Here is a 277,724-nt window from a genome sequence, read left to right as displayed (position 1 = left end):
ATGGCGAACATAACGTTACCAAAATAATGAACTGTGGTGCAGATTGCCCTCATAACTGTTTGTTTCAGTAACTTAGCTTGTGTAGGTGGGCCAGAATGTGTTGGGGGGGTAATGGTAAATGAACCAAAACAAAAGTGAAGCTCTGCCCACTGACCCCTCAGCAGTGACACAACCACAAGTTTACCTTAAACCACAAAAAAACAGCCTGGCAAGATGTAAGGTGCAAGATTTTGCCCTGAAAATTCTACATTTTTACAGTAAATTGTAAGTATACAGAGGCCATTTGTCTGATTACAAACTATCCAAATTGCAGCATCATGAGAAATTTAGTGAGTTTATCTGGTTCTGCTCATAATTCGATTATTGTGTCCATATAAATGCACTGGAAGAGATAACAGCACTGTCCAATTTCACTGAGAATAATCTATCAAGAAGTCTTAAATTCAACCTCCTGCTTTATACACACTGTCCTCCAAAGCAGACAAGTGTTAAGTTCAGCAGATGTAATTTACAGTGTTTTGTCTATTTTTAAAAGATGTTTTTCACACAAATATTCTGTAAAGTGCTCCAATAGATTGTCATGCTTTCATTGTGCTGTTTTCTTCATCCTTTTTCTTATTGGAAACAGGCAAAGCAATATTTGTAGTTTATTTCAGCAACATTTGTAGTTAATTTCTTCGTTGTGAAGTCTCTCTTTACCCTGAAGAAGACAGAATGTTATGACAGAGCACCATGCACTGAATAAACACACATAGACTCGTGTCCTGTGTCTTGCTTTGTGTTTTTAGTTCTGCCATGATTCCTCTATAATTCAATGTTTTCAATGCTAATGTTAATTTGTCATATTTAATTCACATTTAATTTATTTATTCTTATATTTATATTATCATAAATTGCTCAAATTGTTGGAGGCTGAATGATTAATCACATTTTTATTATGGACTTTTTTTGTGGAAAGTGTAGGAACCATGAATAGTTCAATCAAATTTAATACTGAAAATTATCCATTGCAAGTTGTTAGTTTGTCCTAATAAGAAGTATCAAGATCCCTGAGCTATTTACTCTTTACTATCAACGTGTGGTCATTAGTCTAATTTCAACCTGAAGAATCTCCTAATGTATAATTGGCTTCATGCTGGATTATGTTTATGTTAGAGAATTCCAGAGTGAGCATGTGTGCAGAGAAATGAACATGGAACAGATCTTCAGCAATACTCAGAGGCAATAGCAACAAAGTAGGAGCAGTGAGTAAATCTGACCTAACTCCATTTCACAGCCAAGCCAAATGCTTCTTCATGCCTTTCTGAAATAGTGCAACTGCTTGTATAGGACACAGCATTTAGGCTGTTGAAATTCGTGTGAAAAATAACAAAGTTAGCATATTTCAGTTTGCTTGTTGTTCTTTTTCTACAACAAATGTGCATCTGAAAGTACATTCTGTTTTCATATTTCACGTGGTTTAGGTGATGCAGTGTGTTGATCAAGAGCACAGAGAAACTGATGATGAGTCTGCATTGTGCTCTTAATTCCTTTGCATACATACAGGAGGGGAATTATTTTTTGCTTACTCTTGCAGCTGGTGCACCAATATGTGAGTCTGCAGCAAACAAATGAAGGCTGAGGGATTTCAAATCGTGCTGCTCGTGTTTGGATTCTTGACTACGTCACGTCACCAAATGTTTGTTTTATTCAACTAGAGAAGAATTTCCAGGCCATCTTTGGAAAACCTCATATCATTTTACATCATGTCTGTGTTCATTAGAAACCTTATTTCCGTCTTTATGAAACAATGGACTTTTGTCACGCAGGTCCCTTTATAAATGAACACAGCAGGTTCAGCATCATAATATTCCTCCTATGTGTCTGTGTTACGTAACACAGGAGAGCGTTTACCTCTCTCATTACTTACTTACTTCATATTCTGTACATTTAAATTTCCACCACTTTCATTTATATTTAAAAGCCTTTTTTTATTAATCAATTAATTAATTTCCTTTTTTCTGTTTATATTTATCTTGTGCATTAGGTTGATACCAAATGACAACATTTCACATGGCCAGCAATCCTCAGTATCATAGTTTATCTCAGGGTAGAGGGTATAGCCCCTCATTTTCTTGGCAATATGCAGCATTAACATATAGTGGTTTGTAAATGAGGAATCAAGATTCCTATAACTCCTAGCTGTCATTGGGAAAAGTGACCCAGAATTAGTTAAAGAAGTGGCATTCCGTAACTTCCATTATCCTCTGTACTTCCGATCGACAGGTAGCTTCCTGGCAATACCATCACCACCTCTCAATCCATTCCTCTGGTCCCCAGCATCACAAAGTTCTGATTTGTGTGATCCTCGCTCCTTGGTGACATGGAAATCACTTTGGTCCACCATCCTTAAGCTCTGTACTTCCCATCGACAGGCAGCTTCCTGCCAATATCATCACCACCTCTCAATCCATTCCTCTGGTCCCCAGCATCACAAAGATTTGTTTGATCCTCGCTCCTTGGTGACATGGAAATCACTTTTGTCCACCATCCTTAAGGACGTCCCACACATCTGCGTCACTGATCCGAGCTCATCTTAACAACATACTGAAAGCTTGATCAAACTTACTACGACTCAAGCTACTGTTATTATTCTAAAATTTACTTCGTCTTTGAGTCACACCTGTAAATTAAAGTTACTTATGTGTGCAGAGTGTGGATGTGAATAACAAATAAAAAATCCAAATCCAAACATTCACTGATGAATGTGGCTCACAATAAACATTATTATTATTGTTATTGTTATTGTTGTTGTTGTTATTGTTATTGTTATTGTAATTGTTATTATTGTTGTTGTTGGTGGTGGTGGTTGTGGTGGTGGTGGTGTTGTTGTTGGTGGTGGTGTCGGTGGTGACTTGGAAATATAGGCTACTTGTGGCCTGATGTAGAATTGGTGGACAGATAGTGGACAGACAGTTATATCCCTGCTCTTTAGGTTATGTTTCCCATTGTGTCATTCGTTCATTCATCATTTCCTGTTTTATTTTGTTATACTCACCTCTCCTCTCATTTCACATACTTCACTTCCTGCCCTTGTGTATGTCCCATCTATGTTTTTTGTCTGCACCTTCCTGATTAGTTTCACCTGTTCCTCATTATCCTTCCCTCCCCAGTGTTGTTCCTCTCTTTGTACCGGTTCGTTTGTGTACCCTGTGTAAAGTGTTCCATCTAACTTTTGCATTGCTTAGAATTGCAGATATTGTTGTAAGATATTAGCACGATTTTACAATATAGCAATATTTTTGATACGCTGTACGGTGATTCTTTAAGTATTAGGATTCAGTTATATTTATCTAAGGACTTGTTTTTTCTTAAACAATATACATCTTCAAAATGAAAATGTGTGCCTATAAACTTAACATCTTTAATAATCTAACATAAAAAGGACCTTTAGAGATATGCTCAACAAAAAGTCTCTGTAAGGCATTATTGGCACTAGAATTGTCAACTGCGCCACATGTGTGAAGGTCTTTTATAAATTAAACAGTGGACCAGCTGTACTGAGCCTCTTGCAAGAGTTTCGGGGGGCAAATTTGATGCAGTCTGCACCAAAGAAAATGCGTGTTACGTCTCAAACAGGCACTGGCCTGGAAGTTTGCATGTCGCCTAAGTGACTTTGTTTTTTCCATTATCCATAAATATTTAAGGAGGGATATTCAAGGGATCACGCAAATAACAGGCTCATATTATAAGTGCGGTCAATTAGGTATCCTGTTGTATTTACTGAAGTGTCGTGCATTTAGCATGGGTAAATTCTGTGTGATATTTCCCTGCTGAATGGATGTGTGTATCCCAGTAGAAAGACTTTCCTTACTTTATTAAAAATGTAATTAAACATTTATTTAAAGTTTATTTTCCTGCTACTTTCAGGTTCACCAGAGTATCCTTATTTAAAGTTATTTGGTTGATTTATGTGCCTGTCAAGTTTATTTAAGTGTTATCAGCCAAAGCAAGTAGTAATGAAGTACTATAGGCGAGAGAAAGCAAGTCCCACTCTCTTTCTGGGAACAATTGTGGTAGTATACACACACACACCTGAGCAGCGAGAGAACCAGAACCAGGAAGTAGCAGAAAAATAAACTTGTGAATACATCTCAAATAAAATTGTATTCTTACTAAATAAAGGAAACTCTGCATGTCTTTAGTGGGAGTGGTGTCACAAAAGCTCTTATTATTACTCAGAGAGTCAACAAAGGAAGCTATGCATTTTGACCCTACTAAGCCTTTATAGGTTGTTAATCTGGTGAAGGACTTTTTAAGGTTAGCAGGCTGCTTGTGCTTATTTTTAGCAGGACATGATTGACCTGCTACAGTCCCGTTTCACCGCATAACAGAGACTCTCTGTCGTCTAACTGTCTTTTAACTCCCATCTCCTTCTATTTAAACTTTAAGCTTGCTTTTCTGAGACCAGAGCTGGGTTTGCATAGTTTTTTACAGGGTTTAATGTGACCATCTTCTCCACAAAGGAAACAGTAGCATGGTTGAGGTTCTGACCAATGTTTCTCTGCTGTCTGTTTATCTCTTGGTTTGTTACTGTGAGCTCCCTTGGCATTGGGGGCTCTCCTTCTCTTTCTTTTGCTTTGCAGGTATCGTCGCTAAATGGTTTTGAATTGCTGCTACTTGTTTGATGAGTTCTTTGGTGTCTGTACTGAAGGCAGCACATGTATCCTTTCCTTTTTCATGACTATGAACAGAAAGTACATGCACATAGCTTTTGGTGCATGTTGATCCTCCTTGGTGCGTGGTAGCAATAGCAACTGAGGGAATAATGGTGGGTTTGATCTCTTTTGCTTTAACTGGAGCGCAGTAAAAAGAGAATCATCCCAACATCCTCGACAGAATTGTATGATATTTTTTGTTAATATCCTCACTTGGGGCTCAGTGTCTTTCCACACCTAGATTCAAGGCCACTTGAAGGCGCTGCAAGTATGCAGAGGGTTTCTCACCTGCATCCTGGAATGTGTCAAAGAACTTGGCGTACAGCTACTTGGACTGCTCCATAAGCAGAATAAGTGGAGGTACCAGCTGGTAAGATATTGCAACTTAAGTGTTTCATCTCATCAGCTGCAGGAGGTAAGATATCAATTATTCTCCTTGATCGTTGGAGGTTTGATATGGAAGGATCATTCTCGATCAGTTCAACACTGGAACGTCATGTATCATGTCTGGCTCATGTGAAGGTCGAGGGACTTTGCCTGAGAAAGCACAGAGTCTCAGTGAAGACTGCGTCTGCAGTCCCTTTTCACAATGTGCTCTGCCACCACGCATTGCACTTCTGGGGCACTTGGATCCTGTGCTGTGAGCAGGGATACTTCATTGCTCCACTACATTGTGCTACACTCGGTGGCTTATCAACTGTCAGCAGTGTGTCTTTGACAGGAGATGCTGCTGCACAAGGTCTGATGTTCGACAACAGGTGAATCAGGTGAGTAATCATTCAACTCATCTCTCTCTGGGGGAGCAGTCGAAAGACTTGGGATCGAAGAATGTCAGCATAATCCCTCCAACCCAGCTTTAGCCAGCTGTGTAAGCTCAGTGAGGTAAGACTCAGTTGTGCTGATCCCCACTCTCTGTGTGTTAACGCTAGCAAGAGTCTCGATGTGATGACAAATACCAGTATCATCAACTGTATAAACACAAGGAAATAGCTGCTCTTATTTCTCCAAAGCAGCTCTGGAGTTGTGCTCTACTATTGAGCTCTGAAGAATCTGCTTGTATGATTCTGCCAAGGGAACCATCTTGTTTGAGGAAATCATCTCAGACCTCATCTCTCTCATCCCCAGCTATTCCACTGACTAGGACAGCATTTTTTTTATTGTTCATTTAGAATACTTAATTCAGTCGTTTACCTCCTAGTTGGCTTGCCAAGAATTTGCCGGCTAAGCCTCCTGTAATGGCCGTAGACCAAAATAAGCTTTGATTAGATAGTGGAGTAGGGGACAAGGGTGTAGGTTCATGGCGCTAAATGCTGTGCTGAGTTAAAGTCAGAAAGGAGAAACACAGACCCAGGGATGAACTTTTACAACTGAGCAGCCGGCATCTCTATGAATAGAAAATGAAAATCAATTATAAACCAATAATATGAGCATACACTCATATCAACAGATTTTCAACTTAAATGAAAAATCAAGATGCAATAAAGTTCAGGTTTCAATTCAGACATCAGTTTTTCTTCCATCAATACTTGTAACAGTTTAACAGTATTCTGCATTCCTCTTTTTTTTTTTGTGTGTGTTTTTTGTTTCTCTCCTTCTCTCCTTCTCTTTACCGCAGCCTATGATGCAATTTTTTGTAGCCTACATGACATCATCCTGTGAACACTGTATTTACCCTATGAGATCATCGTATCAACATCACTGATGCCATCCTGGACTCTGCACACACTACTGTGCCATGTTCTCACGACCTCCAGCGGCAGACAGTGGCCTCCGGCTGTTTCAATTTCAATCTACTTGTACCTCATATTGCCTATTTTACCTCAGGTTCTACGTATAAAGTTTAACAACAATAGTAATATTGATACAACCTTCCTTCTTTCTCTCTATCTCTCTCTTTTCCCCCCTCTTTCTGTATAAAACATTATCTCCAAAATATCCTATAATTGTATGCGCAATGTCATGTAAAATGTTTGCTTCAATAAAAACAAACAGCAAAAAAAACGGTAATTCTGCGTAATTTCTTTCAAACAAGTTTGGTTTTGTCAGATGGTACGAAATGTCAGTCTTAAATGTTCATCTTCCTGTTAAGAGGGTTTCTTAAAGTTTCTGTAAATCTTCATTCTTCTGGTTACAGCCTATTTGTAACAAGTCAACATTAGGATGATGCCGTGTCAAATACTACCGCACCGGTGAACTTGTACAATAAAGCTGCTTGTGTGTGTGTGTGTGTGTGTGTGTGTGTGTGTGTGTGTGCGTGTGCGTGTGTGTGCGCATGTGTGTTCGCGTGCGTGTGTGTGTTACCACAGTTGCTACCACAAAGGCAGTGGGACTTGTTTCCTCCCTACTATAGTAATAAACTACTGCATGCTTTGGCCATTAGCAATTTACTTGACAGGCACATAAATCAACCAAATAACTTCAAATAAGCACAGTTTGGGGAACCAGAAAGTAGTAGGAAAATAAACTTGTGAATAAATAAGTTATATAACATTTTTAATAAATTAAGGAAACTTTCTACTGAATTACAGCGATGATGCATCAAAGCCGCTGGTATATCAATTTTTTTAGAGCTTTTTTCAGTCTGCACACTGTTTCAGGTGATGAATACACTGTTACAGTGCACAGACGCTTCAATTCCCCCACATCCAAAGAAGATATTGAACACACTGAACAGGAGTTTTCTGACATTTTCAAATGTTATCGGAGCCATTGATTGTACTTGCGTACCGCTTCTCCACCATATTTCCCACCCCAACATATAAGTAGAATGTCTGTGATGCAATGCACAGAAGCAAGTGAATCAAGTGGAAAAGTATCTCCCATGACATCTTCAAAAACAGCAACATCTTCCTCATCAGAAGTGTATACTTTTTATAGATTGTCTCAGTAGTTCTTGTTGATTCCTGTTGCATGGATTTTAGAATAGTAATAGACCCCTGGTTTTATTTTTAGCAGGTGAAGTTGAGTTGTATCTTTATAAAACATTAACTGGTGTTTGGATTTCAATATCACTAAATTAGAGTTTTGTTTTTTCAAGCTTGTTGTTTGCTCCATGACGGTTAGATTCCACTGTTCAACTGCACCTTTTAAACAACTTATTCACACACCAGATGCACTTAGTAGGTTGTCACATTCGCTGCTTGCATTCTTGGCTGAACCCAAAGAAAATGATGTCATTCTATGCTTAACGAAGCTTGAAAGCATTCTAATAGCACTGACATGCAGTAATAATAAATTTAGCTTGGTGTCTGGATATAAATTGAATTGAAGTACGACGCTATGAGCCAAGGAGAGCCTATATTTATATACATAGACTCACTACACAAGTGGAACTATGATAAACTGGAGAACTTACTTACTTAACTTCCCTCATCCCTAATGAGAAGGCTTGATGCTATTAGAATGAATTTTACAACTATGGGGGGGCGCAGGCGCCAGCAAGTGCGCGATAGTGTAAGTGATGGAAGGTCAAACGGCCGGTGGGAGGGGCCAGCGATTTTCCTGGGGGGGCCTTTTCCATTAAATCATCTTCCCTCAGTTCCCCTCCTGTCCTGCCACAGCAGCCCAGTCTCTGCACCAGACCAGCAGAGATTCCTCCAACTAATGTTATGCAGCTTTTGCTGGCCATCACAGCAGTCTCTCTCCAGCCGCTCAGCAGCTGAGCAGCTGCATGGAGTCTGAGTCACCACCAAGCAGCTCTGAGCTGCTGTCTGGTCCTGCAGCCACAGTCACATTGCTGGTTGGCAGCAAAGAGCATGAGCTGCTGCCAGGTCCCACGCAGTCCTGTCACCATCCAATTTCTCAAAGTCTGAAATGCCACCTGATCCTGCAGTAGCATATTTTTTTGTGTGAGCCATTACTCAGCCCTACAGCAGTCAGTTCTCCCTGGCTGCCTGCACCAAAACCATGTGCCTAACCCTTACAGCATGATTTGACCATCTCCATGAGTCTATTCTCCAGTGTCCAGGCCATGTGAACTGTCCGGCACAAGTGGTTCCCAGCACCTAGCAACCCACATGACCACTCCAACCTGATCTCCTTTTTACCAACCACCTGATTTCACTGCTCTGACTCGTCTTCAGAGCCCCGGGTCGCTTGTATGACCCATCCATCTTTGACTGATTCCCTACACACTCGGTCTGCCCACCCAGGATGCACTGACCACCATTCAGCATCTACTGTATACAATCCACCTTAGAATCAGCACAACATGTCTCTCACATGCCACCCTGTCCCTTTTGGAATTGCTATCTCATGCCAGTGTCACAGTTGTTGCTATACCTTTGTGCTCTGTCTGCAGTAGTTACATAAGAATCTTTCTCATCGTTGTTGCTTAAGCTTAAGGTTTTTGGATATTATTGTTGTTTTTGTGGTTAAGTGTTAGGCGCTGTTGCCTCACATCAAGGATGTTATGTTCAAAGCCCATTACTAAACAAATTTGTCTCCGCTTGTTTCGGCCTTGGTAGCAACATGAGCTTTAATGGGTGACCTTCTAGTTTATTCATATTTTGAGTTGAGCCTGTGTCTAAATGGAAAATTAGTTATTTTTGAAAGCATTGCAATAATCTACACATTTCTTGTGAAGCTAGAAGCCTTCTGGGTGGATTAAGAACTCTGGTTTAAGTCATTTTGTGGGATTAACTGCATACAATCGCAGCCTATTGCTAATAACATTTCCTTTCGAGTGATTTAAATTTCCATAGCAGAGGAATGGATTATTGGTAATTGCAAAGGTTTTGCCATGAGGACCTCAACAAAGAAACTGTTGACATGTGATTTGTATGCTTGCAGCTGCAGAATATTGTAAATGAAAGATTTCCTATAAGCACTGCTGGACACAAGGCCTCGTTCCCATTTGCCTTGCTCTATGAGAGGAGCCATATAGAAAAGCTTTGACTGCAACCACATTCTGCACCCTGCTCTTTCTTTTACTGGTGAGAGGGAGAGAAGGGAGATGACTCTGATGATTACATTTTGATGTGCACATGCTGTTTCCCCATAGCAGTGTGATGTTTGAATTGGTGTATTTCATTTCCTCATTTGAAACTTGATTATATGTTGAATTGCAAGAGTTTTGTTTAATAATCCAAATTATCAGCCTAAAGTCCAAAGAGAAGCTTCAACACAAGAGAGTACCACCTCCAATAACAAAGGATATTCTAATGATAAACTGATGGAAGTCACCATGAATCATAGTTGCTGTACACATTGACAACTGTCATAATCTTTCTGTCAGTCATGCATCAAACTATGTTGGATGTATTTGTTTTAATGATCAAATACCACCTACCCACTTTCACTCAGACGTTGGACTCTCCTTAAAGTATCTTAAACAAGAAGAATGTGTTTTTAATAGTTTTGGAGAAGCCACAGTACATCAGGCGATGGGTACACACACACAGTAACTGCTGTCTTGTTACTTTTTTTGTTTTCCATTAAATTTGTTGACTGGAAAGACACACATAATTTGTTATTCTATAGATTGTGAATGCAAATAGGAATCTTGGGAAAAGACTGTAGCCTATGCCTCTGTGTCTTCTTTATCACAATGTTTTAGCAGAATGAATATAACTAACAGAGTGCCAAGAACTGAGCCTCCTGCTGAACACACATCTCAGCATCGTCAGGATATTCTTTCTCATAAATACACAAGGTTTTATTTGAGATAATAACCACAATTCAGCAGTGCATATATTTTTAGAATACAGTCGTCCACAAACATAACTTGTGCATTTATGGATGTTGCCAATTGTGCAATGTTTCCAGTCAGTGCTGTTTTCAGAACAGCCCCAGGCAACATGTCCATTAATCTGACGCGGCATCCAGAGGACCCTGAGGCTTTAAGTCCTGCTTGGGCTCATAGAAGAAGGAGCCTGGATGTCGTTAGCAACCAGCAAATACGCACAGATCCGGACTGTACACAAACTTTGCCGACAACAAAAGCACTGTTTTGGAGAGACCTGATTGCGTGTGGTCCATCAGCCAGTGGTAGCTCCATGTCATTGGGAGGTGGATATCACAGGTGGTAACTTTCCGGTTTTGACTTAACTTCAAACAGAGAAAACCAATGGCTGATCACTAATAGATTAAATCACAGAGCCAAAAGCGATTCTACAGAGAGCAATTAAACAACATGATGGTTTTGTTTCCTCTGGTGATTCAAGTGTGTTAGGGAGGCTCTAAACTGACATCACAGCTGTGCTAGCACACTTAATAGTCAGCACAACAGATCAACAGCAATCTATGTCATTTTAAACTATGAGAAATGCGACGTTTTTTATGTATGTTATTGGTTTGCTCATTTATGATTTATGATCATTTGATGTATGATATGTCCAAGTAGTTTTTTGTGTGTTTTTTTGTGAAATTAAGTCTATTTTCACTTTTGTGGTCTCCGCTGTACCTTTCAAAATAGATACCTTTCTAAATTTGTGTTTGCAACTTTTAAAATTTCCTTGAACATTTATAACTGTTATAACTGTTGTAACTGTGCTGGGGAGCAGTGGCGTCACACACTTTATAACTAGTAACTGTGTAAACATGTCATATGTTGTGTTTAAACTGTGAGACGACTGAACCTATGTTTACTAAAGCGTGTGCATGGATAAAACGAAAAAGAAAGAAAAAGCTTATGTAGCTTGTAATGTCTTAATAATAACTCAACAATAACTTGTTGACATGATGCTATGAAAGATGTAGTTTAAGGTTTAATGTTGTGCGTATTAAGTGAGTAAAATGCCGTAAAAATACATATGGTTTAATATGAATAGTTTTTAAGGAAACCACTGGCATAGTTATAGAACAAATGTGTAATGTTGGGATTTGTGTGCACAATTATGTCAACATTGATTGTCATGGTGTCATTGTTTGCTTTGTGTGTGAATACCAGCTTTGTATATACGTATAATCAAGGTGTAAATCTCGATCTCATGACAGTGAGTGCCCAGCTGCTCATATATTTAATGCCAGTCTATCTGGGCTGTCAACAAGTTGTGTTATAATTCTTTTAATCGTAATCAAAGTAAACTATTTATTTTATTAGACTTGATTATCATTATCATCAAGGACTCAATCTTATTTTATTTTTAAATATATGTTTTATTGTAGAACGCATTTGACATGACAATGAGCATACAGTTAGGGCACATTTTGGAGATCGTTTTTTGATACAGAAAAAGAGAGAGGGAGAGAAACGAAAGAAATGTTGGTGCGATATGTGGACACGTGGACAAATTGTGTATGGACATGAGGGGACATTGGTCCGGGCTGATGACCTGTACAGTCGGGTTGTTTATGTTGGAGATAAATAGTTGTATTCAGTGTCAAAGTAAAGCTACATTATCCCACTATTGCTAGTTTGGTCCAGGTGTATAGCACATTACCATATCCAGATTATGTACTTATTGTTATTGTTATTGTTATTATTATCATTATTGTTATTTTGCCTTTTAAAATAACATAAAAGAGGGAAGAGAGAGGGAGATGAGAACTGAAACCCTGAAGAGAACTAGGCTATGTAATGTTCAAGTTAATTAAGACAACAGGGTGACAGCAGAAAGCCAAGGGCGCCGAAGGTTATGTAGAAATTACACATTAGTGCTAGACACATGTACACATTGGCTTACATAAGCCCCTTTCAGGCATAGATCATGGCATAATTCAGGCAGGGCTGGTGAAAAAAACATCACATTTATTTACATAATAAGCTGAAATTTACGAAAGTATTGTATAGTGATCGCCATGATTGTTTTATTGCACCATTAATACTACATCAACTTTGACCAACTGTTGAACATTCTGATTTGCCTCTCATCCCTTCACATTTGAGGGGATGGGGACTTTCATACTCAATTATTATTCCATAGTATTCTGGAAAGCATTTCTAAGCAGCAATTCAGCAGCTCTTTGAACTCCTGACCCTGAAATGGACCGACTCTCATGTGTTTCCTTTGTGTCAAGAGTGCAGGATTCATCATTTCCTCTCCTCTATAATTCTGCATGTCCTTCTCTTCATCCTCTCTGCTCTCTCTCTCTGTCGTTGTCCACGCTCACTCACTGGCCTTACTTGCCAAAGGCTGCTGTTGTCCTGCGTCCAGTGTGATTAGGACTGACATCTTCCTTCCCCCTGCACCCTTCTGATCTTACACTCCACTCTGCTCTCACCTTAGAATTTCACTTTCATATTTTTCTATGTAATCATTTTAGTTTGCTTGCATCATGTGTACGTGCTTCCTGTCAGTGATAAGTAAGTGATAAGTGATTGTTCCCATGGCATCACAAAAATGCACATGTTTACACATTTGTAGGAGCAGATTTTATTATTGTTATTATTGTAACTACATTTTGTGGTCATATATACAGTATAAAGGTTACATTAAAATGTCATGTCACTTAAAAAAGAAATGTGCACACTGCCCACCATGTAACATGCTGTGCATAGTAAAGCAAATATTGGCTTTAACACACTTCTTATAAAATGTCCAAATGTGTGCCTTATAGAATTCACTTACATTGCACATATTTTCTGACTCTATACCTTTATGTGAAGAGTTCACTTGCAAAAAAGAAACCTTTCAATGAATGAATTTGAAATGTCAATATTTGTATGCTGCATTCCAGGTCATACTTTGTTAGGTTTATTATTTTAACCCCATATCAGTTTGTTTGAAGTTTTTGGGGAATGCAAAGTAAAAAGAAAAACAACATGATTTTTACCAAATTGTAAAAGCTATTCATTTGTTTTATGTATTGGTAGTATGACTTTCTGCCAAGGGAAGCTTGCACATGTCTGTGTCTCTAAATTGTCATGTGATGATAGTATTTTCACTCTATCTCAATGTCCAATCATAATTTGGATTATTTGAACATTGTGTTGTATTCAAACATTGTTTGTCCATTACAAATTATTTGCCCTGTCCTATGTGTGTTGTAGCAGTCCCTCAGTGCATTCAGGGCAAATTGGAGCAAGACAGATCTGGTTCATGTTTGCAGTTGTTAAGCAGCCAGCTGTGTTGGCTGGCAGAGCATCAGAAGCTCTAGTCCATGGGCGTGCAAGGGTTCATGTAGTGATTCTAAGGCACTTCAGGGGGCTTTGGCGTCACCGACAGAGAGTCATAAATTACAGCATGTACATTTCGTAATCTATTAGTCAATTGAGTCAGAGAAATGAAGACAATGACATCTTATGTAAGATTACATTTTCTCAAACAATATTTCCCCATATACAGTACAGATAATTCCACAATACTAAAATTTACTACATTTCCAGAATCAATCTAAATCTTTCAACATGTTTCTGGCCATCTCAGTGTTTTACGTGCTATGAAGTTGCCCATCAAGAATACCCCTAGTGCTCCAGCTAGCTCTTCACTCATGTCATGTGTTCCATCTGATTTTGTTAAACGCACTGTAAATAAGTAAATGCAGCTGGCTGTGTGATGGACGAATTCTGCTTTTGGTTATGAAATCATATATTTTGTGTGGAACAACTGAAAGCCCAATCTTCATGACCCTTGTCTCACAGGCATGGCTATACCAACCTCCTCTGACATAGACACAATTTGTCACGTAACAAAGAGCAGTGCTGGAGTAACACTGACTGTTGTGAACTACCCTCTGAGAAGAGTTAATGCTGAGAGCCTCTGATTCTTCCTGCCACTCAAACAATGAGGCCCCACTTTGCATTAGATGTCCCCATCTCATCCACTCGAATCCACACTGAAGGAAACAGCCTTAGGCTTCCAGAACTGCACTGCAGGCTTGTGCTGGAAATAACAACCACAGGGCATGACAGGAAACTGAAAGTGACGGAATGTGTAACAGCCTGAACAACTGTGTGCAATCTGTTTACAGAATGAGGGAGGAAAGGCTCTGTGACCATATTTGGTATATACATAATTACTATTTTATGTAATAGCTTTAATCCATTGTTTTTAATGGAATTGTAATTTTACAACTCTTAGTCTGGTAGGATATTCATTTCAAGGTCGCAAATGCGTCATCCTCACCTGGAACATACCCAACAGTAATTTATTCATTATTATCAGGCTACCCTAAAGACTCTCCAGTTGGTCCACAATGTTGGTCCAGAATGCAGCTGCATGTGTTCTGACCAAAACTAGGAAAAAAGATCCTATTTCTCCAATTTTCGCTTCGCTGCACTGGCTTCCAGTAAAATCTAGAATAGAATTTAAAATCCTCCTGCTCACTTTTAAACCTCTTAATGGTGAGGCTCCATCTTACCTTAAAGAGCTCATAGTACCATACAACCCCCCTAGAACACTGCGCTCATAGAATGCAGGCTTACTTGCAGTTCCTAGTATCTTCAAAAGAAGAACAGGGGGAAGAGCCTTCAGTTATCAGGCTCCTCTCTTGTGGAACTATCTCCCAGATTGGGTCCGCGGGGCTGACACCCTCTCTACGTTTAAGAGAAGGCTTAAAACGTTCCTTTTTGATAAAGCTTTTCATCAGGGCCGGCCAGGCTTGCCTTGGACCAGCCCCTAGATTTGCTGCTATAGGCCTAGACTGCTGGAGGACTTCTCATGATGCACTGAGCTCCTCTCTCCTCCTTCCCACTCTACCTGTGCATATCCATGTCATTACATTACCACTGCAATCCCCTAACTCTACCTCTGCCCCAGAGTGTTCTCTCGTCTCACAGGTTGCTGTAAAAGCCTGAGGTCAAGGAGGAACACTGGCAGGAACATGGCCAAAGCTTCACAAGAAGAAAAGGACGCTCAGTCTGGTCAGATCTAATCAGCTGCAAGACATACTGCTGACACACAGCCCTGAGACCCTGAGGCAATCGCATAGGACATGACTATGTACAGAAGTAATCTGAACCTAATCCAACTTTGGTCAAAGATTGAGACTTGGTTCCAGGAAATTTGAATGTTGGCGCCATGAGGGTGAATGCCTGCAAAATAAGAAAAGGACCACTAGACATGGAAGGAAGAATCCACACAAATAGGTGCTGAAACTAATTTTTATCATTACTGAATATGCATCAGTAGCCAACTGTGTCTGATTTTATGTTGAGGAGAAACTACTGTCAACAACAACAACCTGTGACATTAACTGTGTCATCATACTATAGCCTAGCAAAAAACTGTGGATGTAAACTTAGCATCAAATACCATCAGTCACACTGCTACAGCTACCACAAGAACAAATGGTACTCAGACTCAGTTCTCGGATATTAAGTGAAAACTAAGCAAATGATGCGTCCTGGAAAAGGAGCCACAGTGACGGTCTCAGGTGTGTGTGCACAGATTGGTAGCTTTGATCTGCTTCCATTCTGGTTGTCTGTAAGGCTACAAACACACAGAACACAGACTTCTTCCTTTGCTGGCGCTGAAACCACCTGTCCCAGCTGTCAGCTCAGTGGGTGATGCCATTTTTTCTCACAGTGGAGAAAGCAGCAGAGAAGGTTGAGGAAAGTGTTTGGTAATGTGTGACTGAGTCATTTATCTCTGCCCATGTGAACCACAGTGAAGCACTCACACCCGACTGCATACAGGCTTGCAACTTAGACTCAGACAGGAAAAATGTGGAAATAGTGTGTATGTCCTCCCTTACTGATTAACTTCAATTATCAGGCAGCTTGTTGGGACTTTGCAAAGCTGGCATAGCAAATGTGCTGTCTGCCTGTGTATTTGCGTGTGTTTGTGCGTGTTTATGCCGCCTGGAGTTTTACTTCCTCTCTAGCCATTGGCAGTGCAGTTGAACAGATTGTGAGCGTTGCAGCCTGCTTTGATAATGCAGCATTTGTATTTTGACGAGAAGCAGAACAGCTTTTGGCCCTGCTGATCTAGTGATGCCCAGCAGGACACCAGTGTAGGAACGTTCAGAGGTAAACATTGTGTTTATATAATGTTGAAAGTAAATTATAATGATACTAAAGAATAGGGTCATGTGCATATATGTCTGTAATACTACAGGACAAGCACAACATCCTATTCATACTCTGTCAGGGCCCTAAATTTTATATATTTTATAAAACAATTCATGAATATTCGAGCAAACTGAATAATTGTTCAAATTTGATGAACTGATATGTCTCAGGCCTCTGAAAAGCAGATGGAGCAATATATCTACATGAAACAGCATGAATGAATAAATGAGCATATTGAACTCCCAGAACTACTCATCAAATAAGACTATTATCCAAAATGTTCTGACCACTTGCTCTCTCTCTCTCTCTCTCTCTCTCTCTCTTTCACTCAATAACATTTATATTGACCGCATTTCTTTGGACTTGGACTTGAGAACCTATTACTTGATCAGGATTCAATTGTTTATTTGAATTCCTTGTTTGCACCAATGCTCCTCTTGCCCACCTGGACATGAGAGGGAAAGGAATCTTTCTTGAATTGCACATCCCTAGCTTTCCTTATATGTTAAGTCTAATATTGAGTGATTAGGAGGGTTTTCTCTGTCCTCTCCGGGGTTGGCCGGGTCAGGAGCTTGACTTGCCGATTGTTCTTTTTGCCCCCTCGGAACACTGAGCTCATTCTTTCATTTTGTAGAGGAATGGCCAAGAGGATTTCATCTCACAATTAGCAAGCACATTTCCCTCTCCACCATTATCCATCTACCTAACAGTGATTCTGACTGCAGGCTGAGAGATCACAGCTCACCGTTAGGACACTTTTGTTTGTGTTATATCTTTGTGGTTTTATTGTTGTGTTAGTTAGTATCATATTATCAGATTCATTCACTCTGCTCTTGAGAGACATGAACGAGCATTGAATGCAGAATTTACCTGCTGTATATTTGAGCAGTGCATGCAGGCCCTAAACTACATATTTTGTTTTTAGCTTTATTATGAGCTACCTAGATGACATAAATAGATGAAAAGCAATTAAAGGAATCCATTTTCAAAGCCCTCTGGGAAATTAAATGAAGTGGTCAGATGCAATAAATCTGTTTCCTTTTTATTGGGCTCCCAGTAAGGTTGATTCAATAGTTTTGAGTTATTAGTTAATTGTCAAGCCAAAGCATGACACTATATCAAACACCTAGAGGGGTGATGTCGCTGATGTCCTGCAATACCCAGCACATTCAGTAGATCCAGAGTGAACTGTGCTCAACTCATTATCAGTTAGCAGTGTCTCATTCTGCGTCTACTTAGTTAATTGTAAGAACACTGGGTGGGTGAGAAATTAGCGATCAAATGAGTCAAGTTAACGTAATTGTTTGTATTTACTGTTGAGCAGGTAAAATGCAGGTCAATCCTTGTCCTTTTTCAAAAATAGATTACAAAATTTAAAAAAAATCAAATGATCAACAACTCACTTTGTGAGAATTCAAGGCTTCTCACTGCATCGACGCAAATCCTGACCAGACTGACAGAGAGAAAGCTTTTCTAAACTCTGATTATATCTTTTTAATTATTTGTGGTAAATTATGTATTGTGCGTTACTGTGGAGAAAGCTTAATACTTTCCATTTGGTTGGCGCTGCTCTCTATGGTCTGTTTCAGCAGAAGGAGATTCCAGGAATAACAGGCATGCTGACAGGTAAGGCCGTTGAATTACAGACAGCTTGATGGATTACATGTACTGTGAATGGAAAACTAGTTTCGACTATTAGCTTAGCAAACAATCCCTCCAAGCTTTATCTTTGCAGAAGTCAATATCCCCAGACCTCTGGCCTGGCAATCCCATGCTCTGAAATGATGATCTTACTGAAAAGACTTTTCCAGAGGGCAAAAAATAAGGCAAGGCAAGGGAAGAGGGAGAGTCAATGTGATTCACATAAAAACATTCTAAAAGACATTTTCAGATTAAATAAAATTATCATTATTTATCAAGTTTTTTTAAGTTTAAGAATACAAGAATAATGTCAAAGTGTATTTTATCAAAGGTATGCAGGTAAGCAAAGTACAGCTTAGCAAAAGCCAAAGTGTAAGGTTTGTAGTTTGGCAGAAGGTGCTGGTGAAAATTGAAAAGTAGTCAGTAATGGCACAAGTCTCAGTCTTCTGGAAGTTTATTCCAGCTATTTGTTGCATAGTAAATTCATTATATGCTGCTCCTTGTTTTGTTTTGACTCTGGGGACAGTTAGCAGACTAGTCCCAGATGACCTGAGGGTTTCAGAGGTTTTATGTCACATGTTTGTGACGTATTTGTGCCCAAAAGCATTTAGTGACTTATTTATGTATACAAAATCCATTCTCTGACACGCTGGGAGGGGATTTCAGAATTGGTGTATTGTGTTCAAATTGTGTTCAAGTCTTGGTTAGAACTCTGGCAGCAGCATTCTGAACAAGCTGCAGCTGCCTGAAAGCTTTTTATAGGGAGACCTGGAAAAAGACCATTACAATAGTATAACCTACTAGTGATAAAGGCATGAACAAGCTTTTCAACGTCTATCTATCTATCTATCTATCTATCTATCTATCTATCTATCTATCTATCTATCTATCTATCTATCTATCTATCTATCTATCTATCTATCTATCTATCTATCTATCTATCTATCTATCACACCAAGATTTCTGGGTTGGCTTTTGGTTGCAAAGACAGACACACACACACACACATACGTACACTTGTCTGTGAGTGCACAGAATGCGCTACAAAACTCACAATGCCTTTTACATGCAGTTGTAATCCAGTTTAATATGCAAAGGATGGGTGAATATGGTCAAGACCTGTAAAATTACACTGTATATCAGTCAATGCATTTTATTAGAATTAAACAGGGGGTGATGAAAGATGATAAGAAAGGCAGGGACAGGAAAATACACTACAAACCACCGAAGAGAGAGCTGACTTAAGGATTTTCTATTTTAGGCTCTGGATGCCAGTGTGAATACCTGCATGCCACCAGTGCAAGTGTGACTATAGAGCACAAAGGATAGAATGTTGAAATAATAAAAGTACCAGGTCCAAAATAAAGCTGAGCTGAAGCTACCAATTATGAGGATGTTGACAGAGCCTCCAGTCATTTCATACTCCTCTTATGTATGTGGGGTTTTTTTAATTAATGCAGAATTACTCAGTGTGGAAGTCTGCAATGAGACAACATTTTACAAGAGACACTATTTATTTCATTTTCACACGTTATTCTAATTATTTCTTCCCAATTAGGAACAGAAAAAACATTTTTGCAATAAAAATGACTTATCTTGCTTCAGTAGTTTTGCTGCAATTTTTGCTTTTTTTTTTTAAATAATCACATTTACATTTTTTCCACAATGTTTAATGACAAACAAACACAAACAATATGCATAAATCAACCTTCATTTTCTTGCGCCATGAAAGGCATTACAATTTCTGACATATCATCAACATATAAAGATGGATAGGTAATATCGCCTTACCAATAGATCTACATTCATTGATAAGGCAATATTTAGAAAAGCCAGCCAGATTTAAACATTCCAGTACAGCATGATAATCATTTTATACACGGGGGATGAGAACCCCGGAATCACATTTCTGTGTGCGCCCTGTTGTGTTCAGACCTCCCGGAGATGAGCGTGTATCATTAGATCCAGCTGCTCTCCATCTCACTCTCCTGTTACGTAATATGAAAATATAGAAAAAACATCTGTAATTTCCCACTCCTTTGCCTTTAACATGTTTCATAATCATTGTTTCTACAAATATTTATTAGGACACGTCTAAAATGATGTGAAATGAAGCTAAACTATGATTTCTCCACCTTTGTTTTATGTTGCAATCAACACACGATACACATCACCACTCCCACATTACTTAGATTTTAATGGCGACAGTTTATGGAGGTGATGAGTTGGATGGGCTTCAGGTGCAGCAGGCAAACTGCAATGGAAATCTCACCAACACTGATCAGACAGTCCCAGAGAGCTGAAAGCTGGAGGAAGTAAAGAAGAAGTCAAAGGTTCAAGCAGAAACTGCTGGTCTCTCTGTTCTCTCTGTTCATGTCGTTCGTGTCGCTAGAAGAAAAACAACGATGACAAAACTGCAAAATAAAACAAAGATGTTTCAAGTTTCCAAACACTCTGTGGATGCAACAGAAGATGAAACACTGCGGTGAAGCATGGAGGTTGGAGCTTCATGGAGCTGCTTTGCTGCTTTAGGGCCTGAGAAGTGACAACAAATCACTGATGGAAGACACTTGAGAGGAAAATATAAGAGGTATTAAGAGGTTTGTCATATCTGAAGCTTCATACAAGTTTGATAATGTAAGAAGAAAGAAGCAAAAGATTTAGCACGAAACTGTTTAAAAAGTAAAAGGTTGTTGTCCAATACAACTGCTATAACAATGAAGATCTATAATGGTATATGTTATTCAGTTCAACTTTTTATAGCGTCAAATCGCAAGATATGTTATCTCAAGGCACTTTAGATAGAGAACATTTAAAGAAATTCAACATTCCCTCATGAGCTAGTACTTGGCTACAGCATGGACATAAATACAAATGTAAAAGTCATAGATAAATAAACTAATGCAATTTTAAAGGATTTGGTCTATTGGCACATCCAAAGAGACAGTAGCTAAAATGTTCAGTATTTACTCTTACTTACTTAGGGTGATCATAAGCGATTTAGTGCTGAAATCAACTCTGAACATGATTGAGAGACAGTGTAAGGATTTGAGGACTGGACTGACGTGCTCAGTTCTCTTCCTCTCCTGAATGACAATTCTGTCTGGTGTGTTTTCCTTGAGGGAAGCCTGAAAAGAGCAGTACAGTAGTAAAAGTCATTCTACAGGACTCATTTGCTCATAAGCCCTTATGCATATCATTGCTTACATTACATTACGACCATTTTGGCAGACTATTCAAAGACACTTACATTACATTACCACCCTTCACAGAGGGGGGAGCAATTGAGGGTTCGGTGCCTTGCTCAGGGGCACCTCGGCAGGGACTCGAACCGGCAACCCTACGGTTTCCAACCAGAAGCTCTAACCACTGAGCTACTGCCTCCCCTTAGCTGATACAACATAAAGTGCTTTTAATAAATCTTTTCTTGATGTTGACAACAATAAGAAAAATCAGAATAGAATACAAATCTACAAATCTAATCTTTCTTCTTCGGAAATCAGAGGGAAAATTAATCGGACCAAGCAAGCACTCAATCTTATCACTTCTGCAGCAAACAATGAGAACATTCGAGGAAAAGAAAAGACAACAACATTAATATTCACGTATTACATTATAATTAATAAATAGTATTCATAAAATCTAAAATAAGCTAAATCAATTGGCAAATATTGTCCTGATTTTCCTTTTTATTTCATTACTTGTAGCTGCCCTGTGAATAAAATCCTCAGGAAATATATTCCCTCACATAAGCATGATGTCACTCTTCCTGGTGGTTAATAATTGACAGGAACAATGTTTAGGGTGGGCTGGAAAAACTGTACATCATTGCCTCATTGCTCGCTGTCAGGCACACTCAGGGGAGCTATGCAGCCCAAGCAATTCATTTCTGCTGCGAGGGATAAAGGGTGAGTGGACTGAGATTCCTTATTTCTGTGCATGAGTGGACTCCACATCAGCTCACTACTTATAGTATTTCCATTTTCCTGCTTGTCACTTTCAGTTATATGTCCTCCTCTTGCAACTGACTGATTTAAATATCTCCTACTCTCGTCCTTGCTCTTAATGGGCTCTATAAAAGCCTTTTATCAACCCTGTGACTTCTGTTACAAATGTTCATAAACATGACACTGTTCTCTGTCTGACATCCCTGATTGGTTAAACCTTGTAGGTACATTTTAATAAAGACTTGGACAGATGTTGCTTGCATTCCTTGTCCAGGGCCTGAAGAATCACCCGTGGCTTTTGGGGTAAACATCTGGAGTTCCCTATTGTTTTTTCCTCACATTAATGCAATTCAGTGTAGCTAAATCACCCGCTGGTCTTATTTCATTACAGATTTTCAGGTCACTGCTGCGTACCATCTGTTTCTTCAGCAGCTCTATTTAAAACCAAACATAGAGCCATGCCTTTCAACTTTCTCAAGGCTTTCGTGAATCTGGCTTTTGGCTCTGCTGAGAGCTCAAAGGAAGATACATTGTGAATTATTTACTAGTGTGTTTGCACAAGGAACCACCAAACTGTCAGTCCTAAACACGGAGAGAATGGGTGAATTTCTGCAAGATTCATTCAAAATGCATAGTGGTTTTGCAGGCAGAAATAATGTCATTTTCAACCAAATCGGTCTTAGAGTTAAATTATCTCTATATAGGCTCTTTGTGGTCTATTCTCATAGACCACAAAGAGCCACATAAGAGTCCTATGAGCTTTACAATTTCTGCGTTATATAGATAGACTATGGCGAACAATTTTAACATTGCTACGGTGAAGGCTTTAAATACTACATTACCCATGGGTTCTTGTGGCGTTGCAAAAGAGAAGACAGATTCAGAGTCAACACTACTGTGATTAGATCACAGGTTGGATTTCATTATCCTGTACAATGTGACACAGAGAATAATATGTCAAACAAATACAGTATATAAAACATTGCAGCTGAGTCAGCCTCTCTGAAGTTGCTGGGACAATTTGAGCCCTTTATTTTTCTATAGCATGTATTTGCAGAAAGATGGAGCCTATAGATATCAAAATCTTTTGGCCTCAATTCCATGAAATTTTCAGTAGATATTCATGGTGCACAAAAGTTGTACAAATAAACATTTAATACCCACTGTAGGTTCTCAATCCAATTTCAGAAACGCCAGCCAGTATTCAGGGCCAAAAGAGAAAAGTGTATCATTTTGAGTACTAGTCTAGTGTGCAGGGTATTACTCTCTGCTTGCATGCAGAGAGTTCTTACAATGTTATATATGTTCAGTATGCCTGATGTGACATAGTATGACACTATATGTGTATATATATATATATATCCTTCTCTGTAGGAAGCTATTAAATCCACATCATACTGTTCTCCTCTCCCATCATGGACATGAATAATCTCTCCATTAGCCTCCCCATGGTTGTTCATTTCAGGGTAGAAAAGTATTCCCAGACTACTAGTGTGCGTGTGTCAGTGTCAGAATTGTGAAACCTGCAGAGTGGGCAAGAGAGATTTTTTTTTTCTTAATATTATTTATTTTAAGACTGAAGCAAAGTCATTGCTATGGTGGTAGATTTTCTGTAATGCTGCTTAGTCACTGCTAGATTGGCCAGTATAGAGACGTGCTGTGATATAAACAGATAGGAATATGAAAGAACAATCACTGACATTCTTAAAAAAGGCCAATTAGCTTTGTTAAACTGTATCTATTAGCTCCATATCTAGATCTAGGATATCTCTGGATCATTTCTGAGATTTCTGTGGTTTCTTCACTGTCATCCACGCAGTCTGATGTCCTGGGGGTTAAAGAGCTGAATTATTTAGATTAATCCAAAAGGTTTCTTCCGTTCTAACTAGTGTGAGGAAAGTTAGCAGTATTTTTTCCCGTGGAAATAAATTTTCAATTGCAGCAATTGCACTTATACCTCCTATGTCTGGCACAACACTGCCTTTTCATTTTGCTTTAATAAGCCTTTTTGTTATCTGGAAGCTGCTGAATTGTGATTGGATCTCAGAAGGTGCATTATTAGGCAGTTTGTATTTCCTCATTGCTCCATGCAAGATTTTCATCCTATTCTAAAATAACTTCTTCTTCTTTTTTTTTGTCAGCTGTCACTGCTCACATTCCAGGTGCAGGTACACATTTGCAGAAAGTCACAACTCCAGATTGAAAATAACTTTCTCAACAAGAGTGAGCAGCAACATGACGCGGGGGTGATTGTTATCTTCATCTTATGAATGTGTCAGGATATACAGTGTATACACCACAAACATTTACCAGAAATACTCTGAAGGATGTTCAGAAAGTTTGACATGATATTTAAAAAAAAATAGTTGTCAAACGTAAGACACGAGTTACAAAACTTATGTAAGCGCTATGTACTTTAAATAAAGACTTCTGTGGTGTAAACTAGACTTGCAGAGCAGATATGAAGGGGTCCAAGCACCCTGACGCGATCCGGAAACCATGGTGTGGAGGCATGGGGCCAATTGGAAGGGAATGGTCTTTCAGAGGAACAGGAGAATTATTTTTTGCATGTTGTCACCAGGAAGCAAACTCAGTTTGTCGATCAGAATGGCCAATGGTTGGATCTGCCCAAGGCTCAATCAAATCCAGAACCCATGGTGTGGTGGCATAGGGCCAAATGGAAGAGAGGGGTGTTGTTGAGGAACAGGAGATTCATTGCACATTTCAGCATTTCTGCAACTCAGACAGCGTACTACCACCAACTGCACCAGCTGCATCCTCTATCTACAAGGGGTGTGAAGTCTGAGTCTGTGACTAAACTTGACTCAAAGATGCAAAAATTACAATACAATACAATACAATACAATACAACAGTGTATGCAAAGGTTGGAATTGTTACATTTTGAAACAAGGTTTTCCTAAGTCTAATGCTTAAATTCTTGAGGATTCTTTAAGTATTCTGGATAACCATTATTACACTGCCTAACACTATCCTGGACAACTTTAAAAGTGGTCGTGCATAAATAATTGATGAATCAAGTCTAATAATAATTATGTAGAAGAGCAATATGTATTAATATTAGATCAGTTTCACACGCAACTGAGTCTGTGTCAAATACACATAAAGCCTTTTTTACACTGAGCTTATACTGTGTATGATGTACTATAATTCTTACACTCAAGACACACATGCATCACAATGCACACAAAGTGTCTAAATCCACCTCTGGTAATAAAACAAAACATCAGATAAACCTATACAGATACCTACACAGATGAACTTTGATAAAGATATTGACCAGTGATGAAGATGGATGCTGCTTTCTAGGTGAAGCATGATTTGGGCAACATTAAAGCATTCTACATTGCACTTGTCTTTCACATAACATGTCATAACCTCATAACATGAGGCCCAATCTGTTCGTGATTGGGTACACCTATAAAACAGTATATAATAATATACATATAATACAGACCATACATCTACAGACTGATATTTAAGGATATAAATAAATGCTTGCTCACTGGAAATTTGAGATAATGTGTAAATTATACACAGGCAGAATTGCCCAATTTACAGTAAATGGGCAATCCTGCCTATGTTTTTGCTTGCTTGCTATGTCAATGCCTGTGTTTATGCTTATAACTCTAGATATAGACATCACAACAACACAGCAAAGCTAAAACTTCAAAAAGTCAAAAAAACACTTTTTCAGTAAACTGACGTAACATTTTTGATGTTTTACATTAATAACCTCAACCAATTGATTTCATTGTCTGTCATGTGTGGAGGGTGGGGACGGAAGTGTCCCCCACTATGTTCAATAAAACACATTTTACAACGACTTAATCGTGAAAGGTTTTTTTTAAGCCTACACTTAAACTTCTGCCCCCCAGACCGAATCTGGAAGATGGTTCCACTGATAACTGAAGGCTCTGCGTCCCATTATACTTTTGAAGATACTAGGAACCACAAGTAAGCCTGCAGTTTGGGAGCTCAGCGTTCTAGTGGGGTAGTAGCTCTTTAAGACACAATGTAGCCTGTCCATTAAGAGCTATGAAGTGAGGAAAATGATCAAAAATATTATATTCTGGATTTTACACAAAGAAAGTGCAGCAAAGATAAAATTGGAGTAATGATGATCTATTTTCCTACTTTTTGTCAGTGAACGTGCAGCTGCTTTCTGGACCAGCTGGACAGTCTTTAGAGACTTATTCAGGCAGCCTGAAAATAATTACAGTAAACCAACCCAGAGGTTTTTCTGCATCATTTTGAAACAAATGTGCCTGATTTGCAACATTAATATGATATTATATTAATATTAGTAGTAAAAAAGTGCATTTTTTAAAATTAGTTTTTTGTGGGAGTTGAAGGACATATTCTGATCAGTTAACTCCTTGCGGGCCCCTTACTTTTACTTTATTTAGTTCCTCAGACTGTGACATGGCCAAAGGCTCTCATGGACCTGCAAGGGGGTGATATGGACAAGCACTGAGTAAAAATCCTGAGACTGCCTGTGAGATGGCCTATGCTAGTTGGCTAAAACCTGTTGGCTATCCTCAGTTTTCTCCCTGTTGTTGGCCCCCACCCCGAGTGAGTCTGCAGTCGTTGCCCACCTCCAAGTTCCCCGACCACGTGCTTGCCTCCAAGTCAACAGATTCAGTGCCCGCCTCCAAGTTGCCCGACAAAGTGCTTCCAGCAGACTGCACCTTTTTCTGCCCCAACATCAGCATCCCATCTCCAGGCTTATCGCTGAGGGCTACAGCAGCAGCAACTGTTTCTTCGCCTGTTCCTCCTCCAAGGGCTTCTGTTCCGGCCTGGATCCCAGCAGCCGCCGTTCCAGTTCCTGTTCCAGACCGGGTGCCAGCAACAGCAGACCGTCGCTTGGCCATGCTCCAGGAGTTTGGACTGCACAGTCGCACCGCCTTGCCCATGCCGCTCCTCGAATTTTGGTCCGTACGCGCAATCTGCCTTCCCTGTGTTGCCTCTAGAGTTTAGGCCGTCCGCCAGATCAGCCTTCCCTGTGTTGCCCCTGATTATAGCCTCTGCATGAACTATTTTTACTTTTCTTAGGATTGACATGTTGGATAGTCACACAGGTAGTGAGCACTATTAGACCCATTTTTGGCCTCATATCTCCTTTATATGATTAATTGAGAGCTATATTAAATGAAATGGGGGAAAAACAACACACACTATAAATATTTTATTGTGTCTTAATCTTAAAATTTGTCATTTATCTGCTTTCGCTCTGTAAGATATATTTTCATGAATACAGAAGCTCTGTTTGGGAAGCACATTGTCCATTGTGTGTATATGTGTAAAACAAGGCCTGTCAGTCACAGTGTATAGGTGTCACAGTGACTATCAGTTGTTTCGTAAGCCATCCTTCTGCTGGTCCATCTCTTTGTCGCAGGCTGTCCCATTCCACTGACTGCAGCCCTGTTCATCATTATGTGACTTCAAGTAAAGAAACCAAACTGCACATGTGAGTTTTGTGTGGCTGTGTGGTTTAGTTCATTTTCACAGTTCTGACTGTGACATCAGTCTTTTCTGCCCGTGGCTGTTTTCGCCCCTGATTCCTGTCTTGTAGCATTGAGTTTGCTGCATACAGTTTTCTTTTCTTGAGAGCATTGAGGAAGAAGATTAAGACGAGAGAGTATGTTGAAGGGAAACTCCAGCAAGTCTAGCATTCTGTGCTCTTGCTTTGCTGTGACATGTTTTCTCGTATTACACAATCTCTCAGAGGATTAGATAAATTCTATAGGCATAATACCAGCATTGACCAGGGCAGTAGCCAGGGTTTAGGAAATACTGGGGTCAGTCTATAGTCCATTACATACCAAACATTACAAAGTCTTTAAATCACAATTTAAAGATTGTGAAACCAACACCAGAACACCAAAAATGGGTTGAAATTATACCAAAGTTACACTTACAAATACAACCCATTAGCTTTTTTTGTGGAAAAAAAATGCTTATTTTATTTCTTACAACTTAAATGTTCACATTAAAGTAGTACAGACAAACAATCTATAATCCAAATATAAACTACACCCATTATCTATTGTAACATTTTTCTGGAAGTATGTGTGTATCCTCCTGTGGCCAAATACATTCTGCCACCTGAGAGTCGTTCATCAGACATCCTGTCTCTGAGACATGTTTTGAGCCTTCCCATGGCAGAAAATGATCATTCACACGCTCATGTTGTTTATACAGGTCATATCCAACTGACAATAATTTAACTTAACAGTATTTTGGCTACGTTGGTGCTCTAAATATTTTTTTGCAATAACATTAGGATTTGTGATGTTAGGTTACATTTGACTTTTGCTTGCTTGGGTTAACTGCTTTAGATCTGTCAGTTTTACTTCAGCAGAGGATCCAGGGTACTGAGTACTTGTAGTTTAATACTGTGGTTTGGCAAAAGACCAATGCAGAGCAATGGAGAATGCACAGAGGTAGGTTGCATATTTGTGTATGGTGTGGGACAATTTATTTCCTTGAGTTTGTAAATGTTGATACTTTTCATGTGGTGATTTTTGGTGTTGCGCTAGCATAATAACTGCACCTGTTTGTTATCCAGGGACCCATATTGATTCCTGTCACCCTTCCACTCTTATACACAGTGTTGCAGGGAATATTTTATGCATTTCTTTGTTGTTTCCATGATCTTATTGCAAAAGAATACACCGTTTTGAACTGTTCAGTTAAGTAGTTCACACAAGTTTGGGTAGCTGAAAGTTATATGTAACAGCCTGTTGATTAGTCACACGATGTACACATTTTTATTTACTTTGAGGCATTGTAATATTTGAGATTTCTCTTTTATTTTGTACTATGAAGTTAATTTACGTTTGTTAAGTGGATTTACACAATGCACAGAGACTGTTAGACTGTGAGACCCATATTGATTCCTATCGCCATTCCACGGATACACACCATGTTGCAGGACGTACCGTAATAAAGAAACCTGTGATCCACGGGGTTGTCTTCGGTGTGTACGAAGCGAGTAGTGGGGCTGCATCTTTTCATCTACAGTATATTTGTAGGTGATAAGAAGTCTTAATTGAAGTGATTTGAAGTCTGCTCTTCGCCCTGGGCCGGGATCATATTACTGGACAGCTTCTGCATTGTGCATTGTTCTACATCAGTTGCACCATGTATCAGCATTGTGTAAGCCTTGTGTGGATATTTTTAGCTTTTTCTTTTTATTGATGTGCTTTTCTGTTTTGATGATCATTTCTGCTATTTTATATATTGACGTTTCAAAATGAACTACTATAATTGGAATAGGCTCTATAGGAATAGGCTCTATAAGAATAATACATCTTTTACTAGTGTTGGCTAGGGTAGGGGGATTCCAATGGTGTTGCAGTTTAACCAGTCCTGTTCATGGGGGTGACGTTCATGTGCTGGGGGATGGGCGGAGTCCTGCAGCAGTCGCTTCAGTCAGTGGGGACAGGGTTCCTTCTCAAAGCCACAGCATGGATCCTACACAGGGTCCACAGGCCACACTACAACCGATTTTACAGTCAGATGAGTGACATAATAATGCAAGTTGTGCCAACCCCCACTTTTGAACTAATGAAGCCATCAATTCTTTTCTCTTCTTTCTAGCACACAGGGATGAGGAGGTGACATGGTGCCTGACAAAGTCAGCATGCTGAAGTTGAAATGGAAGGTGACACCACAGCCGCAAAGCAAGATGAAGTGTAGAAACCACCGTAGGCACTGGCGTTGTGACTAAAACAGGTACTGTGGCACTGCAGGCACAGGCACAGTGGCATCTGCAGGCTCAGGGGCAATGATTGCTGCAGGCTCAGTGGCCGCTACATGACCTGGACACGCACAGAGGACCTAGGATTGGGAACAGAAAGAGAAATTACCACTTCAGGCATGAAGCCAGGAGCATATAACGAACGGCTGTAGCTGGCACCAGGTTGGGTAGTTTGAGCGCTAGTGACGAGAAGACCATCACCAACATTGAGCAAAACATTGAGGCGGCTGATGCAGGCATCAACCCAGTTGCCAGTGGGGACAGCTGGGGCTGCCGGGCCTGGCCGACGTAGGGGCTGGAGTGGTAACTGCAGACGTGAAGGCTGGAGAAGGAACTACAGATGTGGAGACTCAAGCGGGTTCAGCTGACGTGGAGGCTCAAGTAAATCCAGCTGACTTGGAGGCTCGAGTGGGTCCAGCTGTCTTGGAAGCACGAGGCGACGAGACGAGGCCACTGGTGCCAAAAGGCTGAAAACTGATAGAACCAAGGCACACATAGGCAGATGAGGAGAGTGTGTCTCCTTTAACAGGATGTGGTACTGGGGCTATGTAGCATGTTCCTTACCAACCCTGGGGTCCTTAATAAAGATGTTGAAAATCCTTTGTCTGATCTTCTGATCCTCTTCAAGGTAAGTGGGTAGGGTCTGTTAAAGACCTCAGCCATGATGCAGTCTCTGGATACTGGTTTGAAAAAAAGAAGAAATCGCCCGCTGAGTCCATGACGGTTCACTTCGTTCTGTCAAGATCTTGGCCAGAGAACTCTCTAGTCAGATCAGGTGCAAAGGACAAGGAAGGCTGAAATTAGGTGTGAGACAGGAGGTAACACAAAAGGACATTTAACACAGACACTGTACAGAAACAGAACATTCTAGACAAAGAAGAGGTATACTCAAATAAAAACAAAAATAGAAGCGCAATACTGGAACAAGAGAGGCTCAGGGAGTACAGGGAAAAAACTAAATCAGAAACAGAATACACACAACTAGAGAAAAAAAGAAAGTAACAAAACACAAACTTTCTGTTTTGTAAAATGTCCCCTAATTGAACAACACCATTTAATTTTGGCCCATGTGTTGAACAGTACATTATAAAGAGATGGCTCTATTGGGTATTGATTGGCATGGAAAGACTGCGCCACCATCTATGCATTGTACCTTATCCATTTACAGCTGCTTTCAGTCCAGTACAGTTACAAAGATGATGACCATGTCCAAGAACACAGCACAGCCTCAAGAACTGCCATTGTCTATTCTACTTCTGACACGTTATTGTGGCTGTAATTAGTCTGAACAATTCCTTGGTAGACTTGGTATAGGTAAGAACTCTAATGAGTAAACTTCTACTTCTGTTTTCTGTTTAAATAATATTTTTCCCATTTCACCATTGTATGCAAAAGTGTTGCATGGGCTGGAATAAATTGTGAGTTCCTAGTCATCAGTGACAATTGGTTGAACGTATGTGTTACGATCACATGATCACAACTTCCTGGAGGGACAGAGTGTTCCCTCCTTGAATTGGCTCACACAGAAATGAACACTATTTTAAAGTCAGAGTAGCTATGATTTCATCTAATGTCTCAGTTTGTTTGGCTTAAGAAGTGGGCACTTTAAACAACTAAGTATACCCAAACATGCAAGAAATGAAAGCATAAACAAAACTGTTATAATCTGTTATGACATCTTTTCTTTCTTCTGCACATTCCCAAGTTGGTAATGGAAGAGGAACTTGACTTCAATAGCCAGATTGACCATGAGATCCTCATAAGATCACGCTCTGTCTGTGTTTATGTGCCACAGTTATGTGTAAGCAGAGCAGAGCATGGAGAATGTTCTTTGTACCTAGCAGCAGAGATGTGGAGATATCAGCAGAGTTTAATGTAGTTCAGCTTGTTTGTGAATAGGACTTTTATGAGAGACTGAGAGAGAAGGAGATGCAGATCACTATCGAGACATTTCATGCCTCCCATAGAATGTTCTACCTATTGGTGATCCCCTAAACTATAAGGTCATAATTTCCAGATGACATTAAGTGTAAGAAGGAGTTACACATGAGTAACATTTTCAATTAAGATTCATTTGAAACATTTGAATAACTTGTTACATTCTTGTCAACAGTTCAACACAGTGGTTTAGATTTTGGAGTGAAACCGGCTGTTCATACAACGCCTTAACGCTTAATTTATATCTCCACTGTTGAAGTTGGCCCCCTGGTCAATTTTTTTTTTTATATGTTATTCTGAATTCTTGTCGGAATGTAGAAAGTATGAGCAGTCTGTTTTGTAGTAGGAAGATAAAAAGGTAAGCTGGGAAAAGAAAGCACTCACTACATGTTATCAGCTTCCCTCTCTCAAGTTATACATAGGTGGCACACACTTGATAAAGGAAGACCTTAGGAAAGACGACAAGATGTTTGGCACAGGGAAGAGGAAAGGAGTCAGGCTTGCAGATATTGCTGCTGTTATCACATGTGCTAGAGGCTAAAAATACTGCCTACTGACTTCCTTAGCATCCAACCAACATCAGAAAAATGTGGTGGTTCGTTGGGCACAGGGTCCTTTCAATCATTCTTAAATATTCAGTGTGTTTCAACCAAAAGATTATGCACAACCTCCTAACTCCTCTTCGATTACACAACATCCCAGCGATGGTGTGGCTTCCCTTCATTGCTCATTGCATGACTTGTTGTAATGAGATTCAGTAGATGGTGCATTCCAGTCAGCCTAGTTAAGCACAGTCAAATCCATTTGGTCATGTATGGATGAGTGTGTGGGCCAGAGGTGTGTGAAACAGGCAGCATTCAGTCAATGGTCTGTGGTGCTGTGATGCCTGTCCACTATATTCATTATCCTGCACTGAGGAGACATCAAGAACTGCAACGTTGGATTCCTATAAGCCTTAATAAACTAGACTCTTCCTGCTGATGTGCATGTAGAAAGTTTAATAAATAAATGAGCATTGCAGTTAGTGAGCACAAAATCATCCTTTACTTTAAGCCGTATATCTTTGCTTCTAAGTGACAGTATATTTTTTCTCGGTCAGCAAATGTATTGATGTATTTTCAGCCCTTTCTGCAGAGTTTGCTTAGTGAGCGGAAGGCAGCGCAAATGGAAGCTGGTTGAGAACTCAACTGAGTCTGTTAATCCAAGTGGAGAGGATGATCTATGAATTCTTACCATCATTCACGTTACCATAAATTAAGAAATGTGTTATGATTTGATACTCTGTCAGGATCCTGCTATGATTTCCACCAATACAGTGCAATACAACTAGAGGGGCACTTTAAACGTTCTTTTTTGATAAAGCTTATAGATAGGGCCGGCCAGGCTTGCCTTGGACCAGCCCCTCGTTATGCTGCTATGGGCCTAGACTGTTGGGGGATTTCCCATGATCCACTGAGCTCCTCTCTCCTCCTTCCCTCTCTATCTGTGCATATCCATGTCTTTGCATGAGTACTGCATTTCACAAAAATTCCCTTAAGTTTTCTGTGTTCTCTCATCTCACAGGTTGCTGTGGAAGCCTGACCTGTAGAGATGAAGATTCTGGCCTGCTCTCTCTCTCTCTCTCTCTCTCTCTCTCTCTATACCCAACCGATCAAGGCAGATGGCCGCCCACCTAGTGCCCGGTTCTGCCTGAGCTTTCATCCCGTTAAAGGGGAGTTTTTCCTTGACACTGTTGCACTTGCCAGTGCTTGCTTATGGGAGAATGTTGTGTTTCTTTCAATGCTCTGTATGTAAGTGCCTCGAGATTACGTTTCTGCAACTCCACAAATGAGCTAATCTCACCTTTGAGCTCCCACACTCATAGACTTAACTTAACCAGCGGACATTTGAGTGGCAAAGCAGCTCATGGTGATCAGCATCAGTTTCCTCAACGTGCTGACGATGCTGAAGTCCCCTTGCTTGTATGCAGTTGACAAACTTTATGACTGGCTCTTCTACATGATCAAGCTTACATCGAGCGCAGAGTTTCCTCCTTTCACCTTATCCTGGATCCGTTTAAGCAAGCCGGTATTTTCTTCCGTGAAATTCGGCGATCCGTCCATATTTGTACCAATATTTGACGGGCCGGATTAAAAAGTGCAACCCGTGCACGTGGCCCGCAGGCCGTAGTTTGCCCACCCCTGGATTAGAAGATCGCTTTGGGATATGACCACCGGAATTTGAATTTACACAGAAAAGCTGTTCCTACAAACTTAACATCTTATGTAATACAACATTTCATCAGGTGATTATTGAACTCATTCACTAAACATTTCCTGTGCAAACTTGCCTATGTAAGCAATCTGAAATTAGAATATAAAATATCAGTTTAAGAAATTTGCCAAACATAAACTTAACACTTAAACTAACGTTAAAGATAATATATGTTGAAAGCACAGAGACAGTCAAAGTAATGTTCTGCCTTGCAAAGCAACATCTGACTTGATCTGATTGTATAGTTCAGGTTCAGCTGTATCCAAGAAAAAACACCGCTATGGGATAACATATCTTGGCTGAAGTGTGTAGCATGTTACATATACCAGAATTTTCAACTACACTGTATGGGCAGAGGTCCTTGTAAATAAGAACAAGAAACATAATCTGTATTTCTCTTCTCTCTCTCAGAGTTACTGTGCAATTTGTGCAGTGTTGCTTCCATCGTTTTCTTGGTTAGCGTTAGCTGTGGGGCTATTAGCCTCTATATCACAGCTGATAACTGAGATGTGCCTGAATGTAGCTTGTATTACCCCAATATGTGCTGCATGCACATGTGTCCTTTATCATCCAGGGTTTCCATTAGTAGCGGGGGCATGTCAGCTAAAGTAACTTGACAGGGTGCCATGCCATTTGCCTGACAGCTCATTCCTCCGACACCCAACAGTCTGACAAATGTCCCATCCCGAAATTCCATTAGTCGGACTGTCCACTATCCCAAAAACAAAAACCCATTCTCTGGTCGTAGAGAGGTAGAGTTACTGAGTTTGTTAAATTACTTGGATAGGATTTATTCAGTTTAGTGGTGGAGCAACTCCAAGCCCTCTGACAGCTGATCCAGCTGTGCTGCTGTGCTGTTCTTCTGTCCTTGCGTCTTTTCCTTGCATCTGTACTGGGCAGGACTAAGATGCAAGGGAAAGAGGGAAACATGGAAACATTTGTACATTTGTTGGGATACAGGGATGAGGACAGTATTATTCCTTTCCTCATTCTAGTTGCGATTCACCTGGCCTCAATCACTCAAAATAGTTTTTAGGAGTGGGTGGGAGCAGGATTTAGAGAAATCTTTCTTTTCCCCACTGTAGACTTGATTCGGGGAATGCACTTACCAGCGCTTTATTATCACCATGCACACTTCCCACTCTCTCGGAAAAAGGAAAAATGACTATCCTCTTCTGTTTGTTTCCTTCACCATCATCCTTTCACCCATCCTAACTCCCTTTCCTCTCTGCTCATCCAATCAGCCTTCATCCACTCCTATAAGTCTAGTCATCCCGTTATCCTCTCACCTTTATTCTCCTCCTTCATGTCACTTCATCCATACTGCTTCCATCACTACTCTCATCTGGTGCTCCATGTAGGCTCATACGATATAACACTTGAGGGAGAGAACCCAATACATCACCCAGGGCCGATATGCCAAGCCGAGTCACAACCTCCTTTCTTATGTATCATTTCGCTATGCAAGTAAAGGTACATTTACAGTTTGCAGGCAGGTAAAGTTGCTGAGGATGCCAAGCTCTTTATCTTTACTACCAAATATACAGTTAGAAAAAGCCATGTTTGCCTTCTGTTCTGCAGACTTTGCAGACTTTCTGATTGACAGCAGATTCATCCCGCCTTATCCCTTCCAATCTTCATCGTATACAAAGACATTTGCAAAGAAAGCATTTTCCCGTCAACCAGGTTGTGTCATGGTTCTGTCCCTCTGCTGCTCCTCTCTTTCTCTCTCTACTACAGTTCCAGCCATTGTTACCGGTACCATAACTGTGTACCTGTAAATGTACATATAGTGACCTAGAACTAATTTCTAAACTGGACATCTGTCTAGCCAATCTCTATTTGTATTGTTTCATTAATATTTAACTAAGACTGCTTTCTGGAGATGTTGTATGTTTCTCTGTTTCTCTCACAACACCTCTAGTCTGAAAGCAAAACCTCAACAAATAGCATGTTGATTTCCTTATTAATGGTTTCACACACAGTTTTCACCCAAGCAGTCATTTCTGATCATCCACAAACTTTATTCAGCCCTTGCTTATTTTGACTATGTGGAGACCATATTTCCTAAGGATTAATGATCTTCAACTTCTCACCTTGGGCTGATGACTGAATTTTTTGCTTTTGCTGGAAACCCTGGGAGAATGCGCTGCCTCAGAGGTCTTTGTGCGAGTGCATCATCCCACACTCCAGGCATCTCTACCAAGTGTATAAAATACAGTGAAACACACTCCTTTTAAATGATTTCCTGGCATGGATGTATAATAGCGTCTGCTCGCTTTCCTTGCTCACCGCAGCTTCAAACATCCCCTCTCAGTGACAGGAATGTCCTTGATGCATTCAAAATGGAAATGCATTTTTGGCAACACTTCAGACTCAGGGTGGTAGACATATTACTCATCCCAAGCCAGTCCAACTGTCTTCAACTACAATCATCAACTGTAGACCTACCGCTAGATTAGAATTGTTAATGTTGTCAATTGCCTGGCCCCATGTACTGTAAGCTTCTGGGTTAGACGGATTATGTCATCCATTAGTCCATCAGCTCGGCTCACTTCTCATCCATACCACACAGCCAGCTTAATCAATGACCCAATGCAATTGTCAGATCATTAAACATTTCATCACCAATGGTTGTGGCATGGTCTTTACTAGTGAGTGAATAATCATGGAATTATGTTTTAGAATTAAAATAATGACCCAGACTTGGCTTCCACTGTGGCATGATAGCCAATAAAACGTGTGTAGGTATGACCTCATGGTGCATTGGGGGTGATGCATATTTCTGAGTAGTGTTGTGTCTGTGGGATTCAGTTGATGGCTGTTTGGAGGCCTGTGACTCATTGGGCTTGGCCAAAAAGACAGACCAGCAAAAGCAGATAACATGTTGTAATTTACTTTAACAAGCTGCTAACTATGAAATATGCTGTAATGTGTGCAGCTTTGCTGGCAGTGTTTCCTTTCAGCAGGGCCAAAATTGATGATGGAAAGACATGTTAAATGTTAAACGGGATGAATAGGATAAGGATTATTTCAAACGGAGGTATTTGGTTGACAACAATCTCAATAGTTATTGAAAAATGCAGACGGGTCGAAACAGTAAGAAGTGTAATGTACTATCTTACAATGACAAAATTGACGCATATCATCATTTGGTAGTGCCGATCATGATCACACCACAATTTAGTAATCAGTCACTAGTCAGTCAGTTTAGTTAGAATGGCTTGATAAACAGATGGAGATTTTAAAAGAAATACAATATCAATGTTATATCAGTGCTATTCAGAAAAATATATTCAAATCTATCAATTTTATTACTTTGACTGAATCTCAGTTTTATTTTTCAAACACAATAATAAAGGACAGTTCCTCAGTGATTGCTGTGACTCAATAGGCTGTGTTGTGATGAAAAATGCGGACACAAAAAAGCCAGATGAAGAGAGGACAGTAATTTCCAGAGGTTTAATTTGCACTCCAACAATCACGCAGTTTGCCAGGACAGGTCCGCAAGAGAACAGAGCAGCCCCCAGGGGATAGGAGATAGGAGCAGCGGTTGTAAAAACACAGGAGCTTGAGCTACGACTATAGAACCGAAGGCTGGAGCAAGGACGGAGAATGTGGAGGCAGGATGCGGATGGAGGTGAGAGAGTGTGGAACATGAGAATCCAATCACGAGGTAAGAAGAAGAAGAAGAAGGCACAGGGGTGCAACTTATGGTCTAGCTCGGGGTTCCGCCACAGTACCGCACCCACCCCAGAATCCAAGGCGTCCACCTCCACAATAAACTGGCGGGATGGATCAGGCTGGGTCAACACGGGAGCAGAAGTGAAAAGTTTCTAAAGCTCCTTATATTCGTGAGAAGGCTGTAGCAGTGGAGGTGAGCTTCGTGAGAGGCACAGCCGCATGACTGAAATCTTAAATAAATCTCCTATAGAAGTTGTTGAAACTAGAAACCATTGCAGCTCCTTACACAATAGATTACTTGGTGCTATCCCTCACCTAAATACCCACCATCTAATCTTTAGAGGGGCTTTGAACTGTGTACTGGACCCAATCCTAAATCATTCTCACTTTGCACCTCAATACACCATATTGCACCTTTTAAGCTATGGCTCAAGCTTTCTCTGATTTTATTTCCCAAAATGGTTTGGTCAACCCTTGAGAGATTGCACAATCCCTTGGTCAAAAAGTTCTCATTTCTTTCTCAGGTACACAATTCATACTATAGAATAGATTATTGTAGATATAGATATATATTAAAGATTATTTTCTTATAGATAACTCCTTGGACTCATGTATTGCTTCCTCTGACTAATTAAGGATTCTAATATCTGACCATGCACCATTACCATTACCTGGTAGGTCACACTGGCGCTCCGCAGGGGACCGTGCTGTCTCCCTTCCTCGTCACCTTTTATACCACAGACCTTCAGTACATGCCACTTGCAGACATTTTCTGACAACTCTGCAGTGGTTGTGTCAGCAATCACCTCCTGGACAGACAACGGAGCTCCTTCTCTGACAGACTGATTCAGCTTCGCTGTCACAAGGACCGATACAGGAAATCCTTTCTGCCTATTGCTATATTGCTATACAGTACACCTCACCTCTGTCTGACAGAGAACACTCTGCCCCATAGTTTATGTCCCACTTAACTCTGTTCTGCCCTTCAATAACCTTCACATGGGGAATCTGCACATTTATTTAAAGTCTATTAAAGTCTATCTATCTATCTATCTATCTATCTATCTATCTATCTATCTATCTTACCATTAGATATTCAACTATCCACACACAAATCCCACCTTCTCATTTAACTTGGCGGTTTAACTCCTTATTGCTTGCAGATAAACCCTTCTGTGACATGATCTCTAATTCCATTGATGAGTTTCTTTGTTTTAATAATACTGATTTTATGTACTCACTGCTCTGGGAGTTGCTGAAAACATTCTTTGACTCTTGCAGAATTACAAGTCTTAATGAATGCTATGCAATCTAATAAAGCTCCAGGCCCCAATGGATTTCCTATAGAGTTCTTTTAAGAAATCATTGTTAAATTGGCACATCTACTTAAAGGCAGAGACACAATAGGATGAGCAGCGATATGATAGCCGAATGATTTATTTAAGGGCGGGAGTGAAAAAGTGCCAGGAGTTCCTAAGGATGCAGGGCTGGAGCAGGAGGCAGGAGTGAAGTCGGGTAGAGTCTGCAATCTGGTGGCTAGACTCCCACTACTGATTCCAATCCTGCTATCCACATACACACGTGCTGGAGAGCAGAGGGCATGACAGGATTATCTGCGGTCACTTCTGTACAGGTTTATCTGTTGATTTGTGTTATTAATAGAAGTGTATTTAGCACCTTGTGTGCATTGCAATGCATGTGTGTCTTGTGTGTAAGATTCATAGTAGGCCTACAGTGTAAGCTCAGTGTAAGATAGTGCATTTGATATACTGTCTAAAAGGGCTAAATATAAACAGAAAACATCAGACCAGCCAAATAGATTAAAGTTATGAAATTATTAACAAACTCACCATTTTAGAAAACATACAACTGGCCAAATTCCAACATGCCATGGTTTACAATTTGCATACTCACTTGCAAATCTAGTTCCTTTTTTGTTTGTATCCTTTACATGTGTTCTGTTTCCTCTTCATGTACACCGTTACCTATTAATTATCAGTATTTATTTTATTTTATATGTTTGAAAACTAAATTTCAAATGTAAAATCACATGCTCATTACTATGTCATCTCCTGTTATTCTCGTCAATAAAAATATTTTGGCAAAATGTATGCCTGGAGAATGCTGGTGGTCTCCTTTAGAAATAGGAAAAAGTTTAAGGTTATACACAGGCTCCACTTCTCCAAATCGAATCTGAAATGTACCTAGAGGTAGAGGACAAATGTGATAGACGTTTGAACCCACATTGCAATCTAAGCCACATGTTTTTCTTCTTACACAGTTACTGGTCTGTTACTTTAACGCACCCAAACTTTTTCTTTTGCGTCCCCCTTTTAGAGATCAGAAGAAATTATCCATTTCATCTCTGGTTGTCAGACGGCACCTGGTGGAAATCCCTCAACTGTCCCTCCCTCTCACAATTTTTTTTTTCTTAAATTTGAGAAAATCAAATACACTTTGAGGGGACTTACCAATAAGTCCTATCAGAAATGGCAACCATTTGTCTCTTACAGATCTACAGGCTATGCCAGACTAATGACTGGAGACTTGACAACCAAATACTTTCTTTATTGCAGGCGGGCCAGGATGGGGGTGTGTGTCTTATAACTGCATGCACATTGTCATGTAAAATGCAAAAAAAAAAAAAAGAAAGAAAGGTGGTGAAGGAATCTGCCCTGCTTAATTTCTAACATTTGACTAAGGGGACATGAAGACAAATGGTAAATAATAAACTAAACCAACACATGGCAGACATTTTGATCACCTGAATGAGCCAATCTTTAAGATAGCTCTGAATCAAAATGTATCTGCGTGTGTAGCTTTCGCTCTCTGAACCTATGTGACCCTGAAATTAGTAGACTTCTGCTTGTTTAAGCACTACAGTACTACTCAAGAAGAATAAGATCCTCAGCAATAGAACACAACCCGAGCCAGATACAGGCTTTAATTTCTGTTCTCCTCACACAACATGCCACAGTAGTCATGTGATGCACCCAAAAAACGGCTCTAGTGGGTCTATCAACAAAAAACTATTTTGCCGCTAGCAATTTTGGTGTTGTTTTTAGAACCATTTAAACATGCCCTTGCAAAAACTCCCACAGTTAAGCCACCTTTACCAATAATGATGCAGAAGCTACCCTAAAGCCCACTGAAAGGGCATTAAACTATATTGCATGCATAAACCTGATGGTTTAAATAGCTGCTGCTTGGCAGAAACCAGATTCACATGGAGGCACTTGATAAATAAAATTTAACTGCATAATAAAGTCATCAACCCCTCAGGATTATCAACATTCTTCTTTACAGTACAGCTGCTCATTTTACATGTAAAATGGACCAATCATCAAAATGACACTTTGTTAAGAAAGATCCCCTCAGCTATTACACAGAGCCTCTGAACAGTACAAATCTCCCACTGGCTCTGTGCGAGAGGCAGTAATTGCATAGTTAATAGTAATTGCATCGTGTTGTGTTGGATGAAATCTCCTTGTTAGCCTCAGGCAGTGGTGAGCCATATAAAACTGTTGGAATATGGTCTGGAAATCAAAGAAGAAAAAGACTAAGCTTTAAAAAGATTACTACTCAGATGTAGCATAGCTACATCTGAGTAGTAATCTGTTATGTTAGCTACATCACAGTCTGTGAAGATCAGCTTTGTTATTGTTAGCTAGATATCTACTGCTTTTTAGTGGTGAAACAAATCATCTAAGGCAGCTATGGAACGAGGTGCAAGGCAGGGAGCTGACTGAGCTAACAAGCTGCTTCCAGAAGGACCATTACAGAATAATGAACGTATCAGCATCCACTTTTGGGGACATTTGATATAGAGTTGCTTTATCCACATTCTGGGATAAATGTTGGGGATGCTGAGCTGGTAGTGCTTACCCAACATACAGTATATGCAGTAAAGTTGTGGCAGAACACAGAACAGAAGTTTGCATGGAAGTCATGGACAGCTCGACATGATGCCATGCTATAGGTCTGACAGCTAATTACTCAGGAATAGGATTAGTCAGGAAAAATAGTTAGATATAACAGAGCCGTGTAAAATTGTCTATGTTTTTAAACATGTTTGAATCAGCTCTGGCATTAACACGAAGCCAGTGTAGTAAAGCTAGAACTAGAGTGATATGTTCAAACTTAAGGGTTTTAGTTAGGCGTCCTGCTGCAGTGTATTGAACAAGCTGAGAAGAGACATTTCAATAGTCCAGTCTAGCCCCTGCCCTGCTGAGGAACGGTCTAATCCTGGCTGTATTGTGGAGATGAAAATATGTGGTTGTTATCATTTAACAACACCAAATGGAACCTTTTGTTAAGTAAGCTATAAACCATGAGAAAGCGGTTTCAGTATCATGAAATGGCCTTAAACTGGATTGACAAGGCTCAAATAAATGATTAGGTACGTTAGATGGTACATACAGATTTAATAATTTTTACAAATAAAGTAAAGAGGACAGTTCAGCATTGGTGTGACAGTGTACTTAAGTTGCATTTTATGTGGATTTGTGGACTGGTCTCTCACTTCATTCAAACGGCAATGGCAGCTAAATGAAATGAGCAATGTTGCATGTTTTAACTCACTATAAATCCTTTTTGATATATACTTTACTGTGAAGAATTTTACACCAGCAGTCTGCAAGATTGTGGAGTGGGTGGAGTTCTGCCTCCCCAACTCCTCCCAACTGACAACATGAGACAATTGACAACGTCAAAACTAAGAGGACTCTATTGATTTCAATTAGGATGTAAAGGAGATTTCAGCAAATTCTATGACACAATTGTTTTCCAATGTTACAGACTGTAGCTTTAAAGCATGTTGTAGTGTTTTGGTCAAAGAAATGTATAAAATACTTTTATTTCAGATTCATTCATTTGTTGGTGTCTTTGATGAATGAATAGAAAATATTGACCCCACCACCTCATTGATACTGGCTTGCCTTTGCTAGCATCTGGGTATATAAGCTAATGGACAGCAGCAATTATGTGCCACCACTGCAAATAATTCAAGCTGCATTTTAAATCTCTTTCCTAATGTTGTTTGGATGGCAGAAGAAAGCAACAGGTGATAGGACATGTATAGTTATCATTACTTATAAGATATCTCACCTCTGTGCCTCTGACAGCAAGATTATCTACATTTCTGTGCTTTCACTGCAGAGGACATAAGGTCCAGCTTGCTTGCTTTACAAGCTGTTGGAAAGCCAGAAGCCATGTTGTAAATGACCAATTAAATGAAAAGAAATAACAAGGGACTGCAAAACTGCCTGGAAGGAATCATAAAATCTAGTAAGGAGGGAAAAAGTTGGTCTTTGCAGGAAGCCCTGCTAACGATAATTACAGCCAGGGAATTCCCCCTGCCCCATATATGATCCCCATCCTCCTTGATCCAACATATCTAACACCAAGGAAAACACAGAAAGAGAGATTTTCATTCATCAGAGATAAATTGTATGTGTGGACCTTACTAGTCCTCATTAATATGGCTGAAATTCAATGTGTCTTTGAACTGAGGAATGTGCTCGTCAGTAGAGATTGTGCAAGGACTCATGCAACATTAACACAATAACCCTGACATGTTGAATAAATGACACGATAGGAAACTAGAGCTGCTTTGGCTTTGCCTTATATTTGAAACACAGGCATGGTAATGTTATTTCATTTGGTGGTCTACACAGGGCAATACACAGCCACTGATTGTTCTGTCAAACCGGTCATATTGCTTGATACATTTAGAACACAAACTCACCCACTGAATACAAAACAGGCAAAACACACAGAAAGGAGAGGAGAGGATGAACATGGAGCAGTCCACATCCTACATTTGCAGGCTAAGGAAGGCAAGACAGGGAGAAGGAGATGTGGGGGGCAGGGGGTCCCCTGGGACTGTTATTCATATTCACTTCCCTCTTTGACAGACCCCCACCCCCTGACTGCATGCAGTGACACTTGGCGTCCAACTAAATCTAACTGAAATACCCAGCTTGCCTTGGCTGTGCAATCCATTCCTGATCAAAGTGTGTGTGTGTGTGTGTGTGTGTGTGTGTGTGTGTGTGTGTGTGTGTGTGAGGGTGGGGGGGAGGGGGGAGGGGTGACACCTAATAAATACACAGTGAAGAGACAATCAACTGTGAATAGAGGGAGGGGTCTTTTCCTACATTACGTGCAAGTAATATCCAGGACACAGTAACATTTTCTCAGTTCTCTGTTTACATATCAAGACATAGCATATTTATGGGCTCAGGACTCCAGCTAGTTTGGCTTAAAATCGGTTGCACAGTGAAAACCATCCCCTACTCTCCCTCACATTTATTTCTCTCACGGGGCCATGCTGTGACCTGGGAACAAGCAATACTCATGAGAAAAAAGAGACAAGTAGATTTCTCACATTACTGCAAATCAAACACTGTCAAATTGCTTGGCTTCTCTTTGACAGTGTGAAGTCTGTGCATTATTCCTCTTAAGTATCTGCCGCATCCAACCAAAAAACAGAGACAGGCTCATGATATCTGTGAGCTGGAAGACCTTGATGAGAGATGATGATTGGTTCTTAGCAGAAAATATATTGCAGTGTTGCAATCCAGAGGAAAACACACAAATCCTTTGCTGTCTGTGTCAGTATCAACTCGCTCGGGACTGTGATGCTTGGGACCCATCACTGGAATGGCCCTGAGCCAAAATCCTTAACCCACTGAGAGCGCTGTTGCTCCATCTGATCTAGCAGTTTGTCCACTGAGTCCTCTTTGTTCTCCAGTTTCAGGTATCTCCTTCCACTGCCCAGGTCTAGCTGAGGCCAGCTTCGGCGACTCTGCTCCTCCACTGCATCCAGTACCTGCCCAGGCATATTCACACAAACCTGTGAGGTAGACCCCCTTCTCAGGATCACAGGATTGTTTGACCGACCTTGCTCATTGGGTCTGTGGAGCACTTCTTCCAGATGGAAGACAGTTGTGGCTGTGCGCGGGTTAGTCCTGTAGCTCATACTGTGACAGCGCCTGGACTGGGCAGCAGGGATTTCCCAGTCATCCCCCCCTAAGGTGGACATGGAGCTAGCAGACACCAGGCAGTTGTTCAACAGTGTGGCAGGTTGGCTATTGAAGTTGGTACTGTCGATAGAGTCCACACCAACTTGCACATTAACGTCTGTCTGGCTAGAGTTACAAGAGTTTGAGCGGGAGGAGTGAAGTGAATGTGAAGAATACGACTCCTGGTGATGGAGGGCCTCTGTCTGCAGGAAAGCCTGCTGGTTCATGGCCTCCACCCCGCCCTCATGCTCTCCAAGGGTTCTGGTTTGGAGCAAAGGCTCGGAGCAGGCTAGTTGCTGCAGACAGAGGATGTTGAGTTGGGCAGCTGGTAAGCTACTCACGCACTGATAGTGTTTATTCATCGAATTGGCTACTGCTATTTCTTTTAAGTCTGCTGAGGGCATAGCTGCAGACACAGAGCAGATAACGCTACGCATCTGGGCCAGAAGCATCTGAGTCTCTCTGTCTCGGTTCTCATACAAAACTGTGTTGGCACAGATAAGGATGAAGAGTCCCACTCCCATGATGACAGGGCCAAGCAGCTTCATCCGCTCACTGTGAATGAGGCTGGCAGTGGATAAGAGGCCCTTGGTTCCCAGACTCCAGCCAGAAGTCTGCGACTCAGTAATAATTCCCCCTTTTGCGGGTCCCAGGAGAGAAGATCTGGATGTCCGGTAAGGCCAGTATCCCGCCACAGCCAGAGAAGTGCCAACAACAACCACGATCAACCCCAGAATAAGGAAGGCACCGGGCATGGAGCGGATGCGCAGTTTACCCTGGATCACTCCGTCCTTCTTCTTTCTGCCGCATAAGGTGAAGCGAGGTTTCCGTCGGTGGGATGGAGAAGTTGGTGTAACAGTTTGTTTTTTTTGGGTCATCATGGCTCAGGTCAGTCCAGAGCTTTGGCTCCTGGTCACACCCAGTCAGAGAACTGTGGAAATATGGGAAGAGTTCATAATCTAATCATAATGATGTATTAACATGCATGGCCGTAGCCAGCTATGAGGTCACTGAGGTCAGGACTTTGGTAATTATTTCAGAGTGAAAAATCAAACCCGGCTATATAACTGTATCGTTTATGTAGTAAATGTCTTTTTCGAGTGTCTGCCTGGCATCTGTGTGTGTGTGTTAGTTGTAACTGAGCACCCTGGCATGGACCCTCCCACCCAGTACTCCCTGATTCTCCACTGAAGTGAAATTGAAAAGCCGAGCAAGCCGGCAGATGATGTAGCTCATATGGGGAAGTGAAGTGAAAGATAGCCTAACGTTACGTATCATAATGTTATTGCTATGAAACCTTCAGAGGAACATTATCTGCGTTTAAGTAATTGCTTGCACCTGGTACCTCAAGTACCAGAGCACACCTGAGAACTTGGAATACAAGGTGCAAGCTATTTATGTAATGGCAGGATAGAAAACCTGCTGGATAGCGGTCCTTGTAGGACTGGGTTGGAGACCGCTGATCTAGAGGAGGGCTCTTCTTTCCAGTCCTACAAGGGTCCCTATCCAGCAGGTTTTCTATCCTGCATTTAAATTAGTTGCTTGCACCTTGTATCCCAAGTACCTGAAAACTTGGAATACATTCCCTTGCAGGACTAGGCTGGAGAGCCCTGCTATAGAGAATCAACATAGCCAAAAACACTAAGTTAAATTAATGTTGGTCGGCTATGACCTGTAAACAACTTGTGATGTGAAAAATCATTCTCTGCCATGCAAATGCTCAAAACGTGGCAGTATGTCTACGTAATGAACGACTAACAGGACCAGAGGCAATGCTTTTGCTTTAATTGATGATCACAGATTATATGTGTATCTGTCTGATTTTCAGTGAGCCACAAAGTGAAGAAGTGGAGGGAAAGACCAAGGGAAATAAACACAACTTCACGTGTACACACACATACACACACAGAGAATAATGAGTGACAATAGATAATGGGTGTGTATGTATTGTATCGTTAATGGGTTGTGAAATTGTGTATTGTTTGTACTGTAGTTTTATTTTGTACATTTATATTTATATAGAAAAACATTTGTTCATAAAAAGCTAATGGGTTGTGTTTGCAGGTGTAATTCTATAATTGTATGTATTTTATCATTTCTGCTCATTTTTGGTGTTCTGCAGTAAATAAAGATTTATTTATTTTTCTAAAAGAAAATAATAATAATTAATAATTTCAAAACCCTGGCTATGGCCCTGTTTGTTATCCACTCATGCAGTGTTTACGCTCATCTGTAGCTTCAGAATAGTGTACGCTGACCCCTCTGTAAAGCATGTGTGTGTGTGTGTGTGTGTGCGTGTGTGTGTGTGTAAGAGGGGCACACAAAACAAATTTTAGATTGAAGTATTTGCACAGTGACGTGTTTGCATGTGATTTGACCCAATAAAGTTTCTTCTTCTTCTTCTTTAAGCCCATGACAGTCCACCACTTAACTCTGTCACCAGGTTGGCTCTGCTACCACTCTGCTGCTCTATTCAGGTCGTCCTATGCTTCATTGTTCCACTATGGCAAAGTTTGGGTCGTCCAGAAACTATTCACTGGAATACCTACTGTTATGCCAAGTTATGCCAGAACAGTTCTACAGTACTTACTTCCTGTCCACCACTCAGCACTGTGATGTTGTTCACCTGTCACCAGGTTGGCCCTGCCACCACTCTTCCCACGTTATCCAGATCCACGGGGACGCTGCCTCTGCCTGCTTGGGCTCGGCCACTTCTTAGCTGGGGTTTCAATCCCAAGAAGTCCCAGAGCTCTCCAAAGCGACTTCACTACAAAGACCCTGCCGACTTCAACAAGCAGGATCCAGGGGGCTCTGGATGCTCATTCTCCTGCAGCGACCAAGTGTCGCCTCATTCATTTACCGGAGGCGGTACTTATTCATATCGCTCCTCTTCCGATCCCTCCGCCCTGACCCCCCCTGTAGTAGCGCCCCCCACTTTGGGAACCACTGACTTAACCATAGTCAGGCATTTCTATGTAAACGATTTCAAAATTTGTGGACCTAGTGGAAGATGATAATTTGATTCGAATTCTAATTTGAAGGTGTGACTGCTGTCAAGATTGATGTACTGCTGCATGGTGGTACTTTCCACAAGTGTATCAACTTTCAGGCATGCAATCACAGACAGCACATGTAGTTATTTTGTGTCATAGGTGTATAGGCCAACATTACTAATGTACATATGCTGTTTCAGCGACCTTGACTTATTGTTGGTAATGTCAAAACGGCTTCATCAACCAAATACTGAAATATTTGCTCTGAAATTCCAGCAAGATGTCTCACGGTCAATTACTTAAGTAATGACCTGATGATAGAAACCTGTTGAAAATGTGCCCTGAGGTACATTTAATTTCTGTGAGGAACGTATCAAGATTTACATTACATTTGTTTATCAAAATATATTAAAATAACATAAGTTGTGTCTACATGGTGAAATAAAAATGGAAACGTGCCATTCCCATAAGAACAAAAACATACCATCCTCATTGTCGGGCAGCAGGGATGGTCAATACTTTCTGAGTAAAAACTTAACTTCTTGACGCAAATTTGTTAAGATTGAAAGAACCAGTTGAAGTGATAGAAGTCCCTATCGAGCTATCTCCCAGATACCTAGACACTGTGTGTGTGCGTGTGCGTGTGTGTGTGTGTGTGTGTGTGTGTTGAGAGGGGAGGGGGGTCTTGTTCTGAGCCAGACACTCCCGGAATCCACAAGTTGTGCCTCATTACAGAAATGAACAAAGTGTCTGGACAGTGTGTGTGTGAACAAAGCGTCACTATCCGACTCATATTGACAGATTGTGACCGTCGCTAGTGTGTGAAGGGTAACATTAGTCTTCTAAATGTCCAGTTTCGTCTCGGTTGACAGACACAAAAATATACCCGCCAGAACAATTGGATCGGACTCAATATAAAGGAGGACATGCAGATTTCAGCGTTTCAGTAATGTGCGGTGTGTCTTTACCTTAAAGGCGGACAGCTGTGCCGTGCCGTTCCGGACCATCTCCCCAAAATTGTTTTTTGGGGGGATTCAGCTGCTGCATTCCTCTGCTCCCATACAATCCAGCACACAGCCCAGTGAACAGTCACATTTAAAATAAAAAAAATTCTAAACAGCCAATGTCACGTCCAGGACAAGCAAAGATCGGAATGCAGTCTACATCCAGGATGGCTCCCTAAATCCAATGTGGACCCGCAGAACCCCGCAGACGCTCTCTGCAGATCCTGTTGCAGCTTGTTCGTAGTTTCAGATCCTGATCAACTGGATCCTAGCTGAGCCCCCCTGGATCCAGGACTTAATCGGCCTCGGACAGCCAAAGTGGTCCGTCTTCAACAACTCCTAACTCGTGTCATCCTCAGAGCGTTTTGTCTGAAATCCAGTCCACTGAGCTCCAGCTGGACTGAATGTAAAGCAAGAGCACTTGTACACCTCCGCTTGGAAAAATAGTCTGTTTTTTTCAAAATAAAGCTCTCCACATGTACAATGGGAAAAGTCGTTCGTTGATGTCACCAAAGCTGCGTTACTCCTTATAAACAAACACTGGTGTTTATCTCATGAATCTGGGTGTAATTGATAATTAACATAAACCGTCTTCATTCATCTAAACCTCATTAAAGCAGCGTACAAAATCATCTTCACAACACAATTATAAAGAGACGATCGCAATTTCCAGAACAAACGCCATAATCCTAAGTGAAAATACAATGTTACAGAAGTTGCATTTATCCCTTATTCGGTTACAACAATGATTATTTAACACTTATATTGGTTTGATGATAATGTTTGCGTGATAAGTTGTACTTCGTAAAACGACAGTACGTGAAAATTATGAATGCAATGTCATTTACATTGTAATTATATTTATTATTAGCTATTAATGAGAAAATATGAGTTGCTTTCAGTAAATTGCTTGAGTTAACTTAAGGATGATAATGTTAAGTAGATCTGAAGGCGAAAAGAATGAGATATTTATATTTCATCATAGTAAAGATGGTTATGTTATTAAGTATTACTGTGCGGTATTGTTGCAGACAGAGACAGAGACAGAGACAGAGACAGAGACGGGGGGGGGGGGGGGGGGGCTCAGCGATGTTGACAGAAACATTTGTTGTTTGTTGCTAGAAACATTGATGGCTGTGTGCCCCCCAGTGGATGAATCGGGTCACTGCAGGCATACTGATAACATTTCTTCATTCTGCTGACTGTTTTCCAATGGCGGCACAAAGTATAAGACAATTTTAATTTATATTTACGTCAATAAGATCTTTCGTTGTTGATATGTACAATTTTCTATGTATTTGATTTTGATCATAGATGAATTTGGATCAATGCCAGCTGCATTTTCTTCTTAAAATCATGCTTAACTCTAACCATGCTAACAGTATCCCAGTTTTATAGATTTTCCATAAAATTTAAAATCTTACACAGCTCACAATCGCGAGGATCCCTTTTTCTTGTGTAGGAAGAGCTGAACGAGGTCATATCACGAGAGCTGAGTAGCCACTCAACAAGTTCCAAGCCACAATCCTGGTTAACGACAAATGTCCAGACTGGACGATGTCCTGTTGGGTCTATCTTGTCCAATTCAGAGATTTGAGTCCCAAACACACCAAACTTCAAACAATGTAGTCTGCAATTCCAGAGCATTACAACGTTGTCATGAAAGACCACATGAAAAATATATACAGACATATATTGACCAATCACTCATTGATACGGAGGTAAAGGGGAAGGGAGATGGGTTATCACCATGGTGAATACATGATAACACAATGCAGTGATAGCAGGAATAGCTACAGTGGTAGGTGAACTATTTTATCTAAGTGGTGGCTGTGACCGACACAGTGAGCATGTGTTGTTGTTGTAGTGAGACAGAAAAACTGCAATGTCATAACTGTAGGAAATAGCAGTGCTATGGTGCTGCAGCTCCCCCTGTTGTTGCTGCAGCTGCAGAAAACTACGTCAAATTACTGTAACAGTAAAAAAATATCTCCCCTTTTTGTTTTGCTTTTTTGTTTTTCCCTCTATATCTCCCCTCTTCTTTTCTCTGACTGTAGCCCATGATGTGGTTGTCCTGTAAAAACTGTACCCATGAGATCTTTGAAGGGGCAACAATGTCATTTTAACATAACCTTTGCTGGCTGTGGCTAGTTGCTGTCACGCTGTGTCATCCCTTTGCTTTCATTCACATGAACATTACACAGCCTGGTTCTCTTGAGGGTTTTAGTTCTCTTCTTTTTCTCTGTCTTTTTGTTTCTCCCCCTCTGTATGTATACAAATACTCTGCACACGGCAATTTTTTACACACCCATGTAACAGAACCGTTACAATTAGTTTTTTTATTCATCCACAATAACATTATTATTCACCACCTGTACAACTCGACTGTACAGGTCACTGGCTGTGCTATGTCACTGTCACTGTGATGTTTCTTTCCTTTTCCTCTTTCTATTTCCTTTCTCTGCTCATTGTCATGTCAAAAGCTTTTTTCAATCAGAATATTCAACAAAAAAACGTAATGACTTTGACACAGCAAAAGAAGCCAATAGATGCGGATGAGGTCAGGGGTCGTACGATACAGAGAGGAAGTTAAAAAAGGGCTGAGACACTATACTTATTTAGCAATTACTGTATTAGTTACAGACACTGGTCAATTACAGACATATTCATCCACTTTCTTGGTACATAAAGTACACAGCCCCGAAGCATTCATTTGACCCTAAGGCAAATGAAAATGGCTCCAGAGCCAAAACAGCAATTCTGCTATTTAGGGTGCCATGGGGCTGTAAATGATGATCTGTAAAAAATAAAAATAGGTGTATATTTACACAATGTTGCATGATGCTAGGAGGAACCATTTCCGTGTAAAAAAGTTGATGTCCGGAGACAGAAAAGTCAGCCTCAAGTCTGGATTTGAAGCTCATTGGTTTTAACTGAAGTGCTGTTGGCCATTAACCTTGAACTACACCTCATTGTGCCTGTTGGACCGCTTCTCCAGACTCCTTTGACTCCTATTTACAAGAAGTGTAACGAGAGAGCTACAGAATTTTCTGGGCCTGATCTGGGGGAATTTTTCCTCGACAACTACAGATACATGTGATGACTATTTAACCTTTAATAAGTGAGCACTGCAGCAAGGCTCCTCTAGAGATAACTGAAGGGGATACAGAGCTTTTGCTGCCTGGGTCAAAAGCAAATAGAAGAAGAAGTACAAAGCACTCAGGTTATACTGGTGCTTAGACAGTAAACGCTGGTCTAGCAGGTGATCAGTTGCAGATGGCTTGACAAAATCAAAACCCCCACAATCAGGCAAAGTCAGTATCACAACGCCGCTAATCAACAGACTTTGTCAATTCCGGCTTTCTTTATGCAGAAATGTGCACAATCCCATAAAAAAGGGTGTGTCTGGAAAGACGAGCCTACAGGAACAAGATGGAGGTAAGTAAAGTAAGATTTTCATGTCAAGCACACTTTGAATGAAGCTGTCTTAGTGTGCAAGTCTTAGTTGCAATCACGGCAACCTGAAACAAATGGAAAAGCTCAGAGAATAACAGATAAATACGTTCTGCCTTCCACCGATAATCTGTTGCATTTGGTAAAATTGGGGAATTCAAGCAGATTAAGGGAGACCTCCTAAAGATAGGTCAAGGGGATCCTCCTGGATTGGTGATGCTATTTCCGAACAAGGTGATCGGGCAAGAGGCTGATCAGAGGAGAGTCAACTTCATGACATCCGAAAACTGCCTTCAGCTTAACCAGACTCATGAGAACAATGACTCTCCTGCTGAGTCTTCAGAGAGAAACAGAAACCAGCTTTCAGAGCTGAAGAAACTGAGAGCACTTTTGATTTGACATGGGATCCGACAATCTGATTCACATCTGGAAAGACTCCAAAAGGGAAGATTTTCCACGATTTCACTCCACACTTTCGATATATACACAATATGTGTGTGTGTGTGTGTGTGTGTGTATTGTGTGTGTATATTGTGTGTGTATGTATATTTATTTGTTTCCTTGTGTAAGATGCACATGGCAAAATAGTGCAGTTGACACCGAGAGCTCTTGTTTAGGAAGTGACAGGCTCAACTCTATACAACGCCAATTTGTGGTCATGTAGCAGAGTTTGACCCAAATGGCCTCCAGATGGCTCCTCTGAAAAGCTCAGCTCAGCTACTATTGTTGCAGCAACACATAAATCCTCCAAACCTTACAGGGCCTCCTGGTTGGGATTATGAATACATATATGGGGTCTAGCAAGTGATTGGTTGAAAGGTCTGTCACATGAGTCAAATGATTCACAATCACCATAAAACAAATTTGGTCAGCACTCAAACAGTGGATGGCTTATTAGACTGGAAGGAAGAAGACATCATCCACAGCCAGGAGCTGACGCGCCACCTCATGTACAACAGCACCATCTACAGGTAGAAAGTGGAAGTGCAGGAGGAGCATATCTAGCACTAGCCAGAAGCTGCTGCAGCTCCCTCTATTGACCATTCACCTCCACCATATACTGCACTGGAATACTAGACCAAGCTTTGAAGATGCATATATATATATATATATAATATATATACGCTTCAAGAGACACCACATTACACAGTAATGGAAAAAGCAGCCTTACTCCAGTGACCGAGGTATAACAGGAGCTGTTTCAGACCATCACACCAAATCCAATAATGGATTCTGGGGAAACATTTGCAAATGCCATGCAGAAGAAGGTGGTACAGTGCAAACCTACTTCAGCAGATTGATAGTGTTTGTTTGAATCAATTGGCCAAACCAGTCAACTGGGTTTCTACTTCTCTGCGGGCTATTACAAATGACTATCTTTGTCAAACTCAGGTGACTGCCTAGTGTGAATCACTAGAGACAATTATAATTGTATGCATGTCTGATTCATATAATCACGAGTGTATTTAGGGTTTTTTCCATTTTATAGTAGTAAGGTCTTTTCTTCTTTGTATTGTATTGGAACTGTTTTTATCCATCTCTTAAGCCAGATGTATGAAGGTTCATGTGTTTTGGGGGTCATGTTAATAAAAAATACTTATTTTACGATAATGTTAATCTAAGTAAGTTTAATACTTGGGTTTCATCTTTTTATCTAACCTCTTCTTTCTTAGTTCAGCCTGTTCTGGTTACACGTCAAGCTCATTGTTTAGGAATGTGTGTCTCCTGAGCTACCCTGAAATGGGAGCAGTTGTTCCAGGCCCAGTGTTCCCCTTAAAACATGTCCAGTGTGAAGATAGCACATGATGGTCACAGTGTGTAGACATGATTTCCTTATATGGACACACCAATGAACATAAAATTATCCAATCAGATTCAGTTTCTTTATCTTTGAAAACCTCTACATATGTGTGGATGTGTGTGATGTACATAAAGAACTGGGTCTTTACATGTTCAAGCGAAGTTTGTAATTGCTGCTAAGCTGATAAGGATGTAATCAACCACATATTATTTTCAGGAAATAATGCACTTAAAAAATATCCAATTCTGATGGTTCTACAATAAACATTGAAAGAGATATAAATTAGTTTGTGCTGGTAAATGTTTGGTTCTATCAAAGATCAACAAGTGTTCAGGCAAGATCGTGTGTTCTGATCATCTCATCTTTCAGTAGTTAATTCTTTGTTTTATTCATAAGTACATACAATAAGTTGTGTTATAGCAATATTTATTTTAATAGCGACAGTAGGTGGCATCCAGTAGTCAATTATTACAATTTCAAACATTAAAAATAGTTCCGCTAACAAATGCAGTTTTAAATGAAGACCATAACTTGAATTTGAAATTACTTGTACTTAAAGTTAAGACAATTGTGTAATACATACATCTTTTCAAATTGGTGTGTGGACAATGGAAATTGAACAATGGAAATATGTTCATGTTATATGTATTCAATTCAATTCAACTTTATTTATATTGCACCAAACCACAACAAAAATGACCTCAAGGCACTTTATATACAGAGCATTGAAAGAAAACCAACATTCCCCCATGAGCAAGCACTTGGCAACAGCGGCAAGGAAAAGCTCCCCTTTAACGGGAAGAAACCTCAGGCTGAACCGTGCACTAGGTGGGTGGCCATCTGCCTTGATCGGTTGGGTATAGAGAGAGAGAGAGAGAGAGAGAGAGAGAGAGAGAGAGAGAGAGAGAGAGAGAGAGAGAGAGAGAGAGAGAGAGAGAGAGAGAGAGAGAGAGAGAGAGAGAGAGAGAGAGAGAGAGAGAGAGAGAGAGAGAGAGAGAGAGAGAGAGAGAGACTCATGTATCTGTATCTTTAAGATCATCACTTCATGAGCTGCAGTGTAAAGTTTTGTAACCACCTTAAATCAAACTCAGCACAGTGTGACAAGACAAAGGAATCAAAGGTTGAGCCACGGTCCTCCTGGCCTGAAGCCAAATAAAACAGGCGGAGATTTTGTCTTTGGTTCATTACACATTTTTTATTATTCTTAAGTTTTTACTTTTTTTCCCCATTCTCATGATCTCTTAAGCAAAATCTGTGAACCAAGTACTACTTTTTTATCTTTGTACCAAGCTACACACAGTATTACCAATTCAGAGGACAGTTAACGTTATTTGGAAATTATTTTGCACTTAGTAACTTTGAAGTTAAGTTTACCCTTCCGATAGTATAATTTATCTACTTTCATTGTTCACCAATCTAATCAACCATTAAATCCCACCTCATCTCTGTCATGTCTCACCATGTAATAGTTTAGTTCATGTTCAGTGTTTAATGTCTGGTCCTTGTCTCACGTTATGTTAAGTACCGTCACTCATGTCTTGTGATCGCCTGCCCCGCCCTTGATTGTTGTCACCTGTGTCTCATTACCTCATGTATGAGTAGTCCATGTCTCCCCTTGTCCTGTGCCAGTTTGTCTTGCAACATCTTGTAAAGTTGTGTTAAGTTGAGTGTCAAGTATCACGTCAAGGGTAGCTTTTGGCCTCATGTATATTTTTGTAAAGTCTAATGATTTTGGAGTAAAGGATATTATATATATCACAATCATTCATTTATTAGTCTTGTTACTTAGTCATAATTATTAATTTATCTGTAAGTTGTCTGTGAATATTTATTGGAGCAGAGTACTAGAGGTGTGACAGATAATGTGACAGATAATTCAGTCTCTGTCTCTAATTCAGTTTCTGTTATTGATCTGATTCAATTAAATTACTTGGATAGGGTTTGATTGATTTCCAACAGATAAAGAATTAATAAATATAAAAACCCCGGGGGTGGTTCCCTGATAACATGTGCATATTCATAGCAGGAGAGCTACTGTTCCTACATCCTGTATGAGGTCATACAGTCATCATCACCATCAAAACCGATTATCCAGGTGATGACTGGTGGATATTATCCTGTGAATTACAACAGCAGTACACCAACTTTTGATTACAGTCTATAATAGGTGGAAAGAAGATAGCAGATTCACATTCGTCATCAGCAGAGTCCTGTGAATGGCCTGTACATGCACCTGCCTGCAATGTTACTGCTTTCAATCACAACACAGCATACAGGCAGTTTCTTGAGGTGGGAAATCAGAGGTAAAGATGTCCCTGAGTATTGATCCCTGCTCCCATTTACACACAGACATTCCAGGGAAGACTGCATGAGTCAATAAACAAGACAGAGAGAGATGGGATGTGTGTGTGTGTGTGTGTGTGTGTGTGTGTGTGTGTGTGTGTGTGTGTGTGTGTTTGTGTGCCTTTGTATGTGCTGTGTCTGTATCTTTGTTTTATCTGTATGTCTGAATGTCTGAATGTGTGTGTGTGTTTGTGTGCCTTTGTATGTGCTGTGTCTGTATCTTTGTTTTATCTGTATGACAGTATGTCTGAATGTGTGTGTGTGTGTGTGTGTGTGTGTGTGTGTGTGTGTGTGTGTGTGTGTGTGCTGTGGTAGAAGATGGAGCAGAGCTTGTAATGTCCTTCTTAATTTCGAAATACAGTGTTCTGATTTAGTGAGATCATGAAAAACATTTATCTCGCATTGAAGATTAAATATATAAGAACAATGGCACTGCACTGAGATATCTCCTCTCCTGTTGTGTTTCTTCTTCTTCAGTTGATTTTTTGGCTGCTTGGCATCCATACAGTCGCATTACCGCCACCTGCTGGACTGGACTGGACCCTTGCCCTGTCTAACTGGCATATCTGTGGCATGCTTGAATTAGCACGAGACGGCATTAACCATGTAGTTGCATGTGTGAATATTGAAAATCACCCACAGTGCCCTAAAGATTAAGCCAGCATCATGCAATTATCTATGTGTGAAAAGGGCTTTACACTTCTCTGAATGTGTGTGATCAACATAACCATATTTTCAAAGCAGGAAATATGTGGAGTCGCTTATAATCACAACTGAACGACTTGTATGTGTGCTCCTGAAATGATTTGTATGTTTGTTTGTATGTATGAATGTATGTGAGAGCATTTCAATAGTGTATTTAAGTAGTGAATGGAAGAGTGTTTCAGTGGTATGCGGGAGAGTGTTTCAGTAGTGAGTGTGATAGTGTCTCAGAATTTAAGTCCTACATGGCCATATGAATGTGTATATATTGTGTGTGTGTGGGTGTGTGTGTGTGTGTGTGTGTGTGTGTGTGTGTGTCTCTGTGTGTGTAAGCAAGTGAGAGTGAGATAGGGAGGGAAAGAGAGAGAGAGAGCGAGATCTCAAACATAAAGGCCTCAAATAGAAATGGTTTAATAATGAATGTAAAAACCTCAGAAAGTCAAGCCAGTCTTTGTATATGCCACTATCACAAACAATGTCTCAACGGACTTTGCAGGCCGACAACATCAGGAAAATTCCTGACCCCACCCAAAGCTCTCGAGGAGCACAATGCTAAAACCTTAATGTATAAGGAAATATGGAAGAAACCTCGTGGGAGGCAATTCGGAGAGAGATTCCCTCTCCACAAATGGCTGGGTGTGCAATAAGAACTTCCAGTGGGATTTCATTGCAGTGCATTAGGAAATAACATGCAAGACAGAGACGAGGAAGAGAGAGATAGGCAGAACGAGGGAGAGAGAGAGCGTGAGAGAAAGAGATGAAGAGAATGACAAAGTCCAGGTATGCAGGTAAGCTGATGATGCTGCAGGGGGGGCAGCTAGGCGAAGCAGATGGTGGGAGGTTAGTTGGGGATGAGAAGAATGGCAGTGTGGAGTCTGCCATGGAAAAAGGGATGGGGGAAGGGGGGTCAACTGAAAAACAGCTGACCTATGGACCCCACACTCAAGGGTGTGTGAGATTTAAAAAATTGTAAGGAGCGTGCCTCTTTAACGAGTGCAGGAAGTGTGTTCCAGGGAAAAAGAGCGCAGTGCGAAAATGCTCTAATTCCAAAACTCTTTGTTGGGATGACAATGTAGCGACGCAAAAACTGGCGTGATGTGATCAAATCTATGAGTTTTAGTCAGGGGTCTTGTTGCAGTGTTTTGAACAAGCTGCAGTTTTTTTCAGAGAAGAGGAGTTCAAGTCATAGAAGAGGACATTACAGTTTTTGTTTGTTTTTTCGAATTAGCATTTCAGCATCTGCTTTGCTAAGAAATTGTCTGATTCTGGCAATATTTTGGATATGGAAGTATGCAACCCTTGACATTAAAAAGTGGAAATTACTTTATCCTGCCTTTTATGGCTAGAAGGCAGGATTTCAGATTGGTTCCCAGAATCGTTGTTGGGGTTTATGAGAACATAAAATTCGGTATCATCCATATGAATGAAAACTTATGGCAAAATGAAGAAAGAAAGACTAACCTGACAAACGTAAGAAATTGAGGAACCTATCAAACAAAACATTGGGATCCAGTCAACCAGAGCACATGTCTTCACTATGGCAAACATTAAAACTGTATAAAAATATGGAATGGAAAAAAGGTACCATCCTATCAGAAACCAGCTACATGCTATTGAGGAATCCATGAAAACAAACAACTTCTGTGAAAATTGGAACACTCTACATCAGGGGTCGCCAACACGTCGCTAGCAAATACCGGTAGCTCGCCAAGCGTTTCTGAGTAGCTCGTCGAAAGGTTCAAAGAATATGTACATTTGACAACGCACCGTCACTTGGTAAAGCTGTTTAAATTTCTGTCCAATCAAATTCAGACATCCTGCATTCTTTTGTCATAAAACGATTATAAACCAATCAGCAGGCAGTCCAACATAGGACGCTGCTGTCAAGTTTGGTTACGTGACACCGTAACGTTCGGCTAGCAAGCACACGCCGTATTTGAGGATGATAAAACAATCTGATAAATGGCAACAAATAAACAATTTTCATGAGGAATTTTAAAAAAAATTACAAATGGGAATGACAAGTGTGTGCGTGTCTTATTTGCGGTACGAACGTGTCTGTGGAGCGCCACCACACCAAAGTCCACAGCAACTTTTCACTGGACTTTCGGCTGCTAGCAGGGCGTCATGTGTTGTTAGCAAACAAGCAAACAAAATAATTGTTTCTGCAACTTACAAGACAGAATGATGGGCTGATCTCGGTCTGCAGTGCGCGAAAAGATGAGTGACAGCTGTAAAAAAAAAAAAAAAAAAAAAAAAGCAGCATTTGGATGCATTTTAACAATTGTGACAACATGAAGGAGGAATGCAGAATTTGCAGAATTAAGATGTCATGCCAAGCAGGGTCCACAAAAAAACTTCACAGACATGAAAACTGTGCATCCAACAGTCCAGTTGGAAGAAAAAAAGGCTGGCTAGCGTGCCTGCTAGTACTGTCAGTGCTTCTACAACCATTGGGATTTAGACGCTCCACGAGGCTCTCAATCCAGTGTATGTTCTCTCCAAACAGGGAAACACTCCAAACTGTACGACAGAGAACATGCTTCACTGCAAGAACATTCCAAGATCAAGATTTTAATTCCTCATAAAAAAGTACCACACTCTCTGTTATCTCACTAATATCAGAACAGACAATTACAGGGAATGTGAAGGGAAGTTGTGACAGTGATATGTGGACAGACAAACAAATGTGAAATATGAAAGGTATAGTATTGGTAAAATAGTAAAATAAGTAACATTTTTACGAGATCAATATGATGTGAATTTATTTGTGTGAGCTTGACACTGAAAATGTATACAGAAATAAACAAGCTCATGTTGCTGAATTGAAGTGCATTTTGATACAAAATGTGAGTGTTGAGTGTTGGATATCAACATCTTGTAAATGTTCACAACAAAAGACGCTTATTCAGCTGGTTTGTGTGGAGAATCAGCTGTAGCTCCCAGAGACCAAAAGGTTGGAGACCCCTGATCTAGATCAAAGAAAAATCAAAGACATCAGAGACATGCGCTTTCCACAGAATACAGACACTCAAAAAGACAAGACATCACCAATAACCAGGGTTGTAGAATAAAGTATCTTAATCTTAATCTTAATCTTACAGCACACTCAGCACCGGGAAGAGAAGACAGAGAGAGAGTATGATGAATAATAAATTATTCCACCAAAATTCAAAATTCATATCAGAGCAAACTGAGAGCTAAATATGTAGCAGACCTCCTCTTCATCAGTTCTGTGGGACTGCATACAGTGGGAGCTACTGCCTTAGTTGACGACAATTGTCAGGGTCTGTCTCTGTCTTGTGTATTTGGTGTTCTGTGTCCGCAGTGTTGGGTCCACTGATAAAGACTTGGACCGGAGTACAACCATAGTGAAACACTGTTAATCTTCTGCTTATTCCTGCACAGCGCTGTTCTCTGTACATAAATATATTGTGCATACAAACAGAACAGATATCATAAAAACATTTATAAAAATAAATAACAACATTTTGCAGTGTTTACACATTTACACACTTATTGCGATTTATGTTTCTCAATGCACTTGACTCAATTCATGTCTGATCGTCCACTTTTGTCTGTTTTATTGTTTTAGTTGTTTCCATCTGTATACACACACACACAGCCCTGTCTACACAATTCATTATTCCAGTATATCATTTATTGTACAATGCATATGTACTTTTTTTTTTACTGGAGACTAATGTGACTGCTGAGCTACAGTACCTCAGTGCCACCGTCCTGGTTAGCAAACAGACAAATATATAATCACTGCATATTGTCCTGGTTTGTATATCTCACAGAGCCTTAGTTTCAGCTGGACCGAGGTGCGAATCACAGAGTTTCACCTCTGGAACACACCTGCTCACATTGAAGTGTATGTTTGAAGTTTATTTATTTGATATGGACAATACAATGTGATAGCTGTCCACCAGAAGCTTCTCTTGAAAAGACAAAAAGTATATTGATACAGTGAAGTGAAGAAACACTTCAATATACAGTGTTTGTTATTACGTTTCTATTAATATTAACAACACAAAATAACGTTTGACCATTTTGAAGTTGATGGAAGATTTGTTTGTCTTGAACATCTTGGAACATGAAACAAAACAACAACAAACAAAAAGAAACTGATCTCCTCTTGTAGCTATGAACAAGCATATTTGATTATTAGTTTTTCTTCAAAGAACTTAGCATATTTTCAGGTTATATTTTGATTTCCCAAGAAGGTCACTTTTTTTATGGAAATCAATGTTCACCAGGTCAGAGTCAGGGTCAAAGCTCCTGCAGATGGAGAGCCGTTTGTCCAGCCAGGCCTTGGCCACAGCTGGCCCATCATGCAGGAGGGGGGGGGGGGGGGGGGGGGGGGGGGGGGGCAATGACCGGCCAGCGGCCCACTGTTTAAATGAATATCAATCGTGCCTCCCAGGCCAAGCACGACCAGGCTGTGATTGGTTGGTAGCAGAGTGACCTGGGAGCGTCCGGAGAAAGCTGCTGTATCAGTGTCCATTCAGTGATAACAATGAGGTTGAATAACTAATGAGCGGCATCCAGGCTGAGGTGTCCTCTCCTCTTCATTCTGAGATCAGCAGCCTTCCATGGGTCACCTACTGGACCTGGGACTCTACGGGAAACCAACAATGCTTTAAAAATAAGAATAGAATTTTTAGCTTTAGCACCAAAGAACACAAACTGGAGGAAGACTGAGAACTGGACACCTCTTCTTAAGGAATACTATTTTATTTTTGAAGGATCCAAGGACAACAAGCTTTAACGTGGAGAAGGTTGACTGAAGAAAATCCAAATGAAAGCACAAGTGCTCCTGGCCTGGCTGACAGCTACGCTCTGTTTCTGTAAGTATAACACCTTTGACAGTAGTGCACGCTGACTTATAACTGGAACAAATTATCATTAATCTCTCAGTTTACATATTGAAATCCATCCATAACAATCTCTCAGTGGAGATGAAATTGTTGACTACAGCCAGTTACTAAGCTAAATGATCATTCATTTCATTCAGTGTGGTTCAGTCTGATCTGCATGCGTGCTGAAAGATTTTCTCTAAACTGCTAGCTGTGTGATTTACACTTGAACTTTCAATGAAGTAAACTTCATTCAAATAATTCCTAAGTGCTAATATTCAGTGTAGAGTTCATTATTTAAAAAGCAAGAGAAAGAAGTACACTTAAAGTTATTCTCTCTGTATTTGTATAATTATATGATCTGTTTTTTTATTAATTGTATTATTGATGATCTGATTATTTGCAGCAGAATACAGGATTGTGTCCTTATCCTAAAAGTGAATGAGCATTGCCACATGAGCATTTCAGAGAATACTTGAAAGATTTCAAGTTGTTTCTGAAAATAATCATCCGATGTTAAAGTGTTACTCAGACTGAAAATGAAGTATGCACAGATTTGCATGATAAAAGGAGGCATCCAGACGGTGTGGGAGTCTCTAGGTCAGCCAATATTGTGGGGTGAGAGTTAATGACCTTTGACCTTTAGGGGGGTTGGGTTCTGAGCCCTCCTGGTCATCAGAGCAGTCAGTGCAGGGGTACAATGGACACAATAGGGCCCCCACCCTGCACAGTCTTCACTGACCTGACCCTCACGCCCTCATCTCCATAACACCACCCCCTCGCTCCTCTGACTGAGATCTTATTAAGGATGTGTGTATGAGGAGGGTAATCCCCCTACAGCTGCCCATGACCGTGTCCTCCCGCCGTCATGCCTCCTCATCCCTCCAACACACAAGGTGCCCGGGCTAAAATAGGTTTAATCCACAGTGGGGGGGGGGACACAAAGAGTCTGTGTGCGACCAGTGTTTCCTCCAGTCCTGCGACATCTCTATCTGATGAAGGTTCAGCCTGTGGGCCTCTCAATCAACAGAAGGTTCAATCATCAGTCCAAACTGTGTGTGTTAATATGGATGAACATATATTGAACATCACCAGACATTTGAACTCAACTCTTCAGTAGTCTGAGCTGATTTTATGGAGATTGCTGGCCCTTTGCTGATCTTAGAAGGAGCTGTGCTGCTTAAATGGTGGACATTGATGGTCAGCAGTTGTGAAAAAACAGACAAAATGAGCCAATGAGTCATTATGTTGGTCAGCAGCAAACACTGTATACAGTCAGAGCATGATCAGCTTCCTCTTCTGAATGATGTACAAGCATCTTCACCTGCTCATGCTGCAGCAATCTAAGCATCAGGAGAAAGTGTTTACACTGAAGTCAGGTCAAGTTCACAGAGTTCTTAATGCAGCCCAAAGTGTGTGTGTGTGTGTGTGTGTGTGTGTGTGTGTGTGTGTGTGTGTGTGTGTGTGTTAGGGTTGTGTTTTACAGCTTAGAGAAAAACAAATGCAAGTAAGGTGATGATGGATTGTCTCAGTTTGTAGTAATTCCTGAGATTCCAAAATTACAAACTGATGGACTTGTATATGAGACACAAGCACTACTATAGACTGAAAAGCTCCAAACTGACAAAACTGACTGAGATCAAACACAAACTCAAGCCTATGTTGCATCATCTCAATAATCTAACCGTAAAGTTTATTATTAGTATTATCAATGCAAATAAGGAGCAGACAGAATGATTGTCATTGCTTCCTGCCTAAAGCACATTTATACCACAATATTCCACAGCATCACCAGTCTGAGTTTGTGAAACGTGTCTCCTAAAAGCTCCTGCTAAGGTCTCTTGAATACCAAGCTGTGGTAATTAACAGAGGGCAGAGGTTCTGATGTAACCACACAGAGGAAACCATTAGTGATTTTAGCTACATGATGAGAGATTATGCCATCAGATTTAGCTGCACTTGCTGGTCACACACTGTGTGTCTTGTGGGGGCTGAGCAGCCCACCAGGCTTTTTGTTTTTAATGAAATTTACCTAATAAGAGTTGCTGCATCCATCCTGTTGGCTGACACCTCCATGATTAAAAGCACAGGGCAAACAAAAGAGGCCTCCCTTTCCTTCACATTGACATTATTGCTTATTGATCCACTGGCCTAGTTAGAATGCTGCTTTTGGTCAAACCCTTTTAAACCTGTATTGACTGACAGAAATCAAATCATCTCCAAATGCAGATGGGACTCTCTTACCCCAGGATACCTGCTTCCAAAATCAATGTGTCAACAAACTGAAATTCCTACTTATTTATCCAAAAATAAATTACTTTTTGTTACTATATGCACACAAAGACCATAAAGACTCAGTGTAGCATCGTAATAAGGGAAACTTAATCATAGTAAACCATTATCTTACCCTTCACTTAAGCAATACGAAAACCTTAAATAAATAAATGCTAAAACGTTTGTATTGTTGCAGGGTGGTCACAAAATTCATTGTTTTACAGAACATATACAAAATGGTGTTCAGTGTTGGGATTTTAAGAGGAAAGTTTATTTAAAAGTACTTTGGGCTACATGTGGTAACTCCTCCTACTCCTACTAAGTTTTTTAACATTTTAAAGTTTGCAAAAAGGTTGTTCTGTCATTGTTTTCGGACATCGTTTATCTGTTTCAGAAACACTTGAACCTGACGTGTTTGTGTAACACTGAGGAAAGGAGTGACTGCCTGAGAAGAGTTTAGGTTCCCATTAGGAAGACAAAAAGGGAAACCCTGGGGCGATGGCTTTCATGCCTGTCCAGTTATTCCCATTTTCCAGGACAGGCTGTCAACTTTAGGCTTGGACCATTGTTTAGCCTGCTCCCTCCCCTGTAATGGATATAACAGAGGAGAAGAAGAGGAATGAGGGGAAGTGAAAGGAGGGAGTGTACATATTTCAAACCATTTTAAACCTGTCTTTGAACAATAATATATAGCAATGTACAATCAAAAGCTTTAATGGTAAATTCTATGCCCATCACATGATTTTTGTAATGATAAAAAACGAAGATCCCAAAAAAACTGACCATCGCAAGTCCAAAACCAGAAAGAAACTACTCATTCCCTGCTCGCCTGCCAATCCAACACATTTAGAAACATGCAGAGTGGACAAAAATGGCGTTAATGAATGGATTTGTATAGTCCTGATCCCCCTCAGTCTGTCTTTTCTTCTTCTGTGTCTTTTTATGGGAGGGTTAGGGGGGTTGCAGAAATCTGTGAAGTTCAGGGGCAGCGGTCTAGTAAACAATAGCAGAGGGGGTTCCTCTGACTGGACACCATCCTCCTCCACCCATCCATCCTCCAGCCTCTGACTCTCTCATGACCCCCGAGAGGCTTGGGGTTGCAAACACAAGGTGCTAGTGTGGGGGTTGCTGGACAGCCTTCCCCCCCTAAGAGAAATCTCATTATCATCTGCTGCCTATATTGAAAATGGCTCAATCTCTAATGCTATGCAATTCATCATGCCGCACGCAGTTTCAGCTCAGAACTTGTCATCTGCAGAGAGGGTGTTTCAGTCTCACTTTGTTGTTTGATATTGTGTTTATGCATCCATGTTGATGGTCTCGGTCCATGTTGATGCTCTTGGCTTTGAACCTGCAGTCCAGAATCCTTGATTGATTCAATGTCAATGTGACACTCGGTACTTTAACATGGACTCTGAAACTTTAAATAATCAACACTTAAGGCAATAAATAGTGAATTAGAGTTAACGCTATAATGTGATTGAAATCAGCACAAATCAAAATATGCTTACTCAGCGTAACAGACCTACTGAGCAGAGTTGCCTCATACTGCGACTACACATAATGTTTTCAGCGGATTCTTATTGATTCCTTCCATCTATATGGCTTTGTGGCATTTTGCCTGTACAAATTCATAATAATTAGTCCATGTAAACGTGTTTAGTTTGGCATCAAACTCAGTTGGAAGTTCCAAACCTGCAGTAAGAGGTATACGTATCCTGCATTAATAATAATTAATATTTGAAGTGTCTCTGAAAATGGAGCTGCATGACTTACAGGCAGGTTGTTCCTTCAAACCAAATACTGCAGCAACCTGCATCTCTTCCTTCCTCATGCATGAAGGTGACACTGCATTATGTTATCTTGTAATGCATTGTTTTGAGTGGCATTATGTTATCCTGTCTGGTGTTTTACTAGATCATATTAGTGTCATGTCAAATACAAAATTGAAAGATAGGACTAGAGTTCATAATACCCTCAATGTGTCTTTCTATGACATAACATTGTTTATGCACATTCTACATATATAAGCACACATAGCTGCTGTGCTGAAGGCAGCCTTGCCTTGCAGGTTGCAACGCCATGTGTTCGATAATCATGGCCGTAGAATGCAATGCAAGTTCCCCTTGGGACCCCAGAATTTCATTAACAGCCCCGAGGGATAGTAGGCTCAGGGGGGTTGCAGGGCTCTATCAGTCCGTCCAGGCACATCTGACCAATAGACCTACAAACCTCTCTGTGAGCTACATCTGCTGGGTGGCAGATCTTTTATTAGAAAAAGTGCAGATGCTCATTTCCTGTTGTGACCCATGAGTAAACCAATGGGAGAAAAACTGTTGTGTTTTCAGGCTACATGGCTGCATTCTGCAAGCAGAACATAAATGTCATGTGTAGCCCACAGACAACAGAAGGTTAATGCGTATAACTGTTGTGCAGTCGTAGATTTAATTTTGAGGGTTCTGCATAGTTGCAAGAAAGCGTTGATGTCTGATTGCATTTCTACAAAAGTTGAATAAGAGTCAGATGAGATTGAGATTGGAGGTGTGGGTCTTTCCGTCAAAGCTTTAATATTACTCATCATAACTTGTTCTTGCAGCTATAGGTTTGATATAGAAGGAACCACTGACCTGTTGTGTAGTGGTATTGGTAGTGGTTGTGTAGATGCAATGGAAAATAAATGATTAGACTTAAATAAATGTATAAAGCTACCTATTCAAATGACATTATCACATTGCATGAATTATCATCAGTTGTGGTTCTGCACTTCACCAGGAAAAGAATAAACAGGAAAATCAGTTCAATGTCAGGTTCAACTCCATGCTGCACTGTGTGGGCTGGGATGTTTGCATCGCTCAGCTGGCTTAACAGATGCAAAAGCCCACAATGACATTCAAATGCATCTTGCAGGTTCAAGTGCATTTTGTCATTGTTCCCGGTCCAGCAGCTGGGAGTGTCAGTGGCTAGTCCAGAAGTTCAAGGCTGTGCAAATGGGGACTTTCACACCGAAAGGAAGGAGAATGGAAAAGGCTGCGAGTGTCACCAAGGTCAAAAAAGAGAGGAGACGGTGGCATGGGAAAGTCACCTCAGAGATGGATCTGAAAGGATGGGAAGGGACGGGAGGGGTTGAGGGGATGCATAAGAAGGGCAGATGGTGCTCTAGGAATCAGGGTACGTGGTGGTGGCAGTTTTTACAGAGGTTACTGGGGGTTGGGTGCAAATAAGAATAGTCACAACACTATTGTTGCTGTTCACCACTAGTTCAATAGCGGGTCTCCTATCTTGACCCCTGCAACCCTCGCCTGTGTTCTCTCCGTAGTTCGGGTATTGTTGTTGGCCTCTCTGGCTGGATAGCTCGGCGGCATTCAGCCTCCATTATTGCTGCTCCTCAGTAAAATCCTAATGCAGCATCCATCAGATGACGTGGATTTCGTGTCAAGTGGAGATTTTGGTCTCGGTTCCCAGATAATCTGATGGAGAAGTCTGCCTTTGTCTGTGGTTCTTACATAGAAAATAGAGAAAATCTCTTTAAAATGTTGGTGTAGCATTCCAATATACCATTAGACTACGTTTTTAAAAGAAGACCACTCAATCAGATCCTCTGTCTGTTGAAATCCTATAGGGTCAGAAAAAAACAAACACATTCATCGTTCTTATTGATTCGTTACCAGAAATCCTCATGATCATAAAGCTTCAACTCATCTATGGAGTGGAAGGGTCATTCTCTGAAGAATCATATAGTAGAGACATCACATCAGCAAATAAGCAAAAATAAATAGATGAACTTGAGCTACTGTGTCCACACTCAGGATTGAGTTGGAGAGATGTTTATCATTCAAAGCAGATAGTGGAGTAAATCTACATTCAGTGTTTTTGAAGAAGCATTTTGTCTCTAATAAGCCGTTTGTGTCTTTTGCTTCCAGGTGGCTGTGTCAGCTCCGAGCTGGCTTTCCTGCTGGAGCCCAGCGATGTCATTGCGGTGCGGGATTTCCCTCTCATGCTGGACTGTCGGGTCCAGGGCGAGGAACCCATAATGGTCACGTGGCGTCGAAATGGAAGGCCTCTGCCCACCGGCCCACGGGTTCAAGTGCTGGCAAATGGCACGCTCCTCATCCAGAGTTTCCAGAAACGCAGGGAGGGGAATGATGCAGATATGGGCGAGTACGACTGTGCCGCCCAGAACCGTTACGGCATGCTGATCAGCCGCAAGGCCAAGGTCCAGCTAGCATGTAAGTGTGAGCATGTTTACATAAAGATCACAGTATAAAACACAGTATAATAGACCAAAAGTTGTCTTTAAATTCATATTTCACATATTTTATCATTTGCTGTTGATTTCATATCTAATTTTAATGTCCTGAATTTGTCCACTGTTGAATTTGATCTTCTGGTGCTCTGATGTTTTCTGCTGTGACTTTGACGTGATTCTGGTCGGTTTTTTCATCCCTATTTTTTGATTTCATTCGTTTTTTCACGGGTACATTCAAACCAACTTTGGCCTGATTTTATATGACTTTGTTGAAGCTAGTTGATATGTACATTGAGATCTGTGTCACTATGTTTAACTGACCAGTCTCAGCAGTGAACCGGGACTAAAACCCTGCCCAGCTTACAAACAGTGAAGCTCTGCACTCCCATCACAGCAGACATTTGCTCTGGAATTTATGATGTATGATATCCATACATTACCCTCACCTCAATAACAAGAATAGAGAATGTTCGGCCCTGCCCACAGTAAGTCACCACATGGTGTCTTATCCGTGTCAAAATATCCCACAGTGCTGGTTATAAATGATACTTCACAAGCTGAACGCCACTGTGTCATACCTGGCAACCCAAGACCCCCTCAGACTCTTTCATCCTTTGTGTTTTCAGGATTTACGGCCAGCAAAATATACACGCTTTTCAGTGTGGGAAACTAATAAATTAATGATGTGTACAGTACTGTACATTTACTACACACTCACACACACACACAATGTCCTTAAAGTTAAATGTACAACCCTCTCATATCCACTCCAACCGCTTCAGACCAATAAAAGCGAGGGTTTATGCGTAATCGAGAAGAATTATGGTGGCTTTAGTTTAATGCAATGGGTTTCTATGGTGATGTTTTCTCATTTGGAGAGTCTTCAGCACAGTGCACACCCTTATTGATCATGGCCACCGGGTTATTAGACCCCTATGTGTGTGTGAGTTCAGGTCAAATGCGTGGTTTGATGTTTTTGCCTGTGAGTTACATGACGGTTATCTTATGGGAATACAAGGCCTAGAGCTGTTGGTGAAGTAGATCGTGATTTAAAGGCTCACAGAGATTGAATCAAAATGGGCAAAAACAGTTACATTCAGTTAAAGTTAATATGATAACAGCTTAACTATGTCTTTTCTGACACTCTACCGTCTTTGGTTCATTGGTCTTAGTCTTCCTACACGTTCAGCAGAATCAAACATGTGAAGGAGGACACATAATAAAACCAATAGGAGTAGTAACACTGTCAGGGTACAGCACCTTTACACAACATTAACCATGCTACTGTGCTTTCTTGCGGTTTGTTCCTCAGCACTGCCCAAGTTCCACACACACCCGTCGTCTATGGCGGTGGATGAGGGTGGCGTGGCTCGCCTCCAGTGTCAGATCAATGGAATACCTGAGGCCAACATCACCTGGGAGAAAGACAGAGTCCCCCTCAACACCACTGATAGCAGGTAGGATGAATCTGTACTACAATGCCTGAGATCAATTAGAGTTACTTTCTACTGAGTAAAGTATTCACTTGTGCTTCTGAGTGAATTTGTGTTGAACATGTTGTGTTTTGTTGTCCCCCTGCACCAGGTTAACTCTGCTGCCGATGGGGATTCTCCAGGTGACGGGAGTGAGGCAGAGGGATACAGGGGTTTATCGCTGTGTCGCATCCAACATTGCCAATACTCGCTTCAGCCATGACGCCACACTCAACGTCACAGGTAGCCGGTCATACTTGCAGAGAGCACATGCTTCCTCCTTCACTGCACCACTGGGTTTGAATCCTGTGTTGTCCCTGGTCCTTTGTGTTGTGTGGTTAATGCTCCTCCTGTTGCCCCTGACCAAGGCACTAGTCTGTAGACATGGAGCTGTAGATAGATAAAAGTGCAAATGTAAAGTGACGTAGCAAATGAAAATCATTCTTTGACTTTTTAATAATGCATGTGACCTCACCCTTTGAGAACCAACCTGTGTTTTTGTAGGATTTTGTGCTTCTGGTTACTTCATGTCTGTTATCATTTCTGCTATATCGTTAAATGCTGCAAAAATGTTTAAATAGTTAAAATTACATCAGGATAAAATTGCTTAGACAATTCAAGGAGGGCTGTTCAAAGATTCTAATCAGAGATATCCTTCCAGGTGGAACTCCCAGAACCTACAAGGAGCCGGTCATCCTGTCTGGACCCCAGAACCTCACCCTTACTGTCCATCAAACTGCCATCTTGGAATGCATCGCCACAGGAAACCCAAGGCCCATCGTCTCCTGGAGTAGACTAGGTACCATCACAGCACCCAACATATACAAACAAATGCCATCCAACATGTACAAACACACATTTCACACCTTCTTTTTCATTAATCTGGGACACAGTTTGACACAGTTTGATATAATCTCTCTCTCCCTTTTACAGATGGGCGGTCCATTGGTGTGGAAGGGATCCAGGTTCTCGGTACAGGAAACCTGATGATCTCCGACGTTTCCTTGCAGCACTCAGGTGTGTACGTGTGTGCAGCCAATCGTCCGGGCACCAGGATGAGACGCACGGCGTTCGGCAGGCTGGTGGTACAAGGTGAGGACACAAAGTCAGACATATCAATGATGAAGTTTTAGTTATAGTTTCAAGTCATTTTTATAAATGCTGAAGAAGATCTACAACATATTTCTTTTGATAGAATTATAGGTTATGTCATGACAGAGTGTGTTCCGCCCTCAATAGCAGTCCAATCTCATTTGTTGTAGTGTCAGTTTCCTGCCATAATTCGAGAAAATCAAAACTCTGTCCTCGCATTCAAAAGTTTGCATGTGAAACAAACTTGCATATGAATCTGTCTGCATGTTCCATCTGCAAGTATAGCAAGAGAGGCAATGTGTGTGTGTGTGTGCGTGTGTGTGTGTGTGTGTGTGTGTGTGTGTGTGTGTGTGTGTGTGTGTGAGTGCGTGTTTACTTAACCATATTAACTTGCCGTGAGAGAGGAGAGGGAAAAGAAAGAGGGAGAATGTCCCATCCCTTCTTTTCACCTTTAGCCCCGTTGCTGCCTGAGCGGGATTCGGGGGGGGGGGTCGATTCAGGACACACACTTCCCAGTTCCTTCTTTATTTACCATTAAGTACTGGCAGCAATGTCTATCTCTCTCCCTTGTGTGTGTGTGTGGGGGGGGGGTGCAGAGTAGAGGTGCGGTGTCATCCATCATTCTGCAGATGTCTATACGCTCAGCCTCTCATATTTCTCACTGTCATTACCTTGGTTTTAATTGGCTGTCCTGAGGCCCATTAGTATTATATAAGGCCCATTAGCAGCATTAGCACCTCTCACAGACCCACAGGGAAGCGACAAACAGTGTGTGAGGGTTCAAATGGAATTCCTTACCTCTGCAGAAGTCTTTAGCAAACACTGTACCATGTAAACTACAATAATAAGTAAATATATGGGACTCAATACAATTATCCATATGCTGCTGAATCATTTTATTGAATAAAGCATAATACATGATATTGAGCATGTACGGTAGTTATGAAACATTTTGGATATTGTTTTTATACACAGAAAGGGGGGAAAATACAAAAAAGAGAACAAACCATGAATGAGAACAGGGATATATGGCACACATGTGAATCAGGTCCAAAGATCCATCCACATGCTGAGTGTACTGCAAGTCTCATGACTCATCACCACTGAGTTATGGACATTGACATTCATCATGTTAGCTGTAGAGCCCACTGTAGATCAAATGACATCATCAGTTTTTTGGATCACACATGGTTCTTAATGTGTTTGTCTTTTGTCTTCCATCCACCCATCCATCCCTAATGAGTTCAGCTCTTTGACTGGATCAATCAATACTTCCCCTCTCGGTCTGTAATGGCGATGCCTCTGTAAGGAGGAGGCACATCTGTAATATATTCATTAATTTATTGATCTATTTTCTGTCATTGGTTTCATTCGTTGATAATGGAGAACAAAGAGCTTCAGGCTTTGGAGAGCTTTGTTGAACGTGTAACCTTGAAAATGTGTCAGATCCTAACAAGATGACATCAGGACAGGAAGTCACGCCCACAGAGACAAACTGCAGGGAGAAATATTTTGGAATATGACAATATGGGAAGAAATATGGGTCACATATATAATTGTGTGTGTGTGTGTGTGTGTGTGTGTGTGTGTGTGTGTGTGGGTGTGTGCGAGGGTGTATGCGTGGGTGTGTGCGTGGGTGCGTGCGTGTGTTTCTCTGTCTGTGTTTGTCGGTCACGGTCAGGATGAAGGACAAAGGGGACAGGAGACAAAACTCAAAAGGGTGCAGGGTGCACAGGGGTGGAGGTTGTGTTCAAGCTTGGGGGGGGATTGAGGAATGACCTTCAACCTCTGACCTTTGAGGACTGGAAAGGGGAGGGGGCAGAGCCAGGGACAGACAGCTGTGGAAGTGGAGGTGGAAGGAGGCGTGGTCTCAGGGTTTGATGGATGGATCCTGTCTGTGGAAGCTTTTTTCATGCAGATGCACCCCGGGTGATTTCTCATAATTTATATGACCATCAGAAATATTTCCCACAATGTCCCACACAAAAAATACTATTAGATAAGAATAAGCTTGCATAATTATGAGATAGTTCAGCTTTAAACATTCAAGTTCATTCTTCTTTTATACAAATATATTTGACTCAACTGCATATTTCAGACAGGTATTACTTGTAATCACAAAATGACACAATATCAAACAAATATGGATAATTATTAGACTTTAAAGCATCCATATGAAGCCACTAGACAGTTGGCCCAGATAGTTGTACTTAAACTGAGGGAACAACAAACATTCAGTTACTGCAGTATGTAAGTAGAGTTACATGCCTTAAATCCTCTACCACAGTCAAAGGTAAAGTTGTATTTTGAGGGTTAAAATGATGCTATTCATGCACATTAATGCAGTACATCAACTGCCCATGAATTACAGCATCACACAAAAATAATATAACCATGACAACAAGGAAACACTGTAGTTGATTGTAATGATATAAATGGAAAACAAAACTGCATGCTGTAGCTTGTTTATGATGTACCTACATTTACCCTCTGATGGTAATGGAGAGCCAAAAAAAAACATCCATAGCTGCTGCAGTGATTAATATAGAAACCGTTGTCTTGGTGACACCTCAACCTCAGGACCTTCTGTTCTTCCTTCAGCTCAAAGCAGGATTGGGTGGGTCAAAGTGGGTGTGAAGGTCAGTAGATCAATAAGATGCTGAGTGAGGTCTGACATGGGGGAGGGGCCTGTGGATCCGGGCCTATGGAGCACAGCTATATGTATATGCATTTCCATTGTGTAGCTAATATTGAAGTGAGTGTCGGACAGAACCGCCAGGCCTGCATCTGTCAGGACAGCAGAGGGCAGGCTGGGGTCGGCCCTGTGTGTGTGTGTGTGTGTGTGAGTGTGTGTGTGTGTGTGTGTGTGTGTGTGTGTGTGTGTGTGTGTGTGTGTGTGCCTGGGTTAAATAAAGATGGGGGCGATACGAAGACATAAAAACAGTTTATGAGTGACTGAGTTTCGTGACTGACAAGACTGAGAAAAGCAAATTAATTAAGTTTAATGTTGCAGCTTTAATCTAAGTGGTTAAGAAAAACAAAATGCACAATGTATAAATGAAAGAGATTAAATCTGCATGAAGAAGTCTTTACAAATAGACCAAGAGAATAGAAGCAATAACAAGTTACATGTGAACGATGAACAGTGATAATAACATTAATAATATCCAAACAGATCAGAGTAGATGCATCTATGTGTGTGATTATATTCAATAATCTGAATTTATGTAGAGTACTTTTGTTATCATCCAAATTATTTTACTCACATCATTGTTTATTATTATTTATGTGTTTTTTATATTTTTGTCAGATTTGCCATAGTGATGGATTTGTGATGTCATTGTTATAATTTGATTATTGTTGATGTGATGTGGGTAAACAAAGTGTATAATGGCTCTTCGATCTCTCTTCTGATTGGATTGTGTTGTTTAGATATTGCTCGTGGTTTATCTCTTTAACTTCTCTTATCTCTCCTTCTCCTCTCAGCGCCTCCCGAGTTCCTGCAGTGGCCGCAGTCTGTCTCCAAGCCAGCAGGGGGCAGTGCTGTGTTCACCTGCGTGGCCCAAGGTGTCCCCGATCCTCATCTGATCTGGCTGAAGAACGGCAAAGTCCTCATGCCAGGACACAACGTCAAGCTGACCAATAACAACAGGTAGAATGTCAAAGAATAAATCACATCACAGATAAATAATATTATACAACAATAATATCAGAATATCAGAATCAGAATCAGAATCAGAATCACTTTATTTGCCAATTAAGTTTGCACTTAAGAGGAATTTGCTGTGGTTCTGGGTGCAACGTGTAACATATAGAAAAAGACAACAGAAGACAACACATAAAACAACATAAAACAACATGTACAAACAGCAGCTTGGTGAATACTTAAATTAAATTAAAAACACACTAAATTAAACTAAATTAAATAAGTTAACTAAATGAGTGCTGATGAATAAGGTGTTAAAAAACGTGCAGGGGATTATTGAATAAATTAATTTAAGACTACTGTTAAATAAAGTCAATGTGCAGGGGTTTTTGTGAGGTCAGTGGAGGACCTGGGCCTTGTTGATGAGGCCCACTGCCGAGGGGAAGAAGCTGGATTTGTGGCGTGAGGTTTTGGTCCTGATGGACCTCAGCCTTCTGCCAGAGGGGAAACAGTTTGTGTCCAGGGTGGGAGGGGTCGGCCAGAATCTTGCCTGCCCGCTTCAGGGTCCGGGAGGCGTACAGGTCCTGGAGGGACGGCAGGTTATATATATATATATATATATATATATATACAGCATGAAGCATGATTGATCTGATGAAGCATGAAGGAATGATTCATCCTTGTGCTTCCTAAATGGAAAGATTGATTTCCCTGAAGGTTATCTGACTTGGTGTTATACTGTGATAAATAAGCGTTCTCTTAATTGTTCTGAGCAGTTTAAAGTATAATACATATTTATATTATACAGCAACTTTATCAGTGTTTACAGTATGCAATATTATTGAGCACTGTTGTGTTTGTGTGTGTGCAGTACTTTGGCTCTGACTCGGATCAGCTCAGAGGATGAGGCCATTTATCAGTGCATCGCTGAGAACAGTGCGGGCACCAACCAGGCCAGCGCTCGTCTGGCCGTGGCCCAGGCTCAGGACCTGCCAGCAGCTCCCCAGGGCCTCAGAGCTAGTGCCCTGTCCAACACCGCCCTCCAGCTCACATGGAGCCAGCCGCCTGCCGATGTCACTGACAGCATTATCGGCTTTGTTTTACATATCCGCAAGATAGGGGGTGAGTCCTTGTCTGCAAAACTGCAAAATGTGCAACATGTTTATTAGATTTATTTTAATTTAGACATTGTGATCTCCTTTTACATACTGATATCAGCGCATTACCTATCATTTCATAGAGAGCACATAGCTGCTAATTAACTCCAGATTCAATATGGATTCTGAGTGCAATGATGAAATGTGTGTGTCTGTGTGTGTTTCAGAGCCAGACAGCCATGAGCTTCAAGAGGCCATCAGTAAAAGCACCTTTCAGCACGATGTGGCCAACCTGGACCCAGCCACCACCTACTCCATCTACCTGAAGGCCTACTCCCCTCTGGGAGCCAGCCAGCAGTCCGACACTGTGGTGGCGACAACAGTAGGGGGCGGTAAGAACATTAAATTTATAAAAATGATGAGGATATAAAGGCAAACGTATGCAATATAGTGTGTATTAATTCAATGGTTTATTTTTCATTTCCTCTTTTGGCTTTCTGCTGGTTGCTACTGATTTTATTTTTTTTGTATTTTTGTTTGTTTGATATGCATGCACAGAGGCTCAAAGGACTTGATTTTCTGAATCTTTACACTTAAAAGAAATAATGTACTCTCTTTCCCTCCATAGTCTCTTTAATGACTTTTATCCATTCATTAGTTTGACTGTTGTTGTTTTAGTTCTCTCTGTTCTAGCTGGTTAATAATGCTCTTTCCTGTCTGTTTGTCTGTCTCCATCCAGTTCCTACCCCTCCCACATTCTTCACCAAGGTGCTGAACACCAGTGCGGTTCAGGTCCTCTGGGAGCTTCCCAGTAAGGCTGGAAAGGCTGAAGGCTTCAGGCTGTCGTACCGCAGGGTCCCACATGCCGACTACCAGGGGCCCATCCAGCTACCCTGTGACATCAACGCTCACACCATAGCTAACCTGGGTGAGTGTGTGTGTGTGTGTGTGTGTGTGTGTGTGTGTGTCTTCGTACTTGACATATTGCTGAACATCTTCTGATAGAATCACATATTGTATGTACTGACATGAACATGTTTTCCCTCATTTGACTCCATCTTCCTCTGCATCAGTTTGCTCCTCATCCTCAGCCCCTCCTCCATTGTTACTCGGTGATACCTCCAGATTCAGTGTGTAAAGAAAAGATAATGCACACTGTGGGTTTCTTGTGAGGAGCTTTAATAGACTATATTAAACTAAAGAAAAGGAAACTGCACACACTTCTTTCTCTATATACAACAAAGTGATTTGTTGGATGTTTTGTCCCTCGCATTCTCGAAGGCTACAGCCAAAACATTTATTTAATACATCACTACTCTCACCTAGAGACAGACGGTTTCCCTTCTTTACCTCCAGGTTCAACATCTGTACCCAGGAGGTAAAAAGCATTTCAGTTAGTAACCAAGTCATGAAGACAAGACATCTCCACACATTTACCTCTTTAACCAGCTTAATCACACACACCCTTCCCCCGCTTGGCTCCTATAGTGTAGTATATAGTATAGTATATAGTTGCTGTCCACATTGTCAATCACTGCCAAGCATCAGTTCATAATGTAAATAAATTATCTGTAATCCATGCAAATCCTTCTTCTCAGAGACAGAGTGTTGTTACTCAATCACCTGGCAACCTAACATCAATCTTTTCATCGATAGGACATTGGGTCCTCATTGGTCCAGATGAGACAGAAAAGGGTTGACTGTGGTGTGTTCTGGTTTGGATAGATTGTTGTGATGGGATGTGATGCTAACGTTTTTAGCTAAAAATCAGCTAAAAACGTTAGCATGTATGAGCATCAGCTGTTGTTTTAAAACATTCAGTGACTTGGAGGTGAAACAGTTTAATGTTGAGAGTCAATGAACTTGTGGAATCTGAGTGATGTTTGTTTGTGATCTCTGTTTCAGAAGTGGGATCAGTGTATGAGGTCAAACTAGTCGCCTACAACGGAAACGGGGAGAGTGAGTGCTCAAAGAGGCTGGTGTCTCTGGTGGAGGAAGGGACCAGTGCGCATAACACTGGTCAGTATCATCAACAACACATACACAGCGTTCACTATACACACACATTCACACCGTCCTTCTACTGTATGCTTCTTCACAGTCAAACAGTCAAAAGAACAATTCTGAATACATCCTTATCAGTCATCTTAACAAAAGGTGGATATGTCTCCGATCGGTTAAGCCTTTTATTAACACAAAGACTGGAAGAAGAAAAATCTACCTCAACTGATCCAAAGCTGTATGATTGATAGTAACAGACCAGCAGAGTCACTATATGTCTAACTAACAAACAATATGACTATAACAGACTGATTGGCTGAATTTTGCAATATACACATAGTATTAATAACTATAAATATATATAATTCCTAATAATTTCTGCAGCAGAAAAGGCCTTGATGCCACTGATAACATTTAAACTTTTTTGCTCAAAATGTTACAACTTATTGTCATTGTTATTATTATTCTTGAAATCTCATTATGATGTATGTCTCCAACTTTGGCACTAATAATCCACCATAGCAAAGTAACTTCATGCCAAACTAGACGAAAATATCCAGATGCATGTACAGGAGTATCTGGCTGCTAAAAGGATTTGGCTGGAGAGTGACAGGAAGCTATGTTTTGAGTGGTATGTATACATTTATTGTGTATGTTCTGTGTGTCTGACATGTTTGGTGTGTTTGCCTCCAGGTTCTGGCCTGTGTGAGTGCAGGGATGCTGAAGCTTCTCTGGGCAGTGTTGTCATTGGCATTCATATCGGCACTGCTTGCATCATCTTTTGTGTCCTCTTCCTCATGTTCGGTTACCGTCGCAGGTAAGCATCTGCATCTGTGTGTTGTTATGTTATTTAGCATCGCTTCTGGGAGAGTGTGCAGGATGTTTTGCTCACTGTTGGACTATGTTTCCAGTTTGTTTTGTAGTAAAGGCACTCAGGACAGCTGGTCTGTACCGAGGGACGACGCAGGACATGATGGACCTCCCAAAGACGGAGCACGAGTGGAAGTGGGGCCTCAGGTAGTGACATCAATATCTTCTAACATGATTAAAGAGAATCACAATGAACGCAACTTTAATGTGGACTTGTCTTCAGTAGAGGTTTATAAAGTAAGTAATAGAGTATAATTCAAAAGCCTTTCGGTAGTTGCTGCCGTCCTGCATGAATTAAAATGACAAGAGACAGAAGGAAAAACATTCTTAGATCAATTTAATACAAGCAGGGTTTATTGCTGGGTGTGAGTAAAGCTCATTTGACAGCGCTCATCCTCAGACTGCACCCACCTTCAGCTCGTCATCTGTCTGCATCAGGAGCTTTATATCTACTTTAGAAGGATTATACCCGTCACTCATGATTGTCTTTCAAACTGCAGGAACCTTTTAATGAACTCGCAAATTAAACTTTCCTTCATGTTTGCACCATAATTGAGGTGTAAATTAAAGGAACGTTGCTGGTTCTCATTGTGCAGATTCAAGCTTCACCCAGACCAATGACACAAAGAACCTTTTTGTACTCAGAGAAACAGCAGCAGCAAGGTTACAAGGCTTTTGAGAGGATGGTAAACAATATAAAACTGTGAACTGAAAGGAGGTGTGAGACCTTCACCTGTCTGTGAGGATGAGCAGATCCAGAGCAAGAGAGAGAAAGAGTTATTTCTTACTTTCCAGAATTCTTCTAAATGTGAAGCAGTGATTTAGATGAATGATTTCTTACTTTATTTCTTTGCTCTTGTCTCTTGTCTCTTGTCCCCCTCTCAGGAAATTGTGTGTCCTGCGCAGTGCCAGGTTGTCATTGAGCAGCACTCAGCAAGTTTGCCTGGCACAGGCACTGGCTAACACTGGTCAGTAATATTCAGATCCCACCCTCCCTTTAAAGAAATGAAAGCTTTCACCTCACCTGGAAAACAACCCCCCACCCTCACCTCCAATCAATGTGCAGCTTGCATGCCCTTTGATAGGTGTCCCTTATAGATTCAGTCTACACAAAAAACAGCTGTTAGTAAACCTTAACGCGCCCCAATACAACAAACTATACCCAAAAAGCTTTTAGATCCAGGAAATATCCTGCTCCTTCTGGTTTCAATAACCCACAACCCCCCTCGCACCCCACGCCTCTCCTACACCCCGACCCCGACGTCAAGCCAAAGCTTATTGCCTTTATTGCCTGTGCATGTGCCCAGTGCATGTGGAAACGAAAGCCTTCTAAACAAGTTCTGTCACGTCATTGTAATGTGCACAGTACAAAAACATGTCAACTTACACGGAGTCAGTACTATAACCAAAATAATGTATTTCACTGAGCTCTAAGGTAAGTTGACATGTGACGATGTGCACTATGACGCCAAATAAACTCACCTAATGGTGATGTTAGTCTGTTGTGACAGATTCTTGACTATTGCCTTCAGTTAGCATTTGCTCTGCAATAAGAAAGGGAAGAAACATAGCGGCCTTTGCCACAGCCTTATGGATGTGTGTGTCTGTGTAAACCAGCCATATAGAGAACTAAGTAAGCAGACCTTCCACTCCCCAGGACCTCCAAAGATAGCTACCTCAGTCTGAGCAGCGAGTGAGGCAGATGTTAGCCTTTTGATGCTGCTTGGCCAACCTACCTCAACCAAAAACTTTCAAACCCTTTAGCACTCACCAACTACTTCCTGGCCAGTGCCAAAGCCAGTGTGTGTGCCTACAGCAAAGCTTGTCAACAAAGTGCTCACCAGAATGACCACCACGGTTACCGTAACCATGGCGGAGCCTGAACGCCACTTTTCCTGAGCTCTTCACTTCTGCAGCCCTTTCTGATCTGACTGCAGAGATTAGATGCAGCCTCTGTGATTTCCGTCACTCCCTCACCCGCTTTTCCAAATATTCCGATATCTCCAAAGACAAATGTGCACCGTGGATTTACCTCATGGAAAATATGGCGCTCAGAGTGCGCTGAGCAGTTGCATCTCCACAAACTTGTTGGCGTGTTGAAGCTAAGCCATAGAGATGTGTTCAGGCCCCGCTGCCAGGTTAACCCTTCCCATTCCACAGGAGTCACCCTGGATCATCTACAACACTGAGCTGGAAACTGCTAAAGGTGTTTTTAAGGTGATTCCTGCATGAATGTGCACAGCATGCATGTTTCACCACGTGAGCCTCTCCAAAAAAAGTCCTCTAATGAATACAAAGCTGAGTGATACCCAAAGACATTTTATGGGTTTTCTTTATTTTCCTTTATAAATTAATTTTCAAAGAGAAGCTACGTTTTTAGCTACAGTTTTTAGATGAATTCTGTTTTCTGCAGGTTGTCCTGTATGTAAAGTTGCTGTAACTGAACTGAAACCAAAAAAAGTTTTGCTCTTGATTTCTTTAATATTTTAAAGAATATTATTCATTACCTTTAATTTGGAAGTCATTCAACTCCTTCAGCGTAGAAGAACAGAAGCTTTTAATGAATGACCAAATGAGAAAGTCATATAGATTTTTATGTCGATATATGAAGAAATACTTGCTTTCTATATGAGTATTTGATTTTTTTGTAAATACAGTTTATCACCAAATAACTCCTCATTTTTAACCTTCATTGTCTTTAGCGTGACATGACGTCCTCATAGCCAAAGCACAGTGACACGCATGTGAGCGTGATGCCATATAGACTGAACATGTGTGTGAATGCTCACACTGCAGCTCGGAGGTCTAACCACACACGTTGCTTTAAGGTCCTTTTGCTGAATTGTTATTTTTCACTGAAGCTTTTTTTACCTGTTTGACCAAAGAACACAGTGATTTTCTCAATAAGTTTCATTATGTTGATAATTTCCATGACAGGAAAAAGTGATTTAATTCAGAAGTGATGAAGGACCTAACATACGTTTTGCCTCAAAGTGTTATTGTGTGTAACCCTGTATGAGTGTTAAATGCTTCCTCCAAAGCAATGCAGTAAACACCCTCTTCCTCACTCCTCACAGAACTGAAATTGATACCAAAAAGTGTTTTTGTTCCTAAAGATGAAAAAATGTTGTAGTGTTTTTTAGTGTGTAGCAGTTGAAGTAGATTTGTCGATTTGGTTCATTTCTCTGTTTCTTCTAATTTTGCTATTTTGTTCTTCCTGCTACACACAAACAATGTCTGTAATTGTTCTTATTATTATTAGACCTTGTACCATTGATTCTGATGATTTTAACCCTTGACCCATTTTTTTACTGTGTAAGGATGGTGTGTGTGTTTTTAGAATGTTTTTGTTTTGGTCTTTAAGCAGGTATGGTGAGTTGTGCACACATGGTATATTTGAGCTTTAAGAAGTCAAACTCACCGTCTGCCTCAAAGAGCCACAACGCTAGCAGGAAAAAGTACAAAATTAGAAAAAACATAGGAAAGTAGTAACTGGCTGCTAGTAACGACGCAACAATGATGCTTTAATAAATGAAATGCGTTCTACTGTAGCAGCTGAAAAAGCTTTAACATGTTTAGCGGCTCAGTTTTTGACCAAAAGGAGGTTTGGAGGTGACAGACTGACAGACAGACAGCAGATTACAAAAGCAGAGACTCATTTCTGATTTGTTTTTTATAGCATATTCACACAAACGGCGCTAAAGAGTCCTTTCACCAAAATGACCACAGAAACATTGTTTTGGTTTGGAATGTGAGAGTTCATTCCTCGATTTGTTTGCGGTCATTTGGGTGAACCGACTCTTTAGTATCATTAATTTATTTATTTATTTATCATAAACACTTAAGTCTTAAAGTCCCGCTAGCATTTACGAGACCACAGTCGCACCGTGTGAGCGAGAATAGACGGTGACATCATGGCTGAACATATTTTCACATGATGACGTTTCTTGTTGGTGTATTTCCTCCTGAACTGCTTCGGTCTCTGTGTGTCTGCACTTCAGCTGCTCTCTCTCCTTCCTTCGTCACGTGTCAGTGAAACCAAATAAAGTAAAAGAAAATAAAGAGTTTTTTACTGTTGCTCTCTCTGTCCTTTGTCAGTTTCTTTTATATTTCCGCTAACACTGTTCCAGGTGAGGCCAGATGAGACCTTCTTTCCTTTTTAAAATGATCTGAAACATTGAAACCAAACTCTTTGAAGTAGTTTTGGAAAGATGAGGTGTGTTCTAAAGATGATTTGATCCTTCCTCACTCCTCAACCACAGCTTAAGCCACACATGTGTCTGGTCTGGAGGCACTTAAACTGAGTAGTGAATTGATGAGGTTTTGTGATGGGTTTAAATTATAAATGATCAGTATAAAACAGAAACGTTCTCTGAAATAGTTCAGATTATCAACTGAGTGGCACAGTAGCATTGAGGGATAGTATGACGGGCCTAAAATAAGTACAGACCTGTGGATTGTTACAAACAAAGAAGAGTTAACTCCGAATACAGAATGCTTGAAGTTGAACGAACTCACAAATATGCATTCATTCGCTCAGTAACAACCATGGTGTGTCAGTGTCAGTGTGTGTTAAACGTTCAGAGTCGGTGGCTACAAAAAAAGGTGGCAACGTAAAACGCCATTACAAAAAGACACGGAAAGGGAATGAAGTTAAAGCCCAGAATGCTCAACACAATGTTCTCCGAGGCTACAGCGGATACTTGGACAACATGAAAAGCCTTTTACTGATGGGGAGATAGAAAGAGGGCAAAAGGAGGAAGATCCCTCTGTCAGCAACAGCTTGTAGAAGATCTGAATAATGCAGCGTGCATTGCATAATATAGTGTGCAAATGCGTGTGATAATGCAGCTTGTGCAGAGAGGAAGGATTTCTGGGAGGAGCTTTAAGGTCTGACAGCACTTGAAATGCACACGTTTGTTATATTGTCTATTGTTTGTACTGTAGAGTTTATATTACAACCATTCGTATATTATATAACAAATGTATATTCCTGCTTTTCTGAAATCCCTTCCTTTTTTTCAATTTTGTTTCTCAAACCATGAACATTGGACATGAAAAAAAAAGGTTACGTAATTTCTTTCAAATCTCAAAGACATTTATTGAGCATATATGCGAGTGTATAAGAGTGTTTAGACAATAACTTTGATAGATTCACATTTATTGATACATATTAATTGCATATATTTGATGACGTTATCACATTATTTTCCCTGTAGTGCATAACAGCCGCTCACTCTTCACTGATGGATCAGTTCATGTCGAACCACCGGGCGTCTTTGTTGTCATGAAGATTTCAAGCGAAACACGCTCTGTACCCCGCCCGTACAGGTGTGTGTCCCTGACAGAGCAGCACCCGTCCTCTCCTGATCCCCATGTGCCAATAACACAGCAAACACGTGCATAAAGATGGAACTGAACTGAATTCTGTCATCGTCCAGTAAGAGGCAAAGTTCATTTGTTTACTTTGGTCATGTTGTGACCCTCACCTTGTTTTCCGCATTGTTTCCAGCTATTACACCACAAATTCTTAATATTGCCCCTTGCCCCGGGGACCTCCAATTCAGCATTGTAGTGTAGCGATGCGCTTCAAAATAGCTTCTGCAGCACGGTTTTAACGTTTGCAAAAGATAGTTAGAATATACACTGAATGATTCTCTGCAAATGTAAATGTACATGTGGCGTTCGGTTCATGATAACCTTCATCCACCGTCTTACCCTGGATTCCCACTGGGCTGGTTTGAGCTGGGGTCAGACTCGACATCGCCGCTAGCTCCAGCTCTAACAGCTGAGAGACGATCCACAGAGCGAGGCGAGGCGTTGTTGGACCGCCGTCTAAAACAGCAGGCCATCACATCAGCCAGGTCTGCCCGGAATGAGGGTGTGTAGAAGCCGTAGATGACAGGGTCACAACATGTGTTCAGGTTACCAAAGACAAATAATATATGGTGTACGTATTCCGGTGTCTGCTGGATGATGTCTGGCTGGAACCAGTACCAGATCCCCAGGATGTAGTAGGGGGTCCAACAGACTACAAAGGAAGAAACAATTACAATGGTCATCTTGAGAGTCTTCATGCGAGCTTTGGGTATCATGTCTGTTCCACTGCGTCTCAGACAGTGTTCTCCACCTGGAACAACACAACACAGGGAACAAATGGAGCTTACAAACGCAACACATGAAAATAAGACTTCCTCTGACCTGTCAAAGATGACGAAACAACACGTTATGCACATGAATAATGTCATTCTACTCCAACTGTCATCTTGAGTTTCTATCCTTTGCTCAGTCACCTGACATGCTCACTGGCTCTGATTACTCAATCAATTCACCGTGAGCTATGAGTTGCTCTTAGTGAGACCATTGATCCTACCTTAAGGATGTGATAGGTCAGTGGCGTATCACAGGAACAGTAAATGTAAAGACTTTGAGTATTCTTGTGGATACTACAGGATTGCCCAAGCCCTAAATGCATTCTTATGTCACTGTTATTGACTATTTGTCTGCCTGTCCCATTGGATTTACACAGTTTGCACTGGTGAGGAATATGATGAAATAAGCAACATTGACCTGAGAAGATAAAATATACTAGAAAACAGCAGAACTCCATGGATCAATAAGAGAGGTGATTGTGAGGCTCCACTTGCATCCACATTTGGCCACACAGCTTTCTCAGTTAGCGCAATCAATTCTGTGTACAAGCCAATCAGCGTTAGACTAACACACACTCTCACCAGCTTTATAGCACGGATGAAGACTTGTCTATAAGCCCTGTAAACATAATGAAGAATGCACTCTCACCTATGTGCTAGTATTGTGTATTTTTGTGTGTTGTTTTTTTATTTTTTACTGTGTTGTGAATCTGTGATGTGTGTTCTATGCCTTTTGTACATGACATTATTCTTTGTCTACAAACTAAAATGATTTGATAACTAAATCAGGCTCAACCATCTAGGTGTGTCATGTTCCACACTAACTAAAAACTGGTGAGAGGTTTAAGTGACAGCTGACTCAGCACTGATTCCTCACTACACCACATAATGTGTTGATTGTTGCTGTGTGTGGTTGCTCAGTTGTGCTGTTATGGCCTGAAAACCTGGAGTTCAACTGTAGAGCTGCATTTTCCTATTAAATGAATTCAGCCCCCATTCACACTTAACCATATGTCTGTTTATAATGCACCGTGTGACCTCGTTATCGCATGCTAACGTGAGGTGTAAACGCTCGCAGCATGTCTCATGATCAGAGCGCTATCAAAGGTCCTATTCACACCTCCAATTAACATCTGTCTGCATTATCTAGATAATGAATGCTATCCAATCTGCCTGATCTCATTCATATGCTCCCATTGTGAGAGGATCACGCTCATAAGTAGCAAAGTGTAAATTCAACGAGTACAGTGGGGACACATTCATGAAGTAATATCCGCCCAGCTACGCTATAAATTCATTTGAGTGAGTGATTTGACTTGAATGTAGACCTGTTGCTGGAACACAGATAGTGACAGCCCGAGCATGAGTTAGTAATTCATTCTATTAGTTATTCAATGAATCAATTACAACGCATCAATAGGGGAAAACACAAACCACTTAACAATGTGCCTACTGAGATCCAAACACAATGCAGACAGCATCCAGATAACGATTATGCACATTGATGTGGATGCACATGCAAGCTGAGGGAGATAAATGTCTCTATTGCTCTGCCTTTTTCTCTCCATCCTCTTTGTTTCTGTCTCTTTCTATTGTCTGTCTCTCTCTGGTGGCTGATGAGAAGCTTGTCTTTGTTACACAGGTGCATGAGTACCTGAAGTGACATCAGAGCTGTAATTATACGATGAAGCATTGCAGGAAAAACAATAGAAATTCTATTTAGCATGTAGACACAATACCACGAGTTTTCACTCTGCTGACTGAAATTTAAATTTAAATTCCATTGCACATTTTTCAAGTAGGCTGTTTAAAATTTTCACTTTGCCTCTTCTGTGTTCAATTCAAATAAAATCAATTGGATTTGTGCGTTCACTTGTCCGTATAGAGGGGTTCACAAGTGTGTCTGTCTGTGCTACAGGTGGCATGTAGTTCCTAATCTGCAGCAGCACATATAACAGCCCTAACTCACACAGAAGCATGTGTGTGTGCTCTCATCCTATAAATATCAGCAGTTATTTCCTTTGTAAAGTTGGTAAAGTGATTTCTGATGATGTTGATTATTGTACATTTATTTTGTAGTTCAACTTGCCCGCTTTGCTGCAAATAATGTTGATATAATGCAATATTTTTGACAGTTTAGCTTTTATAGTGCAAGTTGTGAACCACTGATCACTGGATAATGTGTGAGCCCCCTTTACATCCTGTGGTTTCTGGGGGCTTGGACTGTGTTTTGTAGTGCACAGATAGCTGTACTGATAGGAAATGTTTTGAAAATGCTGTTACCATGGTTGCCAAACAGAACAGCAAGCTGTGCCGCACTGCTACAATACAGCATACGCAGCTAGTGTGAAAGGGCCTTCAGGACATTTTTCAGTTTCTTCATGTAATTCAGTTTATACCAGACCAAACTGAAATACAATTTTGTGCACCCCTACTTATGATGAAAGATGAACACACATATATGAGAGCACATGATGAAACATGGTGCACATTTATCTCTATCCTACAGACACAGCGACGTAATGCAGGTCACACGTCAGAGGCCTGTGAACGCTTTGGTCACACACCTTTGTTCTTGTGCATTTGCCCATTGATCTTGGCGAGGATGCAGCTGTAGCAGAAAATCATAACCAGCAGGGGGCACACATACAGAGTGACAAAGTGAAACATGTTGTAGGCCGTCTCCTGCCAACGATGCTGGAAACTTCCATGGGTCACACACTGAGTGAAGTCCACTCCTTCAGCTTTAATAGACCGAAATATGAACAGCTGCGGATGAAGAAGACGTAATAAGATGAGGAATGACAATTATTCTGTGTAGTCACACAAAAATAAATATGCACTTTGTTTATAGCAAATAAACAACACAAAGAACAACCCAGTGCAGGTTGCGTTCTTTGCCTGCATGCTGTGCATTTAACACACACACTGCAGCATACTTGCCCTCATAGGCAGTTGCTAAACATGTAAAATGATTGCTGAACTCATATTTATCATGTTATGAAACAGTGTTTTCTGTTTCAGTATGATGCTATGGTTACACACAATGGTTGCTCACTATTTGGTCAGCATGTGAACATACAACAGTGATTGTACTTCAACTAAGATAAATGTGCCTTAAATGGAGTGGAGCCAGTCCTGCGCTGGCTGCAGCAGATATCAAACACACCCTCACATCACTCTGCCTGCACTGGTTCACTGCACTAGCAATTCTCCAGTAACATTCTTTCAATATGTATAGCCCCCAGAGAATAAATGCTATTAATCTCTATTATAGCGTCAACGTCAGGCCACAGAAATGTGTGGAGTCATTGCTTTACCGACCAGCGCAACACATAAAGACACAAGAGCTCAAGTGAAATCTTTAAAACTAATGCAAATAAAATACAAACTGGTAGAAATGAAAATCTTTTGTTGTTTAAGTCTAGTGTAGTGTACTTAAGCGTAGTGTAGCGTCTATCAGCTCTACCTCCTCTCTAAATATTTATATAAACACTAAAAAAAAGAAACTGAACTAAGATGCCCTCTAACATAGCTCATGTGTTAAACCAGGTGTGTTTGGTTAGTCAGCAGTTACAGTGATACTCTGGCGATGTCACCAAATGTGATGATTTTTGAATCATTAATGTGTGAACCAGATGACTGACGTTGTAAGTTCCAGCATCCTGTAGATATTTGACGGTCTCTTACGGGTCTGCAGGCCTTTGAATGGACCCTTATGCTATTCTCTCTAACAGTGCAAAGATAGAGGTTATGCATACCACAATAAAAGCTGAACATACAATATCTTGTTGATTCCATAATAGAGCTGTGTTATGCAATAGTAACACCATATAAAATATTTTTTCTTATTCTCTGCATATAAATGAGATCCTTATGGAATCCTTTAGACCTTTACTTCAAAAGTCTTTCCATTTGGAATTGTGATCACTTTTGAACATTGCTGCACATAAGTTCATAGTTGTAATCACAGGAGTTTAGAAATGTAATTAAATAGGTTTTGTCTACTCAGTGTCACATAAATGTTAGACAGTTCCAACTGAATCTGCATTTCAGAGTTAAATAAGCTGATTCTCAGCAGCAGCTGGTGAGGTGGACAGACTGTGAGATGTACCTGTGGAGATGCTAACAGCAGACTGAGTATCCAAGCCACCAGCAGCATTCTTTTGTTCCTGAGACCAGCGTCAAGTGAATCCAAAGGATGAAGGATGGCACGGTATCGATCAAGGCTCACCACCACTAATATGAAAGCTGCTGAGTGCATAGCAAAGAGCTTGAGGAAGCACAGAAGCTTACACATGATGTCCCCAGCATACCATTGCACTGTAATGTTCCAAATGGCATCCAGTGGCATAACTACAAAGGTCATCACCAGATCAGCAGATGCCAAGCTGGCAATGAGCGGTCGCAGGTGTGCTGCCAGCCGATGACCCCGACCGCAGCAGACGCTGATCAAGACTGATAGGTTACTGATGGCGGCAAATACAAACAGCACAAGCGTGGCTGCAACGCGGCACCGGGCGGCAACTGTGAAAGTTGGAGCTTGCCACTCCGCAGGAGACAGAGGGCCGGTTGAGTTCAACAGGGAGAAGATGGAAGCATTCTCGGATTGGTCCACAGGTGTAGAGAGCCACAGGGATAGATTCCCTGCCATCCTATGAGAGAATGTGCAACTATTAATTTGACATTGCCCTAGACAATGTAACCACACAGAGAGAGCAAAGTACAGATTTCTGTTGTTTGCACAACAAGTACAACCTGAATCATCTGTCAATGATGGAGAACAATGGTGTCACAGATGATTTTGTGCCAGGAAATCTATATTTTCATCAGGACACCAAGTAACACAAACAAGTGTTTGTGTTTTTTGTCATTTGCATTTTGGCCACTAAACAAGACAGTCCTGTGGACAAATGGATTAGTCCTTTTGTTGACAAATGCAAATGGATCTTTGGTTATTTTGAGAACAAAAAGCATCAAGGTGTTACTTGGTTTCATGAAAATATGCAAATTGTGGCTGAGAAGTCCTTTTGGAAATAATTAAGAAATGCTGATTAAACATCATACATTTCTTGAATGAAGTGTAGTACAGTCACACAACAACACACAACCCCAATAATGGTCACGTATGCAACTGAGAGCTCATGTTCAGAGCTCGAAGTCTACACTGCTATTTCACAAGTTAAAAAACAAGTTGCATCCCAATTACACAGGGACAACACCAGTAATTCATTCTCGTACCTTTACAGGAAGCGATTTGAATCAAAATACGTTCTTTGATCGAAGATCATTAAAGAGAAATGTTATTAATCTCCTCATCTGTTTCAGGCAACCATGCAGCTGAATTTAATCTAGTTATCTCTTCCTTCCTGTTCGTTGCATTCGAAAGAAGTGTCAGCAGATGCACCTCGGCGAACCATTTTACATTGTATGTATATATTTGAACTATGTGATATACATACAAACCAATTGATAACAGCGTCCTTACATTTTAGAGTCAGTATACTCTATAGTCTCTATAGTTCACTCCGTCCGAGGTACCTGAACGCATCGTTGCCAGCAACACACAGTCAATTTACAGTTTAATTTACTGAAGCTGCTGTGCAACACACCGCATTAGCGAAGCGCAGACTCAGCAGTTTTCGCCCACTATAGACAGGCTATGGCTCTCTTGCAAATTGTTGTTGTTTTTGTGTGTGACGATAGAATTTGTTTGAGTGTGTTTATGTTGTTTTGCTCCGAATCTGTGTATTGTCTATGCTTGAGTTAGAGTGTGAATGACCAGAGTGACTATCTGCTGGAATTGCCCCAAGAGATTTTGATCAATATACATTAGAAAGGTCCTCTGCGTCAATCATTCTCTCAGTACTTTATGTCATCGGGTAAAGTGCGCCATCTACTGGCGGACCGCAATGTGTACTGTAGCACCAGCGAACTCAATGTATTCACTGCATATTCTTATATATTTAAATGTCAACTTGAGCCGTGCCAGTGTTGCAGAGAAAACAAAAACTAAGAAACAGCTTTAGAATGACCCCGAATGTATTTATGTAATTTCATTTTCCTTTCTGAATTATACACATAGTTGCCTTCTAATTGGAAGGGCGCATTGCATAATTTCCACGCGAGTAAGAGTAAAGGGCGTGAGTGAGTGGACCCGGCGTGTCCTTCCTCAAACACACAAACACACTGATGTGCCTGAAACACACTGCGCTAAAGTACAGTATCACTGAGAAGAATAAAGCATTATAGCCTTTCTTACCCCACGATGAGAGGATTGGAGCTCAGTTTCAATCACAAAGCTGTCCAGGGTGCTGACACCTCGATCAATCGTATAGGCGATAGTGATCAAACGAGTGTTTGCCGCATCTGTCTGTAGGTATCCGCCGCTCTGCCGACTTGGTTACACATTCAACGGAAAAGACGGAGGAGCAACGATCGACGCCGATTGGTTAATTGTGTGGCTGACGTGAAAGGTGTTGCAGCGCTGGAGCACCTCGGATCACAGACTGAGCCTTCGTGGGGAATTTCCAGTACACTGTACAGGCTCTTTATGCGGGAATGGAGGGACAAAAGCCCCCATGCTGCGTTACATTATGCACCTTTATCTCTGCCAACATGAGCAATATGAAAGGATGTAACATTCAACTAAAAACGGATTCACAAGTACTGAACTGAATCGAACAAGCAACAAACATCAAGACTATCCATCATCATTTAATATTTTCATAAAGATCCTCCATTTATGTTAAGTTAACACTCGTTTTACTCGTTTTATTAGAAACATATAATGAGAATAATCATCATCATCATCATGATCATCGTATTCTATGGTGTATAGATTATGTATTGTGTGGCTTAATCCAATTTAGCTTCAGATCTCTCTGCACTGCAGGAGTCCACAGTAAATCATTCTGTTACATGCTTACGGGTCTTCCTCATACTTTATTTATAAAGTATATACAGTATACAGCAGTGTGTGTATGTGTGTTGTGTGAAAGTATTGAGTTGGAACTGTACCTTCCCTCCAATTCCCTCCAAACATGTCTAAAACATTAGTTTGAAGGTTTGTACATGCAGGTTCCTCCAGGGTGGAAGATGTGTCTTCATTTTAATCAAGCATCAGATTGGTGGTAGTGGCATGGCAACCTCTTGACTTATGTTGTGAGTTTGAATCTGCTTCTGTTCATTGTAAGAGACCTTTCATTGTGCATTATGATATCTTATAACATGTGATCTTTCTTTTTTGCATGAACGACAGGAAGTGCGATGGAATATTGTGGTACTTCCTGTGATCATGTCAGGTGTGTTGATATATATGTACTACAAAATTTGAAATTGTATAAATAGATTAAGGTCTATAACATACATGATATTATATACATAGCATATATACTTTCACGCAATATGTGTTAAGGGATTATGTATACATCTGATGTGCTGTATCATATGGCCATGCTGTTATAAGCCATCACAATGAATGATGCATTGATGTGACTATATATAGTATCATATACATTAACCCTGTGAGGTCCTCGGGAACACTTGCATATAAAACAAGGTCATAGTGGTCTGGTCCTCTCTGTGTGAAGTTTGCCTGTTCTCCCAGGGTCTGTGCAGGTTTTCCTTGGATTCCACCATCACACAAAAACATTAGCAATAGGCTAATTACTCCTGCCAATGCCCTTGAGCAAGGCACTTAGTCTATATCTTGAATCGGGCCTTCGGTGCTGGACTGTGGCTGTGCACTGCTCTTCACAATTACGATGGGTTAAATGCAGGGAACAAAAATGCAAAGAACATTGTTGCACTTAAAACAATAAATGTTTCTTTGTCCCACTTCCCTAACGTGAGACTTGGACACACATGGATGCTATTACATGGTGGATGGTTTGAAGTGTAGGCATGCAGCTTCAAGCCATGTCTTTCTTCGATATTGTTGATTATAAACCTAGAAGAAGAGGAGATTTTAATAGTACAAAAAATTATCTTCATCCCAATAATGATTTTCCGCAGCATACTCTGCATTATGTATGCTATTATGCAGTATATGTCTGCATTACTTGTAAACAGAATAGCATTATTGACAATCTATTGATTTTCTGGGACTATGTTAACATGGGAATATGTAACGATTTAGCACTTTCCTCGCCTCCCTATAGCCTGTAAAATTGTGTTGTAGATGTTTAGCTCATTACATTACGATCATTTAGCAGACGCTTTTATCCAAAGCGACTTACATTACATTACCATCCATTACAGAGGGGGGAGCAATTGAGGGTTGGGTGCCTTGCTCAGGGGCACCTCGGCAGGGACTCGTACCTCCGGTTCCCAAGCGGTAGCTCTACCGACTGAGCTACTGCCTCCCTCATCTGCCTTCCAGCCTCCTGTACAGTCTTTCCCGTCCAGGAGGCTATGGAGAACTACATCCCTCGAGAAAGTCCCTCGCCGCTGGGATTATTTGCCCATCCTCCTCTCCACTTGGCACAGGATTCTTTTTGTTCACATCTGAGAAGTGGTTGAGTGGAAGTCAGCATTGTTAAATGACCTCCCAAGAGACATGTAGCATCAGTTTGTGTTTGTTTATATATATTCTGACTTTCTGCCACTCCGTAAGCTTTCTAAAGTTCATCATTCAGAGCGGGCAGGTGAAATCAGACCATGAGGAGATGCGAGCGCTGAGATAATGCCCAGTGCCATCCTCCCGGAATGAGCTGCAACGTTTTCTGGGATTTGCCCATTTTTACAGGCGCTGTATTCAGGATTTGTCACATTTCTCTCTGCCAGGTCATAAGCTGCATCCCTGTTTGTTGTCCACTATGTGGAATTATGATGTGGGGAACGGGGAGTTGTTGGCAGTCAAGTTAGTCCTGGAGGAGTGGAGACATTGGCTGGAGGGGTCAGAAATACTCTTTATTGTTTGGACGGATCACAAGAACCTGCGGTCTGCATACAATTGGCTAAGAGACTGAACTCCTGACAGACCCACAGGGCCCTTTCCTTTAGCCATTTCCACTTTATTTTGACTTGACAATGTTAAACCTGATGCTCTGTCTTGCCAGTTCTCCTCTGACACTGATGCCCCAGTTCCAAACGTCATCCTACCACCTTCCAGGGTTTTAGCAGCAGTGACCTGGGAGGTTGAACGAACAGCTCCCTCCAGAGCCTGGTCCCTGTTCCCGCCATATCATCTACACACCTGTCACTCATCAGTCTTGCATCCAGCACCAGCTGCCTGTGTTTAAGCACCGGTTCATCCAGCCATTCTTTGCCAGATTTTTCCTTCTACTTATGTGGCATTACGGTGTATTGGCTTTCCTGGTGAACAAATCCTCTAGTGCTGGTCTTGTCTGTGTTATCATCTCATCCTGATTTGCCCTGTGGATCTCCAGGTTCAGCACTCCAGCTTCTGCTCCATCTGCCGCCATCTTCTCTCCAGCCTCCAGCTGGCGGTCTGTGTCTGTGTCCTGCCAACCCCAGTGCTTTGCTCTCCGCTCGGGCTCTGTTCCTGCGTTGTCTCCCCGGACACTTTGTTTGATTCTGTTTGTGTTGTGCATTAAATCTCTGGATTTCAACTTAACGCTCCTCCCAGCATTATTGTGTCCACATTTTGGGTCCGCCTTAAAAGCAATCTCCTTAATCATAACATCAGCAGAGGTTCTGTTCTGTTTGTTTGTTAGCTATAGATGATATCAGGATGTATGTGCAGGGCACAGCCCAGGGAAGAAACCATTTGCAGCCGATCTGGAGCCAAGATGGAGTCTGCAGTACGGTTAGACCTGGTGCCTCACAGCAAGAAGGTGCATGGTTTGAATACCATCACATCTCAAGTGGTATAGCCGTACTTGTACTCAGATCTGGAGTATGCAATTACAAATCAATATTTTCAACCATGTACAGTAAATGAAATTTGTCCATGTATACATTACATCTGGTTTTCATTTTTGTCATAATCGCAACACAGACAAATAATATAGTATAGAGTAATAGAGTATAGTGTGCATGATGTAGTTGGCTGCCAGTTATACTCCAATGAAGACAATAATAACATCATGTATACACCATAATGACTTACTCTGTTACTCTGTATGTTTACCAATACATTCAGAGTAAAATACCTCTATATGCATTTCTTCAACAATAATTGCAGAATCCTATTAATTCTGACCATATCTTACTTGTATTTTAGTAGTACAAGCAAATGAGTCAAGTGTACATGGAAACATAGAAACATTGAAACTGTAGTCCAGTCTAGTGACTAATGTATTGAGTGTAGTTTTTCTATATAGCTGATGAGTTTTCAAGCAATAATTTAGTCAGTAGATCTGCTAAATTAATGTTTGATTCTGAGAGAGAGGAAGATAATCCCAAAGTCTAGAGACACCCAACAGAAACAACCACTGTCAGTCAGTGCAGCTAGCAGTTTGTATAACATACTGTAGCGTATGTTAGTGTTTATAGTTACAGGCTCCATCATGAGCAGCTCAGCATCATAAACATAAGCATGATCATTCACAAGCAGCATGTCTGATTCCAAAATAATAATAATAATAAACAGCCTTGTAAATAAAATAACTCTTACAGTGAAGTGACTTAGATAAGAGCCAGATTACTGCAAAAGTAGATGTCCAACAACTTTCCTTAAACTGTATTTACACTTAAAAGATTTTCACTACAGTTGGCCTATAAAGAAACCACTAGAGGGCTCACTCTACACAGTAGTGAATATGAACAGTGGCTACCAGGAACATGTCCCTGAATTGTCTGTGGTCCATGACCAAAGATCTGAAGGCAAATGTGCATTATATTAAACATAGGCCCGTCACAATGGCCAGGGATGGACTTGGTGTCGTCTCAGGGGTGCACCTGTGTCTCTGAGGTTCTCTTTCCAGTTGCACAGGGCGCTGACCTCGAGACCTTTCTACCATCTTGCCATACGCACTCCTCCTGTGGCGGCGGCGTGTTCCTGTGTGGCAGTGAAGCCTTTCTTTCACTTGGAGACACGTCGACACTAGTGCAACACCTAACATTGATACCAACCAATACTTAATGGACTGTACTTATATAGAGCTTTTCTCCAAATACCTCACATTCACCCATTCACACACTGATGGCAGGGACATACAATGTTTACACACATACAACACACACATATGCAAACCTGATATTTGACCTGATGGTTTGATAGTCTTGTCAATTGGATGAGGAAACGCATACAAATATATTGTTTATTGTCCTTGTTATCATTATTATCATATATTATTATAACAGTTGGGTTTTTTTGTTGAAATTCCTCAGAACATCCTGATACAGATCCATAAATTGAGTGCTCTGTGACAAATATCTCCTCTCTGTAGCGCATCCTACTGATTCAGTCAGATTTGGGAAAGCCTATGATCCCAAAAAGTATCACAGTGCAGGAATGAGAGGAATCACTGCGTCATGTGTCAATCATGTGTCATGTTCTCAGCTGGGGGAAGTACATGAGGCAGGATTGGAGTGCAGCAGGTTGGAAGGGAGAGGAGGGAGCTCAAATGTTTTCCAAGATTCCACCCACTTCCATAACCTTTTGGTCAGGTGGAAGCTGACCCAAGCTGAGCTGAAACCCTAGTTTTATGCACCGATTGGCTGGAAAAATAGCATCATATCAAATGACAAGGGTACTGAAGAGTTAGAGGGACAATGTTAAAAATACAAAAATACTATTAAATACTATAATAAGGTATCTTGCAGCCTATTCTAACTCTACAACATGGAGTGCCAGAACTGGATTGTAAATGATGCCCAAGCACTCATTGTCATTTGGCTGGAAGACTCAATTCTATGAGACTTGAATGAGACTATGAGGGGCGGCAGTTTGCCTCCGGGGCACTGCCAAGGTGCCCTTGAGCATGACACCGAATCCCCCAAACTGCTCCAGGGGCGCCGCATCATGGCTTCCCTGCGCTGACCCCTCCGTAATGCATGTGTGTGTGTGTGATGTGATGTGTAAGAGGGGGGCGCAAGACACATTTCAGATGACGTGTTTGCATGTGATTTGACCAAATAAAGCATCTTCCATCCGTGTTTTCTAAATCAATATGCGCTAGTCTTCGATTTGACATACATGCAGTATAATCCATCAAACAGTTTGTATTTCAATGGAATTTCACTTTAATGGTTGGCCCTGTTGAAACAGAACATAGAGACTGGTGCACACTGACTGAAACGTATTGAGCTTGTCCACAGTACAGTGAGGCTGATTGTGTTTGCTGTACTGCATTGTGAAATACCCCTGAATTAGACGAGCTGTTGGTCATGTAGTACTGCATAACTCACGTGTTACTGCTGATAATTAACAGTTCATTATATATGTGAAAGTGTAAGGATTGTTAGATGAAGCTTTATCTGTGTGCATCTGATTGCTTCCCTTTATACTACTTGGACTTGAACCCATGCTGAGGCCACACTCACCCAGAAGGTTCCCCTTCAATTGAAGCAAACACCCGAGCCGAGTGAAGAGCACACATGTGGTGTGGTTTGGTACGGATCTACCCAGCATGGGGAGGATACACTAGAAGTGGAAAAACGCAATTACAGACTGCTATAGGACAGCATGATGACACAGTGGCAGGTTGTGGGTTTAAAACCCTGTGATGCCCTGGTTCATTCTGACACTCCATGTTCATCTCATCCTAAAATGTATGATATGATGATATGATGACTATGGACTATGATGGGTGAAATTCCGAAAGAGCATTTTCACCACACGAGTGTTGTTGGGTTGTTTATTTTGTTTATGTTCAGTTTGTGATGTTTATGTTTTCTGTTTTCTCTGTTATTTACGTTGATCATGTTAATCTGGGGTATTTATTTGTTCGTGTTCTCTATGTGTTGTCTCCTTATTCATGAAGCTCACATTGTTGAGTCCGTGGCGTGAATATGGTTCTGCTTATGGTCCAGACACAGACAACACTAACGACAAACTAGCGACTAGCGACCAATCAGCTGCTTGTCTGCGTCTTACGCGGAAATGAAAGACCAATGGACTCACCGAAGCTTCTGCCGACGCCGGACGGGGAGCCAATCAGCGGTTTTCTCTCGCTGTGCTAGGTAATAGAACAGCCAATCATCTGTCTGTCTGGCCTCCACAATGTAGCCTCCTCTCCAATAAGCTGCGTGTCTGGCTGCACGAAGTGGGTGAGCGTCTGCTGAGGCCCAATCAGGGGCTCAGTGCTGCCTACCGGTACCGGGGACTGGTGGTGAGGAGCCGCAGCAGCGCGTCAGGACCGGACCGTGAACCCGGAGACGGTGCACACTGAGGCGAAAGCAGACATAGGTGAGTCCGGGGATATCGGCGGGGCCTGGCCCGGTGCGAAGCTGCTTAGAAACGGCGGCGGGGGGGTGTTCATGTCGCGCTGTGACAGGTCGTTGTTGTGTCGGGTTTCCGCCGGTGGTTCTGCTCATATGCTGATAGACAATAGAGCGGCCGTGCTTTGCTGTTTATTGATGCAGGGTGAAATGTTGGCGAGCAGCAAGCGTCGTCTCGAAATGCTGATTAACATTGAACCGCTTGGAATGTCAGAATAAACATGGATGTATATTAAAACAATAACGCGCGGGGGATTATGTTTGGATAAGAGGCCAATCGTTAACGATGTTGATTTGTGGATGCTTTGTGATCAGGGTCTTGTAACGGATGGCTGCAATCCGCTTCATTGTTTGATCCGAAGTCTCTGGGGTTTCGAACAGTCCGGATCCTATATTATAATTCAGTAAAGAGTAGCGGGCTGGAGCGAGTCTATACCCGGGTTTAGATGAAGGAAAGCGTGTTTCAAGGCGCTGGAGGAGGCCGGCGCTGCTGCTGCTGCTGCTGGCTCTCTGCAATTAGGGAGAAACATTGGAAATGCATCAGCCATTTACGTAGAGACTCAACCAGCTCCATATGCAGCTAAATGGCTGCCTGGCGCCTGGCAGCACAAGCAGCATTCTACTGTAAGGACAAAGCTTCATCCACCTTGGCTGTCCCTGAGCCCCAAACACCGATCGATACTTTATATGGGGTGTACAGAGACATAATCATTTCTGTCTGTCATTTAGTAAGCTGGTTCACATTTTACACAGTGTTCACATAGATATCACTTATCAGCTCAAAGCATCCAGGTCATCAGTCAGTCTTGATTATGTGAAGATGATGATGTATAGCTAAGGGAAGAATGTGGAGATGTGACTTTAGCTCCACTGAATTGAAACTCTTGAAAGAACACATGTTGGGGTTTTTTTTATTGTAGGATTTCCTTTTCAGATTTGGAGTCAGAAGAAAATGAGGTGAAGGTTACCATCCTCCTCCTCAAGGATCATCTGATAGGGGCAGGAATTTGACATTGTCTTTGAAGTTTGGTTGAGAAATGTCACATTTAGTTATATTTTGAAACTTTGTTAATCATCTGGGTTAAGATTAGAGCGGTAATGTTGTGGCTTTATAGCACCATTTTGTCAGCATTATGAAGTCAAATCCTCCAAAATGAGATTCACTGACAGAAAACTTGTTTTAATGGGTATGAAACCTAAACACATTCAACTAAAGACACTAATATAACCATTTATGTTATGTTTCCAAACCTAGAGCTTCTTCCTCAATCTATTAACAAATAAGGGTCTTTTCTTTTGAACAATTCAGTAAAGTGGCCTGCTGTGCTTCCATGTGAGCTCTGAGGTTTGACAAAGCTGGATACACGTGTGTATGAATGAAAGGTCCCTGCTGCTGAAGAGTGTGAATGAACTGTAGTGGTGAAGGCCTTCCTCTTTCTCTCTCAGCTCCATAACCGCCAGCTGCATACCGGTGCAGACGATCAGCCGATATTCTCGCAAATTTATACTAGCGTGCCATTTTTTTAAGAAGGATTTTCTTCTTCCTGAATCACCGGATAGATGTGTGTCAGGATTTCGTACTGTGTGCACACTTTAAATCCCATGGTGCAGTGCTGCCTACAGGCCCATCCCCCACCCAATCTTTTCTTTCAATTACGAAATCCTTCACAAAGACTGTGATGCATTTATGTGACGGTTGTGACGATCCACCATTCCGGCGTTTGTGTTGTCTTATACCTGCCTGTCGGACCTCACTGGTCCCAGTACTTTCCCCACTATGGACTAGTTAATTTCAGCTATAAGTGTGGAAAACTATTCACTTCTTGGAGCTGTCACACCCTTGGCCAAACATAAGTCTGGAATTATTATCCCTGGAGTTATTATTCCATTTTTCTTATCATTTAGTGTATAATAAAACAAGATGCACAATAATGACATCATAAAGTTCCACAGCCAATAGCGTTACAGTGTCAAGTTCCCTGACATGCTTCACACAGTTTTTAGCCTGAATATATAATGCTACTGTAGTATTACATATTATAAACTGACCTTATTTCTAATCTTGAATTAGACTATTTGTTAGTTTGATTGTTGCTTAACAGTCTACAAAAATTCTAATCTTTATTCAGTTTGTTTATCATATCTCCACATTATACTTTATGGCTCATATTTTGATCTTAAATGTATATGCTGTTATTGTGAAACTTTCCAAATTGGCACAAGGTGTGTGGATCTGCCTTAAAACATTTGGGTGACTACATCCACTCTTTGTCAGTTATCACAGTATAAACACAAGGGTGTTGACCAATACCACCTAGCCTGTATACTCTCAGATATGACTTAAGAGTTTAAAAGCTTTATGGCTTTTTGGTTTATTAGACTGAAGGTTTGTATTGACATGCCTACTATAAAGATTAGGTGAAGAGGGCAACAATGCACATGTGGAACTAATAGATTCCACTAATTGCTGATTAATCGTTCCGTAAATAAGTGTAGGAGGGGAAATACAGCAGGTGAAAAATATACTTGCTTCACCTTTTTAAAGTAGAAGTCCTTAGCATGCACACAGACATATACTGTATGTTCCTTATAATGCTATGACATTTTCAAAATCATCTCAGAAAATTGTGTGGCAGCAAGAAGAGCGATGATGGGAGCTGGAGCAGCTTTGAAAGTGCCAAGATGTCAAACATGAAGAGTAAAGCTCTTTTGTGATGAAGTGTGAAGGATCTGTGATAGGCGAGGATTATCAGAGTCTGAGCCCATTCTGAACTGAACCAGAGCCTGAATCATAGTCAAGTTCTATCTGCCAAAGCATGAAATACTATCGCCATAGGCAGATTTGTATGGATTTGTACAGTAAATGATTTTTTATGAACTAGTGCAAGAGAATTAATAATGGAACCCTGCATATTTAGACAAACGAAAGACTGTATATTGTACCCACCTAGGACGAGTTTAATGGCACTTGGTGAATGTTCTTGTTGAGTCGTGGGGAGGTTAAAGACCCTCTTCATTTAAATGTGTTTTAAATTCAACGGCACAAATTGGTTTGTCCTCTGCTGAATGGGGAAGACTTATTAATTCTCAATTTCTGACATCACAAATCACTGAAAGTCAATCTTCCCATTGGTTTTGCTCATTGCAAAAAAAAAATCAGTTTTCTATTCTTTGTGTCCACGTTTGGTTCACAATCAATGATGTATTCCAACCTGATGAATGAATTGCTGCCAGCTTCTTGTCATGTTTCTTTAATTGTTGTTAACATGTGAACTGTATCCGTCTCACATGACCTTCCGTCAGTTATATCCCATGTTGTAGTTTGGTGCAGAAGGCCTGAGGAGCAGCAGAAAAACCTGAAAATGAAGATGCAGTATGGGCCTGCACAATATTACCGTATAATACAGAAGGATATTACTCATATTTTGTTTTAAACAGTGCCAAATACAATTCAAATTGTAGTGCCGCTATATGAAAATGATAGAGAACATCAAAGAAAACTCCAGGGAGAGGCATTTCCTGGCAAATATATTTTTTATTTTGAAAAAACGACAACAACCCACAACTTGAAACAATATATACTACTCTTTACTATTATACTTTGCATTCTAAATGCAAAATAAGAAAATATGGGTGAACACTCTTGCTGCTGTTCCTTATGCTTGTATTTAAAGTGGTCAAAGAGGTTCGACAAAATGGCCCCTGGGTTTGTTCCACATGACTGACAGTGTAAACAATCTGACATACAAGATAAAAGCGTTACTGATATGCTAAACAAAAACAGTATGAAGCTTAAAGAGCTTAACTTCACTCAAATGACGTATCGTGGTAAAAATATAAATACTAGACATGATTCAGCCTTGATCCAGAACTTCTCCATCATGATCCTGCAGTATCACAGCACATCCTGGCTCTCCCCTTTCCCCACACACCTGATCCACATCTAGACTGGCTGAACACACTAGTTTAGCTGTGTGTAGACTGAAGCAGGGGGGGGAGTGTGTGACAGTTAGGAAACACACACTTGAACTTCCTTTGATTCTGAGCAAAAAGCAGCTGCTGTGGGAGTATACACACCAGCATGGTTTACAACATTTTATTTTGAAAATCCCGCAGTGAATTGGCAACTTTCAGACCTTTTTACCAAACGCAAGACAGAACCTATGATACCTGGTGAGGAACTAGGCAAGCTGCTGATCTGTGGCCCAAAACAAGTAGGTGAGTGTGGCTGACTCGGCCATTGTACTCTATTTAGACAAGAAGGAAGTGATTAGTCGATGCATATCACATGATGGATAAATTTAGAAATGTAATCCTGCACAGGTTATTAGTGCCACATATATGCGATTTGAACTACAATTATTCCAAACAGCCAAGCAGGTGCCGCTAAACCATGACAGGAATGAGAACATCCACAGTAGTTGAACGTAAACTTAACTTGTCTTAACGTCTCAATGAACATCTAAAACAAGTGGCAGTTATGGCAGTAGGTTTAGCTCACACACCTGCAGCTTTCTCCTCTCCGGCACTCCAGTAGGTTTGGGATTTCACTGCACGTCACAGCAGGTGCACTCTGCAAAATGATGTCAATAAATAGATCCAGGATACTTCCACTACAGCGACAAACTGTGCAAAACATGCAGCTTTTTGGAGCAACTCACCAAAATGACCCATGTAGGATGCAGGCACACTCCCTCTACTTTAATGACTGAATTTATAATGCTCATTGTAATAGTATGTTTTTTATCTAAATCTTAGATATTAGAGATTATAACAATCTTCCACCCTTTTCTTTTTCAAGGCAGGTTCGACGGTCTAGCAGCTACACTCTTGTTCTTTGCATCAACCTCAGACCTGTGGTTCGGCTGTATTTAAGACCTGCATCACTTTAACAGAGACCAGAAGCTGTGCAGCTGCTGCTTGAAGATGTTTTAGATTTAAACTGAAGACCGGTTTGGTTCATTTGAGTTACTGCCTTTAGGTACGTCTACGTTTACCGCCATTGTATTGTTGATGTCATACTTGGCCGTCATTACAAGGCGATGTCACACAGCCCTATGTCATCCAGGCAGGTGAAAACTAGTGAATCACAATCATCGTTGTATAGTTGAAAGATAATTATTATGGCAGATATTTGTTAAAGCTGTGCGTTCATTGGCTCTCCTGCGGTGTGTTATTACAAACCAGAGGTCAAAGTGCTCACAGCTCATGAAAGTCAAAGCCTGATGGATATGGACTCATTTCCACCATCAAACCCTGTGAACCCCAGCCCTGTATTGAAAGAGCAGCACGTTGTGATTTTAGCGACACATTGTCAAACTGCTGCCATTATTGGTGAAGAGGCATTTACAGAACATGAAAACACAATCATCAAACATGGAGGGTCATTTTATAATAATTACGTTAACTACACCACATCCTGCAAATAAGTGCTCTGATAAGCAAAGCTCCCCTTCACATTACCCGCACGTTCACAAGGGCAAATGGGGAGAACGCCTCTGTATTGTTTGACATCACCAAGAAAATCTGTCTCAATCTGTCTTTAACCACTGGTTTTCACCCATGTGGTCTTTGGGACAGATGCTGCACAGCTTCCAGCCATTGTTTGAGGCAAAGGGATCAGAAGAGGAGCGATATAAATAAGTTCCTCCACGTATTTGTATCCTCGGTTATCAGGTCTGTTTTCACTGCAACTCTTTGGCCTGACGCAACGTTAGCTTGGCTAGCCGCTAGTTTAGCATTCCAAGCCTAATTGTGAGGGATTTAAATTATTATTATTAACATCTTGTTCGTATCGCAGCAGGAGAATGAGCCGTTACCCATTGCTAGGTAGGAGGGACACAGTCACATCCTACCTATGTGAGTAGCCTCAATAGAAACAAAATACAGGTCAAAGCTGGACACAAATGAACTAAGAGTGTCAGTCTGACAGCTGCAACCTCGATTTGAAAAGATCTGCAGCACAAAGGGAGCCCACACCAGTGACTGAAAAGATGTCAGGATTAAAGGTGTCAATTTTTCAAAGAGTAACCTAATTTAGAAATTTTTGTTACACAGTATTACACAGTTGGACTTTTAATAATTCCCCAGTAAAGGAGATTTGTCACTGTATTATTTATTTAGTTTTGTTAAATAATAAGTTGCAGGTTCAATGTTTAAAATAAATTCCAGTGGAGTTTGGAAGCTAAAGATGGGTACATGTGTCATAGTGTGTGCGAGTGTCTGTGTGTGTGTGTTTGTATTTGTAGTCGTGTGTTATAATAATAACTGATCTGCGGTGAAAGTCCTCCTGCTGAAGAATCCGCATGTGTCTGAAAATCTGTGTAATCAGCTTTTAATTAGCGCTAATCATTTCAGTGTGGTGGAGGGGATACCTGTACTAATTGATTTGTGTGGCATTAATGAGTTTTAAATGGTAAACAGGGCAGATCAGTGATGTGGAAAAATGAAGGGTGTGTGTGTGTGTGTCGTAGTGTGTCAGCTGAGTAACTACTAATGCACCCATACTGCGTTTAGCATCACGCCATCACAAGCTCCCCCTGTCTGTCTCCAACCTGCACAACAAACGCTTCAATCTCTGGATCTTTCCAGCGTGTGTCAGACATCAGGAAACACAAACGATCCTTATGATCGACAAAAATCCGATTATAGCACGAGTGTAAACGTAGGTAGTGACATGACCTTAATTGTATTAAAGTCATGCACGATCCATTCCTATTTGTTGGGAGGTGGAGGTGGATATCACTGGTGTGGAGCTGCAGATAATCCACCTCCTAAACCATAATTAGGTGAAAGCACAGAGTAAGCGAAGTATATCAACATTGGTGGAAGCTGGTGGACGAGAAACATCCACTCAAACTGCTGCTGTGAGAAGTGTTGTGCTCCTTTGGGCACTCTCACACACAAACTATTAAAAGTACACAACTCCAAATGGATGTTATGGAGTGTCAGCATCGTGCCAGCTGAGTGAGGAAAAACGACACAAATATAATCTTAATATATTTAGCTGTAGCAAAATTGAAAACGTGATAAGAGTTGCACAATTAATGGAATCCAAATTGAATTTGCAATCTGGCCACACGTGATTACCAAACCACAAGAAGCAGAGTTATGAATGTGTTATAGTGTGAGGAGTTCCACATTGATGGTAGTAGTAGTATGCAGCAGCGTATACGGGCGATGACAGTAATACTTCATCTGCCCTGTGAGAGCTCGTGAGGAAGTCAGTCAGTCCAAAATAGAGATTTTAGTATGTGAGCAAAATGTAGCGTGGTAAAGTCTGTTTGGCAGTGAGGGACCGTTGTCAAAGTGCAGCACTTAACACTTCAAAGCTCTGTTGGCTGAAACGTTTTGCGGCGTTATGCCACCAACATACCATGAGAAACGGAAGAGGAATGGAAGAAATAGCAGGCCATTTGTTTGATGTTGAGAAAAGCACAGACGGCTGCCGTTCCTCCCAGATTGGAAATTGATCCGTGAATGCATTTGAAATGTTTGAATTTGAAAGGAAGAGCGCAGTGTGTCTGTATTCTTTTGTGTTGCCGTGTTGTGCTCAGTGACCAGTCTCAGTACATTGCGTAGTTAATGAATTCCTAATGAGGTCAGTGATGCAAAGAATACCTAGTGTGATCATATAATCCCTAAACATGCTGTCTTTGTTGGACAGTGTGTGGGCTCCGCCTTGGTGCGACTCTGGGCTGGAGAGCAGCCATCTCATAACTCCTCACTGACTGAGGACCTCTGAGCTCAGTGTGGAAGCTCAGACTCTCACCACTTGGGGACTTTCAGGCATTTTATCCTTTGTTGTAAAAAACAGTGACAAATTTCTGTCATTCTTAGGATTGTGATGGATTCCAGACAGAGTTTTCACTTAGAGCGTCTCCCTACATAGCTGCTAGCTTCATGTTTTGAGGTGATGAAGCAAAGTAGTGAAGTGTACCATAGACTTCCCATACAGTAGGTCAACCAACATGTCTGACAGGAGCCTGATATGCAGCCTGTACTTACTTCCTGTAGCTCAGCTGTGTTATGATGGGAGTGACCCTGATGACATACTTGATGTGATCTCCTTTTATGATTTTGTGTCTTTACGTATCTTACATCTTTTACATTTCTTTCTTTTATCCATTCTTCTCCCCCATATGTGGGTCGATTTTTAAGAAATTTCCCTGAGTCTTCCTCACTGTAAATGTCTCATAGTCCCACTGTTTTTTTTCTGTACTCCTCTGGCTGGTGAACGGGTGCACGCCGCACCCCACCCTTCCAAATCCTGCTTTCACTCTCTTCCTGTCAAGGTGCCAGGAGGAGATTTTCCTCTCTCTCCTCTGAAAACACTGGAGCAGACCCCTCGCACCCCCACCCTTCTTTTCCGTCCTCCTCTCTTTCTCTCTCCTTCTCTCTCTCTCTCTCCCTCTTTCTTTCTTCCTCTCCAACCGCTCGCGGTTACGTATGGAGAGATAATTCCATACCCTGAGGTTACAAACTGGTTCAGACTGGCTCGGTGCGTTTTGTGTGCGCTCTGTATTTTGGGCAAGAATAAATTCAAAAAATGACGTCTCTGCCATTTTAAAAGGTGCAGTCATGAAAAAGGAACATCATCTGGTTTTATGTCGGGACCAAACAAAACAAATCACCTGCTTTTACCAGGACCTGAAATAGAGCCAGCTGACAAACACCGCGTCAAAGATTTCACCGCCATTATTTATTTAAGAAGTAAGATAAAATGTAGGAAGCCGAGTGAGAAACGAGGTACGATCGTGGTTCAGTAATTAATCTGAAGTCATGTTTTTTGTATGAGCTAATCTCTCACATTGTTCAAGGAATTTTTGGCCTCAGCTCTGCTTTTACACCAATACAGGAGTTGATCGATGTTTGAGGGTGTTTGTGTTTCCACGGCTCATCGTGTCATGTCAAAGCATCTCCATCACGTTCAGGTCAGGACGACTTGAATCTTACACCTTGATTCTTTTCTCTCGCAGCCATTCCTTTGTAGATTTGCTGCTGTGCAAAGTGGGCCCAGTGATACACATCTGCTATAAGAATACTTTGGTATGAAGAGGTATTCATAGACTTCCTGGCTACAAATCCAAGTCCAAATCATGGCTCCTCCCCCCATTGTGCTGGACAGTTGGACAGGTGTCGTGTGCTTGTTTTTGTGAGACCTCTGGAGGGAGGGTCAGGAACACACTTCAGGTAGCTACCGGGTCTCACAGAATCCTCAACCCCCGTCCTTGTCACATCTTAAAGCTCTTAAAACTGTTTTTGCAACAAGGCAGAGACTTGACATGATTAGGTACTGATTAAGCCTGGATGATATAAGAAAAGCATGTAAAGCATTTAGTAATATTCATACATTCTGTTTACAAGGCCCAGTTTGATGTGTGATAATTCCTATTAGCCAATAACCAACGAAGGGACACTGTTAACGGTGGCCAACTTGGCTCAATACTGTAGTGGTCCTCTTCATTTGGACAGAGTCGATCTCTGTGTCGACACCATTTTGTGTCTTCTTCATTTATTACCAACTTAACAACAGTGGTTGACGCATGGTTCTGCAGAATGTGTTCTACTCGGCAGCTCTCACACACCAAGCTCTCTGAGGGAACTGATGTGTTCCGCTAGTGTGAAAAGGGCGTAACAATGGACTCCTATTCAATTCAACTTTATTTATATATTGCAAAATCTCAACAAAGCAATAATAGTTATGGAAATATCTCTTATAATATTTATACAGATAGAATCCATGGGTTTCTAGCAGGACAGGGTCTTCGTCTCTACAGGACAGGCTTCCACAAAAACCTGTGACACGAAAGAGCTGTGGAAGAAGTAAAGTTACAACACGCACACAAGAAACCAGTGGAGTTAGGACCCAGACTATCACAGACCCTCGAGTTGTTTAAATAGCATAGCACACATTGGCCTCATGCCCTTGGGACAGGAGGATCACCAAGCTGTAGTGATACTCTACCTGTTCACCAGTGTTATTGCATTTCCTTGCATGTTGGTCAAACAGGCTTCCCAGATGAGTCGCAGGAGAACCACTCCGACGTAGCACCAACTGTAGACGTATTGCTTTTTTTTACACATATAATAGATACAATTTCTAGGTTTATTCAAAGGACTCAGCGCAAACTATGGCATTTAGTAAAGTTTACACAAAGAAAGTAGCTACCAAATCTATTTCATCTCCTCATACAGCATCCATGCAGTACAGAGAAGTCATAAAACTGCACGAGGCATCATGATTTATGTATAGAGAGATCGTTAATAATCGAGATAATGTCGCCAAAGGATTGAAAAATATTGCGATGTAAGTCGAGTTTATTTTATTTCTACAGCCAAATATCACATATTGCTTTCCTAAGTTGTTGGATATTGTTGGGAGCTGGAACAAGCTGTCGTATGCTCTGGTCCAGTGCGTCCAGAGCGTCCCGAAAAGGCTCAATGGGATGATTTTCATTTTTTAGCTGTGAAGAATTGTATACAGGTCCTTGCATCATAGGGCCGGCCTTGTCATGCTGAAACATGAGGATAAACAGCAGTGGATAAAAGGCACAGCAATGGTCCTCAGGATCTCATCACAATATCTCTGCATTCAAATTGCCATGGCAATGCACTGGAGTTCACCGCCCATAGGATTTGCCTGCCCATACCATAACCCCACCACCACCATGGGCCAGTGTGCTCACAACATTGACATAAGCAAACCGCTCACCCACCAGACACCTTACCTTAGCTCAGTGGGTAGAGCTTCCGTTTGGGAATCGGAGGGTCGCCGGTTCGAGTCCCTGCCAAGGTGCCCCTGAGCCAGGCACTGAACTCTCAATTGCTCCCCCCTCTGCGAAGGGTGGTAATGTAATGTAAGTCGCTTTGGATAAAAGCGTCTGCCAAATGATTGTAATGTAATGTAATGTACAGCTGAAACCGTGATTGATTAGTGAAGAGCACCGTTCTCCGGCTTCCTAGTGGCCATCCTGGGTGAGCTCTTGCCCACTTGCATCGATTGTGACACCGAACTGCAAATCAAGACCCTGGCGAGTACACAGATGAGCTTCCGTGAGGCAATTTCTGACAGTTTGTGCAGAAATTTGTCATCCCGGTCACTGACCTCAGTTGGTCCTGCAGATGAAGAAGTCAGATGTGGCGGTCCTGGACTGGCATGGTTACATGTGGTCTATGGTTGTGAGGCCTGTTGGAGGAACATCCAAAACCTCTGTAATGATGCTGGAGGCATATTTTTGCGGGGAAATGAACACCTATTACTCTGGCAACAGCTCTACCAGCCGTTCCTGACATCAGCATGCCGGTTGCACTCTTGAGGCACCTCAAACATTTTAGGGTGGCTTTTTATTGACTCGCCTGTGAGTGACCATGGCTTTTGTTCAGCATCTTGCTCTGCTACATCTGTTACTGCTACATCTTTGAGCACAAAGAACAAATCTTTGAGGTATTCTTTAAACGAATTGGAAATGGCTGCAAAACAAAATCAGAAAGAGAAAGAAATCATTGTTGAGTGTATATGCTGTATCGATTAATGTCCATCTGATGCAGGAAATGAGACCTCAGCGACACAATTCATTCTGAAAGAACGATGGAACCACGGAGACTTGTGAATAGGTGCTACAAGAAATGCATTTTTAGGCCTATTTAGGTGTTCAGAATCGAAATCTAGAGATAAAGCAATCACCCTATCAATTTCCCATTGAGGTCAAGGGAATGAAGTTTAAAAGCTGCGGCTGCACCCTTTAAATTGATTGATTCATTGCTAGAATAGCAATAGCAAAGGATCTATTTGAGTAAAGAGAAACCCTGGCTGTAGTTCAGTCAATACTGTATACACGGGGTCTTTAAGACAGCCATTGTCAAACCCCAAGTTCGTGTGCTTGCCCGTTCCTCTTGACAGCTGGGCTTCTCCAGAAACCACTATAGATTTTCTGTTTCCTTGACAAGATTTTCTGAAAGAGATGGTTTTAGGTGACTGACCACAAAGCTTTGACGTTGTGAGGCAGGCAGCAGTTCCAAGGAAACGTTGTTGAAACCCTGGCATATTCTATACTGCTGGAATATTCAGAATTCTTTCGGTATCAACTCAGCCGAATTGGTCTGCTATGCGGATATCTTGGGCACAATGCTACAAAATGAGCTGTAAAACCAGAGAACAAAAACGTGTACATGGTATGTGCCGTAATCAAACACACTTTTATGACTGGGTAGCGCCCGTCGGCCTCTTCCTCTGTTTAAAAGGATTAGGAAACCTCACAGCAAAATGTTTTTTAACAAACAAATAATTTAAATGTATAATTTAGGTTGAATGCCTTATGCTGTAGTAATGTGTGTGTGTGTGTGTGTGTGTGTGAATGTCAGCCATGTTCATGCGCTGCTCTTTGTCTCCAACTTCACAGTAACCCCTCCTCTTCCTTCTCCTCCTCCTCCTCCTCCTCCTCCACCACCCTCACCACCACATGCACACCCCCACCCCTCAGGCGACAGCAGAACAGGAATTGATTAGTGGCACAGCTTAAAAATAGACGACTGGTTGTCATGGCAACGCCCACAATGAGCTGTTGTCTAGTTTAATAAAGAGCAGCGTTGTGTCTGTGCAGTAGGTGGAAGGTGTACGAGTGTGTTTGCATGTTTATGTTGTACATGCTGTGTTTTCGTGCAGTACAGGTAAAGGTGTGTGTACGTGTGTAATTATGTATGTGTGTCTGTGTACAGAATGCACGATCAACAACAAAACAATGCCAGTGTCCTTTTCTGAATTCCTATTGGCTCTGAACTTGCATCCCGCAACCATCAACTCCTTAGATGCTCCAGACAGCCAATTATAACTCTGTTGCTATGGGCTCCATTCTAATTGGCCTCATTAGTGTCAAAAACTAGTCATATGCAAATTTTGGTCATATTCCCAGCAGCCTTGCCATCAACATCCTTTACAGCCAGGCTGCCACTGTGTGTGTTTTTCGCCCCGTGTTGTTTGTATGATGTGGAACGGCGAGACTGCTCCGCCGGCTTTGTTCAGACAGTCGGATGTTTCGGGACACGCACACTTCAGGCTGTTGTTTCACAGAGACAGTAGCATCTAAAACGCTCCTCGCTGCACCGCGACGACTGGTGACACGCAGGATGAGGGAGGCAGATTTAATTTCCTTTGCCAGACTGAAAAATCGACAATCAATACATACCTCTTGTTAGTAGAGATAACCATGATGTCATTATTTCAATACTATCAAATAGTCATCATAGCTACAGGGGCAGGAACTTCCACACAGCAAGTCACAACGTCTGATTCAAAATAGCTTTATTGATGGGATCACGTAGGAAGATGAGGCACCGTAGCGTTTTATCTCCTGAATGTGTCACAGATGTATGGATTGTACTAGACCCTGGACCGTTGTGACTTGGATCACGATGTGAGTCGGATCACGTCTGCATGTGGTCTGGCAGATCAGATAGCGTTCAGGTCAATGTGCTGTCAGAGAATTTCCTCCTTGCGTTGCGTTTACATTATCTCTGGTCTCGGTTAAAGACAATATTTGAACAGACGACACTGTAGGTCTGTTCCAACGTGCACAGAGCTGTAGAGGGAAATGATAGCTTTGAAATTATGATATTAATGACGTTTGGGTTGTTTTTAATACCTTATATATCCAAACTGTGATAAAACATAAGTGATCTAGCCAGTAGTTGAATTCTATAGTAACATTTTCTATAATTATCTCTCATAGTGTCAGTGAGAGATCCTTCAGCAGAACATGAAGCATGATGGGTTTGTATGTACACATGAGAGGGGTTCCTAACATGCTACAAGCTAGCACATTGACAGCAACATGGCATTAATGAATCCCACCAGCAGCTCTATCACATCACAGCGTGCAGAGCCTGAACTATTCACAATCACAGCTGGGGACAGGCAACTAAGGACAGGGACCGTGTCTGGGATAAGAGGACATCTGCTCACCTCGGTGTTCGTCTGTCCTCACCACTTCATATCAATCTAGCTAGATGGTTAACATTAGCTCTTCGTGACAGCAGGCGGCTTCTGTTTCTAACCTCTTTGTAATTCACTTCCATGTATCTGAATGAATGTGTTGTTCTGCGTCCATAGTTGTATCTGTGACGTGATGCGAGATGGAGTTTGCTCACTCAATCGCTGCACTTCGGACGCCAATAGACCGATGTGTGATATGATGTGACTGTGTACTGAGGTCGTTGTGCGTCTGTATGAATGACGAGGCAAAGTTGTGAATGTGGAGGCAAACAGAGGTGTGTGTCGCAGATCGGCCTTCTGTCTCAGAGGTGATAAGGCATCACGTCTATGTCGTCAGAGTATAGACGTGACCGCCTCACAACCACGTGTTCTTCAGTGTAAGCCTTCACATGGGAGGATGTGTAAGATGAGATTTGTCAATCGTGAAGTGTCGCACAGCTTCCCACACCCTGACGTTTCACCTCTTCATGTTCTCCTGTCACACACCCCAGCAGGAGATTTAGTTTAGAAATCACACCGTGCAGCACTCTGCTTCCCTCAGATCTGACTTCTGTAAGTGTTAGCACGTCTCCGGACTGTACATGTACAAAAAGCTAAAGTGGGAAAAGTCAACTGACTCGTGCAAAAGTATAGACGGCCATAATTTAGCTTTGGAAAGTCACTAGATGGCTAATAATAGCTGATGGAGCACTGCTGCAGATAATGCTTGAGTCAGTCTGTTTAGCTGCTTGTGTGTGCAGAGCTTTTCTTAGTACATCGTGTATTGTATAAGAGTTCAGCTTTCATTTCAGTTTATGAGGAACTTGTGAACTTGTAAGTGAATGTTTTCACCCAGTGTGACCCTGTGTATGGTGGATAGAGTGTATGACGCTGAACGCAGGATTGTTGTGTCTAAATGTCATACTATTGTTGACTGTGCACTATTATGGCACTTAGTGTGTTGTCCCAAGACGGAATGATGCATAGCCTGCAACTAATGGATGTCAATCATCCTCCACAACAAAGAGATCCTCTAGTCATTTGTAATTCTTGCGTCATCTCGTTAGCGATCACATGATTTCATGCAGTTCTAGCCGTGTCCAGTTCCTCGTTTCTTCTTTCCACTGCGGGGCAAAAAAAATCTTCTTTTTGTTCCGTTTGTTTGTTTTAACGTGTGTGATACATATCCTGAACACAGAATTTAGGTTACCCGACGTTATTATACAGTACATGGTTTCGTTTCAGGGTCAGACCTCATGCTGGTTTTGTGCCATCGCCACCATTTTGTGCCCAGCAGCAGCATGTTGACAGAAGGATTAATGGCACACATGGAGCTGGCTGGGCTAACGTGTCTGGCTCGCACGTCTTAACGATAAGCCATGAATCAAATGCTTATCCTGACTACGGTGCAGCGGGTCCAGGAGAAGCAGGAGGTGCGCGGGCCCGAGCCGAAACAGTGAAGGAGTTGCGTTGCATCAGCTGATTGAATTGTGGCGATGCAGATCATGCGTGAAATGAGCAGCGGATTCCACAACACGGTTACTAATGTTTATTTTGTCAAATTTTTAACCATTTAAGCACAACCCGCGGTCGTGTGTGTGTGTGTGTGTGTGTGTGTGTGTGTGTGTGTGTGTGTGTGTGTGTGTGTGTGTGTGTGTGTGTGTGTGTGTGTGTGTGTGTGTGTGTGTGTGTGTGTGTGTGTGTGTGTGTGTGTGTGTGTGTGTGTGTTCTCTCCTCTCCTCTCCACTCCACCACTCATGCACATGCCCACACACAAAGACTTGTGCATACATGGAGCAATACGAGGAAAAAAAAGCTCCGAGTTTGTGTGTCTGTGTCACTCTTTTATATCACCCCCTCCACACACACACACACACACACACATATATATACGTGCACATAATGACTTCTGATTGGACGTTGTAATGTGAAAAACCGCTGTGTTGGCTCTGGCTGCGTTTAAGGGGCCCCACAAAGTAAGCATGTGTTTATTTTTACAGTGGGGGTTTTGCAGGCTTGGGGGAGGGTAGACGCGCTCAGGGAGGCTTTCTTTGTGGTACTGTACAGCTGGAGCTGCAGACTGCCTATGTTGGAATGCTCGGCTGTGTGTGTGTGTCCCTGTGGACACACTTTGTCTGTTTCCTGATGGAGGTCCCCTCTCTTCTCTCCGTCTTGCTCCACACCGTGCCCCCAGGTAGAGACCATTACTCAGAACACACAGTTTGATTTAAAGAGTCTTAGCTGTGAGACCTTTGCTGTCGATGAAGACGTTCACGAGTGACTCTGGGCTCCTTAAAGAACCTTGTTCAGCCCTCCATCAACTTCCATCCAGTCTTTCTCTTTCTTCTGTCACTGCATCTGTCTTTCTCTGCGCTCCGTTTACTGCCTCGGCTGACACGGTGCCAAAAAGCCATAGGGGTGGGGCGGGGTCAAGGAGAATGAGGGAGTGAGTGTGGTTTGCGTAGCAGCTGACTGAAACAGTCATTATATTATGTAAAGGCAGTTGGCGAGGTGGGAGGGAGGTATTGGTTACTGACGCGCATGAAAGGCCAGCTCTGATTGGCTCATCAGCACCATTGTCGGCGGCGGCGCTCGCTGGCTCATTAAAGGTGGAGGCTCAGCAGAGACGAGCGGTTTGTGTTTTCTCTCAGCAAATGGAGGCGACGGCTCTGCCATTGCTGCATCACAAACTGCTGTGAGGAGGAGGAGGAGGAGGAAGAGAGAGATTCTGCATCAATTAGACTCCTCCTCGTGTGTGTGAAGGAGGCTGTTCAACAGGGGTGAAGAGATTAGATGGTGGCAGGGAGCAAATGATAAAACGAGAGATAAGAGAAAAGCGTAGAGTGACATCGGTACATTGTGATAAAGAATCATTTAATTAACCACTTAAGACTGAAGAGAAAAATCCCACTTGTACATTGTAGCATTTCCTTATTCAAGTAAGCAACTAAGCTCATTGTCTTTTCATTATACTATTATTTTTATATATATATACATTTTCAAGAGACCTGCAGTAATAAATCTGGAACATTCACGGTGAAGGTTGTTCAGTAAGTCTTAGCACGCAAAAACGGAAAGCAAACCCTAAACAAAATGCACATATGTGTATCATACCGACACACTGAATGAGGGCAGGTCAGATGTGTCTCTTCCGTTCGAGCAATCCTGCACTCTGGCTCAGTAAGAGTCTAGTTAGGACCAATAGATTGAGTTGTGACAGAACCACAGATTTAAAATGAGTGAATGTTATCTTCATGTACAAGCTTTCCTAAACACAATGATGTCTCTGCCGGCCTTCAAGCTTTCGCCCCTGTAAATGATTGTGATGTCATTCATCACAGAGCTCACAGGTCAGGCAGCAGTGCATGATGGGTGTTTTGTGTATAAGGCAGTACTGAGGTGCTTTTTGTCTGGGGAAGCCAATGTGGTAGTTAGATTACCTGTCTGACACAATGGGCCCTTTGTAAGAAGTGATAATGGATGATGGAGTGGAAGTAGCTTGGAGAAGTTAGCTCTCCTCTGTCAGGCTAGCTAGATAGTGAGTCTGCGTAGTAGCTTATGATCGCTGTGTAGCTGCAGTAGCTTACAGACTTTGACTGACTTGACTGTTAATGAATTTAGAAGTGACAACACAGGTTTAATCAGGCCCCAGAAGCTCCGTTGTTTACAGTAGTTCGACTAAGTTAGTGAACCCTTTTACAATGCCTTCATTTCCTCAGGAATGACTCATCACATGTTTTTTTTTCCCCGACCTCCATCGCAATAACAAATGCATTCTGTGTAAACTGTAATCACACAGCAGCAGTTGTACATCTGGATTGCTCCTGTGGTTGAGCGGTACAGTCCAGGCTTGTCAAACACGTGAAGCTTTCGTGTCAGATTCTGCTTCCCTCATATTGACACCTGGTAGTGTTTAAAAACAACAGCAACAAGAACAAAGACATCCTAAATATGTAGGACACCACCAGGAAGCTTTTTCTGGTAGTATCAGTGCTATGGGTGCTTTAAAGTGCATCCAATTCTATATGTATGCTGTTTTCCATGTTTTTAGTTTTCATTTAGGGTCTGTTTTGAAAATTTAAACTGCTTTACCTTGCAAGCACACATTAGTACTATTCTACTCGCCCTTACAGCATCACTGCTTTGCTCAGTGAAGGGCAACAGGCCATCTAATGAACCGTCTCTCTCTCTGGAACTCTGGGTTTGTTGTTTGCTGGATGCATCTCTGTAGGAGTCAAGTTCAACTTCTATGTTATACTGTAAACATGATCAACATAATGTGGTCTATAAACTTCAGGTGATGAACTCTACTGTGATACTCTCCTTGTCCAATGTCTTCATTCTGTTTTGAATTTGTTGTTCCTTCAGTGAGTGTGTCTTGTCCAGGTCCCGGGGCAACAAAGTAGGTCCAAACCATGATGCTAAGCCATCACGCTTCAGAGCCAGATGAGGTCTGGATGCTGGTATGCAGTGCCTTTTTGACTCTTGGTCTCAGAGGACTTGTGGGACATCCAGGGGGTCTTTTAGAAACTTGAGACGCAGCAGTTTGGAGAGCAGTGATTGTTCCGTCCTTCCATGATTGTTGAGTGTCTTTCAGTGACAGAAACTGCAAGCAGGCTCTCCATGTGTCTGCAGGTCCTTTGCTGGAATGCTTGGCCTCTTCTTTACCTCAGTCTTCAGTGCACATTGTGCTCTAGCTGAGATCTTTGCAGCGTGTCCACCCCTAGTGAGAGCAGCAACAGGACTGAAGTGCTTCATTGCGTCTTCAGCTTCTCTTGGATCTTTCTCCGTGCTTTGAGTGCTATGAATGTGTGCTTTATGCAAATTAGACGATCACGTCCAGAATCTACTCCTTTGGGGGGCAGATTCTAGAGTTCCTGTAGTGAAGTTGTATGCGTGTATACTAAACCTGATTGTGCTGCTCTTGTTTTGTCCTATAGGATGGAGCGGATGTCTGAGGAGGCACTGAGGCTGAACCTGCTGAAGCGAGGCCTTGAGTCACCCAATGAACGAGAGGAGGCACTAGCCAAGCGCCTCAAAATGGAGGGCCACGAGGCCATGGAGCGCCTAAAGATGCTGGCACTGCTGAAACGTAAAGACCTGGCCGACCTGGCGGCGTTAGAGGTGGGGGGCGGCCTGGGAGACAACAAGGGCCCCGGAGCCAGCAACCTGCACCACCAGAGCCTGATGGGCCCCGCCTCTTACGAGGAGAAGATGAACGGGAGCTTGAGGCTGGGGGGCCACGGCAGCCATGTGGGGCCCAGTAAGAACGGGAAGGAGAACATGATGGACGAGCCGGTGGATATGAGTGCAGGCAGAAGATGGTGAGGATGGACAATTAACATACACACCACAGGGGACACGAGAGGGATCAGGGAGGAAAATAAATATGTCCACTTTCTGCTCAAAGTAGCAAGCAAGCTTTCCAGTGCAGGGGCCAAGCTGACTGAAGAAGTCTGTTTAGCAACCTCTCTCTCATTACTACTGTTCAGGTGCGCTTGAGCAAGGCACTTAACCTCCACCTGCTGCTATGGATGTTCTCAATCAGTTTGTTTTCATGCACCCTAAACCTTTTCTAAAACGAATAAGGTAAAAATAACTTTGTCTGGACCCTTTTCATATGTTTTGTTATTTTATATATGTTGCATTCAAAAATCTAAAGCAAAGTGTCAGTTCTATGAAATATTAATGTAGTTATCTTTGTCATTTTCAGCTTATTCACGATGAAATTGTGGGGGTTTTGTTTTTATTTTAAAGGCACCAAAAGCTTTATCCATGTCTGTATACCTGATTATGTTTGGAAAGAGCACAAACTTGCACTTTGCTTACAAACAGACCAAGATTACGTGACTTTAAATCCGTTAATCCAGACATTTTAACATGTTAATGCGAGTGTGCTGGGCAGACGAGCCTCACACTACGTCATTACGCAACATGTCATGTAGACGCAGAGAACGGCATCTTGGCCCGTTACTCTGAATCAGCTTACTTCAATTTGTGCCAATTTCAATCGCGTTTAAGTGCATAAACGACATCTGAACAAGCAGGTGTACTGCCTTGATCCACATATAGTTCAATCATTAAAGTGCATTTAAATGTACTTAGTGATTCTAGCACTTAAAATTCATTCAAAACACGTCTCAGCCATTGATAAATTGAAATGTATTAATCAGTGTGATCGGTCTCCAGGAGCCCGGAAACCACTAAAGGCATGCTGGGAAATTTGCTTTTTTATTCTCTTTCATAGTAATCAGATTGGTACGTCTCATTTTTGAAACACAAGCACAGAGTTCAGGAGTGAGAGTCACGAAGACGCACATAATGCAACATGTCGTGCATTACCTCTGCTCAGTCACACTGCAGCAAGTAAAATGGACTGGTTAGAAGGATTCTGCTAGGCTGGCTACCATAGCGATCAGGCTGCCAGTACCTGGTCTAACTCAGGATGTTCCACTCTGCAGTCCAGCATACACACACACACACACACACACCCAACACCAACTATCTCCACTGCTCTATGTCCCGTTTCAGCAGCAGATCAGAGGAAACACTATTCGGATAACTGACTGAAAAGACGCTCCACTTGATTTAAAGTGTAATTTTAGATACCTATGTAATTGTGAATAGTATTTGGAGTGCATATAAGATAGATTGTGCAATACTGTTGTAGACACACTAGAGGGTGCTATAGAGCTCATTCTTATGTCTACATTGAGGTTGTAGAATAATCCTCTTCCTGTTGGTCGCCTAGACGCCATAGTGTGTGGCTGCCTGTAGTGCTTTGTAAGTTAATAAGATAGTTGTTGTCATTATTGTTCATGTCTGTGTGTAAGAGTTGATGAGGAACACAACAGTAGGTCAGATCTCTCCATCACCACCTCCCTGTTATTGTTTTATTCTTTTTTTGCTTTTGAAGTTATCAGTGTGGAAAGTTTGATATATTATCGTCACCATGACTACATTCTGAAATTCCGGACACTGCGCTATATAATGCAAATGTCTGGTATCTGTTGTGAAAGCTCTGGATATCATATTTTACTTTGTAAGTTGTAACTATCACATGCTGATGGGCGGAGTGTGCGCCAGAGTTTGGTTTTAAACCAAAACAAACTGAAACAAAATGAGGAATATGCAGATATTATAATGTGCCGGGATTTGTTTTCAATTTGTTCCCAAAGTGATGAGCACGACCGACGAACGCCATCTCCAGACGTCATTATCCTGTCTGACAATGAGGCATCCAGTCCCAGAACAACGCCTCGCCCTGAGGAGCGTCTCCACGCCAACCTGGACATGTTCAAGGTAAAGCTACACCAAAGCACACACGTTATATGTTGACTCTTATTAGGAGCAGGGTCAAATTGAACGTAGGAGGAATGAATTTCAGCTCTAAATGACTTGGAGAAGGAATGTCAGTGGCGAAACCTGCAGACTTTCTTCAACTATCGGATCACACGTGTCTTTGTTTGTGTGTTCAGGGGAAGTCCGGTGAGGAGCGCCAGCAGGTGATCAAAGCTCTGAGGGAGGAGCTGCGCCTGGAGGAGGCTCGTCTGGTGCTGCTGAAGAAGCTGCGGCAGAGTCAGATGCAGAAGGAAAATGTGGTGCAAAAGGTGGGAGCTGCTGCTAACAGATTGGGACATCAGTATCACAGAATACATTGTGAATTATTAATTATGGGATGTGTGTGTGTCTCTATCTGTGTGTGTGTGTGTGCAGGTACCAGTGGTCCAGAATGCTGTTTCCTCTGTGCAGCCAGCTTCCATCCACAGCTCTCAGGGCCTGGGCAAACTGCCAGTCCGGCCTGGCTTGCACACCCCTGAGCCGCAGAACCTCCGCACGGCGCAGGTCTGGGTGTGTGTGTGTTGGGTTATTTATTGATTTCATCTGTGTGTGTTGCTTTGTTTGTCTTTGGATTCAGATTCATCTGAATGGGGAAAAAGCTGTGCAAGCTTCCATGTTAGGAGAAGACGGGAGTGGTTTCAATACGGTTAGTTTAGTTAGAATCCTCTCCTCAAAGCGAGGGGAGAGGGGAAGGAAAGAAGGAAGAGAGCTTCAAGAGTTACACCAGCAACTAGGTCTGCACTAAGTCACTTAGACATTGGGATTTGTTTGTACGTTAGACCTTATTTGGTGTTCACTTACCAGGCCGTAGAAAACGTATTAATATAATGAACCCTTATGGATCAATGGCATATGATCCATGAAATGTGTTAAAGCTTCTGTGCAAGCTTCTTTAGTTGGATACAAATGTTTAGAGAGAAATGTTACCTTAACTTAGTCGTCCTAGAGGCCCATAGAGACATGACCTGCATGTGCTGTAGGAAAGGGGCTTTCCATCACCAGTGTGATGTCATCATTGATGATTCAAAGCTGTTTTAAAGAACACTTCAGTCCGTGCTCATGTGCGTGTTTTAGTAACCTGCCAGTAGGCGTCGTCGTTTCTCTTACCTTTTTGTTTCTGTATGTAAAGTTGGAGCATATTGGTAGCAGTCAAACGTGTCCTCTCTCTTGGCTCCGCCCACACGGAAGCCTTTGGTGTCTCTCCTCTGGCTGTGTGTGTGTTTGCCTCCCTGTCCTGTGTTTGACCTTCAGTCGGGACGTTTCCTTTATTTGTTTGCTTTGCGTTAATGTCCGTTTGTCTGAACGTTGTAAGTAAAAAGATAGATGAGGCGCTATATCTCTCTAGCTCATCACTCAAATGATAAATATTTCCCAGAGGATATTCATTACCAACGCTTTGCAACTAAAACAATAATGGTGAGAATAAGGTTCCTATAGGCTCATCTTTGCATACACGCCCCCTTTTATGCATGTGTGCATGTCTCTGCATTAAGAAGGCCCGCATGACAAAGTCTGTTGATTAGCGTGATACAGGGTTAATTTCATCAAGCCACTTTACCAAAAAAAGGCTAAGGTCCTTCGAGCTCTCCTTCATAGTACTGACTCTTGATTCATGTGTCTTTTCTCATTGTCCAGGGTCATACAGTCATAAGGTCAGCAGCCAGTGGAAACCTGCCACCAATGCTGATGTCCCAGAGGGTGATAGCACCCAACCCTGCTCAGCTGCAGGCCCAGCGGATGGCCTCCAAATCTGGCATGGGCCGCACAAGCTCCAGTCTGGCTAATACCGTGGGCTACCAACAGGTATGAAGAGACATATTTGGGCTGAGTGGCAATTGTTTGTAACTTCATGAGCATGTAGATGGACAGTGGACCAGATGCGGACCACCCTATAGTCCTCTAAATGGTAAATAAGAGCACTTGTTTGACAATTCTCAAGCCGTGACAAATCAATCTTGTTCCTTTGACAGGCCACCAGCCAACAGGTGGCAGCATCTCAGCGATCTGGCTCCAATGCCATGTACATGAACCTGGCCCACATGCAGGCGGCGGCGGCGGGGGCAGGCGGGGTTGCCGGCAGCCTGGGCGGGGCTTCTGCCGTCAGCCCCTCGACCATGTCCAGCACAGGAAGTGGCGGCGTTAGCTCCATGGCTGAGCAGGCAAGCAGCCAGGCAGCGGCCAAGCTGGCCCTGAGGAAACAGCTGGAGAAAACCCTGCTGGAGATTCCGCCTCCCAAACCTCCTGCCCCCTTGCTCCACTTCCTGCCCTCTGCCGCCAACAGCGAGTTCATCTATATGGTGGGCCTGGAGGAGGTGGTGCAGAGCGTCCTGGACAGCCAGGGTAAGCAGCAGACAAGCAGATCATCAGGTCATACACCATGAAGTCTAATGTAAAGTCCTGCTCCATGAAACATACATCAGGTTTACTTTTTGATCACATTGGCCCCTGTATAGTTTTTGTGCTACTTAAGTTATTCTGGCAGTTCCATGTTAGGTTAGGCATCACCTAACATTACTGAACTATATATGGCATTGTTATTGTTATTGTTAATATCATTTGTCATATGTACAATGTGCCCATAACAGAAGGCTGTGACATCATTAATGAAATATGCAGTATTAATAAGAGGCAGAACTATTGATACCCAGTTTAGTTTCCCTGTGCCAGTGTGCTCTGCTTAGCACATCTCTGTAACATAATACACACTTGACACATACATACTCTCTATACCATGCAGCCCTTCATGTAGTATAATGAGGGAGGGGCTTCTTCTGGATAAGGACAATAACTATCTTCCTTCCTATCCTGTCCATTTACCTCTCAGACTGTCTGGGGTATGGTTATGGTCCTCGGAACCTGGAAGTCCCCTTTAGCATCAAGTTCTAAAACTCTGTCTTAAGCGATTAACATATTTAATCAAATCAAGAATGAACAACGAATTGATAGTGTGTGTGATGTAGAGAACATGATGTGCTCATGTTTTCATCACGCTGGATGTTGGTGGAGAACAGGAACATTTTCAGCTGCACAGCATCACAGCATGAGTTTCAGTCAAAATCCCTAACAGATGGAATTGATGCCTAAACAGGATGAACATGGAGGAGTTAATGAGCTCATGCTCCCTGTTAACATTCCTCATGCAGGTTTGCAACAAGCAGCACAGTCCAGTCTGTCCAATGAATGAATGAAATGTTTCCATCTCAGTAAGCTGTGTAGACTCAGTAAGATGTTCTGGTTCTGCAGGTAAACTCCGTGGCACACTGGCCCGCATGGAGCCGTTCTTCTGCGCCCAATGCAGAACCGACTTCACCCCGCACTGGAAGCAGGAGAAGAGCGGGCGAATCCTCTGCGAGCAGTGCATGACGTCCAATCAGAAGAAGGCTCTGAAGGCAGAGCACACCAACAGGCTGAAGAACGCCTTTGTGAAGGCTCTGCAGCAAGAGCAGGTCTGTCACTCAGAAAACAACACATATTTCTCCCCCACAGCAAAGGGGTTCAAAAGCTGAACTGACTTCCTGAGTCCATCAGCATTACTACATGCCCATGTTTTGTCCGGGGTCGGGGCTGAGGGGTTAAATGTTGCCGTGAAGAGTGAGAGGTTAGCTGTGTGGTGACAATCAAATAGGTGAGGCTGAAGGGTTAAACTCATAGACTAGACTCATACACTGACTTACTACGCTACTATAGCGAGTTTAGAGGTGTGAGCTGTGTGATGGGAGGCCGAATATTCAATATTTTCAGTTCATGTTTAGTTTGTAAGGTGACTTTGCCTCTGCTTACTAAAAATACAGTGGATTGTGCAATGTGTGCCCTCTAGTGGTACAAATTAGAAGTTATCACATCGCATTTCCTTGATAATATTTAGTTATAGGGAGGAGAGGTCAGTACACGCTTGAGTGTGTATGACCAGCTCATGACTGATGTCCCACTGTCACTATCTAACATGGCCCACTGGCATCTGATGCCTTCACACAGAAATACAGTTTGATTCATGTTTGAAAGAAACTGTGTGGGTGCATTTGAGTCAGACGCAAAGCCAGCAATGGAAATAACAAAGACAAAATAACCAAATTCCACAAAAATCCCCCCTGTAAAAACAAACTGTAATGGCATAAAACCCGGGATAGGACTCATCGTTTTAATGACTTAATGGCTGATAAATACAATTAGTAGCTTTTTTCCGATTACATTGAGAATAGCAAGCGATGCATTATCTGGTTCTGACCATGATGTGAAAGAGTTCCTTTCCTGAGAAAAATGGAGCAATGGGTCATGAGGTATGATAACTGACTCATGAGGTCTTGGGAGGGCCCACTTGAGGAAGACGAGTGCTAACAAGAGTAGCCGAAAAGAAGTGGGTCCACCAGCAATCCAAATAAGCAAATGTCAAATGAAATGGCTAAAAGTCCCGAAGCGCTTCTCTTCTACTGGTTTTGTATTTCAAAGCGCCAAAAGTGTGTTTGAAATGCACTGAAACCTCGGTCAGTGAGAGCAGAACTTGCACAATTTTTAAAAGGATTATTTCCTTTCCTGTTCACAGCCAAACCAGCCATGGCACAACAACAATTAAGTTGTGTCTTTCCCTAAATCTAGCTTTAAAAATCATGAAATGTAACCTGATGAAAGATGGCTTTGTGCTGCCACCACAGTTCAGAATGATTAGTTGCAGAAAAATCCTGCTTACCTCAGTTTGCCTAAAACTGATCTGAGATTCTGTGCGTTTCCATGGTCACATGGTCATAATACATACTGTGTAATCAGGAACAGACAGCATTGGCTCCCTCCTGTCAGGATCATGTAAACATGCTTGACACACAGCTCTACAAACTCTCAAACACGCTTGAAGGTTTATGTTCAGGTGTCATCCGATTGGTCATGTGATGAAAGGTCAATGGAGGTCAGAGTTGTGAGTTGTAAGCTTCAGGGCCACAGATGCATAAACATGTGTGGGTGGTTTAAGCAGAGCTGGTTTGGTCAAGCGTATACATGGAATCCTGACTGTTCTGTTTCCTTGTTAGGAGATTGAGCAGAGGCTGCAGCAGCAGGCGGCTCTGTCCCCCAGCTCGGCCCCGACCGGCCCCAACGCCTCCAAGACTGACAGCATGATCCGACATCATGCTCTGCGTCAGGTACTGTTCAATATCTACACAACATTCACACTCTCCAGCCGGTGTACGATCATTCATTCATCTATCAAATATCAACACAGCCAGAGAATCAGCAGTTTGTCACTTTTATCTTTTGATTCAAAATAAGCAACCGGCAAATGTTTGATCATTTTACATTTTGATTGATTTGATTGATCAAACCAGTGAAGCAATTATCACTCATTACTCAGCACACACACATGCACATGCACACACACACACACACACACACACACACACACACACACACACACACACACACACACACGATTGTTTGTAAGAGAACGGAGAGCTTAAGAGAGAATAACATAAACCAATATTCATACATCACCACTCATGAAGGGAAGTCTGGAGGAGCAGTGGAGTCACAGAGTTCCGGGTTTTGTCCTGTGCACACTCAGGATCCACCCATGCAAACCGGGGGAAAGGGCAGGGTCACATTAGGATCAGGCTTAGCTGTGTGTGTTGATGGATATGTATGTTGTCTCCAGGCTCCTCAGCCTCAGGCGTCACTGCAAAGAGGCCTCTCCAGCTCAGCGCGAGGCGTCCTGTCCAACTTCGCCCAGGCGTCCCAGTTGTCTGTGGCCAGCAGCCTGATGGGAATGAGCAGCGCCAAGCACTGTGGCAGCGGTGCAGGCAGCAGCAGACTGCAGCATGACAGCCGCCGCCAGATCTACAACATCCCCGGTACGTAAAAACCCCCTGAACCAGAACCTAAACCCCCTTTACCCATCTAAGTCTAACCTAAATGTCTCGTGTCTTGTGTCTCTCCTCAGGGTTAAACATCGCCTATCTGAACCCAGCGGCAGTCGGAGCCCATAAGAGCTCGAGCTTAGCGGACCGGCAGAGGGAGTATCTGTTGGACATGATCCCACCTCGTTCCATATCGCAGTCCATCACCGGACAGAAATAAGCATTGAGCCCACCTGCCCCTCTGCCCCACACTGAAGCACTCCCAGCTCAGACAACATTCAGCTCCCCCGCATCGCATGCAGTGCCTGTCCATGTGCCTACCCAGAACCAACCTGAAACCAGCCCACAACCAACATGACAAAGACACTAAGCTGTCAGTGCATCTCCCATTTTCTTGATATAGTAAACTAGTTTAACATGTGTAATTTTCATTATTATCACTATAATTATACAAACATGTACCTTTTTATTACTATTACTCATTATGCTTTTTTTCTTTTTTTAAGCGTTATTTTCACAGTGGGACATGACACCATTGATTGGTCACTTTAGATGGTGATCATGTATGATTCTTTCCTCCGGCCCTGTTAGAAAACATCGTCACGAACGGGGGAAGTAACAGGAAGTGACAGGGTGACATCATTCTGGTTGCTATGCAACATAAAGTTCAACGGCCGTGGAGCTATATGTTATCTCGATAAGCTGGAATAAGAGAGGGGGGTAAGAAGGATGACGAGCCCAGAGCCAGAATTAGAGCACCAAAACCCTTTATCATCTCAACTAACAGCGCCACCCAGCACCTGACATCCTGCACTGCAGCCCAAGTTTAGACACGTCTTACCTTTGGAGTTCAAAACGATGAATCAAGCCCTGAATGGTGGGGGAAAATGACAGGTGTGTTCAGTCATACATCATCAAATCTTTTAGTTCCATTGTTCCAACCATTCCCCATAAAAAGGTGATAAATGACGTTTCCTGTTACACATCGACACATTTCTTCTACTGTTACTACAGTTATGTACACAGGACATAGAGTGTGTGTACTCCGGAGGATTGACCATATTGCAGTGATCCTTCACAGACTGACGGGGAGAGGAGAGCACCCAGCTTTCCCCTCCTGGTTCCTCCCGTCCTGACCCCGATTTGTCCCTCAGTCCCCTCATCAGTATGCAGAGACGAACCCTTTTTCCTCCACATGTGGAGAGGACTCACATCTGAAGGTGGAAGCATGTTTTGTGCAACCAAACTACAGATTCTGTATGTAGAAACCAACAAACACTTTTCCTTTTCTTGTTGTATTTGTGTTTTCTCTTTACTTTCTGCTCGTTGCCCTTTTTTTTTTCCTGTTTTTGTTTTCTTCTGCGTCTCCCTATGAAGCGGTGGCAGACCTGAGAGGTGATTGCCCCCGGAGACGATAATAAGCAACTTACTAAAAACAAAAACTATTGAAATATCTAAATGGATTATGTATAGTTAGGTAGCTTCAGAGAGAAAGGCTGTGGATTATATGTTTTATGGATCAATCATTGTGTGAGCTATGCACACACGTCGCCTCACTCCAGAGGAGCACTTTGCATATTTCCAATTGGAAAATCTTTTTTTTTTTTTTAAAGGAAAAGAATGTGTCGGTCGCCGAGGTTGTTTTCTGTTTTATTCTGCAAACAAAACCGAGCTCCCTATTCAAAGTCCTCAATGAGGAGTCTTCATCCTCATCATCAAACGTTAGACAAACACTGCTGACTGTAGACCATAAAGATGATGTTGTTTTGACTCATTTATTCATTATGGGCCCGTTCAGAGTCTGAGAACTCTCAAAAGATCAGAGAGATATCTGCATATTCAGAGCTGAGCTGTGCATGTGACATCCGTAGATTCAAACCAGCTGCGTCCCCGTCCGCTCCACGACTCTGAGGCTGCCGGGATCATCTGATGTTGATTGAGGTTTTCCAAAGTATTCAGTCCTGATGAGCACCGTCACTGATCCACAACCTATAGATCTATAGAGTGGAGAAATTGCTATCCACGAAAAACTAAATAAGATCACTTAAATCTGAGGTCTTTGTTTGGAACAGAGAGACATCGATGGAGGGTGAGACAGCAGGCAGACAGACATGCAGATGGACTGAGAGACAGATCTGTAGTCTTTTTGTAGTCTGGAAATATTTTTGGATAATCATCTAAGTCATCTGACACTCTTCCTCAGTGTCTCAAGCTGTTTCCTGTATATTCCCCGAACAGAAACACAGATGAGGGACGGAGTGATGGGGATCAACTGTATGATCGCAGATGATTGATACACTAAACCCCATCAGCCGTGTTTTCAGTCAATCGGAAATGTTTCCAAGCACTTTAAATATGGTTTCACCAGACGAGCTTCAGCTTCCTGCTTCAGTCGCAGGTCTGACTGGTAAGACGGCTGCAGATCCTCCTCTACCTGAATATGTCCTCTCCTATGTGTGATGTCGCCATTTTTGGTATTACGTCCGTATGCACATCTCAACTCTGAATCTGGTCCTGTGTGTTTTGGTGTTTACGTGTCATTTTTCAGCTAATTTCCGAACTGGTATGCATCGACGTGTTTGATGATTTTGATGAGGCGAAGCAGCAAATCTTCCTCATCTTCCTTGCACTGTGTCAGCTGTGACATTTGAAGGTAATGCTCAGGTAAATTTGAATCCAGCTGCAGGTCACCGGGGCGGCATACACATACATGCTGCAGTCCATCTCCATGGTGACACCAGTATCTTACGTTGACAATATTGGCTTGTTTCTGATATACACTCCTCACAGCGAGCGCAAAAAACTGAAATTACATTTTAATTTTGCACTTAAATTAATTGAATTATGAAATATTTTAATCCCAGAGTGAGTCTGTGTTCACACCACAGGACTTGTGTTACTCATAAACTATCAGGTATATGTTTGATTACTGGAAGAGATTGAAGGTAAAATGGGAAACGACAGGAAGCAGCTTGGAGACAACAGTTTAGCGTACGTATGACACTTCTGGAAAGAAAGTCAAATTGGCTATGTGGACACATTTCTGCTAATGAGTGGTATTGAAAGGAATTGAGGTGTTACCATGGCGTCAATGTCAGCGGCGACTCAGCAGTGTGAGGCCGACGATGTGAAGATGTTCCCGATGTGATCTGATTCACTGAGCGGGTTGCTTTTGGATACAAGTTTGGATGAGTTGACTTCATCTTTGTGGCTCTGCTATATGATCCACATTCTGTTCTTCATGTGATCCACAATACAAATGTTCCACTATTCCAGTATCACCCCTTCAATATGCCGGATCAGAGGGTGGAGGTCATGTCAGCTACGGATTTTGGGAAGCTGTAACAGAAACTGGACGGTCGCTGTGACGTCCCAGGATAGTTTGTCAGGTAAAACTGAAGGAAAATACAGTTTGCTCATTTATTCAGCTGTTTTTAGAGTCTCTTAGCACTTACAACACTTATTTAAAAAAAGAAACAATTTTAATCAGAGAAACTTGATTCTGATTCTCTAAAAGCTTCTAATTACCAGCAAAACCTCACTTTTTCCCCCATTATTACTGTTAATGATGTTGGGGTGAGGTCTGCTTTTATTGTGTTCTTATGTTATTCACACGAGGCTCATATGACCTCATCCTCTGACCTTTGGACACATGCAATTTCTTTTTCATGACTTTGTGAAAAATGAGTTTTAGGAATCAGACCTGAGCGATCCGATGAAATGGAACACTCTGATACTACCTAGGATTAGTTTCATACATGTAATCTGTAAGTTTACAGCTTGTTTATGATACAAAAATGATCAATCCATTATAAACCCTCTGATGGTACGCTAAAAATGAATTTAAGGAAGTTTGTTTAACTGAATTCTGGGTTTTTTTCTGACGTCTCCACTGAGTTCCACTTTGTTTCTACTGCAGTTGAAAAAAATCAAAGTATTGACTATGGAATTAAAACGACACGATATTTGCTAGGTTTGAAGTAATAATGACTTATTGTACATAAGCATTTTCCTCCCTTGTACTGAAAAAAGACATTAAATGGTTGTATATTGTGTAGAAAAGCAAACAAAAAGCCATGAATATTGTGAAGCTTGTCATTTCGTTTTGTGATCACTGTGTATTATTGTGTAACAGATGTGCAAAACGGTCGGGATTCTGCTTCTTTTTGTTATTGGGCAGGAAGTAGCTTGTTGGTTCAGATGGAGGAGTGAAGGATGCTGGGTAACCAGTCCACATGTGAACTTGAAATCATGTTATTACAGGAAAACTCTAAAAGCACTTTATTTGGCTCTCATTCTCTAGATTTTGGATTTCAGCAGGATTATTCCTCCTCCCTTAAAGGACGAGACTGCGCTTCATCATTGTGAATTGTCCCGATCACACAGTGATTCCGATTTTTGCGACCGTCACTTTGTCGTCATGTTCTATATTTCATGGAAGTGCAGTGAGTGATGTCACTTTGACAGCAATAATGCATATGTGATGGATTACATAATTGGATTCGATCAGCCTGTGAGACTGGAAAGTTCCTTTAAGGAACATGTTTTCAATACAGTCAATACATTTCTTCAGTAAAAATCATAAAATTATTGGAAGCCTGAGCTAGTGAGCCGTGTTCTTCTGCACACGCCTGTCACTTCACATGTTTACCTGATGACTCTGCTCTCATGGGACCATCTGGAACAATGATCGTGTTTCCTGCCAAACACGTATGTTCCAGCTTTATCTTCTATTAGTTATGCTTAATGCAGGGAACATTTAATGGCAAAATCATTTCATGAATTTTCAATTCAATTGAATTTATTGGTTTTTGCATAATGATGACAGCAATTCAAATAAATGTGGGGAAGAAGATGAAGAAATGGAAGCTTTTTGTGTTTAGCTTGTCCTGACCTTTTGCACATACTTGATATTTAACGGTCTTCAAAAAAGTCAAAGAAAATAATGCTGTTTGAATACTGCCAGTTGATTGACAATTATGCATCGATTAAAAAAAATAAGCTAATTTTGGAGGAAATAACTTTGTAATATTTATCTCTTGCAAGCTATGTTTAATAAAGGTTGAAACAATTTGCTTCCAGGTGTCACTTCTTAAAGTCTGACCATATTCAAAATGTACCATTACTCTCTTTTAAAAATGTGGAGTTGTTGATCCCATGGACAGAGTTTGGGTTTTTTTGGGGGGTTTTGGATTTTCAATTCATTCGTTGCCTTCGAAATATAGGGAATCACCTTTTACATTTCCTTTCACTTTGTTCCTTTGTTCCAAACAGTGACATGAAAACAAACAGTGGAGTTAAAATAGGTTGTAGCTGTGTGTGCTATCGGCCACTAAGTGTCGCTGTTGAGCATGAATATATTCGGCTGCTGTATCGGTGAACTTGGCTGAAACGCACCATAGTTTTGTCTCAAACGTGGACATTGTGCCAATTAAGGGAACAATGCCACATTTTGAGAAATAGTTTGAGGTAAAACAGATGAGCTGTTAAGAATTAAGATACATCTTTCTACAGCCTCCAAACTTTGTTTGTTCCCAGTTAGCACAGAGGTAGCATAGTCAGGATACAGTTAGGACGGGTTTGGACACAGAGCCAAGAAAGAGTTAGGACAAAGCTAAGATACAGCTGGGACAAGGACAGCTAAGACTAAACAAGTACACAGCTAAGACTAAGGTTAGGATGGAACCAAGCTCCAAGACTGAGCAATGACAGAACTAAGAGGGACAGACTTAGACTAGAACAGAGGATGAGTACAGGACCCTACTCTTAAAGGAACCAACCAACCAAATTGATCTGAGCTGAAGAATGTATACATAAATTCTGGGTCTTTTTACAACCATTTGCATTTGCATACATTCTTGTCATCTAGATACTGCAGTCACATGTTAATGCTGGGGCCCTGTCTCTCTCTCTTTTTCTCTCTGCCTCCCCCTCTCTCCCCTCTCTCAAGTGTATTTTATATGTCCTTGTATTTTACTTTAATAGCTCATATTTTATATCCCGTTTATTTCTCACCTGTGGCTCCTGTTGAACACCAGGGCATTCTAGTGATAAGTAAATCTGTAAAGCTCATTGCTGTAAAGCCCCTTAAAAGAAGATGCATTTGACATTACCTATACAAATAACGCCAATGTCAAATACATCCGTTTGGTCAAAGGCAGCTCAGACATTTGACTTGACAAATGCAGTTTGACTTTGTTATTCTCTATTGACTGCATATTGTTGGGGCTGGTTATGAAACACTTTCAGACGTGCAGAAACAAGTGCACATGCACTCACGTTGCACACGTTGTACTTCATTGTCTGCATGGTAGTTGCCAGCTATGCAAGTCATTTCCGGGGGAGGTAGTTCAATCATTTCCCTTGGGTACTGTGTTAACATTAGAAGGGAGACACAAACTTGCCTTAAAAACATGATTACTTAAAAGTTCATCAAAAGAGCTAGAACGGTTTATTTTTCATGGTGGAACCCCCATCCTCTGCCAAAGTTTTCCTTCCAGACTTAAAGTCCCATTAACTCTTGACTCCAGCCCTGACACAAAGGCTGTCATGTGACCAGAGAACAGGGAGGTAACAGTTGCATCATGTGGTGGTGTTATGAAAGTGCACTGGGCTGATCTAAGAACACCCAGTGCTTAAGACTCTTAACCTCAAGGACAAGGACACATTCATACACAACAAGGGAAAATAGCAGGATTCTCAGAATGGAGAGCCTGGTTTCTGGAGACAGCTGGATGCTCCATGAGGCTTTACGTAAACGGCTGCATGTCAGCCGTAGTTTTACTCTCTGACCACATGTCAATATTGTTTTTCTGACTTTCCCTGTGCGCCATAACTGTAAGCATGGACACACCCAGAATGGTACAGAGTTCCAGGAGTACGTGTCAGACGTGTTTTCCTCTCAGTTTGCTTAAAGTTCGGCCCCACATTCCTCAGTGTTTACTTCCCCTTTTTCTCTCTCTCTCTCTCTCTCTCTCTCTCTCCCCCTCTCTCCCACTCAGAGGGTGTGATGTAGTACTGCTGCTGTATTGGCTGCAGTGTTGTTGTAGAAAGCAGCATGGTGATGTTTTTGTACTTGCTCTTCACACTGCACATGCATCAGACTGATCATTTGACTCAGTGTCACTCCCCTGAAGCTCAACATAACAAACTTACGGTTTGTCTGGTCCATCCCATGGCAAATAGTCTTCTAAGTGGTACAATTTCAATGGAAAAACAGGTTATCGTTGTGATGAATGTGCTGTGTATTCCCCATTTCCCATAAAATGAGCTAAGCAAAGTGAGATGATTCATGCTGAGAAATGTTCAGGGGAGTCATGTTTTGAACTTGAATTTCAACTTTGGTAGCAGTCATACCAGTGTTTATCACTGAGCGTGTTTACATGCACTTTAAAACTTTGATTATACTGCAATTAGGGAAATAAAGGGTTTATTTTTTGTTTGGTTTCTTCAGGTGTCTTGTGTTCACTTATTCTGAGTAGTTGACCTACATTATGTGATAACACTTTTTTTTTCCAGGCATGTCAAGGTCTTCATGGCTGTCTGCTGCGTCTACTTGCATTTCCTCAAAAGGAGGACGCACCTCTGTGATTGCACAACACATCATGTTTACTCTGAAAGGTGGAGTCCTATTGATTCCATCCATGTGTACTGCTTAATCTAATCTGTGTCTATATTCACAGTGAGGAAACCACTACTCTTTTTTATTGTTGTTATACTATTGTATATTATCCTTATTGTATGTAAATGTAAAGATTCACTCCCCCTCACATGCATTTTGACAAGTAACATTGCTACTCGTGGGGAAAGAAAGAAGTAAATGGAAAAGCTACATTGTTTTGCAATAGCTGCACTACTATCAAGCTACTGAAAAAAGTAGTAGTAGTGGTACTTGCTACAAGTAGTGGTGCCACTACTTGTGGTGCCACTACTTGTAGCAAGTTAATCTCCAACAGTGAAGAGGAGTAATTGTTTACTCAATGTATTTTTCTTTTGGAGAAATTGTTATGTTCTAAGAATCAGCCTGAGAATGCTGTTCTATATATATTGCAGGTATTAATATCTGTTCAGTGTATTGTGGAGCTGGAACACTGGAGCCTCTGTCTGACCAGCACAGTCAACAGTAAGGACAGGTGTGCTGTCTGTAAAAAGACTCTCCCTTGCAGCAGTGAACACTTCCTGTGTGTATGGCCGAGGCATGACCACCATCATCAGCCAATCACAGTGCACGGCAGCAGTGTTGCTCCAATAGTAGCTCGGTACATGGATCAGCAGAAAGGACCGAGAGAAAAAAGTGTGTGTCTGTTTTTTCTCGCTCACTTCAAACACCATCACAAGGTGTGTATGAGTCTGTCAATCAGTATGTTTACATGCACTATTCAAACATTGATTATACTGCAATTAAGACAGTACTCTCTTTTTCTGTTTTTCAAACATCATGTTAACACATTAACACAATTGAAATCTGCAAAAATCAAAGTATGCTTATTTAAAAGACGTTGATTCTGTCACTGTAAATGGATTTAATAAGGCATTTCCTAGATGGGCAGACTCTCTCATGTTTGCTTGTAGAACAGCAGAACGGCGGTAAGAACAAATACAAAGGATTATTGAGTACACAGAGGTTTACATGCACTTTAAAATGTCAATTTTGCTCTCATTACGGCAATAAATACACCACAAAAAACAACACAATCAAGTTGAAATAGACGTGAAATGAGTAAAAGACCTACTATAGATTAAGTGATTGTAAATCCAAAATGAAAACAATTGTTGCCTCTGTAGGCTGTGTAGCCTGCTGGTGTACTGATGTACTGAGCTGTACTGAGTGGTTTGTTAGGGTCGTCTGGCTCATTCATATTAGACAAAAACACAGAATGAAACGTATCTCCTATCTTATATCCCATTGTGTAGTGATCCAGCTCCATGTTATTATCCAGTATGTTGCGCAGGAGTATGGTCAGGCTTACTTCAGGTAACCAGGCATCATAGAGTCCCCCGGTGTGGCCTCAAACAATGGTGATGTTACTACAGGAAGGAACTGAGCTCGCCGAGATTACTGAGTTTACTCAAGTGTAATCATGTCTCCTGATTGCACTATTTGTTATTCCACAAAAACAAATTCATTGAGGGGCATTACCTGAACAGACCAATATACTGTATATACACAGTATAATATTAATATGTTCATATAGATGATGTTTTCAGATCAAAATGTTACATACAGTGCTGCTTTAAATGCAGTATAGACAAATAATAGGAGTAAAGCATGTACGTAAACATCACGCTTGGATGGATGATGGATACGTCAGTGTCATTAGTTAGTGTGTTATTAGGTTATTAGAGTAAAACTGGTCAATTATAACATTCATCAGTGATTTCAAATAACTTCAAACAACACACATGAAAGGAAAGATAAAATACTGACATACTGAAAAAGATCTGCTGACATCGCTAAACCGCATCATAGCCTAGGAATTTGCAGTACAGTCAGTTTTTAACCATGATATCTTTAAACTGCTGCTCCAGTTTCTCCCACATACAAAAACATGCACATGATCGCTCCACGCCCTTGACCAAGGCACTACAATTTCGTACAGATTTTGTTGTGTTAAAACACAACGATAAATAAAGTGTTCTATTCTACTTTACTCTATTAACACCTGACCTAAAGTGAAGAAGTGAAGAAAATGAAAAAAAACATGATTATCAAAACAGGGCAAGAAATTTGTTCCAGGCTTTAATCGGTCATGGTGGTGGTATGAGCTCTAATTTGTCACCTTCTCATTGATTTAGTCTGATCAACTCTACTTAATATTCTAAAGTAAACAAATAAGTTAAGTGTACTCTTCCTGTAGATGTTTAAGGAATATGACCCTGTCATCAACTAAAATGATGGTCAAATGGAACACTTAAAGATTCATCGTCTGAGGACCGTGAATATATAAGGCTCATTTCTGTGTACTAGTGAACTTAACATTCGAAGGGCCTCTGCTTACAGTACACCCACTGCCTGTGGAGAAAGAGCAGCAGTGTTCATGGTGTGACTCACACGTAAACTATGTCCTTATCTGGAGGTCTCAGCGGGATGTGCACACCAGCACAAGACGCCAGTACGCATGCATGCATGCCAGATAACACGCCTCCTCACAGCCCAGTACAAGCTGAGTAGGGAACTATAGACCAGTTAAAAAGTCTAAGCCATTAAATAACCCCAAAAACAAAATAAGTAAAAAAAACAATGAGACTAAATAAGTGAATAACAGAGTAACTAAAATAAATAATATACCTAAGGAACTACTACTAGAGTAACTACAAAGCGTACTAGTCCTTTAGAATCCAGCAAGGTGACCAAGCAAAGGTGGAGTTGTAAGATTAGGATGTGGGACACACACACACACACGCACACACACACTGTGGAGTTTTGTTTGTGTGTAATTATGTGAGTTATGGATTTATAACACGACTAATTGATAATAAATGATGCTGATGCTGAAAAAATAAATAATGACAATTTTAATTAACTGATAATTAGTTGATTGCAGTATTAGGTAATTGTTTTTTCAATTTATCTTATTTGTTTATTACAGGATATGGAGTTAATTGTTTGGCTGTCTGGTGCCCAACAAGCATGTTTCATTGTATTTGTATTTACCAATGTGCCAGGAGTGGGTGGATGGACAGATAAATCATTGTTATTAGCTAGTTAGTGTTTTCTTTGTAAGTCAGTTAACATGTTTTACAGTGTAACAGTGTTAAATTGTAATATTATCAGCAATTTTAATTAGACATACATGAAAAGACAGAAGTTAATCCTATCAGCATGCATGATGCTAAGATAACAATGTTTCTAACGACTGAAGAACCTGAAAAATCATGAGGTTAACCAGATATGTGTGATGTAAGCTGACAAACACATATTTGTACATGAACATACTGATAAACCATTAGCACACCTCAGCAAATTCATAATCCATTTAAAAGTTGAAGTTTATCCATAATGTGAAGTTTATTTTAACCACAATCACTTTAATAACTGGGCTACATACAAATAAAATCAGTTACTTGGTTTATTACACAACTGGATGTCACGTCTTTGTATGGTGGTGCTCTGAACACACTTCCTGTTCTGAATCATAGCCGGGGGCAGGAGGAAGGATCAGGACGTACAGTCACGTGGGGATCATACAACACTGCTGTCACTCCTCCGTCTGCCACCCAGTTTCATTCAGAACAGACATCTAGACATGAACATGTTCATTAATGCGAGTTCAACCACAACCATAGTCCAGGTTCATAGGCCAGGGTCGCAGGTACTGCACACACACACTTTAACTCAGGGTTCATTGGCAGTTAAATTAGTAAGATTTAATTCGACAAGAGAAAAGTCAAAACTGATTCAGCAAGTGTTTTGCTTGGTTGTGGTTGTTGGGGATTTGGTCTGTATGTGTCACGAGATGTTGTGTGCTCTGAGGTGATTATTAGGTCATCTGTATGGAGTTCATGTCAGTCAGGCATAGTTGTAGTGGGGAGAGCCGTAAGTTATATTTCAAGAAGAAAAGTCCAAATGTTTCAAGAATGAAGTTGTGATGTACGGAGAGTTCAAAGAATTATGGGTTTTGTATGCACTTAAGTGTTTTCCCACCTTCCCTACATACATGAGATCTTACAGATGACAGTGTAAAAGGAAAAAGCACAGACAGTGGATGTTTAAGGTTTCTTTAATAGAAAAAAAATAACCCATAGGGTTTCATATAAAAATACTCTGTTTAAGTATGAAGGACACATTTCTCACAGGATCAGTATTAACAGTGATTGTTTTTTTTGCCCCCTGAAGGAAGAGTACATTCAACTTCCAAACACTACAAGTGCCACACAATGAAATATGGTCTCTAACAACTGCAGATGACGCAACCATTATCCTCACATAGGTGTGATCCAGGAGTGGGAGTATGTAAGGATCATGTTTGGCACTGTCAAGAAACTACATCTGACCCTGAATTTATTAACAGAAACTGAGTTTGGAGCATTATAGGTTTAACTTTAACACTCATTGTTCAAACAACAAACATTATCAAAACAGGCAGTAGTACAGCAAAATGCAGCAATCAAAAGTGCAATACCATACAGGAATAAACCAAACACTGGTACATCATGATCTATGGATCCTGCACGAGTGTCCCTTAGCATCTAAGGAAGCATATTCTACATGCAGTTATTCTCAAAGGCAACAACATTCCATTCAAAATGGCCTGGACTCAGGTTTCAGAAACATTGGATTTTTCTCATCAAATCCTTCAGGAAAAGGTTTTTAAGGAATGACAATGCCTCATGGGAAAGAATTTATCTACAAGCCCAAAAAGACAGATGTTACAACCAGATGGGCACTAGCTGGTGAATAAGCCCTTGCCCCAACTTAAAGCCATGAATTGGAGCCCCTCACATTAATTTACTGTCTGGAGGGGACTGGACAGCTCAGTAAGAAATGTAGCACATCACATGCTTTGTGTCTTGACCTTCAGGTCCACAACCTGTGGGGCGGTAGGAGGAAACCTCAGAAATCAGCTGAGATAGAAGCACAGTGAAGTCAGCGAACAGAGCGTGTGAATCCCTTCTAGCTTTCAGCTCTCCTCAGGAATTTCTGACCTTTCAGTCCTTACAATACTTTGAAGGAGTTTGGACCTTTTGCTCCTTTACAAGTGCCTTCAATGGGGAATAATCCCCAACAGCTGATGCGCACCTCTAGTAGGACTGCTGACTTCAGCAGACTGGCAGCATACGGGCACTTCCACCATGCTTCTCCTCTGTCTGCAACAGCAAAGATAAGATAATTTCTCATTAGCAAAATAGACAGGATTGAAATTATTAAGATATCAGGAAACAATTGACTTTCCTTGACCTCAATACATAATTCATACAACATTTAATGAAATATATTCAAATACATACCTCAGTGTATGCTGGTGGTGGGAAAGGAAAGGCAGGTGCACTCATGAAGATAGGACTGTCATCACCATCAACATCATCCAGAAGTGGTGTGAGTGGCTGGTCCAGCGAGCAGTCACGAGTTATGTCACAGTAGCTGGGCAGGTCAGAGGGCACCCTGAGGGAAACCCAGCTCTGAGAAGCTGTGCTGACAGAGCCGTCTTGGCTGCACTGGCTGCTCATACTGTTGGTTCGGCTGCCCAGGCCAGGTGTGCCAATGACAAGTGGCAGCTCCAGAATCAACTTCTCACTTCCAGGGATGTGGACATAGATCTACGACAGAATTTGATAATGTTATAGAGATGATGCACAAAGACTGCTAGAATTAAAAATATAATTTCTAAAATGAATGGCTTTGTCAAAAGTCTTACCATTAGAGCATACTCCACACGCATGATGTCGCAGCCCAGCATAGAGGGTTTGATCTTTGGTACCCGGATTGATTTGCCTTGCCAAGCATCACACATGCCAGAAATAATGTGGTTTCCTCGGACAGAAGACAGCTTCTGGCGGAACACCTTAGTCCGACCTTTGGCCTGGAAAATCTGCTTGGCGATGATGGCAGCCTTGGGCACCACAATGCGGGAGCAAGTGTTCTCAAACTTGGCATTGATGCAGATGTCTTCCCCTTCACAGAAGCCACGTCTGTCTATTTTAGCATTCAATGACACTTGGCCATCAGGAATGAACATGCAGGTCACCTTCTTCTCCTTCATACCACCTGTAGGAGACTGAGAAGTTGCAGGCACATTAATAGAAATTCAGATGGAGACTCCCCATAGATGACAAAACCCATTCTTTGATCATGTACCATCTACTATCACACAAGTATCTCCTATCAAGACACAGTAGTAATTGTGCTGATATAATGAGATTATATGACTCAGGAATAATTTATGAGCCTTTAAACAAAACGCCCTAGCTACCACAGATAAATAACCATTCATGCCAACCTCTACATACAGCACCATATCATTGCTTTCAGTCAGAGATAAACTCACCAGTAAATCTGGGGTGTTGATATCCAGGGGCTCCTCCACTTCAAAGGGTTTCTTGCACTCTAGAGTTGCCTGTCCAGGCCTATCCATCAGCGCCTTAACATAGTACTGAACATAGCCAAACTTGCCCTTGTATGATGACACCAACTGCCTGTGAAGCAGAAGGAGAATGAATCAGCAACTTCTCTTATACCATTAAAATTGTGACTAACTACTGTAGGAATGTAGAGCAGTGCCTTACCCTGCCTGGGGGAGCTCAAATCCAAACATGTATTCATATTTGTTTCCTGGTCTCATGACGACTGATCCATCAGCGTCTGAAAAAAACAATAACATTATTGACTTTCATACTGATCTCCATACAGACACTTATCCTCTCATAACTTACATTGGAGTTGACATACCTTTCATTTTCACTTTAAGTTTGATAATGTTAAGAGGATACAAAGCTTGCCTGCTGTGCTAGCTCAGTTACTCACTCTAATCAGATTGCATCAGATCGGATATCACTTAACAGTCGCTACTTCAGCCAACAACGTATTTCATTGTGAAGTATGTCAGTCTATATGCTCACTGAAAGCAGTTTCCTGAGAACGTGGACAATGTCTCACAACAGCCTGTGTGCTAGTGATAGGCTCATACCTGCAGGATGGTCGTCCAGGCGAAGCAGCTCCTCGTAGCGGAGGTACTGGGCCTCCTCTCGGCAGCGCTGCTTTCCTTTGGAATAATCCACTTTAGCGCAGCCCGTAGCGAGGACCCTAACTGCGGACACACGCGTCATCTCCGACACCTCCACCACCACTCGACCGGATACCTTGTCTCCTCCGCAGTAAAAAGTCTTACTGGGGTCCACAAAGCAAACCTGAAAGGTTTTCAGTTTCTTCGTCATCGCCACCATGTTGATTTCAAGCAGATGTTAAACAAAAGTAAATCGTTATTCTCTTTAAAGGCACATAAAAGAGCAAGTTGTCATTCCAGTGCAGTTTGCTGTAAACAATGGGGGCGCTGCCTTTTATATAGGGAGCCTGAGTCGCGCGTGGAGAACCTGGCCGAGCTGCATGGAGCAGCGCGTGCACACCGCTCCCATTGGTGGAAATGGGTTGTTTGTGTCAGCTTTAACCAATCAGCGACCGAGACGGACGCGTGGACACCGCGTGGCTGGGAGAGCACAGAGCGTGCTCAGCAGATGAGAGCAGACAGACACAAACAGACTGAAAGACTGAAAACTCAGAGGAAAAACTTTCAAACAAACATGTAAAGACTCATTCTGAACACACGTGGCATTAATGACTCAAGCGAACGTTTCAAATGTAATGACCAAGTTATTAAGATGGAACATTATTACAGTTAGTATATGAGAAAGCACAGGTCATGAAACTTTCCTGTTGTTTTTCAGGTGAGGTCAAAAGAATTTTATTGATTTCCGTGGGAAAAGTGAGTTGGGGAGCACGATGGTGACACAAGGTGAACACTTGCACACATGACAGTTTCGATGAAAGTGTAACACTATAAGTTTTACTAAGTGACCCATATATTGCAAGGCTGCTGGATAGTGCATGTGCATGGCATGATAAGCATGTTCATGTAATACCCTACTCAATTTTGTCATTTTCAGGTCATGTACAAACTAGATTACTGACTTTTGAAAGTTGTAACATTCTGGATACATTTAGCATCTGTACCAGGTCCAAAAGCATTTGGATGGACTTATATGGAACCATGTGCTTAACAGTTATATACCCTCTAAAAGCCCGTCTATATGAAGGTGTAACTGTAGCTAGATACAAATCTGTATTTTGTTTGTAGAAATACGTTGTTTACAAATACAAAGTCTTTATTTTTATTTATTTAATGCTAGGAAAAACACCAGATAGAAAATAGATTTGATATCGAGTTACAAGGCAGTTCTATTTGGGAATCCCCAAGATAAGTTAAGCTTTTATTGTGGTGTGTATAACATCTATCTTTATGCTACTGGTGAAAGAGCACACGTTTCTAGAGGGGTTAATTTAAGGGCCTACGGACTGGGTCAGTTAACACCACATCTCTGTAGAATGCAGAAACTTGCAAACAATGTCAGTGACCTTATTCAAGTATAGATTACCAAAAAACAAGAAATGTTAGATAAAATTGATCATGTATGAGTAAGTTTTACAAAAACTGCATTCAATAAACTTGCAACTAGTAAAGCATTCTAACCACTGGATAATGCCAAAGTTGTTTTGTTTCCCTGCCACAATTGCTCTCTTAATAGGGCAAAGTGTTACTGTGACCTTTGACCTAATTCCAGAAACCATATCACCCAGGACTGCCCACAGTATATTTACCTTAATTTATTTCATACTGTGTGTATGTACATGAGTTCAGGACAACCAAGCTCAGAAAATCATATCAGGATTATAAATGTTTTGAGCTAAAATAGTAAGACAAACCCTGAACAGGTGATAGGCCTCAAGTCACAATTACCCTCACTTAAAATACAGTACTGCACCCTAGTGGAGTACAGAGGTTCTTCAGCCCACCTCCAGGAACTTCCATCAATACCAAAAACTTAAAATTTGATCAATGATCCCATTTAATCCAAGGATGCATTTACTCAAGTGTTTGAAATAGTCAGCTTTATGTTTCCATAGCCGTTTTCACAAGCATGCCCTGGGTAGATATACAGCTGGCCTGTGAGTTCAGAGCCACTTTCCTACACATTTGTTGTGGTCATTTAGATCATGGGACCAACACGGCTATAAAAATGTGAACTAGTATTTATGCATCTTTGGTGGTTAAAGTTTTAGTTATGGAGCATAAATTAAATGTGGATCCAAGACAGGATTCACAAGATGTAAATTTTAGTTGTTTAAAAAGCCTTCAGCCTCATCAAAAAGTAAAACTTTAATGATCTTATGTTGTTCATCAAATGAAGAAGGGACCATTTTAGTTATGAATGTAGATAAGTCAAGCCACAACTCAAGGAAAAGTGATGCAACTGTCAATTAGGATTGAACTTTAATGTGAATAAAAACATTTCATACAGTGGGTGAGGAATAGTTACAGCACTCAGTATAGGAACAGCACAATTCCTGAGAGTCAACATTGGTTTGACAATTTAAAGAGCTACCGATTCATTTATGTTTTGCATTAAGACAGGTTGTTGTTCCCAATAAGGTGAATCTTGCACTCAGATGCAGCAAAGGTCTGCTCAGGGCTCTGATGAGGCTCCATGGTCACAGCAATGCACTTAGGACAGAAGTTGATATGTAAAAGAAAACACTGAAAAGCCGTCTGCATGGGGAGTAGTCTAACAGAAACCAGCTTTACTGAGGGGTACAGTCTCAGTAATTTACGACTCACTGCTGGATGAAATATGACCGACTGGGGCTCACTCGCTTAGATTTGCCGAACTTGTGTGCCATGCTGGAGCATCAATAAACCCTGGTGATGGTCTGAAGTCGTCTTTTGCGGTAGTTCCTCGTATGACAAAGGCTGCTGAACAAACCGAAACGTTCCTATCTTCAGTCACAGCTGCTTCAGAGCAGGAGTCCTGACTCACTGGGCCTGAAATGAGTTCAAGAACAGCTTATGAGTATTGAAAGCAAAAAAATTCAGACAAACATTTCAAATTCTGACTGAGCTGTAACATGTGCACAAAAGAATTTAACTGGCTCTTAAACTCACAGCAATTATAATGGGTTCTTAATAAAAACAGCAGTCATTGTTTTTGGTTGGCATTATAGCCCATAAAATCTAAGTTAAGGTGTTCATGGGCAAATTTCTTTTTTGTACTCCATCCCAATTGTTCCAAGCATAGAAAAGCACCAGCTGAAGGGTTTGTGCAAACTGTTTCACTTGAATGATGAAATTATGAGGCTTCAAAACTCCAAGACACAATTCTGCTAATGCATTCTGATTAAGTACATTCAGAAATCACTCTTGCCACCAGTTCTTATGTCAAACAAGTATTTCCCTATACATTTCATAAACATGGCAATGATGGATGCATTCCGGGCCGAAAATAGATTGATAAGAACCCCTAATTTAAAGCCCATGAATTTGTTTTATTGGGTTCAATTACCTTATAAAAAGGCAAGATTTTTGTAACAAAATGACAAACTGGAAATTTAAAAACGTGATAAAAATATGATATAAACTTTAAAAAATATTTGAAGGACTTCTTGCAGCACCTTCACAGCTTATCAGAGGTCCACAGCTCATACTGGGAGACACTGCCAGACTAGGGCGATCTACACGAGTGAGTTACTTCCTGCTTGGTTTGCATATACAGGCAAATGAACATGAGCTCAACCTAAAGCACATCACTTATAAGCACTGCAGTTTGTCAGCGTTCATAACGTGAAAGTCAGTTCAGGGTAACCTTGCCCTTAAATGGTGCTTCACAGCCTGAAAGACTAGCCAACAGCACCAAGATGTGCTCTAGTCTAATATTTTGTGTGACGTTATGATACAAATATGAAAAAGGATCCTGAAACTAAAACCCAAATGTCAGATTTGACCTCATCAGTGTTACAGATAAACAGGATATCATGTTCCCAGCTAGTCTTCACAGCACAGGTGCCGAGGAAGCCAACTGGGATGTTTTGCTTTATGGTCAATTCCACAGCAAATCAGGAAAGGAAGTATCCTGCATGCCTTGGTATATGACCAAAACCACATTAAACAGGTCAGGTAGAAAGGGTACTTACAGTGACAGGGCCTGAATGGCCACAAAGGCTCATCTGTGACCGATTTTCCTGTTGGCATCTGAAAACAGCAAGACGATCATTTCAGTTAAGCTGAAACATACATTATACAGTGCAAGCCATTACAACATTCCTAATATTTTGTACTCCGACCCTCTTTACATTAATCTATCCTTGAAGACTAGTGTCCAAAAAAAAAGGGGTAGCATTCACATTAAATAGTGATTTGAGTGGTGACTCAACACAGCATCTGTTGAGGCATATTTATAGCCCCATGACTACTCAAATAACGGCCTACATTTTGGCTTTGGTGCCATATCTATTCCCATGGTGTACACGTGCAAAAACTAAAGGTGGGTTAAATGGAGCAAATCGAGAATGGGTTAAATTCAAGTTCACTATAAGTTGTGTCATTTTACAATACACAACCTCCACGTCTGCCAACCAGTAGCCAAATTGGTGTAGAAACAAGTAGCCGTCACCCGTTAGTCCACACAGCCCAATAAATAGGTCAGTGCAGAGACAATTAAATCTGTTAGATATAGGCTTCCATCCAAGCTGAGAGAACAGCCAACAACCCAGCAGTTTACCAATGTGCCAATAATGTTCAACAATAATACCAGGGCTCCAAACACGACAGTCGGAAGCCCAACGATGCCACATGTTGAGTTTGTCTTGCACTGGCTTTTGAACAAACCAGCTGATAATGCAGCTGGCTGCAGATACCACACAGTGCTCCAAGCACAACAATCACACTGGATCATCAAACTCACCAGCATCACTTTTCATTTCAGTTGTTGCCCGACACCTGAAACCAAAACAAAGGCTTTATGAAAAGGAAAAGGCACGTTCACATGACAGGGAGTGGCTTAACATGTCCAATAGGTCAAAACATTGAAATGCAACTCTTAATTACATTGATCCAGGAGTTGTGGGTATCAAAATATGTATTGCTTGGGGGAAATTATGACAATGTTATCTAATGTAATATATTGGCCACATTTGGTTGAAAGTGATTTAATATGCTCTGTAGTGGCTTATGTGAGGCAGCCTAGAAGGTTCCACATTCATAGTACAAATCCGACATTTGCATTTTGTCCTGCAGTAATATCCCACAAGGCCAATGGTAGTGACCATGTGGGTAAAGCGAAACTACAAGTTTACTCTGTGAGGCATTTCCAACGACAACGCCCTACAGGTCAAAGGCCAGTCGGGATAGGCCTCAGGTCACACCATCCAGAAATCACACTGCATTCCTCTCATCACAACTGACCTTTATGTGGCGCACCACTGAGTGCAGACAAATCCTTCATGACTGCAAGCACCTTAAGGACACAAACAGAAAGAGCGTTATTTACGAAAGACCTTTACCTACAGTTGGTCCTTCATCACTTTGTTCAGACAGGCAGCTGTCATCACACTTCAGAGCAGTTGAACATTACGCCAATCATCAAAACAAAAAGTTATATACATGCAAGACATTTAATAGGAAATAACCAACCTTGCGTTGCAGCTGCACATTTCTCCCAAAGGGTCACAACCTGCAGAATCACAATGATATAGTCAATTATGACATGTTAACAGCTTTGTGCCAATGTAACTTGGCCCAAATTAAGCCAGTAGTCATCAATTGCAAATGAATGCATGTTCAATAACCTAAAAACTGTGCCTCAGATTAAGAGACCGTAAGGGTCTTAAAATTTAAGGCAAGACTTGGACTACCTCAATATTGTGTTGCAAAAATGTAAAACACTTAACGTTCATGTCAACTGCACAACAGTAAATTCAGGTTGCATAATCATAGTAACTAAAGCAAAAGTGTAAAAAAAGGGTCCGCATACTCTACAGGGTGAAATTGTGACGGCAGAAACAAAGTGGTGTCAACAATAAAATCGATTGAGGAAATTGTTCCAAACTGTATATGCATGCGTAGTTAGGATCAGGACATTTATCAGTTCTCATAAGTAACACTGCTGCAGTGTGTTCACAGCAGTGGGTTGCAAGAGAGCTTATTTCTCTATGCACTTTACAACAGCTGTGGTCCACCAGTCAGAACCAGAGCTCATACTGCAACATGCACATCAACCAGACAAAGAAGGCTGTTGCTCAGAGACAAATCCTAACAAAAAAAGGGCTGCATAGACATCTGAATTTGAGAATGAAAAACATCCTTCCCTTTTATCCTTTACCCAAAATTGCTGCCATCCCTCAACTCGTGCAGTGACAAAAGTCTACCGCATTACACAGAGTGGTAACCATCTTAATGTCCAAAACGGCAACATAATTCATGTCTCCACCTACCCAGTTGCTTTGACCTCATCACCCAGCAGGGCAACACTCCCATCTCCTCCCAGCAGGACAGGCCACCCAGATCATCATCATGTCTTCCATCTCCTGAAAAGCAGACAAAATCATTTCCGGGTTATCCTAAGTGCTGCACTAAACACAAATGTTCCAGGCCTCATTGTCACCAGTCAGCAAGCAACATGGCTGTGGTGAAAGCAAAACCTGCAATAATCTTTATAGCCACTGTAGGTCTGGGGCTAGCCCACTAAACAGGACAAACCACACACTGTCCAACTGTGGCACAATCACACATTACCACTTCTACCATGGTGCCAACTACCCACTTTTCTCTTCAAACATATTAGACATTCAACCGTTTGGTCCTTCCTATGACTTACTTATTTCTAGTTGGGACTGATGCGTCAAATGTTTGCATTATATGTCTTTGTACCGATTACCGAAGGCTGCAATATACATCAATTAGGTTGAATATGGGAAAGCCAAGGGTGGCATTAATTTGTAAGCGTCAGTCGTACTACATCTACAAAATAAATATAAAAGTTCCATTTAATTTCAAAATATAAACTCAAATGATCAGTTTGATAACGTTAAGCGCTACAAAACGAATCGATGCCTTAAAAGCAGTTCCATCGTTTGGGCACAAGAGGTCAGGATTGGGCTAAGTGCCGTCGATGGGGTTTTTCCATGCATTCATAATATTCATATTTAAAAATTACTTCTTTGCTTACTACGATGTTTAAGTCTGATAAACTACAGCATTCGTGGAAATTCTGGTATCGAAATGAGGTGCAACATGTGCACGCTGCAGCCACTAATTTGAATTAAAGGCCGAAGTGTATGTACTGCAATAAATGCGACACTGGTAGCCCCAACTAGGTTTCGACGTTCAATACACTTGATCCATTCACTCAGTTCAAAAATATCACATCTATGGACACGCCTGCACGCTGCGCACCACCACGCCACGTTAGCAAGAAGCTAACAGGAAGCTACTAGTCTGCTTAACAGTAAATCAAAGACGCAATATATTATACGTGTAGATATACACGTATATATTTTTAACAGAATTAAGTCTTACGTGTGTGTAATTGAGGGGTGCAATATATACCTGCTAGTTGAGTTCTTGGGATGAGTGAAAGAACCGCCCGACAAGGAGAGTGAACCACGAGAGAACTACGGAGGCGCCGCCAGTCCTTTTATAGCCTGTGTTACGACAGTTACAATCGCTTTTTGATACCACGTCACGCATTCAGGACAACTCGGAAATGACACTTTGAAGCCATAGAGCCTCTGAATGAACTGAACTCACGTGCAAAAGCGGTCCCGCGTTGGTTTTTCATGTGCTCTTCATTGTACTTTTAGAAACATAGTTACTATATAACAATTACTATCATAGATTTGACAAAACAACGAATTTAGTCCAATAAAAAACTAACTACAACATTGTGAGTAATCTAGTCTTTCAGCTATGGAGAAAATTATACAAAACTACACCTAAGCATATCTGGGTATAAATGACCAACTCCATGATTTGAGTCTTTTCATTAAATAAAACCATGCTTGCACTTTTAATTTTAGCCAACTGTTAAGCAAACATTCTGAGAAACGGTTTATGTTTCAAGATCTTACTGAAAAACAACTGTAACTTTACAAAAATATCCTTAAGCTAAGGTGGAGATTCAAAGTGCGGAATTATTGCCTTTGAAAATACTAGGAACCTGACATTTGTGACCGTTCTAGGGTATGAAGGTATTTTTGTGTCTCTGAGTTGTCTTATACTGACTGCTGTACTATGTTGTCAGGATCCACTTTGTTTTCTTTGCCTTCAGGCCAAAACAGCTGACACAACATGTGCTGTACAGTTTTAGGTATTACAAATTTAAAATGTTTGGGACAGTATCCCTGATCAGCTTTGGAGACGAGTATGGGAGGCATGTGAATATCAATGAGTTTTTCAGACCTTACCAATCCATGCTGAATAATGAAGATATGATAGAAAACATATTTGACTTTTTAAGTTGATGAATATAAATGGAACTTATATTTTTAAATGGTTCCGTTCATAAAAATGAAAGGTGCAAATCTGAGGTAAGGTTATTTGTGTATTTCCATAGTGTGAGACTTTTGTTTCTTCTCCATTGCATTTCAGAATGAAACATTTTTTACTCCTACATTCATCTGAAATGTAGATCTGGTCACAGATATTGAAAACATTGGAGAGAAACATGACCAACCTGACATGCTTCTACAATTGTTGCTGGAGGGAACTATATACAATACTGTAAATACAGTGCAGTGTATATCAGTGTCACAGAAGTCCTTTCCCTGAATGCACAAAACCCTCTTCAATTGATGACAATGTATGATGTCTTATACTGTAGGTTCCAGTCATTGAGAAGAGATGAAAGTCTGAAGTCTAAAATTTACCAAATGCATTCTGGGGATTTTGCACTGTATGAGTGGGGTGGAGAGCAGCATCTCTGAGGAAGGCACGTTGTGCTAGCATCCCGGAAGTACTTGCCGCTTCACAGCTCATGAACTAGACTTAAACTTTAAACGGCACCCTATTCACACACATTAGGATACACCCTATAAGAGCAACAACTTTGAGCTCTGTCTTTTCAGCCCATCTAGCCGTGTGAGCTCTAGATCATTAACATCCTATAAATGAATGTTAACAAAATTAGCAATTTGCTGATTTGCAACTATTGTCGGTATTCAGTCACAATAGATTGCAGAAACAGCCCCGGGAGAGCACGCAGTCATAAAAGCAGCTTGGTGTTGATGTATGGCGTGGAAGTTAGTTAGAAGTAAGTCAGTAGGAAAGTGAATCAACCATCACAGCATATTTAGAGCCTTGAACTGTATAGTCCTGCTTACTGTGTTAAGAGCTGACTATTAGCTTTTTCAAACCTTATGTATGACACTTAAATTTAGGAGTATGAGCCAAATTGCCTTTCTTAGAATTCAGATGCATTTCCGACTGAGTTTGTACAGCTGCTTTACGAATACTGTAGGAAAGGGTGATGACATATCTACCTATGTTGAATCGCACTTATTGGAAGTCGCTTTGGATAAAAGCGTCTGCTAAATGATCGTAATGTAATGTAATGATGAAGGAACAGTGGTGCAGTGTAATTCTGCTCCACCTGAATGGGAGGAGATGCCTGTTCATGTTTTCAAATTTTTTCATTACAGGGTGAAAACAGCTATTTAATCACATCTCATTCATTTGCTTTTAAAAATTCACAATGCCCACCATTAGCATTTTTCCGCCATTAAAACAGACTTTACTTGTGTGTAATGTCATTCAAACACATATGTAAATGTTTAAGTATGTACATGTTGACAATACCAACAATCTTCTCTGAAGAACCTTTGACAGGTTGAACATATGGAGGAACAGCCAGATTAATGAGATGAAACTTAAACATACTAAAACTGTCAAATACAAAAAATAGACATTGTTCATTCTGCTTAAAAAACTGCTTATATTCTTTTTTCAAATAATTTAGAAAAATGTCAAATGCAGAAATTAAATTCAAGACAATCTCCAAATTCCTGCGCATGTAAAATACAGTATAAAATAAAGATAACAAGACAGAATAATGAAATAAAACTTGCCCAAATTTTAAAACGGCTGAACCCAATATTATTAGGTGTAAAACTACAAAGAAGTCTGAGGAGAGCTGGGTTTCAGTATTCTAAAAAGTTCAATCAATTATTCCAGAAATGGAAAAATGGTTCTCCTGCTGTTTCACTGTAGGACGCCCTGGGGGTTGTCGTCTAAACTCAATCAGTCTGGTCTTTAGTGCAAGTCCTTCAGCGTCAAGTGTTCACTCCATGCTGTCTGGGTCTGCCTGGGCCATGTAAGCGTCCAGTTCAGCATCCAAGTGTCCTTTGGTCTTGGACATGTACGCGTCCAGCTGGTTGTCCAGTTGTTCGCGGGTCACAACTGGGCGGCCGATCCCTCGACCCCGACCGCGGGGACCGCGGCCTCCCCGACCGGCGAAGCCACCACGTCCACGCAGACCGCCGCGACCTGACCGACACAATAAACAACATTAAAGAGAACGGTCATTTTCATTTGCATCAGTGAAATCGGCTTTTAACACAGAAACAATTGCAGACGTGTGAACTCGGTACAGGCAGTCCCTCCAGCTTTACACTCCTCACCTCACATTTTACTCAACAGGGGCGCACACAGTTCCTCCTAGTTGTACAATCTGATTGTTATGCAATACAGTAACGTTTACTTCCAGCTGGCTTGTGTTAACATTGACTTACCAGTAGATCCGGTATTATTTGTTTTGACAAGCCAACGGTAGCGTTATGTGATTAGAATGTTGATGTGTGAAAAAGTGTAAAGCCTTGTGGCACAAAAATATAAACGTTGTTCTATACATGTTCTTTGTTTGTCATGTAGATCGATAAACTATGAGCAAAAAGTGTAAAAGTTGTGATTAATGGGAAAAAATGTAATCCTGGTAAGTGGAGACAGTATATAGTTTTTATATGCATGACAGCTGCCACTTGTATCCTGAGTTCATCTGAAATTGAGCATGCAAGAAACTATTACCATTTAATTTTCACAACAAACACCTACAGGGCAGTCTGACATCTTTCCACAGCAGAGAAAACTAAAAACTTGAGAGAGAGACGCCCGTCTGACTGTGTGTGAAGCAGGCGTGCCAGGTGGAGCAACACATTTAGTCAGAAACCTCTCTAAAGTGGCAGATGGAAAGGCACCGCGTGTCCGATAAAGCACATATCAAATGTCATAAATTTGGACTTGCATATAGATGTTATGAAAATGCCAATATTGTAGATTATCCAAAGCCCACCTTTTGCCACTCCTCCGCGTGCTGCTCCTCGTGGCATAGGTCCCCCTCGACCAATAGCTCCTCCACGCTGTCGGGTCCCTCTACGTAGGGCTAGGCGGCCAGCGACGCCACGGCCTCTCATCAGGCCACCTGCAGGCATTCTCTTACCTGTGGGCAACACAACGGGACAACGGCTTAATATGAACACAGACAGTGAGAAGAATCACTGACAGAGCCTCTACAACAGAACAATCAGGGGAATGAAAGGACCCACAATGAAACCGAGCTATGTTCTACTTTCATCACAGTAAGAATGAGAAGCTCTGACAATCTGTTGTGGGTGAAATCAAAAGCAGTGTATTGTTACCTCTGAGGGTAAGAGCTCCCCTCATTACACCTCCTCTGCCTCTGCCTCTGAGGCCTCCCCTGGTCATTCCCCGAAACGCCCCTCGGCCTCCAGCAACTCCTCCTCTCATCAGGGTCCCGATGGGCCGGCCCAGCCTGGCCTGGATATTGCTCTTCCCAAGACGCTGCTTCAGACTCTTAACAAATTATTTACGGGTGGAGTTATGATAGGATGAAGGACAATCAAATGGATCCGTCATTCTAGAAAGATATCCATTTGTTGTTCCATCAACCTGTCGTCTTCACCCAGCAGATCATCAGTTGCTTGATGAATCCACAGAGCCAGCCAAACATTTTGTGACATCGTCATAATGAGATTATTGTTATTATATGGTTCTGTTAACAACTCATCCTGGTTGAGTGGGTAGGAAAGGAAGGCAAAGACAATCAAAATCCCTGTTATATTTGTGGACTGACATACACCTGTCTCACTAGCAGAGAGTTAGCTTAGTCAGACAGCTGAGTATAAGCCACGGAATTGCACATCATCATAAATAGATAGCTTCATAAGATTAAACTGCTTGGACTTATACAATGTTCGTTCTTCATTTTAGTCACATTCATAAATGTTCCTTATGAATGTGATTTTGAAATTGTAAACTTCAAGCACATTTGATGTGTTGGCTTTCTTGAAGTATGGAAGCCATCTAGCCAGAGCAAACAGGTCTGACTCAAAGAACAGATCTGAGGCCAGAAAACAACCGTTTGATACAATTTTCACAATACATCCACTGTTCCATAGGCTGCCCAAGGAATAGCCTTAACAAGTTTGTACATACATTATAACAATTTCTGGGGAACGAAGCTGTTAAGCGCATTTCTAAAACTAATCAGCACCAAACATACTATTTGCTTTATTTAAAGTCGTGCCTCGACTCGAAGAACGCGTCTTGAAGCACCCCGCTTGATTAGCTCCTATTTAACAAGATAGCGGTATGGATGCAGATGACCCTGGCTAAATTTGTTCTCTCCTAGCTCTCACCTGTTTGTGATTGAGTGCAGCCTGCACAGAGGGCCGGTTCTCCATTTGCTGGGCCAGCCGGCGGTTGCGGGCACTGGCCATATGTTGCTGCTGCATGGTGGCTCGAATGCTCACCGCATTGGGCTGCTTGTTCTTCAGCATGTTAGTGAAGCTTTAAAAGTGGGATGGAAAAGAGGAGGGAGGAAATAAAGGAAGGGAAATGGGATATACAGAGGAGGAGGAGGAGGAAGCAGGGTTTCCATATGAAGTCATTGCTCATATCATGGATGCAGCCACACAGACTGTGGTGGCTCGTTTGTCATGTGCGGCTTAAGCCCCATGATGGCACTCAGTTTCTCTCTCTCTCCACAGTAAGGACAATCCAAAAAAGAAATACACCTCAATTCAGAAGCACAAGAAATGCAAACCCAGCTAAACAAAAGCAACATGGTATGAAAGCACAGAGAGAAGGACAGAAGCAGAGTCAAAGGGATTTGCCACTTACAGGCCTCCATCTGTCTGGGGTGTCGTCGTGTTGCAGCAGTGGAGGCCCTGGACGGGGAGGAGTGCTTGGCCACCCAGCCACTTACGGCACAGACCGTGACTTGTGGTTGAACCACTGAAGGCAATATGAAAGGGAAGGGAGGGGCAAAGGGTTGCACTTGGTCACGTCTGAGCCAGGACTGGGTACCAAGTCTTTCTGACAGACTGGGTAGAGAGAAGACAGACAGAGAGAGAAGTAGACTGCTGGACTTGCACTGGTTTGAGAGAGAAATGGCTGAGAGGCAGATATCATTCAGGGGGCGCACCTAGGTGCCCCCTCTTTTAGTTTAGGCCGTCCTCTCCATTTTAAAGTGTACACATTACACATAGCGTGCAACTTAAAAAGGAGCAGGAGTGCCGAGGCATTTTCAGGAGTGTGGTCTGTGCCCATTTTAGAACATCTGCCTTACCAAGTATGACCACGACCCTCTCCTTTGTCTACATGTGTGCACTGCTCACATCTGGCCTGGGTAAGACCTTTATGTTCAACGTCACAATCATGCTTAAGAATCATTTGACCACTTGTTCTTCAACAATCTGACATGGAAAACTACGTTGAGAGTGCAGTGCACACAGTGGGGCCCGGCAGCCTAGCATCCATGTCAGGTCTGGTCCCAAGTGGCATTCCGTTGCAAGCATTACAACCATCAGAAGACAAGGGTTGCCCTGCATCTTGTGTTTAACTGCAGACAGGGTACGTGACGCCTCACCGCTCATTCAGGGACACCTTGGTGGTGCTTTTCAGGACAACCTTTTGGGAAGAGGGAGCGGCCATTGTGACAGCTTCGCTTGCGAGCTCCTGGAAACAAGAAAACATTAAGACTTTAATGACATGGGCCTTTTCCAAGTACAAGTAAAAGAGACTTACTTCTGTATAGCAGTTGTAAGGTAGACACGTATATTTCTACATTTATTCAGGCTACAACAGAGTATAGTGTGGCTAAAATTAAGGCATTTGTCACAGCTAAGACATTTATACTACATGCATGTGCCATGTCATGGTTCTAAACAAATTCAGCTCTTGTGGTATTCCATGTTATTTAACTATTCACCCAGAGTGGGAAATAAAGTGAACACATAAACACAAAACAATAACCTGACATGTACAAGCTTTAAAAAGAAGTTTTTATAGTCTTTGTGTATTGTTTTGAAATATGAGTACTGTTTCTAAATAAATTTCTAAAAAAAATTTCCACCGCCATGTTTTTTTTAGAATCTGTCGAAAATAGGGTTAGAATTGTGACTCATTCATAAGCTTGGAGGGTATGTTATGTCCTATAACCCTTCCTGTGCCCCCCTACACACAGTCCAAAAATAGATAACAAACGTGTCCCGTTCTAAAATAAACATGGAAACACTAACAGTATCTCTCATGAGGTTTTAAGGAGGCAAACTGAGCTAGAGCCAAAAAGTTTGAAAAAAAACAAACTTGTGTTTTACCGAGGAGAAACGCAACCCTGCTCGACTCATGAATATTGACACTTCAGTACTCCCCAACCTCTACGAAACCTTCAATGCCACACGAAGACATTTTACACAATATAGTACGTGTGCGGCATAAAGGTGCATAGTTTAGAGGGACTTTGCGTCACAAACATCTGAAACGTGAGCACGCATACAGCCGTGTGCAGGGAAGGCTCCCTTAAGAGGCCCGAATACACTCCAGTCAGCGGAGTTCACTACAGTCAACCACAATTACTCGATGCTTCGTCTTACAGATAACCAATGCTCAGTGTATCAGAGTGTTTTGTAAGTGTCAATGGAGTCGGTACATAAGCATTTATTGCAGAATTTTGGAATCCAGGGGACATGTTACAACAAACTGATCCGGCTCAACACCATAGCTAAACTAGCATAAACTTGTTAGCGGCTAACGTGTGACGTTCTGCTGCGCCAACTATGGTCGCCAGTGATTGATTTCAATAACTTACACAGTTCAAAAAAATAACATACAAAATCACAGACTCTGGACAGCTTGTACTCACAGATATAGTCGATGAAAACTGCTAGCGTCACCTTAACCAGTAAACTAGGAGCAGCACAGTGAGGTTTATTACTCTGCTGTTGCTCTTCAGTCTTCTAAATTAACTGTTGTGTTCAAGAATGGGTGACCTATAATCGAGGTGAATTCGCGTAGTTTCTCACAAATAGAGAGCTCTTTTCTAAAATGGTGCCGGCTCGCTGCCTCTCTCTTGCTGGAAGAAAATGGATAGATGCTTGTGACGTAAATAGCGTCACTTCCGCCTGGCTGTGTTACTGTAAAATGGCTTCCTCTGCTCTGATAGAGAGTTCTTCCCCAGGTAAAGATGTTGTTGCTGAGGGGCTGCTCGACTTATTAAAACCGGCGATCCAGCAGCTTGACCTGCATGTGCACTCAGTGAGGTAATGGAGTCTATGTCCATGTTCCGTGTAGTTATCTGCCTGGAAGGAGGTTTGGTAGCTGGGACAGTCTCGTGACTAGCCTGTCTGTCATTCTGTCTGTCTCCTCTGTCTTTCTTCTGTTTCTTTGTGCACGAGCAAAAGATGAATTTGATCAGTAATCATTTAGCTTTAATGAGATTAGATTCATGAGTCTAAAGCGCGCAATTTAGCAATTAAAAATATGACGTTAATGTCACTTACAGTTATTAGTTTTGGTAACGCCACTGTTGTTTACTCATGTAGCTTGTGCACGCTTGACATTCGAATTTTGTGTTTTCCAATTAAACAATTGATGAAAGGGTAACTTGACTCCAACTCTGTTTGCTAGACAAACCATTTGATACATTTCGTGTGCAAAGGAAACTTAACTGGGTGCCACTATTTTTTAGTAAACAAACCAGTCGTGTGTATATATATATATGGGTTAGGGTTAGGGAATCCAACAAATTATCCACAAGAATCCACAATGGATCAGCTGGAGCAAGTGTTGTTAAACTACATACATTCTAACATCAGCACACGTATTAAGGGGACTGCCACATGACTGGCATCAGTGTTAATGCTGTCAGTAAGTACATTAAGGGATCTGTAAGGCAAACATTTGGTCAAATGTACAAGTCATTCCTACACAGCCAAATCTTCCTCTGAGTTGTAGCTATAACACTTGATATAATGCTATAAAGGCTTGATTGCTCTTACATTTGGATTAGCACAATTGCTGGGAACTCGTGGATCAATCTCAAGTGTACTGGGAGTAATAGTTTGGTGGAGAAGCAGCAATTTTTAATTGTTTTTCAAAGTAAGAAGATATAATATGGTGATTTATCTCTTGAATACTTGGGTCAAATATTAAAAGCCACTTCCGAGATTTTATGGTTTAACTCTTTATGAGCTACCAAAGTATTCAATCATATAAATTCTTTCCTTGAAGTAATCTGTATTGAATTTAATTATGTTATTGGTTATTAACTGGTGAATTTAATAATAATAATCCCAAGGACAGTAGCGTTCAAGCATTTAGGGCTAGTTCCATAGCTATTCAGCCTAGTCAAGGAATGAAATGCCTGAAGTTAAAGCTACTTGCATGCATTTTCTGCATAGTATTGTTTGTGAGGGAGCCTGGACTGTTTGGAATATCTAAATGAAGACCAACATGCACTACTGCCCAGACGAGTATACTTGTGTATAGTAGTAATGCATTATTTGTGCATTTCTGTGTTTTGGGATGAATAAAGGATTATCTTATTTTATCTTAAATTATTTGAGGATGTTCGTTTTCATACAAAGAAACAAAATTCATTAGATATAATATCATTCCTTGAGCGTAGACCTTCCTCTCTTTGAAAGGCCTTTACCCAGTTCTCCCCAAGTTCTGATCACTTTGAGGTTTTTGGCATCTCTGATGGGTTCCTATGTGAAGGCTATGCTGTCTTTGGTTTTTAGCCTTTATGCATGAAAAACTCAAACAAATTGTGTATTGTTTATGTGTGGTTTGCAGAGAGAGCCAGGTGGAGTTAAGGGAGCACATAGACAACCTAGCAACAGGTAAGTCATAGTTTGTTCTCTTGTTTTTTCTTTTTACATTGTAGTTATTTTTGTCAGACAGCATGTACAAGCTACTTTAATCTCAAACAATGAGCCAGTTCAGTACTGCATAAATAAAAAAAATATTGTGTGCCCAGTGTATTTTTATGAAGTAAATTAAATATCATATGTGCTTGTCACCAGAGTTGTGCAGGATAAATGAGCATCAGAAGGTGGCTCTAGATCTGGACCCCTACGTTAAGAAGCTGCTTAATGCAAGACGCAGAGTGGTGCTGGTGAACAACATACTACAGAACGCCCAGGTAATTATTCCACCTGATTTTCAACTATATTTCCTAAATATTCTGTTGTGTATTCTGTAGTGATAGTTCTATTTAAGTCAATATTTCTGCAACTATTAGTGCTGCTGCTTCTGTTGCTAATTCTTCTATTATAGCTACTATTTCCACTGCTGTTACTGCTAATAATATCAATTCTCACTGCTACCATTTGAAGTTGTGAATTGTGCTATAATGATGCCTACGGTAACTTTATAATTAAGATTTATGCATACATTAACCTCACAACATACGGTATCCTGTAGATCTGCTCCGTGAAACATTTGCATGTGGATCCACACATTCACAGCTCTTGCTACTTCATTGTTGCAGCTATTATGGCTGCTGCTAATCCATCCATCCATTCTATCTACAGCTATGCTATAACCAGCCTAACCTGGTGTCTGTCTATGTTGGAAAGCAACCACATTCAGAATGTGTTGAAAGGCTTGGTGTCATTTGGGAGGGGGGGGGGTGTGTGTGTGTGTGTGTGTGTGTGTGTGTGTGTGTGTGTGTGTGTGTGTGTGTGTGTGTGTGTGTGTGTGTGTGTGTGTGTGTGTGTGTGTGTGTGTGTGTGTGTGTGTGTGTGTGTGTGTGTGTGTGTGTGTGTGTGTGTGTGTTTATCTTTGTAATCTCAACATGATTATTCATAAAAATGGGGATAACAGGGATATATTTCACTTTACTTTGAGAGAGGGGAGGGGTTATTACCATGAATTATGTGTTTTTGGAACCTCGCCACACACTTATAAACTGGGACATAAGCAGAGTGCACTTTCCCTTCTCTCTGTGCAGACACAGTGACAAAGACATCTTGTATACTGAGGATCCCCAATCCCATGCAGTGTTGTGGGGGACAGAAATATATCCCACATCCATTGGGCAAGGTCACAAGCCACAGGGCACAGGGTTAATAAAGTTTTCTATCTTATCTTATCAGAACACACTCACAGACTGACAGTTTTTGTTGATGGACTGGGACACATGCTGATTTGACACAAGCAGCACACTCTAGTAGCCTCTCGGATAAATCTGAAGTCTGAATTCAACTTTTTGTACAGTGTGAATTTAACATGCAACATGCAAAAGGGTTGTTGTAATACAAGGAACTTACAGTATGGGTGCATCTTGATCATGTTATCATCAATCTTAGTTAATAAACGTTGCAAGCCAGGCAAAGTGAACAACAAACTTACACTGCAATGCTCATACTCATAAAATCCAATATGTGATGTTATTTTTTCTGTATTAAAGTGTGTACTCAATTCTTATTGCTGTTATATTCAGCTATATGAGTTAAGTATTATTTAGTATTCGGGGGGCCTTAACTACGACGCAAGATTAAGGTGTTAACCCCTCTGATTTTTCGATGTCATGAAGCTGACTCACTCGCACTCTTGTGTTCCATGGCAACCTAGTACGGAACAGCTTATGTTTGAGCTTAGTGTGGCTGAAATATAAAGCAACGCCTGATGACCAATCAACTCCTTTGGTAAATAGCAAGCAGGATCCTGTTGACTTATCATTAGGTGCTCTCTCCATAAGGCAGGGTGAGGATATTTAGTTACTGGCAAAGTCCACATGGTTTTCCCAAGGCTACTTTTTCCAATGCTACAGATTCTTGACGGAAGGCAGACAGTATTTATGTACGCTTCTTATTTTCTTTGCTACGAGTTTCACGTTGCCACGATTGCAGCTAAAACAATACTGACGAAAATAATGTTTAGTCTAAGGTATTGATCACAGGTGGTATTCAGGTTTCAGTAATGACAACTTGTATTTTGTGAATGAAGTCAAATCAAATCCACCTTAATTCAAGGCGCATTGACATGAAGACACTTGTCTCAGCACACCTATTTGCATATACAGTATATAATGTCATCATAATAATAGTGATCATAATACATATTCTCAGTACACCAAACAAGATCACACAACCAGTAATGTTTAAGGTCCAAAAATACAGCAAATTGGTTCATTAAATCACCTTTTTATCCATGGCCTACTGCAATTTGTGAAGAACACATTTCTAATCCTAAATATTCTGTCACAAGGAACGTCTGCGGCGGCTCAACCACAATGTGGCCAAGGAAACGGCGAGGAGGAAGACTATGCTGGAGGCCTCAGGAGTGTTCACGTCCCGCTCCCCTTGTAAACCCTGAGCCCATTCCCTCTGCTGTGCACAGGATAAACTATGGACATTCCGGAGCGGAACATATACATCAGTCCCAGTAACCGTAACTCAAGAAAGACAAGCCAACTTTTCACTTTAAGCTTTCTTTGCCTTTTGATCTCTTGAGCAAATCCTCTGCTGCATTGTCTGAATTTGTCAGCAATTACAAATCAAATTTGATAATTAATATGCATGAATCTTAATATATGATTGAATCCCTCAGGCCAGGGAAGATTTAACATTTGTGGTGCTTTTCCAAAGAACAGTCATCATGTTGATTAGAACCATTTGATCATCTGTAGGGGAAATTATTCCTATACATTGTCATTTTGAGAAGAGTCTATGCTACTGTATATCTATGCTTCCTTCTGGTTTCTTCTGACGGAAAAGACATCATCTGGATTGAAATGTCTGCAGAATGTTAAATATGTTGCTTCTTTAGTGTGCTTTTATTTGTCTTGTTGATTTTGAAGTGTCCATACATACTCAACCAGCTACCTTTTGTAAGCTATATGTTCATTAAATTCATTACATTATCTGGAAAGTGGAAATGTCTACATAAATATTCTGTGAATTAAGACAGTTCGCCCAGTGCCATTTCCTAATGTAGTTCAATTGGTAGAAAGATGTGCGCTCATAGCCCAAATGTTCTTATTTGAAATTCATAGTGAATTCTCAGTGAATATAGATTACAGCAATGTCACATTCTGATCTTTAGAGTTGCTTCTGGGGCATTTTCACACCAACATTGCTTGGTATGGTTCAATTAGTTATTTTCTCTTACACCTCTGTTGGATAAAAAGCCCTGATTTGGTTGAGCAGGTACCGGAAAACAGCATGACTTCTTCACATTATGTGACTCATTATGTGCTTTTCCACAAGTCGTATTCAGCCTTTGGTAACAGTTGTTATTATATGTCGACAAAATGGCGAAAGTATAGAATTGATTTTCGCACCTACCCCCCACACAGTTCTGACAAATACAGTAAGATGAGTGAGGGACTTTTGTTGATATATTTATGCTAGTTAGAGCTCCTACCTCTTGCACCACCAAAACAAGCCAATTTTTACTTATTCTATTAATATACTGTCCCAAAGAGAAGTAAATTGCCATAATAAGAACACAGCTGTGTTTCTTTATTAGCAATGGAAACTACTTTTTAATATGTCATGATCTGGAACAAATTACACAAATTTATAGTCTGTCATCGCATAAATGTGCCTCTTTTGTATTAACAAAAATATGGGAAAAACATCCCCTCCCCTAATGTTGATGAATCCTCAAAAAATGCCTTGATCCATTCCTGAATCCAGATGAGCGCCAACATTTAATGGGTTCTCCCTAGGCCGATCCTCACCCCTGGTGAAGTTTCATCATATTTACTTCAGAACAAACAAACCAGTGGATGCTGATGTAAACAGAGCCTCCTTAGTAGGCGATGGGATATACTTGAATCTCACAGGTGAACATTGGTGGTTAAAAACAAGGAACTTTGACTACCATTATGTCTACATCCATATGTCACATGGTGTTGTGACACAGGACAGCATACATCATTACTAAATTATTAATGCACTCTGTGTCAAGAGTATAAATACGCTACCAAATACAGAATTGTGATGTCAAATTTGAAGGAAAGGGGTGTGACTGAATGGTCTAATCTTTTTACTGTTACAACTATGTGACTTCTCTAGTTGTTTGGCTGTTGTGAACCTGTCTGTCTTTCGAGAAGGCAGGTGGTCTAAAGATCGAAAACATTTCACTGAGAGCTAATGCTCACTGACTATTCTCACCCTTGTTGCTGGAGCAATATAAAATCCATAATGCATCAGTGGATATACATTCATTATTTGTTGTGGTGTAAGGCCTATGATCACAACCCTGTAACAACAATAGTGCCTGTGTAGGACACATGTAGGACAGACAAACGTGAAAAAAGGGGACAGACAGACCCTCAGACAGGCAGACAGACACAGACAAGCAGGCAGACATACTGTAGAGCAGCTGCAGTTTTCTGTAGAATTAGCAGTGTAGCCTGCCTAGCCTGTATATGTGTGTGTGTGTGTGTGTGTGTGTGTGGAGGGGGGGGTGGGGGGGGGGGTGGGGGTAATCTCAGCGGCGCCACCTTAAAAAAAACAGTCTCGCGGACCTGTCAATCCAGACGACCCAGACAGACCCCGGCTCGCGGCCTCGCTATGAGAGCTGGTATACGATTGGCTGGCAGCAGAACTCTCTTTGAGCCGTGTCCCTCGATTGGCTGCAGTTTGTCGAGACGCTGACGCGCACGACGTCTCCTCTCTATTGTTGTTGTGGCGTGCGCGAGAGGAACAGGCAGGATGCGCGAGGAGACAGAGCGGCTGAGAAACCGCGAGCGAGCTCACTACGTCATCGAGCAGTACACACACAGCAGCACAGCACAGCACACGCACGGCACATACATACGAGGCGCACATACATTTGTGTGTAAACACACGGCGGGAGAGGCGGCTCGTCTGTGTGAGCAGCCCAGGGCTCCGCGTCGCCTAGTCCGCTCTCCCGAGTTCTCCGACTGATGTGTAAGTATGAACATTTTGTCTGAGCGTTCCAAATGGAATAACGGAGGTAAAAAGGCGGAAGTGTGGACTCTTAATCCATCGCATTTTCAGTCGCTTTGTCTTCCACAGAACCCATCCAGCTATCTGTTAATTTTCATTGACTGGTGCATTTTATATCCCACTCGCTCCTCTGTCCTGTTTCCGTGTGTTCACGAAACGTAATGTAGTCGCTTGAAAGGGTGCAGTGTACGAGTTTATCGCAGATGTGCTGGGATTATTGTGGGGGTGCTTCAACATGTTGACACAGTAGACTTGGTGACGCTTGGTACCCAAATATGGATTGAAGGTATCGCTCAGGCTGGATAACACTGCCAGAGAGGCAACATGTCAGTTTGGCCTTGTTTTTCCTGGGGAAACATCATTCCACTCCTGTAATTATTTTTTCTCTGGGTGTCGTGATGGGTGTTTTGGGGGCCTAAATGGGTTAACATTAGATTTAAGGGCAGGCAAGAGAGGATTGTGTCTGATAATATGGGCATTAAACACATAATCTGTGCCCCTTACATTTTTTTTTTGTTATCATGATTTCAGTTGTGTCAGAATTACACTGATTTAGCAAGGACATTGACCTTGCTTTATGTTTGCTTGTGTAAATGTGAGTTTTACAATTGATTAAATGTAAAGCCTGACAGAGTGCTTTCAGGTTTTGGATGCTACCACATGTTAGTGTGTTATGGTGTCATAATTACTGAAAAGTCTTTCTGTGACTTAATGGACAGGGACTGATATAGAGCCGGGCCATCACGATGCCAATGGACTTTCTGCTCCGTCATTGACTGATCAATTTAATACCAGGTAAGCCACAAAAACCTGGATGGCAGCTATTCTAAACCTTGTTTCATGCCTTAAGAATACCTACCAATTCAAATCCCTCACATCCTACATTACCCTGGAATAACCTGTCACTTTTGATCTGAATAAGGATGTTTTCAGCCAGGGTTGGACCCATGTCTGACATTGCTGGGCTTTTGCTATGAAAAGGTGATAATGGGTTTCTGCAACAACTTCTGGATTACTTTTTGACTCATTGGGTGCTATTCCATATAACTGCAGTCTTGATCATGTTCAGCTGTTGTGTCAGAGAGGTGTTAATTCAACTCAACACAATAAATTAACAGCTGCTTTTGTGTTTATAGCCCTTAATTGTCTCTCTTTCTTCATATGAAAGCATTTGCATGTGTGGAGTGCCTCTGAAAATCTTAACTGTGCTTTCGAGAAGTTCCACCCCCCCCTCTCCCTACCACAACATATACACATTAGACAGTAATGTTTCCAGAATTTCCCCTTTGATGAAATTCCTCTTAGTTGTTTTGTTGCATATTACTGGGATTTCAACTGTTGGTTCACCTGTGTTTACCTGTTTACCTGTGATACTAACTAAAGAAGTTGGTGTAGTTGAAATATCACTACAATCCAATTATTTATTTTTGCCCAGGCCATTTGAATATGCTTAATTGTTTAAAAAAATATGTTACATGGAAAGAAAAAGCGCAGTGTCAGTTCTATTAAATATGGACTAAAGAATGGACGATGCCAATTAGATTTGTCAGGTTCATTTTGTCAAAGAAAATGTGTTTTTTTTTTTAAACAATACCAAGAGTGGATCATATCTTCATTTAAAATCAAAATTTTCTCCTGTCCCCTTATGGCTAGCATCATGTCAGCGAACCCCCCAAGCAGCAACGATGCTTGTCTCAGCATTGTCCACAGCCTGATGTGTCACCGGCAGGGTGGAGAGAATGAAGGCTTTGCCAAGCGGGCTATCGAGAGCTTGGTGAAGAAGCTGAAGGAGAAAAAGGATGAGCTGGACTCACTCATCACTGCCATCACCACAAATGGTGTCCATCCCAGCAAGTGCGTCACCATTCAGAGGACGCTGGATGGACGGCTGCAGGTCAGTGTAGCTTCAATGATGAATTTGTGTTTGTTTACTCAACAAACTTATACTACTACTTCCTGGTCCTCATCCCGTGGCCCATAACCGTCAAAATTGGCGTTAGAGAGGTTTTCGAGGAGCCGGAGTTTTGGGAGAAAAAACAGGGGCCTCATTTATAACCATTGCAGAAAACGGAGCTTGAGAGTGTGCCAATCTGCGGTTATCGCAATGCTGACCCATGCTTGCCCACATTTTGGAGACAGGAGGATCTTGCAACAATGATGGACAGGCAGTGAATGAAGCAAGATTTCACAGAAATGTTGACACCGTGACTGAGAAGAATCACTAACACAGAACAAAAGTCCACACCAACAGTGTAAATGTACGTGTCTTTATGTCAGAATGTCACTTGCTCCTCCTCACCATAATCAATCAATTTATGATTCAGCTGTGTAATTCCTGTGGCGTAAATAATTTCAATTCAAAGGAGCGAATTTAGTATTTAGATTCCCCGCGTTAATACACTTTGCTTGTGCGTAAATGTGCTGTGAAATACTAGGTAAATGTTCTGCTCATCAGAGGAATCTCTACACTTGAATCTCCGATTTACTGTTTATTGATAACTTGAAGATCGTCTAAGTTAAATCCCATAGAGAAAGATGCTTCACTCGTGTACTCATCACTTCACACGCACACAAATCCAGGAAGAAGCTATGCTGCGTCTGTATAAGAGGCAACAGAACAATAAACTCTATTATCTGATTTGCGTAAAGATACGTAAGGGGATCCTGCAGGAACGGTGATGCTATTTTCCAAACGAGGTGATTGTAGGACGAAGCTACAGTGGTTGTTGGACGAAGCTCCAACAAATTCTGCTCCGGACCAGAATTGCCTTGGAGCATAAGTTACCGTGGTGACAGAGTGCAATCAGAGGTGAGTCAGCTTTGTGACATCGTAAAATCAGACTTGAGGTTCAACATAGCTGACTAACCCCTTAATAGAACCCTGTAACAGTATCCACAAACCCCTTTGTAGTACAGGCCTCTAATGAATAACTGCTACGCGAGAATGGCTCCTGTCAATATGCATTGCCTCACTTCCATCGACTATTTATGGCAAATTGTGGAGTTGTTGAGTGTAGTGGGCTGTATGTGAGTTTTTTTGCCATTGGCCATTTTAGCAGCAGGTCCGGCCATTGACTTCGCAATTGGTCTGCTTCAGTTCTAGCATCTCTTCACCTCCAGCCCTGCAGCTTCCAGGTAATCAGAACCAACTACCAAGTAGAATAGAATAAGATGTTCTTAATGGTACCTAAGGGGAAATTGCTCATGGACTCCACTGTGGTTGAGTGGCAGGGTGGTATAGGACCTGGTAATAGGACCACATTACGTACAGTACATACAATAGATAACATAATTGAAGAACTACATATAAACATACATACATGCTTTATATATTACTGTGATACCCTAAATTAAAATTCAATGCAGTGTAGTGATCGGCATTAAAAAGTCAGAACCAAATCCCAAAACATTGATAACAATAATAATATAATATTATATGATAGTAACAATAATAATAATATATACATGGGTCTCTGCTCTGTTGCACAGCCCCGATTCCCAGACACAAAAAGAGCAGCAGTAAGGCGCAATTTACCAGTTTACCACGTACCCTTTTTCAGAAGCCCTATTAAGGTTGGCCTCTGCTCCAGGCAAGAGCACAAGCTGTCAACACGGACTGACCAACTAAGTGAGTTGTCCATTTGAACACTGAGATACTTCTGAGAGGCTACCTGGTTATTTGCATTTCCCTGAATGACTACTGGACTGTGATCCCTCTTGGATTGAATATAATTACCTCTTTTTTGTTTACATTGATGATAAGCTGGTTTTTATTGCACCGCTGCACAAAGCTTTCAGTTTCTGGATGGTTAGTTAATTGAGGGGCTCAAGACTTAATGCAGGAGTCTGAGAATAGCAGCGTCGTCTGAAAACTTCAGAACATATTTGTTGGCGTGACTACCGGTGCAGTCATTAGTGTACAATCAGAAGAGAACTAGGGAGCTGACGAAACCTTGGGTATGTTTGTTTTGGTTTGCTGGCTACAAAATGAGACGGTTTGCATATTTTTATTCATTTCATTTTCTGTTCTACACAACAACAGTACAAAGCTCTTCCAATTCAGAGCGTCTGCCAGACATGCTGGTATAGGCCATCAGTGATCAGTATAAGTCAGCGATGGCATCCTCTGGGTAATCAAGTGGGCGCCGTCCCTCACGACTCAGGGTCATCCACTAACTCAGTGGTTCCCAAAGTGGGGGGCGCGCGCTATTTTTCTTCACAGAGTTTATGTTCTCATCATCATCATAGCCACAAAATGCAAGTTATGTAGTAGCTGTGTTTTATCAGGGTATGTCCTACTATGGGCTCACCTAAACCGGACATTTGAATATTGGTAAAATGGTCTGACCAATCTCGATTTCCACGCAGACATGCAGATGGTACAGTCAGAATTTGTCATCAACAGCAGGAAACCATGGATCCAAGCTGCCTTGTGTCGGCAGTTCAGGCTGGGGACGGTGTCGCGCCAGTCGACTGTCGTTCTGAATCTGAATTGTGGCTGCCCGCTTTTACCTCTTCATGGCCACAATTTAGTCATCTTTAAAACGGGTTCCTCCAGCTTTATAATGCACTCCCTCAAACTACTTCCATGAAAATGTCTTCAGCGTATTTTATTGGCAACCCTTTTTCAATAAATCAAAATCCAATAGAATACCTTTAGGATGAAGGAGAATGGGAGATGGAGATTGAATATAGAGTTGAGAAATATGCAGCAGTTGTATGTCACCACGGAGCAGAATCTCAAAGGAAAGTTCCGGATACCTTTTGTAATCTATGTCATGACGTAAGAGAACATATTGGGTTCCTAAACAAATGTTTCAAAGACAATTCATAGACCACATTTACAGTGATTTTCTGGCGATTTTACAGTGTTTTATGATTTTTTGGATTTTTAAGTCAGAGCATTTTACAGATATTTTGTATTCAATTGCCATTATCATAACTGGAACGACAATTAACCCTGTTCTCAGCTCACTAATAACGTTTCCAGAGTACCTCTTTTTCTGCTTTTTAGAACATTGTTGAAAGAATTGGTAATTGCCTGTAAAAGTCTTTTACGCTCCAAATGAAGAGAAAAGAAGAAGATGAAGAAGGAAATGAAGGCCAAGTTGTGTAGCTAAACTTTTATTGTACTTGCTCCTCATTTGAGATAAATGTTTGTTTGACTCTATGGTCACTTTGGAGTCAGTAGATAATACACAGTTTTTTGCCTTGTATTGTTGAGTGTCCACTTATGCGTGTGTGTGTTTGTCAGTGCTGTCTTTAGAACAACCTTCAAAATGAAACAGTCACATAATCAAGTATTACTCCTTTGGCATGGATGATTTCACAACGCCGATGTCATCTTTTAAATTTTCATGTTATTGACACTCCTTTGGATGATGTTCATGTAAGGCTTTAATTATTTTGTAATGATTGCATGCTCTCTCTCTCTCTCTTTCTCTCTCTCTCTCTCTCTCTCCTCCTCTGGCTCTCTCTCTCTCAAACTCTCTGGCTCTCTTTCTCCAGGTTGCAGGGAGGAAAGGGTTTCCTCATGTCATTTATGCACGGCTATGGCGCTGGCCCGACCTCCACAAAAATGAACTGAAACACGTCAAGTTCTGCCAGTATGCCTTCGACCTGAAATATGACAACGTGTGCGTCAACCCCTACCATTATGAGAGAGTGGTTTCACCTGGCATTGGTAGGTCCTCTTCATAGTAAATCAATACCTAATAAGGACTGAATTCCTCCTCTATGAAGTAAAATTAAGCAAATATTGCTGTCGATCATAACAAGTCTTTCTGCTTTTGATCTCTCTTTCATCACTGGAAGTTGGACTCAGCCTTCAAAACGCAGGTGAGTTCCCTTCTCCAGCACTACATCACACTTTAATGGACGCTGCAAACCTTGAACGGTGCCTCTCCCTCTTGTTGGCAGCCGATGATCACAGAGTCAGACATGACATCTCTGCCAAGGACAGCATGACGTCAACAAGATCACTACAATCATACCATATGTATCAGAGGGAAAAAGTAGTGAGAGTCAATCTGAAAGGTTCTATTGAATTCCAGTCAGACATACCGTGTCTGACTCATTGTTAGATTGAATATCAAGAACAGATGAGTCCTCTGAGAAATACACAAGAAAAAATGTCTTTGCTCAAGCTTGACTGTTGAAATGTGACCATCTGTGACGATTGGTACGATTTTAGCAACGATAAATTTGTATCCACCCTTTATCCACCAACAATATCACTACAAATGGAGACTTGTTTTAAATGGTTTTGATTCTATTCAGTCTAACATTTTCCTGCCTTCTGGCAGGTCCACCAGCAGGCCTGATTAAGGAAGAATACAGCCACGACTGCATACAGATGGACCTCTCACCCAGCATGATTCTGCCTGACCACCAAGCAGCCCTCAAGTTGCCCCCGCCAGATCATTATGGTCAGCCACTGCCTCCTCCACAGCTTACCTCAGAGACCCACGGACCCTCGTCTGTCACACGATATCCTAACCTGCCCCTTTCACCCAAAGGTCAGGACTAAATCATTCCCGTCTGATTGACTGTTCTACAGATTTGCTTTGAGCTCGACTGTGAGATAATTCAGGACAGAGAGCTGCATGGGCTGCTCTAAAGTCCTCACACTGACAAACTAATGCAATGTTCAGATGTCACAACAGTTGGCATGTGCAGTATTTGCTGTTTTTCATGACTAGGTTGTGTAAGATCTAAATGTTTTTTTCCATGTGGTCACTAATAAGAAAACTACCTACCATCAATTTGACCTTTTTAGTGAAGTAGCCTCCTTTATAGCTCCTCCTTCTAATCACACAGATTGAAACAGCTGTGAGTAAAAAAATGCATTTATTATACAGATTGTGTCTATAGTCCCTTTCTAGCTGAATGTGTTCATGCGTGAAGCGAATATCAGTTCAGTTCAGACATCCCTCTTTTGTCCTCTTGTCGCTCCTGCTATGTCCAAACATCGTTGCTCTTACATATAGTTTACCTCAGGCTGAGAAAGGTAGATGCCACCTGGCTCATTCTCTTGACCCTGACCTTTGTTAATGGTTACTGTGGAAGCCAGCCTCTTGCTGACCATAATATCTCCCCCGTGATATTTAACCCCGTTCACCCCAGCCGTACCCATCAGCCCAAACCCCAGCCTCCCCTTCCCCTCCCCCCTCCCCCCTATACCTTAAAAGTGCCCTTTGGAGCGTTTCAACCTTTTCTCTATGATTATCCAGAAAGGAAAAACACAAGACATCTCTCTGTCCCTTTGTATCAGTCCCCCATCATCTCTCTCTCTTGTGCTCTCTCGCTCTCTCTCTGTCTCTCTCTCTCTCTCTCACACACACACACACACACACACACAAACTCTGGCTCTCTCTCTGTGTCATTCTCTTAATCAGATGCTGAGATGAAATTGAACTTTTTTATCTGTGTCATGTTGGTATTGGATCACCGAGCAACTAACTAGCTTCGTAAAATTCTCTAAAACTCTTTCTCTTTCCCTCTGTCTTCTGCTGACGTATTGGCATGTGGAGCAGATACAATACAGGCAGTCACATTATTATGGTTAATTTTTGGGAATGATGATTGAGTTATGGATTTATGTGGAGTGGGACAAAAGTCATAACCTGGGAGTAGAAAAATGCATTTATTCTGGGTTGCAAGTGGGATTGAAAAATTGCTTTTGCCCTTACAGCAACTAATTCCATTCATTCTTAGATAATAAATAAAACCACCACCTAACTGAAGCCTTTGTGTCTTACCTGATGTGCCCCTGTGTTATTCCTTCCAGTGTCCAGCTCTGCTTCCATGCTCTCCATGCAAAGCAGCCATGGCGACAGTCTCCTACCAACTGCATCTCCTCCAGCTCAAGTCATGACCCCAGGGCCACGCAGTCCCAACCCATCCCAAACACCCCCGCAGCAACAGGGTGCCCAACAACCTTCTCACCCGCAACAACCCCACCTACCTCACCCGCACGTGCACGGACAGAACGGATACAGCAGCAATAAACACACGCAGAGCCAGCCGGCTGCCTTCCACAGTAAGTCTGCATACTCACATACAGTACAACCTGTATTTTATTTTATTTAGCGAGTATTTTATTCCGGGCTTTAATAAATACCAGTACCATGCATCACCATCATTTGCCTTTCTGTAATTCAGCAACTTGGACTGGCAGCAGCACAGCCTCCTACACTCCAATAGGACAGCAGCAGAATGGGCGTGGCCACCAACAACCTCCCCTCCATCATTCAAATCACCTCTGTAAGAGCTGCTTTTAAACATGGTTTGTGTCTGTAATAATCAGCTGAAGTCAAAATCGGATCCAGTAGAACTCTTAGCTTAAACCCCAATGTTCACACTGGACCCTTTTCAAGCGGTCTTTCTTATTAAAGATTGGTTTTATGTGTACTTAATACACCTCAGTACATCATTCTTACAGTAATATTTATGACCTGGCTGATGATGAAACCTTACATAGTTTTCTTTCTTGAGTTTATTGTATTTGTAATTTGGTCTTAACTAGCCGTGCTAGCTAACTATAGCTAGACGTTAAGGAATATCAAAGAACGAATGCAAAGTGGCAGAAAATAGACCATTGTTGTTTTATCTTGGTTCTATGACTTATGGTTGAAACGTCAAGGACCAAAATGTAACAGTGGTTATTATAGCACCACCTTCTTGCTTCATGCTAAAATGTATTCAGTTCTTTCCCAGATCATGTCTAAACTGCCCACAAAGTTTCATCATAATTGGTTCATAACCTTTTGAGTAATCCTGCTGATAACCAGACAGCTAACGTTGGCAAGAACACAACCTCCTTGGCAGAGGTAGTAAAAGCACTACTATGCCCAGTTATTGTAACATTGTATGTTAAACTAGATGTTTTCATCTTAGCTGAAAGTACTTAACATGCTACATTCATTGTTTCAGCCATTAAACATATAGATCATGGACACACAATGTTCTGTACTGTTTCCCTGTATGTGCGAACATGTAGAGATATTGAATGGTCAGTGAAATGTGAGACTTTACTCACTTTACTTCACATATTTACAAGCAGACTGTAGGTGTTTGGATTTAAAGTCTCCATTGGCTATTCACCTGTGAACAGTGTCTGTCAGAAGACTAGAAAACATCATCTCTTATTTAACTTAGTTGGCCATTCTCCCTCCCCATCCCACACAGTACAGACTGCCACTCTGTCGGATAAGAATGTAAAATTCTGAATTTGGTATAGTCCCTCATGTAATCTTTTGATTCCATGTCTTTGCTTCCTTTAATCTTTTCCTTTTGCTTTACAGGGTCTCAGCATCATGGTTCAGCCTCTTGCCCTCCTCCGTCGGTGTCTAATCATCCAGGTGGGAGAGGATTACTTTGTCACACTTTATCTTTACTGCTTGTTTACATGCTTCTTCAGAAAGAAAATCTGTATGGAATTTGAACATACAGCACCGATGTTCAGGTGTCGCAGGGGGGAGTTGTTGACCATTATGTAACCTTCTGAAACCAACCATCTGACACTGTCCGTCATGTTGACAGTGGAGAACTCCAAGTGCTTTGTTAATAGGTCTATGTGCACTGCGGCTCATCCAATGGCAGAGGAGTTTTCAGTGGAGAATGTCATGGAGGATATAGGAGGAACGAAAACCTACATCCATGTCTGAGCAACAACTCAATGTTTTGAGTTTCTACTTTGCAGATAATGCTGCCAGCTGTGTGTGTGTGTGTGTGTGCGTGTGTGTGTGTAAAATTATTGATTTCCTGTAGCCTGTTATCTAATCTTCTATTCAAACAACACAAGGAAATCAACCCAATGGTCCCAAAAGATATGCATTTTTTCACATGACCATGTCAGAGTCCAGGCCTTAACACAATAAGAGAAAAACAGCTGATCTATCAAAGGGGGGCGCGAAAGAAACAGTTTGGGAACCACTGGTGTAAGGCATGACCGACTCAAACCTGAGACCTGAGTCAGCATAGAAGAAACTATGCAAACAAATCTAATGTGACAACCCTGCAATGAATCTTTGACCTCGTCTGTTGTGAGACCTCCTGTACCCAAGTTTTGTTTATTGCGGTCATTTCTTAAGCTGCAGTTGTGGTCATTTGGCAGATGCTTTAAATAGATTTCAGGGTTTGATTTTGGGTTTTGTTGTGGTTGTGATGTCTCCCTCACGTAGTCACTCAGTGTATTTCTTTTTCAGGTCCAGAATTTTGGTGTTCAATCTCCTACTTTGAAATGGACGTTCAGGTTGGTGAGATGTTCAAGGTTCCATCCAGCTGTCCCGTTGTGACTGTGGATGGTTACGTGGACCCGTCTGGAGGCGATCGCTTCTGCCTGGGACAGCTGAGTAATGTCCACCGCACTGAGGCCAGTGAGAGAGCCAGGTCAGCAGATCATACCGGCAATCTCCCTCGTCCTTGCTGATCGGTTGTGAATGTGTTCAGTGAGATACTTGCTATGGAAACATAATTACAAGATCTATTGTAACCTACAGTTCCAATTTTTAAAACATAGTACTGCTACAATTCCCTCGAAGCACAGGCAGACACAAGTAGCTTTGGATCCTTTTAGTTTTATAATAATAGTTAGTTCTATTGGCTGCTTGTAGGTGTTGAGGCTTTCGCGCAAACCTTAGCCGAGCCTTCAAAATAATAGTACTACTACTTGCCACTTAAATAAATTCTCAATCATGACATCTTAGAAAAGTAAACAAATAACATTAATAATGTTAACATAAATACCAGTTATAGCTACTTAATACTACTACAACTTCTATAGATAATTATAATGTGAAGGCTGTGGCTATGGAACTTGTGGAGCCTTCTACCTAACAGTAACCGTAACATTGGACTTACAGAGAAGTGTGTGAGTGAAGCTGGTGCATGGACATTCTACCATCTGAGATATCCAGGCTCTGATATTTACAAAATGCTAGGTTAAAGATGGGTTAGGGCTAAAGGTTTACGTACAATACTGTGAAAAATGTATAACGAGAAGAAAGTTTCATTCACTCACACAGTCGTGGCCATTATCCCCATTATACGATTCATCAGGTTGAGATTACATTAATTCCATGAAAGGCACTCACCCGGGATTATTTGTAAAAGTAAAGCTGTCTTTTGGTTGTTTGGCAGGAATTGTGTCAGTAATCAAAGCCAAGTTTACAGTCAATAACAAGAGAAGAGGCTAATAAAAACACTTTCTTACAGTCATGGGTCGCATTTCAAATCAATCCAGGGGCCTATTCTCAGAATGGGGAGGTTAGCAGGACAATTAATTGACGATTAGGCCCCCTGATGTTCCTGGATCTCTTGATTCTTAAAAGCAGTTGGATTTGTTGCCATAACGACATAGCCATCCATATGATCACCTGCTCACGAGCGGTTTTCAGTGCAAACAGGATTAGCTCACTGTTAATAAGCACAGTTCAACAACTAATATCAATACAAACAATCTCCCTCACCCCCACCCAGCAGTTCTTCATTTTTTCAAGAGATACTTGCAAAGGAAACATTACAAGATGTTAAAACAGCACTTACTACTACTACTACGACTCATCCTTCACATCGGCTTCTTTGTGCCTGCGTGTTTCAGGTTGCACATAGGTAAAGGTGTGCAGTTGGAGTGTCGTGGCGAGGGCGACGTGTGGATGCACTGTTTGAGCGACCACGCCGTGTTTGTACAGAGCTACTATCTGGACAGAGAGGCGGGACGAGCGCCGGGAGATGCTGTGCACAAGATCTACCCTGGAGCCTACATCAAGGTCTGGATCCAGTTCCGAAGGACAGAGCGCAATAACTGCACACTAATGTTGCCTGATGTGACAACAGCCACTCGGGTCCCAAAGCTGTCCGACAACATCAAGCTTGTCAGGCAAAAATGAAAACCTACAAAACATTTAGTGATGATTTTCAGCAAAGATTGTTACTAATGAAGATTTTTACTTTACGTTTTTAATGGTGAAAGTCAAAACAGATTTCTGTGGCAGTCTGTAGTAGAAGAGAGGTGATGCATTTATGGTCTGTGAGTATAAACTGTCTATTGCATTTGTGTGTTGTTTAGGTGTTTGACCTGCGGCAGTGCCACAGGCAGATGCAGCAGCAGGCAGCGACGGCCCAGGCTGCAGCCGCTGCACAGGCTGCTGCCGTGGCAGGAAATATTCCAGGTCCGGGCAGCGTTGGAGGCATTGCACCTGCCGTTAGTAAGTACTGTTCATTTCCTAACCCTTATTTGCATGATGTTACTTTTCATTTTGTCTCACTTTTCTTTCTTTACTAAGGAAATTCCTCAATGCATATATTTCTGTTTTTATTTTTTTGCACACCATGATCAGTTGCTGTACAACACCTTCAGTGTGTGTGCAGTACACTGAACAGTCACAAGAGTCACTAATTGCCTTTGTGCTGCAGACTTGTGAACTCTGCTGTATGTTCTGATGCTGCTCCATCTGTGCACACAACAAAGGTGCTCAGCGTGTCTTCTGGCTGCAGTTGCTCTATATGATGACGACTGTCCATAGGAAAAGCTATACTGGAATTTAAATCAAATGGTTTTGTCCTATAGTGTAGCATATACAGTGTCTGTCCTGTGTATTTAGAAATACAGTATATATCTATTTGTACAAACTAATTGACAATCTGACCTGATGGTGGCATTAGAGGAAAGGTGTTTGTTGTATACAAAACAGATCAGTCATTTTGTGGGGCTCTGCTGAGCGTGAATGGAGTAGGACACTTTTTCCTATCCAGCTCTGATTTGTGGTTTGGTGGACCCTTGATGATTTTCCTAACCTCCTCTGCCAAAAAGTGATCTTTTTTCTTTCAGGTACATTCAATGGTATTCAAGAATAGATTATTCATTCATTGATAATAATAATAATAATCGTCTCAGCTCATGTGCTGTTTTCTCTGATTACTCAAGCGTTCTTATATCTGATCATGCATCATTATTTTTAGATACTCAATTATTTACACATAAATCTACTCCCCATCCTTTGGAGATTCAAATCCTTTTTTCATTTTCAGTTTTCATATTCTATTGATCTCTCTTCCCTATTGTCTCTTTGTGTGTTTGTTTGTTTGTTTCCTCTTCTTTCTGTTACCGATTACTTATTATCATTATTTTCTTTTCATTTGTATGTCCCAAACTGTTCATTGGTATGTAATCCAATACTGTCTTCAATAAAACGCTGTGGGGAAAAAACATTTAGCGCTCTTGTCATTCCAGGTCTGTCTGCTGCAGCGGGGATCGGCGTGGACGACCTGAGGCGACTGTGCATCCTACGACTAAGCTTCGTAAAGGGCTGGGGACCCGACTACCCTCGGCAGAGCATCAAACACACCCCCTGCTGGGTGGAGGTCCATCTGCACCGGGCTCTACAGCTTCTGGATGAGGTGTTGCACACTATGCCATTGGCAGATCCGGGACCTGCTAACTGAGGATGACTGGATATGAATGTGCTGACACAGCCTCTCACATACACGTATGCACTCTAACCAAAAACATTTGTGGCCACGCACACATTAGCCTGCTGATATCACTGGGGTTATTCTAATGCTTTATTCTCTACAATCTAAACATAAACACACGGGGGACCAGTTTCAACAGACAGAGACATTTGTGGAAAAACCAGGGAGTTGTTTCAAAATTTCAACTCCTCCAATTCCTGCACGGAAGATTTCCTCTACTTGTGGAAATCTTGCGCAACATCGGTTTCATGAAATACACACCTAAAATCATGCATGATTACAACTTCAGAGGCAACTAAACACGTTAACAGAAACACTCGATACCTCTGGAAAATGCTGTCAGCGAAGACAAACAGCGGTTTTCTTGTTTTTTTTGCAGAAGAGAACAGAAAAATGAAGTAAGGACGCCTGTATTCTGTCATCTCTCCGTGCTCGTTCTCTTCTTCCGTGTCTTAATTTCAGTTTCAGACATCGATTGCTGCTTTACCCTTATAATGTTCAAGCTGTATTTTTTTTTTTGAACCAAAAGACTAAAAAGCCAAAAACATTCAGCTTTAAAGTGATGTTGTTAGTATTTGTGGTTAAACAGTGCTAGCATGTATGTAACCAAATCAACAAGCCAGAATACCTCATAACAAGCAGTGCAAACTCACCGTTTCACATTTTAAAGACTTTCTCCACATCGACGTCGAGCAGGATATGAAAATAAAAAAAACTCAAAATGTTCAGATGACACTATTAAATGAGTATAGTTCTTTAGATTTATACTGTAATACTGTACTGAGCCTTTGTGCCGGTACTGTTCCATGTTCCAGTAACAATCACCACCTCTTCATCGTTCCTATTCAATATCTATCTCAGCTATTCATACCTGTGTGTGTACAGTTCTGCCTTTTATGCAGCCGATCGGACTTCAGGTTGAATCGAGAGTTTAAAACGATCCGTTCCTGTCACGCCTGCTGTGACGTGGTTTGAGATGGGAGCATGCCTATGTTCCCTCAGCCCTATGTTCCCTCAGCCCTATGTTCCCAAAGCCCTATGTTCCCTCAGCCCAATGGTCCCACAGCCCTATGTTCCCTCATTTCTGAGATTTTTTTCAAAATTAGGCCCTATGTTCCCTCAGCCCTATGTTCCCTAACCCTAACCCTAACCCTTAGAAATGAGGGAACATAGGGCCTAATTTTGAAAACAATCTTAGAAATGAGGGAACATAGGGCTGAGGGAACATAGGGCCTAATTTTGAAAAAAAACGTAGAAATGAGGGAACATAGGGCTGTGGGACCATTGGGCTTAGGGAACATAGGGCTGACCCCGTTTGAGATTGACGACAAATCTGTGTCGGTATGACCAGACTGTCGACAAATCATAATCATGCGCCAGCCTTGAAAACATTGGCAGTAATTCATCAAAATCACACTTAACTACTCAGTGCCATGCTAAATAAGCATTGTGATCATTGAAGCTCATTCTAAGCTTCCCCAATGGGGGGTGTACCGGGTGAAAGCCATTGAAACCTGTCGTGCTAATGAGCTGCTTCAGTTAGTGTAACAGATAATGGACACTTCAAATCAAGAAAGGAAACTTTAATTCTCTCCTTTAGAGCTCTGCGCTTTTCAGAGATGAGGTCTGTGTCTGAGTCCTGGTGCATGGGGGAGTGAGTGAGGGTGTGTGTGTGTGTGTGTGTGTGTGTGTGTGTGTGAGAGAGCGAGAGATGCACAATGCAGGGGGTTGGATGCTGAGGAACAGATGCAGGTTGCTTGATGTGATGGGATCAGAAATTTTCCATTCGTATAAACGGGTCAATCACCGGAGTCATCTTCATCACTAAACTCATGGGCCAAATACAGTTTCAAACAGGATTTGATAGATCTTATTTAGCATACAATAAATACAGATGTTGATTGTTGTGCGATGGTGTGTTTTATGAATAGCTCAAATATAAAGCCTTGTTTTGGCTGGTTTTTGGTTGACAAACATCATTTTTTTTTAACATGCTTATTTGTGCCTTTTGTCTTCTGTCACAGTGGATGTCCGCTCCTATCGTCACATGAGAAAGTTCTGTTACATTGCACATTGTAATTTGATTTCTCTAATGTTGAAATGCTTTGATGGCATTATGTTGTTCCCAAAGGTATCAGTGTGTTCTATTTAAAGTCCCACTGCAGTGAAATGTCGTTTATATTTACAGTTTACCTAAGAGTATCAAGTAGGACTCTACTTAAATTATCAATTCATCATTTTAATCATAAATCAAGCTTTGCATAGTGTACTTTTGACGGATGATGGTCACTAGTTTCATTAGTTCCAGGTGAAAACAGGAATGCATGACCAACTAAAAGGCACATTATACCACAATATGTGTGTCCATTGCATTTAAAGTATATACTTATGAGGCCGTGATTACATACAGTAACTGCACGTGTAAATAATGATTGACTAGTTGTTTTGTTCTCATTTCTAGAGATACATTGAGACTAAATAATGTAAATCATGTAATGTCTAAAACAAACACGTAGTAACTAACTGTGTGCCGTCAGATTAACACTGTAGCTGACGGGGGAATAGAACAGAGAAATCCACCAATGGACAAATATCTGTAATTATAACTACAAGAAAATCAGCAACACAGCTACAAAGACAGTCGAACAAAAACATATATTGTACATGCAGTACCTCTAATGATGAGCTTTAACTAACTTTAGGTTTTCAAATCAGTCAACAACAAAAGCTCACCTGAAATCTCATTTTTGAGTGCTTCTGACTTCAGCAGAAATAGAACTACATTTCCTAAACAGGCTGACTGGTTACTGAAACATTAAATGACCAACAATCATTCCAAAAAAAAGGGATTTTCACTGCAGTAGGCCTTTGAAATAGCGCTGTCTCCTGCGTCAAACTGGCCTCCTTCAACAGATCTCAACTGATCTTAGCTGATTAGTGGTATTTATTGCCTTAGTCTTAGTCCTACGTGTCAATTATTAATCAGCTTGGCACCATTTTAATCAGTGGCATGGACAACACAAATATATCTATATTTTAAAGTATAGATCTAGCCTTTTTTTTAAACCTGCTCCTTCATTCAACCAAATGAAATCACTTCCATTATGTGCTCCCAAATGTGTTGCAGTGAGTGACTTTGTTGGTTTGTTCTTGAAATTCTTCCTCGGTACATTTAATCCACTGGGATGACGAAAAACACGGAAACTGCACATTGAAAGCATCGTGCTGTGTTTGGGGTCAATTAAAGGTGGAGGAAAGAGTTCTAATGAGAGCTCTGCTGATCATGATAATAATCACCTGTTTCTGTATGCCAGGACCTCTGCAAGTATTATAATTCACATCACAAAGTAACACTAATTGCACGTGAATAGGGCTTTAGTGAAATAACATTTAGCTCATCACGTGTCCCTGAAATATGGCCCCCAAAAGTGTTCACTTCTCTCCCTTTTCATACCACCGCACTACCTCTTTAAATCCTACAATGACAGACAGCTGATCCTGCCTAATTCTAACCAAAATCAGGTGTGACGGGCTATGACATCACTTCTTGGTTAAGGCACACGGACGAATGCATTTGGCCCCGCAGGGTTTACCTGGGTGAAACATGTCAGGACAAAATCTGAATTAAACCCACACCAAAACCTCAAAACCCTTCATTTACCATTACAGTCTTTTTTTACACCTAACTAAGTAATCATTCCATTCATGAAATCTACAACATGGTTATTGTAAAACATGCAATATTGAAGCTATGCGTGAAATAAAATTGTCTGTGGTATGGTATTTTTCTGATCTTGTAGTTATTTTTATTGTAAAGATGTGCTGCTCTTGTAATGTTGAGTGTATATCAAATACAATAAACATAATATCGTTTTTTTAAACAAACTGTTCATGTTTCTGCTGTTACGACACTTTGTTTTGGAGACTCCTCTTAGATTTTATCAGTATTCCATGTTTATACAGAGATGGTTTCGCAGCAGAGGAGGATGTTCTGTTGTTTGGTTTGGTTCTTCCTCAGCCTTTATTTGGTACTATTTTGTGCTGTAGTTTGTATTCGGGTCAGTACATGAAGACAGAAATATGAGACCATATTGATGAATACCAATGGAAATAGTATGCAGAGGTTTATTGAAGAAGAAGATGAAAACACACTAAAGGCATTTCATCTCTACACCTTGTCAGAAAAAAACAATAATTATTGAGGTCACCTAATGTTATAAAAACATTAAATTCAAAAAATTTAATAGGTGAGAATCCAATCGTCATTTTCCAAAGGGACGAAGAATCCTGTAAACGTGCCCCCAGTTCCCTCAGGTCATCTCTAATGGCACAAACTGATAGTACGTGCACATAGAGAAATAACTTGAGAGCTGAAGATTAATCTCACCAGAATAATAAATGTATTGTTACCCTCCCTCCACACTACAATACATCACATACATATTCTACATTTTCTGTTGTCCAGGCAGATATTGGGCACATTGGCATTTAGGATATAAACAAGGATTTCTCAGGAACTATCATTAATTGTGTGAATGTATGAACAGAATTCTATAATGACCTTCATTTTTCACTCTTGTCAGAAGAGCTGTGTGAGGTAGAATTGATGAATAAATGTGCTTCTTTCATCTTGACGTTTAAGAAGGATTCAAAAGAGGCAGCACAATGACCAAACAGCATAATATGACACATTTCATCTTTATTGTTTTAAAGATGTATATAAATTGCATAGAGATATACAGCCAGAAGGAAACTGGTCTAACTGGTGGACTTCTTCATTGCAATAGTTGGTGATGAATTTAGGTTAAATGAAGATCTACATTTCAATTAATCAATCAAAACTTTCATTTATATGCAACTTTTCCAACAGGGAATGGAACATGAACATTTGATTAAAACAGGACCAAAAAACTGCACAATCAAACAAAGAAGGTGAAGAAAAAAACAGTAAAAACAAATGTACAAACTGAAAAACAGTGATGATGCACACATCCCCAAAAAAAACAAGGAAGCTACAAAGCATTATTGTTCCTTCATTTCCTTTTAACTTGCCAAAAGTGCAACAAATAGGACGGACATCTTGGATATTCCATTTGTTAAAGGGAAAGGAAAAGCAATAATTAAAAATGGATGATGAGAAAATGGCAGGAAAGATTGGATGGAGACAGTAAAGAGAAAGTCCATAAATCCATAAATGCAAAGGATGTTAGGAGGGAAAATAGGAAGTAGGAAGTCACAAAACGAGGTTAAGATTTAATCAGAAGTAAATGACAGAATCTAGTGAATTACAAATGCTTGGCGTCAATACAAAGGTTAAAATGAAAGGAGAGAGTTCAAATGTCCACACATTATAGGCTAATGTCAATCAACTGTCTGCATACGCCGGTACAGTAGGTGGCGGTATGCACATTCTTACATCAAAGATTGCAATGTGCCACAAAATAAAAAGTAGACGAAGAAGAACACCCCACTCCTCCTGTAGCTGTTACTGACATTGGTACGACAGGTAGCAGCAGGTTAGCTCGCTGAAGGCTAGCAGCCGCGACGAGCCGCGAACAAAACAAGCGACCAACATGGACGCGTGGGTCCGATTCAACAGCCAGAGCCAAGCCAAGGAGAGAGTCATCAGGTAAACCTCTGACCAGCCGCACAGCTCTGCTAAGAAAGTTAGCTCATTGCATCCTCTACTACTTCAAAGACAACGTCAAAATAGACACACAACAGTTAAACGATCCGTTGCTGCGGTTTGTTGTTCCTTTGCCCGTCTGTAACTCAATTAAATGGGTAAACAAGTCTGATTGTGTTCGCTTTACACGCCGTGTTCATAGTTTCAGCTCACAGAATGGTCATCTTAGGTCATGAATGTAAACACTTACTGTATATGACTGTTGACATGGTAACAGTGTCAACAGTAAAAACGAGGTACAAAATACTCTCAAAAGAGATACAAAACAATTCAAAAGCACAGAGAACAACAACAAGACGACCATGTTGGGGAGGATGTGGGTCAGTATGTGGCAGCCCTCAAATCTGAGAGAACTGGAACAACATCACACACTGTGTAAACTGTGAGTTAGAGCTGGAGTCTGAAACTTGAGGTGAACTCTCTCTGGTCAATCATTTCGCAAGATTGCCTCATGCTTGCTGTGTTGTGACATTGCTGCTCATTTTATTGCATTTACAACCATCTGATGATCATGCAGAAACACGTCTGTACTCGTGTCTTCATTTGAGAATGTGTCTTTGTCTGTCTTTGTTGATGCTGCATTCTTTGGTTGTTCCCTCAAATCCTTTCTCGCTCATCTTTTAGGTCTTTGTGCATTTTGTGTTTCTTCCTCATTCCAACAGTGCACCCACAGCTCAGTTTGCTGAAGCATTAACCCATTGTTTAACACATGTTGTGATGGTGAATGAGACTCTTGGGATGGTAGCACTTGGTTCATGTAGCTACTGTGTTTTTGTGACCCCCTTGAGACACTGGTGTGTGTTTGTGTCTCCACAGGGCTGCTCAGTATGCCTGCACTCTGCTGGGCTACACACTTCAGAAGGGCGGAGCTGCAGATGAACTCAGAAAGACCGTCAGTCAGCTGGAGGCACACATGAGCCTGACGAGAAAACGTGAGTGTGCCCAGTCTGTTGATTCTTCTCCAAGCAGCGCAGATGAAGGACTTTGACTGATTGTCCCGCTCCTTCCCCTGCAGTGTTGCGTCTGGGGAACTCGGCGGAGGCACTGGAGGCAGCCAAACGGGCCATCCACCTGTCTGACAGCGTGCTCAGGCTCTGTCTCACCATCAGCCACCTGAACAAGGCCATGTACTTCGCCTGTGACAATGTCCTGTGGGCGGGAAAGACGGGCCTCTTTCCCAAACTGGACCAGCAGAAATGGAGTCAGAGGTCTTTCAGGTGGGTGTAGCAGGCTGCTGCCTCTTCTCCTCCAAATTACAAGAACAAAAACTAAAGACTGTGCCATTTTTCTACAACCAATTTTGCAATTAGTGAGGCTCTTGACATGTCTTACGCAATGTCAAGCAGTGTGACAAATGAGTGAGGTGCTTTTTTCCAGTTGGTCAGTGTCATGTGCTGCTCAGGTCTTTCATCCAGACTCGCACCTGTAAACACTCTTTCCGTTTCCAGGTATTACCTCTTTGCTTTGATCCTGAACCTGACGCGTGATGTCTATGAGCTCCGCCTCCTCATGGAGCGCGAGAGCCGCCACCACGCCGCCAAATCCCCCGCTTCACCCGGCACCACCCTGTTCGCCGACCCCCTGTCTGACACCGCCTCATCTGCCTCCGCCGCCGCTGTGGGCCGACCCTTTGTGCCGGCCTGGCTCGGCACGCAGCTCCACACGCTGGCGTCGGTGCTGTGCAACAACCCGCCGCTGCTGTTGGACCTGCTGAAGAACAGTTGTGATATCTTCATTCCTCTGGACCGGCTGGGGATTTACCCCACGGGGCAGGGCTTCGTAGGTGCCTGTGGCCTGGCCTCCTCCGTCCTCTCCATCCTCACCATGGTCCACCCCTGGCTCAAACTCAAGCCGTGAACCTGGAAACCTGGCAGATTGTAAGAACGCCCATTTCAGAAGCCCCAAGGAATCAGATTTGGACATGAGGAGACCATGATAACGTGTTTTGGAGAAGCATCAGAGACACTGTGACATGATTTCTTCTTGAGAAGCAAAATAATGAAATCCTTCAAATATTGTCAATATGGCTGATAGGAGGGACGGACCCTTGACGATTGTGTAAACAAATGGTTTTAACAAATGGTCTTTATGCAGTAGTTTATCTCTGCAGCATACATATACTGTTTCCCTTATCAAATCTGACAGCCGACCTGCATGATGTCATCTCTGAAGTAATAATCCAGGCCCATCTGCATTCAGGGTTCAGGCTCGGGTGCGTACCTGTGCGCTCATGCTTAGCTCCACATGGGGCTTCTTTGATAAAGCCATGTACTCCGGAGGCTGAGCGGCGCACAGTGAAGTGACGGCGGCTCAGGTTTGTCCTCACGTTCCCCAAGAGAGCAATGGGTCTCACTAAGTTACCGCTGTTTTCTTTTATCACCTTATTTGTTTTTAGTTGTACAATAATATCCGAGGTGTTTGTCACTAGCAGGATATCAGTAAAGTATCAGATTGGATACGGTTTTATAGAGGTGGAGTTGTTTCTGACGCTGTGTGGCTGCATTGGAGGACAGTGGAGTCCATTAGCAACATGTTCATCTCCAGCAAAGTCCAGTATTTACACCGATTCAAAGTCCAGTTTGTTGGTTTGCAGTGTGGACCTGCTGCAGCTTTGGCATGACGGTGAATGTTTCAGTCAGACGCAGGAGCACTGTTTCTTCAGCTCCGCATGTAAATAAATAGTTTGAGTTACTGTACGTACACGCTGCACTAAAATTGAGATTAACTGCAAGGTGGCAGATTTAAAAAATGCAAAGTATATTTATACTTTAAAGAGTGAATACTTTTTCTAAACAGGTGTGTCACTATCATGGGTTACTTGTAATTGCTTATATTTGTATTCTGATTGGACTGAATGTTCCCATGTTAGCTTTTTTCATTTTCAAGATATGATGTCATCAAGTACCTTTACATGCTGGTTCAAACTTTGAACCATTTCAATTAATAAATTTTTTTCAAGTTTCATGCATACATCATAACATTGAAATGCTTATAAATTGAAGTATGCTTACACCACTTGATGTACCTGAATTATGTTAGTAAATCCATTCATGTAGGACTTTATCTCCTCACCTGGTGGACTCCTATTATTTCCGTCCTCATTGTACGCAACCTTTAGCCTTTACTACAGTACAGACATATAGGGTATAGGATGCATGTAAACAGTGACTGGCATTCCTACTCTATAGTGTTTATCTAACATCTGTCCCTGGCAAACAAGTCAAATTATAACACCCAAACTACTAAAGTTAACTTGAAAGCCAATCTAATCTTCTTACCTGTTTACTTACAATGGGATTTTACTGTGTTTCTGCATCTAATTAAAGCTCATTTCTGCTCTGTATTTTGTTTGTTTTTATTGGCTACCTGGAGTCGGTCACTTTGGGGGGGAACAGATGAGACTCAAGATAAATAAAAAACATTTAATAGGGGATGGTACAGTTACAGGGGAAAGGTAAAAACAAAATATAAAAACCGACACAGAATCGGACCATTTCATCTTCCTGAACACAAATGGAGCCTCAGCTGCTGGTGTCCTCTGGTCCACATCAGGAGCGTCTATAAAATAGCAGGTGATGGAAAAAAAGGCTCCAAAAATGTCAAGGCCAACTGTGGAAAGAAAAGTGTTACATTTAAATATTCAATTTAACATCAAATGACATCGCTGAATGCATTGGTGAAATACTAAGGTGCTCCTACCTGAAACTCCTCTTCACTCCTGGGTCTCCATGCTGTCGTCCTCTCCGTCTCCTCCCTCGTCCAGGGCTTCGTCTTCCTCCTCCTTCCTCTCTGGAGGCTTCTCGTAGGCCTTCTCTGATGGAGTGACGATCACGCCGTCCCATGTGGACATCTCTGATGCCAGATCTGTAAGAGACATCGGCCAACCAGGGTCAGAGTCAGAAAGCTTAGATTCCTCTGGGTCAATATTAAGATTGGACACTTTAGTTTGTGTCTTAAACATACCACACAAGTAAAAGAGTTCCAGCAAAATTACATTTACGGTAGAATTGTTGATTTATAATTGGTATATACAGTTGTATATACCATTGTCTCATTGTAAGAGTTCTTGGTTTCTTGTCGGACTAAATTTAATGGCTGATCGATTCATAATTGACTTTCTAGCCAATTTGCTTTGGAGTTTACTCTACTTCGGGGTTCCAAATTAACTGCTAATTTGATGAAATCCTCCAGTTTCCTTACTATGAGGGAGTATACTTTCAGATAGAGGCTATGTGCCTGCATAAAGACGTGTGTTGCTTACAGCTCGCGTCTCCCTCAAGGCCCAGAATCTTCCGGTAACCTCCATGAGACAGCACCCTCACCAGAGTCTGGGCTGTGAAACACACCATGTCCTGCAGAGAAACACAATACACACAAACACAAAGTCAACCTTTTTGCCAAATGTTCCAATGGTATTACCTATACCACCAATCAAACGAGTAATCAGAAATGCGTTCTCTAAAGAAAAGGCTCCGATTGCAGCGTTGAAGTGTTAAAGTCTGAAAAATGTTTGAATGGTTTCTATACCTGAAAGTATGAAGGGCTGAAGGAAGTTGAAATGTATTTTAATCTCTGCTTAATTGTGCCGTGGCTCAGGATGGTCGAGCAGTTGTCTTGAAATCATAAGGTTCTTGGTTTGTTTCCAGGTTCGGAGAACACTTTTCACACTTCACTTGTTCAGCATTTGACCAAAATTTCAACGTTTGCGATCGCAGCCCATTTTCCACAAGAAATGCATTCCTAGTTCAATGCAACACTTGGTAGGAGATGTAAAGATGTTATATACTCTCAAGAAATGTCAAGTACCTTCTATTACTCAACCACTGTTTTCTTTCTCATTTAATTAGGTATAGGAGTACATAAGGGGAATAGGGTGGACATAACCAAATCAACAACAAACAGGAATCCCACCCTGGCAATGCTGAGACCCTGCAGGCTTTACGGCAGAGTAGGAACAGGTGACGTTTGTGTTAACCTGTCCTTAAAGATGCGCATCATAACACAGAGTACAGTCATGTCCCGTTGTCAACTGCCTCACATCCTTGTGTGGTGAAGCGATGAGATGAACTCACCTGCTGTTCCAAAGTCATGACTGTGTGGACTCTGAAGTTCCCGCTCTCACAGGGGTCGGTGATGCCCACAGAGCCGGGCAGAAAGAGGCCGGCGGCCAGCATCTGCAGGCAGCGCCTTCAAAATGCAATACAAGCATGAGTGTGACAGAAAGTTGAGAGAGAGAGAGAGAGACACACACACGTTTCAGACGTCACTGAAAGCCAACCTGTAAGCCACGTTCAGAGACAGAGGCTGCCTGGAGGGGTTGTTCATCACTGCAGAGTGGCCCTGAAAAACACACACACACACACACACACACACACACACACACACACACACACACACACACACACACACACACACACACACACACACACACACACACACACACACACACACACACACACACACACACACACACACACACGATTGGTTTATAATGCACAATCGATCGCTCTTTTAAGGCCCTACAAATTTGGGAACTACTGCAACGCACAAGTGACTTTGGTAATCAAGTAAATTTGTGTTTTATGAATTTTTGTGTTTGACCAAACATTTAAGCACAGTAAGTGCGAAGCAACATAGATGTGGACTTACTAGCAGGTCCAGGATCCAGGGCGTGAGGGGTTCAAACCCAGGGAAGAGCAATCTCAGGTCCTTCAGGAGGCGGATCAGCACTTTGACCCTGTAAAGTACGGGGGCGTCAGAGGTCATTGTGGTCGTTTATGCTCGGAAACACTGGGAAAACTGAAAAGAGGCATTCTCACGTGGACTGTGAGGCGTTCTCCTCAAACCAGCGGGCGTGACGGATGGCAGCGAGGGCGCTCTGGAGCACCTTGATGTCCACTGAAGAAACAAACAAACACACACACTTTACACTCACACTTTAACACACACCACAACCCTGAACATTGTAAGTGTGTGTTTGTGTGTGTGTACATGTGCAGGTAAGCTCATACAGTGTAGTTCAGGGTCCAGCTTGCGCAGATTGGGGGGGACCGTTGTGATGAGGATCTTGACGGTGGCGTCGGCCGAGCTGATCTCAAAGCCCGTCTCATTGGTCAGCATGGAGAGCACTGAGCACCAACACACACAGTGAGGGGGTCAATCAACTACATAAACATATAACTACAATATCCTGCATATACACACAGCTCTTTAATAAGCAAATGTATTTACCTTCAGCTGGGTCCTGTGTGCGTAGCGTCTCCACTACTTTGTTGCCCAGAGCAGCAACAGCTTCCACTATAATGTAGAGAAACACACGGATTATAGAGGCTGTACATCATTTTGTGACTGTGAATCCTATTTACATTAGAACAGAACCTGAGCTACACAGAGAATGGAGGATGTTTGGATTGGAGCTTGACCTGTGCCTGATATTCTGAACTGAACCCAAACCTGTAACCCAAGGGTGCTGCCTGAGTCCAATACAACAAGGGGTCACAATGTTGTGCCAGGGTTCAGTACACATTTGGTGAAAGAAAAACATTCCATAACACATTTCCCTTTTTCCTGTAACTAAATCACTTAGAATCACAAGATAAACAAAACTAAACCCAAACTTATCTCAAAAATAAACAACATTTTGTTATCTAAAATGAAACAATTGCCTTTTAGGGAATGGAACACATGTAACACGTGTTCCAAATGTTACAGATTGTGAACCTTTAACCATTACACCCCTACATCAAACCCTATGGTCCACTCACATGTAGGCAGGATCTTGAGGATCACCACTAGGTCGGCAACGTTGTGTCCTGTGGTCATTGTGCCCTTCTTATAAGAGCCCACCTGACGCACCTCCTCAATTTGCTGCAGGGACCAGAGGAAAACACATCATCAACCGTTTGATCATTGTTTACTCGCCAATAATGTTCACTGGCTCCAACAACAACAAATTAGAACTAACTATTCCTGATTAAACTGACCTATCAGAGTCAAATATCTGCACTTGTTATTCTTTGCAATGGTTTCTCTTGATTGTTCACATTTCTAGCAAAGTGATTTCAATTCCTCTTAAACTTTGGGTTGTAGTTTGAAACTACGACATACTGTTGGAGCAATTTAATGACATACGTGACAGAAACTTGTCACGTCATGTTAAATTTAAAATAAAGGTTTAACTTAATTGTCCAAAAAGGTACAAAGAAGTTTGAGAACCACCAGCATGTTATGACACATTCAGTAGTTGTGATACTGTGTTGTATGGAAATATGCTGCCGAGCTCTTTGCATTTTGTGGCATGGGAAGATGGTGGCAGAGGCATGGGGCCTGTGGTAGTTCTTGTAATAATAAACCGGAGAGAACTAGTGAAGGTAAAGTGACTGTAGAGACGAGTTATTGCCATCTTCCTTCTCATTAAGAGAAACACGCATGCAATGACACGATTGATGATCTGAAAAACACTGATCAGCACTACAGTGACACAGAAATTCTGTAATTCATCTTTAAGTGAGCAGTGTCAATAACATGACTCACCACTTCAAAGTTGCCAGGAGCAACAATAAGGTTATCGATGACATTGTTGATCTTTGTAACCAGGGACAAGATGGACGACTAAAAGCAGAGGAAAAAGACCCGTTAGTAACATCATCATTCAATCAATGAACAAACAACTTGATTTGTCAAAGAGTATGAAAATATGACATGTAAATGTACTGTACGTGTAACAGTAAAAGTAAATGGATGTGGTGCCTTCAGGGTCTCTCACCTGTTCTGCAGGTGTGGGGCTTAAATCCTGGTTCCTCTTCAGCAGACTCTCGCTGAAAGAGGTCTCATCACCTGCAGGCTTGACTCTGGGAAAGGCCATCTCACACTGGAGAAACAAAACAATATACACTCATACTGTGTGTGCTGAACAGTCACTGGAAATGCACTTGGGTATTTTGAAACCTCTTTAAAAATTGGACTGCAATCCAGATTTTTTTTTTAGCTGACACTACATAATGCAATTGAAAATGACCTGGACAAAATTATTGGGACCCTAATATTTTAAGGGCACAATCGTTTGAAGTATCTTTAGAAAGTGTTTTCCTCACACGATGTGCTAAATTACCCCACAATGTAGCAGCTCAGAGAATGCGGAGGAGATAATAGAGCATTTAAAGTCGCATAACGTTGTTCTATTTGGGGATCCATTAGATATGTTTAGATGTTATTGTTGCATGTTAAATTACTATCTTTGCGCTGTTGAGGACAGTAGCGTGCATAAGTAGTTCCATAAGCTTGATTCAAAGGCCTACAGACCTGATAAGTGAAATATAATCTCAACAATGCTCCAATTTACTTATCAGTGACCTAGTTTGAACGCAATTACTACAAAAATCATTTAACATTTATAAAACCCCTTTAACTGCGTCCCTGCATGGTCTGATAGGACAGACTGTATCATGCTGTATAACAAAGTCACGCAGGATTTAAACATACAGGCCATTAAATCACTCAGTACTACAAGATACTGCACATGGCTGAAAGGTTCCATGATGTTCCATTCATAGTTTGATTGGACCTCAAAAGCGTTTGTGGCTCAGACTTTTCATCTTTCTCCTGTTCAAGTCGCTTCTCAATTATAAACAATCATCATTACTCACCACATAGAAATCAAATGGGATGTGTGGCACAAATGGACGATACCTAAAAACAGAAATGAAGATTATAAGAATATTTTTTTAGCAATTCTGACTGCAACAGTGTATTTTGGATAACAAATCCTGGTACTACACTTATTATTTACATTCTGTCCTGTTCAAATATCATCACATCTCAGCTCTCATTTCACTGATTAGTATCCAATCAATGTAACCGAATCAACAATAGCGATTGTATTATTCGTTCATGAAGGTTCATCTAAAGATCTGATGCATGAAAACTATATAACATGTGATTTCAGAACACAGATTTGACCGGTCTTGGCAGAGGAGTGTATTCTTTCTGAGGGCCCTTCTAGACACAGCTGTTCCTTCCCTTCCTCTGTGTGGAGTCTCTGTTTTCTCCTCATTCTTCCATCATTATGTCATATAGTAAATGATCGTCTCTAGCTGACAGCATTGGAGGCTGAACTCACCCCTGCACCAGTCCTCCCCGGGAGCCGAATCGGCCTCCCCGGCCCCTGCCTCGGTCTCCTCTGGACAAAAACACACAATCAGACATGTCAGAGAAGAAAGAAGGTCGTGCTGATACAAAAAGCAGCTTTCACAGACAAATGTTCAAGTATTCCATAGTCTAATAAGGAAAGAAATAGCTGCAAGGAGGACAAAAACAAGCTTATAAAACATTAAGAAAATAGAGACATGAAAGATTACACAGTAGAGCATACTATCCCATCATTACTAATTGAATTGGACGTTAGATTACTATTGTATTTCGTTTAAGGCAATAAATAAGACATGTAAACGTATCGCTTGCACCCATTCAGTCAGATGCTAAATGAACCACACACGCCAGTTTGAATTCATTCATCGAACGCCTAGCTACCGGGCTACATAGCCATGTGGTCTGTTGGTTTGTTCTTAAATTGCATCAATTCGTGTACATTTCTTCCGTAGTTCCGAAAGTAAAAGCATCATCTCTGTTCTTTGTCGTTAATACATAGCTAGCTATCACGCACACAATACACAGATAAGCTAACCAGTGATACTACAACTTAAAACTAGACGACAGTCAGTATGAGGAAATGTATCAAAATTGACGTGCATTAATAATGCAGACAGATCAAATAGAATCACCTCATTGCGTAAGACGTTTTGGAAATTAATAGAGCCGATTAGAAGAGAAGTGTCGGTCGTGTTTCTGACCGGTTCGGCTGTTTCACTTCTCCTTCTTTTGGTTAATAACAGTTTACCAACCAAACTGTAAGGTGAACACTGCCACCTACTGTAGCGCGGCCGGTAGTACCATTAGTATACAAAGCTGCCTCTTCTTATACTTCAAGATCTGTGGTTGACAGACCAGCTCATCGGTGCATTACCGCCCCTATGTGGACTGGAGGGGGAAGCAGTAGCCTGACTGAAACTACTAATTCTCGCTAAACCTGTTTCCTTTAAGAAATGGATGACTGGATGAATGTCTGCAAGATATTCTAGAGTACTTTTCCAAGTAGACCCTGCAGTTCAGTGTGCAATTCAATGCAGTATGTCATTGAGTCCTGTGTGTATTATTCTTCATCAGGTTTATGATGCTTTCTCCTGTTTGATTCTAGCTCCCTAACTACACTAAACTGAACTAAACTAAACTAAACTAAACTAAACTAAACTACACTACACTAAACTACACTGCACTACACTATACTACACTAAACCAAACTAGTATTAATGAGAAAGTGAAATATTCCAAATTCATTCAAGTTTTTTTTTTCAAGTCTTCCACTGACTCATAATAAACCACTGCACATTCACTTTATTTAACAGTAGTCTTAAATTAATTTATTACAATAATTCCCTGCACGTTTTTTAACACTTTATTCATCAGCATTCTTTTAGTTTACTTATTCAATTGTGTGTGTTTTTAATTTTAGTATTCACCGAGCTGCTGTTTGTACATGTTGTTTTATGTTGTTTTATATGTTGTTTTCTGTTGTCTTTTCTATATGTTATACGTTCACACCTAGAACCACAGCAAATTCCTCTTAAGTGTAAACTTAATTGGCAAATAAAGCATTCTGATTCTGATTCTGATTCTGATTTTGCAGGACTGAGGCCTAGTATTTACTAAAATATGAGTCTAATAATTTTGGCAACAGAAATAGAATAGATATTATTAGCATGTGTATAAACATCTGTTTAACATATAGTAAATTATTTAATCCCTGTATCATATATTATTCAATTATCGCACTTCTGGTTAGATGCTATCTGCATTCTGTTGCTTGTACCTGTGACATACGCAATGACAGAAAAGTTGAATCTAATCTCATCTAATCTAAAAATGTTCAGAGTGTCATTAGTTTACTTATTTCCATTGGACTTGTTTTGCTCACTTCCACACCCACACATAGAGCAAAGCCTAAAAAAGGCAAAAATAGGTTAAACTTGTGAGAAAACATGTGCTCATATGACTCTCCACTCGCTTCATGCTGAACTGATGTCGTCCCTTTTATCCTTTTTCATTTGACCTTCTGAACAAGACCAGGACATACAACATGTGTTCAACAAATTTAATGCATTAGTCAGTTACTTCCATGTGGAGTAGAAGGGGCTCACATACACACATCATAACACACACATGATATTTATGAAGCACAGTGAAGTGAGAGGTCAGTCATCCACTATGACTGTTTTGTGACATATTTAATGGATTTCCATCCAACCCTTATGACATACTTCAATAGAACATGTCTCTCTACTTGTCCACACACAAGGACCCAAAACTGCTCCACAGGCGCCGTATCATGGCTGCCCTGCGTTGACCCCTCTGTAATGCATGTGTGTGTGTGTGTGTAAGACCTTTTTACTTTACTTCTAAGGGCCATTGTAGTAGTGCTAGCAGATGGCAGGCCGGCGGTGCTGACGGAGTTGGAAAGTGTTTGGGAGTGTTGCTTTCTTCGGGAGGTTTTATTGTTGACAGTAAACAAAAAGTAATCTTGCAAAGCTTTTACTGTGACATTCAGGCTAACACTGAGATATACAACAGGCATCATACCTCTCCAGTTTTACACTTAAACTTCAGATTAGATAATAATTGTAACACAAAGTTTATATGAACCAAATATTTACAAGAACCACATTAAGATGATTTCTCCAATCAAAGAGCAAACACTGAGGGTGTGGACGGGGCAGATCTGACTGTATGTGTGAATGAGTAGGTAATATCAAAGGGATGTGATTCATTTCCGGGCCTGCCTCTGAGCTCTGCCCATTGTTGATCTGAAAGAATAAAACCCTGCAGATTAAAGACGACAACCACATTTATAAAACAAGAAAACAACAGAATTCCAGAAATCAAGCAATACTGAACCCAATTTGACTGACGTTCACCAAAATGGGGGATCATTTGAGATGGATTTGGAACAACACTCTGTGCTTACTGATTATTTGCATTTTAGGTAAGAAATTTACTATTATTAATGGCCTGTCAGAATATCACTGTGCTGTAAATGGAGATCTACGCTGACTGCTGCAACCATAACATACAGCAATTATACTAAAAGCAGAGAAAACACTCATTGCATGTGACTCAAGTAAGCGCATTTTCCTACTTCATACGCCTTTTCAGTATTTAGCCTAATTTCACAACATAACAAGTAATATATAATATAATAAACGCAATGCATTGGGACATTGAGATCGGGATGTGGGAGGCTGGGGAATGTTGCAATCGGATGCAAGGATATTCTGACACTGGAGTAAAATCCAAGCAATTGCTGAGGTTTTGTCAGTAAAAATATATCAGTGTTAATATGAAAGTGGCTGCACAGAAAAGACAGAAGAGCACAATTAGCAGAGCGTGAACGAGAACCACTAAGTGGAAGAAGATAGGAAATAAAATGACTTGATCTAATGATGTATTTCCTCTGGGCCGTTGCTTTCTGTCTGTCTGTGGGCTTCCTTTAGATATATAATAACAAATGTGGGGAAATAAGAGTATAAGAGGTAAATTCGACTGTTGTATGTCACTGCAGGCCTCCCGTCTGTCCAGTCTCAGCAGCTCAGCTCTGCTCAGCGGACGGCTTTCTTTCTGCATATGGAAATCACCAACAGAGAGTTCACCCCTGCAATGCAGAACCCAGCATCTGTGGAGTATCAGACCATGTTTAAAGAAGTAGATGATGTGGTAAGATGAATAAGCTTTCATTACATAACAGATACAAAACAACTGTTACCTTTACCAAAGCCTGCACCAATTAATAAAAGAAAAGTGTTTATTACACTTTTGGGGTGGTGGAGGACATAAATATAATGTTTCATTGATATGCATTTTTAACATGTTAAATAGAACATTTTAAAGGCAGTGTGACAATAAATTATTGCAGGTTGACTGATAAATCCTGAGCCTAGCACAGAGTGATGTCATTGCATTAAGGTGTTAATTATTTTCTATCATTATCTGCTTTCCAACTCACACACACACACTTGTGGAAAACTGAAGGGGTTTTAGCTTCATCTCAAGTTTTTTTGTTGGCTGTCCAGAATTCTCTTCCCTATCTGATCTGAGGTAAAAAAAACTAAATTATTTGTATATTTGGGAAGAGATGAAAGTCTTCAGTTGCCAAGTCTGGCGAGTAGGTGGATGCTGAACTGGTTATGGACAGCAGCCATGGCAATTACTGCGTGTGCAGACTCATTGCAGCGTAATATGCTTCAGCAGTCCTTTGCATTCTTACTGCAGTATAGCAAAAAATCAGCTCATCAGCTCATCTTACTAACTAATGTCTAACATGTGAGAGAGCTGACATGAGCTCATCTTTGAAAGAAATCCATTGTGTTTCCATTGTTAGCTCTTCCAAATAGGTTGTGTCTGTCGGGATAATGGGGGTTTCAGTGAAATTTGGTGGGCAGGTTGAACGTGCAGGGAACATCCAGGGAAGAATTCATAAAGTTCTGGCACTAGTCAGGCTGATGGTGGTGCTGTAATCACCACAAATTCAGGTTGGCCTATAATCATTGAATGCCATGAGTCATAGGATCTAAATGATTTTTCCTAAAATTCATTGGTCTGTCACATCCATCCATACAGGCCAATTACCCACAAGCTTTTTGTCTATTTTAAATTATTTTCTTTTTGTACCTCCTCCTACAATTGTTAGTCAACATAAGTCACACAATTGTAATTGCAATTTGTTTTTGATATGCTTTATTGGCACTGAAATCACACCATCAACACAGACAATTCAGACACATTTCCAGAGATTGTTTATTCTGTACATGCACCCATTTTCAGTATACAATGATGGAAACGCTTTACTGTGCAACTCATGTGATATGCACCCAATCTGAATTACTGCATTACACACACAAATCATTCATACAGAATCCAGTACATGGTATAGTAACTTCTGATCAACTCTGTTTCACAGTAAAATACAATTGATCTGTCTTTGTAATTCAGCTTCATAGTGTGTTTGCATGTGAGGACATCTTTGTATGTCCAACATACAAGTCCTACGGAGGAATTGCGGCAATTACTTTCAGGTATTGTCTTTTTTTTATCCATGGAGAAACTGTGCACTGAGTGTAACATGCTGTCAGATGAGACACAACTTCTATTAGTGGTTGTGCAGGTTCCTTTTTCATAGCAGAAACTTCTGTGCAGTACATTCCGCTGCACATTGTATTATTCTTGACCATTACAAGATGTGAAAAAGTGAACTGTTGACCACAACAGATTAAATGTTGAGGAGCACAGTAACCTATCAAGTGACAACAGTTCCAATGACATATAATGTGTTCTATGTTTGTTTTGTTGCACTAACATTATTGTATATATTGACAGATCTGGATCAGTAATTGCAAATGCAACAATAGTCTTCAACACACTTGCCATCAATCAATTCATTGTCAGGTTTGTGTTTCTTGACAATGTCAACAAAGTTCAACCCCACACTCTCCAATTTAATGAGGAATTTACAAAAAGTAAGATTTAATTGTCTACATATATTCCAATTTTTATCTCGAGAGTAATATATACATTGTTTACCTTTGTAATCAATGTTTATTTTTTCCTGTAGATTTACCACCAACACGAGCTGAATTACCTGTTACTACAACTACTACTACCACTACCACAACACCTACACCTACAACTACTACAACCACAACACCTACAACTACCACTACCACTACCACAACAACTACCACTACCACAACACCTACAACTACTACAATCACAACACCTACAACTACTACCACAACCACAACACCTACAACTACTACAACCACAACACCTACAACTACTACTACCACAACAACCCCACCCACTACAATTACTACAACTATCAGTACCACAACAACCCAACCTACTACTACTACAACACCCACAACAACTACTACTAAAACAACAACAACACAACCTACTACAACTACCCAATCTAGTACAACCACAACACAAAGAACTACTACAACTACTACCACAATACATACAACCATTACATCCACTACCACAAAGCCAAGAAACACAACCCCTACAACTACTACACCCACCACTACCACAATACCACAACCTACAACAATCACAACACATACAAGTACAGCAATCACAGCACCTACAAAAGCAGATCCTACACCGACAAACATCTCCACAGTGGTTTCAACAACCAAGGCCAATACTGCAAATCATAGTGACATTTACACATCAAGTGGAAGCAATCCAACACCCGACCCAGCAGCAAACAAAACTACAACTGCACATTCATTAAGCAACCACACAAATCCAAACGACATTCTCACAGAAGATCCCACTAACCCAGCGACCTCAGCTGGTGGCGACGGAAGCAACAGTGACTGGGTGCCTGGATGGGGCATTGCTCTATTAGTATTAGCTGCTGCCATCTTGTTACTGCTCATAATTATATTTATCATGATGGTGAGTTATCAACAGATTAACATTAACATTAACATTGCATTCTCCCAGCTGCTTAGTTTGGTCTGTTTTGTTTGTGTTTTCTGTTTCAGTTTTGGTCAATCCCAGACTGCCTATTTTAGGGGCTATCGAAAGTCAAAGTCTGAAATGTATTTGAATGCAAGTTTCTTACAAGTCACACAGCAGTTCAGGTGTACCAGTGTTCTGTTATTGTGCATGACCTACAGTACCTCTCATAACTTGAGTTGAATACAGCCATCACAAATGTTATTTGTGATACTTTATCTGATATAATAACACAGTGTCAGCAACTGAGAAATGTCTGTTATCACAATTTGAACCATTTGGACCAATATGTTGACCACAAGCAACTATATTGTATTTTCATGGGAACCGTTTGATGTATAAGCACACAATTAGGAGGGAAAAGAAAATTTTGTGTGATGTGTCCTTTGCAGTCCTGAGTATCATCAACTTTTGACAGAGAGCACGTCAGTTTTTTTTATATCTGGTCTCTGTTCGGCAGGAGCTCATGTTGATTGTAATTGTTCTGTAGTTATATTCTGGTTCTTCAGAATCACAGCCCTGCATATTTACCATCCATTTTGTTGCTCTACACACACATGCTGGGCTGCATCAGATGTTTTAAAATCTTTTTTGATGATTTGATGGAACATCAGGTGCTTCGATGGTGTTGCAAGAATCCGGAAAGCAGCAACATGGATACTGCTCAGGATCCATATTATCCAATCTCTGAAAAGAAACAACTTCCCCAGGACCCTCTGCCTGTATACTCTCCCCAACCTCCACAGACACATAAACCAGTGTCAACCCCAGTCATTATGGTAAGCACACTCATGTAATGTTAAGATTTGTAAAATTATGCAGTTTTTGTTTCTATTTGACAAGTTTTATATGAAATAATTGAATGACTATTTGGTTTGAGAGATTTTCAGGGGATGCAATCATTTGCATTTTCAAAGGGTTGTATTTATGACTTCATCTTTGATAAATATTTCCACAGGGGGACACACCCAAGAAGAACAAAGCTGGCTTCTATGCAGTGAATCCCTAAAGAGCTTGATGATGATGAGGCGAGTGATGGATCAACAGGTAGCCAAGTAACCTCCAATGTCACTCTATAACTTTGAGGTTCAGATGACCTTGGATAATTTGATCCCAACATATTTTCTGCAATGCCTAAATTCAAATAATTGAATTCTACTCTCTACACTCTACAACAGTTTATGGTTTGTTTTGCTGGTCTGAGCAACAATGCTCCTTCATATGATTAAATGCAATTTCACTCCCCTTATACCAGTGTACCTCATTCAATGTCACTCCTATACAGTTGGTGAGATGTGCACTAAGATAACATTGTTTTCACAATTTCCATCACATTTTGAAACCGAGATGTTTTGTAATTAATGGCAGCGTCTTAATAGCAATCATATGTGGGCTGTTGGTCAGTGGACTATTGGGCCTTGGCATGAGCCAATTTAAGCGCATATATTTTAAGAATAATTAAGAAAGGAGTCCTCCTACCTTTAAATTTATGAAATGTCTTTCAAATTTCTTTCAAAAGCCTATTGGATCATCTCAAATATGCATTGTCACCAACGTTAAAACAAAGCAGAGTTTTCTTCCTCCTGCAGAACCGTTATTTGGGAGATGCTTGGTTTTTATCTGATGTTAACCTTTTGATAAATGACTGAACAAATAAATACACAATAAATACAATCTCCCTGACCTCTCCCACTCTCTGAATGGTAGATCTGAATCACTGCTTACTCATTAGAATTTCTTTGACTGCCACACCAAGGTGTTTTCAAACAGGGACCAATAAAAGGACACTGGGCTTTGAGTGCCTGTTAGTGTGCACTTTCATTCACATACATAATAGATACTACAATACTGCAGGCAAGGCGTTAAACTAATATGTTGCTTAACAACTGCTGGTTTGAAGACTTGCCAACAACAACATGTCATTAACAAAAAGTCTGAAGGTAAGAAATATTGCTCATGTGTGTGTGTATAGAACCTAAAGCTGGGTTGTGGTTGCTCTTCCAGGTGGTAACTTGAAGATGGATGAACTCCACCAACTGACACAGACCAGCCTGGATAGATACAGAATCCTTCAATGATCACCAATATCAAGGAATGTTATTTATTGTATAGTTATTACTATTCAACATTTCAGTTCAATAAATACAATGATTACGACCACACCAATCACTTATGATTAAATATCAAGCAAATATTCCATTGCTGTGTAATAGTTATTGAGCAGCTACAGCCTGACATGAGAGGATTACAAGACCAGATTTGTGTTTTTGATGTTTTAGCCTTTTGTTATTATTGCATGATTGTAAAATAAATGATTCTGTACTTAAAGTGCATATTCATTCAATGCTCATTCATTATTTGATAGATTTTCAGTAGTATCAGTTTTATTTTGCAATGGTAAGATATAGATTGTCTCAAATATACAGTGAAGGAACAAGAACTGTATTACATAAGTTACATTATTACACAACATTAACTTTAATATAATTACATACAGTCTGCTCTTCTAAACTTTACACAAAAAACATGCAACAAACGAAAGCTTCCCTCCTAAAACACAATTATAGTGTTTACTAACTGTCCAATCTAAAGAAGTTTCTAAGAGGACAGTCCTTAGTTCATCATAGAACAGCAAAGGCTTTCTCATACTAATTTCATAAATATCACAAAAAATGTGTGATACAATTTAAGTAATTTTTTCACATGAGTCCTATATAATTAGCAGTATGCATATTCAGTATTTCCTCCTTGCATTAGTATTGGGCTGAAACTTAATCTCCACCTTTGACAAATTGAGACCTACTTGATAGTAAAGGTCCTGACCCCCACCAAACCATTCACTTTGAGGCAAACGTGACGTTTTGTGTTATCACTGTGAGAGTCAGACAGACCAACACCAGTGATGACACTACACTTGCCCACTACAACATTGAGCTGGTTCAATAAATCCAGATATTCTCTCAATTTCTTATCTCTTCAAATGACATTATGCATGGTTAGAGTTTATTTAATTGATCGGACTCATCTGACTTCATTGATAGGTAAAGTTGGGTATCGTATTGATGAAAATAAAGTATTGTGTTCCCGAATAATATTACCTAAAACAGTGTTTTTTATCCAACTTCTCTTAATTTGTCCACAAGCCGCTCCGGGCTGGGCGGGCCAGACCGGCAGATCGAGCGAGACAGACCGGCAGATCGCAAAGTTCGAAGGGCAAATGAGGCCATACTCCTTCATATTGCAGCGTACAGATAACATTATTGCTCCTTGTATTTGTATCCTTATCCGTTGTTTGTTTTTGTTGGCACCGCTCACAGTTTGCGCTGATCAGCATCGTTAGCTTGGCTAGCCGTTAGTTTAGCGCTACGAGCCCAGTTGTCAGGGATTTAACTAAATATTATTATTAACAACGCAGGAGAATGAGCGATAGGGGGCAGATTTTTGTCTACAGAAGGGTGGCCCTTCACAAAAAGTTTGGGAACCACTGAATTTAGAGGTTGTTCATCATATGTTTAGTAAAAAGATAGTTAAATAAAATAAACATTTGCAATATGAACCTGTACTTATTTGCACTAAAACAAAGGGAAAACTTGGAGTTATCGGTTATTATGCTATGATTTTACTAATCCGGTAGATATAGAGTGAATAGTATTGGTCCACGAACTGAACCTTGCAGAATGCCCTCTCTAACTTTCGTGTGCATGGAAGATTCATTATTATCATGAACAAATTGAAATAGATCTGATAAATAGGACTTAAACAAGCTTATTACATTTCCTCAATGGTGTCAAATGCAGCACTAAGATCTAACAGGACAACAACAGAGAGAAGTCCTGTGTCTGTCCAATTTAGAGGTTTGTGACTTTCACCAGTGCTCTCTGTGCTATTTGGGCTCTAAATACAGACTGAAAAACCGCAAATAAACTATTTCTTATGTGGAAACTCACACAAATGATTGGCGCCTGCTCTCTCAAGGATCTTGGAGAAAAAGAAAAGGTTAGATATAGGCCTGTAGTTGGCCAGAATGCCTGGGTCAAGAGTAGGTTTCAGTGGTTTGAAGTGGTTTAATTTCAGCTACTTTAAAGGACTGTGGTACAGAGCATGTTACTGGAGAGATTACTAGATCATATCTACTAATGAAGTCCTAATTGAGGGAAAGACATGTTGGGTAAATAATGGGTTGAATGCCTTTTCTAGGTCACTCATTTGTTGGGTTTTCCTTTCATCAGCTGAGTTGGACAACTGAAATGGTGGTTCCTGTTTGAAGGGTGTAAATATTTGATGGTGATGCATGTCTCTGGGTTTTACTGGCATTTATGACGACAATACACACATACCTGTGACATTAGCAGCTCATTATCTATTGTTTTCCATTGGCGCACTAGAGTAAATGCACAGCCTGCGCTATTGAAAAACTCCCACTCTGCTTTTCAGTGGCCAGGGTTGTACAGAAGCTTATCAGTGTATAAATCAAAAATGATAAAATGTGTATCAAATACAAGTGCCTGGTATTGTGTATGCAGTCCCTCATTAACTCTACTCTTTCTTCCATGAATTTACTCAGAGCTGTTCACAGGGAGATTAATTGCTGCTGCTTTCAAGACAGAAGGGCACGAACACAAAGGGACTCTAAAAATACAATGCAGGGTGTAACCAAATACAATACTAATGTGGCAATGTGAATGGATGAAAACCACAGACACACTCTCACACACAGACACCCTCATCCAGTATTAATTCCAGCACATAACCTGTTAATTATTCCCGTAAACGTCCCCAGTGAAGCTTAAGTTATACATCAAATATTTTTCTTTCCAAGTATCTGTAAATCCAGCCAATGGTTTATGATATTTGCAACCTTATTCCACTGCATCAATATATTGTATTACATAGTTCTGAGATTGAGAGATATTAAGGTGTGTACAGAGTAAAGCCTACTGCAGAGTCATGATGTAGCAGTAATGTTAAGTAAATATCTATTTGTTGTGAACTTGTTTTTTTGTGGCAGATGGATGGATGGATGGATGCCTCTTCAGTTAAAATTAAGCTCAGCTCATTCATGGTAGACGATGTGATTTACTGTGAAAGAACCACAATGTCTGGTCACCTCCTGAGTGGTTGACATCTGTAGCCCAATAGAACTATGCCACAGCATGCAATGATATCTATAGACCGCAGCAGTATATTGAAACAACGCTTTAGAAGAAAAAGTATATATATGTAATTGATATATGAATCTGCAAGCAATGGCAAAGGTGTGGATTAAAAATCTGAAATCAATGATTAACTGCTGCACTCTGCTGACACCTGCTGAGCTCAACAACAAGCTGCAGGCTCATCAATCTATTGTACAATCTACTCAGCTCGCAAATTCAAAACAGTTTCACTGCTTTGCACAGTCATGGTGACATATTTGAGGATTAAAAGGCAGCGTTTTGTGCTCCTAAACTGGTCATTATTGAATATATAGACCTGTATTCCTGCTGTGGCAACAGACTTATGGAAATGATTGAACCAAACCTTTGAAAAGCAGGAGAAAAATGATTTACTTGTTGTGAGTCCTTCATTAAGTGCACATTTTTGCTGAGCTCACACGGTGATTCACCCATTTTGGAGCTCAGAACATGAGGTTTGAACTTCTCAGTGGGAAGTTTCCGTGGGACGAACATCCAACTTATGAACCGATCTCATTTAGGCCTATATTACACACAATGGTTCATACTGATGAACGCCACACTTCAAAACATTGCGTGCCTAGATGCATCTATGACTGATTTTGTCATAATTTACAGAATTTGATACTTCTTGCAATCCGTCTGAAGTTGACAATGGAAAGAACGTCTATAAAAGTCCAAATGCAGCTGATGGAACGCCAGTGTAGTTAGTGACACACTCACGTCAAAGTGAGGCTCTGTGGCTGCACAGCTCCACAATGTGATATGTTTAACACATTTTGAGAGTCTAAATCATCTCAATTCTGGAATGAGATAATGAAAACCCCAGACTAGAGACATGAACACATACTGACACACGGCCCAACTGTGTGAACAAGCGTTCAATTGTGTTGACTCTGTATTTAATAACAGTGTTTGTGAACTAATATATTACAAAATGAGAGTGAAACTAAACCACCACACAACCCTTTGACACCTTTACATGAAACTCTGCATCATGAGCCGTCATCTCTCTTTATAAACCCACAAAGTTCAAAGAAAAACAACTTCCGTTTAGTTCAATCTAATTACTCTACAGTTAGTATTCTCAGTGGCTCGGATGTTGTTTGTGTTTGTTGTCTGTGATCTCAGCTCCTTTAATAAGCAGAGAAGACACTATGTTTACATACAAATCTTACATAGTACAGCTTTAAATTCAGTTTAGTCCCTTACATCACAGTACAGTGATCCGTGATTTTCACCTGGAAGTGCGCGATAGAAGACATTTACAGGGTAAAATCTGAAAGTTGTGCTGTCACCACCATCTGCTGGTCACATTGTGATACTGCATAACTTCTGAATAAGAGGCCAGAGAAAGTGAAAGTGTATTTGTTGTCGCTGAACAGAGCCGAGACGCCATTACAGGGAGTGAGAGCTCACAAGACATTTGTGTTGTAGGACTTTAAAAACAACGTTGGGACAACTTCAATTTGGTGAGTTTTGCAGTAAATAGACAATCTGGATACCAGAGAAAATGGCAGAGAAAATTGCTCTTTTTGAAAGTTTCCTGAGCTGTCATGTGTGTACAGAGACGTTCAGAGATCCTGTGACTCTGGGCTGCAACCACAGCTTCTGTTCCAGCTGCCTGGAACTATTCTGGAAACAAGCTCAAAACAAAAACTGTCCGATTTGTAAAAGGAAATCATCAAAAGATAATACCGCAGTGAACTTTACTTTGAAGGAACTTGCTGACTCCTTTGTTGGGAAACTGAAGTTAAGACCACCTGAGACTCAGAAAGAAGAGAAAGAGGAGGAAGAGGAGCTGGTGTGTAGGAAACATAAAGAAAAGCCCAAATTGTTCTGTAAGGACGAGCAGAGAGCTTTGTGTTCTGTCTGTGAGTTCTCACTCCATCAAAGTCACAATGTGGTTCCTATAGAACAAGCAGTCAGTGAGCTGAAGGACCAACTGGAATCTGACTTAGAGTCTCTGCAGGACAAGAAGAAGAAATACAAAGAAGCTAAAGAAACATACAATGAAATGATTGAACACTCCAAGAAGCAGCTGATGTCCACAGAGAAGCAGATCAGAGCCCAGTTCAACAAGCTCCAGCAGCTCCTGAAAGAGGAAGAGGAGTCCAGACTGGCAGCTCTGAGGGAGGAAGAGGAGCAGAAGGGGAAGGCTATGGCCAGAGAGATGAAGATGATTGAGGAGAAGCTCTCCTCTCTCTCAGACAGTATCTGTGCTGTTGAAGAAGAGCTGCAGAAACACAAGGTGTCCTTCCTCAGCAGTTACAAAGCCACTCAGAGCAGAACCAGATCCCAGTGCTCACTGTCAGATCCACAGCTGCTCTCAGGAGCCCTGATAGATGTGGCCAAACACCTGGGCAACCTGTCCTTCAGAGTCTGGGACAAGATGAAGGACAACATCACCTCCACTCCTGTCATTCTGGACCCAAACACTGCAGCCTCGTCTCTCTATCTGTCTGATGACCTGATCAGTGTGAGACAGGGAGACACACACCAACAGCTTCCTGATAATCCAGAGAGAAACACTAAATATGCCACTGTTCTGGGCTCTGAGGGCTTCAGCTCAGGGAAACACAGCTGGGAGGTGGAGGTGGGAGACCTTCCTGACTGGGTTGCGGGTTTGGCTAAAGAGTCAGCTGACAGGAAGGGGGAGAGTTATGCTAAACCAAAATATGGACTCTGGTGTTTGTCTCATCGTAGTGGGAAATACACTGATGTTGTTGGTGGGACAGTGAGAGTGAAGAAGAGTCTCCAGAGGATCAGAGTCCAGCTGGACTATGACAGGGGGGAGGTGTCCTTCTACGACCCTGAAGACGCAACTCACATCTACACTTACAGAGACACTTTCACTGAGAAACTGTTTCCATATTTCAATGTTGGAAAAGCTGCTGATGCAAAGAGCAAAGAGCTCAAAATCTGTCAGACTGAGATTTCTCTGTGATTTTCTGTTTTGGTGGTGGAGTTAGACTTATTACAAACACACACAAGCACTCACTCTCTACACTCACAACTCACATCCATCAAACACTTCCAAAGAAAAAAGAAATGTTGACCAAGAGTTTGGGTGCAGTAATAGATTACATTACATTCATTTAGCAGACGCTTTTATCCAAAGCGACTAACATTACATTACCAAACATTACAGAGGGGGGATAACATACATGAAGCAAATTAAAAAAACTGCCAATATAATTTTCCACTTAATCACCACAATAAAAAACAGCCAATGTTAATATTGGGACAAAATCATGCTTCCTTAAATACATCATCCTATTTGAGAGTGATAGCAGGTTCCATTAAACTATGTGTTATTTATTTAGTGTTATTAAGTATTGATTTACAAATGAATATGTATGAATGTGAATATTATGACATAGCATATTTCACAAAGGAATCATTTCAGTTCTTTTTGTTTGGTATACATTCATTAACTGACAATCATGGCCTCTGGTTTCCATGAACATGTGAGCCTGCATTCTGGGAGCGCAGCGTTCTAGGGGGGGTAATAAGGTACTATGAGCTCTTTAAGGTATTTTTCTTTCCAAGTATCTGTAAATCCAGCCAATGGTTTATGATATTTGCAACCTTGTTCCACAGCATCAAGATATTGTATTTCATAGTTCTGAGATTGAGAGATATTAAGGTGTGTACAGAGTAAAGCCTACTGCAGAGTCATGATGTAGCAGTAATGTTAAGTAAATATCTATTTGTTGTGAACTTGTTTTTTTGTGGCAGATGGATGGATGGATGGATGCCTCTTCAGTTAAAATTAAGCTCAGCTCATTCATGGTAGACGATGTGATTTACTGTGAAAGAACCACAATGTCTGGTCACCTCCTGAGTGGTTGACATCTGTAGCCCAATAGAACTATGCCACAGCATGCAACAATATCTATAGACCGCAGCAGTATATTGAAACAACGCTTTAGAAGAAAAAGTACATATATGTAATTGATATATGAATCTGCAAGCAATGGCAAAGGTGTGGATTAAAAATCTGAAATCAATGATTAACTGCTGCACTCTGCTGACACCTGCTGAGCTCAACAACAAGCTGCAGGCTCATCAATCTATTGTACAATCTCAGCTCGCAAATTCAAAACAGTTTCACTGCTTTTCACAGTCATGGTGACATATTTGAGGATTAAAAGGCAGCGTTTTGTGCTCCTAAACTGGTCATTATTGAATATATAGACCTGTATTCCTGCTGTGGCAACAGACTTATGGAAATGATTGAACCAAACCTTTGAAAAGCAGGAGAAAAATGATTTACTTGTTGTGAGTCCTTCATTAAGTGCACATTTTTGCTGAGCTCACACGGTGATTCACCCATTTTGGAGCTCAGAACATGAGGTTTGAACTTCTCAGTGGGAAGTTTCCGTGGGACGAACATCCAATTTATGAACCGATCTCATTTAGGCCTATATTACACACAATGGTTCATACTGATGAACGCCACACTTCAAAACATTGCGTGCCTAGATGCATCTATGACTGATTTTGTCATAATTTACAGAATTTGATACTTCTTGCAATCCGTCTGAAGTTGACAATGGAAAGAACGTCTGTAAAAGTCCAAATGCAGCTGATGGAACGCCAGTGTAGTTAGTGACACACTCACGTCAAACAGAGGCTCTGTGGCTGCACAGCTCCACAATGTGATATGTTTAACACATTTTGAGAGTCTAAATCATCTCAATTCTGGAATGAGATAATGAAAACCCCAGACTAGAGACATGAACACATACTGACACACGGCCCAACTGTGTGAACAAGCGTTCCATTGTGTTGACTCTGTATTCAATAACAGTGTTTGTGAACTAATATATTACAAAATGAGAGTGAAACTAAACCACCACACAACCCTTTGACACCTTTACATGAAACTCTGCATCATGAGCCGTCATCTCTCTTTATAAACCCACAAAGTTCAAAGAAAAAAAACTTCCGTTTAGTTCAATCTAATTACTCTACAGTTAGTATTCTCAGTGGCTCGGATGTTGTTTGTGTTTGTTGTCTGTGATCTCAGCTCCTTTAATAAGCAGAGGAGACAGCATTTTTACATACAAATCTTACATAGTACAGCTTTAAATTCAGTTTAGTCCCTTACATCACAGTACAGTGATCCGTGATTTTCACCGGGAAGTGCGCGATAGAAGACATTTACAGGGTAAAATCTGAAAGTTGTGCTGTCACCACCATCTGCTGGTCACATTGTGATATTGCATAACTTCTGAATAAGAGGCCAGAGAAAGTGAAAGTGTATTTGTTGTCGCTGAACAGAGCCGAGACGCCATTACAGGGAGTGAGAGCTCACAAGACATTTGTGTTGTAGGACTTCAAAAACAACGTTGGGACAACTTCAATTTGGTGAGTTTTGCAGTAAATAGACAATCTGGATACCAGAGAAAATGGCAGAGAAAAATGCTCTTTTTGAAAGTTACCTGAGTTGTCATGTGTGTACAGAGACGTTCAGAGATCCTGTGACTCTGGGCTGCAGTCACAGCTTCTGTTCCAGCTGCCTGGAACTATTCTGGAAACAAGCTCAAAACAAAAGCTGTCCGATTTGCAAAAGGAAATCATCAAAAGAAACATTAGTAGTGAACTTTACTTTGAAGGAACTTGCTGACTCCTTTGTTGGGAAACTGAAGTTTGGACCATCTGAGACTCAGAAAGAAGAGGAAGAGGAGGAAGAGGAGCTGGTGTGTAGGAAACATAAAGAAAAGCCCAAATTGTTCTGTAAGGACGAGCAGAGAGCTTTGTGTTCTGTCTGTGAGTTCTCACTCCATCAAAGTCACAATGTGGTTCCTATAGAACAAGCAGTCAGTGAGCTGAAGGACCAACTGGAATCTGACTTAGAGTCTCTGCAGGACAAGAAGAAGAAATACAAAGAAGCTAAAGAAACATACAATGAAATGTTTCAACACTCCAAGAAGCAGCTGATGTCCACAGAGAAGCAGATCAGAGCCCAGTTCAACAAGCTCCAGCAGCTCCTGAAAGAGGAAGAGGAGTCCAGACTGGCAGCTCTGAGGGAGGAAGAGGAGCAGAAGGGGAAGGTTATGGCCAGAGAGATGAAGATGATTGAGGAGAAGCTCTCCTCTCTCTCAGACAGTATCTGTGCTGTTGAAGAAGAGCTGCAGAAACACAACGTGTCCTTCCTCAGCAGTTACAAAGCCACTCAGAGCAGAACCAGATCCCTGTGCTCACTGTCAGATCCACAGCTGCTCTCAGGAGCCCTGATAGATGTGGCCAAACACCTGGGCAACCTGTCCTTCAGAGTCTGGGACAAGATGAAGGACAACATCACCTTCAGTCCTGTCATTCTGGACCCAAACACTGCACACAGATGGCTCTATCTGTCTGATGACCTGATCAGTGTGAGAAATGGAGACACACACCAACAGCTTCCTGATAATCCAGAGAGACACACTAAATATTCCAATGTTCTGGGCTCTGAGGGCTTCAGCTCAGGGAAACACAGCTGGGAGGTGGAGGTGGGAGACCATCCTGCCTGGAATGTGGGTTTGGCTAAAGAGTCAGCTGACAGGAAGGGGGAGAGGAAAGCTTCACCAGAATATGGACTCTGGTGTTTGAAGCATCTTAGTGGAAAATACACTGATGGACTTGGTGGGACAGTGAGCGTGAAGAAGAATCTCCAGAGGATCAGAGTCCAGCTGGACTATGACAGGGGGGAGGTGTCCTTCTACGACCCTGAAGACGCAACTCACATCTACACTCACAGAGACACTTTCACTGAGAAACTGTTTCCATATTTCAGTGTTGGAAAAGCTGCTGATGCAAAGAGCAAAGAGCTCAAAATCTGTCAGGCTGAGATTTCTCTGTGATTTTCTGTTTTGGTGGTGGAGTTAGACTTATTACAAACACACATAAGCACTCACTCTCTACACTCACAACTCACATCCATCAAACACTTCCAAAGAAAAAAGAAATGTTGACCAAGAGTTTGGGTGCAGTAATAGATTACATTACATTCATTTAGCAGACGCTTTTATCCAAAGCGACTTACATTACATTACCAAACATTACAGAGGGGGGATAACATACATGAAGCAAATTAAAAAAACTGCCAATATAATTTTCCACTTAATAACCACAATAAAAAACAGCCAATGTTAATATTGGGACAAAATCATGCTTCCTTAAATACATCACCCTATTTGAGAGTGATAGCAGGTTCCATTAAACTATGTGTTATTTATTTAGTGTTATTAAGTATTGATTTACAAATGAATATGTATGAATGTGAATATTATGACATAGCATATTTCACAAATTAATCATTTCAGTTCTTTTTGTTTGGTATACATTCATTAACTGACAATCATGGCCTCTGGTTTTTAAGGTTCTATGAGCTCTTTAAGGTATTTTTCTTTCCAAGTATCTGTAAATCCAGCCAATGGTTTATGATATTTGCAACCTTATTCCACTGCATCAAGATATTGTATTTCATAGTTCTGAGATTGAGAGATATTAAGGTGTGTACAGAGTAAAGCCTACTGCAGAGTCATGATGTAGCAGTAATGTTAAGTAAATATCTATTTGTTGTGAACTTGTTTTTTTGTGGCAGATGGATGGATGGATGGATGCCTCTTCAGTTAAAATTAAGCTCAGCTCATTCATGGTAGACGATGTGATTTACTGTGAAAGAACCACAATGTCTGGTCACCTCCTGAGTGGTTGACATCTGTAGCCCAATAGAACTATGCCACAGCATGCAACGATATCTATAGACCGCAGCAGTATATTGAAACAACGCTTTAGAAGAAAAAGTATATATATGTAACTGATAAATGAATCTGCAAGCAATGGCAAAGGTGTGGATTAAAAATCTGAAATCAATGATTAACTGCTGCACTCTGCTGACACCTGCTGAGCTCAACAACAAGCTGCAGGCTCATCAATCTATTGTACAATCTCAGCTCGCAAATTCAAAACAGTTTCACTGCTTTGCACAGTCATGGTGACATATTTGAGGATTAAAAGGCAGCGTTTTGTGCTCCTTAACTGGTCATTATTGAATATATAGACCTGTATTCCTGCTGTGGCAACAGACTTATGGAAATGATTGAACCAAACCTTTGAAAAGCAGGAGAAAAATGATTTACTTGTTGTGAGTCCTTCATTAAGTGCACATTTTTGCTGAGTTCCCACGGTGATTCACCCATTTTGGAGCTCAGAACATGAGGTTAGAACTTCTCAGTGGGAAGTTTCCGTGGGACGAACATCCAATTTATCAACCAATCTCATTTAGGCCTATATTACACACAATGGTTCATACTGATGAACGCCACACTTCAAAACATTGTGTGCCTAGATGCGTCTATGACTGATTTTGTCATAATTTACAGAATTTGATACTTCTTGCAATCCGTCTGAAGTTGACAATGGAAAGAACGTCTATAAAAGTCCAAATGCAGCTGATGGAACACCAGTGTAGTTAGTGACACACTCACGTCAAAGTGAGGCTCTGTGGCTGCACAGCTCCACAATGTGATATGTTTAACACATTTTGAGAGTGTAAATCATCTCAATTCTGGAATGAGATAATGAAAACCCCAGACTAGAGACATGAACACATACTGACACACGGCCCAACTGTGTGAACAAGCGTTCCATTGTGTTGACTCTGTATTTAATAACAGTGTTTGTGAACTAATATATTACAAAATGAGAGTGAAACTAAACCACCACACAACCCTTTGACACCTTTACATGAAACTCTGCATCATGAGCCGTCATCTCTCTTTATAAACCCACAAAGTTCAAAGAAAAACAACTTCCGTTTAGTTCAATCTAATTACTCTACAGTTAGTATTCTCAGTGGCTCATATGTTGTTTGTGTTTGTTGTCTGTGATCTCAGCTCCTTTAATAAGCAGAGAAGACAGTATGTTTACATACAAATCTTACATAGTACAGCTTTAAATTCAGTTTAGTCCCTTACATCACAGTACAGTGATCCGTGATTTTCACCGGGAAGTGCGCGATAGAAGACATTTACAGGGTAAAATCTGAAAGTTGTGCTGTCACCACCATCTGCTGGTCACATTGTTATATTGCATAACTTCTGAATAAGAGGCCAGAGAAAGTGAAAGTGTATTTGTTGTCGCTGAACAGAGCCGAGACGCCATTACAGGGAGTGAGAGCTCACAAGACATTTGTGTTGTAGGACTTCAAAAAAAACGTCGGGACAACTTCAGTTTGGTGAGTTTTGCAGTAAATAGACAATCTGGATACCAGAGAAAATGGCAGAGAAAATTGCTCTTTTTGAAAGTTACCTGAGCTGTCATGTGTGTACAGAGACGTTCAGAGATCCTGTGACTCTGGGCTGCAACCACAGCTTCTGTTCCAGCTGCCTGGAACTATTCTGGAAACAAGCTCAAAACAAAAACTGTCCGATTTGTAAAAGGAAATCATCAAAAGATTATGTCGGAGTGAACTTTAATTTGAAGGAACTTGCTGACTCCTTTGTTGGGAAACTAAAGTTAAGACCATCTGAGACTCAGAAAGAAGAGAAAGAGGAGGAAGAGGAGCTGGTGTGTAGGAAACATAAAGAAAAGCCCAAATTGTTCTGTAAGGACGAGCAGAGAGCTTTGTGTTCTGTCTGTGAGTTCTCACTCCATCAAAGTCACAATGTGGTTCCTATAGAACAAGCAGTCAGTGAGCTGAAGGACCAACTGAAATCTGACTTAGAGTCTCTGCAGGACAAGAAGAAGAAATACAAAGAAGCTAAAGAAACATACAAGGAAATGTTTCAACACTCCAAGAAGCAGCTGATGTCCACAGAGAAGCAGATCAGAGCCCAGTTCAACAAGCTCCAGCAGCTCCTGAAAGAGGAAGAGGAGTCCAGACTGGCAGCTCTGAGGGAGGAAGAGGAGCAGAAGGGGAAGGCTATGGCCAGAGAGATGAAGATGATTGAGGAGAAGCTCTCCTCTCTCTCAGACAGTATCTGTGCTGTGGAAGAAGAGCTGCAGAAACACAACGTGTCCTTCCTCAGCAGTTACAAAGCCACTCAGAGCAGAACCAGATCCCAGTGCTCACTGTCAGATCCACAGCTGCTCTCAGGAGCCCTGATAGATGTGGCCAAACACCTGGGCAACCTGTCCTTCAGAGTCTGGGACAAGATGAAGGACAACATCACCTTCACTCCTGTCATTCTGGACCCAAACACTGCAAACGGATGGCTCTATCTGTCTGATGACCTGATCAGTGTGAGAAATGGAGACACACACCAACAGCTTCCTGATAATCCAGAGAGAAACACTAAATATGCCGATGTTCTGGGCTCTGAGGGCTTCAGCTCAGGGAAACACAGCTGGGAGGTGGAGGTGGGAGACCATCCTGACTGGGTTGCGGGTTTGGCTAAAGAGTCAGCTGACAGGAAGGGGGAGAGGTATATTACACCAAAATCTGGATTCTGGTGTTTGGATCATCGTAGTGGAAAATACACTGATGGACTTGGTGGGACAGTGAGAGTGAAGAAGAGTCTCCAGAGGATCAGAGTCCAGCTGGACTATGACAGGGGGGAGGTGTCCTTCTACGACCCTGAAGACGCAACTCACATCTACACTCACAGAGACACTTTCACTGAGAAACTGTTTCCATATTTCAGTCTTGGAGTATCTGCTGATGCAAAGAGCAAAGAGCTCAAAATCTGTCAGGCTGAGATTTCTCTGTGATTTTCTGTTTTGGTGGTGGAGTTAGACTTATTACAAACACACACAAGCACTCACTCTCTACACTCACAACTCACATCCATCAAACACTTCCAAAGAAAAAAGAAATGTTGACCAAGAGTTTGGGTGCAGTAATAGATTACATTACATTCATTTAGCAGACGCTTTTATCCAAAGCGACTTACATTACATTACCAAACATTACAGAGGGGGGATAACATACATGAAGCAAATTAAAAAAACTGCCAATATAATTTTCCACTTAATAACCACAATAAAAAACAGCCAATGTTAATATTGGGACAAAATCATGCTTCCTTAAATACATCACCCTATTTGAGAGTGATAGCAGGTTCCATTAAACTATGTGTTATTTATTTAGTGTTATTGAGTATTGATTTACAAATGAATATGTATGAATGTGAATATTATGACATAGCATATTTCACAAAGGAATCATTTCAGTTCTTTTTGTTTGGTATACATTCATTAACTGACAATCATGGCCTCTGGTTTCCATGAACATGTGAGCCTGCATTCTGGGAGCGCAGCGTTCTAGGGGGGGTAATAAGGTACTATGAGCTCTTTAAGGTATTTTTCTTTCCAAGTATCTGTAAATCCAGCCAATGGTTTATGATATTTGCAACCTTATTCCACTGCATCAAGATATTGTATTTCATAGTTCTGAGATTGAGAGATATTAAGGTGTGTACAGAGTAAAGCCTACTGCAGAGTCATGATGTAGCAGTAATGTTAAGTAAATATCTATTTGTTGTGAACTTGTTTTTTTGTGGCAGATGGATGGATGGATGGATGCCTCTTCAGTTAAAATTAAGCTCAGCTCATTCATGGTAGACGATGTGATTTACTGTGAAAGAACCACAATGTCTGGTCACCTCCTGAGTGGTTGACATCTGTAGCCCAATAGAACTATGCCACAGCATGCAACGATATCTATAGACCGCAGCAGTATATTGAAACAACGCTTTAGAAGAAAAAGTATATATATGTAATTGATATATGAATCTGCAAGCGATGGCAAAGGTGTGGATTAAAAATCTGAAATCAATGATTAACTGCTGCACTCTGCTGACACCTGCTGAGCTCAACAACAAGCTGCAGGCTCATCAATCTATTGTACAATCTCAGCTCGCAAATTCAAAACAGTTTCACTGCTTTGCACAGTCATGGTGACATATTTGAGGATTAAAAGGCAGCGTTTTGTGCTCCTAAACTGGTCATTATTGAATATATAGACCTTTATTCCTGCTGTGGCAACAGAGTTATGGAAATGATTGAACCAAACCTTTGAAAAGCAGGAGAAAAATGATTTACTTGTTGCGAGTCCTTCATTAAGTGCACATTTTTGCTGAGTTCACACGTTGATTCACCCATTTTGGAGCTCAGAACATGAGGTTTGAACTTCTCAGTGGGAAGTTTCCGTGGGACGAACATCCAATTTATCAACCAATCTCATTTAGGCCTATATTACACACAATGGTTCATACTGATGAACGCCACACTTCAAAACATTGCGTGCCTAGATGCATCTATGACTGATTTTGTCATAATTTACAGAATTTGATACTTCTTGCAATCCGTCTGAAGTTGACAATGGAAAGAACGTCTGTAAAAGTCCAAATGCAGCTGATGGAACACCAGTGTAGTTAGTGACACACTCACGTCAAAGTGAGGCTGCACAGCTCCACAATGTGATATGTTTAACACATTTTGAGAGTCTAAATCATCTCAATTCTGGAATGAGATAATGAAAACCCCAGACTAGAGACATGAACACATACTGACACACGGCCCAACTGTGTGAACAAGCGTTCCATTGTGTTGACTCTGTATTCAATTACAGTGTTTGTGAACTAACATATTACAAAATGAGAGTGAAACTAAACCACCACACAACCCTTTGACACCTTTACATGAAACTCTGCATCATGAGCCGTCATCTCTCTTTATAAACCCACAAAGTTCAAAGAAAAACAACTTCCATTTAGTTCCTCAGGCCTCTCCTGGATCGCTGGCTCTATATCCACTTATGGATCTAGAGATCTTCAATGTTTGGAGATAATTTATACTCGAATGACTGTCACAATGCATTTACAGGGTAAAATCTGAAAGTTGTGCTGTCACCACCATCTGCTGGTCACATTGTTATATTGCATTACTTCTGAATAAGAGGCCAGAGAAAGTGAAAGTGTATTTGTTGTCGCTGAACAGAGCCGAGACGCCATTACAGGGAGTGAGAGCTCACAAGACATTTGTGTTGTAGGACTTCAAAAACAACGTTGGGACAACTTCAATTTGGTGAGTTTTGCAGTAAATAGACAATCTGGATACCAGAGAAAATGGCAGAGAAAATTGCTCTTTTTGAAAGTTACCTGAGCTGTCATGTGTGTACAGAGACGTTCAGAGATCCTGTGACTCTGGGCTGCAACCACAGCTTCTGTTCCAGCTGCCTGGAACAATTCTGGAATCAAGCTCAAAACAAAAACTGTCCGATTTGTAAAAGGAAATCATCAAAAGATTATGTCGGAGTGAACTTTAATTTGAAGGAACTTGCTGACTCCTTTGTTGGGAAACTAAAGTTAAGACCATCTGAGACTCAGAAAGAAGAGAAAGAGGAGGAAGAGGAGCTGGTGTGTAGGAAACATAAAGAAAAGCCCAAATTGTTCTGTAAGGACGAGCAGAGAGCTTTGTGTTCTGTCTGTGAGTTCTCACTCCATCAAAGTCACAATGTGGTTCCTATAGAACAAGCAGTCAGTGAGCTGAAGGACCAACTGGAATCTGACTTAGAGTCTCTGCAGGACAAGAAGAAGAAATACAAAGAAGCTAAAGAAACATACAATGAAATGATTCAACACTCCAAGAAGCAGCTGATGTCCACAAAGAAGCAGATCAGAGCCCAGTTCAACAAGCTCCAGCAGCTCCTGAAAGAGGAAGAGGAGTCCAGACTGGCAGCTCTGAGGGAGGAAGAGGAGCAGAAGGGGAAGGTTATGGCCAGAGAGATGAAGATGATTGAGGAGAAGCTCTCCTCTCTCTCAGACAGTATCTGTGCTGTTGAAGAAGAGCTGCAGAAACACAACGTGTCCTTCCTCAGCAGTTACAAAGCCACTCAGAGCAGAACCAGATCCCAGTGCTCACTGTCAGATCCACAGCTGCTCTCAGGAGCCCTGATAGATGTGGCCAAACACCTGGGCAACCTGTCCTTCAGAGTCTGGGACAAGATGAAGGACAACATCACCTTCACTCCTGTCATTCTGGACCCAAACACTGCAGTCAGATCGCTCTATCTGTCTGATGACCTGATCAGTGTGAGACAGGGAGACACACACCAACAGCTTCCTGATAATCCAGAGAGACACACTAAATATGTTGAGGTTCTGGGCTCTGAGGGCTTCAGCTCAGGGAAACACAGCTGGGAGGTGGAGGTGGGAGACCTTCCTGAGTGGATTGTGGGTTTGGCTAAAGAGTCAGCTGACAGGAAGGGGGAGAGTTATGTTACACCAAAATATGGACTCTGGTGTTTGTCTCATCGTAGTGGAAAATACACTGATGTTGTTGGTGGGACAGTGAGAGTGAAGAAGAGTCTCCAGAGGATCAGAGTCCAGCTGGACTATGACAGGGGGAAGGTGTCCTTCTACAACCCTGAAGACGCAACTCACATCTACACTCACAGAGACACTTTCACTGAGAAACTGTTTCCATATTTCGGTGTTGGAAAAGCTGCTGATGCAAAGAGCAAAGAGCTCAAAATCTGTCAGGCTGAGATTTCTCTGTGATTTTCTGTTTTGGTGGTGGAGTTAGACTTATTACAAACACACACAAGCACTCACTCTCTACACTCACAACTCACATCCATCAAACACTTCCAAAGAAAAAAGAAATGTTGACCAAGAGTTTGGGTGCAGTAATAGATTACCAAGAGTTTGGGTGCAGTAATAGATTACATTACATTCATTTAGCAGACGCTTTTATCCAAAGCGACTAACATTACATTACCAAACATTACAGAGGGGGGATAACATACATGAAGCAAATTAAAAAAACTGCCAATATAATTTTCCACTTAATCACCACAATAAAAAACAGCCAATGTTAATATTGGGACAAAATCATGCTTCCTTAAATACATCACCCTATTTGAGAGTGATAGCAGGTTCCATTAAACTATGTGTTATTTATTTAGTGTTATTGAGTATTGATTTACAAATGAATATGTATGAATGTGAATATTATGACATAGCATATTTCACAAAGGAATCATTTCAGTTCTTTTTGTTTGGTATACATTCATTAACTGACAATCATGGCCTCCATGGCTTCCATGAACCATCACAACAAATCTTAGAAGCCTTAGCAGAGGGTGAATTCAATTTAATTTAATTCAATTATTAATGTAGCGGCAAATCACAAAAGATTATCTCAAGGCAAGAGCATTTAAGAAACCCAATATTCCATCCAACCTGGAAGAGAGCACAGAAAACTACAGGGAAAAAGTGAAGTAATGATGCAATGACATGGATATGCACAGTGCTCAGTGCTGCCACCCATTCTGTCTCCCATTCTACTTTTGGGGATACTAGGAACCACATGTGAGCCTGCATTCTGGGAGCGCAGCGTTCTAGGGGGGTAATAAGGTACTATGAGCTCTTTAAGGTAAGATGGAGCCTGACCATTAAGAGCTTTGAAAGTGAGAATACTAAGACTACAAATAATCAGTAAATACAACAAATCCTGTCGTAATGTTTTATTCTGATTCATCAAAATTGGTATTCCCAGTGGGCTAGTGGGTTTTGTAGTGGACATGTCAATAATACCCTGGAGTCATTGCTGTACATATTATTAAAAAAATAAATGTTAAGTACTATGTTCAGTGATTATAATACTGCTATGACTACCACTGCATAATAATAAAAGTGTAAAAAAAAAAGAATAAATCCAGTATTTCCCAATTGTATAACATAAACTAAGAGGCTTCAGTGTGTTAAGGGCTGTGTTGTATTTCTCCATGAATCATTAGCAATGACTATGTAGTTTTCTTTATACAAGGATTTGAATAAAATAGAAGGAATATCTTCAATCTGTTCAGTCACACCACAATTTATTTTATTAACAGCAAAATGGAAGAAATGTCATGCTGACTTCAATGTAGAGATGTAGTAACAGTGCTGTTCTTTGAAAAAGGTTGTTAGTCAATCAGGAACTTCCTGTAAAAATCAAACTAACTTCCTTTTCTCCTATAATACTATATAACTGAGAGTTTGATAGTGCACGTGAGAGTTTGATTGTGCACTTGAAAGAGTTTGATGGTGAACATGCAAGAGCTTGATGTGAATGTGGGAGAGTTTGATAGTGCACGGGTGTGAGTTTGATAGCGCAAGTGATAGAGTTTGATAGTGCACGGGTGTGAGTTTGATAGCGCAAGTGATAGAGTTTGATAGTGCACGTGTGTGAGTTTGACAGTCCACGTGAGAGTTTGATCGTGCATGTGTGTGAGTTTGATAGTGAGCAAGTATGAATAATTTCTCATCAAGCCAACCATAAAGAATAGTGCATCGGACGTGATGTCATTAAAGTTATTTTGCTGAAAGGTCTCAATGTACAATTTCAACACCAATGGAATTTGTCCAGGCCCCTTACTTGCAGAGCAGAAGGCCAGGTCAGGTGTGTTGGTTTGATTCGGGGTCTCTTCCATTCTGAAGCATGTTTAGAATACCACCATCCTAATGAAATGACTGAGCCATCTCAACTGGAAGAACTGAAGAAGCTGTGTTTCGGCTCAGAACTTCTACTGGAAATTTACTGGGTATTTCTTGTACCACATCACCAATCTTAATGGAAAAAATCAAGTGTCATGTGTATCCTATCAGGGGCGATCAATGTATCCCACATCCAAATATCACTCCAGCTCATTTAGACAGGGATGACATTTATGGAGTTGCTGCATGAATCTTTACACATTACTGGTGGATTTTTAACTAAAATAATCAGATTGTGGTTGAAAGTGTGGTTGGTGAATTGTGTTTCCTGTGTTAAGGTGTCAGCACTCAGGCCTTGTGGACAAGGCGATGAGGAGGGCTGCCACTCATTCATACTGAAAGGAGCCAGCTGAGATGGTTTGGGAGGTGTTTTTGACACGGCCACTTGGGAGAGGAACATTGGGTAAAGGGGAGGCAGTAGCTCAGTGGGTAGAGCTTCTGCTTGGGAGGCGGAGGGTTGCCGGTTTGAGGCCCTGCCCAGGTGCCCCTGAGCAAGGCACCGAACCCTCAATTGCTCCCCCCTCTGCGAAGGGTGGTAATGTAATGTAAGTTGCTTTGGATATAAGCGTCTGCCAAATGATCGTAATGTAAACCCTGGAGAGATGATACAATCCCAGTTTGGGGTTACATTTGGTCTGAGATGACATTTTAATGGTATTGTTATAGTACATAACGGATTATGGAGTGTAAATGCATATTATGCATTAATAATGGGCAATAATAATGGGTCTAAACCTTTTCAGTTAGCTGTTCTCAGATTTTCTACCACTTCAATTTAATATGAGATCATTTAGATTGGCATAAACCCAATGACACCATTGTAATATCAACATTCAGATCTGTGTTTAGTTCCAATGATTCAGGAAAAGTAATATATACAAAACTACAGAAATTCAATCCGGTCTCATTTTATTTAACACAAAGGTTACACACCACTGATTGTGAAGTGAGTATTCCATTATGTAACAGTGACCAACATCCCTGCATTCCCTTTGCAGCATTGGCTGAGACCTTTGAAGTTGCTTATATTATTATTTACTATATGTGACTATACAGACTTTTAGTGGTCTTTGCATCTCAGGGACAGGCTAAATCATCATCACCAGTAAAACTGATCCATAGCATAACTATAACATAGTGTAGATCCACATAGGTAGCCCTGATGGTGGGTCATGGCATGTCAGAGGAGGAGAACTTCAGAGTTTTCTCCATGTGATTTAAACAATCTTGGACTGCTGTTAATAGGACTGTCACCATGAACTGATAAAGAAATAAAATTACACGTTGTCAAATCGATTCTTCAGAAAAATAGCTAATGCAAAAATGGCACCGGACCTGTTGCTAAGATAACTGCTGCGGGGAGAGATCACAACCAGGTGGAAACACCAAAGCCGTGTTGCACAGTTGACGCAAGACACATTTAGCAACTTCACTTTCTCTGGTGCCTTAGTTTCTTTGGTCATCAAGGCAAGTTGCATGATACACACATGCATTATTACATCCATATCAAACTGACGGAATTATGATGATTCACTAAAATGATCATTAGTTGGGATTGGGAATTTGTAGTTTTAATTTCTCTCATACAGTAAGAAACTGACTGATGGTCGTATAGTCAGAGTATATAAATATACAAAAATGACATTCAATAATCCAATTATTCAGTAGAATCTAGTAGATTAATCTATTTTCAAATAATAAATAGTGACAGCCCTGACTGTCATCTGCATCGTCATTCTGCTGTCCATGGTGAGGAAATCAAAGAGGAAGTGAAGTACTAGGAGGCATCGCAGATATTCACTCAAATCACGTGACATGACATGACCAGCACAGAGCCGTGCAGCGGAGTGTTCAGGGCTCAGCAGCTACAGCCTCTATGGGCTCCACCTGGGGCTCAGTGAGTGGAGTGGAAATGTCCTCCACCTGCTCCAACTCTGGTTCAGTCACAACTACCTCCACCTGCTGACAGATAGAGAGCAGTACAAGTTTATGGTGGCTTGTTAAAGTCAGAAAAAAAAGAATACTGTTAACAGGTATTTCAGAGTGTAGACATAGGAAAGGCATATGGGTTATTGTAATATCATGTTACAGTTTAAATGCAACCAGACCCATGTGTTATTAGTCATCATTACAAAAGAAACAGCTCTAGTTTTTCAAAATCAAAGTATTCATCTATTAACAATAGTATATTTTGCTCTGTTTATATCATTGTCAATATATTTACAGCAATGAACAACTGTAAGAGAGCATGAGAGCAACGTCATCATCTGTCATATTTATAATACTTGATCCGATGCTCTAATGGTGGGTCGTATCACTTTAAATGCTCTGGTACCTGAGATACAGCTGGTTCGGCTGCAGATACAGCAGCGGGGACAGCAGGGACAATCGGAGCTGCTGGCGGGCGAGACTGAGGATAGACGGGCCGCTGGCTGGGGGCCTGCAGCAAGGGGGGTGCAACGTTTATGCAACAGCTCTTACATCATCTTACAAACTTAGTACTACACAACTACAAATACTTCCAATAATTCCAATAAGAGTAAACAATCAAAGTTCCACTCTTTCACAATGGGAGCTACTACAGTCACAGCAAAGCACCTACTTACAGCACCAGTGTGTTGATGATCCTGCAGCATTTGCTTTACTTTACTTACATGACTTAAAAATTATCCTTGTACCCTTGCGATTTAACATGATGCAATTGTGGATTAAGATATTCTTTATAAAAATTTAAAGGCAGATGTTTTAGGTATCAGAACTCACCTGGGTTCCTCCAGCAGCCAGAACACTCAGTCCAAACAGCATGGCAGTGATACAGATCAACAGCTCCAGTACAAGGAAGATCACCAATGTACCCAGGATCCCATCAATTAGCAGCTAACCGGAGAGAACACACACGGGAGAGAAAAAGGGGAAATGTTTTGTTGTTCAATGTTTTCATAGGTTGCATTTTTAGCTCAGAATCAGGATTCAAAAAAAAACTTAAGTCAGGAAATATAAGCTCTTAATGAATGTCTTTCCTCACATCTTCTTTATGAATACACAAAGTGAAGCCTATCTGAGGAAAATATTAACTGGTAACAATAGTCACTTACTTTACACCTTTGCTCGATCAGCCCGGTGCATTTCCTGAAACAATGTTGCTGCAGTGGACAGTAAGAAACAAAGAAACATGGAGTCTGTTTTTTTCACGTGAAATAGGAATTCAGTTGATTGTGCTAAATTGCATTCATGCATCAATAATTTGCTGTAATATGCTCTAATTTTGTAGTTTTTACTCCTAATTCAAATATGTCTATAGATGATGTGTTGCCCTGCTGATGTGCTCTAGTATCAAGTAGGCCAGAGATGTTATAGCTGCCACATCACTTGTCTAGACATACAGATACACATGTCTGAAATATTTATGATTTCTTTTCTTCCTCCAAGAGGCAAACATTGTTTCATTCTTGCACCAGGCAATGCTAAATCTTCTAAAAAATAAATGATCTAGAGTCCAGCAAACCGATCTCATAGGAATCAATCTTTAGCTAAACTAGGACTTTACATTTGCGGTTCAGTCAGATCGTTCTTAAACTGAATTTGGAATGCAACAATTTCAGTCCAAACTGATTGTAGGATTGCTTCTATCCCTTCCAGTTAAACCCTATAGTGTGTTTGCGTGAGTTTTACAGGGTGTGTATGTATGTAAAAGGCAGTACCACAGCATGCAGCCCCAGTCTGCGGCAGTGTTCACAGTGGTAGGAGTCCTGCCGGTATGGGAGGTGTTTGGACATCAGGCCCAGGGCGGCAGTGGAAAATGCAGCGCTGATCAGATGCAGCACCAGGACGCATTTCACCTGTAGATACAACAGTGGTCCTCACACACAATGACACAGCAGAAACAACAACAACAACCTCCATTATCTGTGTGAGGTTCATGCAGGCTGGAAAAAAACACAACCATGTTTACTTGTTTATACTTTTATTGACTAATTTGTCAAACTTCAGATTTCATTTATTCATTTACTCAAGGAAACAAACAAACTGAATTTTATTTACATGGTCATTCTTAAGGAGCTTAAGGGGGAAACTTTACATACAGTTCCTTAATATATTATGTGTTATGTCTGCATCATTTTTAATCTATGTACAATATCTTTTAAGTTCAAGAATGTGTAAATGTAATTGTAATATTTGTTTGTTTGTTTTTCACTGAACCGTTCCTTATCCACCTCATACAACAAATATTGAATAGTTTTCTTGAAATGAAAGATAAATAATGTCATCTGTTTCATCACGCAACAGTGAGAATGTTCCAGACTGTGATGCTTGACTACAGAGACGAAACTCACCCAGAACAAAGATGGCTTCCTCCCACTGTGGACCAGCACTGAACCAGACAAGGTCACCTGGTGGTTTATGATAAATGCCATTAAGACACACCAAGCTGAGAAAATGTAAAGTTTCTATATGAACATAGATCCCCCGTAGTTCCCCACAGGATCCATACATTTCATAAAGCCGATTCAATGACTTCTAACTAACCTGTATGACAACAATCAGTAACAGAGCCACATCTCCACTAAAATGGACCTCGTGGATGTGGAGCACTGAAGCACTGAGGCAGAGAATCAAAGCTCCAATAATGATCTGGATAGCCTGAGAAAACAAAGAGAAGGAGAAGGAGGAGGAGGAGGAGAGAATTTACAGCTTTGAATGGATGAAGCATGAGTAGATTATGGGTAATGAATGTGTTTGGACAGACTGTGAGTGCTGCTGCTCACCCCCAGTGTCTTGGGTTCCATCTTGTAATGGGACTGCAGTTGGCCTGGTGAGAGGTTGCCCACAGCAGGGACCGGGTCCTTATCAATGGCACTCATCTTGCTGCTGGTGAAAAAACAAACGTGAACAAACATGTGAATAAACTTAAAATATGACCTTTTGTATAAGTACAATAGTAAGATAAGATAAGATACTTTATTTGGTCAGATCACATGGAATTCCACAATGTAATCTGAATTTTTTCTTGCACCCCCTCTTACATCAAACACACAAACACATTACAGAGGGGGTGCAGGCCATTTTACGGCGTCCCTGGAGGAGTTGGGGTTTCGGTGCCTTGCTCACGGGCACCTCGGCAGTACCCTGGAGGCAAACTGGCAACTCTCCAGCTGCCAATCCACTTTCTTAGTCCATGGGGGGTCTGGAACCTTCTATGCCGCCCCTAAAACACTAACTAACAGCCTTCAGATTATGAGACTGACGCGCTGCCTATTGCTCCAACGAGGCTGATAACACCAAAAGGATGCTGCTGGTCTGATGTATGACCACACTTGATCACTTGTTATGCATAATCTATGATCAGTATTTATGTACACTTATCTAATTCTGGGTTTCTCTTTTCTAGGCTAAGATGAGAGCAATCTTCCCATTTTTCAATGTCCATATTTGATAGTGCTGGTATATAACATACATTTTAGCAATATATAGATAGAAATAGACAAATGGAAATGGAAAGATACATCCCCAATAATAAGTCCACAACCATATTGCTCATATAGTCTTATTATAGACATCTATGGAGCGACAATAACACTGCACATTTGTTTTATATATCGATTGTCACTATCAGAGACTATAGCTACATACAATCAAGTTCAACAGCAGAAAACATTCTCTCTGAAATCGTTTGAGGTTTGATATACTTTCAATGACATCATGATGAAACAGGGTGGGTCTTTCATAGATGAAGCCTGCTTAGAGACAAGCTGGCCTGGCCTGAGTCAGCAAAATCAAGCCACGTCACCAAATCAAGCAATATCACTGTTTATGCAGCATCCATCTTTAGAGAATGATACAAAAGTTTGGAGATTGATCCAGTTTACCTTAACTAGTTCTAGTTAGTGATGCACCGTGTACACATGGGTGCATTGATCTATTCAGACAGCGATGTAAACACTTTACTTACTAATTTAATAACACACTGCAGCATGATGATTTTTTTCTAGGAAAATCGCAGCAGCGTCGGATTGTGAGTGTGAAGTCAGTGGAGCATGATGTCATAACGTGATCGAGCTGTGACCTCTGTCATGCTGAGGGACCGCAGTGAGCTCTGGCACCGGTCCAAACATGATGCGCCACCACCTCCACCTCCACAATCCCGCTCTGTTTCCCTCTCTACAACTACAACCATCCTGTGCAAGTCACCGTTATTCCAAATGAGCCCAGAAGCTTCGATCCTACCCGCTGTTCGTCCAATGTCACTCCGCCATCCCGTCTATTTTTACTCTGTCCAGGTAATAAGTAAGTCCTAGTTTGTCTTGCGGGACAAAAACGCGACGCAGGGGATGCTCTTACCTGCCGTGTGTGTGTGTGTGTAGGTGGATGAAGTTGCGCGGTGTGTTGGAGCTGTTCTGGTGCTGCTCTGCGGGCTGCAGCAGGGTGTGTTCTGGAGACACTGCAGCACTCTGATGCTGCTGCTGCTGCTGCTGACACACACTTACTGACTGATGCTGCTCACATTCACGTCTGCAGACAGGACAGGCCCCTAAGCCACCACAAACACCAAATAACCACTATCAAATATCAATATCACATATATTTTAGGAATAAGTTATTATTTTACTTTGCACGTGACTGCTAGAGGACACGATGAAGAACACAGAGGCCCGTAAACTTGTGATTTTTTGTAGAATGATGGATTTAACTTTCCCCATCAGTAATTCTACATATCACAGTTGTTAAGTTGGTAATGTGGAGCAATATTGAGCGTGTGAACACATATAAAGAATGGACTTGATGAAATCAGACGTGCACAGTCAAGGGTAGCGAGCTTTATGGTGTCACAGCGCCCTCTGCGGTCACAAATACGTTCAGTTGTTTTGACGCACTATTTATTGTAGCACCCAATGTAATATAAGCCCATTAAAACTGTATTGACCGCCAATATAATAATGTTTTATTGTATATTGGAGTCCCACCTTTACCACACAAACAATACAACACTTACAGCAACAACATACTGCAGGTGGCAAAAGCAAGCAAGCACATTGTTAAGATTATTATTGAGAAATTTTTAAAAAAGAAGCTTATTATTCAGAAACTTGTAAAAAGCCTATAATTGACAAATTATTGGGAAATGTTTTACTTAATTGGATGCTACAAGCCCATTTGAACTCCTTCAAATCATCCTGACTCGATACTTCTTGAAATCTTCTAAACCATTGAATACCATAGTGATCCAGGGGAGATCTTGTTATTAGCAGCTACTTATTGGATCAAGGGACCAATTTTGAAGAATGGACACTTAGCAAGCACAGCACTGACCCTGCAGAAATAACAAATAAGTGTTCCAATGATTATGTTCCAATTGAACCCCCCAGCAAAGTGCGGAAGAGAGAAGTTTGTCCTGTCAAGTCAGCTCTGTACACCTGTGTGATCAGTCCTCCTGGAAGTTATCCTCAACTCCAAACCATTGGGTTATGTATCAGCTGATATTGGGGATATTGTAGACACCTAACAGCCTGCTTATGGATGAAGAACTAAACTAAGAAACAAAGCCGCGAAAACTTAGACGACCAGACCTCCATACTCAAAAGAAAAGGGAACAATGCAACTAGAGAACTGCTTGGTCTACAGGTGAGTGAGAGCCAGACTCCTCCTCCCTCCAGTCTCCCTAAAATAGGCCACAGTGGCAGGCCAGTGACATCACCTACACCAGATCACCTGGTCAGATAGAAGAAGACAAAACAGTAGGGGAAGTACGTAACAATAAAAAGTTGAAACGTCAAATAAAATGTCTAAGATTTACAATTTGTGACATATTTTTCCCTCTTGGCAACCTCAAAGCCGACTACAGCCTTGTTCATACATACAATCCATTTCACCCTGGTGGGCCTTTTGAAAACATGAAAGATGGAGGATAGCAGTAGCGCAAGATAGAGGATGGAGCGATAATATAATTTGTAAATATGTAATTGAATGCTCTATCTGATAATGTAAAGGGACTTCGGAAGTTGCAGCAGGTTCTTTTGCCCTCGTGTGACGCTGCAACCAGGAAATCAACACAAATGGACAACTTCTCTGGTCGTTCACACATTTTGTTGAAGTATTTGCACTGGAGCCAATCACCCATCAGACACTTTCCCCTGACCACAGCCTTCCCTGACCCTCCTCTTAAACGTGCAACAAGTACAACTGTTCATGGATGATGTCATGGGGGTGCATTCACCATATTTGGTATTGAATTGCCATTTTTGGTAAAAGGAAACATAAGATCAGACATAACAATGTACTGTATATGAAAAGAAAAGTTTCTGGCATGTGTGCAGGCAATTGGAGGAATGGTGCTCATTGTATTGACGTGTACACACACACACACACACACACACACACACACACACACACACACACAAAGAAAGATAAGATAGGATATGTCAGATATTTGCGGACTCTGGACAGTTCATTAGAGAAGCAAGTGTATCCAAGAGTAATGATGATTCATTCACACACTGGCCAGATTCACAGATCAATGTGAACAGCCGAGGAAAATAATCAGAGATGAGCAATAAATCAGAACCGAGCACCAAGACTGAATGTAGCTGAAGAAGTAGTTGACATTGACATTGATTTCCAGCTGTGTTGTGTCCATCTCTGGACTGTTAAAGATGTTAACGAACAGATACATGCATACATCCAACCACATAATCCAAATTGTGTTATTCCTATTGTACACCACTAGAGAGAGCCAAATACCCAGCTATGTTTGTGCTTGCGGTGATTTACTTTATTATGCTATGTTGAGTATAGATGCTGTGTCTGAGCCGTAGCTGTCAGGATCGACACAAACTCTTAATCTTAGAGGAAAAGTCATTATTGGGAAACATTTTGAGTTTCTGGAGCAGCTGAAATTGTGATTCTGAAAATAGATTCTGGGCACACTCACACGCTCACATGGAGGGGTTCAAGTTCACTGTTTCTCAAGATTAAATGAAATATGAATAGCTGATATAAGAAAAATAGCTGAAATGTCAGTTTAACAAAACTTGCTCCATCTTTTTTCACTATTTGTGCGCTCTCAGCAGCCAAGACAGTCTCTTTGTTTTCACAGCTGTGCTCAGATTCATGGTGTGCGAATGGGAATGTGTTTTTTTGCACATTCACAACCTTAAGGACCTTCCAGATTGCATGAAGCCGTGTCCAGCTTCTCGAGAATCACATTCCAGAATATATCAGGTTCCAATTTTAGTGACAGCAGTCAATAATTTGCAATGGAAGTCAGAGGCTAAGTAATGAGTCAAGACGGACCGGTCCAGGATAATATGTCATACACTCAGCGGTCTCTTTAATAGGAGCGACTCAGTTATGGACACGCACAAAGAGAAGGGAATACATGGGCCAATAGAGTTATGGCTCTTTGTCAATCTGGCCAAACAATTTCCAATACTTACCCAAAACATTTGGAAGATAATTTTGCCACAACATGGAGAACATTTTCAGAATTTTTCTGATCATAAACCCCAATTTATGAACTTACTCTACATACATAGTAGACTGTTCTGGTCTAGAACATTCTGGAAACAACCACAACACCAATGACATGCTCAAAGAACGTTCTGTGATGCTTTTTTTTTTATTGCAGATTTCAATTCTCCAACCACACACAGAAACCTCGTCTGGTCTGGTAAAGGTCATTGCTAATGCTCTTTAGCCGATATTACAAAACCAACCCCCGATGTCTTTATTGCACTTTATAGATCCACAGATTAACCAATAATCGCCCGACGCTAAACAAGATATTTTATCTAATAAATATGCAAACTGGTGTCACTTACATAGAGTCAAGCGGTACATACCAACATATCTTTATATTAGTGGTTATGGATGTGACAGTTATGCCTAAGCATTGCCTTAAGTGGAGCCAAGGCACGTTCTCATTTCATGTGCAAGAATTGTACACAAGATACAGTGCTGGACTGCCCTCTACAGTGTAAGCCGTTGCTACAATTGTAATGCGTTTATTCATAGTTTTTGTCAGTTTTTGGCAAGAGTCTATATGCCTACAGGCTCGTCATACAACCTGTGATGCTAGTTTCTGTATTTTCATTCATTAAACGGTCCGTTCGGAAACAATTCTGAGCTGAGAGAGAAACCACAGGTATTTTCGTTTTCTCCTAATCACAGAATAATTTAGATATCTTAACTTAAAGCTTTGAGAAAGAACCTATTATTTTATCTTTAACAAAGACATCCAAGGCTATCATGGTTAGCGTCTGTAATCGGGGTCATTTGAAGGGGGACACAATATGCTTTTTGATAGCATTTATCATATTATGTGTGTTATATAGTTGGGTGTATGTGTTATACATGTCAAAGTGTCAAAAGATGAGTTCAATGCCTATGTGCATCAAGGAAAACAAAGCCATGGACCCTGAAAGTACAAGATTAGCTCAGGACAGAGGAAAATTAAAAGACAGTGTCCAAAATGGCCTTTTTATGAACAAAGCAAGTACAATGCACTTGAAGAACTTACTGGTTCTGCAGATGTTAACTGTGATTGCGCTGATAAGAGACGACTATCATTATTGAAGATCACACGATTCTTTCTTGATCATGAGACAAAACCTGTTATTGTTATGTTGAGATCCTAATAAACGGCCCTCTTTCCAAGCAATCATCCTGAGATATCAATTTCCGCTTTGTATCAAACAATATTCTATAAAAACTTTAAAAACCATCCGACGCCATCTTCATATCAAATGTTTACAATCCAGAAAATGAAGAGTTGTGTAGAAAAACTTCACATAGAAACGTTCACAGTCCAGACGTCTCAAGCCGAGCAATACAAAGCCCTTCTTCTAAATTACCGTAACTTGTTTTCGTTACCAAACAGGTTCATACGACTTCTTCTACTTAAAATTCGACTTTGTTCAGCTTCAGTACCAGTAACGCCACCGCCCACTTAACTCCTACAACTCAGTCAGTCAGTCAGTCTTTGGGCCTGGCTAGTAAACCTAAGCTAACCCACAGGATTGCTCAGATGGGGGTATTGGGCAAATGGCCATTGGAGTTCTTGAGAAGTGCCCCGTTACAAACGACTCCGCTGGCGTGTCCGTTATGAAGGGAGTGTTCACTGCCTTTATTGAAGTTGTTTAGAAATTGCCCTCCCCGCAGGGCCTCTTGTTCCACAGGTGACCTCCTTTCCCTGGCAGGAGTAGCGGCCTGTGGAACTGTCCGGGTACGGCAGCGTTTTCGGATGACGGAGGGAAGGATTGTGATGAGCACGCTGAAGCACAACACCAGCAGAACTGACACAATTATCAGCTCCTTTAGGTAGCAGGAGCCTTGGGCCAACAGCAGGGGCTCCCCGTCCCGCAACTCAGCGTCTTTGCGTGCGAAATTCCCCGTCCACTTTGTGAGGTTTCCAGCCGAGTGCCTGGTGGTGAGCCGAGTTTCACTGGTAGACGAAGATGGCTCTGGCTCCCTTTGTCTTGGTTCTGTTCTTTGAGGCCAAATCCACGCAGAGGTTTGCTGCCCGGGCTGAGCCACAGTCTGCGTAGTGGGAGTGGGGCGGGTCTGAGCCCGGGTGGAGGTGACTGGAGTTTGGGTCGTGGGGCTGCTTTTCTGCTTTACCTGATAGACGGCCATCGTCTGCTGGTAGCCATTCTCGGTGGACAGACAGAGGTAATGGCCCAGTGTCGCTGGAGTGGCTACGAAGCACAGACTGCCGTCCTCCAGGTGGAGGTAGAGCTCGGAGGACAGGCGGCTGTTCGGACGCTCCCAGACCTGGTGGGACAGTTTCGATACTGACGGACACTGGAGCCGGACAACTTCATTCAGAGCCACAGACACCAGCTCACCTGCTGGACACAACAACGCTCATCAAAACAGAGTAAGAGTGAACACATGAACCTACAAAGGTACATTGAAGATTATGTATCATAGTTTTGACGCCCTCCTTATCTCCATATTTGCATTGTCTATCCTTACATATCTTAATCATACAGCCATTGACTTGAATTGAATTATAGTCGTATGATCAAAGTATTAGTGTTCTTCTAGTGCGAGTGTTGAAAAAAACAGTGACATGAACTGAACATCACCGTAACCACATAGGGTAATAGCCTTAATTCATATGAGTGATATTCACCTGCCGGTAGGTTGTCAGGGCCAAACCTGGTCCTGTGGGATATTGGAACAATGTTGCAGGCCTCTTCAACATTTCCTCTGTCTATATCCTGGCTTCTGAGGAAGGTAGATAACCAGTCAGTGTTCACATGTTAGGACAAACTGGTGAAGTCGAGCTTTGTACTCACAGATAAACTTGGGTGTTAGAAACCTCCACACACGCCCTCTTGGTGGGGTCCCAGCCACAGAAGGGGTCTCGGGCCAGGACGCACTGTGCACAGGTCCAATAGAAAGAGCAGTTGGCTGCTGGGACCCTGACCACGCCCTCTGACGTGCCAACATATACCATGTGCTGCAAGGGGGAAAGATAAGATCAGTACAAAAACAATGACATCCTCGAGTTTATGGGCGGAATTTCAGTGTGTGTGTGCGCATGTGTTGGTAGACATATACACACCTTGGAAATGGATAGCTGAAGGTTCTTGACCGGCTGAGGTTGCTCAAAGACCTGGACCTCCTCTATGATATGGGCGCCGCCGTCCAGCAGCACGGCTTTCTGAAGGTAACCCGACTCTGAAAGCAGATCCATGAAAATCTCTGATAAAGTTGGGATTGGTCTTCCGAACTGCGAAACCCTGATGGCTGAGCTCACTGTCGGGAACTAAAGGAGTCAGTTATCCAGAGCTACTCAACTGTGTCACAGCGGACTTTAATGACAAACATAGTTTTGACTGACTTTGTTAATCTGCTCTAATAAGCAACTGCCTCTTAGTATATCAAGCACGTTATTATATTTGTTTACTACTGTAATGCACTGAGGCTCATTTAATTTCTGGAGAAGTAGAATAGCTGGAACGCTGAGGGAAGTGGTACATTCCAACTAGATCATATGGAGCAAGATTCACTTTAGTTTGTAGATCTTTATCTGTTGTATATTCCTTCTATATATACTCCTTATTCCTGATCTGAGGAGCCAATCAGTACAACTGTGACACGACCAAGCGCCGATGAAATCACCAGAAGAGCGACTGTGCCCCCAACTTTAACTGCTTTGTTCTATTCACACACCAAAGTGGACTATACCAACTTATTAATATAGAGCAGAATATTCCTCCTTGACTGTCTTGCACTTGAATGCATCTTCACACTGCTGCTCCTCCCCCATAGCCTACCTGTGAGTAGAAACAGGATGGTGTAGTTCCTCTTGTTGGCTGCCTGGACCCGCTGGACCGCCAGATGGCTGTAGTTCTGGTCTGCACACACCATGGTGAGACTTCTTCCTACCGGCCGCACGCTGTCATCTGCCAGGAAGTTCTCTTTGACGAAGCGGAGAGCATTATCCGAGGCATTGTGCAGACCACACTGGGCGGAGAGGAAAGGTGGAAAATCCTCATTAATCCCCACAGCATAAAATGAGAATCAAGTCACAAACACATGCAGATGGGTTCAGAAATATCCTCCCACGATGTCATTACAGGGAATCAACGGGAAGTTCTGAGGCTTGCACTTGAAGCTCCATTTCATTTGTTCTTTCTTTGTTGTTCTTTCCTTTCCTCACATACTTCTGCTCAATAACGCTGGAGGGATTATATCAGTTTTTCTTTTTTGCTGTGTTTTTACTATGGTGCCGATCCCAAGTGGGAGAAAGGTGCTACACAAATACACTTTAAAACAGCTGACAGAAAGTCATCACATCTCCCCTAGCAACAACAGAGAGACATCTGCTTTATCCCGAGACATTACCAGGCCAATGGCTCATGCATAATCCCTCCTGCGGAATTTGGTGAAAAAAAAGGGAATTGGCAAAATAAAAGGTCAAAGCAAATTCTCTCTCTAAAAGAAAACTTTAAATTGAAGACGTACTTCAATGAGTTCAGAACATAAATTGGGTCGCGGCAGGCAAACGCAGCGCATCTGCCAACATCACTTACGTTCGCCGAGCAGAACTATACCTTTGTTGCTCCTTTCAAAAGAACAAATGATCAAACGAGCATGTAGTTTTGTGAGACGGACCTCTGGCCATTTAGATCCTCGTCAGAGCAGATCATTTACCTCTCCTGGATTCGTGACCTTCTCTTGAACCCGTGTGCTCCACTGTAACGTGTCCCTGTTCAGAACTTTGTAGTTGCCGGCGAAAACCGATTTGATGTCACTCAGGCGGAACGAACACACTGCTGACCGCCCGGAGTTTACCGACCTTATTAACGGGAAACAAAGAAGATACAGGAGATGAGAGCCAGACACAAAACCTGGGTAATGTTGAAACAAGCGTACAATATCTTTTCTTTATGTGATTTCAGTCCAACCTTACTAAAACTGATGTGTGGCCATTATCCAGATAATGAGATCACATGTTTCTACACGGTGCAGTTCCATGTCACTGATTAGACGCTTCAGATCACATCAAACCACTTTAAGTTACTGACCACTGGGAGGTAAAGATGCCGTAGAAGAGTGTGTCATCCGCAGGGGCTCCCTCTAGTGGTGGGAGCATGTCTATATCTTGGATGACGTTGTAGGGCAGCTCATTGTCAGACTGACACAGCAGCTGAGCTTTAGCGAATGTGGTCCACCGGCGCTGCAGCGTCCGCTGGCCTCCGACATCATTCTGACACAGAGAGAGGAGGAACATCGAGCACACGACAGGGTTTAACACTCACTGTGCCATATAGCTGCAGGGCTTTCTGGCATATTTTGTTTATTTCAGTGACAAAAAAAATGAATCAAACAAGTCACAGGTGGTCTCATTATCATTAAATGGGGAAAAGAGTTTCCATCAGCTTTCAGCGCATTTTCTCTAATCTAAAATATCCGTTATTCCACCGCACCTTAGCACATAGAGAACAATTTTTAGGGCAAATTATGGAGGGTTTCTTTTGTAAATTGCCAGTGCTTCTTTTCCTATGTGCACATTGGAAATTTGCATAAAAATAGGTGGATAGAGACTCGACCCCTACTTGTAATCAGCCCAGCGGACCCAGAAATTAAAGTGTGGTTACTTGTGAAGAAAGTGTTTTGATGATCTTCAAAAACTATACGTGTGACCAGATACTTGACCTTTGACCCCGGAGGCTCAGTGGATGTTAAGAGTACTTATAATTGTACATAATTGACATAAAGAGTCAATATTCTCAATTTCCAGTGAGCAGCTTGGAGGAGAACAAGACAGTCAACATTTCTACTGAAAAAAATGTAATTGATTACTAAGATCATCCTCAGAATATCAATTTGCTAAGTGGTGGATCAATATTTATTCCTGCCAAAAGAATCTAGGAGGCGAAAGTTTGGACTCTTACCATGCAGATCTGAGCGACCCGAGAGACGATGAATTTGTCAATGAAGTCGTACTCCCTGCCTACTTCACTGAAGAAGAAGTAGATTTTCTCCTCGTCGGGAATGAAATTAGACCTGATGAAGGTTGGATCTGAAAGAGAAACAAAGCAAATAAACAATAGGTGGCGTAGTGTGAAAGATATAACACAATCTGAAGTTTGTCAGACAAGTCGAAACCCTGTTGGCGTGAAACTAACTTCAGTGATGTAACGGGTCATTTCATGTCATCAGCCACAGTAACTGGGGAATGTAAAGTATGTGCTGCTGGATGGTCATGTGAAGGACGACAGTGATTGGATAGCAAAAGCTAACATGGGAAACAGTAGTAACAAAAGAAAAAAGGTGCAAAATGGTAAACACAAGGCCTTTGACCTGCATATCAGGCTTGCTTCTATATCATCAACCTAAAATGTAGGCGCATCTTAGGCTGAAAGGAGTCAAGCAGCTGCTGGACAAAAACAGCGCTGTCTGCCTTTGTTGTTTTTCCATTTTTGTGAGCAAGGCAGTTTTTTTTGTGGAGTTACTGACATCATTACATTACATTACGGTCATTTAGCAGAAGCTTTTATCCAAAGCGACTTACGCTAAGTACATTACCACCCATTACAGAGGGGGGAGCAGTTGGGCGTTCGGTGCCTTGCTCAAGGGCACCTCGGCAGGGACTCGAACCGGCGACCCTCCGGTTCCTAAGCGGAAGCCCCTACCTACTGAGCTACTGCCTCCCCCACATCAATACCTGAGAGAGCCCAAGAACGTTTAAAGGCATTCAATGCAAAGCACACTGACCCCCAACAAGTGTTTTTGCTGGCAATCTTATTAAGGGCACAGTCTTTCTTCTGGTAGTTTGTGTCTTTGCGGTTGCACTGTTCCCTCTGAGGTGCCATCCTACTGACCTTCGAGCCACCCTAAGGTGTCGTCCAGCTTGAGGTCAACGTGGCTGCCCTCACTCAGGTGCCTGGAGATCACAGGCCGGTTCCCTCTGTAGTCTGCTACTGTCCCTGTGTACAGCTCTCCATCTGGAACACGACACACACATACCGTTTGTGGACTTTCGATGCACATGCGATACGTTGATTACAAGACGCACCTCAGACAGGTATATCAGGGCATATACTTGTATTCAGATATGCGTATGGATACAGTATTTAGACTGAATTATTACATACCTTTAAAGGCTATTACAGTAGATTTTTGACTTTGACATTTGTTGTACATACTCTAGTTACAATTCATAAACAAACTGCTCTTGTACTTGTTTTACTAAAGCTTATATAGTTTTATACTGTTTCAGTAGCTGGGATATTCTTGTATACTTAGAAAGTTTGCTGCCGGCGCCCACTTAGCTGCCAAATGTTCCTTGATTCATTGGCTTCTGGGGGGGTTGCGGCTTTTCTGTCTTACCTACAATGATGGCAGTGTTGCGTTGGTAGGGGTCATAAGGACAGCGGCCTCTCCCTTCGTCCGGCTTCGGGCTCGTCATCGTCAACGTCTCCAGACTCTGCACAGGAAAGAGGACAAAGTCAAGCTGACGAGCGACGACATTAATAATGAGACAACAGAGAAGGAAACATGATCTTGCATCGTACAGTCTGTATTGAGAAGCTGCTTGCATACAGTTGGCAAATATAAGAAGGGGAAACAGGGCGAATCTGATTTAAGCTTGATGTGGGTGGAGCTTATTGGCTAAACAACCTTTTTTCAGACCGCAGCTGTGATGAAGCTGGACTCATCTCCTCTGTATGTGCAGGCTGAGTGCATCACATGGCCTTTTCAAGAAAACAAGTCTGTTTACGTGTTAACTAGTAAAGAAACTCACGATGTAGGTGCAGCGTGGGCTGAAGGCAAACGTTCCACAGGCGTAGATATGAGTGGCGTTCAAGAACTGCAGCACACGAATGAAATTAGGACAGTCCACCTAGAAATGAGACAGAAAAACTGCACGTTGAGATTTCAGCAAAGTAGAAATGCGTCTCCAATTCAAGAAGTGTTGAGTTAATACTGGATCTTTAGATTTAAACCAAATGCAGAACTTCAAAGTTACACTACAGTGGAGTACGTTAAAGCAGACTGTGTATATAGACGGTATACAACTCAGACTGTATATAAAGACGGGGGGATATTTACTAGGCCATCCACAAAGTTTGTAAAAATTGTACATAATACAGATATGATTGGTTGCTTCCACCATAATGCCAGGAATCAGTAATTGACATTTTTGGGAACGAATGAAAGCAAAAGGCAACAGAGAAGAAACTGTGAAAATGATGCTGCGTTCAGGCACTGATCAGAAGGTGGTAAAAACCACATGGTAAAGGCGTGTTCAGCGGGTTTGGGCACTTCGATTGGTATTGACATATTTTCCATACACAATACATGCATCTCTTCATGTCATACAGTATTCTTTGTTATTGCCTTATATGGTAAAAGGGGACAGGTTACAGTCTCTCAATACCTCTTGCTCTCTGTCAAAAGATTTGCAAGTGTACTACTTCTGTACTACTTTGAGTCCTCGGGACTACTTTGTGTCCGTTCAAGTCAATTTCGTCAGAGGCTTATGTCATCCAACGTCTGCACCGAACATGTCCACACCTGAACATGTGTGCTGGTGCAGTTTCCAAACTCAGCTGCTCTCTAACCAGCTGAGCCTTTGCTAGATGAACCATCGTCTCCCGGGGGACCTGCACTGACACGTCCAACCAGCAGACACGACACAAGATGTAAACACAACCAAGAGTATGCAGCCAGGGGACACGCTTCTGTCCAATACTGTCCACGCCTCCCAGTTTCCTTTTCCATTGCCGGCACTACAATCCTACTTTACTTCTTGGTTTAGTCTGTGCACTGGGTCAGAGTTCAAATTTGTGTTTTACGTATTTACAAAGTGATGAATACTTGCCATTTTCTTTCCTTTCATGGAACATTGTTCGAGGTCATTCTCTGAAGGGCGCCAGTCCAGCTGAACGAGGAAGAGGAGGGAAGGAAGTCAGCAGAGGACTGAGAGTTCAGATTTCTACTTTCAAAGTTAAAATATCTACGTCACGTGAACATCAATGGCCAAAAGAAGTCAGAATCATCACTGCTTAAGAGGATGTCAGCAGAATTTCAAAGTAAGTCAAAGCCTGTCTGGTCTTGACTATGTGCTCTTATAAACACCTTCTGCTTATTACTGTTTACCAAGAGGCTGACTTCCTGTAAGGGTGTAATTAAGCACAGCAGTAGAAAGTGTTATATACAGGCTGTACTAGTACTTTATATCAGTAATATTCTTCATTCTTTAAGGATCAAATCAAACTGCTACTTACTTTTGTAATAGATTTGCTAGTTAGAAAATTTCAAACCAAACGCCCTTGAATGAACGCTGGTAATTATGACGTCTCAGTGCTGACAAGGACTTAATGACAGATTTGGATGTAATGAGAATAGAGAATCAACAGTAAATGATCCACTCTAATAATGATTTGTGCATAAATGTATACCATCAGTCAGCTTGAGTCTCACCTTGCTCCTCATTGTGATGGCTTCCTGTCGGCCAACATCCAGTGCTAACACAGCATCCCGGGCTCCGACGTAAAGTGTGTCTCCATCCTCGCTTAGCAACAGTGTGGTGGTGTTGCTGACATCGTGGCTATTGAAGAGGGTGACGTGTCTCTCCGGACTACCTGTTGGTGCACGGGAGTAAACGCTGGTATAAAAAGGCGTTTATTTAGAGAATGAATCCCAGGGGATGATGAGTAGGGCTGAGGTGAAGGTAGTGAAGAATCCGGGAGTTACGACAGGGTCACGGTCTGTTGTTTGTACGGAGTTGTGACGAGCACCATTCCTACAATGGCCTCCAACGACGTCACCGTTGGCAAGAAGCCTCACCGTGGCAGTGATGATGAGCTGATCACTTAACGAATCTGCTCTTAGGTAGTCTTTGCATGTATTTCTGCACATTCTTTGCACTGGAGGTGAATCCAATCAACCTGCGCTGTACTGCAACTGTTCCCTCGAGATAGATAAAGTTTTATCTTATCTCATCTTCCGTTTTCAGGCAGGAGTTCCCTGTCAGGCTGACCTTCACAGTGGAAGATCAGGGTCAGGAAAATGAACCGTGAGGCGTCTACCTTTCTCAGTTCGCTCTACAGATCCTTCTGCGGGGGAACGAGCAGCAGGAACGTTGTCATTGAAAGTGATCAGGATGCTCTAGTTTCATACATAGGTCTCCAATTATTCTGTTGCGTCTATGAGTTGCTAATGATTAATGAAGAAGGAGGAGGGCTCTGCAGAGAGTTGGTTCAATGAATGTCAATGAAAGACCCAACAACAACAACACGGCATCTAGGAGAGTCTCATTATCCTGCATTTGGAGCAGAATGGATAAGTCTACAACGCTGATATTGCCATCAAGGAAGTGGTTCACGACATAGTAGTTCAGGGAGCAAACATGTCTGAGCACAGGACCCACAGTCAGATCTCTCTGTGTGTCTAGTTTCCTGTCTAACTCCTCCTGTGGATTGCAGAGACTTGCAGGGCCGGAGCAGATTTTTAAGGCTTTCTCACTGTTAATGCAGCGTCTTAGATGATATCATGCTGCTGCACAGGCCCATGCTTGCAAAGAAGATTAATGCTGTCAGAGTCAAATTAGCTGCTCTGCAATTCAGTTTATCGTTCTACTTTTATTTAAACTTCTATCGACTTAGACAGATTTACTTTGTAGCAAATTCCTATGCCAAATGAAGCCTCCATGTCCCATTATTAAGCAGTCTGCTTCTTCTGACATGTCTGAGGGAAAAAGAAGGCACTTCAGGCCTCATCTCACAGTGTTTCTTTTCAATTCAAGTATTTCAATTTTGAGTTTCAAACAAGCACCTTAATAGTTTAATTCTGATAGTACAGAAGCACATGATCCTGTGGAATGTAACTTCCAAAGTCTCCTCTCCAGAGTCTCCACTTCCTTTCAAACTGCTGCTGCTCCACATCAACTGACTTCTTTGTTTACTGTTTCATTTATTGTTCCATGTTACGCACAACATGTATGTGGAGGGAACAGGAACTCTTTACACGCTGTCGACCTCATTTTTATATTTAGCGGGTTGAGCTGATTTTCAATAGATAACACATTACATACAAGTATCAATGCCTTTCTCAGATTAACAATCGTGTCATATTTAGTAACATATGGGTCAAATATCTGTTTTGGATCTTTGTTTAGCAGGTTCAAATTATCAAGAGGATGGCAGTTACCTAATTCATTAAACTGAATGAAGTTACTCACCGAGTGTGAAGGAGACTCTGGGAGCCAGTCTGGTTACACACGGACTGAGGAATCCCAGGAAGGCCACAGTGAAGGACAGCAGACTGTGACTCTCCATAGCAGCAGGTAGGAAAGAGTTGGACCTCAGCCAGATCCAAGGTCAGAGGTCATACAGTGGGGCTGACGCTCGTCTTCCGAGTCAAAGACTTGTTTGGAGGGACGTGTACCGCAGCTGAAGCCACATGTCCTGGTGTCTGGAGCAACGCATCATTGTGTCTGATGTACAACACACACACGCACACACACACACACACACACACACACACAAGCGGAGATGTGATGATTAGTTTGATTACTGGGCAACACTAAAACAGTGGAAGCACAAACATACACAGGACATTTACTCAGGTACGGTCATGAAGTAGCATTTAGACATGCTGCTAGCTTCTCCTTACAATAACTTTTCTAATTTCTCTCCACTATATTTCATATGGAAACATGTTTTTTTTACTGCATTCCATTTCGCTCACTGCTACCCATACTTATAAAGAACTAGATTTTACATTCTACATGGAATAAACTGAACAAACCATCGCTGATACCCAGTTTACTTCAATAACAGCATTGACACAGAATTGGACAGAAGCTGTTGCACATGTTGGACTTGCAGCAGAGCAAACAGGTCTTATCTGGATGCCCTCAGACGGCCCGTCCTGTCTGTCCTAAACTCATACTGCATGTCCAGAGTAAAGGTGACAGCACGATATGACCACAGCTGCACAGAGGGACATAAACCTCTGATCAGCTGATGGGGCCCCGAACATGTGATAGACTCATGTGGGCCTCCTGAACAAGAGAGAAGGTTACAGACACCAAAATAATGAATCCCAGCAGCAACGATCGCTAGTTTTAGATGGTAAACCGTCATTCTGATCACAATGTATTCAATCCGATCTCATTGTAATTTGAGCTGGAACCACTTAACCAACTTGTAAACGACACACAGCTGCGACTGGAGGCGGATAACAGACAACATCACGCAGGCACGTATGGCTGCAGAAACACGTGGGGTTCAAAGTAGTAAAGGCTCAGCTCGCTCGCACACACACTCTCTCTGCCTGCTCTATACACGCTACACGCTACACTCACGCTACAAAACCAGAGGTCATGCTCACTGCAGAAAGCCAACTTGGTGTGATGTTACATGTTACGGCCTCACATTGTGCTAATGTGTGTTACAGTCCGGTTGCTGCTCCGTTTGCGCAACAAGAGGACCAAAGGGTCGGATCTAATTGTGAACGCAGACAAACAACATGAACACCAGAGACAATAGCTGAAGAGGAGGATTTAGGGAAGAGTTAACGTTAAAGCCATCTTACATCTCTGCGAGGTTTGGTCCTTCAGCCGCTGCCGTGGTTCTTTTACCTGCTTAACAGGAAAAGTCGTAGTTTAGCAAACGTCTCACTGTCTGTTCATAATGTCTCACAAAGCTTTTCCGCTGCGGACAGATGACCAGTGGAGGAAAAACGCCGACTGAAGTTGGAGATTTCTGAACCAACAACAAAGACCCAGAACCTCCTCCTCCTCGCTGAAGGGTCCAACAGGCTCCATCTGGTGGAGACTCGTATGTATTACACTCATTTACCCAGACGGGAGTCTCTGTTTTGCCTGCTTTCCATCCTCTCATTCCAATCAAAGCTCATCACCTTCACCCTGCTTCATACTCCGCAGAGTGTGAACAGGACTTTGACAATTTGCACGAATCTAATCATGTTCTAGATCACATTTAAAGCAAGGTCCCACACACAAATACTAATACTTTGAAATGGAGGCTTTTAAATACAATAGGATAGGACAGGACATTTATTGGTCTCACAGATGACAAATTCAGTATTGATTCATACTGTGATAATTAAAAGAACACTTTTATGAAGTATTTCTTGCATCTGTTTCTTAATCGTGAGTGTGATGTCATGGTTTAAGCAAGTGAAGCGTGTAGAGATCACACAGTGTGTGCGTGAGCTGAGTCTTTACTCTGAATCCCACATGTTTTTTAAGCTATGCAGGCTTTGTGGATGTTGTTATTGATGTGTATGACAAAATGTCTGAATGAGTTCCAGAGCATTGTTTGATTTCTCTTCTTGTTCAGACAACAAGCATTTTTATGCTTAATTTTAGGGTTAGGGGAAGGGTTATGTAACCTATACTTACAGCTATATATACTATTGCCATATTGTTAGGAAACTTAGAAAGGAAAGCAACATTTTTGAGGCACACACACACGCATCCTTGTTCAGATCAGAAGAATGGAAGAAATAGCTGAAACTCATTGGCTACATTTACATTCTACATTAAATTGTGGCAAGGTGTCATTACAAACATAATGCTTTACAAATAAAATGCTATCCAGTCTGCCAGGCCATTGTTTATCACATTGGGATTGGATATGGGTCACAATAGTCCATTCTCAAAAATGAATCCTCACAACCACATTGGCCACATGAAAATGCTCCAAACCCAATCCTACAGACCTGGATGTTCATCAGTCCAAAATTAGACTAATTGTTATACGTACTGGTGCTGCTGACCTTAGAATGCTAATATCACAACATGGTGAAGTACTGATGAAGTTGAAAAAGAACAGAGGTCTCCACTCATGTGTCTGCTCCCTCGTCCTCTGGGTCAGAAGCCATTGCTGACATTATAACATTATTGAGACATTTTATGTGTTGATGAGATATAGATAATAAACTTGACTTGATTGCGATCTTGCAAACAAGTGTCATTTTGTCTCTGTATCTCTCTATCTATCTATCCTCTGCTATGCTTATATATGGAGCGGTTTTGGGGGAGCCTACCCTAAACAAAGTTTTTCATTCTTGCAAAGTTTTGCATACAAATACAGTGAGAAGTGCAAACTGGAAAAAACCTGTATGGAATTGGAAAAGTGTCTGGTTAGAATTGGTTAACCTGCGGGAACAAATGTCTCTCTTTATGGGCTCATCGTCATGTTTTACACATGCAGTCAAAAGTTACAGTATTTATATGTAACTAAGTATTTAAGGTGTGTAGTAAGAACACTACAAGAATAAAAGTAGATACTTACATTTCAGCAAAGCATGGATAATGCATAACAATAATAATAATAATAACAAATATAATAATAACAATAATGCACAAGACCATTCATGTACACAGGTAACAAATGTGTCAGGGATTTAGGGGAAATGTCTATACGATTATGCAAAAATATCTGGAATATTTGTATTTGATGGAACAATATCATACAAACAAAGAGGCTTGGGTTCAAATATTTCACAGTTTACATATTATATAAGAAAGAACATGTACACGATGCTATAGTGCAGGATAAAATAATTGTAAGTTTAAAGCTACTTCAGGGAATTCCTAAGAGCATGAGAGAAGTTTAAAAAAAAGGTTACATTGAATCTAAAACATTACCTGATGTGTGTATCCTGAAGTTTTCCTTCAGCTTGGTCTTGACTCTGTGTTGCAGTCCTGTCCAGAGTAACAGATCCCAACAATCCAAAGTGTTTCAGCTGCTGCTCAGACTGCTCAACACCCAAACCAGCTCTCTGAAATCATGCCCCGGTTGTGCACATAGGCTTTTGCATGTTTAGATGCTCCATTCTCAGCTGTGCTTAAACCCGGTCCGACTTATTCTCCATCCAGCTTAATCTCAGAGTTGCATTGTTTCTTGAATGGCTCTTTGCGATCATTTCACACCACTGCAGATCATAAGTTAGCAGCAATTCCCACAGACAACTCCAAATGCCATGTGAAAAGAGCCTTTAATAGAATTAACCAAAGATGCTCAGCATCATGAGTGAGGCAGGGAAAGGGGCGGGTTGGATGGCTAATGATGGCAAAGAAGATTTGAGAGGATTAGCAGTGACCTGGAAACAGCCGTGTGTGTAACAGCCTATACGTCTCCCAGTGTCAAACATGAAGCTCGGGCTGGCAAATAAGTAAATCAACCCCAGACTGTGGAGACATGTGGTTCCTTTCTCTAGTTTGACTTTACTGATAACTGCCATTTTTAGAAGTTAAACTTGCCTGACAAAATGGAGGAAAATGGAAGGTTTCTGAATGATTATGAGGTGTGACAAGCAAGCAGTAAACGCCACACTTAAGACTGATCGGCTATACGACACCAGTCAGTAAGAAATTCAAACAAACCAGCAGTTTAGGATGCAGACGAATGTTTATCCATTCTAGTTTTACCTTAATTTCTATTTGACATTTCAGCTGGGTGTGAGTCACTATCTTTATCTTTCCTTTTCAACATTTCCTTGTTATCAGTCGCATACCCACAGGGTTCAGTATTAGGTCCAAAATAATTTTGTATATAAATGATACGTGTACAGCAGCAGGAATATTAACATTTATTTTATTTGTGGATGATAAATACATTTTGCTCTGGAGAATGTTTGCAGCAGCTTTTGGAGGTGTCATCAGAAATGGGTAAAGTAAAACGGTGGTTTAATATAAGTAATATGTCATTAAAACTGAACAAAACTAAAAATCACAAAAGTCACTGTCAAGTCAACTCATAATTGATAATGTGACTATTGAAAAAGTATACAAAAATATATTTCTGGGTGTGATACTAGACCCTCAAATCTGCAGGAAACCTCAAATTATGCAAGAACAAAAATGGCTTATATCTTTTGAGACAAATGTTTTGTGTCCAGTGTATGTGTACTCCAACATGCTATGAGGGATACACAACTCCTCCTGTGTTTATACACAGCTCTGGAGCCACTATGACTGTGTAGTGGATTCAGCTCTTCACTTATTTAGGTTGCTTAGCCAAGTGATTCTGAAGTGGTAAGAGCTCAGCCAACCAGTTGTTGAGGCTGCCAACAAACAAGGCAGTCAATGCATCTGTGCATCCTCATGGTGGCAGCATTGGCTATGCTTCCACTAGGGCCGGTAAAAGGCCTGGTAACAGCCCCTATCTGTCTGGATACACACGGGCAGACTACAGCCTGGCCAGACTACGACCTGGGCAGTTTTGTCTCACACAGGTTGTGGTTTGGGACAGTGTGAGCAGTTCAAGATTAGCTGGAAACAGGAACTGTTTCACAAAGACAACTGCCATCATAACCAGAAGGGAAAAAAACACAATGGCAGCAGGATGTCGAAGGCCTCCTCCTCAGTGTCATAGTGCTGACATTCTGTCATTTTGCCATGGTGGCGTTAAGGGTCTTTGGGTAGATGCTGGTTGGTAGCGAGGTTGCTGTGGTCTTCAGGGTTGTTGATAAAGTGCTGGCTATGATGTTCTGTGCTGTTGTGAGGGCATTTTCTGAAATTATTCTGAAGTATTCGTAAGTGTGAAATGTCCCATTGTCTCTAATCTGGACCAAGTTAAGTGCGTCGTCATAAAAGTCAATTTGTGTCTCATTTTCATTCTTATCTAAGCAAATGTGTATTGAGATATGACTCGGCTGTCTTACATGCTGAGCGTAGAGAACGCTTCACTTCACTACATTCTTCAGTGGGAAACTTCTGTTTTACTTTCAATGGTTTCCAGAGGAGCATCATGAAACTCAACGGTTTTTGTGCTATTTTTGTCAAGCTGTCTTTGGTCCTCTGCCATCTGAATGCCGGTAAGATCAATTAACTTTTAAAGCTAAAATTCAAATAAAGATGAATTTGGACTGGTTCAAAGTGTCTGACTCAATTCTTAAACAAAACAACACATTACATTTATAATGATAATATCCAGTGTTGGAAAATAAAATCGATTGTGGAACTAAAATAACAAAATTGCAGAATTGATACTTGCCAGCATTTTGCAATGAAAGTTGTGTTAAAAGTGAAGATCTTCCATAACTGTCTTTTGGACGAGCCATTAAACACGAATCAGAATAATAAGCACTGTTTTCTAATTACAGATTGTGGTATTCAGAGGCTATTTGACTCCAGCACAGGAAACAGGTGAGCTATTACATGAAAGCTAAAGTCTGTCATGATCTTATTATGGATCAGCACGTGAAATTGATTATAAAAGTGAATCATAATAATTCTTTCTAATAAACCATTCTCTGTCAGACACTGTATGTTCTCCATAACATCCTGGAACATTCTCATTAGGAAACAGTTTCTGTGTGCTTCTAAAGAATGCAGCAGTCAAGTTGCAGTGCAATGAAAAACACTCAGTCAAACCTTTTATGTGTTTTCAGGCCATTTGTTCAACTGATTGCATCAAGATTTGTCCTCTTCTCAACCCAGCCTGATCCTGAAGAAGGTGGATTATGTACATGTAATCCTTCCGTATGCACAGTATCCAAGAACATGTGTCTAATCAATACCAATGCAGACTTAAACCTACCAAAACCTCTGATTTCAACAAAATTACAGGAACAGGCAGTCAGCAATACTGAATACATCAGGTTTAGTCCACCTAGTCCTGGTTTTCATGAAACTAAATACAACCACCAGTTCATAGTTGTTATGGAGCAGGAGGCTGTAACCATGGAGGCAGGCACTTCCCTTTATGAGAGGCATCCCACTATATCAACTCTGCTGATGTACCAAAAGGGGAAGCTTCATGATCTCAGGGGAAGGCCTTCTTATTTACTTGGAGATTGTGATGTCATACTTGTTGGACATGGAAGCAAGGACAGAAATGGACTATCCCAGTTAGCAGGTTATGGCCCAGAGGAGCTAGCTAAGATTATGGCAGGTATTGAAAACAAGTTGGGTCAAATTCACAGCATTAGCCTGATAAGCTGCAATCTTGGAAATGACGTACATTTTATAATGAGGCTGTTACAAGCACTGAGGTCTTTAAAAATGGAAGCAAAGCTGAACCTTCACAACTCTATGCTGGCAGTGAGTCCTGATGGAGAAATGTTAACCACACATGATGGAGTGTGGCGGTCCCATGACCACAGCAAGCGACTTGTTGCCGAGCTGGACATAATAGGCAACCTGCTGACACGAGGGGAACTCGGCTGTAAAGGACAAGTTTTTCCCAACTATAAAGGAAAGGCTTTGTACTATCAGACTTTGGATTGGCCAAGCCACCCTCAAATGTTCGTCCCAATGGAACTGCGCAAAAAATATCCATCCATTGATTGCCTAGAGGGGCTTACTTGGAGCTTGTTCTTTGAAGACGGTGAAAGAAGGCGTGCTCCTGATTACGTCCCCGAATTGCATCAACAACATCTGAGCGCAGTTTGGCTTATAGAGCAAGGGCCGAACACAGAGAGCGTTGTCTTCAAGCATATCACCAACATTCAGGATCTACTAGTGGAGATTAGGTACAATGCAAGAGAAGAACCTGCATCAGACCTTCACTATGTTCTGAATTATTGCATTTACAAAGTGCACAGCACAAACCTTAGTGTGAGTCTGGTGGGAAGGTTCATGAACATAGACAATCAAGCTGAGGCTGACAATTTCCTTGACAGTTTCAGTGACCAGAAGGATGTGTCCTCTCTCTCAGAGCTGAGACAGGGACTCAAGCCGTCTTCATTCAATGACTTCTGTCGACAGACATTCCAGCTCCAACACTGCACCTACAACTGTGAGAGATGGGGCCACTACTTCATGGCAGCTGTATTTTCGGCATCTGTGCGCAACTTCAGAACCTTCTCTCTGTTCCTCATGAGTGTCATAGGCTGTGAAGTAGGTCGCACACGAGGAACAGACAGCACTCTCTGTACAGCATTTGTTGGAGATGACCATCCCATGGTGAATGACCAACCCTGGCCTGAACATCTAAGAAGAGGATTCTACGGCTGCACTGTTGGCGATTATGAGATGGCACCACACGACATGCAGATTTGGTTGGATCAGGTCATTGCAAAGGAAAACGCCCTGTATGTGAAATCAAAGCAGATCATGAATGATGTCGACCGCGACGAACAAACCGAACTGGACATCTTTGGGAGGGTCAAAGTGATGAACAGCTATGTGTTCTCCTCTTACCTGGAATTCTTTCGGGGGACACCTGAAGGAAAGAAACTGAAAAGAGGATGCACTCTCTTTTTATGAGAGTTCACATTCATAATGCTCGTCTAACAATCCTGATTCTATGTAAAACTTTAATTTCGCGGCGTTTTAGCTGCATACAATTCATGTCTTAGTTGAATTCGGGTATGATAATCCATTTCCGCATTCTACAGCTTCTCCATACAATAGTAACATTTCCATAACTCGACAAATGCAAATATAGTTGCTATAAGGCTGTACTACAACTGGAACTGCTAATGCCATGCACTCCCACTATGTGTCATGTAGTATTTGTTACAATAAATGATCAGAAATGAAGCAACTGCTGTGGTTTCTTTTTTTCATTACATTTATTTTGTTAAGGTGTCACATTGGCCAGAATACAGAAAACATAAATACATACAAATTGTGATGTCAGAGTGTAAAGCTATGTTAGTCTCTGAAGTAAGTAATTAATGTGCTGTTTATTTTATTTGTCCAAACATATAATTACAGACAGTATCAAAATTGCACCAATGAATGCACAGCTCTCATACAGGAGATCCAGTTAATTGAATTACAGCATAAATGTCATCGTGTCAGTTCTGCTTTAATCCTGAATAGATCTGTATGCTAATACAGTCTTGGCTCTTGGTCTATGGCACTTGTGAATTTGCGTTTTAACAATGGTGAGGTCAGGTTAACAATTTACTATAACATTTTCACTGTTGCTTAGTAACTGACAATGTACAGCTTTCTTGTTTTTTGTTTCTTATATTTCAAAAAATGGGGATTGACAACGTTTTAACGTCTGTCACAACCCGTAAACTCTAAGTACTCACAGGAGAACACTGTAAACCTGACCCTGTTTGACAGCAAAATGAAGCACTGGAACAAAACTGCAGTAAGTAAAGGAAAGGGTTAATGCCCAGCAACCTGTCACAGCAGGTAAGCACACACTCAGCTGTAAGTTAATGCTGACATGACAAAAAAAAGCTGTTTAATTTGCATATTGAGGCATAAGCTGTCCTTAAAAAAGTACATTGTATGATCAGTCTTAATATCACCCAAGCCCAGAATTCCTTCCCACTGACCTTATGATGTCATGCTGAAAACATGAGCAAAGCAGAGAGAGGAAATCAGGGGGAATTCGGGGACACTAACAAAATCATGGAATGTGTTTTAAACAAGTTAAACAGAAAATGATAACTGACCAGAACACTATTGTGTTCAGTGATAGTTTCACTTTCTGTTGCTAATAACTTGGTAGCAGGTAACAGCAAGCTAAGCTAATATGAGCTGACATAGCAGAGCTAAAAGAGGATATATTTACTTAATATGGCTGCAATTTGTCTACAAATAGATGCTGCTTACAATCTATGAATATTGATGTAAACTATGATGAGAGGTTATATATTCTTGCTACCCTTATACATGACTTATTAGTGACATGCAGAGTACATGGAACTTTATCTGTTGAAACAGTATGCTGAGCATCAATAAGTACGGCTGCTAATTGTCCCGTATTACGAATTGGTAGTAAGGAAGTTGAGAGAAGGTTACTCAAAATACGGGCCAGTTGGAAACCCTATCAATAGGTGGTAAGTCCTATCATGTTCATTAAATGTGTTAAAGTGTTCTTATTTAGTTGGGCGCAATATGCTGAGAGAGCGCTCATCCAAACTTTGTATTCTGTCTGACACCTGGATATGTTGTTGTGACGTTCATGTTGTTACTCTGTTCAGTTACATTGCAAAGTAGAAAATCAGAGATGATTGTTGCTGGACGTTGGGGCTTCACAGGAGAATACAGTTGCATGAGGTGCCCGTCTGACCGGCGAGTAGACCGTGTTGTGAAGAGGCCACAGACTGGATAAAGTTCCAGAAGTGCTTAAAGGAGATGCCCTCGCCATCACCGACCCCCATAGTCTGTAGGATTGTACTCAGGCCCTGCTCGGTGCCAGCAGTCTGTGGGAACGCATGGGACACATGTGTCACTTCAAACATCAGACATCTGCTCCGTCTCCTTAATCTTAATCAATTTGTACACGTTTATTCAACAGGATCAATGTGCAGCAGATGTAAAGCACCAGAGATAAGCAGATTTTAGTTCACACGAATCTCTGTGTGAGATGCTTTATAAATTGTGAGGGACCTGACATTCTTGACCCTTGACCCAATGAAGAGAGATCTACGGAGAGGCAGGTTCACATAGATTTGTGTGGGAATGTCAACGAGTGACATAACCTCCTTGCAACAGTTGGATTTAGCATGAAACTACTTAAACTGAATTCATTAGATTAAGTATTATCATCCTTTTAAAACACGTTGGTTGTATGATAAACTGCAATCATCTATTATAAAGTTTTCTCTACACTGTCAAGAAGGGGAATGGCACATTACATTATACGGGCTATTTCATTACATGAGCTCTCTTTACAATCCAAAGGCAATAAGCAAAAAAAAAAAAGTTTTTCTCGATTTCTCCACAAAAAGCAAAGTTTGTATCAAGAGTTTGGAAAATAGAAAAAAACATTGTGAACAAAGTATCACATTGAAAGTTTGAGATTAAATAACTTAGTGTGGAGTTTGCTTTTGTGTTAACAGTTTGTATTTTGGAGTATTCAGAGTGTTGTATAAATCACTTCATCTAAAGTTCATTTATACCTTAGAGAGGAAGTAAGGTGGTTATAGGTTAACAGGCTTAGATTGCCGCTGGGTCCTAAACACAGCCGAGTTACATAGAGGTGAATTCATTCTGTTTATTTCCCGTTACACCCAAAGGAAGAGTCCAAATCATTAATGTTCTTTTTTGAGAGGGTAAAAATTAAATTGTATCGTTGTTGTAAGTAAGTGATACACCTTCATTTATTTCGACAACATCCCCCCACACACGCACACAGGACTTAAAATAAGCTCGGGAACCCTGGATTGCACAATAAATGATAATCAATGGTCATGATGTCTTATATCTACATAACAAAATATCCCCAAACAAATATTCAATTGAAGTACAAACTGGCTCCAACAGCGTGAGAGTGCTCACATGACTTTTGTTGACATATTTTGGTTTGCTTGGACTGTTTTCCTGTGTGAAACCGAGCCAAACCAAGTGATAAATGCAACATTGTAACAGCTTAGTTCCTGATTAGGACAGTCGCTCCCAAAAGGCTGCAAGTGAGCAAATTCACAGCAAAATTGCATCATTACAGAATGACCGTTGAAAGCATCTTAAATAAAGACTTGACTATGACTTCTAAATATCTAAGATGGCAGCCTTAGGTTTAACAAAGTATGAAATATGTCTTCCAACTCAATTTCAGATAAGATAGATGATTTGTTTGTGGCAGACAACTCAGCGCTGGTGTGTGTTATGAGCTTATATGTAGGCAATGTGAGCATGCTGCTGAGCCTAAACATGTTTCTAAAGTGTCTTTGTGTGAGCTTAGCAACGTATGCTGCCACACCCAGTGTCTGGAATTAATAGCAGGCATAGCTGAGATTGAAACAGAGGGATTGTGACTACAGTAGCTTTACCTTAGCCAGGTTAGGCATCTGGGAAGACAGAAGGCCTTTGAGTTCATCAGTTTTCAGCACTGGACCATTGTCAGCTGAAGCGGCGTGGAACTGAGTGACCAAGGTGTTGATGGCCTTCTCCAAGTCTGAGTACTGGGAAGGAATAAAGAGGGAGACAAGAAAATCAGATATACTGTAGATAAATGCAACATCCCTTCTAGAATGAGCCATGTATCAGGCTTTGATACAGCATGTTCACACACTCAAACATCCACATAACTATTTCACACATAAAGAGAGCAGAAGGGGAATAACACACATCTTGAACTGCCAGTTGTAATGAACAGCTGGATCTATGCCTGCACTGTTGTGTTGGATTTTCCTCTAGCTACACCCTTCCACCACACGCATGTAGTCAGGCTCACGTTGTGGTCAGATCTCTCACAAGTATCCGGGTATAAATGCAATGTGTACAGTGGGAATGCATTCTTCTGAAAAGACACAGCAAAATCTCTTCCCGGCGCCACTTGCTCTCAATCACAAAGCTATTTAAGTGGGAGTTGTGATCTGTCAGCGAAAAGCCGACAGCCCCTGCATAATATTTCTTAATAAGTTCACAAATAGATGAAAGGAGGGCTTAAAAAGTGTAACGGCCCGCCTGAGATCCAATTGTTGACAGCATCCAGATATCGGGGAAGCACGGGTGTGTGTGTATGAATGAGTGTATTTGTATACCCACTTCCTTGTCTGTGCAACAACAACAACTGCCTACAAATCCTCTGCATAGAGCCACAGCCTGTATGCTTCCATCATGTGAGTGTGACACGTGGGCTTTGCTGATAGAATTTAAGCATCTACACCAAATCATAATTGAACAAAACAATATGGTCCTCTCACTAATTTTGGAGTATACTGTTGGCATAGAAATTGACGTTACTGAAGCTAACATACTTAACAAAGACAGCAGTGTAGTTTTAGCTACAGTACATGCTACAGCAGGTTAAGTTATAAAGATGAATTTAGGTCAAAGCAACTCTGAAGTTCTTCAACCTGTTCCGCCATTGGGAAGATTGACAGGACTTGGTTGACAGATTGAAGAGGAGCAGAGCTGTTGAACAAACAGCAGTGAGGAAAGCTGCAGTAGAATTAAGATATGAAGAAAGCTAGTGAGCAGCATTTATATATTGTTCTAGAATATATTGTTCTTGGCCCAAAATTACTCGATCTTCTTAAAGCTTCATATGCATATAGCAGTGAATAAGAATACCAAAGCCACTAAAACATACATTTATTTATCATTATACACAGAAAAGGCAGTATTAACATTGCAGGTTACTAGTGAGGTGCTTGTGTGCAGCTGTAAGTGTTTGGGAGGAAGAGACAGTTACTGTGACATTCAATGATGGTAGAGTGGTAACCGTGGAAACATTGGGCTGTGGTCACAGTTATTCTAGAATTAGTTGTGCAACCCTAATCAGTTCTGTTTAAAGTCTTAAAACTGATCCAAAATCCACTGTAATCTTAAAATTAAATCCAAAACCTTACTAAAGCGAATTGTAAATATGCCTTTGATTATAAATGGGATGACTCAGGGAACTTTTAACCTCCTATATAATGTAAGGTGTGATCCGGTGTTATAAGAGGCCTCTAAGGACACCAGCTTTCAAATCGGCAGGTCACACTGATGATGTCACCTTGACTCTGTTTCACAGATATCTCTCAGGCGGGCGACGCCTTAATTTCACTGCTGCTGGCTGAAAACTGTATTTGAAAATTACAGCTTATACTCCCTCCATTTTTGTTTTTTTCAAATATCAATTGCATCAGCTTTGGCAAATTAAAGACAGGACTTTGGCTGAGTGTGCACTTGAGTGGCTGTATTATGGAGATAAATATGACCCTGATATAGGAACACGCTTTATCAAAGAACACCGCAATGCTCTTAGAACTCCTATTCTTCCTCAAATTCAGAGTTAGCTTATTTAAACAGCATTCCTTAATAACTGTTCACTGTGTAAAGCAAACACCGGTCTTACTAGTTATTCATATCAACGAACAGCAAACACACCCTTTCCTTTCAACTGTAAGAGCACAAGCCCCTGCAAGCCTTTCACACAAAAACTGTCTGAGTGTTTTTGGACCATTATTCTTAAGCTTTACTTTCACACAAGCTAGCGGGACCTTCTATTCTATTCTGTTCTTTTGAATGCTGTCCATGTCTATTGTTGTACCTGAATAGAGAAAAAGGGAAAACTGTTGCAAAAACTACATCCTGCTTTCCATGAATCTTTGGCAAACCTTTGCAGGAGTTGTAGTAGTTAAATTGCATTCTTTTTGAATTAGCAAATACAGTAGTAGACATCCATTTTGTGAATTACTCTCAAAGACACATCCCCTGCCTACCGCCCTAAAATGTCTCCCATACTGGGCTTAACAGAACTATAGACGCTTTGAAAGGTGAGCAACAGTTTTTACGAAGTTATTCTGATCAGTGGGCCTTGGATTTAATAGTTTTATCTCTGTGTATTCTACAGTCTAGTTGTCCTTAAGCATGGGTGTCTGTGGAACTGCTTGTCTGGGATCAATTTATGAAGTATGAAGCCTGGACCTTGATACAAACTTTGGAATGTTCTTGATTCGGGCCTGGAACTGCCTCCTCCTCCTCCCCAGCACAGCGTGGACACGGCTCAGTGTGAGTGTGAGTGTGAGGGAGGACATGGAGCTCAGACTGAGACACACACACACACAACCGCTGCAGCGCCACTTTTCAGGGAGTGGCAGCTGGCATCAAGCGCCACTTAACTATAACTATCATTCATTAAGCATTGTCAAAGCGGCTTATTCATCAAACTTGAGTGATATTGTCCATTTGAAGTGTGTAAATTAGTGTTTGACAGTGTGTCGGGACCCCCAGCTCCCTCACTGACACACACATACACACACTCGGTGCAGCATTTACGGGCCAACCTGAGATGGCGCGTTTACGTACAAGCTAACTGTCGTCTATCAGCGAATCCCAACGCGGCATTAATACACTTGGTCACTTCGCGGCGGAAAAACGGGGAGTGGCATGCAAGCGTTGAATCTAGAGGATTCTTCCCCGGTGAAAACATGATATAAAGTTGAAAAATGAACATAACAAACTTCGCCCGGCCCGCGTTTTACTTTTCAGTAGTAAAAGTAGAAGTTTATCCGTCTTACCTGCGCCATTTGGACTCTGTGGGGCTGCTCACTGTTCTTCCTGCGTCGCTCTGTAATTGCTGGTGTTGTGTGTCAGAGCTGCATTGCTTCTGTCACCAGCTGGCAACATTCCGAGATCCTCCCTCAGCGGCGAAGAAGGAAGGGAAGAGAAGTGTTGTAATCCGATTCCATTGGCGCCCTAAACCTACCTTAGTGCGCCACAGCCACACCTGTGTGCACCGCTGCTGCACTCTACATACTCTATTCTATTGTCATTTGTCCTAAAAACACACTATAAAGCGATGAGTTTTGATTGTTCCCCAGATGTGCAGCTCGCAAGGCATCTCATTCCACATCTGGAAACATTTAGTAAGAGTTGGAACACTGCTGATTTACGCAATAACTGCTTGTAAATTTAGGTTGGTTCTCTGCTTTTCTTCCCCAACTGTTACTGTTAACACCTTCTTGACCAAGCATTGAGTTTGAGTTTAAATTGTAATCGTGCTTTATCTGAGGCAAAAGATAGGAAGTGTGTTGCAATGATGCAGCAGGGTGAGAGATTCAATATTGAGAAAGGTTGGAGGGAGAGAGAGAGAGAGAGAGAGAGAGAGAGAGAGAGAGAGAGAGAGAGAGAGCAAACAGGCACAGCCACATTCTTTCTGTCCGGTTTAGTGCAGTCACTGGGGGTGAGTGAATAAATAAGTGAAAATTGTCTATAAAGTGCCTATAAAACTTATTACATATTGCATTAAACAATGTCAGTCTGCAGAATGCTTCATCAGTTGGTATGATCCATGTCCAAAGCATATGTTTTTCCATGCAGGGGTAGATAACAGCTCCTCCGGGACGATGGGTGTGTTACAATACATGATTTCAATTATTTCCCTGGCCAGACCCCAACCCAGCCCCTCCTGTTTGCAGGCCTCTTAAATGTCTTAGTGGGAAGGGTTGATGCCTCACCCACCGAAAGAAGCCACAGTGCATTGTTTGGGTATGACTGTGTAAAGAGCTCTTCCTCATCTTAACCAGTCTGACTCTTCCCACATGGTTTGTATTAACACACACACACACACACACACACACACACACACACACACACACACACACACACACACACACACACACACACACACACACACACAGAGCGAGCTGGGAACATTCCCACAACATTGCACAATATTAGCTACAAGTTGTGACAATGTATGGTAGAGAGAACCTGGGAAATGGCTTTGGGGGGAATGTCTGCTAAAATCATTGAAAGATTTTCAGAACATTTCAAAGTATTGTAACATAAGCAATTTGATTGTTAAGGGTGCACTTCTGGCCCAGCTGCATATTAAAGGTTACCAATGTTGTTCTCAATGTGAACACTTTTGTATATATCAAGTCTTTGTCTACATGTCAGCCCACTCAAACATTTACGAAACCCTGTCTGAACCCTGCATGTGTCATATAAAAGTGCTTTGTTCCCTTTAGTGACGCATCAGCTCTCCAGAGGTTGATAGGTAAGAGCGCCCTCTGCAGGTTACAGGAATGTGTATCATGTCACCGCTTTGTGTGTGTGTGCGTGTCTGTCCCTGTGCACATGCTGCGGAACACAACACACAGTAACGTTTTGTTAACTCCATCACTACATCATGTGAAAGTGTGTTTGTGCTGCCACATCGATGACATAAACCAATTCTTAGTGGCAGCTTTATCAGTTACACACCAAGTCAATGAAGATCAACTTCCACTTTGCACAAACACTTGTAAACAGTTGCTGCAACTCACTATGTTACTGATAATTGGTGCAGTTAGTAGGAAAGTCAATGAAGATCAGCCTGTTGCTGTGGTTGGACTGGGAGACCTTCATAAAGCTGAAAACGGATTTCCCACCATTGGCTGCCATCACAGTCGTCTTGCCCTGATTGGTCAGACCAAGATGGATGAGACTGGGCGGTTGGTTGATTTGGTGATACGTCCTCAGGTTCATATTTATTTGGATTCTGTATTTATCTATTTATTTATATATTTATTTATTGTGGTGAATAATTCTTTGTTGCTTTTCTTTCTTTGTGGTATTGCTATTGTACAGCTCATGTAATGTCTGTGGTTGAGACACTGCTCCATGTAAAACACCACCAGTGTGTTTGAAAGGAGAGTGCACCCAATCTGTATCCTGCATGTTTGACCTGAAACACAGACCAACATTGTTTGAATTAGCATTTTTTGTTACCTGCTGATTTTCTTCATCAACTTGACATTTATAATGTTTTGGACTTTCCCTTTGGCCCATCTTCTCCATGGATTTGATCCACTCAGGTCATCATCACTGCCTGAGTGGGACATTGATCACTTTATGCTTGAATGATCCAGCTTTGTTGGTGTTAAATGTCCCTCCACACACAGCTTTTCTCACCGTGCTCCAGGTGAGCAAATGTTAGGAAACAAAGGCTCTTCAGCAACGGTACCTGGTCCATGGTCCCAGTTCTCTCCAGTCTGATAGGATCACGGTCCGAACAGCCAGCTTTGTAGAACTTAAAGCGAGCTACATCTGATGTGAGCAGGGTCCAGACTCTATTTCCTGAGGTTCTCTCATGTTACGGAGTTACTGTTGCTTCTTTAATTCCAGTGGTGACAGGTAACATAGGTAACACTGTTAAATTCAGGAGAAACAAAAAGCTCAATAGAGATAATGATTTGGTTAATATAGCATGTAAACCAAAGTGTTCACCAGTGTCTCCAGTAAACTCTTTAAAGTTAGCTCTTCTTAACATTAGGTCTGTTGTTAACAAGTCATTGTTAATCAATGATCTCATTCTGACACATCACTTGGACTTTTTACTTCTTAATGAAACGTGGTTAAATGATGATATCAGTGATACTATTCTTAACGAAAGTGCACCACGTGACCTTTATTATTTCAATAAGTGTCGTACCTGCAGGAAAGGTGGTGGAGTTGCTGCCATCTTGAAATCAATATTTCGGTGCAAAGAAATAACGTTTGGTGATTTTATCTCCTTTGAATATCTTTCTTTCTTACTGAAGGGTGATTCAAGAGTTCTGTTTTTAGTTGTTCATAGACCCTCAAAATATTCTGCAGAATTTATGGATGAGTTTGCTGAACTACTGTCTGTCGTCTGCACTGAATACAACTTTGTAATAATAACAGGTGACTTTAACATTCATGTAGACAATGACATGGACAGTACTGCCCAAAGAACTGGGCACTTTTGGACTTAAACAACATGGGAAAGGACCAACACACACTCAAGGTCACACACTGGATATGATAATAACCAAGGGTGTTGATATCTCTGCTGTTGATGTAAGAGACTTCGCTCTCTCGGACCATTCTTGTGTCTTTTTTGATGCAGAGGCTGAAGCATCTGTTAAATCCACCTCTGTGTTTCTTAAGAAAATGTACATAAATGACAACACCTGTACACAGTTTATGAAAGCCATAGCATTGACACCGTCTCTGAGTGCAGAGGCGGCTGATAAACTCTTGGATGAATTTAATGTAAAAGTCTCTAACGTCATAGAAGCTGTGGCTCCAATCAAAACTAAGAGAAAATCAAGCAGACAGAAAACACCTTGGAGGAACACTGAGATAGTGCAGAATTTAAAATCTGAATGTAGAAAAGCCGGGCGTAAATGGAGAAAAACAAAACTCCAAATTCATTCAGACCTGTACAAAATGAGTGTGCGTAAATTCAACGATGGGTTATGCAAAGCGAGACAGGAAGATTTTTCTGAGATTATTGCTAAAAACATCAACAACTCTCAAACATTGTTCTCTGTGATTGGAAAACTCACAAACCCTCCAGATCAGATCGCTCCTGAATTACTGTCAACTGATAAATGCAATGAATTTGCTCTGTATTTCAATGAAAAAATACAATCAATAAGGTCAAACATCACCAGAAACCAGCAAAATAACAAAAAGGTTGAACAGCTTCAACCACTGAGAGATGAGTCAACTACCATGTCAGAGTTTATTACAGTAGACCCTGAAACATTAGAGGAAACCGTTCAGCAGCTAAAACCATCAACTTGCTGCCTTGACAAGATGCCATCGGACTTCTTTAAAACTGTTGTAAAGTCAATAGTGACTAATTTGTGTCAGATAATCAACTGCTCATTCCAGTCAGGCACTGTACCAAAATCCCTAAAAGTAGCTGCTGTTAAACCTCTGTTAAAAAAGAGAAAGCTGGACGCATCTATACTGGCTAACTATAGACCAATCTCCAACCTTCCTTTCATGGCCAAGATCATTGAGAAGGTGGTCTTCAACCAACTGAGTGATTTCTTAACCTTCAACAGAATATTTGATAAATTTCAGTCTGGTTTTCGTTCTCATCATAGCTCAGAAACAGCTCTTATCAAAGTGCTAAATGACATAAGGTTGAACACTGATACAGGAAAAGTGTCTGTTCTCATTCTATTGGATCTAAGTGCTGCATTTGACACTGTTGACCATAACATTTTGTTGCACTGATTGCAAACATGGGTCGGACTAAATGGAAAAGTGTTGAAATGGTTCAAGTCCTACTTGGAGGAGCGGAGTTATTTTGTAAGCATTGGAAACTTTAAATCTGACAGATTAAGGATGTCCTGTGGGGTTCCTCAGGGCTCTGTTCTTGGACCCCTTCTGTTCAGCCTTTATATGCTTCCTTTAGGTCTGCTGTCCTTGCTCCCAGTCAGCCTCAGAATAGACTTTAAGGTTCTGCTGCTGGTGTATAAATCTCTGAATGGGTTTGGTCCATAATACATTAGCGAGAGGTTAATCAGGTATAAACCCAGCAGGTCTCTCAGATCTATGAACACAGGTCAGATAGTGGAGCCTAGAGTTCACAGCAAACATGATGAATCAGCTTTTAGTTGTTATGCTGCAAAGAAGTGGAACAAACTGCCAGCTGAACTGAAGTCTGCATCAAATGTGAACATTTTTAAAACTAAGTTAAAAACTCTTCTTTTCTCTACTGCTTATGACAGAGAGTAATGTTTTTAACCATTTTATTGTTGATTTCAAATTCTGTTAAATGTTTTTATGTTTTATTGTTGATTTTTAAACTGTCTAATGTTTTAATCATGTAAAGCACATTGAATTGCCTTGTGTATGAAATGCGCTATACAAATAAATTTGCCTTGCCTTGCCTTGATATAATGAAGATGACAGTGATTAGAGGATGACTATGAGGGGATGTGATGATGATTATTTAGCAAGCTTTACTACGCGGCTCGATGTTGTCAGTGCAGAGCAGCAGCTTCTTCAACGTCACTGAGAGAGTTGGAGGAGAACTTGTTGAACTCTGATCCAGCTGACAGGAATGAAGGCGCTGCAGGGAGGGAAGGAGCTCCAGCAGGGGGCGCAATAACACAGAGTAAAGCACCAATCAGAGCAACATTTGAATAGCAGACATGTTATTAGACAGACAAATCTACCAGACCATTATGCAAAGGTATTGAGCTGAATATGATTCATTTCAGTTTTGTATTTACAGAATTGCATTTCTAATTTATCAGTGTTTGCATTGAATATAAAGAAAGTTGTGAAAATCTTATCAGCCAAATCAATAATTTACAAATATAAGTCAGAATCAGATTGAAAGTAAATCATATCATCACAGTAAAAAGGTTAAACACATAATGTTTAAGTTTCCTTTAAAGGACTCTGGTTCATAAACAGAAGCTTATTTGTGTCCTCAATGATAGTTTCTCTATTTTCTATCAATGGAAGCAAAGTCTGAGCTCTTCTTGCTCCAGATGATCTTATGTACTGAACAAGCAGGAAACACAACGTTTACATTTATAAGGACATTCAATCTGGATGCAAATGAATTGAAACCCTCCTGCAGTTTAAATGAAATGATCTTCATCTCTCCACTTTTCATCTTTTATAGCCAATATTGTGTTGTTGTTGTCATCCTGAGCTCAGTGAGGCTCTGCTGCCTTCAGTCACATGAAGCTTCACTGAGATGAGCTGCAGTGACTGTGGTCACTCTGAACCTGGGCCATCTTCTTCCTCCATACACTCACAAAGCTGCACTGACAACACTGAGTCTGCTCCTCTTCGTCGTCTTTCACTCTTCCTCCTCGTCGCTCTGTTTCCAGCCTGATTCTCTGGTTTCTCTGCTGTGTCTCTCTCTTCTTCCCCTTTGTCTCCCTTTGGTCTGTATGATCATATTCATCCTCTAGTTCTCTGATTCTGCAGATTATTGCTCTGTTCTCTTCCGTGCTACACGTGTTTCTGCTACTTACAGAAAATGTGTTAAGGTGTTATCAATAAAATGACAGTTTCAATAGAAAGTCAATATAGTAATAGTATGTTTAATACATTTTGAGAATCTAAATCTCCTAAATTCTGGAATGAGATAATGAAAACCCCAGACTAGAGACATGAACACATACTGACACACGGCCCAACTGTGTGGACAAGCGTTCCATTGTGTTGACTCTGTATTTAATAACAGTGTTTGTGAACTAACATATTACAAAATGAGAGTGAAACTAAACCACCACACAACCCTTTGACACCTTTACATGAAACTCTGCATCATGAGCCGACATCTCTCTTTATAAACCCACAAAGTTCAAAGAAAAACAACTTCCGTTTAGTTCAATCTAATTACTCTACAGTTAGTATTCTCAGTGGCTCAGATGTTGTTTGTGTTTGTTGTCTGTGATCTCAGCTCCTTTAATAAGCAGAGAAGACAGTATGTTTACATACAAATCTTACATAGTACAGCTTTAAATTCAGATTAGTCCCTTACATCACAGTACAGTGATCCGTGATTTTCATCTGGAAGTGCGCAGACAAAGAAATGTCAGTCTGACAGATTTTGAGCTCTTTGCTCTTTGCATCAGCAGCTCTTCCAACATAGAAATATGGAAACAGTTTCTCAGTGAAAGTGTCACTGTGAGTGTAGATGTGAGTTGCGTCTTCAGGGTTGTAGAAGGACACCTTCCCCCTGTCATAGTCCAGCTGGACTCTGATCCTCTGGAGACTCTTCTTCACTATCACTGTCTGACCAACAACATCAGTGTATTTTCCACTACGATGAGACAAACGCCAGAGTCCATATTTTGGTGAAGCATACATCTTCCCCTTCCTGTCAGCTGACTCTTTAGCCAAACCCACAGTCCAGACAGGATGGTCTCCCACCTCCACCTCCCAGCTGTGTTTCCCTGAGCTGAAGCCCTCTGAGCCCAGAACAGTGGCATATTTAGTGTGTCTCTCTGGATTATCAGGAAGCTGTTGGTGTGTGTCTCCATGTCTCACACTGATCAGGTCATCAGACAGATAGAGCCATCCGTTTGCAGTGTTTGGGTCCAGAATGACAGGAGTGAAGGTGATGTTGTCCTTCATCTTGTCCCAGACTCTGAAGGACAGGTTGCCCAGGTGTTTGACCACATCTATCAGGGCTCCTGAGAGCAGCTGTGGATCTGACAGTGAGCACTGGGATCTGGTTCTGCTCTGAGTGGCTTTGTAACTGCTGAGGAAGGACACGTTGTGTTTCTGCAGCTCTTCTTCAACAGCACAGATACTGTCTGAGAGAGAGGAGAGCTTCTCCTCAATCATCTTCATCTCTCTGGCCATAGCCTTCCCCTTCTGCTCCTCTTCCTCCCTCAGAGCTGCCAGTCTGGACTCCTCTTCCTCTTTCAGGAGCTGCTGGAGCTTGTTGAACTGGGCTCTGATCTGCTTCTCTGTGGACATCAGCTGCTTCTTGGAGTGTTGAATCATTTTATTGTATGTTTCTTTAGCTTCTTTGTATTTCTTCTTCTTGTCCTGCAGAGACTCTAAGTCAGATTTCAGTTGGTCCTTCAGCTCACTGACTGCTTGTTCTATAGGAACCACATTGTGACTTTGATGGAGTGAGAACTCACAGACAGAACACAAAGCTCTCTGCTCGTCCTTACAGAACAATTTGGGCTTTTCTTTATGTTTCCTACACACCAGCTCCTCTTCCTCCTCTTTCTCTTCTTTCTGAGTCTCAGATGGTCTTAACTTCAGTTTCCCAACAAAGGAGTCAGCAAGTTCCTTCAAAGTAAAGTTCACTCCGGTATTAGCTTTTGATGATTTCCTTTTACAAATCGGACAGCTTTTGTTTTGAGCATTTTTCCAGAATAGTTCCAGGCAGCTGGAACAGAAGCTGTGGTTGCAGCCCAGAGTCACAGGATCTCTGAACGTCTCTGTACACACATGACAGCTCAGGAAACGTTCAAAAAGAGCATTTTTCTCTGCCATTTTCTCTCACACCCAAATTATTATTGAATATCCACTCACTGTATGAAAATTCCCTAAATCTTCTTCTTTTAATCCACCAGATGATGTTTCTCAGTGCAGATCTCACTCCCTGTAATGGCGTCTATCCTCTGTTCAACAATGCATGAATCTACTCTCATTCTCACTTCCTCTTTCACAAGTTAATCATTAATCATTACAAATGCAGCCAATAAAACACGTGGACGATCTGTCCTGTAGGCTGTGGGACAGGGTGGACAGGATTGACTTCAGCTTTTTACTTCTGGTCCCAAACACTGCAGACCTCTCCTCTCTGTCTGGTGACTTCATCACTGTGAGAGATGAAGACTGACAAATGAACAGCAAGTGGAAGATTTCTGCTTGAACCAAATTTGGCATCTGATGTTTTCAGCATACAAGAGTAAATTGCATGAATGTGTGAGTGAAAGTCAGGAGGCTCAGAATAAGAAACACCATCAGACTTTATTAGACGATCAAAGTCTCACTCATGGTTGCAGCTCATGTAATTAGCTTTTATCATCCTGCACTTTAGACTCCAAGTGTCTCTGATCACCAGATAAACCACATGAATCTCCTCTAATCTTATTTGCTTTTAGCTTTAGATATACGAGCGTCAAACTCTGACCTCAACATAGAGGCCTTGCCTTGCCTCTACTTGCCCATTTATGAACGTCAGCAGCCAACCCAGGCAAGAAAACCTTTTAGAACATATAGGTGTACTTACAGAATTAAAACTACAGTAATTGGAGCATTTTAGATGTGGAAATTTGCTGTATTTCTGCATAATTGAAATTGACTTTTTAAATTTTCAAAAATCTAAAAGTTGATGTTAAAAGTTAAAAGTTGAAGAATAAGGGGTCAATAAGAGTAGATAAGTGATAATGCATAAGAGGTCCCGTTTAAGTACTTGAGCTTGGGTTTTGTCTCCCGAGACCCTGAGAAAGAGAGAGACACGCACCAGGACAATCACACCTTGCCCACTTCTCAATGAGACCTAACTAAAGTTATAAATTCAGAGATACATAGATCAGAGTAAACAAATAATTTGGACAAATAGAGAGATAGGTGGGTAGAGCTTCCGCTTGGGAACCGGAGGGTCGCCGGTTTGAGCCCCTGCCGAGGTGCCCCTGAGCATGGCACCGAACCCTCAATTGCTCCTCCCTCTGCGAAGGGTGGTAATGTAATGTAATGTAAGTCGCTTTGGATAAAAGCGTCTGCCAAATGATCGTAATGTTATGTAATGTAATGTAATGTAATTCAAAACAACAGAAATCTTAGAATTGCCATATAAGCTGTTGTTAATTGTTACAACTGCTGTCCCTTCAATATTTAAATTGACAATAGCAGTGTGTGTGGGTATGTGTGTGGTCAGCGCTGACAGAATTGAATGCATGTGTGTAGTGAGGAAGTGGTCCCTGTGTGTGTGACTGCAAGAACAAAAGGGAGCCGTGTGTGTGTCCAGTTTGGGCCCCATTGCAAATACGAAGTACATTAAAATCTGAAATTTGCAGCTGAAAATTGTAGAAGAAGTACAACTAGTAAAAACTTGTACCATAAAGTAGTGGTCAAAATTAATGGTTGAATGTTCCTTCTGGCAACATAATCGGTTAAAAACCTGTTGCAGTGTTGTTTTGTTGTGTGCTGCGGGAGCACTGCTGTTGCTGGGTAGAAAAATAGCTGAAACTTAACTATTGCTATATTCTGTGCTGTATTGCTATATTCACCCAGTGTGTTGAGACAGATGTGTACGCAGCGCTGTCCTGTGCCCGACTGAAGCATAGGAGGGGCGTATACCGCCGAGTGGGCGTGCCTAGATCTCACACACTCGGGCCTGCTAAACAGGAAGAAAGGAGAGAGGCTGACTTCCCTCCTCCCCATCTGAGACTCTCTGGAGTCAGGTCTGACCATTTAATATTGTTTGGTTTACACCACATTTTCTGTACATAAACTGAGAGCTGCAATACAGTATTGGCATATATTGTTGCATTGTTTAATTTAAATGTATCACCAGATGCTGAATTCAGAATAAGTGCTTAAGAAGAGGTGACTTAGGACATATAACTACTATAAGTTGTGCTTAAAACATGTATGCTGCTTAACTTAGTGAATAAGACCAAATTGTAATTATTGCCGTTCTAAAACTACGCAATTGAGCCTATCCAGGTATAAAAACATCAAAAGACAATATTGAAATTGTTGATACGTACAGCAGAAATGGACGGGATACCGGTAACCCTCTTGGGAATGAAATATCCCCTGAGCAAAAAGACATAGAGAAAACATCTGAAAAATGGGTAAAGCTAACTCAAAACCTGTGCAGTCCCTGGCCAGCTGGAGGCACATTTGATGTCAATGCATGTGAAGAGATGCAACTGAGAATAAAAGACTACAAACCGTCGGACAAAGGCAAGAAAAGACAACAGAAGAGAGAGAAAGAGGAAGAGACAATTAAATTGTTCAAAGATGAAGGCACAAATTACAGGAACAGGTTGAGAGAAATCAGACGAAGCAGACAAAGAAACAGCTAGTGTTTCAGGAGACATTGACTTAGCTCCTTACAGAGCATCTCCTGTCCAATACAAAGAGTCGACTCCAAAAGTTTACAGTAGAGAAAGGAACAAGGAAGTTACAAAGGTCAAACCAAAAGTCTTAGATTGTTTTGCAGAGAGAAACCAGGCTCTGAAAGAGAAAGAGGCAGAGGCATATTGGTTGAAGTTTGACCAACTAGGTGAAAAAAACCAGGAACATACCAGGTATCAAGAGATAGAAGTAGAGACAGAATTGGAAAAAGGGCGAAGAGATGCTAAAGGAGAAGAGAAGACACAGTATATGAAAGAGCAAAGTAGGAAGTGAAGCTCGAGGAAGTTAGACTGAAGGACCTCTGGAAGTAGAAAAGAGAGATATTGCAGCAGGAAGTCTTACATTTGCTGCAGGAAGCCAACAGGGGGCCAAAAGAAAAGAGAACGATTATGACCTTAGATACAGACCTGCAATAAGGCCTCCAGACAGATATGACCCTGGGCAATATCCAATATTGATAAAGGGGGCACAGGGACAGTATATCCCTTGGCAAACACTCGACCTTGAGGGGCTGATTGCTCGACTTCCTAACATCCATGAGGCGGCCAGCAAATGGATAAAAGCATTCGAAGAAGAGACAGTGGGCAAAATATTGGCTCTTGGTGACATTAAGGCACTGTGGGCCCGAACCATGGGGGCGCCAACGATGGAAAATGTCTTGGGCATGAGTGGCGCACACTGGATGATTGATCCACTACCCGATGGAACTGAATTCAATCCATATGGAGCTGGCTTATGGGGGGCCCTGAGGAAAGAATATCCGATGGAGGCAGGAAACTGAGGATGAAGCTGAGAGAAGCCCTCTACTAACCACACTGTTCAGAACATCAGTGATAGAGGCCATGCCAAGCTCAGTAAAAAGCAGATTGGAGGACGTTGTGGGACTGACATCAAAGTCGCACAGAGAATTCTGTGACCATGTGGTACATGCCATAGAAAAATACAGAAAGGACGAGGAGAGAATGAGGGCGCAGGAGAAAGACATTCAAAAGAAAGTTGCTCAGCTACAACTTAGTGAACTGACTAACAAATATAAGAAAAACTTTCAAGTCCCAGTTCTGAACAATCAGTCAGGTGAAGAGACACCTGTCACTCAACCCTCTGCTCCACCTCCTGTCCAACCCCCTCCCATCATCAATGTCTATTCCCAATAGCAACGATTACAACAACAGGCTCCAAAGATGAGGAGACCACCTGCATCGCACCGCAGAGGAGGCAAGGGGGGACGACCTCCAAGACAAAGACCTCCAAGACTCTGCTGGGGATGCGGGCAGCCCGGACACAATCGCCAAAGTTGCCCATCAAACCCGTGGCCAGCTCCCAATTGGACCGAACGGGGTTCTGGTGATCAGTCACCCCAACGAAGACTAACGGAAGACAAACTGCTCTAAAATTCATGTCAATTTGTTAGGGAGAGATGGATTATGTAAATTAAAAGTAAAAAGCTGGTGTTCACCACAAGGTCTGTACATTGACACTTCTGGAATCAATCTTCAAATGAGCGTACCATCAAAAAGAACAAATGTTTATTGACTGGGGGATACAACTGAACAAATGACTAAAATTCTACAGAAGTGGGAACATTTTAAATTTAATCTAATACATAATAATAGGAAAACAGGGAGCAGCCATAAATATTGACCCCCAATCCTTTCATTTTCAGAGTGATACACTGTTCCTGAATCTATAACATACATGACTTTGTGGGTAAATCTTCAATTTGAATCAAAACACTTGAGGGGTACTTTTAGACAGCGCTAGTTTACTGTTTTATTTTTACTATTTGTATTATTGAGTTGTTTACGCATCTGAAGGTTAAAAGCTCCAGAGTGCCCGTGTGGGACATGTGTTACATGCTCTGTACGATGGTGGGGTTGATGCATAATGAAAGTTTATTATTTTGTTTACAGATGGAATGAGCCTCTTCTGTGCCTCAAACCTCTTTGGCTCTGATGACCTTCAGGACCTTTCACATAGAACAATGTGCCACTAAGAGATAAATATTCACATAAACTCATTTCAGTAACAGCGGCGACACCCTGAGGCATGTTGGTGTAACAGCAAGGTGACCCACTCTGCAGGCAGGAAATGAACCAGTACAGGTCAGACTCTTTCCACACTGTTGGACGCCTCCAAACTACTTTCCACTGGAGATGTTGCTTTGTTTTTACTCCCACTTTCCCATGTTTACATCACACACATGACCTGCAGCCACAGACAGCCGGAGAGACGCCAATGGGAACATTTGTCTTCAGCAGATATTCATTTTAAATGAAAGTATTGTTAATATGTTGAATATACTCTGTGGAATTATGAGTTTCTTTGGTAAGAAGCTGTATAAGAAGCAGGATGTATTGACGTGGTCCTGATGAGAGGAAACAACAGGTCAGTCTTCTAGTTTGTTGATTTCCCTTTAAAGCATCCATCATGGCAGCACGTCTCACTAACATTTGGAATGAAAATGTCAAAGCTGCAGTGACGGTTTCCTCTGCTGTGACTCTGTGCAGACAGCAAATGCAGATGTAGAAAGAAATCAGGGAAAACCTCCACAAATCATCCAAAGCAAAGAACAACACTGAGGAGCAGAGCAGCACACCTCCAGAGCAGCTGACAGGAAAGAAGGCGCTGCAGAGAGAGAAGGAGCTCCAGCAGGGGGCGCAATCACACAGAGTAAAGCACCAACAGGGCAGCAGATGGACGGCAGACTGATGCTTTCATGTAGCTGCACAATAAGAGGAATTTAGTGTTAAAATACAGAATAAAGTTCAATATTTAGACAATCGTGTTTATTTTGAATATAGGAAAGTGAAAATCTAATCACACAAATCAATAATCATATTATAATCATATCATCTGCAGTAAAAAGGTTAAACACATAATGTTTAAGTTTCCTTTAAAGGACTCTGGTTCATAAACAGAAGCTTATTTGTGTTTTCAATGATAGTTTCTCTATTTTCTATCAATGGAAGCAAAGTCTGAGCTCTTCTTGCTCCAGATGATCTTATGTACTGAACAAGCAGGAAACACAACGTTTACATTTATAAGGACATTCAATCTGGATGCAAATGAATTGAAACCCTCCTGCAGTTTATATTAAATGATCTTCATCTCTCCACTTTTCATCTTTTATAGCCAATATGGTGTTGTTGTTGTCATCCTGAGCTCAGTGAGGCTCTGCTGCCTTCAGTCACATGAAGCTTCACTGAGATGAGCTGCAGTGACTGTGGTCACTCTGAACCTGGGCCATCTTCTTCCTCCATACACTCACAAAGCTGCACTGACAACACTGAGTCTGCTATATCATATTCATCCTCTAGTTCTCTGATTCTGCAGATTATTGCTCTGTTCTCTTCCATGCTACACGTGTTTCTGCTACTTACAGAAAATGTGTTATCAATAAAATGTCAGTTTCAATAGAAAGTCAACGTCTCTGTGTGTTTACAGCAGATACGTTCGCACAACATGTTGCACTGTTTAACTATGGATACACACAGAAAAGAGATGATGAAAGAGATGATTTAATATTTGTGCACAGATCAAATGATTTCACTTCCATGAAACATTTCAACAGTGACAGTGGTGACAAATGTATTTCTCTCAACCCTCCACATGACTTTGTGCTTCATGTTTCTCTGGATCATAAACCTCCATCAGAGAAACAAGCAGACGTTCAACCTTTCTAAATGCTGCAGGATGGAGAAACACAAGCTAACATGAGAGAACCTCAACCTCATCACACACACACACTGTAAACAGGAAACAGCTGATTACATCACAACATCTTCATCCTGGACAGTAAAACACAACATATTTAGTGTTTCTCTCTGGATTAAATCTCAAATGATCACAGATTGAAACCTACAAATAAGACACGACAAACAAAATCAATGTTTAAATAATTTCATCCTTAATTAGTTTAAAATCATTTTCCTTGAACATAATCTTAGTTTATAACGTGACATTCATGTTTAAACGAACTTAACCCACGAATAAAGTTGATCAAAGTCATAAAAGTTCATTCATCTCAGTTCTCCTACAGTGAATAATGAAAAGTCTAACTCCACCACCAAAACAGAAAATCACAGAGAAATCTCAGCCTGACAGATTTTGAGCTCTTTGCTCTTTGCATCAGCAGCTTTTCCAACACTGAAATATGGAAACATTTTCTCAGTGAAAGTGTCTCTGTGAGTGTAGATGTGAGTTGCGTCTTCAGGGTTGTAGAAGGACACCTCCCCCCTGTCATAGTCCAGCTGGACTCTGATCCTCTGGAGACTCTTCTTCACTCTCACTGTCCCACCAACAACATCAGTGTATTTTCCATTATAAAGCACCAAACACCAGAGTCCAGATTTTATTGTAACATCCCTCTTCCCCTTCCTGTCAGCTGACTCTTTAACAAAACCAACATTCCAGTGAGGAAGGTCTCCCACCTCCACCTCCCAGCTGTGTTTCCCTGAGCTGAAGCCCTCAGAGCCCAGAACAGCGGCATATTTAGTGTGTCTCTCTGGATTATCAGGAAGCTGTTGGTGTGTGTCTACACGTCTTACACTGGTCAGGTCATCAGACAGATAGAGCCATCTGGCTGCAGTGTTTGGGTCCAGAATGACAGGAGTGAAGGTGATGTTGTCCTTCATCTTGTCCCAGACTCTGAAGGACAGGTTGCCCAGGTGTTTGGCCACATCTATCAGGGCTCCTGAGAGCAGCTGTGGATCTGACAGTGAGCACTGGGATCTGGTTCTGCTCTGAGTGGCTTTGTAACTGCTGAGGAAGGACACGTTGTGTTTCTGCAGCTCTTCTTCAACAGCACAGATACTGTCTGAGAGAGAGGAGAGCTTCTCCTCAATCATCTTCATCTCTCTGGCCATAGCCTTCCCCTTCTGCTCCTCTTCCCCCCTCAGAGCTGCCAGTCTGGACTCCTCTTCCTCTTTCAGGAGCTGCTGGAGCTTGTTGAACTGGGCTCTGATCTGCTTCTCTGTGGACATCAGCTGCTTCTTGGAGTGTTGAAACATTTTATTGTATGTTTCTTTAGCTTCTCTGTATTTCTTCTTCTTGTCCTGCAGAGACTCTAAGTCAGATTCCAGTTGGTCCTTCAGCTCACTGACTGCTTGTTCTATAGGAACCACATTGTGACTTTGATGGAGTGAGAACTCACAGACAGAACACAAAGCTCTCTGCTCGTCCTTACAGAACAATTTGGGCTTTTCTTTATGTTTCCTACACACCAGCTCCTCTTCCTCCTCTTTCTCTTCTTTCTGAGTCTCAGATGGTCTTAACTTCAGTTTCCCAACAAAGGAGTCAGCAAGTTCCTTCAAAGTAAAGTTCGGTCCAACATTATCTTTTGATGATTTCCTTTTACAAATCGGACAGCTTTTGTTTTGAGCTTGTTTCCAGAATAGTTCCAGGCAGCTGGAACAGAAGCTGTGGTTGCAGCCCAGAGTCACAGGATCTCTGAACGTCTCTGTACACACATGACAGCTCAGGTAACTTTCAAAAAGAGCATTATTCTCTGCCATTTTCTCTTCGCCCAAATTATTGTTGAATATCCACTCACTGAATCAAAGTTCCCTAAATCTTCTTCTTTTAATCCACAAGATGATGTTTCTCAGTGCAGATCTCACTCCCGGTAATGGCGTCTCGGCTCTGTTCAACAATGCATGAATCTACTTTCATTCTCACCTCCTCTTTCACAAGTTAATCATTAATCATTACATTACGTCACAATCATTTGGCAGACGCTTTTATCCAAAGCGACTTACATTACATTTACCACCCTTCGCAGAGAGGGGAGCAATTGAGGGTTCGGTGCCTTGCTCAGGGGCACCTCGGCAGGGGCTTGAACCGGCGACCCTCCGGTTCCCAAGCGGAAGCACTACCCACAAAGCCACTGCCTCCCATTACAAATGCAGCCAATAAAACACGTGGACGATCTGTCCTGTAGGCTGTGGGACAGGGTGGACAGGATTGACTTCAGCTGTTAAGTTCTGATCCCAAACACTGCAGACCTCTCGTCTCTGTCTGGTGACTTCAGCACTGTGAGAGATGAAGACTGACAAATGAACAGGAAGTGGAAGATTTCTGCTTGAACCAAATTTGGCATCTGATGTTTTCAGCATACAAGAGTAAAATGCATGAATGTGTGAGTGAAAGTCAGGAGGCTCAGAATAAGAAACACCATCAGACTTTATTAGACGATCAAAGTCTCATTCATAGTTGCAGCTCACGTTATTAGCTTTTATCATCCTGCACTTTAGACTCCAAGTGTCTCTGATCACCAGATAAACCACATGAATCTCCTCTGATCTTATTTGCTTTTAGCTTTAGATATACGAGCGTCAAACTCTGACCTCAACATAGAGGCCAAAGGACAAAACATAAACTAAATATGAACTCAAACCACAGTGAGGTTTGTGCTTGTGTTGGATTCAGCAGACGGCTGGTTGGTCGCTCTCACTCTGTGTTTGCTCCTCTTCATCAACATTAAATCCACAACTCATTCCGTCCACTTTGAGGTCCTGTTGCCTAAACATGACAAATGGCCCTGCAGCCTGGTATTCATGCTTCCTGTGTCAAAGTGTGACTGATCATGACTGTAATGTGGAGCCTCACAGAGGAGCAGCACCCACTGCACTCCAGCTGCCACTGCTCCAGATGTAGATGAGTCAAGTACATACAGGACTTTCATTATAATGTAAAGCTTCTAACTAATGAAATGTAAAATATACTGACTGATGAAACTGAGACTTGTTTCTAAGCTTCATTCAGAGAACAAGAAATATGATCACACACTCTGTTCACACTTTAATGAAAGGACATGTTGCATTATTTAATAACCTCATTTAACTTAACATCATTCTCAACACCTCTCCATGCTCTCTATGCATATACATTCTATACATTCTCTTTTATTCCTTTGTTATGAGTTGTTGATAAAGAGGAACAGTGCTGTAATCACCACCACAGTCATTCCCCTCAGATAATCTGTTACTTGCACATTTATGAACGTCAGCAGCCAACCCAGGCCAGAAAACCTTTTAGATGTTGCATCTCTAGTTTAGTTTGTGTTTGTCTTTGCCCAGTATGAGCTCCTGTTGAGCTCTCCTCAAAGTCTTTACAGATGGAATGAGCCTCTTCTGTGCCTCAAACCTCTTTGGCTCTGATGACCTTCAGGACCTTTCACATAGAACAATGTGCCATCAAGAGATAAATATTCACATAAACTCATTTCAGTCACAGCGGCGACACCCTGAGGCATGTTGGTGTAACAGCAAGGTGACCCACTCTGCAGGCAGGAAATGAACCAGTACAGGTGAGACTCTTCACACACTGTTGGACGCCTCCAAACTACTTTCCACTGGAGATGCTGCTTTGTTTTTACTCCCACTTTCCCATGTTTACATCACACACATGACCTGCAGCCACAGACAGCCGGAGAGACGCCAATGGGAACATTTGTCCTCAGCAGATATTCATTTTAAATGAAAGTATTGTTAATATGTTGAATAAACTCTGTGGAATTATGAGTTTCTTTGGTAAGAAGCTGTATAAGAAGCAGGATGTATTGACGTGGTCCTGATGAGAGGAAACAACAGGTCAGTCTTCTAGTTTGTTAATTTCCCCTTAAAGCATCCATCATGGCAGCACGTCTCACTAACATTTGGAATGAAAATGTCAAAGCTGCAGTGACGGTTTCCTCTGCTGTGACTCTGTGCAGACAGCAAATGCAGATGTAGAAAGAAATCAGGGAAAACCTCCACAAATCAGCCAAAGCAAAGAACAACACTGAGGAGCAGAGCAGCACACCTCCAGAGCAGCTGACAGGAAAGAAGGCGCCGCAGAGAGAGGAGGAGCTCCAGCAGGGGGCGCAATCACACAGAGTAAAGCACCAACAGAGCAGCAGATGGACAGCAGACTGATGCTTTCATGTAGCTGCACAATAAGAGGAATTTAGTGTTAAAATACAGAATAAAGTTCAATATTTAGACAATCGTGTTTATTTTGAATATAGGAAAGTGAAAATCTAATCACACAAATCAATAATCATATTATAATCATATCATCTGCAGTAAAAAGGTTAAACACATAATGTTTAAGTTTCCTTTAAAGGACTCTGGCTCATAAACAGAAGCTTATTTGTGTTTTCAATGATAGTTTCTCTATTTTCTATCAATGGAAGCAAAGTCTGAGCTCTTCTTGCTCCAGATGATCTTATGTACTGAACAAGCAGGAAACACAACGTTTACATTTATAAGGACATTCAATCTGGATGCAAATGAATTGAAACCCTCCTGCAGTTTATATTAAATGATCTTCATCTCTCCACTTTTCATCTTTTATAGCCAATATGGTGTTGTTGTTGTCATCCTGAGCTCAGTGAGGCTCTGCTGCCTTCAGTCACATGAAGCTTCACTGAGATGAGCTGCAGTGACTGTGGTCACTCTGAACCTGGGCCATCTTCTTCCTCCATACACTCACAAAGCTGCACTGACAACACTGAGTCTGCTCCTCTTCGTCGTCTTTCACTCTTCCTCCTCGTCGCTCTGTTTCCAGCCTGATTCTCTGGTTTCTCTGCTGTGTCTCTCTCTTCTTCCCCTTTGTCTCCCTTTGGTCTGTATGATCATATTCATCCTCTAGTTCTCTGATTCTGCAGATTATTGCTCTGTTCTCTTCCATGCTACACGTGTTTCTGCTACTTACACAAAATGTGTTATCAATAAAATGTCAGTTTCAATAGAAAGTCAACGTCTCTGTGTGTTTACAGCAGATACGTTCGCACAACATGTTGCACTGTTTAACTATGGATACACACAGAAAAGAGATGATGAAAGAGATGATTTAATATTTGTGCACAGATCAAATGATTTCACTTCCATGAAACATTTCAACAGTGACAGTGGTGACAAATGTATTTCTCTCAACCCTCCACATGACTTTGTGCTTCATGTTTCTCTGGATCATAAACCTCCATCAGAGAAACAAGCAGACGTTCAACCTTTCTAAATGTTGCAGGATGGAGAAACACAAGCTAACATGAGAGAACCTCAACCTCATCACACACACACACTGTAAACAGGAAACAGCTGATTACATCACAACATCTTCATCCTGGACAGTAAAACACAACATATTTAGTGTTTCTCTCTGGATTAAATCTCAAATGATCACAGATTGAAACCTACAAATAAGACACGACAAACAAAATCAATGTTTAAATAATTTCATCCTTAATTAGTTTAAAATCATTTTCCTTGAACATAATCTTAGTTTATAACGTGACATTCATGTTTAAACGAACTTAACCCACGAATAAAGTTGATCAAAGTCATAAAAGTTCATTCATCTCAGTTCTCCTACAGTGAATAATGAAAAGTCTAACTCCACCACCAAAACAGAAAATCACAGAGAAATCTCAGCCTGACAGATTTTGAGCTCTTTGCTCTTTGCATCAGCAGCTTTTCCAACACTGAAATATGGAAACATTTTCTCAGTGAAAGTGTCTCTGTGAGTGTAGATGTGAGTTGCGTCTTCAGGGTTGTAGAAGGACACCTCCCCCCTGTCATAGTCCAGCTGGACTCTGATCCTCTGGAGACTCTTCTTCACTCTCACTGTCCCACCAAATCCATCAGTGTATTTTCCATTATAAAGCACCAAACACCAGAGTCCAGATTTTATTGTAACATCCCTCTTCCCCTTCCTGTCAGCTGACTCTTTAACAAAACCAACATTCCAGTGAGGAAGGTCTCCCACCTCCACCTCCCAGCTGTGTTTCCCTGAGCTGAAGCCCTCAGAGCCCAGAACAGCGGCATATTTAGTGTGTCTCTCTGGATTATCAGGAAGCTGTTGGTGTGTGTCTACACGTCTTACACTGGTCAGGTCATCAGACAGATAGAGCCATCTGGCTGCAGTGTTTGGGTCCAGAATGACAGGAGTGAAGGTGATGTTGTCCTTCATCTTGTCCCAGACTCTGAAGGACAGGTTGCCCAGGTGTTTGGCCACATCTATCAGGGCTCCTGAGAGCAGCTGTGGATCTGACAGTGAGCACTGGGATCTGGTTCTGCTCTGAGTGGCTTTGTAACTGCTGAGGAAGGACACGTTGTGTTTCTGCAGCTCTTCTTCAACAGCACAGATACTGTCTGAGAGAGAGGAGAGCTTCTCCTCAATCATCTTCATCTCTCTGGCCATAGCCTTCCCCTTCTGCTCCTCTTCCCCCCTCAGAGCTGCCAGTCTGGACTCCTCTTCCTCTTTCAGGAGCTGCTGGAGCTTGTTGAACTGGGCTCTGATCTGCTTCTCTGTGGACATCAGCTGCTTCTGGGAGTGTTGAAACATTTTATTGTATGTTTCTTTAGCTTCTCTGTATTTCTTCTTCTTGTCCTGCAGAGACTCTAAGTCAGATTCCAGTTGGTCCTTCAGCTCACTGACTGCTTGTTCTATAGGAACCACATTGTGACTTTGATGGAGTGAGAACTCACAGACAGAACACAAAGCTCTCTGCTCGTCCTTACAGAACAATTTGGGCTTTTCTTTATGTTTCCTACACACCAGCTCCTCTTCCTCCTCTTTCTCTTCTTTCTGAGTCTCAGATGGTCTTAACTTCAGTTTCCCAACAAAGGAGTCAGCAAGTTCCTTCAAAGTAAAGTTCGGTCCAACATTATCTTTTGATGATTTCCTTATACAAATCGGACAGTTTTTGTTTTGAGCTTGTTTCCAGAATAGTTCCAGGCAGCTGGAACAGAAGCTGTGGTTGCAGCCCAGAGTCACAGGATCTCTGAACGTCTCTGTACACACATGACAGCTCAGGTAACTTTCAAAAAGAGCATTATTCTCTGCCATTTTCTCTTCGCCCAAATTATTGTTGAATATCCACTCACTGAATCAAAGTTCCCTAAATCTTCTTCTTTTAATCCACAAGATGATGTTTCTCAGTGCAGATCTCACTCCCGGTAATGGTGTCTCGGCTCTGTTCAACAATGCATGAATCTACTTTCATTCTCACCTCCTCTTTCACAAGTTAATCATTAATCATTACATTACGTCACAATCATTTGGCAGACGCTTTTATCCAAAGCGACTTACATTACATTTACCACCCTTCGCAGAGAGGGGAGCAATTGAGGGTTCGGTGCCTTGCTCAGGGGCACCTCGGCAGGGGCTTGAACCGGCGACCCTCCGGTTCCCAAGCGGAAGCACTACCCACAAAGCCACTGCCTCCCATTACAAATGCAGCCAATAAAACACGTGGACGATCTGTCCTGTAGGCTGTGGGACAGGGTGGACAGGATTGACTTCAGCTGTTAAGTTCTGATCCCAAACACTGCAGACCTCTCGTCTCTGTCTGGTGACTTCAGCACTGTGAGAGATGAAGACTGACAAATGAACAGGAAGTGGAAGATTTCTGCTTGAACCAAATTTGGCATCTGATGTTTTCAGCATACAAGAGTAAAATGCATGAATGTGTGAGTGAAAGTCAGGAGGCTCAGAATAAGAAACACCATCAGACTTTATTAGACGATCAAAGTCTCACTCATAGTTGCAGCTCATGTAATTAGCTTTTATCATCCTGCACTTTAGACTCCAAGTGTCTCTGATCACCAGATAAACCACATGAATCTCCTCTGATCTTATTTGCTTTTAGCTTTAGATATACGAGCGTCAAACTCTGACCTCAACATAGAGGCCAAAGGACAAAACATAAACTAAATATGAACTCAAACCACAGTGAGGTTTGTGCTTGTGTTGGATTCAGCAGACGGCTGGTTGGTCGCTCTCACTCTGTGTTTGCTCCTCTTCATCAACATTAAATCCACAACTCATTCCTTCCACTTTGAGGTCCTGTTGCCTAAACATGACAAATGGCCCTGCAGCCTGGTATTCATGCTTCCTGTGTCAAAGTGTGACTGATCATGACTGTAATGTGGAGCCTCACAGAGGAGCAGCACCCACTGCACTCCAGCTGCCACTGCTCCAGATGTAGATGAGTCAAGTACATACAGGACTTTCATTATAATGTAAAGCTTCTAACTAATGAAATGTAAAATATACTGACTGATGAAACTGAGACTTGTTTCTAAGCCTCATTCAGAGAACAAGAAATATGATCACACACTCTGTTCACACTTTAATGAAAGGACATGTTGCATTATTTAATAACCTCATTTAACTTAACATCATTCTCAACACCTCTCCATGCTTTCTATACATATACATTCTATACATTCTCTTTTATTCCTTTGTTATGAGTTGTTGATAAAGAGGAACAGTGCTGTAATCACCACCACAGTCATTCCCCTCAGATAATCTGTTACTTGCACATTTATGAACGTCAGCAGCCAACCCAGGCCAGAAAACCTTTTAGATGTTGCATCTCTAGTTTAGTTTGTGTTTGTCTTTGCCCAGTATGAGCTCCTGTTGAGCTCTCCTCAAAGTCTTTACAGATGGAATGAGCCTCTTCTGTGCCTCAAACCTCTTTGGCTCTGATGACCTTCAGGACCTTTCACATAGAACAATGTGCCATCAAGAGATAAATATTCACATAAACTCATTTCAGTCACAGCGGCGACACCCTGAGGCATGTTGGTGTAACAGCAAGGTGACCCACTCTGCAGGCAGGAAATGAACCAGTACAGGTGAGACTCTTTCCACACTGTTGGACGCCTCCAAACTACTTTCCACTGGAGATGTTGCTTTGTTTTTACTCCCACTTTCCCATGTTTACATCACACACCGGACCTGCAGCCACAGACAGCCGGAGAGACGCCAATAGGAACATTTGTCCTCAGCAGATATTCATTTTAAATGAAAGTATTGTTAATATGTTGAATATACTCTGTGGAATTATGAGTTTCTTTGGTAAGAAGCTGTATAAGAAGCAGGATGTATTGACGTGGTCCTGATGAGGAAACAACAGGTCAGTCTTCTAGTTTGTTGATTTCCCTTTAAAGCATCCATCATGCAGCACGTCTCACTAACATTTGGAATCAAAGTGTCA

At 41.4% G+C, this 277,724-nt stretch overlaps 20 protein-coding genes and 3 non-coding genes across 32 annotated transcripts; 10 read left to right on the top strand and 13 right to left on the bottom strand.

Moving 5' to 3' along the window:
• Positions 1 to 43,409: 43,409 nt before the first annotated feature.
• Positions 43,410 to 49,230, bottom strand: tmem200b (transmembrane protein 200B). Its single transcript, XM_076157194.1, has 2 exons — positions 48,821 to 49,230; positions 43,410 to 45,790 (listed from the first exon to the last, which is right to left on the bottom strand). Exon 2 carries the CDS (start codon positions 45,738 to 45,740, stop codon positions 44,490 to 44,492), a length of 1,251 nt encoding a protein of 416 aa, XP_076013309.1. The 5' UTR covers positions 45,741 to 45,790; positions 48,821 to 49,230; the 3' UTR covers positions 43,410 to 44,489.
• Positions 49,231 to 64,461: 15,231 nt separating this feature from the next.
• On the top strand, positions 64,462 to 79,678 carry LOC143005732 (immunoglobulin superfamily DCC subclass member 3). Its single transcript, XM_076157090.1, has 15 exons — positions 64,462 to 64,475; positions 68,168 to 68,517; positions 69,850 to 69,994; positions 70,122 to 70,252; positions 70,671 to 70,808; positions 70,943 to 71,101; positions 74,588 to 74,753; positions 75,619 to 75,869; positions 76,072 to 76,236; positions 76,584 to 76,772; positions 77,750 to 77,863; positions 78,539 to 78,662; positions 78,757 to 78,862; positions 79,312 to 79,401; positions 79,601 to 79,678. Exons 1-15 carry the CDS (start codon positions 64,462 to 64,464, stop codon positions 79,676 to 79,678), a joined length of 2,220 nt encoding a protein of 739 aa, XP_076013205.1.
• A 4,751-nt stretch (positions 79,679 to 84,429) lies between these two features.
• gnrhr1 (gonadotropin releasing hormone receptor 1) lies at positions 84,430 to 89,521 on the bottom strand. Its single transcript, XM_076157162.1, has 3 exons — positions 88,982 to 89,521; positions 87,435 to 87,636; positions 84,430 to 84,845 (listed from the first exon to the last, which is right to left on the bottom strand). The coding sequence occupies exons 1-3, from the start codon at positions 89,519 to 89,521 to the stop codon at positions 84,430 to 84,432; spliced, it is 1,158 nt and encodes a 385-aa protein (XP_076013277.1).
• An 8,563-nt stretch (positions 89,522 to 98,084) lies between these two features.
• Positions 98,085 to 127,765, top strand: gatad2b (GATA zinc finger domain containing 2B). Of its 2 annotated transcripts, none has more exons than XM_076157107.1 (11): positions 98,085 to 98,185; positions 117,127 to 117,510; positions 119,365 to 119,488; positions 119,665 to 119,796; positions 119,903 to 120,031; positions 121,163 to 121,330; positions 121,498 to 121,867; positions 122,771 to 122,973; positions 124,546 to 124,656; positions 125,166 to 125,361; positions 125,451 to 127,765. In XM_076157107.1, exons 2-11 carry the CDS (start codon positions 117,128 to 117,130, stop codon positions 125,585 to 125,587), a joined length of 1,953 nt encoding a protein of 650 aa, XP_076013222.1. In that variant the 5' UTR covers positions 98,085 to 98,185; position 117,127; the 3' UTR covers positions 125,588 to 127,765. The 2 variants fall into 2 exon arrangements, with proteins under 2 accessions (XP_076013222.1, XP_076013221.1); XM_076157106.1 differs by having other exon boundaries at positions 119,903 to 120,037.
• smad10a (SMAD family member 10a) lies at positions 115,979 to 178,439 on the top strand. 4 transcript variants are annotated; one of them, XM_076157108.1, is made up of 14 exons: positions 115,979 to 115,990; positions 161,944 to 162,091; positions 162,850 to 162,925; positions 163,784 to 164,024; positions 167,639 to 167,813; positions 167,945 to 167,968; positions 168,436 to 168,648; positions 169,920 to 170,171; positions 170,294 to 170,395; positions 171,436 to 171,492; positions 172,339 to 172,522; positions 173,733 to 173,901; positions 174,201 to 174,339; positions 175,365 to 178,439. In XM_076157108.1, exons 2-14 carry the CDS (start codon positions 162,088 to 162,090, stop codon positions 175,574 to 175,576), a joined length of 1,848 nt encoding a protein of 615 aa, XP_076013223.1. In that variant the 5' UTR covers positions 115,979 to 115,990; positions 161,944 to 162,087; the 3' UTR covers positions 175,577 to 178,439. The 4 variants fall into 4 exon arrangements, with proteins under 4 accessions (XP_076013223.1, XP_076013225.1, XP_076013224.1 ...); XM_076157110.1 differs by lacking the exon at positions 115,979 to 115,990 and having other exon boundaries at positions 161,839 to 162,091; positions 168,448 to 168,648; XM_076157109.1 differs by lacking the exon at positions 115,979 to 115,990 and having other exon boundaries at positions 161,839 to 162,091; positions 168,445 to 168,648.
• txnipa (thioredoxin interacting protein a) lies at positions 137,072 to 140,353 on the bottom strand. Its single transcript, XM_076157126.1, has 6 exons — positions 139,992 to 140,353; positions 139,591 to 139,666; positions 139,353 to 139,500; positions 138,723 to 139,082; positions 138,316 to 138,624; positions 137,072 to 138,174 (listed from the first exon to the last, which is right to left on the bottom strand). The coding sequence occupies exons 1-6, from the start codon at positions 140,245 to 140,247 to the stop codon at positions 138,127 to 138,129; spliced, it is 1,197 nt and encodes a 398-aa protein (XP_076013241.1). The 5' UTR covers positions 140,248 to 140,353; the 3' UTR covers positions 137,072 to 138,126.
• LOC143005919 (small nucleolar RNA SNORA8) lies at positions 144,642 to 144,777 on the bottom strand. The gene has a single exon (XR_012964126.1). It is a non-coding gene; the product is annotated as a small nucleolar RNA SNORA8 (small nucleolar RNA).
• Positions 145,133 to 145,267, bottom strand: LOC143005921 (small nucleolar RNA SNORA18). The gene has a single exon (XR_012964128.1). It is a non-coding gene; the product is annotated as a small nucleolar RNA SNORA18 (small nucleolar RNA).
• Positions 145,432 to 145,501, bottom strand: LOC143005918 (small nucleolar RNA Z40). The gene has a single exon (XR_012964125.1). It is a non-coding gene; the product is annotated as a small nucleolar RNA Z40 (small nucleolar RNA).
• Positions 149,609 to 155,289, bottom strand: chtopa (chromatin target of PRMT1a). The gene is made up of 6 exons (XM_076157080.1): positions 155,065 to 155,289; positions 153,790 to 153,878; positions 152,558 to 152,708; positions 151,538 to 151,712; positions 151,192 to 151,338; positions 149,609 to 150,389 (listed from the first exon to the last, which is right to left on the bottom strand). The coding sequence occupies exons 2-6, from the start codon at positions 153,852 to 153,854 to the stop codon at positions 150,184 to 150,186; spliced, it is 744 nt and encodes a 247-aa protein (XP_076013195.1). The 5' UTR covers positions 153,855 to 153,878; positions 155,065 to 155,289; the 3' UTR covers positions 149,609 to 150,183.
• snapin (SNAP associated protein) lies at positions 155,247 to 160,115 on the top strand. Its single transcript, XM_076157082.1, has 4 exons — positions 155,247 to 155,461; positions 156,999 to 157,045; positions 157,229 to 157,347; positions 159,417 to 160,115. The coding sequence occupies exons 1-4, from the start codon at positions 155,247 to 155,249 to the stop codon at positions 159,522 to 159,524; spliced, it is 489 nt and encodes a 162-aa protein (XP_076013197.1). The 3' UTR covers positions 159,525 to 160,115.
• Positions 178,440 to 181,065: 2,626 nt separating the features above from the next.
• On the top strand, positions 181,066 to 184,635 carry pex11b (peroxisomal biogenesis factor 11 beta). Its single transcript, XM_076157153.1, has 4 exons — positions 181,066 to 181,235; positions 182,109 to 182,224; positions 182,308 to 182,509; positions 182,741 to 184,635. The coding sequence occupies exons 1-4, from the start codon at positions 181,180 to 181,182 to the stop codon at positions 183,147 to 183,149; spliced, it is 783 nt and encodes a 260-aa protein (XP_076013268.1). The 5' UTR covers positions 181,066 to 181,179; the 3' UTR covers positions 183,150 to 184,635.
• A 65-nt stretch (positions 184,636 to 184,700) lies between these two features.
• ilf2 (interleukin enhancer binding factor 2) lies at positions 184,701 to 191,203 on the bottom strand. The gene is made up of 15 exons (XM_076157152.1): positions 191,072 to 191,203; positions 190,411 to 190,470; positions 189,938 to 189,980; positions 189,058 to 189,162; positions 188,826 to 188,903; positions 188,057 to 188,159; positions 187,524 to 187,589; positions 187,304 to 187,420; positions 187,112 to 187,190; positions 186,942 to 187,029; positions 186,571 to 186,632; positions 186,365 to 186,479; positions 185,554 to 185,644; positions 184,992 to 185,156; positions 184,701 to 184,901 (listed from the first exon to the last, which is right to left on the bottom strand). The coding sequence occupies exons 1-14, from the start codon at positions 191,074 to 191,076 to the stop codon at positions 185,005 to 185,007; spliced, it is 1,164 nt and encodes a 387-aa protein (XP_076013267.1). The 5' UTR covers positions 191,077 to 191,203; the 3' UTR covers positions 184,701 to 184,901; positions 184,992 to 185,004.
• A 12,279-nt stretch (positions 191,204 to 203,482) lies between these two features.
• On the top strand, positions 203,483 to 206,146 carry LOC143005700 (nuclear factor 7, ovary-like). Its single transcript, XM_076157057.1, has one exon. It carries the CDS (start codon positions 203,613 to 203,615, stop codon positions 205,044 to 205,046), a length of 1,434 nt encoding a protein of 477 aa, XP_076013172.1. The 5' UTR covers positions 203,483 to 203,612; the 3' UTR covers positions 205,047 to 206,146.
• A 1,214-nt stretch (positions 206,147 to 207,360) lies between these two features.
• On the top strand, positions 207,361 to 210,123 carry LOC143005699 (nuclear factor 7, ovary-like). The gene has a single exon (XM_076157056.1). The coding sequence runs from the start codon at positions 207,517 to 207,519 to the stop codon at positions 208,948 to 208,950; it is 1,434 nt and encodes a 477-aa protein (XP_076013171.1). The 5' UTR covers positions 207,361 to 207,516; the 3' UTR covers positions 208,951 to 210,123.
• A 1,090-nt stretch (positions 210,124 to 211,213) lies between these two features.
• LOC143005852 (E3 ubiquitin-protein ligase TRIM35-like) lies at positions 211,214 to 217,895 on the top strand. Its single transcript, XM_076157267.1, has 2 exons — positions 211,214 to 213,391; positions 217,472 to 217,895. The coding sequence occupies exon 1, from the start codon at positions 211,370 to 211,372 to the stop codon at positions 212,801 to 212,803; it is 1,434 nt and encodes a 477-aa protein (XP_076013382.1). The 5' UTR covers positions 211,214 to 211,369; the 3' UTR covers positions 212,804 to 213,391; positions 217,472 to 217,895.
• On the top strand, positions 215,005 to 217,389 carry LOC143005853 (zinc-binding protein A33-like). The gene has a single exon (XM_076157268.1). It carries the CDS (start codon positions 215,161 to 215,163, stop codon positions 216,592 to 216,594), a length of 1,434 nt encoding a protein of 477 aa, XP_076013383.1. The 5' UTR covers positions 215,005 to 215,160; the 3' UTR covers positions 216,595 to 217,389.
• Positions 217,896 to 227,888: 9,993 nt separating the features above from the next.
• Positions 227,889 to 240,759, bottom strand: sema4ab (sema domain, immunoglobulin domain (Ig), transmembrane domain (TM) and short cytoplasmic domain, (semaphorin) 4Ab). 3 transcript variants are annotated; one of them, XM_076157098.1, is made up of 15 exons: positions 240,631 to 240,759; positions 239,273 to 239,527; positions 237,514 to 237,674; positions 236,912 to 236,971; positions 235,832 to 235,930; positions 235,417 to 235,513; positions 234,909 to 235,031; positions 233,979 to 234,106; positions 233,109 to 233,290; positions 232,735 to 232,879; positions 231,855 to 232,044; positions 231,140 to 231,255; positions 230,871 to 231,034; positions 230,705 to 230,799; positions 227,889 to 230,417 (listed from the first exon to the last, which is right to left on the bottom strand). In XM_076157098.1, exons 2-15 carry the CDS (start codon positions 239,367 to 239,369, stop codon positions 229,591 to 229,593), a joined length of 2,484 nt encoding a protein of 827 aa, XP_076013213.1. In that variant the 5' UTR covers positions 239,370 to 239,527; positions 240,631 to 240,759; the 3' UTR covers positions 227,889 to 229,590. The 3 variants fall into 3 exon arrangements, with proteins under 3 accessions (XP_076013213.1, XP_076013214.1, XP_076013215.1); XM_076157099.1 differs by having other exon boundaries at positions 227,889 to 230,414; XM_076157100.1 differs by lacking the exons at positions 236,912 to 236,971; positions 237,514 to 237,674; positions 239,273 to 239,527; positions 240,631 to 240,759 and adding an exon at positions 236,605 to 236,664.
• LOC143005741 (uncharacterized) lies at positions 239,979 to 247,525 on the top strand. 4 transcript variants are annotated; one of them, XM_076157105.1, is made up of 5 exons: positions 239,979 to 240,167; positions 240,760 to 240,875; positions 244,809 to 244,884; positions 245,173 to 245,215; positions 245,461 to 247,525. In XM_076157105.1, the coding sequence occupies exons 3-5, from the start codon at positions 244,818 to 244,820 to the stop codon at positions 247,277 to 247,279; spliced, it is 1,929 nt and encodes a 642-aa protein (XP_076013220.1). In that variant the 5' UTR covers positions 239,979 to 240,167; positions 240,760 to 240,875; positions 244,809 to 244,817; the 3' UTR covers positions 247,280 to 247,525. The 4 variants fall into 4 exon arrangements, with proteins under 4 accessions (XP_076013220.1, XP_076013218.1, XP_076013219.1 ...); XM_076157103.1 differs by lacking the exon at positions 239,979 to 240,167 and adding an exon at positions 240,175 to 240,641; XM_076157104.1 differs by lacking the exon at positions 239,979 to 240,167 and adding an exon at positions 240,175 to 240,641 and having other exon boundaries at positions 240,742 to 240,875.
• Positions 247,526 to 248,252: 727 nt separating this feature from the next.
• Positions 248,253 to 254,089, bottom strand: s100v2 (S100 calcium binding protein V2). Its single transcript, XM_076157130.1, has 3 exons — positions 253,933 to 254,089; positions 250,753 to 250,884; positions 248,253 to 249,183 (listed from the first exon to the last, which is right to left on the bottom strand). The coding sequence occupies exons 1-3, from the start codon at positions 253,939 to 253,941 to the stop codon at positions 249,013 to 249,015; spliced, it is 312 nt and encodes a 103-aa protein (XP_076013245.1). The 5' UTR covers positions 253,942 to 254,089; the 3' UTR covers positions 248,253 to 249,012.
• Positions 254,090 to 260,210: 6,121 nt separating this feature from the next.
• LOC143005802 (nuclear factor 7, ovary-like) lies at positions 260,211 to 262,144 on the bottom strand. Its single transcript, XM_076157190.1, has one exon. The coding sequence runs from the start codon at positions 262,142 to 262,144 to the stop codon at positions 260,666 to 260,668; it is 1,479 nt and encodes a 492-aa protein (XP_076013305.1). The 3' UTR covers positions 260,211 to 260,665.
• A 6,564-nt stretch (positions 262,145 to 268,708) lies between these two features.
• On the bottom strand, positions 268,709 to 270,255 carry LOC143005829 (zinc-binding protein A33-like). Its single transcript, XM_076157230.1, has one exon. The coding sequence runs from the start codon at positions 270,253 to 270,255 to the stop codon at positions 268,822 to 268,824; it is 1,434 nt and encodes a 477-aa protein (XP_076013345.1). The 3' UTR covers positions 268,709 to 268,821.
• A 3,596-nt stretch (positions 270,256 to 273,851) lies between these two features.
• LOC143005834 (zinc-binding protein A33-like) lies at positions 273,852 to 275,569 on the bottom strand. Its single transcript, XM_076157236.1, has one exon. The coding sequence runs from the start codon at positions 275,567 to 275,569 to the stop codon at positions 274,136 to 274,138; it is 1,434 nt and encodes a 477-aa protein (XP_076013351.1). The 3' UTR covers positions 273,852 to 274,135.
• Between the last annotated feature and the right edge of the window lie 2,155 nt (positions 275,570 to 277,724).

The sequence above is a fragment of the Genypterus blacodes genome, unplaced genomic scaffold, assembly GCF_046128005.1.
Source record: "Genypterus blacodes isolate CSIRO-AG114 ecotype Tasmania unplaced genomic scaffold, CSIRO-AGI_Gbla_v1 ptg000072l_1, whole genome shotgun sequence".
Taxonomy (NCBI): domain Eukaryota; kingdom Metazoa; phylum Chordata; class Actinopteri; order Ophidiiformes; family Ophidiidae; genus Genypterus; species Genypterus blacodes.
This window is presented reverse-complemented; position numbering and strand designations above follow the sequence as displayed.

Coding starts and splice junctions, on each gene's coding strand:
- tmem200b (XM_076157194.1), bottom strand. CDS start 45,740: ATGATGACCCAAAAAAAACAAACTGTTACACCAACTTCTCCATCCCAC.
- LOC143005732 (XM_076157090.1), top strand. Junction 71,102..74,587: donor CGGCAGGCTGGTGGTACAAG/GTGAGGACACAA, acceptor TTCTCCTCTCAG/CGCCTCCCGAGTTCCTGCAG. Junction 77,864..78,538: donor GACCAGTGCGCATAACACTG/GTCAGTATCATC, acceptor GTTTGCCTCCAG/GTTCTGGCCTGTGTGAGTGC.
- gnrhr1 (XM_076157162.1), bottom strand. CDS start 89,521: ATGGCAGGGAATCTATCCCTGTGGCTCTCTACACCTGTGGACCAATCC. Junction 87,637..88,981: donor TGCTGTTAGCATCTCCACAG/GTACATCTCACA, acceptor CTTCATCCGCAG/CTGTTCATATTTCGGTCTAT. Junction 84,846..87,434: donor GCAAATGCACAAGAACAAAG/GTGTGTGACCAA, acceptor GTGTTGTTCCAG/GTGGAGAACACTGTCTGAGA.
- gatad2b (XM_076157106.1), top strand. CDS start 117,128: ATGGAGCGGATGTCTGAGGAGGCACTGAGGCTGAACCTGCTGAAGCGA. Junction 119,797..119,902: donor AGGAAAATGTGGTGCAAAAG/GTGGGAGCTGCT, acceptor GTGTGTGTGCAG/GTACCAGTGGTCCAGAATGC. Junction 122,974..124,545: donor AGGCTCTGCAGCAAGAGCAG/GTCTGTCACTCA, acceptor TTTCCTTGTTAG/GAGATTGAGCAGAGGCTGCA.
- txnipa (XM_076157126.1), bottom strand. CDS start 140,247: ATGGTGGCGATGACGAAGAAACTGAAAACCTTTCAGGTTTGCTTTGTG. Junction 139,083..139,352: donor TCAACACCCCAGATTTACTG/GTGAGTTTATCT, acceptor GCAACTTCTCAG/TCTCCTACAGGTGGTATGAA. Junction 138,625..138,722: donor GTGTGGAGTATGCTCTAATG/GTAAGACTTTTG, acceptor ATTCTGTCGTAG/ATCTATGTCCACATCCCTGG.
- chtopa (XM_076157080.1), bottom strand. CDS start 153,854: ATGGCCGCTCCCTCTTCCCAAAAGGTTGTCCTGAAAAGCACCACCAAG. Junction 152,709..153,789: donor AAGGTGTCCCTGAATGAGCG/GTGAGGCGTCAC, acceptor CCACTTTTAAAG/CTTCACTAACATGCTGAAGA. Junction 151,713..152,557: donor CTGCACTCAATCACAAACAG/GTGAGAGCTAGG, acceptor TAATTTGTTAAG/AGTCTGAAGCAGCGTCTTGG.
- snapin (XM_076157082.1), top strand. CDS start 155,247: ATGGTGCCGGCTCGCTGCCTCTCTCTTGCTGGAAGAAAATGGATAGAT. Junction 155,462..156,998: donor CTGCATGTGCACTCAGTGAG/GTAATGGAGTCT, acceptor TGTGGTTTGCAG/AGAGAGCCAGGTGGAGTTAA. Junction 157,348..159,416: donor ACATACTACAGAACGCCCAG/GTAATTATTCCA, acceptor TTCTGTCACAAG/GAACGTCTGCGGCGGCTCAA.
- smad10a (XM_076157108.1), top strand. Junction 168,649..169,919: donor CCTGCCCCTTTCACCCAAAG/GTCAGGACTAAA, acceptor TATTCCTTCCAG/TGTCCAGCTCTGCTTCCATG. Junction 174,340..175,364: donor AGGCATTGCACCTGCCGTTA/GTAAGTACTGTT, acceptor TTGTCATTCCAG/GTCTGTCTGCTGCAGCGGGG.
- pex11b (XM_076157153.1), top strand. CDS start 181,180: ATGGACGCGTGGGTCCGATTCAACAGCCAGAGCCAAGCCAAGGAGAGA. Junction 182,225..182,307: donor CATGAGCCTGACGAGAAAAC/GTGAGTGTGCCC, acceptor CTTCCCCTGCAG/TGTTGCGTCTGGGGAACTCG. Junction 182,510..182,740: donor TGGAGTCAGAGGTCTTTCAG/GTGGGTGTAGCA, acceptor TTCCGTTTCCAG/GTATTACCTCTTTGCTTTGA.
- ilf2 (XM_076157152.1), bottom strand. Junction 189,981..190,410: donor CGGGGAGGACTGGTGCAGGG/GTGAGTTCAGCC, acceptor TTCTGTTTTTAG/GTATCGTCCATTTGTGCCAC. Junction 186,633..186,941: donor CCTGGATCCTGGACCTGCTA/GTAAGTCCACAT, acceptor TGTGTTTTTCAG/GGCCACTCTGCAGTGATGAA.
- LOC143005700 (XM_076157057.1), top strand. CDS start 203,613: ATGGCAGAGAAAATTGCTCTTTTTGAAAGTTTCCTGAGCTGTCATGTG.
- LOC143005699 (XM_076157056.1), top strand. CDS start 207,517: ATGGCAGAGAAAAATGCTCTTTTTGAAAGTTACCTGAGTTGTCATGTG.
- LOC143005852 (XM_076157267.1), top strand. CDS start 211,370: ATGGCAGAGAAAATTGCTCTTTTTGAAAGTTACCTGAGCTGTCATGTG.
- LOC143005853 (XM_076157268.1), top strand. CDS start 215,161: ATGGCAGAGAAAATTGCTCTTTTTGAAAGTTACCTGAGCTGTCATGTG.
- sema4ab (XM_076157098.1), bottom strand. CDS start 239,369: ATGGAGAGTCACAGTCTGCTGTCCTTCACTGTGGCCTTCCTGGGATTC. Junction 235,931..236,911: donor CCATGAAAGGAAAGAAAATG/GCAAGTATTCAT, acceptor TCTCATTTCTAG/GTGGACTGTCCTAATTTCAT. Junction 230,800..230,870: donor TCTAACACCCAAGTTTATCT/GTGAGTACAAAG, acceptor TACCTTCCTCAG/AAGCCAGGATATAGACAGAG.
- LOC143005741 (XM_076157102.1), top strand. CDS start 245,076: ATGAAAGTTGTGTTAAAAGTGAAGATCTTCCATAACTGTCTTTTGGAC. Junction 245,216..245,460: donor GACTCCAGCACAGGAAACAG/GTGAGCTATTAC, acceptor ATGTGTTTTCAG/GCCATTTGTTCAACTGATTG.
- s100v2 (XM_076157130.1), bottom strand. Junction 249,184..250,752: donor AGATGCCTAACCTGGCTAAG/GTAAAGCTACTG, acceptor GCGTTCCCACAG/ACTGCTGGCACCGAGCAGGG.
- LOC143005802 (XM_076157190.1), bottom strand. CDS start 262,144: ATGGCAGAGAAAAATGCTCTTTTTGAACGTTTCCTGAGCTGTCATGTG.
- LOC143005829 (XM_076157230.1), bottom strand. CDS start 270,255: ATGGCAGAGAATAATGCTCTTTTTGAAAGTTACCTGAGCTGTCATGTG.
- LOC143005834 (XM_076157236.1), bottom strand. CDS start 275,569: ATGGCAGAGAATAATGCTCTTTTTGAAAGTTACCTGAGCTGTCATGTG.